Here is a 288,358-nt window from a genome sequence, read left to right as displayed (position 1 = left end):
ACCACGGACCTCTCGAATACGCGCCGAGCGTGCAAACCACTACACCACGAAGGCACGCTAAGAAGGCGGGAGAAATACCTTATATACTCCATAAGCGGTTATTGATAACGTAAACGGTTATTGATAACGAAAAACTTAATCAACTTGTAACGTCAAAACGTAGAAAATTTATACGACCTAAAGTTATTATTTACAATGTTTCTAATTTTCTTTCAGACGAAATACTTATAGAAGCATTAAAAATGGAATGTTCGTGTGGTGCTAACTGTGTTCGCCCATTGTTTAAAATGAAAGCCTCAGAACAGGAAATATTTCATAGAGTTTTTTTTGTTTCACGAGAGTGTCAAAATTTTATTTTGGAGCATCAAAGAATAGATTTTTTTTTTTTTTTTTTTTTTTTTAAAGGACATTTTGAGCTCTGACTACCTAAAATAAATTTTCTGTGATCTAGTTTTTTTTTTTCCCCTAAAAAAGTTGTTTGTTCAGTGTTTCACCCAAACTGTACTTTTCATTTCAATATATATATATATATCAAATAACACTTAACGTAAAAATTACACAAAAATGGACTTTTAAAATCTAGCGCTATCGCAGTTAAGGTTAGTTAAATTTATTAACTAGAGCGATTGATTATCTTCCCGAAATAAGTAAAGTAAACACTATTGTAATTTAAAAACTTTTGTACCGCATTAAAGTGATCGTTTAGTTAAAGATACATTTAAGAAAAATATCTTTTAATTAATTATTGCTGATTCCATAAAAAAGTCTTTTCAAAGGATATTAACCATTTTCGATATAATCGCCAATAATTAAGTAATTCTGAGTCGTGTTTCGTCTTCCCAATGTACTTGAATGAAAATTCGATTTAATAGAATATCAGTTAAGATTTTAACTCAATTAGAATCAATTCAAATCACTTTTAATTTAAAGCAGATGAAGAAAATACCCCGGCACGATTCTTATTCCTAAGAAAGATTAAAAATATTGCATAAAACACCTGAATATACTTTGATAGAAAATGCAATACATAAAATATTTTTTTTTTAAATTATGTGGACATCGCATGATTTCCTTGTACTGCCTATTAAATATGCACGGCAAACCAAAAATACATAAAAACTCAAAACATCTTCATTAAAAATTGTAAAATACAGAAAAATATAAAACATCAAATACAGTTAAAAACAGTTTAAAAAAAATTTTCACAATTAAAATTAAGTTTCTATGCAAAAACAAGCAACTCAACAGGTGGGCAGGAAGACAAAATTTTCGATACATAAAATTGACATGCGAGTGGGACCAAAAGTTTTCAAATGTAAACAAATGGCTGCCTCGTTATACTTACCTCCACTTAAACACTTATATTGTTGAAGATTCCACAATTATTGCATGCATATTAAAGTGATATATATAAGTCATAAAAATCTTAGCCGGTGCGTAGCAGCAATATAATTCAATCATTTGCAAAGCAAAAAATACACAATTTATCAATATATAAGATTAAAACCCCCAGCTTACCTAGCTATACATTTGTATACATTTGTAAAAAGTAAATTTTTATATACGTTTTGTGTTGTCGATTGCAACCAAAAAAGGGAGGTGCACAACTACATATTATAGCAGCCCACATATAAAATTTCAAGGCTCCTCGTTTTTGAGCTATACGAGGTAAATGCATACGTACGTACAGAGGTCACGAAAAAAAAAAATCTCTTCTGAACCCATTTTACAATTCATTTTGAAAAAAAAAAGAGTTCTTTACTCTGTTCGTACGTACAGATGTCACACAAAAACATTGTTTAAATGGATTTGAGAGAGGCTAAAATGGATAATTTCGTTGAAATATGATGCCCGAAATTTTTCGCTAATATAATACTTCTTTTACTTCGTACAAGGAAGCAAAAATGTGAAAAACTGCTCAATTAATATTTCTGTGTCATGCTTAGTTTAAAAGAGGATGAAAAGTTTGTTTTATAATCTGTAAAAATTTCAAAACTCTATATCCGATACATTTTTAGATGTTAAAATTTTAAAATCATAAATATCAAAGTCTTAAGAAAATTGAGCGATTTTCAAAAATTCCCCGAAAATTCAGAATTTAAGTTACTAGTTTCCAAGAAGTAGCATTTTAAATACACATATTTTATTATTATTATTAAAATAAAATATTACGGTAATAGACAGTTCAAAAATCATCACTTTTGCTTATTCTTCATGACAAATAGTGCCTGTTATTGTCAAAAAATTATTTATAAAGTATTATTTACAGAAAAGTTCGAAATACCTTTCTTTAATTTCAAGTTCTCTTTCTTAATTATTACTATGCAATATTGTTAAAAATATTATTTCTTTTAAGTAGTTTGAATTTCATTACTGGTTTCCTATGCGTCCTTTAATAGTCAGATGGGATTACAATTTAAAACGCTTTAATTTCTCCAACTATAATGCCATCTAAAAAGGTATTTGCTACAGCACATGATTGATTTATTAAACCTTAAAAAACCCGCAGGGATTGATTTATTAAACCTTAAAATATGAAGGTAATATATATATGAAGGTAATTTATTTCCTAGTGATTTTTACTTTTACAACGGGGATTTCCTTTATTGGAGTCCTCTGCCTTCAACATTTTTTTTTTTTTTTTTTCGCTTTTCCACGGTTCATCAGACGGTTGCTTTTTGCTCTGGTCTAGCAACTCATTCCAATATATTTCATAGATTTCTTTCTCGTCGTTCACCACTGTAATCGAAGTCTTAATATTTTTCTTCCTTCCCATTTGCTTTGTGAAAGCTGACGTGTGTCTTAGGGATAAAGGCAAAATGATTCTGCCTGTACTTTCTTTTCTACAAAACCATATGATTCGGAAAAAATGAAAGCAAAAACATATCCACTAAATGATCAATATATCGTGTAGCTAAAATTTATGATTTTTCCTTTATTTTTTATTAATTACTATTTTACGTTGCGATTATTCTCTTGTCGCGTTTCCTATACACCGGATTCTTTCCAGATAAATACTAAATGCAGCAAGTTATTTAAAACCCCACTAAAAATATAAAAAATCTGATGTGTGACTTCTGTGTACGGAATATTAAATTATACGCATTTTTATTGCATTTCCTTTAAACTTATTGGATTGAATTAAATCTACTTCGTAGAAAGCGCATAAAACACAGAGTGGATATATATGTACATATACTTATATACTTTTTGTGCGGCCTATTGCAACCAAAAAGGAAGGTGCACATCTACATTTTATAGTAGTCCCACATACAAAATTTCTTCAGGATGAATCTACATAGAACTTTTTAGCGACTGCAGAATATATTATTACTTTTTTCTATTCTTCCTTTCTTCTGACAGCAGTTGTTGCGTTATTTTCTTCCTTCCCGTTCGTACGGGGTTCGTGTGAATTTGGAGTGAATAACGACGACACTTTATGAAGTATCGAAACACACTTTATTTATCAGTAATTGTCAGGACAGCTCCAAAACACGTTTTACAGTCGTCGATGAATTACTATAAACACGCTGACACGATCAGCGACATAGCCTTCAGGTTATCAGGCTATCACGGTGGAAACTATCTTCCTGCAAAACACTCAACTCTGCTTTCCGGAGTACAGCTCCCGACTCTGTTTGGTCGTTCTCGGAACTCCACGTACTCTCTAGACTCTCCACGCTACAACTCGCGATGCACTCGACGACACACAGAGCACAACTCCTGACTCTTCGGTTCAGTCTTTCCTGGAGCTCAACACGCTCTCTCGACGATGCACTAACCGCGATACACTAACAGATGCCTTCAGTGGACTCGACGACCCACTCGTTGCCCGGCTGTCAACTCGATCGACTCCGCAGGGATTGACTCGCTAGACGAGGCTCACACACTCTCGATGAGAGACACACTTACTGACTGCAGACCAGCACGGTTTATATAGCTTTCGGCTTGTGTTCGGGAACATTCTGGACTAAACCGGTAAGAATTCGTTCCAGAAGGTTCTCCAACCGTCCATGGTATATTGCCAATTTTGTCTTCAAATGTCGCCAGAAGGGTGATTTTTCGCCAAATGTGGCAACCCTGCCTTCCTTGTCCATTTTATGGCAACCCTAAAACTGCTTTGCGGGGAAGCCATCTTACCGCGCCTGTACATTTCGTAACAATATATTAAATATGGGTTCTTCAGAGCGAAATTTTAAAAATCAAAGATCCGACTGTATCCGTATGTTCTTCTTCCTTGGAGATCTTATGAATATTAATTTATGGGAAATATTCGTAATCTTTTGTGAAGGCAGTTTTCATTCATCTAAGTAAGAAAATTAATGCAATAATCTTACTTTTTAGTCCAGACGTTCGTTCTAATATGAAGGAAAGTTGAATAGCCTTTCACTGTACTCTGAGCAGTTAATAATATGTAATAATATGCTAAGACATTTTATTTACTGTCTTTCATTATCACTTTTTAACTAAAGTAATTCCAATAAAAGCAAACAACTCAAAACATACTGCATAACATTTATTACTGTATTAACTATCACTAAATTCTTCTTACTTTTGGGACATTCTCTTCTTTTTCTCCTATCTCTACAGTCATGTTGAATATGTCATAAAAGTAATGTTATTACAAAAAAGGTTCATCTCTAGATGTCGCCTTAGGAGGGAAAAATGAAAGAAGAGGAAACGAAAGAATATTATAAATCAGCCAGCCAGAGTAGTGTCATTTCGTGTCTTCATTTGTTACTGGTAATGTGGAGCCTTCTTGAAAGAAATGAATTTTTCTACCTTTTCGCTTTTACCTCACAATAATAAGAAAAAAACTTTGTCAACATCTTTATTATAGAGCAATAATAATAATAATAATTTCCATAAAACGTTTTTATTGCACTATAGAATAAAGTAGGAATCAGAAAGCAAAAGGGAGTGGATATAAAGTTACATTTATATCAACATTTCGTAATAGTAAATCAAAAATGCATTTATTTCATTTCATTACGTCCATTCTAAAATGCATTTAAGTTATATACCAGTGACAAATCTATGACTTAAAATATAGTTTTCTGAATGTCTGGTTTGTTATACAAATTTTAATTTTATTCACTTTTATATACGTTAAATGACAATTTTATTAAACAAAGCATTTATTTTCAAATTTAAATGAATAAAAAGTTTCGGTATGTAAAAGAGCCCATTAATTGGCAGAATTCTCCAAGAGAGTAAAAAAAAAAAAGTTTGAAAATCTAAAAATCTTTTGTATCCAACATAAGGAAATCTTTTTGAAATTAAATATTCTTTGAAATTTTGTAAAGAAGGCTTGTAAGCATTTTAAGTTTTACTAACATTTATTTTATTTTAAAACTTTGCTGTTCTCTCTGATTTTCGATTTCCGAACAGAATAAGCGCGAGTAGGAGTCTTATGTTAATGAGCTGCAAACTGTAAAAGTATTTAAGTAGTGGCTTTTAGACAAAAGAGGAGAGAGACTTCTAGCTACCTTGCCACGCGTGTGCTTTTCAGTCAGTTTCATGTCTGCCTTTAAGGCCAGAGCTTAGTTCCTGCTGATATGCTAAGACGTATTGTAGTATTTGCATTTCGCTCACTACATGCGAAGTGTCAAAAGGTCTGTCTTTGCGTTTCTCGTCTCTGTAAAGCATTTAAATTTAGTTCTTATTTAGTTAAGTTAGTTTATTTCTTATTTTCTACGTTTTGGACACCAAAAGTTCTGGTCTCTGTATCCCGAAGTGCGGGAGCGGCTGTAGGCTGTGAGAAATAGAGGATAAAGTTAATCCTTCTTATTGGTGGTGTCTCTTCTACGCACACGCGAACATAGTTTGAGTAAGCTCCCTGTTCCTACTCAGGACTCCAGTAATGTTTCCCAAGGCAATTAGAAAGGATAACAATGGCAAAATTTTAGTGCTTTATTAAAATCAATAAATGTATATTTTTTAAGAAATATGATGTAGCCATCATTCAAGCTACGTAGTTCATTTGTGAAGGGTGTTCAATAAGTTCTAATCTTACCTATGATGCAGAATTTACAGGATGGCAAAATGTAGTGAAATGAATGTTATCATCCTTAGATGTATAAAAAAAACCACACACACGACAAGGGCTATTATTTAATATTTAAGAGGCTATTAAATGCCGTTAATCAATAATATCTGTTAATATTAAATTTATCAAAAACCGTTTAGTGATTATAGTCTTGATAGAAAAAGATTCTAAACTGACATACAGACATTACCCCATGTTTGCAGTCTGGGGTAATACAGCTTTTTCGTTTGCTAACCCCAAAAAGTGGGTTGGCATGATTGTCACTCGAAGATAATCCCAGACCAGGTGGATGCAATTATTGATGCAAGTCGATGAATATCTGATTAAAAATAAAAGAATAATGCTTCCTCAAAATGGTTCAGAAATAAGCATCAGTAAAAAAATCTTGCGTAAAGGGGAAAAAAAACGGGATGTGAAAGCTGCGCAGATGAGCATCGTTAACGTTGACGACAGAAATGAAGAAGCATTGTGTCGAATTCCTTCCAAACTGCTCTCTGTGATAAACGCTAAGACACATGTTTTTTCACAACAAACTAATGACAGAAGATAAAATACGACTTTTCCTCTGAGCATGGAGTGAAAATGCAAAGGATCTGCCCATTCCACAAATTCAGAACCCAGATATCTGCTAGGAAGATTTTAGACAAACCCCATTTTTTGGAATAAAGAAAAAAAAGAATTCTGCTCATTGATTATACGCTACCATGATAAAAGCGTTTATTGCGCAAGTCTGGTACTTGATTCAATACTCCGAAATTCATTCGAATATTAAAATACTTGATTCAACTCCAATAAGTCATAAGAATAAAACGCAATGGTGCGCTTAAGAGAAATGTGTCGCTTTGGTGCACCAAGTGCTCCAACACACAAAGCTCAGTTTTCCTAGACTACTATTCAGTAATGCATACGGAACTTCACCTTCTGTTTTATCTACCGTATTCACCAGACCTGGCCCTAAGGGAAATCTTTTTGTTTCAAAAACTAAAGAGGCTTTTTTTTTTTTTTTTTTTTTTTTTTTTTTTATCCCTCTGTTCACATTACAGCAGTGGTTATAATTTGAAGAATGACATTGAGGAATGGTTTCCAGGCTGAAATAAAATATTTTCTTCTGCAATAATCCTCTGTTAATTGACTGCTGTAATAAGTGGATTGAACTGAAGGATAAATACTGAAAAATGAGAAAGTAAATTTAGTATATTTTCTTCGTATAAGTGTGCTAGTCTTAAAATTTACTGAAGGCCGCCAGTACTTTAATATATTAAAAACAGTGGCACATAAAACTGACTGATAATAATAAAGCATAATTATTAAAATCAAACTTTTGTTACAGTACGTTACCGCCTTGATCAATACAGTGGTTAGCAATGCTGATTTTAGCTTTCGTTTGGAAAAAATGTTGACGTCGACCTTTTCCAGGACCCAGAAAAGAATTGTAGAAAGTTTGGCGGCAATTGCTATAATAGTGACTGAGTTATTAGAGGACAAACACACGGACTTTCTTCTTTATATATATAGATATAGAGAGAGATAAAAGAAATATGTGTCTGTCTGTACATACGAAGATTAGTATTTATATTTCTGGCTTTGGCAACAGTAAGTGTTGCTAGGCGGCCGCAGATGATTCCAATCGAAAGTTTGATATTTTTAACCTTAACGTCTTCAGAATGTTTTGCCACTTTAGCGTGATTTGTGTTGATTACAGTAAACTAAAAATTTTATCTCAGGTAAAAAATAGAATTGACTAGTGGACATTTTCGTGCAATTATTTTTCATAATTTTCGACGTGGATTATCAAGACAAGAGTGCTTCGATTAACTTTATGCAGCGATAAAGCACTATCCTACGGCACTGTAAAAAACTGGTATAACGAATTGAATTGTGGTCGTCGTTCGCTCCATAACGAAATCGGTTCTTGTTCCAAAATCGATTGTTATGCGAGAAAATATCGATGCTGTGAGTGAACTGATAAAGCAAGATCATTATGTGGCATACCGCGAGATTGAGCCATCATTAGTATGACAAGCATCAGTAAGATATTACACGAACAGTTAGCCGTAAAAAAGATTTGTTCGCATTGGATCCAGCATAGCCTAACAAACGCTCAAAAGAAGACTCGTGCCATTGTTGCAAGGAAATGTTTTAAATTACATTTAAGGTGCATTAAAGGCAGCATATAACATCTACAATGTGTTGAATCGTGGATTTACGCATATGATTCTGAAGCAAAAGAGCAGTCCACTGTATGAGTCTTCCAAGACAAGAGAAATCCAACAAAAGTTGTTCGAGGAAGAAGCACATCGAAGCAAATGGTTGCCTGTTTCTTCCAAGGAGGTTAGAAATGTAACTTCCTTGGTTTCTTCAGCATTACCGGTCACGTGGAGACAGTGGCATTAAAGCAACGCAAGACGGTCGATTCCGAATGGTACATGACTGTTTCTTTGCCAGAAGTCATCAGAAAAATTCGAAAAAACAGAAGAGGCCAATCATTACTCAAAATCGTAAAAACAACCTTGCATTTAGCGTAAGTATAATCAAACACTCAATAGATTTCGAGGGCAGGTAAAGGTCCTTCCACATCAGTAGAAAGAAGAAAATAAAGGGGAAGGAGTCTCAGAAACCCGTGGTCCTTATCAGCACTGCACGTGGTTATAACTGGATTTTTAATCAGAGTTACACTGGCCGCCTACATTTACTGAGCCAGGCTATCTGATCAAGCATAAAGGACAAGAAAAATTAGCGAAGTTAAAAATAGGGAGCGAGGGGCAAATGCACCTTCACGCTCAAAATCTGAACTTCAAATAATGGAAAGCAAGCACTGAACGGATTTTTATACCCACTCCTATTACCAAACGCGAGGAGGTAACGCCATCTATCGGCAAAAATAACTGAATTTAGATAGTAGAATTTTAAAGGTATTAGGAAGGACTGGATTGGACTTCAAATCATTAACTAAACCTGCTAAATCTTTGTGAATATAAAAAGCCTAAAGAAAATCCAATTCACCTATGGAAGAAGCCTTTTGGATAATTTTTGCAGACCCAAAGTCAAAATTATGGTTAAATGTCCAACTATGATACGCTATTGAAGACTTGTTAATTTCGCCTTTTCTGACATAAGATTCATATTCCTTGATACGAAACTTCAACGCTCTTTTTGTTTGGCCAATATATCTTAAACCACACTGACACGATATACTATAAATTCCCCAAGAATTCAAGACAGAAACGCAATCTTTTAGAATCGAAAGAGTGAATTTTATTAATAGGGGAGAAACCGACTTGAAAATTGAATTTCTGGAGAATCCGTGCAATTTTATAGCTAACAGAAGGATAAAATGGAAGCACTACAAGGTCATTAGTATTATTTCTAACAGTGGAATGCCTTCTTTGATGGGAATCTGAAAATTTTTTAACGGCTTTATCAATAATCACGGGAGAAAATCCACGGCCAATCGCAACTGCTCTCAAATAATTAAGTTCATTGGTAAGCAAAGATTCAGAGGAACAAACTTTAAGCGCGCGGAATACATAATAGTAAAAAGAAGCCATTTTTTGCTTAACAGGGTGGCATGACTTGGCATGGGGTGGTAAACAAACTGTAAAGGGCTTACGGTACACAGTGGTGCTAAAATCAGATTCATTACGAATTATAAGAATATCAAGGAAGGGGAGGAAATTGTTGGATTCAATTTCAAGAGTGAACTGGATGGCTGGATCAATTGAATTCATAATAGATAGAATCTCGGATAAATCCTCTTTATAACCGTCAAAAAGTGCGAAAGTGTCGTCAACATACCGAATCCAAAGACGAAAAGATAGTTTTTCAAATAATTTCATCTCAAAATAGTGTAAATAAATGTTAGCAAGTACCGGACGGAGAGGATTACCCATAGCCAATCCTTCAACTTGACGAAAATATGCATTTTGGAAAGATTCGGTATGTTGACGACACTTTCGCACTTTTTGACGGTTATAAAGAGGATTTATCCGAGATTCTATCTATTATGAATTCAATTGATCCAGCCATCCAATTCACTCTTGAAATTGAATCCAACAATTCCCTCCCCTTCCTTGATATTCTTATAATCCGCAATGAATCTGATTATAGCAACACTGTGTACCGTAAACCCTTTGCAGTTTGTTTACCACCCCATGCCAAGTCATGCCACCCTGTTAAGCAAAAAATGGCTTCTTTTTACTATTATGTATTCCGCGCGCTTAAAGTTTGTCCCTCTGAATCTTTGCTTACCAATGAACTTAATTATTTGAGAGCAGTTGCAATTGACCGTGGATTTTCTCCCGTGATTATTGATAAAGCCGTTAAAAAATTTTCAGATTCCCATCAAAGAAGACATTCCACTGTTAGAAATAATACTAATGACTTTGTAGTGCTTCCATTTTATCCTTCTGTTAGCTATAAAATTGCACGGATTCTCCAGAAATTCAATTTTCATGTCGGTTTCTCCCCTATTAATAAAATTCACCCTTCGATTCTATAAGATTGCGTTTCTGTCTTGAATTCTTGGGGAATTTATAGTATATCGTGTCAGTGTGGTTTAAGATATATTAGCCAAACAAAAAGAGCGTTGAAGTTTCGTATCAAGGAATATGAATCTTATGTCAGAAAAGGCGAAATTAACAAGTCTTCAATAGCGTATCGTAGTTGGACATTTAACCATAATTTTGACTTTGGGTCTGCAAAAATTATCCAAAAGGCTTCTTCCATAGGTGAATTGGATTTTCTTGAGGCTTTTCATATTCACAAAGATTTAGCAGGTTTAGTTAATGATTTGAAGTCCAATCCAGTCCTTCCTAATACCTTTAAAATTCTACTATCTAAATTCAGTTATTTTTGCCGATAGATGGCGTTACCTCCTCGCGTTTGGTAATAGGAGTGGGTATAAAAATCCGTTCAGTGCTTGCTTTCCATTATTTGAAGTTCAGATTTTGAGCGTGAAGGTGCATTTGCCCCTCGCTCCCTATTTTTAACTTCGCTAATTTTTCTTGTCCTTTATGCTTGATCAGATAGCCTGGCTCAGTAAATGTAGGCGGCCAGTGTAACTCTGATTAAAAATCCAGTTATAACCACGTGCAGTGCTGATAAGGACCACGTGTTTCTGAGATTCCTTCCCCTTTATTTTCTTCTTTTTAGGTATTTCTTCCTCCTGATGAGGAGGGACCTTTAGCTGCCCTCGAAATCGATTGAGTGTTTGATTATACTTACGCTAAATACAAGGTTGTTTTTACGATTTTGATTGTTACATTAACGTGTTTCTCTTCTAGTCTAGGCGAATCATTCTTCATCATGGGACAAAGAAAACTCTCATACATCGGCTCAAATAAAAGAATTTTTGATAGGCCAAAACTTCGAATTGATGGTTCGTCCGTCGTACAGCCCTGATTCGGCACCCAGTGACTTTTTTAGTCCCGCACTATAAAAATAAATTAGTTAGTCAGAGATTTGCCGACATTCGAAAACGCGGTTGATGCATTCAACCGCTTTTTCGGACATTTTTGGATTTTTTTTATCTTAATAACAATAACTACCTCCGATCAGTCTCAGTAGTTATTTGTCAACACATATGCATTTCTATTTTCACAATCAGTTTTTAATGCTCATGGTTATTAAAAATTGGGAAATAAGAACAGTGCTTTACAAAATGCAAAGCTTAGTAGCTCTGCATATGCGAATACGATTATTTTTGGTCTGTGATTCAATCATTATAAATTGAAATAATAATTACAGTTGCAAAGATTTAATTCTGGCTTTTATTTTATTTTGCTATTTATACTGTAATAGAAAAACGAGGAGAAATTCTTGCGTATGGTTATTTAAATATAACAAAGCATTTCGACTGTCCGCCAAAGGAAGGTGTAACCTTTATGGAAAGTGCATCAAGAAAAATTTATTTGAATGTATTTTACTATGGTAGAGAACCGACAAAATATCCAGTATCTAATGTAATTTACACCTGTAAAGTGAATATAAAATTAAACTAACCGTTCGGGATAATCTGTCGAAGTTTTTACATTAACGAGTTGATTGTTAAATTTCATATTTAAAATGCCATATAATTTTAAATAAATAAAACAATTTGACCTAGGGAATTTTAAGCGGTGATGAAAAGAAATTTAAATTAGTATTATCTTTACATTCTCTGTATTCTATGTTTCCGAAATGCATTGCTTCCTATTTGAGATTTCTGTAAGTAATTAAAAAAAGTAAAAAATATATATATATATATATCCTTTGCTTTTATTATATCATATATATATACAGGGTGATTATAATTAAAGTTTAAGTTTCAAAACGCTATAAAAAAAGAACCACTGATGAAAATGATGTGAAATTTGAAAGGAATGTTATTGAAAAAGGCGGAAAGCGTATGGCAGAAGAAAAAATTTAGTTTCAAAAGTTAGCAACAGATGGCGCTGTAAGCGGCAGAATCACGACGAGAAACGAGAAATGATTCGTAAAACAATGGCTAAGGTGGAAGTTACACATTAAAACGCATTGACAAATTATAATTGTTGAATAATTTTATTTGCATGACTGTACATATCACATCGAAAGGGACAAATCGGTTTCAAGAGTTTTGCGGCGACATACCGCATAAGAACCATTCATCAAAGAAGTTCGGAACTGTCGCAAAACATGTTCAATATGGTGTCCACCGTTGTATGCAACAAGTTGAAAGTGACAAACAGCATGTTCCACAACGGATCGCAGTGTCTCCGGGGTGATGTTCAGAATGTGTTGCGAAATGCGTGCCTTTAATTCCGCTAAATTTTCAATTGGAGCACGGAACACAACATCCTTCAGATACTCCCACAGCCAGAAATCACACGGAGTAAGATCAGGCGATCGGGACGGCCAGGATGTAGGGAATGACGGCTGATAATTCGAGCATTTCCGAAATGACGCCTCAGCAGCTGTTTCACGGGATGTGCAATGTGCGGAGGAGCGCCATCTTGCATAAAAATGATTTCATCCACACATCCATGCTGTTGCAGAACTGGAATCACGTGGTTGCACAAAAGAGACGCATACCTCTGACCAGTGACGGTTGCGGGAACAGGACCGGAAGCACCCGTTTGCTCGAAAAAATATGGTTGTAGGATGAATGATGCCGTAAAGCCACACCATACCGTTACCTTTTCAGGATGAAGTGGTACGGGGTGCGTTGCCAGTGGATTTTCTGTTGCCCATATTCGACAATTCTGGGTATTCACGTATCCTGTCAGATGGAAATGGGCTTCATCTGTCCACAAAATTTTCCACGGCCATTCATTATCCACTTCCATGCGAGCCAGGAATTCTAACGCAAACGTCTCCCTAGCTGTCAGGTCAGACGGAAGCAACTCCTGCACATGGCCATTTTTGTACAGATAGCATTGCAGGATGTTTCGTACAATTTTCAGCACTGTGCTCATAGGCCTGTCCAATGTTCGGACAATTCCTCGTGCACTGCACGGTTGCACACCACCGGCCGACCCCTCCTGTAATGCTGTGGCCACTTCTTCAACTACCGTCGAATGCACTCGTTTTCTCCCTCTACCAGATTGCACATCAAACGAACTTGTCGTTTCGAATTTTTGCATCATTTTCTTTAGACCTACGACACTCATTGGACCAACGCCTTCTTTTATACCGTTCAGTGTCCTGAATTTTTGCAGAGCTACTCTTGACAATCATCATTCTTGTAATACAGCTTTACCAGCAGAGCGCGGTCCTGCAGTGAAACACCCATGGCGAACGTCTGAGACGCGAAATGAGGAACAGCCTGGTACCTGGTGGCTTTATAACACTCAAATTTAACTAACATTTTAATTTACGTCTTCTTTCGCTTGCAGCGCCATCTGTTGCTAACTTTTGAAACTAAATTTTTTCTTCTGCCATACGCTTTCCGCCTTCTTCAATAACATTCCTTTCAAATTTGACGTCATTTTCATGAGTGGTTCTTTTTTTATAGCGGTTTGAAACTTAAACTTTAATTATAATCACCCTGTATATATATATATATATATATATGATATAATAAAAGCAAAGGAAAAGACGGAACACTGTAGATGCGTGATTAGACCCATATTGAAGAAGATTTTGATTGCGTAGTATGCTAGGAATGCTAACTTGGTAATATCTGAAGAACTTGGCAGTCGAGGTAGTTTTAATTCCATTTTTATTTCCAACTGATATTTGTGGCCACAATCACTTGGCACTCTAGTCGTGCCTTAGAGCAAAAGCTGAAGTGCGTAGTTATGAAAGATGGAAGCACGGCGAAGAGAAAAGTTTTGCTTTACAATTATAACGTCATCAGAGCTGCGCGGGCCATAGAGTGATCTAGAAATGACGCAATGCAGATAAGTTATTACGATTTTAGAATAGAGAGGAAGAATTAATGTTTATAATTATATTATTATTCTGATTCATATAATTTTATCTTACATATTCCCCCCTTCAAAAAGAAAAAGGCGTAGCGACAGAGAAGTCTTTTTAAAGAGAAAGAGATAAAGCACTAGCAAATGTAAAAAAAAAAAAAAAAAAAAAACATAAATCATAAAATTTTTTTCCTGTAAAGTATAATTTATAAATATCAATTTTTTTAATTTTTAGAGTCCTATTGAATTTTTCAGCATTTCAGTCCAAAAGTCTTTTTGTCTGAGAGTTCACATAATCATAATTCTTCAGGGAATGTTCTTGTTATCACAGAATATCACAAAATAAACTTTTATATAATCATTACTTATAATTAAATGTAATGCACATAAATATGTATGATACTTATTTCCATACTGATAAGTTATAATTTAACATCATAAATAATAGGATTAAGATTTTCAGAATTTATGGTTTCACCGTTATCATCTTTCATTTACAATTGCAGATTTTACCAAACTGGAAGCCTCGCAATACTTCTAAACAAACATATCCATCAATAGGGCTGTCCTCTTGAGCTAACCAGTGTGTTCTCTGCACTGGTGGCCCCAGGGTGCCTAGACGGTTACTTGAAAAGGCCTCCGTTCCTTGCATAAGGTAACTGGCCTTCGCGAACTGCACTAATACATTCCATAATAAAAAAATATAATAATAATAATAATAATAGAAAAAACAATTACACACACTCATAAAATGAGAACCTCCAACATTATTTTGCATGAAGAGTGTAAAAGAACAACTGTACAGAGGTAATTACAGGCCTCTATTGAAGGAACCAGTACACCCTCATCATACTATACTTAACACACAATAACCCATAAATTTTAACATGCATTTACCATAATTTCGTATTACTTATCTGTACTAATTTCACTTATTTTTAACATCTACTTTATTTTTAGAATAATTATAAAATTCGTATTCAAAATTCTCAACAAAATTTCAAAAACATAAAAACTTATCTTAATATCCTTCCCTATGAATAATTTAAATAGCTTAAAATTCGTTACTTAATTTGCTCACACATAATTATGAAAAATTAGAAAAATTAATGAACAAGAATTTCAGATTTTCTCAAAACAAATTTCAGAAGTTTTAACCAAAGTTGAAATGAAAATTATAGAATCCGCAGCACATTAAATAATTTAGTTCCTGAGCTAGATTCACACGAATGTAATAATTTTTGAGCTGTTGAAAAAGCGGAAGTGAAAAATAATTTTCTGTCGCACATACTTGCAAACACTAACTCAGATCGACCTTGAACCCGCTGTAATGCTTAATTCCTCAACAGTAATTCACTGATGATTTCCTTTCCACTAGGCATTCGAACTTCTCAATTTATCGAAAGATTACTTTCAATCTGTAAACACTACGCGTGATTATTATTTTTTTTTGAAGCACTTGCAAAACACCACAGCAGAAGAATGATGTGTTATTTTTTAAACACTGAAAAAACAAATTTGGTGATTCACTTCTTTCACATTATCTTGGATTTATCACAAAACGATGATTTGAAGAACTGAACTAAATTTTCAATTGAGGTTTCAGGCTGCAGGAAACTATCCTACTGGCTTAATTGATATAATAAAAGCAAAGGAAAAGACGGAACACTGTAAATGCGTGATTAGACCCATATTAAAGAAGATTATGATTGCGTAGTATGCTAGTAATGCTAACTTGGTAATATCTAAAGAACTTGGCAGTCGAGGCAGTTTTAATTCCATTTTTATTTCCAACTGATATTTGTGGCCACAATCACTTGGTACTCTAGTCGTGCCTTTCCACAGAAGATTTACATTTTTGATATTGTTGAGAGAGAAAGCAAGCCAGCGAAATTACATCTTAGCACAGTAGAGAGCAAAAGCTGAAGTGCGTAGTTATGAAAGATGGAAGCACGGCGAAGAGAAAAGTTTTGGTTTACAATTATTACGTCATCAGAGCTGCGCGGGCCATAGAGTGATCTAGAAATGACGCAATGCAGAGAAGTTATTACGATTTTAGAATAGAGAGGAAGAATTAATGTTTATAATTATATTATAATTCTGATTCATATAATTTTATCTTACATATATATATATAGTCACATGAAAACGTTACACTGGGTTCTGATGTTTTAGTAATGAAATATCTCTACTTGATTTTTCACTACATTGGCGCAATATAAAATCGTTAGTCCTTGCCAATATAAAGCCACACTATTAAGAATAGGGAACAATGTTACGCCAGCGGCTACCAAGAACAAAGACCGCGGACCACCCAGAGATCTTTTTGTCAGCTAAAGCAGTAAAAGATGAGAAATTCTCTAATGAGGGAAAGGAAAATACTGGTACGACAGTTGTACCATAGCCGGCTTTAAAGGAAATAATTTTTTGGTACAACAGATGTATCAGAAACATTTAAGTTATAGTTTATAATTTCTCGCTTTCAGTGGCGTAGCCAGGGTGGGGCAAGGAGGGACATCTGTTCCAGGGTGCAGTATCCAAGGGGCGCCAAATTGAGGCTACAAAATTTTTTAATGAAATATTTTCCATTCTTGGCACACACAAAGGAGCGCAAATTCTTCAGTTGTCCCCGGACGCTGGAAACTCTAGCTACGCCCCTGCTCGCCTTTAACTTTCATTGGCTTCAGATACGACTAAACAGGCAATATTTCAATAACAGCATGGTCGGCTCCAAAACCAGTACAATAACTACGGCCACACTTGTCAGATGAATGGTCAACAGGAGGAACGGGTGTCACAGAGAGTGTAACAGCCAACACCGACCCCGAACAACACTAAAGCGGAATGAGAGTTAATCATCATAGAAAAAAGGGATATAAAAGATTTTATTACATAACGACTTTTATCTCGTATTTACTTTACAGTAGCAGGACCCTCCACATTAAACATGGACTGTATAATGCGAAGATCATATGAGAATTATTTCTTTAACGGAATTATGTTACACAGCAGACTTCTGCCTTTCTTTACCATAAAACAGTCTGCATTTCACAGCAGACTTTTTATCTCACAACTAGCATGGCTTTCGTCAAGAGCAGCTTGGATTTTTCAATTGTCCGCGTACTTGTTTTAGTAGAAAATATTGCTTTAATAAGTGCAATATTTCCTCGAAGATAAAGACAGAATATTACAATAACCAAAAATCTTAGAAGTCTAAATAACTTAGATTCACTTTAGAAGAATATGTGCCTAGATATTTAGTATAGGAATTTCTGGTTACTGCACTCAAGTAATTCCCTCATCACTACATATTTTAAAACACTGCGATTGCGGTCCTATTGAGGCAGTCTAGAATCTTAGCCACAGCGCGTTTTAATTACCTGCAACGACAATTTTCTCTCTTTTTAAGGAAAAGCATTGTTCTGAGGAAGTATACTCTTAAAAACACTGGACTAGACAGTAATACTAAACAGACATTCTCTACTTGATATGACAAACCAAGCTGTGATTTCACTGATCAGATGCAGGAGTTTCTCTTGATTCAGTAAGTATGTTCAGTTCTTCAGTCAGACTGTTCTGAACTTCTTTCCTTTCAAGAGACTTCCTTAGCAGATTTCAGTTAAACTATTCAGTGTTTCCTAAATAGCAGTTCCACTTGCTGATATCATCTGGGATTGTTTCATAGAAATTTTGAATTACCTCAAATACTTCATTAATTTATCTATTAATCTACTGATTGCTAATAATTGATCTATTTACCTACTAACTCTATTAACATACTACTAATACTATTAATTTATCTATTAACCTACTTAGTTGTTCTTTGATACCAATTGCCATAAACACTTTCCATTTCCTGAACTTAATATTGTTTAAGAGATCTATTCTGTATCTGAAATACTCTCTTTTTCAGTTTAGATATGTACGTTTGGTAGGGGGTATCTCAAAAAATGGCGAACACGCTTCCAAGCAAGTATCTCCAAATATTTCTCCTGACTCAGCAGCACAGTTTTATTCAGAAATAAGATAGGAACAAAGCGCATTATACTTTTACACAGGATACGCAGCTGTAATTATGAACAGTACATTATGATTGACTGGGAAGAAAGCGTATCTATTGATTTTAATTATTAACCGATATGAAGTTTCCTGCAAAGCTCAACGAAGAGGGCACTAACATCCCGAACACCCAGGAAGATTCCGTTTCCGGTATTGCTGCGTTTGGTATCGTTGCTGTTGTGAATTTATTTTAGAAGTGTTTAATTCTTTGTTTTATTCTGATAAATACAGAAGTATGCATAAAAGGAAATCGAGTCAGTGTTGTGGGGCTGTGGGCTGTAGCATGAGAGATACAACTAATTTATTATCTAAAATAAAAATGTTCTATTTTCCTAGAAATCCATCACGTAGGCGTTAAAACGAACCTGTGTTAAAACGAAACAAAATTGGAATTTTTATCACAACCATAGATGAAATAGAAACAGAAAATGCCAAAATAAATAAAATAAATAAAAGCTGTTATATCCGTTTCAAATCGGTACGTATCAAGGAGGTTAGTATTCTAGGGTACATATGATCAGTTTAACTATATGGCCTCGAACTCTTTCAATTTGTAAACAACTGCAACAAGTGTTTCGGAGATGATCGAAATTTGGCAACAGTAGTAGCGGCATAAACATCTCTACGTTTGTTTACATCTTGTATGTATTTGACAAAATTTATGAATTTTATAATATTAAGAAATTCTCTTATCTTCGAAGAAATGTTTTATTACAGTCATATCAGCTGTCAGTGATTTTTTTTATATAACCATAATCAAAGAGTTAATTTTAGGCTAAATAACTTTTGACATTTATACACATCTTTGGAATTTTTGTAAAGAAATAATGTAAATTCAGCTCTCCATCTTTGAATTTCTGTGTTGCTTTACGTACATTTTTTTTTTTTAAATTTTATTTTCATAAAATGTTCGCTAACCTTTCAGTATTCAGCAGTAACGTTACAACCTTCATTAGCAGGCTTTTCGAAAGTTCCGTATATCATGCTGATATCACATCAGGGGTTATGGAAATAAGGTTGGGCATAATTAATATAGGGTGTAGGTAGGACTATCATGAAGCGCGACTGATCGTAACTTTCTAAATGAATCAATATGAAGTGCATGTATTAACAACGCTTTATTTTATTATTATTGATGTATTTGTTTTTATTTGTGTTTATTATTCAGATCTATTTAAACGTAACCGATATTTGGACTGTTCTTCTACAGAAATGAAGAAAAATTTTCTGACACCCTCAATTTTGTAAAAAAAAAAAAAAAAAAAAAAAAAAAAAAAAATGTAATAATATTTAAGTTTGCTAACTTATTGTTGTTGCTACTTCAGACAAGAATTTTCTTAATTCTTGCATCTGAAATGATTTCATAATTTTGATTGAATTATGCACTTTTATGCAGTGTAATATATACAAAATTATCAAGCTGATTTTTTTTTGGGAGGGGGCCGTGTCTATTACTACAATAGATTTATGGAGCGAAATACTTTAAGAGTCTTAAATAATCTTAAAAGAATCATATATTTTCTAGCGTCTTTATTTAATTTAAATGTAAAGTAGCCATATTTTGCAAAATTATTTAGAAATTATATGCATAATTCAGTATCACAAATAACAATATGAATAAAACACTTTATGTGTAAAATATTGTATAAGTTGCTGTATTTGAAAATATACATGCTTATTTTGGGGCACTAATAATTAAAGTTGTTTATTGTTGAATTCTTGCATTTAAATTTCTTTCTAGAATCTGTAAGCAATATTTCTAATTTGTTTAATTTCCTTTGTTATTCCTTGTTATTATTTTTTTAAATTTAATTTTTTTTATCAGTTATAGAATTAGGTGAGTTTATTTAATTACAATACATTCATTTAATTAACCATACAAGAAACATATTAACTCTTGAACATTAGAGTTTGCTGTACTTATATATTATCACTGCCACCTTAGCAGGATAACTATCCTTCAGTCAAGCAACATTGCTGGTTTTTTTTTTTTTTTTTTTTTTTTTTGGTTGCATTTCAATGTGTCCAATGGTTTTTATAAACAAACTGTGATATTTTCCCTTTCATTTCAGTTTTAATACATCACTTATGGACTTTGCCAGCAGTGAAAGAAACTGCACTAAAATGCACTAAAAGTTCTTAATGAATACTGTGTTTTACCGCAGAATTGCTAAATGAAACAATAAGGAGTTTGGTATTAGTCAAAGCATATTGCCGAGTTTGTGTAGTTCTCTGATTCCTGATCTGTTTTTGCTGCACATGTGAACCCTTTATATAAATAAGTAACACTCAGCGTCTGATTACAACTAAGCTTCACAAGGCTCAGGTCTGGAGTCCCAAAGTCATCTTATAATTGCTCATAAGCGTGCTTTTCTTCATGAAAATGGGGAAATTGGGCATTGGGGCTCCTGAAAGAACCACCTTCTGTTTATTATGTTCTGAGCACATTGCCATAACATGCATGTGCATATGCTGTCTGGTATCTTCATTTAAAAACCTCTAAGTTCCTTATCTAATTATCTGCTGTTTATAATATTTCCAGTTATACACGCCTGGAAATGACAGCAGATTTCATTCAAATTATATTTGTCTTGCATTTTATAGTTCTTTCAGGCATGTATGCTAATTGTTTATTTGAGAGACATGAAATACTTTACTGGTACAAGGCACATAAAATTTGACTTTAGTGTAAGTAGCATTTCTTAACTCGAGGAAAAGTGTTAAAGGTATGCTTTTATATTATCTTCTACCCATACTGTAAGTTTAAAATTATTTGTTTCAAAAGTCATTATCGTAATCATTAGCGAAAAATTGTCTCCAGTGCTGATCCTATACTGTTGGCTGCCTACGTGCAAATTAAAATTGGCCGCCTTTCTTATAGAAATATAATATATTTGATAATCATATGTCCTGTGCTGTGTACCATCTTACCCTCTGCCCTGATTTTGTCCATTAGCCAGAGATGGCAATTTTCTCTTTCATGATGGAAAAAAGTACATCAGAAGAAAAGATTTCTTCAGTATTGAGAAAAACATGAATTACTTTATTCTATTTTCTATTCATATACGTAATTATTAAATTGATATTCCAAATGATAGCAGTGTTTTCATCTTATCTTTCTGATTTAATTAAGTTTTATTAATCTCTAAGAAAACAACATACAGGTTTAAAATGGGTAAGCTCATATAATACATGACAAATTGAAACCATAAAGTGTACAACAGAGATGAAATATATTTATTTAATTAAATTTCAATGAAAAATATTAAGTTATTAATTATTTTGGGAAATATACTATGTAATTTGTATTGGTGATAACTTCTGAACTGAAAAAAAGGAAAAAATGTTTCTGGAAGGGGAGGTCTTCCGTATAAGGTTTTATCCCGAACCTCTAGTTTTGCAAATCAGTCACTGTTTGCAGCCTTATAAAGGCTAAAATTTTAAAACTAAAACCACAGGTTTTTCTTTATGCCAGTGTTATGCAGTGCTTGCAAGTAGATTGCTCTTTCAATTTCACATAAGTTTTGCATGTGCAATAGTAAGAATTTAAGTTCATTACTATTATTATAAATATGGTAGGAGTCTTTAATCATTCTAATTTGAATTTTGTGACAAAATTTAATCAGTAATTCAAAGCAAAACTGGCATAATAAATTGATATATTAAAAATTTTTCTAAACCTCTTTCAAAATACACTGCTCATCAAAATTAAAGGATAATGAGAAAAAATATATTCATTAAGTTAGTGTTGCAATCAGTGCCCCAGGCTGTAATTATTAATGTTAATTAAACACAATTGAACACAAAATTGCACTTCTGCACATACTTTAACACTGGAAATATGCAAATTTGATAATTGACAATGTGGTGCGCAATGGACACATATTGGAATTTTGGTCTGTAGTGTTGTTTTAAGTGAATGTGGTTTCTGAGAGGGATGAGTATTCAGTAATTATGGCTCAAAGGCATCCTTTAAGTGAAAGTAAAAAGTGGCGAATAATTGGTAGAATCAAGGGATTGCAAATGGAAGTGGTCAAAGATTTGAAATACCTCAAAGTGTCGTATCAGGAATTTGGAGCCGCTTTCTAAACACTGAATCAGTTGATAGACAATGAGGTCAAGGGCAACCAAGAATGAGAACTACATGTTTTCTTCTGTTATTGTCAGCTCGAAGAAACTGCAGAACAACTACAATTGATTTGGTTTAGACCTTCAAGCTGCCGCAGAATGTTTTCTTCTGTTATTGTCAGCTCGAAGAAACTGCAGAACAACTACAATTGATTTGGTTTAGACCTTCAAGCTGCCGCAGAAACTTGAATTAGCCATTCTACTGCTGCATGAAGGCTTCACGAGGTTGGACTGTATGTGAGAAAGCCAAAATTGTTTGTGTCCCACTCACTCCAGCTTCCAGATGGGCCCTTTTAAACTGGTGCCGTTGTCATGTTTATTGGAGCTTAGACAACTGAGTATTGTTACTGTGGTCAAGTGCCCTAGTATTGTTTACTGAGAAGTCCATATATAATTTGAACATGGATTGTAGATGTGTTTTGATCTGGAAAGAGAAAAGCACATTTAACTTACCTTGTCCGTGATTTATCTCGTTTCTGCAACTGCAGTATAATGATTTGGGGAGGAATTAGGACAAATGGCTGCACTGAGCAGTATATCTTTCAAGGAGGCTCTGTAACTGCTTCGAGATCTGTGACTTAGGTATTGGAATCCCTAGTTGCTTTTTAAGGGTGCCGTTGACCTAGAGTTTTTGCTCATGGATGGCAATGCTCGTTCTTATTGAGCATATATTATGTCAGAATACTTGCCAACAGAAGATATCACTGAAATGAATTGGACATCTTACTGACCAAACTTGAACTTGTATGGAATGCCATGGCATTAAATTTTAATGCACCAAATTCATCTCCAGACCCTCCAAGAGCTGAAAAGTGCATTTTTAGAATTCAGTTCCATATGACTTTATCAACACTTTAATAAAGTCTATGAAATCAAGATGTGAAGTATGCATATCTGTCCAAGGTGACCATAAAACATATTATTATTAAAGAAAAATCTTTCCACAAGAGATGACTTAATTTTTCTATCATTTTCCAGTTTCCATAAATGTAGTTTTAATTTCAATATTTTTCAAATAATCAACTGTCAAACATTGTAATTTATGTTAACTAATGCTTTTGTACAAATTTCTATTAATAATTTTTCATTAAGTGTCAGTTACGTTTTATTTCTGTCATTATCTTTTAATTTTGATGACCATTGTAGTATGTAATGTATCACTATTTGCAAGGCTAGAGGAATGCTAAACAAGAATGATGATACTCTGTCAGCAGTGTTTTGGAAATTATGCTATAGAAGAATGCACTGAAGGCATTAACTAGCAACTAGGTCTCCACTTAGCCAATGATCTGCGCTGAAATGGTTGTAAACTTCTGAAGTGTAACTGGAAAAAACATGCTAGAAATTAAATGATAAAGTAATAAAAAAGTAATGTATTCATGTTACAAAGAAATTGCTGTGAAGACGATATTAATTACATTAAAAGAGGTGCATACATATTTTTCCATTAAACATTGGAGTTTGCTACCATTAAACCATGAAAGAATATTTATTTTTTAATGAAACCATCTTGAGGCAATTTGGTGTCTTTTTACAGATGAAAAGGTAAAAGTTACTTATTGGGTGCAAGTAGATGGTTTTCACAGTGCTAATAATATAGTATATATATACACATAAAGATTCCCAGATTAAAAATACTTAAAGTTAACAAATGTTATCAACACATGAAAAGTAAACATACTTTAGCAATTTAAAATACAAATTTTAATTATTAAATAAGGATTATGTGATACATTTAAAAATAAATCATATATTCATCTCCAAATCTTTCTGTAATTTTTTTGCTCTGTTCTTTTTCCCAAATATGCAACAACCTATTTCTGTCTAAGAAAGCAAAATTTCAAATCAGAGAATTGTAGACACTTGGCAACACCGGATGTTTACCAAATGCATTTCCTTTTTGTTCCCTCTAGATATTTTGAAGCAAAATTCTGTATTTCTGGAAAAATTTTACCACAGTTTTTACCATTGCTGGCAAATTCCACAAGTGCATATTTTAAAATTAATCCTTCAATGCATGATTTTTTAAAAACTTTTTCTTTTCATTATGATCATGGCTTAAAAAAACATGGAAAAATATTAAAAAAAATTATTTAACATTTTTTATTGGTTATTTTTTGAAATTTTAGGTTTGATGCATATATGCATCGTCATGCATTTAGCACTAAAATGTAACCACATGAAAAAATAATTTATAATTATATAATTAATAAATATTGGTATAAAATACTTAAGTATTTATTATTTTTAGAAGATAATGACATTAATTTGAAACTTAATTCTAATTAATCATGTTCAGACTTTATAAATTTAAAATTGCAATTAAATTTAAATAAAAATGACATATCATATATTTTGTACATGTACATTTATTGTGCAATTTATGTTGTATGGGAAATTTTGAAACAATTTCTATCCTTATTTAGACATGATGTTACAGCGCATTTTTCACATCCAATAAATGTTTGGAATTTGCAATTTGGCCTTTTACAACGAGTGTGATTTTTTGTTCCATATGGGAACATGTTGAATTTTATCCTGTCAGACGCAAGTTGGAGGAATGTTTGATACGGTTCCTCTTCTTTTCACATTGTAATCATTTTGTAAAAGACAGCTCAGACTTCCACGCTTAGGAACTGATCTTTCACCCATTTCAGAACCAAACCAACCCAAAAGGCAGCCAGGTTTAGCAAACCCTTGGGGTTGGCTCCATTCTGTAGAACGCCCATTTATGACCGCAAGCAACCACGCATTTATAACCGCAAAGTCTAAGAAATGGTAAAAAAAAGATCATATAACACTTTTTGATCTCAGTTATCTATCCAACAAATCTACACCCCCCTATTTGTTTGTTGTATCGTTTCACAACATTTGAACAGTCCATAGTAACTTTTTTTTTTTTTTTCTTCTTATCGAAGCTAGAACTTCTTTCGACATTAAATTACATATTTCAATTCCACTACAACCTGCAACTTATTTAACGTTAAGGGGACTCAAATCTTTCTTCTGTTGCTCATCTGTAGGGAGCTTGCAACGTGGAATTCTGTTCTACGCATTGTTCCCAAACAAAGAATGCCCTCATCAGCTACATAATTCATTATGTCAACTGAAGTATGAAAGTTGTAGAAATACAATTTAAAATTTTGATTTTGAGGAATCTCTCTAGAAAGTGTAATCACAATACTTCCACTGGTGCCCAGTTATGCCTCATTTACTAAGCAATTATGAGGTAGATTTTCTTGGCCTGAGTATACATCAAACTTGTGAAAAAATCCATTGAACTCACACAAAAGATGTTTGAAAAATATTACTCACTAAATGAGCATAGATAAAAAAGATCAAAGGAATTTTCAATACAAACAAACAATATACGTACTACATAATTAGAGACAAAAGTAATATTTTATGACTCTAAATAACAACAATGCATGCAAATATCGAGTGGGTATTGCTGATATAAAAATAAGCATGAAATAAAAAGTATTATGAAGTCTTATAATTATAATTCCACTCTAAATTTTAACCTGATTCATATATGCATCAAATGGCACTCTAGAGTGAAACCTAATCATAAATTCATAGTGATGCATATATGAATCAAACAAAAAAATTAAAATATTTCATTTTAAAACAATTCCTTGGTTAAATCTTAACACAGAAATGAGAAGTGCATACCTTCAGCTATATAGAATAAAATTTTTAAGCCTCTACTAACGAATTCATGAATAACACAAAGCTAGCTTGACCACCGAGAAAACAGAAATGAATTCTGTGTTCTTGGCACCAATGAAATACAGAGTACAGTTTTATGTTGCCACCTACTCAGGAAAAAAACAGCTAAACATTGATATAGATATGTTAAGATAAAAATCAGCCTAGTAAACCATTAATAATTTTTTTTATGCTAAATTCCATAAAGTTTGGTATGATTCATATATGCATCACCATGCATTGAAAGGTTAAGTTAAATGCAAAAAATATGATTTGTTTATAAAAACTATTGGAACTTGAAATACAACAAAAAGAACACATACTAAAATGGCACTGCTTGTTTAAAAAATGTTTATGAGCATGATTATGGGAAGAAAAGTCATCTGTATAATTGCCAGAGTTTGACCCATTCTGAAAATTTGCTGACTTCTAAGATGGTTGTAGCAACACACAATTATCCATGAAAATTGCTGGAGATCCAGGCAAGTTCCACCAGTTGATCCTGCAGAACTCTGAAGGAACTAAAGGCTCTTTATTTAATAAACGATCAGTGTTAGACCTGTTTTATGTTTTCATTTCGTAAAAAGCCTTTTTATTTATTTATTTATTTGTTTATTTATTTTTTAATTTCTACAATTTTGTTATGCCTCTGATTTTAGTTGAAATTCTGCTTAGAATGCTATGAATACAAACTTCGCCTAGGTAATTGTTTGATTCTGTTATTGTTTTGTTTGCTATATTCAGCTAAATATATCATGCCCATTAATAAATTCTTTCTTTGATAATAGGATCCCATAATCTTGAAAATAATTCAAGGAATATATAGAAGGCAGGTCTCAAATTTTAGTAATTTTTTTTCAAAATGAAAATAAAAAAATACAGCAATTAACCTTTTGATAGTCATCAAGGAGCTTAGCTAGCATTCCTGTTATTGTACCACAGTGAGTGCAAAATAGCAGAGCTTGTGTTACAAATTTATGACTGACAGATATATATTTCATGTATTTAGAAAGAAAGAATTGCTTAGTATTAACAAACAGAGCATGACTTACTAAGAAACATTGAAGGTAAAATCAGATGAAAGTGCAGATGTTATGTATTCTTAATGGTATGCCTAGCCATAACTGGCACTAAATGTGCTGCTTGGCATCAGTTTCACTGTTAATGGGATAATACATAAGTAACAAAAATGGTATTCTGGTAACCAAATAAATGAATTCAGCTGAGAAGAGAACATTATATATATTTTTTATACATTTTTAAATGTATTAAATCAAAAATTGTATTAACAACTTTGAATCATTCACTAAGCATTTATTTCCCTTACCAATTTGTACTATTTCCATCGGGAATTCTGAATGTTTTCAGAAATTTATTTTTGAGACCGATGAATTAAAAGCACGTAGCATACGAAGTCCAAAATCCAGGCATAATTATCTGGTGTGATCTAAGATCTGGATTTCAGTATCACCAGCCAAAAAAATACAATAAACATTCTAAAAGCACTAATAAAAGAAGCTCTACAAAGTCTACTAGTCTATGGAGAATATAGTAACAAAAGAAGGCAGGTATGCTGTAAATGAGATTTTTCTCGGTACTAACGACGAATCTTGCCTGTTATTTTCAAGCACCTGTTAGCTAAGCAGTTGCACTGTATTCAATAATCGATATTGACTTTCCACTCTTTAGTAGTTGGAAGGAGGGGCTGGGCTGGAGTTAAACATTTTGCTGCCAGATGCCATATGTGTGGGTCCTAAATTTTGATGCTGGGTATTTCTCTGAATTCTAAAAATTCCGTTGCCTTTAAATTCTACTGCCTCTCCTAAATCTAAAAATTCTGCCATTCCTAATTTTTGCTTCTTGGTGCTCCTCTGAATTCAAAAATTTTGCCATCCTTAAATTTTGACACCTGGTGTATGTGCACCCATTGCACTTTTTCTGATGCTTGCTGTGTGGGGCATTAGCAGTTTTCTATCCCTAAACAATAAGTACACCAAAATGTTGCCATGTCTGCCATTATATTAGATTTAAACTATGGAAATTTCCAAAATTTGAAGTTGAGCCATTAGGGTTTTTTTAAAGAAGGTGAAGAAATCTGCAATGCCTTTGCTGGGATTCGAACTCCAGTTACCCATCCCATCCAGCGTGACACTATGCAGGCTTGTGGAAAAGAGTGAAAATACCTCATATACTATACCTTTTGAATAAAGTGACCACACATCCCGATTGGGACAGTCCCACTTTTTGGAGGACTGTCCCATGTCCCGCAGATTTTTAAAAATGTCCCGCTTTTTAGAAAATATCTGCATTTCTTATTTTAAATGTACTCTAAAAATATATCACCTATTATTTATTAATTATTATAGTGAATATAAAGAAACATAAATAAAAAAAACACATAAAATGCATGCAGAGTAAAATAATTTAGGTGATGTAATGAGTTAGATTTAATTGGTGGTGTTCGATCATTGTCGTTATGTCTTGTCAAGGAATATGTATTGTTAACGGAGGAACGGCTAGCATTAGCTGAAGGACTATTTGCTTTCCCCACCATAAACCACAATCAAAGTTTGAGATCAATTGATTGTACGTAGCAAATGATCAAAACATTGCATGACAAAACATTTGCAAAGACAAAAACCGAACAATTATTTGTAATGTTTTATCACTATACAGTCGAAAGTCATTAATCCGGACTCGTCGGGACTTCGGCGATTCCGGATTATTGATTTTTCCGGATTATAGATCATCAATTTAAATCTGGTAAGATGGCATGCAGAAATTATACAGTTAAAAATATGAAACCATAATTTATGAAATAAAGAACAATTATGATATAAAGGGTATCAAAATTTACAAAAAAAAATAAAGCGCTTAATATTTATTTGTTTACTTTATTAAACATTTCTTTCAATGTAAGTTGTTTAAGTTGCTTCGTTTTTTATGGGATAATACATTCTGTTTAATTCTATAAACAGACATAATTTCTTGTTCAGTTACAAAGAGTTCCACTGTTCAAGTCCTATAATTGCTGTGTCGAGAATACCGACTAATTTGTCAAACGAAATTTTTTCGTTTTCGATAACCTCTGTCACTTTCTTTGCTATCGGAAGTGAATTATAATGACGAGGAATTTGATTTAAATCATATCAAAGCCCGAGTACATCGAGATGAAATACTACATTTAGTAAGGAATTATAAGCCAAATAAAATAAAAACATCTGCGCTGAAGATACGGATAGTGCTGACAGATCAACTTCCAATTCATTGCGCGCCGCAGCGTTAAAGATAAACAAAGTTTAGATAAACAAACGTTAAAGTTTAGATAAACAAAGGATATGCCTTTATCCATTTTTTGCAGCAATTCCACTTTTTGTTTAATCGACTTCGAAACATACTTTCGCTTTGTAGATCCTTTACATATTAGTAAATATATATCAGATATTCTATTTGACATAATCGAAATTTCAAGCTTACTTTTATAAAATTGCTCTAACAGTCTGCAAAAAATAATAAGCCGAATCCAATTCGAAGATTAAGGAACAACGCAATCTGCAACATTAACTGAATTAGATAATTTTAGCTTAGCTTATACCTTCCGTTATACATTAAACACGCATTCGTAAACGTGTTTTGCGCACGCTCACACGCATATTCGCAGCCGTAAAGGTCTTACGCGGACGCATGCGCAGAAAGTTTGTAGTTTGAGGTCTGGATTATAGATCATTCCGGATTATGGGTGTCTGAATTAACGACTTGACTGTATTGGTTTTCACAATTGCAAAAAAACTTAGGTAAATGCACATTTATATCCATATATTATGAGATGCTTCCAACCACAAAGATTTAAAATTATTTCCCACAATTGTTAGACTTTTTGATCCAGAAACAGGAATTAAAATTAGAATATTAGATTTTGTTTCATTGACGGTTCATTTTCATTCAATAAGTAATTACTATTTTGAAAAAGAACAATTTGAACAATAAAATTATTGCTTATTGTGAGGATAACACTAATGCAAATTTTGGTGGAAAAGCTAGAAAAGGCATCAATAACGTTTTTACGAAACTTAACGAACATTTGAACCAAAAAATTATTGCAGACGATTGTGCAACACACAATCTACTGAAATAAGGCATTGCAACAATAACACATTATTTGAATACAACTACTGCAATAACACATTGTTTAACTTGCACAATCTACACAATACTATTCAAACATCATCTGACTTACTTTCAGTGGCTGTTGAAAATTGCAACAATATGTGCAATGTGGCATTGCAACAATAACACATTATTTGAATACAACTACTGCAATAACACATTGTTTAACTTGCACAATCTACACAATACTATTCAAACATCATCTGACTTACTTTCAGTGGCTGTTGAAAATATTATTGCAAAAATTTATTCGTATTTTTATATATATACTGGTCATGTTGAAAGTTTGATGGAGTTTTGTGAAAGCGCAGGAATCGAATATGAAAGAATTATTGGTTACAGGAAAACACGATGGCTAGCTCTTTTACCAGCTGTAGAAAATGTCCAAGAATATTGCAGGTCTTTTTTGAAAATGACACATCACAAATTTGTCTTCCGTTCATCCACAACCAAGCTACGTTATTTCACAATGCTGTGAAACTTATCGAAGGGGACAAAATTTCAATTACGGAAGTGTCAAATGAAATCAATAATTTAAAAACAAAATTGAGAGAAAGATTTGATAACGATTACGTTCCTTTAGTTATTCAAAAGGACATCACTAGGTTGGAAAAACAAGGTGCCATTAAAGGACGTGATATTCTGAAAGAAGTCAGAAATTTTTATAATAACTGCTTGGAATATCTTGAAGAATGGACAATTTGAGGATATTAAATATTTTCATTGGGTGACATTAAAAAAGGAGGGAATATGTGGAAAAATCTTTTTAATATATTAGTAACCATTTTCAGAAAAATAATATTTGCAAAAATGATGTTTTTGACGAAGTGTCATTGGTAAAAAGATATGTTACTGATGAAAAAATTAAATGTTTGTTGTCTGCAAATGTGGAACAGACAAAAAAATGGACGGAGTTATTCCTTCATTTTAAACAGAATAATATTTCTTACGAAAATATTTTGAAAAATGTAGAATACACGCTTTCCCTTCCAGGAACAAATGCAGCAACAGAACGTGTTTTTTCTAGTATCAATAAAATATGGACAATTGAAAAAATGCAGTTGAACATTAAAACTTTAAAATCTGTATTATGCGTAAAATATAATTTGACCAATTCATGTGAGAAATCACAACGTTTTAATAAATGATCTGATTCTATTGCAAAGCATTCACTCAGATAAAAAATATGACCATGAAAGAAAATCATAATTTTCTTTTAATGCAATTTTAAATTAATTAAAAAACATAATATTCAAATTATTGTTTTTTACAAACATTTTTATAGAGTTACCAATAGTTAATAATAAATATATTTTTGCAAATTTTGGTATATTATAGACAATTATATGAATGTATATAATAAAATATATTTTTTTGAATTATTGGTCTTTCATAACTAAATTACAATTTTCATTTCATTCCATTTGTCCCGCTTTGTCTCATTGAAAATGTGGTCACTTTACTTTTGAAGGATAACTGGGAGGAGGGTACTCGGTTGCCGAATCCTGGCAGATTATCATCCACTAACTTTTAGTTCAGAAACCATTTGTAAAGTCTTTTAGAATTTTTTGAATCTGGAGACAAAAAATTCACGATACCCTTGTTAGGACTTGACCTCCAGACCTCTTGATTATGCATTGAGCATGCTTCCAGTTACACAATGATTGGATTGGATTGGATTGGATTATTCAGTTATGGCAAAGCACATGAGGGCTATCTGCCTAAAGGGAGGGACGCCTTTGTGGAGGACTTTCTAAGGGAAACTGGCCCGTATATACATTGCACATAGGGAAAACCACGGAAACGCCATGCAGCCAGCCCGTTCGCGGGATTCGAACCTTGGACTGAACTACCCCAGTTACACAATGAAGGCATGCTGAAAGGAGGGAAAAAGTACCTTATACCAGAATCACGAATGTCCTAATGATTCTGGATCTCAGACTTTGTGCTGTTTTTACTTCAATTTTAAATGTTATTTTACTTGTGTAGAATTCATATTTATGAATTAAACTTCACCAGAATTTTTTTTTGTGTTTTTTCTTTTTATGGCACTTATGTATTATCCTGTCAACCATGAAAGCTGGCTATCATTGAACCATTCAAATTGAGGGAGATTCTACTATAGTTGTGTTAATTGTTCCTGGAGAATTTGAAAACACTGGCACCTTTTTATTTCATAAACTATCAATATTCAACCTGCTCTGTTTTTTCTCTCTTCCATAAAAAGGCTTTTGTTGATGCAGTACAAAGTCCATAATCCTGACTTGTCAGGACTTCTGGCGATTCCAGATTAGGGGTTTTTCTGGATTATAGATCATCAATTTAAATCTGGTAAGATGGCATGCAGAAATTATACAGTTAAAATTATGAAACCGTAATTTATGAAATAAAGAGCAATTATGAAGTAAAGGGTATCAAAATTTACAAAAATAAAACTTAAGATTTGTTTGTTTACTTTATTAAACATTTTTTTCAATGTAAGTTGTTTCGTTTCTTTGTGCTATTACTTTCTCTTTTTCCCTTCATTCCACCAAGTCCTGTAATTGCTGTGTCAAGAATACTGACTAACTTGTCAATCGAAATTTTTTGTTTTCAATAACCTCTCAGTCACTTTTCTCACCATTGGAAGCATGCATTAAATGCGCATGTGTAAAGTATACAAAAAGTTCGTGGCTTTGAGGTCCGGATTATAGGTCATTCCGGATAATGGATGTCCAGATTATAGATTTTGTACTGTATCTGTTATTTGGTTTGGCCACCCGATTTAACTGGAAATTCTGATTAAAACACTATGAATGCAAATTCCCAAAGATGCTTATTCCAGTCTATTGCTGTTTTGTCAACCATATTATGTCCATTAATATTCACTTTTTTTGGTGGTAGGATTCCCATAACTTTGAAAATAATCTACTGCTTACTGTCCTGTAAAAGAAAGGTCCTAAATTTTTATCTCTCTTTTTTTTTTTTTTTTTTTTCCAAAATGCAAGATAAAAGTATAACAATAGCAGTTAATTTATATCCTTATTCACAAAAACAGTATGTGGAATATTGAGAATCAGCTAGGATTACATTAGACAAAAGCGAGATGTTTCCTCATGTTTATCAGCAAGTGGCTCTGAATCACACTGCTTGATGACAGTTTCACAGTTAATGGCATAATACATCAGTACCCTTTTTTTAAATTTTATTTTCAATAAAGCTAAATTTTCTGTAATTTTCTTTCAGAACTTTATGATTATCTACACATCATGAGAAATCTCCAGTTCATTGCCTTCTTTCCAAATGGCAGGAAATATTTGTTTGTTTTTATGGTTCATAGGTTCTGTCAATAAATAATACTAAACAGAAGCATTTTAAAAACAGCACCTTTACTATTAGTTATGACTCAAAAATGACCTTGGGGGCAGAAAACACTGATTAGCAAAATAGTGGCTAAATGTAAAGGATGTAAATCTGTAAGTACTCAAACAAACAAGTACTATATGCATACAGTGATTGGATGTTGTTACATAAATAAGAATCATATATCACAAATATTAAATACACTCATGTCCATAAATTAAGGATAATGCAAAATCAGGCAAAGAAAGAGTTAGAAGCAAAACAAATTTGACTTATTTGTAAAGCTTATTTATTAAACAAAAGGTAAAGAGCAAAAAAAAGATGCTATATGTTTGATATTATTAAAAAAATTAGCGATTTTTTCTCCCTGGAGCAAATTACAAAAAAAAAAAACCTATTTACAAAAAACAATATTACATGGTTGGTATGATTGTTAATACATTGTATGTCTCCCAGACGATGCAATACAGTCCATACAACGCCTAGGCATGCTGAGTATCAAATTATCGATCTGATCTTGGGGGATATTATACCACTCAAAAAGCAATGCTCTCCGAAGTTCCGGTAGACATGTAGGAGGGGGTTGACGGGCTGCAACTCATCGGCCAAGCATGTCCCACACATGCTGTACTGGATTCAAGTCCGGTGAGAATGCTGGCCAGTCCATACGGGTGATATCCTCCGATTGAAGGCATTCGCTTACGGTGTTTGACGACTGGCATTGTCATCCATAAACACAAACTGTGCGCCCATGGCGCCCCGAAACAAACGTACATGTTGTTCCAGAGTGACGTCCCAATAGATTTGGCTTGTTATGGTTCCAATTTGAACATGCAGGTCAGTTCTGAAACCCAGAATAATTCCACCCCAAACAAGCACTCCTGCAGCATCGTAACGGTGTCATTCAATGATGTTTTCTTGGTGGTAATGGTTACCTGGAGCTCTCCATATGAAAGTCCGGCAAGAATCAGACTGCAAGCTAAACCTGGACTCGTTGGGGAACATCACACAAGCCCACTGTTGCGGTGTCCACAATGCATGCTCTCTACTCCAGGCTACCGCAGGTGACAGTGAATTGCAGTAAGTGGAACGCATCTGACAGGTCTACGAGCATATAGACCAATCTGCCCTAAGCGTCTGTACACGGTCTGCCTTGAAATTGTCGTACCAGTGGCTAAAGAGAGCTGACAAGACAGATCTGAGGCTGAGGCCATTTAGCAGTAACTGCCAAATAGCAGTCCTCATTCGGCATTGTAACTCTGAGGCGACCTGTGCTGTAATGTCTACTCACATTACCATCATCTTAGAATCGTTGCCAAAGCCTGGGAATGACACTCTGGGCAAGTCCAGGTTTGTCTGATACTTCCAGTTTGGTACGCCCACATTCCAGACGGCTGATAATTCTACCATGTAAAAAATCGTCCAAATGCGTCCTTTGTGTCATAACTATTCGGTTATTGCACTGAAATGCTTATAAAGCGCCTGCGAACAATTTTACTTCTTTGCCTGTATTCCTTATATATCACTCTCTTACACTCTCGTCGTTCAGCGGCCGAGCGGTAAAGACGCTGAACACTGGTAGTTCGGTCTGAGGTTCGAATCCCGCGAACGGGCTGGCTGCATGGGCGTTTTCGTGGTTTTCCCCATGTGTAACGTGTATACGAGCCAGTTTCCCTTAGAAAGTCCTCCACGAAAGGCATCCCCCCCTTTAGGCAGATAGCCCTCGTGTGCTTTGCCATAATTAAATACACCAACTTACACTCTCGTCATTGTGACGTACCATCGGTGTCATCTGGTTACTTCCTGAAATTTGCATATGATTCTTGAAGATGTGTGTAGTGATTTTACTGGTGATATATTTATTTTAGAGTTCGATTTCCGCATAACTCTGAATTATCCTTAATTTATGGACATGAGTGTATATTAAAAGATGATTCTACTGATTGTTGAAACCAGGGATTTAGATAATCAGAAAGTACCTTTCTTTAATTAAAAAGAAAGTTGCTTTGAAACTTCTGCATTCATTTTGAAATTCTAAATTTTAAAATTGATGAACTCCAAGATAAATTAAAAAAATATCTTTACTGAATTTCTTGATGCATACAATTTTTAAGAATTTAAATCTTTCACAATTCTTATGTGTATTTTTCTTCCTAAAATCATATGTCCTGACTTAACAAGCTATCTGGCCTGCAATGGTTTGTTATTTATAGTTTCATTTTGAACTGATATGCAGTAATATTAGTCTTTTGGTTTTTTCTTTGTGTATGAGATCTAAATAATTAATTTTGTTGTTTTTTTAATTTCAGTATTCTGAATTTAAAATCACATTCAAGTTTCTATCAAAAATGGCTTTTAGATATGCATTTTCTTTCTTCTGTGCCATGTTCATAGTTTCATATTGTGAAGAAGATTCCAAAATAATATATATGCAAATAATTCATAACAGTTTGTGTAAATGTGAAAATCTGATATCAGATGAGGTTTTCATGTGCCGAGATTTATCTGCCGGTACCGAAACAAAATTGACATGCATAGGTGAGGATTCAGTTAATGCTGCTGCTGAAGCTGTAAAATCATTCAAGCATTTACAGATTTTGGATGTAAGTGTCTGCAATGGTACTTATGACAGAATTCAGCAGAAAGATCTCCAACATTTTTCAAATATCACAATCTTAAGTCTTGCTGATAACAAGATATCAATGATTGAGAAAGAAGCTTTCATTGAACAGAAAAATTTAAAAGTTTTAGACTTATCTGATAATTATATATCTGTTCTTCAAGATCATATATTTGAGCACCTAGTGTATCTTCAGAACCTTAGTGTTTCAAACAATAGAATCAGTGTCATTGAATTTAAAGCTTTTTATAACCTCCACAATCTTGTAGTTCTTGATCTGTCTGGTAATAATCTTCAGTCTGTCGATAGTGACTGGTTTCGAGGTATGGAAAATCTACAGATTCTATTACTGAATTATAATGAAATAACTTCCATTCAGCATAATAGTTTTCATCATTTAGCACATTTGCAAAAGTTAGATTTATCATTTAACAGTCTGAAGCAGATACCAGTTCGGTCATTTTATCATCTTAAGAATCTCAAGTTTCTATCTTTGGCAATGAATGAACTCAAGACATTGAATGAAAGTACTTTTAAAAGCAATAATATGCTTGAAAAAGTAAATCTTACTGGTAAGATTTAGCTTTTTACTTTTTAAATTTTAATGTTTGATTTATGATTTATTGATTTATATTTTGTGAAAAGCAGTGTATTTTTATATATTCAGGTATCACAGAATTTTTAACAGATATTTGTACTAATGTAAAAACTGAATGTTTGAAAAATATAAGGTAATAACGATGTACTTTCGCATTACAAGTAAACCATAATTCAATGTCATTCTGTGTCAATATTGAGACCCTTAATTACTTGTTGATACTTAGTCACAATTTACTCGTACTGTTTTTTTAATTATTATATAACGCTTTTATTATCAAAACTTTATAGTCTTGTTATAACATAAGTTTGGTTAACTGGTTAAAAGTTAAGAAATGTAGTTTGAATCCTTATCCAAGAATTTTTGGCTACATTTAAGTTTATGGTTCTTTGCCCATACTCTGTATTATATAAATGGTATATTTGTGGGTGGGGATTGTTTCACATTACAATACATATATTGACAAATGTTTAAACTTTTCAATGAATATCCAGAAGACAAGTATTTCTTAAAATGGGTATTTGCATAATTAAGAATAGACTGTTACTAGTTAAATAAAATATAACAAACCAATAAAAACATCGTTTGTTTTTGTTTATCATATTAAAATTTATTTGAATATCCTAGAACTCATCACTAAAACTTCTACTTAACTTTTTGGCAAAGTAAAATGGTCTTTTTCAAGATTAAATATAATAGTTTGGGATTGAAACTTTGTCTTCATTTATGCTCTTATATTTCTGTAACTAATTACTTTTAAGTAGCAAAACTAATGAATTCTCTACTTGACATCTTATTCATCAGTTTGTGCATGCAGATGTACATGCCGCATATCAAGTTTATCATATGTTTTGTTCAAAATACTTTTATTTCTTATTTAAACTTCACAGATGTATCATTAAATATTTCCATTTATTGGATTCTTATCAAAATGAACAATAATTAATTACTTGATGCTGTATTCAACCATACAACTGATAAGTGTTAGCATTACAAAAGACATAAGATCTGTCTTTCATGCTGCCTGGTCAGGGGCGTAGCTAGAGGGAGGCAAGGGGGGGCATCTGTCCCCGGGCGCGGAATCCCAGGGGCGCCAAACTGATGTTACGACATTTTAGAATTAAATGTTTTCCATCCTTGGCAAGCAATAGGGGGCATGAAATCTTCAGTTGTCCCTGGGTGCTGAAAACCCTAGCTACGACTCTGTGCCTGGTAAATAGTTAATTTCTAACATTGCCAACGGATGTGGCATTAAGAGCTTGCTTTAATATATTTTCTAAATTATAAGTTGTAGTTTGACAAACTGGGCATTTTAAAAACAATAAATGTGCTTCTTAATAACTTGTATCTTTACTTTAATTATATTAGTTAATTTAATATGTTATTATTATTTATTTATTTTTTTTTTATTATATTTAATAAAAGATACTTTGGTAATCAAAAAAAAAAAAAAAAAAGTGGTGGGCAATCTACTGCTTCTAGTTGTTTGTTTATATTTTAGGTGACAGCATTAAATGATTGTTGTTTTCATTTCTTTTTCTTGCCAATTTATAGCATGCTATAATTTAAAAATAGCATTTTTTTGGCACCATCTAATAAATAAATAAATAAATAAATAAAAATAGTAGATTGCATACAATATGATTACCAAAAATACTTCATACTGTAAAGCAAACACTTTTTAAAAGTAGAAAATAGTTCTGTATTGATGTATATGCAATCTACTACTTTTGCAGTCATATCCTACGATCATTGATTTGTAATTCACCAAAAGGACTTGGTTAAAATAAGCTTGGCGTTAAGCGATTTTATTTTTAGTCTGTGATAGTAATTCTTTTTTTTATTATTTTATAACAAACATTTGCTTTTACACAGGGTTGCTTTTGCACAATAATTAGAAGTTGGCTGTATACTCAGTTCAATAATGTATATCAAATACATATTTTATTTAAACTAATGTTCACCTCCTTTTTTTTAAGGTAATTTATGGGTATGTGACGAGAAATTGCTTCCAATGAATGAATGGTTGAAGAAATATGAAGCATACAAAGAAGGAGCATTATGCATTGAACCTCCAGAATTACATAACTATACAGTGCAATATGGTCTTGAAATTTTAACTATGGAACTAAAAATCAAAGAAAATCCCATTTGTAAAAAAAATATGTGTAACTGCACTATTTCTAAAGATAAACTTGTCGTCACTGTAGATTGCAGTAACAGAGGGCTTGTTAGATTACCAGAGGTTTTGCCATATAAAACTAAAATGTTAAACCTCTCTAACAATGATATAAAATCTTTAACTACTGATCATATAGATGCTGTTTTGTGGTCAGATGTATCCTTTTTATATCTGAACAATAATGTCATAGATTCACTGAAAGGTCTGGAAGGTACTTGGCTGTTGAAAAATTTGGTAGCTCTTCATCTCTCAAATAACCAATTGACAGAGATACCAATACATATTTTGGAGCAATTTCGTGGGGGTTTACTTGATGAGTTATATCTCTCAGGTAATCCATGGAATTGTGATTGTAATACAGTTCGTTTTCAAACATGGTTGCAGGATAATTATAGAGCTGTTCGTAATTTTGATGGAATTACTTGTTCAACTGATAGTGGCATATATGCAGGGCTAGCAATTTATAAATTAAAAAAGTCTCAGTTATGCCCACAGCAGGTGCAATTGGTAAATTACCTAGACATTTTGAATAGCTTGATGGCTATTGCTATAATTATTATAATAGTGAAATTGTCATATGATTACTGGTTGCAAAAACGAACAGGCAAACTACCACGTTTTTTCAGTTTGAATTTAATGTAAAATGATATTTAAATTACTTTGAAACCAAGCACAAGGGAGTGGATGCTAAGGTCTGAGAAAATATAAGTTTTAATATTTTACATTTGTTGCTAGTATACAAAGCTTATAAAATGAAAATGAAAATCATCATCTGTAGTTTTACATATCCTATAAAACATTCTATTTATATATGTGATGTAAAATACTTTTAGATGCATAAAAACTTCTTCATGTGTATTAGTACAAAACTGACAAATTATGATCGAATTATACACAAAATTTAACTTTGTAAGTAAATTCAGTGGAATTTTTGTGCTTTAAAACAAATGGTGCCAAACTCAGTTCTTCCAATAACTGGATGCAAGGCTATAATGAAAGGCTTGCATGATAACCTTTTCAGTTATTTATCATATGTAATTATTTGCTATAAAAACAACGTGTGTTTTCGGTAAATAAAATTTGAAAAATAGTTTAGCCATAAACTGTAAATAATAAATGCAGAATTAAAGTTTGCTTTCACATTAATTAGAATAAAAATTTAACATTTACATTATATTGGTTAAAGATCCATTCTTATTATTTCCATTATTGTATAATATAGTTAGAAATGGTGTGTCATTCATGAAATTATAATTCTCTATGCAAATGTCAGTTGTCTCATTCTGATGCTGATAAGTTAAGTCATTAAAATGCAGATTGTTGGTATGCATTGAAACTTAGCAATATGCTTATGTAAAAAATCATTAAAGGAAAAGTTGCCATTCTAAACAATTTTTGTTAATTCTCTATGCAAATGTCAGTTGTCTCATTCTGATGCTGATAAGTTAAGTCATTAAAATGCAGATTGTTGGCATGCATTGAAACTTAGCAATATGCTTATGTAAAAAATCATTAAAAGAAAGGTTGCCGTTCTAAACAATTTTCGTTTTGTGGCACAGTACTAGTATAGTGTCGATGTAGGTTTTATCTTTATGTACATATTAAACATTTTAAATTTTTTACTGACTAAATAATATCACTTACTTGAAAATTATGTACAGGTCTATAATTTAAATAGATCATGAATCTGATAAATTTGTTGCAATGTTGTTGTAAAATAATGGAGAAAACTTGTGATACATTACCCATTCTGATAAATATTCATGTGGAAAATTAATATTTTAAAACCTGAATTTAATTCTGTGTTTCATTTTTAATGATTCCATTCTAATTATTTGATATCATTTGTGATAATTTATTTGCAAATAAATCATGCGATGAATTGAAGTCTGCTGGTATGAAAATCATGGATGAAAGTATTTCAAAAAGCTTTTCTGTAAGGGATGCAGAATCTGATGAGCTTTTTAAAAACTTAATCACCACATGGAGCAGCAGCTGCATAGTTTGGCACTCAAATATGACTTAAATTGGTTAATAACAGTACTTAATTATGAAATGAATGGCTTTTTAGATTCTGGTCTTTAAAATATGTACTTAAACTGCTAGTTTAGCCATTTTCATCCACATTCATATATACTGGTCTGATATATTAAGTTTATATTTTTTCTCTTTAATTTCTCTTTATTTTTTTAAGAATAAGGATTTATAAAGTGTTTTCTCACATTTTTAATTTAACTGACTCCACTAGACTAAACTGTGTAATTTGAAACATATAATTTTCCTCCATTGTTTGGTAGCAGCTATGAACTTTCATCATTTTAGAATCTAAATATACAATGGCTGTCTTCAAAAGAAGAATGATTATGGATTCTCTAGTGGAAACTATATTGCATTTATATGAAGGAAAATATGAAAATATCTATTCCTGCTATGTCTTCAATCACAAATAAGTTGTACTTGTTGAATATTCTAATATTCCAATGTCTGCCCCTTGGAATAAAAGCTGAATTAAGTTTCTATTCTTGGAATAGCGACAGCCATTTTATGTTTGGTATGATCCAAATAATTGCTTAATAAATTAAATAGTATGTTTAAGAAATATTAAATGGCCATGCTAAATTAAATATTTTGTCTTTATGTAAATTACATAATTCACAATTTTTTAATTTAAATCCACATAGTAAAAGATACATTGCAAGAATGTCATTGTCACTGCTTATGTCTGAAATTAAGATAAAAGATACACGGTCTGCTGTCAAAGATTTTATGTTGGAAATGTTATACCATTACATTAATCCTTTTTATCACTACTTTTTTGTTTGCTTGTTTTTGCTTTATATAAATTGTTATGAAATGCAATTAATTTCATTTCAGCACTTTAAACTCAGCCAATGACTAATTGTTAAATTTACATGTTATCTTCAAATACATATTATTCTACAAATCTCTCTATAATTTATCCTCTCACAGTGCTCGAGAAGAGGGGGAAAAAAAAGAAGTTTTATTTGCTTTATTTAGTTCATGTAGTAAAACCCTGCTTAATTGAAACAATGCAAGAAAATGACAATCAGTAAATTTGAAAATTAGTCATCTTCATTTATTTTTAAAATAAAGTTTTATTCATTATTTCATTATATAGAGTTAGTTATATACTTTGCAATTTATAATATATGGATTTACGTCTCAGTGTTTGTGCATCAGTACTTCTCTGAAATTTGTTTTTATTATGTATATATACGTCAGTAATTTACTTTTAAATTCCCCTTAATAATAAAAATGTATGATAAAGAAATTAAATTAATGTATATGTAATCTATTTCTAAAAGAAAAATTATGCTAAATTTGTGTCTATAGAATGAGTAATTTTAAAATTGTATAGTAGAGCTCAGCTAAACAAAAAAGGGCTACAAAACAAATGTCATTAGAATCCACAAATGAGAAAACAGTCAAAAATGTGAAAGCTTGATAATTTGTCTAGAATTCAATATTTCAAACATAATCAGTTCCTTTGGCTGACAACTTGAGACTTTTTCCAGGTAATGCAAATGGAAGCTATTTATACTGAAAGTTCTCCACAAAGGCTTTTTTCCTTTAAAAATATAATCCTGAAGTGGTTTTTTTTTTTTTTTTTTTTTCCTTTATAATTAACAAATTTGGAAAATTAGTGATAAGATGTTTTCTTGTAGCATAAGACATTTTCTGAATTTGCATATAGCCACAAATAAAATATATTTAATTTTTGATAAAATTATAAAACCTACTTTTTAAAGAATTTATAAATATTAAAACTGTTAAATAAATTATCTCTAGTTCACAATCATTGAATAGTTCTAAAATCAGAAAAATTAGAGCAGAAAATTTATATTTTTTAATGATTTCAATTTTAATATTGGCTGTTAAGTACTTAAGACATAAATTGATTCATATTAAATATTTCCGTATTTCACACTTCTTAAATATAGAAAATTTAATATATTTCTTCATTTACTTTTGCATTTCTGAATGTGATAAATATATTTCTATTCATTCCACTACTTGTATAAATATGAACTAACATTTATCTTTTATATCTTTTGTTTTGTTAATAAATATTGAATTTTATATAACTTTGTTTTCCCCAAAACCAGTATCATTTTGAAACAAACTGAAAAATTTGGAGATTTCAATTTATTGTTGTAGTAAATCTCTCATTATATAAGAAATATTGTATGGTAAGCTTGTGAAAGTTGTACCTTTTAAATATTACATAATTTCACACCAACTGCACCTCATTTGGCTAAATGAGTTACCCCTTAGTCAACCATATTGTTTATCATTGTGTTCGTCTCCTTGTAATAAATTAGGAGAATATAATTCAGTGCCTAAAATGCAAAGGATGAGTATATAACTTATGTGCTGGAGTTGACATGAAAATGAAAAAATAGCTTTGTGATCATTGTTGTAATTAATTGTATAAATAAATTAATTGAGAAATAGGAAATTTTATTATAACTATCCAATGTTAAACATAGTACGACTTAAGCTATAGGTGGTACGACTTAAGCTATAGGTGGTACGACTTAGAATATGTGTTTTAGAAGCGGTATTAAGTTTATGTTAATAAATTTTGTTAATCGTATCCAAGGAAGTAGACTATAGAATTTTATTGCAATAAATATCAGCAATGACAACATAAGATATTATTACTACAAATTTTTATTTTCTTTATCTTATTTCTGTGATTTATAGCTATTTTTTCTTAGGTACAACTTGCACAACCGTACACTATATCTGCCCTTATATAGACCATAAAAAATGTATTCTGTAATTAAAATTGTAAATGTACAACAAAGAATGGTTACTATATGTTTTAAAACATAGTTTTCACTCAGTAATTCATTAAAATTAGTATAAGGATTGATCATATTTATTTCTGCTAAATATTTCTAATGGCTGGCAGCTATGCTTTTTTTTTTCTAAAGTTAGATCAAATGAATTACATCAGGTGTACGTATGTGAGCGTCTGTTTTCATGTTGTATATATTAATGTTATATCTATTTTGTTAATTGTTTAAATGTTTACCTTGTTAATAAATTGTCAAAATATTAAAGAAGAAATGTGTCTTTGTATGATTAATTCCTCGGTCTATTTCTTCATAGTTGTCTTTTCAAAAATTTTAATTAATCACTTCAAACACATTTATGCTTTCTTTGTTACATCATTATCTCGTAATATTTTTAATTTAAAGGAAAGGAAATAAATTTAGTTTCAGTTTTAATGAATAAATTTTATGCTTTTAGCTGATTTATGCAGTTTCATTTCTGAATTGTAGTTTAAAATGATTTCACGGCTAGTAATTAATTTTGATTAATTTTTGTGTATGGAATTTATTATAATTAAATTAAATTTATTCAGATCTTTTGTCTAGTTGAGAGTTGTTTAAAGGGAAAAATAGTCACATATTCTTTTTAAATCTTTGTATAATCAAAATGTAGTTATAAATATGTAGATGTGCGATGTTTTGATACACTAAACAATCAAGTATTTTTAGTATTTTTAAATGCTATCTAACTTTGAAATATTTGATTGAAAGAAGGTACTTGGGTGAAATACAATACCTGGCCTGTCCAAAATTTAACTAGTATACAACCTACCAGACTTAAACCCTTTTTTATTGTAATTCTGAGATGGGCAGCAAAGGTGAGATAGTTTTCTATATAATACTTTCCAAGTATGAATATACTTTTCTGTTACTAATAGAACTCTAGTATAAACAAACTCATAATATGCACATAAAAAATCTGATTTCACTTGTGCTGATAAATATTGTGTTTCATTTCTCAAGAAAAGAAATTTCACTGTACTTTTCTTCAGAGTTTGTTAATAATGCTATAAATAATTAAACAGATTTCAGTGTTAGTAGATATTTAAATTATCAGACATTACACTCTTATTCGTGATGAATTTAAAGGTAGCCAATGCTCAACATTCTTATCTTCGTTTTGTTAAGTTTAAAATAATCTTCTGAAGTTTATTTTTTTTTTTTTTTTCTTTTTAAATTAGTATGCTCAAAGTGCAAAACAAATAAACTTTAAATCTTTATTTTTTTTTCATACTAAATGTAGAATAATTTTAATTTCCCCCCCCATTTGTTTATTTTTATTGGTTCATTGGGTTTTAATGAGTTTCCGGCCACCGCAAATGTCGTCTGCGTAAACACGTTGGCATGTTTACTCATATTTTGTCAAACATTTTTTGGCATTTGAAAGAAAGAGACTTGCTTTAGAATACTATATTGTGAAATTTGTAAAAAAATATCATTATCATTAAGTACATGGTGTCTGAAATAGAACTATCACACTACCAGATTAGAACCATCATTTACTTCCAGTTCTTTTGCAAAAAGTCAGCTACAGAATGTCAACAAACCATGTGCATAGCTTTAGGTACTAATGTTGTATCATATGACACTGTGATGACATTACACTCCTATTCTTATATATTTTCTTACTGCAAAATAAAAGAGAAAAAATTATGAATTTAAAGGTAGCCAATGCTTGACATTCGCATCTTAGTTTTGTTACGTTTAAAATAATCTTCAGAAGTTATTTTTCAAAATTAGTATGCTCAAAGTGCAAAACAAATAAACTTTAAATCTTTGTTACTTGTTTTTTTCCATACTAAATATAGAATTTTTAAAATTTTTTTTCCTGTTGTTTATTTTTTGCGTAAGCATGTTTGGCATGTTTACTCATATTTTGTCAAACAGTTTTTGGCATTTGAAAGAAAGAGACTTGCTTTAGAATACTATATTGTGAAATTTGTAAAAAAAATATCGTTATCATTAAGTACAAGGTGTCTGAAATAGAACTACCACACTACCAGATTAGAACCATCATTTACTTCCAGTTCTTTTGCAAAAAGTCAGCTACAGAATGTCAACAAACCATGTGCATAGCTTTAGGTACTAATGTTGTATCATATGACACTGTGATGACATTACACTCCTATTCTTATATATTTTCTTACTGCAAAATAAAAGAGAAAAAATTATGAATTTAAAGGTAGCCAATGCTTGACATTCGCATCTTAGTTTTGTTACGTTTAAAATAATCTTCAGAAGTTATTTTTCAAAATTAGTATGCTCAAAGTGCAAAACAAATAAACTTTAAATCTTTGTTACTTGTTTTTTTCCATACTAAATATAGAATTTTTAAAATTTTTTTTCCTGTTGTTTATTTTTTGCGTAAGCATGTTTGGCATGTTTACTCATATTTTGTCAAACAGTTTTTGGCATTTGAAAGAAAGAGACTTGCTTTAGAATACTATATTGTGAAATTTGTAAAAAAAATATCGTTATCATTAAGTACAAGGTGTCTGGAATGGAACTATCACACTACCAGATTAGAAACATCATATACTTCCAGTTATGTTGCAAAAAGTCAGCTACAGAATGTCAACAAACCATATGCATAGCTTTAGGTACTAATGTTGTATCATATGACACTATGATGGTTTGGTACTGAAAGTTCAAAAACAAGGACTATGACATTTAAAAAGCAGAGCACTTTGGCCAGCCTGCAAGAACTTGTGAAATATGATCAGTATGCAGACACTCGAGAGCTTGCTAAGGAGTTAGACATTAGTGTTGTGTAAGCGTAGCAAAGTGCAACTTGACTAACAAAAAGATCCTGTTTTGTATCTGTAGGGATTGCCGTAGTATATTAAACCCAAAGAGTATTTGGAAAATAGGTAAAATCTTCGACAGTAAGATGCTAATCCGTGTTGATGCTACTATCAAAGAAAAACGTCAAACTGAATTCCAGCACAAAAAGATAATGTTCCATCAAGATAGTGCAAGACCACATGTGTCTGCATTCACTGGCTGGACTCTGTAGGGACTCGAATGCGATCTTTTTGCAGAACACATCATATAGCCCCAACATCGCTCCTTCAGACTTTTACCTTCTTTCACACCTCCAGCTACATCTTGCTGGTGCTATCTTCCTATTCTACAAAGGATGTCTGAAATGAAGTTGATGTGTTTTTGACTTGTTGCCACCAAATTTGCAGGCTGAAGGCTTTATTACTTACAATATTAATAAATATGTACATACCTAAATTATTATACTGTAATTATAATTATTATACCTTATTTTAAAAGCAATTTAATAGAAAAGGTCATGATGACATATTTTTGTGTATAAATCAATAATTTGTATTAGGTAAGAAATTTTTGAAGATATAACTAAAATCATCATTTGTAACTAATGTTAATAATATTGCAGCAATCTCAGTGAAATTAAACATCATTTTGAAAGAAATTAAAAGCTTGGACTAATATGTTTAACCCTCTGACTGCTCAATTTGTAGACTGAAATCGCTACCAAAATTGTGCATTTTTTTCCTTTCATATTTTAAATCTATATTGAAGAATTGAAAAATGCACTTTTTCTTTCTAGAAAATATTTTTTTTATATAGATTTTTAATTTTTATCATGAGAAACTAAATTGCCAGAAAAATCAATTTCAGATGTTATCACCAAAAAAAAAAAAATCTTTTTTGAAATAAATTTCAGTCGAATTACAGTTAATTTCTATTTATTGCATTTATATAAAAAAGTAAAATGTATAAAATTTAAGAAAATATAAAGCGCTGAGGGAAAAATACCTTAGAACAGTTTAGTACGATAGAGTTCAAAACAGGGTTCCAGGCAAAGTCCAACTTCACAGATTCAATAAATCTAATTATTAATGTAATCAATGAATCTAATTAATAATTCAATAATTTAATTAAATAATCAAGATAATCGCTGAACGTTTTCTAGCAGCCATTTCTGTAAGAAAAAAGTGAAATTTGAGCACTAATACCACGTGCCTTCAAATGCCGCAATTTAATGGACAACGAACGATATCTGTTAGCCAAAACGTAAACTAAACGCACTAAAATTATACCCTTCTGGAATATAAGAAAAGATGATGCAGAACTAGTTAAAAAAAACTAAAACTTTAGCAGAAAGCCAAAATATAAGAAGAGAGGGAAAAATGACAAAGCATGTAGTGCTTACATATTTTGTCATTTTTTTTAATCAATATTTATTGTTTTTCAGTTACATTTTTGAAGTTAACTAATCACATTTTGAAGAAAATGCTTTAGAATTTTTGGCTATTCAGATCAACATAGGTGATGGTGCTATGCAATTGTTCTGAATTAATCCCTTTTTGCATAGTATAAGAAATGGTGATCTGGCCTACCAATTAATTAGAACAAGAAATTGAATTATTTTTGTCCATCCTCCTGATGGGAGCAAAAATGGTTCAATTTGACTATTTTAATATTTTGGCCATTTTGTCGATACTTTTTCACTTTTGTTAAAGTTCTAATTTTTTTTACTGATTCTCAGCTTTTTCTTTTGCATTTTTGTTATTACTCTGTAAGGTTATAATTTTAGTATTTAATGTAATTTAATTACTATATATTTCTGAAGGAAAAATTTAAGGTATGAAATTATAAAATTACTCGCAAAGACGCACACTACTTTTAGCTACGCGAGGACACGCGTCGGCCTCCGTAGGCCCAAAGCATTTTTCTTAACAAAACAAAAATAAAATTGCTTGTGTAATTGAAGAAAAACAGTGTATAAAATATAGAAATATACTTTTAATTTAATACGTCTAATAAAATTGTATTTTAAAACAATTTTAAGACTGAAATTATTTATCATTAACAACAAAAATTAAACTGATTTCTTTTTGAGTGCAAATGAAATTTAGTACTAATTTATGTAATATTAAATTTTTACAGCAATAATTTCAAAATAAAACTTACATTTTACATTTTTTTGCAAATAATCGTGCTGTGTTTACCACAAACATTTTTCTCGCACATAGCGCAGCAAATTTGTGATTTTCGGTCCGTTACGCCAAGACTGTAAACTTTTTTGCAATTTTCAACAAACTTTTCAAAGGCATATCTTATCAGAGCCAGTTTATTTATTTCCCTTCTAGAAAAGCGATCTCTTATGTCATCAAATCTCAAACATCTCATTAGAAATAAAAAAATGTTTGTTAGACATTTCAGTCACCCAAATGTCAAGAACATTTATGTGAGAAGCCTTGTGGAATCCTTCAAAATAAAGAAGACCGATAAATGCTCTGATTTCTGTAATATTTGTGGATCGAGCATCTCTCTATCTTTCAAATTTGATGCCGATGGATTCGATATAAATGTTTGCACAATCTACTAGAATTTTTACTATTATTTTATCCATAAGCAGTTGCCAAGAATTCATAGGGGAGAACACAAATTTTGCTTCACAAACATTTCCAAGCAATTTTCTCACAATGTTGAGAGCAAGAGTTCTCACAGCAAGTCTTCTTTTTTATTCCATTTTGTCACATTATATTTGCTAAGATAACAATTCACTTACGGACACAAAATTACTTAATTCTTTACTAGATTTACTAGATTACTAGATCGCTTGAGTCTAGCCTCTTCAGAATTCGATTGGTGATCACTAAACTGTTCTTCGTCCTCTTCATTAATTGTATCTTCATCAGTCGACACTTCGGCTAATAGTTTCTGTATTCTTTTCATTTCATCGTCATAGCTCAAATAGCAACTGCCTGATCTCTTTCACAATTTTAAATGACAATGCGAGCGCGTGCCTCGGGCCTGGGAAGCATGGTTACTCAATTTCTGAGAAAAGATGAAGGGTTAAATTCCGGAAATGCTTGTGAATGACAAGTACATGACCTTAAACGCAGCTACTGAGAAGGTCGAAAAATTTCACCAAAGGGAGAAATTTTTGTATTATGTTTTTGTAAAGAGCGGGTCTCGCAGGCCCGACGTGCATTCTTGCAGGTTAAAAAGCATTACGTTTTTAATGAAGTCATTTATTAGCTTCAGTACTATTATTTTTACTGCCACATTGTATGTTGCTACTCATACTTTAAACTATTCATATAATTTTTTGTCATGCTATATAAGTTTAGTTTGTAAATTCTTATTACTGTTGAGCTAGAACCTGCTGAAATGTTGGTGATTGTTTTAACATGAGGAGCTGAAATATATAACACTAAAGGACCTGAAAAGGAAGATACCAGAAGTGTTACAAAAGCCTCTGTATGCTCGCATATGATTGTTACTGTAAAAGAATTTTTCTTTACTGGTCAACATATATCATCTTTAAAAAAATAATGTTTGGATTTTTGGATCCCACCGCATATATTTGTATATTGATATCTTCTGAAATAATTCTCATTTTTGAAAGAAATCCATAACAGCTAGATCTTTTGGTGTTGGAAAAGATGTCTATGTTATTAAATATACATTATAAACAATAATTTAGATATGTAGATGTGTTAAAAATATTTTATATACAAACATGGAAATAAATGTAAATTTCATTAAATTTTATACTGTAATGTTTATGCTACCATTAAAAGTAGGTGAAAAGTAATCATAATTTTTAATAATGCTGCTGCTAATACAGCTTCTCTGCACTGTTTAAGAATTAGCTCACAATCACTTAGTGATTAAATAATGAACTGGTATTGCCTACAAATAGCTGTGTATGTTGGACCATCTTTCACTGACACTGTGCATAATACATAATTACACATGCATTTTTTTTTTTTTTTTTTAAATTTATGTGTGAACAGTTAACCAGGACCATCTAGTATTAAGAAAAAAAATTCTGTACATTTAATAAGTGAAAATAATACGTGTTAAATTTGCCGGCAAATGCTAAGTTTTAAATAAGCTAAAGTGAAGAGAATAGAGGCCAACCATGTCAGTAGCAATAACAATAAAGTTGATAGACTCAAAAACGGAAATGCCACATGAAATGGTACAGTAGTTTTAATACAAATAATACTTAGCAACCATAATGGCAGGAACAAGAAAACAATGTCAGCATCCCTAATGACAACTAAAATTAGAATTTATCTCGTTAAAGTTAGATTTTAGAATTTTAAGCTCGCTTAACATTGTTTATCCTGATGCAATTCAATACCACAGAGAAATTTTTTTTTATATTAGTTTGACAACTGAGACAATGATAATTACAAAATACTGTTTGAATTTTTTTAAAAAAACAGAAACAGTATTAATTGTAGCGTATTACTTAACTATACCAATAAACATTGTGTTTGATGACAAAAAAAAAAAAAAAAAAAAAAAAAAAAAAAAAAAGACTTTCCATTTAGCCTGCATTACAAATGAGGAAGACTTTATGCACCCTGTTTAACCACTGACAATAGAACTAAAGGTCAGCTTAATTGTGTTTTGCAGCTTCAGTTAGTCAGCCATAGGTATGCTTTAATAAAATTCAGGATTAGTAATTAAATTTCTTTACTTATCAGTGTCACAAAATTTATTTTTTCTCTGATATTTTTCTGTTGCAACTCCTGTTTAATTTCCATATAAAATACATGTATGTAAAACTTTAACTCTCTACGTGGCCATGAGTTGGTTTTCAAACCTTAACCATTTGACTGCTACACGGCACAAAAGTGCTACGTTCATTTGTCTCAAAAACCGAGTGCTGGGAGTTTCAGTGTGTCTTTGTTGCTCTGTGGGTGTGAACGTACGTAGTCTGACCTCATGCGTACTTTGTAACACGAGTGCATTCTAAAATAACCAACTGTGTCGCGGTTTTCGAGACAAATGTTGCGCCACAGCAGTCAAATAGTTAAAGTGCTCCTAAACGTCATGAATAAGTTGCATTTTCTTGATATATAATTCCAAATTTTGCTTCTTTCAATATATATCCTACTTTAATTCTAGTTCAGAATACATGTCTATGTACTTAGAAGTACCATGATATATATTTTTTAATGTTGATATATATTTTTTAATGTATATATACGACTTGGCCACAAGGTGAGTCTTTAGAAAGAATAACTTTTTGTTATATCATGCAGACATTTAATACAGAGAAGGTAATAATCAATACCTAATACAGATTGATCACATATATTTAAGCAAACATTTTATAAAAAAATACAGTATTTTGTTATGAACATGAAAAATACAGGAAGTATAATATTCAACAAATTGAAAATTATACATATAAAAACTTTTTTCTCATAATATTTTTAATGTAACTAAAGTTCATCTTTAGAATCTCCTTTTTGATTTGGCACATCTGCTTCAACTTTTTTTGGTGAACTTTTGCTCTTCTTCTTTTTAGTTTGCTTTTTCTCCCCTTTAGGCCTTTTTTCAGGTTCTGGAGCTATGTATGCTTCATCAAGGCATCCTAAAATATTTATAAATATTAAATACTGAATAATATTTAGATATTTTGAGAGCAGTAAACCATATCTTTTACTCATTTAAATACTAAGAGAAGTTATGTTACTAATAAATATATTGTCCAGACGGTATAGTGGTTAGGGGAGCCTGACTGTGATAAAGGGCCTAGGTTCAAATCTCGGAGAAGGCATGGCTATAAAATTGTCTGTCCCTTCATAGGAAGTAACGGTGACCACCTATTTGGTGCCTCCATAATAGGGCCAATGCCATTATAGGCATGTGTCCGCCATTGGAAACAAAAAACAAAAAAAAAAAAAAAAAAAAAAACCTAAATCATTTAACATGCAGCAGACCACACAGAGATAACAAAATCGTGTGTGCTGTCTTGCAAGTCACTCTTTTCGAGCTTTTATGATGTATTAGACAACATAGTCTGACATTGCAAACATAATAATTCATTCCAATTGACAATGCAAGAGACATAACTTCACAACTAGTGTGAAGAGATTTTAGTGTTCTGCACCATGTCTGTCATCAAAGCCTCTCGACTTCAGGAGGGAGAACGAATGAATGATTTTGTTTTTCCTCTGACATCATTCCAGATATAATGAATCAGAGGATGTGAAATACTACTGAAAAATTAAGGAGACATGGCTAATTTAGTCTGAAGATTTTTTCCATCGGAACAAGACCTCAATCTTGTTAGCCAGTTCCTCACATCATGAGGAGTATAATTCACTTCAATGACTGTCTATGTTATCCATGAATTATATATATTTGTAAACAGCTTCTCGTAATTGTAATAAATATGTTCTGAATTTAATAATGCAGTAAATATTTAATTTATGAAAAAAATTATGAACTTTTGTGAATTTTGTTTTCATAGTAAAAGACACAGCAGAAAATATCAAAATTAAAGCATCCATATAAATATATATTTACCAGTATCTCCTTTATTCAATGCTTTATCAACACACAAAAACTGCTTTAGTGGTATATCTTGATGATTAAAATACCAGTCTTCAATATCAGCTTCATGTTTTTCTAGTAAATTTTCACACTGGGAAAAAAAAAAATTCAGAATAACAATTTTAAACTATTATGGCAATTCAAAATTTAAACACTATGGAATGTAATAAAATTTTTTAATAATAATAGCTTTTAATAAGTAAAAGCAACCTAATAATATATATTTATTCTGACAGAACTAAAAAAAGCAGAACGAGATTTTAAAAAGCAATGTTATAAAAATGAAATAAATTTCACAAACAGAAAATGGATCTACATAACAACATTCACTTGTTTCATTAAATAAAATTAATTAAAATGTCTGAACAAAATTGGAGAATAGTTGGTTAGAGCAGTTTTAACTGATTCATAAAAGAGATTTGTTTAATTATTTTATCAAAGAAACTCTCCAGTTATAAATGCAAAAAGGCAGATTTGTTAATGATGAGAAACTGGCAAGACAATAATGAAAAAAGAATATACACAACTTAGTGACAGTCAAAAACTATGTGAGAAGCATACTGTTAGAAAAGTGTTAAAAAATATATATAATTTATAAGTAGACAAAGCACTTTATTTATTTAAAAACTGTTATTATGGATAACTTCCCATTTCCTGTATAAGTAAAACCTTCACATTACACTCTTTTAATTCATACATTTCCATGTGTTTATAGAAACATAATTTAATAGCTAATTGAAGAAAGAATTTAAAATCTACAAGAATATTATTATATGAGAGCATTACCGGTAATTTGAATTTTATAATACTTCAGAAAACAAAGCATGCAATTACTTCTTTTGAATATCCTAATGTTCAACCTGTGAAATAATCATATACTTTGCATCATTATTTCATAGGCTATCTGTCAGGCTATTCTTAGGTTAATCATGCAAGGTGCATTATTTCAAAATATGAAAGGAAAGCATAACTAAAACATATTTCAATGTAATTAATTATGTAAGAAATGGAGCAGAGAACAAGTAATATACAATATCTAAATGCTATAAGCAAGAATTCTGAAAGTAAAAATAATCTCTACCCCTCCCCAGGGGATAAAAAAAAAGGTTGTTGTCATAAACAACAATAAAAATATGAAGAAAACCAAATGAATATACATTTACCTAATGAACAGTTTGCCCTAATACAAAAATTCTGGTAATGCAAATTATATCTGAATGTTTATAAACTATGTCTGAAACAAATAAAATCTGTTCTGAGCTTCAAGTAAAGCATGACTTCTGATTTATTCATTTTAGATAGAATCCAATATGGTGTTCCCACAGGTATAAAAGTCATAAATACTAGAAATGAAGAGTTTTGGATTATATTTTAATATAATTTCTCATTAAAAACTGTCACAGGTTTCAAGTAAAGTATTGCTTTCAGCTGTTAAATTAAAAATAGGGCTCTACTCTTATATGTGCCCTAAGATCACCAAATGTGCCAATATGCATTCTGCGCTGATTTTTGGCACGATTGTCTGTTGTATTGCAACCCTTTTGACATTGAAAACTCTTTTGCTGGAGCGGTTTAATTGCTTTGCTTCATGCTGTTGTTGGTTTATGCTGTGTGTGTTTTGAAATGGCCTGTGTTGTAATGATAGATGTGGTGGCAAGGTTTCAGTCGCGTATTTTAGATTGTGTGAAAAGTCAATTTAGTATTAAAAGGTACAATGTTGGAGTTGTTAACGAAATTTTTGTTCACAGGTGTGTTTATGAGGATCGAAGTGTATTTTTGGAATTTCTGTGGGACTTTTAAAACGGAGTCCGAAAAGCGGAGCTGCTATGAGAATTCGGACGAAGAAGGGCGTTTCTGATAGTTCTTGTATGGATTTGCAGTCAAATGCTTGCTGGTAAAGTATGTGGCTGTTAGCGGAGTTTAAGATTTGGATTGTGGTTTTTGTGTAGTAAGTTAACTTTGGAGGAAGTTTTTATCGTTACTTTCAAAATTTTGAATCGCAGAAAGAGATGTGATATAGAATCCAATATGGTGTTCCCACAGGTATAAAAGTCATAAATACTAGAAATGAAGAGTTTTGGATTATATTTTAATATAATTTCTCATTAAAAACTGTCACAGGTTTCAAGTAAAGTATTGCTTTCAGCTGTTAAATTAAAAATAGGGCTCTACTCTTATATGTGCCCTAAGATCACCAAATGTGCCAATATGCATTCTGCGCTGATTTTTGGCACGATTGTCTGTTGTATTGCAACCCTTTTGACATTGAAAACTCTTTTGCTGGAGCGGTTTAATTGCTTTGCTTCATGCTGTTGTTGGTTTATGCTGTGTGTGTTTTGAAATGGCCTGTGTTGTAATGATAGATGTGGTGGCAAGGTTTCAGTCGCGTATTTTAGATTGTGTGAAAAGTCAATTTAGTATTAAAAGGTACAATGTTGGAGTTGTTAACGAAATTTTTGTTCACAGGTGTGTTTATGAGGATCGAAGTGTATTTTTGGAATTTCTGTGGGACTTTTAAAACGGAGTCCGAAAAGCGGAGCTGCTATGAGAATTCGGACGAAGAAGGGCGTTTCTGATAGTTCTTGTATGGATTTGCAGTCAAATGCTTGCTGGTAAAGTATGTGGCTGTTAGCGGAGTTTAAGATTTGGATTGTGGTTTTTGTGTAGTAAGTTAACTTTGGAGGAAGTTTTTATCGTTACTTTCAAAATTTTGAATCGCAGAAAGAGATGTGATATAGCAAAATCGTGGCACTTTTGTTCACAGACGTTGTGTGACTGGCAAAATTTTATTTACGAATGTATTATGGTAAGTGCATTTTATTTTACTGTCTTTATTTTGTATAATGTTATGTTCATTGTTTTTTTACTATGAATTTCTGTTGTTATTGTTGTTTTTTTGAATTGTTTGTAATTTTAGTTTATTTTGTTGATTTGTGCATAATGTCTAGATTGTGCAATTCTTAGATTTTTTTAATGTTTAAACAGGATGCTGTGTACATGGTATTCTATGAAATTTATTGTTGTTATGTTAATTTATTAAAGCGAGGTGTGCATAGATCGTAGATTCATTCGTTGCCTAGATTGTGCAATTTGTAGATTTTTTTTAAGTTAAAACATATCTCAAAATGTGGTTTTTGCATGTGCGAAAATCACGTTTATGGAGACATTTTATTCTTAAAGTTCGAAATGTAGACAAAAAATTTAGATAGTAATATGGCACCATGGAGTTTCTTGCCAAAAAAGTTTGGCGAGAAATTTGGCGACCCAAGGGTGCATATAAGAGTAGTTCCAAAAATAGTTATGAACTTAAGTAAAATACTACTTTCAACTGTCCAATTTTATCAAAGATCTAATTAACTCTTTGTGTGATTGCACAAAACTTAAATATGGAAAAAAAAATCATAAGTTTGATAAGACAGTCATGATGAAAAAATCGTTATATACATACAGACAAATAGTGCAAAAATGATAAAAACTTGTTGTGGGGACCACAGGGTTCATAGCCACATTTTAGTTAAAAAAATAAGCACCTATAAGCAGTTACATTTTAAGAAAAAAAAAATAAGCACCTGTCTAATTACATTATACACAACTGCATAACCTTAAAAGAAAAATTAGACTTGCAATTTAAAATATGAGCAATGCAGTATTTATCAGGAGAATGAGCATTACCTCAACCATGGAAAACAACTTTTTTTTTTTTTTTTTTTTTTTTTTAATTTTAAATGACAGTTCAATTTACAGAATTAGTTTACAATGAGAGGAAAAAAAACTATGCAGAACTAAACTATATTACAAGATTTAATGATGAAATTTCAGTTCAAAATATAGAAAATAAATAATAATAAATCATATTAATTGTATTCGCTTGGCATCTAATAATAAATACAATTCATTTTCCCACTCATATTAATATTTAAATATTTTAAATCAAAATTCTGAACATTTTCTAAATTTTCATTGCATAACAGTTTTTCCTTAACATATATTCCAAGCAAAGTAATTTAAGTAAAAAAGAGGCACATTTCTGAAATCAGGAGAGGGAAATTGCTTCATTCAGTCATCCTTAAACAGTAAAAGCTTAACTAACCCGCATACTCGGAAATTGCCGAATATTCCCTATAGTCGAGCGTAACCCGAAAAAGAGGAGGGGGGGATTGTAGCCGTTCTTTAGATTTCTCGGCTAAATAAATGATTTTGACATTTCGATATGTGCATCATATAAAAATAGACCAACGAAACTGAGAAATATTCTGCTTAGAAAGCACAGTAAAACTCTTTTAAGTGTTCATAAATAAATCTCAGACTGAACATCAAAATTAATTATTTCTACAAAATATCGCAAACATTATTGCGCAATACGTGCGGCGTAATTCTTCCATATGTGATATTACGCAATCGGAATCAACAGCTGCCGGTATTCGGAGAGTAAAGAACTAAATAAAGGAAAGAAAGAGACTTACTAATCTGGGGCGTTTTTGATTCTAATTTTGAACAGATTGCGTTAAATTTCTGCAATTTTCATTCTTCGCTTGGGTTGGGTAGAGCGCAAAACTTTTAGTCCTATTCATCCAGATTGGACAGTGGCAAAAAAAAAAAAAAAAGTCTGCTGTTTCAATATTGAGATTTTGCGGAGAAAGGGGAGAACCTCCGTATTGTATAATGTATTGGGGGGGGGGGAGGATATTCTGACTATTCGATTACTTTCCTTTTATTTAAGCCATTCCGAATATTATTCCTTAGAAAGCTAATCTGTGTAAAAATACACCCATTTTTGGAAGTTTATCTACACTTCAGGCAGCTACTGCAACTATATTACTATAAATATTCATACATATGCTCATAATATAAGCATAACGATCATAATAAACACGAATATGAACTTACCACGCGGAACGAGAATGCAAATTATTAAAATCTTGATAGAAATTCAAACGTGTGTAGTATTTGGGTGGGCGGAAAAGAATACCGAATTACCGGAATTTTCTACGGTTTTCGCAATTCTTTGACCAAAAGAACGACGTGCACCTGTCTATACTCTCGCGCGTACCATAGGTTACGTTAATGCAGAGAAAGCGGGGGGAAGCTATTTCCGGGAGTATGATTCACCATCTGAATTTCCATATAAGGACGAAAAGTTGTTTATTTAGTTTCGGCTTTTGTACGGGAGGAAAAATGCGCATTCATTAAAAAAAGCACTAAAAGCAAAAAATAAGCACTAAAAACAAAAAAAATAAGGGCTTTAAAGAAAAAGTAAGCACCTATAAGGGCCTTTATATTTTATTTTCAAATATAAGGACTTATAAGCACTTGTAAGGACGGCTACGAACCCTGGACCATTATATGTGCTTACTGAAAACTCATTATTCAATTTTTTGATCAAAAGCATTACCTCCCTTACCTATATTTAAAGATAAAAAAATTAGTTACAAAAAATATGTTATAAAAATTTTTATACACAGGCATGCTAAATAATGATAGCAAATAATATAGATTAGAGAGTTCTCGTAAAGTAATATAATTCAAAATTCTAACAAGTATTTAATCATCTTTTATATATATTACTACATATATATTATCTGTTTATACTTGCAACAGGATACTTTATTTCACAGAAAGAAGAAAGTTGAAATAGTGAAATAAATGATGCACTTAAATTTGAATTAGTTATGTCTTTTAAGCTTAATGAGGCTAATCAAGGCTTTCTCCCGTAATCGTCAGTCAGGGAAAATAAATGTATAAATAAAAAAAAAAACTTTCAGCTTCAGAAACAAAAAATCCAGTAACTTGTGTGTTCACCAATTCTCACCAGCATAAAGTTAAAAATACAAGCCCTGCACCTGATTCCTGCAAACCTTTGACAACCTTAGGAATGGTTCCAAATCCTTCCAGCCAGAACTTTTTTTAATTAATATTCTCTCTTAGGCAAAGCAAATGACTTCTATTTTTGTTTTGAATGCAATTAAAACAAGTGCATATCTATATTGTCTCTTTTCTTTTTTTCGGGGGGGGGGGGAGACACTTCCTTGACAAAAAGCCTTGGGACAACTTTTTTTTATTCTGTATTACCGTGATTTCCAGAAAAAAAGACCGCATCAGCGTAAACGCCACACTCGAGAAAAATGGCGGGAAAAAAAATTTTAATTACACAGAAACGCCGCAATAGATTAAATTGCGCGTGACATTGTCGTGGGCCGTATAGATGCAACATCTCAACCTAAGTCTTGATATATAACATATCAGTTAAGAGAAATGCATGAAATGAAACCATAACTCAAAAATAAATTAAAGGTAAGAAATGTTGAAAATATATTTAAGTTCACGTATATACTTATATTTTACCCACTAAAGAAGTCCATATTTGTAACACTCAGACTATATTATAAAAAATGTTGCAATTTTTTCACCCTATGTTTATTAGATTTGCTGAGAAATGGAGCACAAACAAACCAATATTTAGAAGCGTATAGTATTTTTTTCAAAAATATCATTACGTATCCAAATTATCATGCAAAGGCTCTGTTCATAAAAAAGACATACAATAGAAATATAGTATCAGTAACAGAGAATAAGATTTGAGAAATGGTTCAACAGAAATTCCCTGCCTTTTTACTTAGAAAGATTCAAGCAGACACAGAGCAAGTGGTAGTGAACAACAGTGTGAAGCAATTTGAATATGACAGACAAAAAATATCAGCTGAAAATCAAAAAAGTTATTTCATCAGCCTGATTGATGACACTGAAAATACATTTCATCATCAAAAAATGAAACAGATTATTAGCAGTATATTATATTAGTAAGTACTGGTTCATACACAAATATGAGAAATTAAATAAAAATTTTAGTTTTTTTTTTTTTTTCCATAGATTTTTAAAATTTGACATGATATGAGTGCTTTAGAATTTAAACATAAAGTAATGCAATATCAAAATCCCTCTTTAATAACTAATAATCAGAAGATTAGCAACTCACCTGCATTTTAAGATTTGTTACTTCAGCAGAAGGCTTATCCCACAATTCTTCTGGTATACCTAATTCTACTTTTACACCTTTATCTCTACAGGAAATTTAAAAAAAAAAAAAAAAAAAAATTATAATAGCGAAGCATTATGACAAAAGTAAATTATTTCATTGAAATGCATTCAGATAAACTTTTTACTTTTAAAATTTCTCACATTTAAAATATATTTTAAATTCAGAAATAATTTTAAAAACTGGAAAGTTTCATATAAATTTACACATATATAATTTTTTTTATTTATACAATTTTAAAAAATTAGCAAAAATTTTTAGGCAAAATATTCCTAACTAAAATCTGCAGCTCTACAAAAACAAAGATGTGTGTGTGTGTGATTATGGCAAAGCCTCGAGGGCTATCTGCCTAAAGGGAGGAATGGCTTTCGTGGAGGACTTTCTAAGGAACACTGGCTCGTATACACGTTACACATGGGGAAAATCACAAAAACACCTATACAGCCAGCCCGTTCGCGAGATTCGAACCTCGGACCGAACTACCAGTGTTCAGCGACTTTACCACTCGGCCGCCAAAAACAAAGAAAAGAATACTTTGTTTCCATTTCAAAGTTCCATAAATACTAAATAATTCAAAAGTTCTTAGGCAAGTTAAAGCGAATATTATAAAAATATTTTGAAATATTTGTATATTATAAAAGGATTTCATTACAGCAATTGCTTTTAAAACTTTTAACTGATAACAAAGCTATTTTCACTATAAAATTATTTTATCAAATATAGCTTTGCAGATGAGTGTGTAAAAGATGACTTATTAAGACATGTGATGATGTAACAATTATTCTTTTCTTATCATTTTTAATTCATGTAAATAAATCATAGGGTAGTAACAACTCGAGCATTAGTGATGTTTTTTTCCACAAAATTACGGTGTCAGAAGTTAAAGTTCCAGCCCCATAACAAAGTTTATGTCTATGTTTCAATTCCTCTGGACTGTGCTTAGAGCAGCATTCGTATCATCAGCCCTAGTGAATTAGCAATAGAGGCTTACTGATGAGCATTTTACTTTTATAACTTTCGCTTTGAATAAATAATTTTTTATAAAAACAAAAGTATAAAACATGGCTTCTGAAGAAAATTTTGAAAAATCAAAATGAAAACGAAGTGTCAAAAGAGCAAATACTACTAAACTAATTTCAAGAATTGATGTTGCCCTCACAGATGATATCTGATATCTAAGAGGAACATCTAGAAGTTTTAATTGAAAAAAATGAATAAATTAAACTTAACTGAGGAAGAAGAAAGCACTTGTGCTGATTACCAAGAAAAATGTATAATAACAAACTTAGTAGTTAAATTAGTAAAATTTCTTTTCTGCTTCAATAAACATTAAAGCAGAAAGGAAATTTTACTAACTCGTTGACATCTGAAAAAGTGTTATGCACTTTGAATGATATCTTAAATTCATCCTCTTCAATAAACTTCCTAAGTTAATAATCAAACCATATTCAGGAGACCCAAAATATTGGAATGAATCTTGAAATTCATTTGAAAGCACTACTGATTGAAAAATTTTCCTGTTTAAAAAGATACTTGACTGGAGGAGCATTAAATGCAGTATCCAATTTCTAATTAAATGATAAAAATTATGACAATTGTGCAACGTTAAAGATCATTTTGGTCATAAAGATATCATTAATTATTTTATGAGTATATATTATACTATTATCATTAATTATTTTATGAGTAAAATTTTAAACTTGCAGAGTGTTAAAAACTCTCCACATGTTCCAGCTTTGAGAAAGTCATTTGATGAGTTTGATATTGCAATGTGAAATTTAGATTCAATGCAAAAAGATTCAAAATCCTATGGTCTATTTTTGACTTCAACTGTCCTAAATTTATTGTCTGAAAATCTTGTTTTAGATTTTAAGCAAAACACAAATTCAAAATGTGATGTTACATTTTCTGATCTTCTTTCTTTTTTAAACTGTTAGATTAATGTCATGAATCATTTTTAGTTCAGTTTTTATATTTTTATATCAATTTTTAGTTTTATGTGACAGAAAAGGTTTCACAACAAATTATAATTATTACCAGACATTTAAATGTTACAACTGTAATGGGTTTGGTCATTTACCTAAATTTCATCCCAAAAATCATCAAAGACCCAAATATTTAACTTGGTGGAAATTTTAGTCATAAATCCCTCACACACATTAAAAAAATTCAGAAGCAAAATACTGGGGGAAAAAAAGAAAAAAAAAAAAAAAAAAAAAAAAAAAAAACAACACTGCAATATCTGAAACAAAGAACAGAGTCATATCTATAGTTATCATTAGCAATGTTTATAAACAAACAGGAAATCCATCTTTCAGTGTAATTCTTAATATGTTTATCGGCTTTAGTAATGACAAAATTAAACCAATGGGTTATTTTAAAAGTTACAATTTAACAGATGTAGAATTATTTACAACTAAAGTTTCTGGTGCAGACAGTAATATAATGAAATTTTATGCTATAATCAGCATGGACACTCTTAAACAGGTAAAGTTAATATAAAAAAAAGAATGGACTTCGTATTTATAAACATGATATTAAACAAACTGATCTGGAATTACCTTTTGTCAAAAGAGACATTGTAGATAAACAAATACAAACCTGGTTAGCCAATGGCATAGTTGAACCATGTAAATCCGAATATTCTAGTCAAGTTATGATAGTAAAAAAAGATGGTAGTCCAATAGTATATATAGACTAGTGCAAATTAAATACGAAGATAGTTAAAGATTGGTATCCCTTACTGTTAATAGAAGATTTACAGGATAAACTACAAGATCCTGCCCATGTTTCAATATGTTCACTATCATCGATTTAAAAAATGCTTTCTTCCTTTTGTTAGAATCAGCAAAAACAGCCATCATTGCACTTTGTTTGTCATCCATAATAAACAATATCAGTTTCTACATGTACTTTTCAGTCTCTGTACCTCACCTTCTGTATTGCAAAGATTTCTGAATTCAGTTTTCAAGGATCTAATCTTTCAAGGTCTTGTTTTAGATGACATCACAATTTCTGCTAAAGCTGAAAATAAAAGCCCATTTTCTCAATTGCTTCTCATTACAGACTCGAAAATAATTTTAATAAATCCTAATTTTTAAATTGTAGAACTGAATTTCTCGATCATTCCGAAAATAATTGTGATGAATCTCAATTTTTAAATTGTAGAACAGAATTTCTTGGTTATGTCATCAAAAATGGTAAACTGTTCCCATCTCCTTTTAAAACAGCTGATGTTATTAATTATCCTTTGAACCTTAAAATCACAGAGAATTACAAAGTCTTCTTGGTCTTGTCAGATATTTTCGTAAATTCATTCTAAATTTTTCCCTAGTTGACCATTAACTGACCTCCTTAAGAAAAGAAATTATTTCCACTTTGAAGACAATGAAAGAAAAGCTTTCAATTTTTTGAAACAAAGTCCATGTGAAACACCCATATTGAAATACACACATGCTAGTATCCATGCTTATGACTGTATTCTCATGCAAATATCCATGACTGCCTACATCCTGTTTATGAACAGAAAGACATCGAAAGGCAAAAATAAATTTACCAATTATGAACATAAGGTTTTAGTGTAATTCAAGCATTAAAAGAATTTAGAATTTATCTTTTAGGTAAACACTTCAAATTATAACTAACTGTAATGCTTTCAAAATTACCATGAACAAGAAAGAATTAAATGCACAAGCAGCACACTGGGCCTTGATGGTAGAAGATTTTGACTAGAAAACGGAACATCGAAAGGGAACACAAATGACACATGTTGATGCATTGAGCAGATCCTCTGTTATGGTCATCACTCAAGATAACCTCATTTTGAAAATTCAAAATGCTGAAGAATAAGATGATCATATTCGAGGTATCAGAGAAATCTGGAAGTTAAACCTTATGATGACTACTGTGTTAAAACTGCTATACTTTATAAGTTTGTAGACAGTATCGAACTACTTGTTGTTTCAGAATCAATGCAGACTGATATAATTAAGGACATTTTGCTTCTAGACAAACTGAAGGAGTCATCAAATAATAAATTTTATATATCTAAACTTAAAGATAAAATTTATAACTATGCTGCAAACTGTCTTTCTTGCATATTAATTAATCACAGATGTAGAAAACAAAAACGTATATTGCATTCTATACCCAAGCAATATGTACCATTTTATACATATCATATTGATCATTTAGGTTTCCTCAGGAGTACTCATAAAAATTATAAGTATATATTTTCTGTTATTGACTCTTTCACAAAATTTCTATGGCTTGACCCATCAAAATCTACAGATCTGTCAAATGTAAGATCCAATTAGATTTCATCAACGCTCATGATGATCTTCGAAAGGGAGCTAAACAACAGATTTTGAAAGTGCAGGCTCAAACTTACAGTTTACAATGTAAACTATCACATAAATTAACTTCATTATATAGTGGCAATAAAGCATACACAATCTGGACCTTGTCTTAAACTCATACCCAAGTTTCTCGGACCATACAATATGACGAAAATTAAGTCAAATGATGTTAAAAATGTGTTCCCCCCTCCCCCGATGAATTAATAAAAACAAGCACTTGTGCCGAATTTATGAAACCTTGGACTGGTTCATAAGAACATATTACCTGAATTTTAGTGTTTTGTGGATATTCTCTCATATGAACCTTGGGACTTGAACCCTACCAATCTTTTTTTTTTTTTTTCTTTGAAAATGACTAATAACTTTTATTTCTCTCTTATTTATGCAGGTGCTGTTATTAGAAGATGTACAAGATTCAATACTATTTATCTGTATTACTTATCATCGACCTGCTTTACTTTAGTACTTTCTTTTGTTGTGAAATAGTATTAGTATTTTCAATTTTAGTGCATTTTATACATCTAATTTTACTGTTTGTTCTTGTTATCTGAGAGCAGATGATGATATAGAATGGATGAATTATCTAGGAAAAGACCATGCAATTGTAATTGAATGATGTAATTGTGAATGCGTCATCTATATGAACATGCAGACAAGTGTACAGACAATGACTGAAGCAAACATGTGATGATGTAATGATTATTTTTCTTCCCTTTTTCTATCATTTTTAATTCATGTAAATAAACTGTTGTTCAGTAACAACTCAATGAGTACTAGTGATGTTTTTTCACCATATATGCTTTCATTCCCTTAAATGTAAAAATGTTCCTTCTCTCAAACATTTAAAGATTAAAAGTGTATGTCAGTTATACCTATTTACTTACCATATATACCCATGTCTAAGTCGATACCCCGACTTTTGAGACAAATTTTTGGAAAAACAAATTTGTCACATGAGCAGTGATATTGCCGATAAAATAGCATGCCGATGTGTTTGATAAAATTGCACTCACACTTTAGCAATTTTTTTGTTTTATTTCCATTTTAACACATGATAATATTTTTAAATATATACAAAATTTTCCAAGAATTTCATTCGATCCTTCTAATTCTGATTCAAAGACAGAATCTGCATTCTTCTTTCTCAGTCATTAGTGAGTCATCATAAATTTCATCACAGCTACTATCATTGTCCCTTGGCTAGATTGCATCATCTTCTGTGCCATTCAAGTTATTGGAAATGCAACACATTCTGAATGATTTAATTATCATTTCAGCTGGAATCATGTCCCAAACGTCTTTCACTCACCATTCAATTAAAGTTATGGCGGCTTTCTAACCTTGCCACCTTTGGTTTTAGTATCCATTCTACCCAATACTTGCATATATTCACCTTAAACGGCTTATTTATACTGGCATTCAGTGGTTGCAAAATAGATGCTAGCCCTCCTGGGATCACAGAAAGTGTTGTTTTTGAACTTTCTGAATGCTTTTTTACAACATCTGAACAATGCGGTCGAAACATATCTTAAGTCAAAAACGAAGGTTTCTGTAAAAGTGCATCTGGGCATCTGGTTTATTGCATCTTATGTTTTGAAACCAATTAATCATTAATATGTTGTCCATCCAACCACTTTTCTGGGCACGAAAATGCTGTCTTTTTTGGTAACATTTTTCACTTGAAAATAATCATGGGAGACAACTTATTGCTTATAAAATGGAAAGACTAAATAACAGTTTTGTATTTTTTCTGTATGAACGATATATTTAATATTCACGTTCGGCAACGTGTCATCGAACAGTGGCGGCAGTTTTTTTTTTAGGTTCTGAGTATAAGTTGACCCCCCACTTCAAAGTTTGATTTTTTTCTTAAAATTGTCAACTTATATGCAAGTATACATGCATATAAGTTGTTATTCAAGTTTCAGGTTTTTTAACCTATTAAATAATAAAAATTTAAATCTTTCACATAATAATTAAACCTTATTAGGTAAGTATTTGCTTTTCAACTACTGCATTTCATTTCCACCACAACGAGTACTATCACTTTTTTGGTTATCTGTTGTCTTCTCCATGAATTTGTGGAGTTGCTACTTGAAGGAAAACTCTTTCAAACATTTGACCTTTATTCTCAGAAAAATTTTATTTTGACTGTTACACAGAAATTTTCACATGTGCATGTGTATATGTGTACATATATATAAATATGTAAGATATAATAAAATACAACAGCTATGCATTTAAATAATTGGCAACCTCAAAACTGACTATTCTAAATTTAGTGCTCTCCCCCCAAAGTTCATCTGTTCTCCCAAATTTGAGATCTTTCCATAAACATAACAATCTAAAATTAACCAATAGCAGTTTAGATATACTTATGCACCTACTTAGTATAGATAATCTTCACAAGCAACCATGTCATTCCTTTTCCTAGTTTCTGCCATGCCAACATCTCCACGCTGCTTTGCTTTCTTGTCTAAGATGCCTACGTTGTACTTTTGAAACCAGTGTACATAAAAATTATTGTATTTAACTATGATTGGATAAATGTCTACCAATATGATTTGATATTTGTGAAAATAAAGATTGGTGAGTCGTCAAAAGCCAGTTTTTTTTTATTATCTTACTCATCCTACCTTTCACCCTCAAACACTGTCGAATGCTAAAAGTACCAGTGCCATCTATGCACTTAAAATACTACACATATGTATATTTAAACATGTGTGTGTGTATGATATAAAATATAAAAGAAAACTATTAACTTTAATCTGGCAATATTTCTATTCCCCCTTTTTAATTTAGCTATTTCGCCCTTTCTGTTTTAAGAGCAGAAATTGTTTATAATAATTTTACTGGACTGCATCTTTCAAAATTAATCCACTTCATGCTGCTTATGTAATCCTGCTGTAATGCATAGGCTCTTAGCCAATCAGATTAAAGAAATAGTTTACCATATATCTAGCATTCTGCTCATGCATACCCCTTTTTTCTACTCCACTCGCTGCTGTTTAGAAATGTCGCTTAGCCTCTGCTAGTTATTGTCCATTGTTCTGAAATTGTAAGCTGTATAAACTGTGGGGTGCATAACATACCCTTAATTCTGATGTGTACAGAAAAATATATATATATATATGTTCTAAAAAGTAGTAATCCAGAAATAAATTGTGTCTTTTTATCTTTAGCCATGACATATTTTTCTTTGTTATGCATCTCATCCAACTATGCTACTGTCTATTGTTCTGAAAATTAAGGCTGCATAAAATTGTGTGGTGCATAACGTATACAGTCAAAAGTCGTTAATCCGGACTCGTCAGGACTTCGGCGATTCCGGATTATCGATTTTTCCGGATTATAGATCATCAGTTTAAATCTCGTAAGATGGCATGCAGAAATTCTAAAATTAAAAATATGAAACCGTAATTTATGAAATAAAGAACAATTATGATCTAAAGGGTATCAAAATTTTCAAAAAGAAAAAGCTTAATATTTATTTGTTTACTTTATTAAACATTTCTTTCAATGTAAGTTGCTTCGTTTCATGTGATAATACTTTCTCTTTAATTCTATTAAACAGACATAATTTCTTGTTCAGTTACAAAGTTCCGCTGTTCAAGTCCTATAATTGCTGTGTCAAGAACACCGACTAATTTGTCAATCGAAATTTTTTCGCTTTCAATAACCTCTGTTACTTTTTTTCGCTATCCGAAGCGAATTATAATGACCAGGAACTTGTTTTAAATCATATCAAAGACGGAGCATATCAAGATGAAATACTACATTTGGTAAGGAATTATAAGCCAAATAAAAACATCTGCGCTGAAGATAAGGATAGTGCTGACAAATCAACTTCCAATTCATTACGCGCCCGCCGCGGCGCAGCGTTTCCCCCGCCGAGCAGCGTGAAATTGATAAACAGATTTCGGATTTCAAAACATACTTTCGCTTTAGATCCTTTACATATTAACAAATATATATCGGAAATTCTATTTGATATAATCGAAAGTTTAAGCTTACTTTTATAAAATTGCTCTTACAGTCTGCAAAAAATAATAAGCCGGATCCAATTCGAAGATTAAGGAACAATGCAATCATCAACATTAACTGAAATAGATAATTAGATAATTTTTGCTTATACGTCCATCATACATAAAACGCGCACGCGAAAACGTATTCTGCTCTTGCGCACACTGATATGTGCAGTCGTAAAAGGTCTTAGGCGCACGCGTAAACGCCTATGCGCATGTGTCAACGCGGCGCATGCGCAGAAAGTTTTTAGTTTTGATGTCCGGATTATAGATCATTCCAAATTATGGGTGTCCGAATTAACGACTTTTGACTGTATATAGTTTTGATGTGTAAAGAAGAAAACATGCTCTAAAAAGTAGTTATCGAGAAATAAATTGTCTTGCTCAGCCATGACTCTTTTTTTATTATGCATCTCAGATAACTAAGCAGTAAAATCTCTCCAAGTTATTACAATATGATATATCATTGACAATCCATTACAGCTATCTCTTAAATTATTTATCCCATTACATATAAAAAGACCATTAGAAAATGACAAAAATACATGTTTGTAAAAATAGTAAAAATTTAAATTTAGGGCTCTGGATGCAGTCAATGATACATCTGCCCCTTTTGAAGGATTGATATTTTACAAGAATGTTAATCTGTTTCCTTGTTTTATTTACAGACATACTGAGTGGCACGGCTTTCTGCATCTGTTTATGAGAAATAATCTGTATTTAAATAATATTTATATACTTTGTGTACTTACTTTTTGCATTAAATATGTATAATTAATTAGTTTCATTTCTGCTTTTATTAACTTTCATTCATTAAAATAATATGTAGCCCAATCACGAAAATAAGAACAATATTTTAAATAATAAAATAAATATGAAACAAATGACAAAAAAACCTCAATATTGGATAAAGCAGTTGCGCCACACAGGTTAAATAGGTGTTCAAAATTGCATTATAATGTAAAATAAAATGTTTATTAAAATGCATAGAAATTATTACTACTCAAAATTTTAAGCAGTTCCATATTTAAAATACCACAAAATACTACAGATTCATACTTAAAATGCTAGTAAAATTCTGTATACTTACACTAAATCATGTAAAACTTTAAAAGTAGTGCTCATGCCTTTTGCAAATCTAGTGCTATCTTTTCTCTCTTTATGAATATTGTAATCAAGCAATCTTTCACAAATTCCATCTAAAGATTCAACCAATCGAAGCTCCCTAAATACCAAAATATACATCTTTGATCCTTCTTTCAGTATGTATAAAATACGAAACATTTACAATTAAAAAAACTGAAAAAAATCATTACTTAAGATACTTTAAAAAAATAAAAATCAAGATACATGAAAGTACAGTAAAATCAAGAATATTAAATATATTTAATTTTAAAGAAACCAGCATATTACATACACAAAAATTATATGAGAAAATAACACATAAATAAAAAAATCAATTTTAGCTGAAGTCATTATTGAAATAAATTTAATTATTAAATTTAATTTAAAAACCAAATTTATTCATAAACTTAACAGTATTCATAAATATTATTAAATACTAAGCTTTCTTACGAATGAGCATATTTCTTTTTCTTTCTGGCAGCAGGATCTAATTCATATCCAATTTCAATAACATCATGTGTTTTTCCCGTCTCAGATAATCGGCTTTCAAGCTCAATTACAAGGTATTTGCAAACTGTATGAAAAACAACATGTTTTAAAATAAACTATATATACACTTCAAAACTACTACATGAAATGCGCATTAAATAAAATGTCATGCTATGAAACATTTTTTAGATATTAATTTTCCTTTTTTTAATAAAAAGGGAAAAAAAATGTTTCTTTATTATTCATGTAGATATCAAAAATACTTGCTTATGGGCTACATGATTAAAACACTTTTTTATATTTTAATAATAATTAAAAAATTAATAACAATTCATTAAAAAGAAGGTACTTTTCTGTTATGCAACTGCCACACATTTTGGGATGTATGTGCATAATGGAAAAGTACAGTTTGCATAAGTGCTCATAATGAAAAAGTACCATTAAGTGTGCGAGAGCCATCTGTAAATTAATCTTCTGTAAACTATTAGCCAAATGTAAACTATTTGCAATTAAAAAAACCCTGCCAAAATGTATGGCAGGCACATAACAGAAAAGTACCAAAAGAGATTATTTATATGCTTCCCAGATATTTTATATAAACTTATCTTGAATAAATTTTTCATTCAATTCATATATTTATTAAATTATTAATTACACAAAAATTATGTTTGGTGTAATCAGTAAAGTAATAAATGTCATTAACAACTATAGACACTTCAATATTCACACCAATAATAATTTATTATTGAGCATCCCCAAAATCTGAATAACCTCAATTTACAATCAAATGATTTTATAATAACTATTTTCATAGTACTCATCTCTAACAGTAACCAGCATTCCCAATTTTAAATGAAAATTAGTAATGATAACTATAAGATTCTTTTTTCTCTCTCTCTCTCTCTATATATTTTTTTAAGACAATCATTCTCTAATCCAGCAAAGGTCATCTAATATATTCACCTATTCAATTTCAGCAGCAAATAAACATATTTTAAATGCTACATAAATTGAAAAATTAGTCTCAATCTACCTCCTCCCCTTCCCCCCCAAAAAAAAGAATAAAAACAATTTCCTAGCTGTAAAACAATAATTTTACATGTAACTAACTCACTATGATATAATTTCTCCTACATGCTCATTTGTAATACAGGTTCTACATGCTCATTTGTAATACAGATTAAATAATGTTGTTCTAGATCATTCAGACTAATTCTTTTATTTCCTGTTTGTGCAGTTAGTAGAGTTTCCCGTGACTTAAGATAAACTGAATAAAAAGCAGGTGAAGTCTTCTACATCCAGTTTGGTTTATCCTGTGCATCGCTTTACAGTTCATGTGTTCTTCACTTGCTTTGGGTTAGGTTTTGTTGGACTACTCTTTAAAATAATCAATGTTTAAGTGGCAGCCCATTTCTGCTTTTGAGATTACTGATGTAGGATAAGTTAACAACTCTCTGAATATATGCAACACACACATGCAAGTGAATTTTTTTTATTTGGAAAATCCATAAATCTTGGATTATTATTACCTTAGATCAGCATTTCTCAAACACTTTTCAAATGGAGACTGTTTTTACAGATAAGGATGCTTTGTGAACCACCCTACTCTTGCCCCTTCGGAAGCAATTGTTTTAGCATATGTTACTACCAGTATACTTAAGTTTTTAAAACAAAATTTACTAAAGTTCATTTAATATTATATTAGTATAAAGTAATTAAGTTAACAGAAAAATTGTATATTCGTTTTCAATATTTTGGAGCTATTATAGTTTGTATAATCTTTATCTCATTCACAAAAAATTAAAAATAAATGTTGATACATAATGTGAATTAGCCTGCTGATTCTTGTACAGCTGTTCTATGTTTGAATGTATGCTAGTAAGCTTAGGTCTCAGGTTGGCACATATATCAATTTCAGTACTTTGTTTTCACTCAAGTCAATTTTTATTTTAAAAATGATAATCTTGGAAAAAAAGTGATAGGCAATTGTCATGTGCAATTTACATACTTGGAGATTTTTAACTACAGTATGGTATATAGTACAAATAAATTTAATTTGATTTTTGGTCTTGTTTGGAAATCTAGAAGGGACCACAGGTGCCTCAAACGCTACAAGCATCAAGGACCACAGATTGAGAAACACTACCTTAGATTATAACAAAATGTAAAAGAATTAAATTTAGGAACAATTCAAAGCTTTGGGAAGTGTTGCTTATAGTCTACCACAAAGGAAATTTAAAGCAAGTACGAAGTACTATATGTTGATAACATTAAGAAGATGAATGATTTACTATATTATTAAGTACTTTAAAAAAAATGACCAACTAAACCAAAAAAAAAAAAAAAAAAAAAATCAGGTAGATTTCCACGGACTGGTCTTATTAATTAAGTTCAGTGACTGATTTTGAAATTATTAAGCAAAATTTATTATGTAAGTATTTTATAGATTATATTTTCCTTTTTTCCTTTCTCATAATTCTACAGTATAAAATATTACAATATTATTCATTAAGAATACTGCAAAAAATTATTTACAGGATAAATTTTTCTTAAACCTTGCTTCTTTTATTACATTATTCTCAACTTATGTTTGCGATTAATTCATAATTTTGTTAACAAAATATTATTAACAAACCAATATATCCCACTTCTATATAAGTATTTTTATTTAACAGAATCTAATAACTTTGAATTTGGATAAGTCCATTATGTATAAATCTCCAGCACTGATAGTCACATTTCCCCATTCACAGAAAATCAAAATCATGTGGAAACTAGAGTGTCATCTTAGAAAGGATTTAGTGAATTTAAATCTTTCATTTTATAATTAAAATGAATGTGATAAATGTTACTAACAGCTAATTCATTAATACCAAAATTTACATTTCATTAGCAACTTTCACAAACTGATTAATTTCAATTTATAGTCAAATAAACAATAACCCACAAAATGAATTAAACCTGAAATTACAAATGGGACACTTAATTAAACCTAAAATTGCTGATCAGATAATCTAATACCATCTTCTTAAACAGGGGTATAATAAACTTTAAGAACTGTTGTAAATTTTACTCTTAAAAATGCAGTGCATCTTATTAATCCAAAATAAAACCCAAAATTCAAAGCTCAAAATTATGTACTTTATACATATATACACACTGAAGAGCCAAAACATCATGACCACCTACTCAATAATGCCATGTGTGACCTTTGGCCTGCAACACGCCTTGGCATGGATGCCACAAGTTCTTGGTAAGTGACTGGAGACAGATCATACCAAATGTCATAGCAGGGTCGTGCAACCGAGATACTCTGACATGGTGTCTGAGCTCTGAGCTGCCGCTTCATGACATCAGAAATATGCTCTATTGGGTTAAGATCCAACGAGTTAGGTAGCCAGGACATTAAATGGGATTCATCCTTATGCTCCTCGAACCACTCCAATAAAAATAGAGCACTGCGAGTCTGTGTATGACCTGCTGTACAAGGGAGGGTGCAACAGTTAGCCTGGAAGATGGCGTATCCTGACATGACCATCGAGGTCATGAATGAGAAATCATCATTCATCTGACCAAGCAACTGTCTTCCACTTATCTATGGCCCAGTCTCGATGTTCCCGGGCCTACTGTAGGCATAGTTGACAATGGCGCTTGGTCAACAGATGCACATCTGCTGCGCCGTGCCATATCCAACAGTGTCCGCTGAACTGTGCATTCCGAAACTCTTGCACTTGTACCTGCACTGTACTGGGCTGTCAGCTGAGCCACTGTCTGGCACTGATTTTGCTGTACCACGCAAGACACTGGCTCTACTCTTATATGCACCATAATATCACCAAATGTAGCAACGTGTGTTTTGCACTGGTTTTTGGCACGATGTTGTACGGCAACCCTGTTGACATTGAAAAATTTTTTGCTGGAGTGGTTTAATTGCTCGTTGGTTCGTGTCGTGCGTGTTTTGAAATGGCCTATGTTGCAATGATAGACGTGGTGAGAAGATTTCAGTTGCGTATTTTAGATTGTGTAGAAAGTAAATTTAGTATTAAAAGGTACGATGTTGGAGTTGTTAACGAGGCTTTTGTTCACCGGTGTGTTTATGAGGACTGAACTGTATTTTTTTAATTTCTGTGAGACTTTTAAAACAGAGTCCGAAATGCAAAGCTGCTATGCTTGGACAAAGAAGGGCATTTCTGATAGTTCTTGTGTGAATTTGCAGTCAAATGGTTGCTGCTAAACAATGTGGCTGTCAGCGGAGTTTAAGATTTGGATTGCGGTTTCCGTGTAGTAAGTTAACTTTGGAGGAAGTTTTTATCGTTACTTTCGAAATTTTGAATCTCAGAAAGACATGTAATATAGCAAAATCACGGCACTTTTGTTCAGAGACGTTGTGTGACTGGCGGAATTTTATTCAGGATGTATTATGGTAAGTGCATTTTATTTTGTATAATGTTATGTTCATTTTTTTTTTTTTTTACTATGAATTTCTGTTCTTATTGTTGTTTTTTGAATTATTTGTAATTTAGTTTAGTTTATTTTGTTGATTTGTGTGCAATGCCTAGATTGTACAATTCGTAGATGTTTTTTAAGTTTAAACAGAATGTTGTGTACATGGTATTCATTGAAATTTATTGTTATGTTAATTTACTGAAGTGAGGTGTGCGTAGTTCATAGATTCCTTTGCTACCTAGAATGTGCAATTCGTTTTTGAAGTTAAGACATATCGCTATCTGTGTACATGGATTCTTGTCAAATATTTTTGTTTAGGACCTTTACGTTTTTGCTATCTAAATTTTTGTTTTGGATTTTTAACTTAAGTTCTGTCTTCAAAACATGGTTTTGCACGTGCAAAAACCATGTTTTGAAGACAGGTGCAAAAACCATGTGTTTGGAGACATTTCAAGCTTAAACTTCGAAATGTCGAAAAAAAATTTGGTTGATCTATGGATTATGGTAACTTGGCGATTTTTTGGCGAAAATTTGGCGACCAACTCTGCTACAGCAAACCTCTATTTTTTTTTTCGCAGCCATTTTGTCTTCACGAAGTAAAGACATGTTTCTTTTCTTTTTATTTACTGAACACTTTTTCCAACAATCTACTAGCCGAATTACACTTATGCTAGAAATTTTATGTAACAAAACTGCTTAATCATGACAAATATTAACTTGAAAATTGGGAAAAGGTGCACAATCGCAAACTCCTTGCGCGTTTTTCAGAATAGCACATACACATAAACCATTTACACGTCGACTTATTTTTAAGTAAAAAAACATCCAAGAATTGCACAAAAATGGCATTGCACACACTCTTAACTTTAACCATATACACTGCTATTTTCTCATAAATTACAAAAATTTGCAAGAAAATGCAAAAAAATTCTCTGAATCCTTAAACTCAGTAAAAAGCACATTTATGAAACTACCTGATCGCGAAAACGTATACAGTCAAAAGTCGTTAATTTGGACACCCATAATCCGGAATGATCTATAATCTGGACCTCAAACCAAGCTACAAACTTTCTGCGCATGCGTCACGTTGACGCATGAGCGTAAGACCTTTACGGCTGCAAATATGCTTCTGCGCGTGCGTAAACTACGTTTACGAGTGCGCGTTTAATGTATAACGGACGGTATAAGCTAAGATAAAATTATCTAATTATCTATTTCAGTTAATGCTGCAGATTGCGTTGTTCCTTAATCTTCGAATTAGATCCGGCTTATTACTTTTTGTAGACTGTTAGAGCAATTTTATAAAAGTAAGCTTGAACTTTCGATTATGTCAAATAGAATTTTTGATATATATTTATTAATATGTAAAGGATCTACAAAGCGAAAGTATATTTCGAAGTTCATTAAACAAAAAGTGGAATTGCTGCAAAAAATGGATAAAGGCATATCCTTTGTTTATCTAAACTTTGTTTATCTTTAACGCCACGGGCAATGAATTGGAAGTTGATTTGTCAGCACTATCCTTATCTTCAGGGCAGATGTTTTTATTTTATTTGGCTTATAATTCTTTACTAAATGTAGTATTTCATCTCGATGTACTCCATCTTTGATATGATTTAAATCAAATGCCTCGTCATTATAATTTGCTTCCGATAGCGAAAAAAGTGACAGAGGTTATTGAAAACGAAAAAAATTCAATTGACAAAAGAGCAATTCCAGGACTTGAACAGCGGAACTTTGTAACTGAACAAGAAATTATGTCTGTTTATAGAATTAAAGAGAATGTATTATCACATAAAAAACGAAGCAACTTAAACAGCTTACATTGAAAGAAATGTTTAATAAAGTAAACAAATAAATATTAAACTTTTTTTTTTTGTAAATTTTGATACCCTTTAGATCATAATTGTTCTTTATTTCATAAATTACGGTTTCATTTTTTTAATTTTATAATTTCTGCATGCCATCTTACCAGATTTAAACTGATGATCTATAATCCGGAAAAATCGATAATCCGGAATCGCCGAAGTCCCGACGAGTCCGGATTAACGACTTTTGACTGTATACCCTTTCCAAGGATGAACATTTCCACGTATAAAATAAATAAAATATCCAAAAAATTTACCTCTAAATTATCTATTATATTATAAACGTCTCCAACGAATTCATACCGCAAACATTACAAATGGTTACAAATACTTAGTGTTAAATATTTAAATTATTTCCATACATGTTTACTTCAACTGAAACGTATACCAAATTCCTACAAACATAAAATTCACAAAATAACTATCATTTAATTAAAATATAACTAAACCATGTACACGTCGACTTATTTTTACTTAAAATAACATCCCAGAATTGCACAAAAATGGCTTGGCACACACTCTTCACTATATCCATGTACACTGCTTTTTTCTCATAAATTAGAAAAATTTCAGGTTTAATCCTAGTATACTGTGCACACGGGATTTGGCTACTTTTGGCAACTTTATGATGAGCAATAAAAATACGACATATACGATGAGTAATAAACAGGTCATTCAAAGAATATATATAGTTATACTTAGTATATAGTGTATAGTATATACATAGACGTTGTTTGGGTATGTATATAGTGTATAGTACATAGACATTGTTTAGGTCGTTTTTGGTGTTGGCGATTAATTTTTAAAATCGTGCCAAGGCTGCACCGTATACTAGGATTTTACCAAATTTCACGAAAATGCATGAAAATTTTGTGAATCTTTAAATCCGGTAAAAAGAACAAATATGAAATTACCTGATCGCAAAAAGTATATACCCTTTCCAAAGATGAACATTTCCACGTATAAAATAAATAAAATATCCAAAAACATTTACCTCTAAATTATCTATTACAGTCAAAAGTCTTTAATTCGGACACCCATAATCCGGAATGATCTATAATCCGGACCTCAAAGCTACAAACTTTCTGCGCATGCGTCGCATTGACGCTGCGAATACCGCTGCGAATTTGCGTGTGCACGTGCGCAAAATACGTTTACGAATGCGCGTTTAATGTATAACGGACGGGAAAAGCTAAGCTAAAATTATCTAATTATCTATTTCAGTTAATGTTGCAGATTGCGTTGCTCCTTAATCTTCGAATTGGATCCGGATTATTATTTTTTGCAAACTGTTAGAGCAATTTTATAAAAGTAAGCTTGAACTTTCGATTATGTCAAATAGAATTTCCGATATATATTTACTAATATGTAAAGGATATACAAAGCGAAAGTTTGTATATCCTTTACATATACGAAAGTATCTTTAGTCCATTAAACAAAAAGTGGAATTGCAGCAAAAATTGGATAAAGGCATATCCTTTGTTTATCTAAACTTTAACGTTTGTTTATCTAAACTTTGTTTATCTTTAACGCCGTGGCGGCGTGCAATGAATTGGAAGTTGATCTGTCAGCACCATCCGTATCTTCACGGCAGATGTTTTTATTTTATTTGGCTTATAATTCCTTACTAAATGTAGTATTTTATCTCGATGTACTCGGTCTTTGATATGATTTAAATCAAATTCCTCGTCATTATAATTCGCTTCCGATAGCGAAGAAAGTGACAGAGGTTATTGAAAATGAAAAAATTTCGTTTGACAAATTAGTCGGTATTCTCGACACAGCAGTTATAGGACTTGAACAGTGGAACTTTGTAACTGAACAAGAAATTATATCTGTTTATAGAATTAAAGAGAATGTATTATCACATAAAAAACGAAGCAACTTAACTTACATTGAAAGAAATGTTTAATAAAGTAAACAAATAAATATTAAGCTTTTTTGGTTGATCTTTACATTATGGTAACTTGGCGAAAATTTGGCAACCAACTCTCCTTCAGCAACCCTCTATTTTTTTCCCCGCCGCCATTTTGTCTTCACGAAGTAAAGACATGTTTCTTTTCTTTTTATCTACTGAACACTTCTTCCAACAATCTACTAGCCGAATTACACTTATGCTAGAAATTTTATCAAACAAAACTGCTTAATCATGACAAATATTCACTGCAAAATTGGGAAAAAGTGCACAATACCATACTCCTTACGCGTTTTTCAAAATAACACATACACATAAACCATGTACACGCCGACTTATTTTTACTTAAAAAAAACATCCCAGAATTACACAAAAATGGCATTGCGCACACTCTTCACTATATCCATGTACACTGCTTTTTTCTCATAAATTAGAAAAATTTCACGAAAATACATGACAATTTTCTCAATCTTTAAAACCGGTAAAAAGAACATATATGAAATTACCTGATCGCGAAAAAGTATTTACCCTTTACAAATATGAACATTTCCACATATAAAATAAATAAAATATCCAAAAACTTTTACCTCTAAATCATCTATTACATTATACACGTCACCAACGAATTCATACCGCAAGCATTACAAATACTTAGTATCAAATATTTAAATTATTTCCATGCACGTTTACTTCAACTTAAACGTATACCAAATTCCTACAAACATAAAATTCACAAAATAACTATCATTTAATTAAAATATCACTAAACCATGTACACGTCGACTTATTTTTACTTAAAAAAACATCCCAGAATTGCACAAAAATGGCATTGCGCACACTCTTCACTATATCCATGTACACTGCTTTTTTCTCATAAATTAGAAAAATTTCACGAAAATACATGACAATTTTCTCAATCTTTAAACCCGGTAAAAAGAACATATATGAAATTACCTGATCGCGAAAAAGTATTTACCCTTTCCAAATATGAACATTTCCACATATAAAATAAATAAAATATCCAAAAACTTTTACCTCTAAATCATCTATTATATTATAAACGTCACCAACGAATTCATACCGCAACCATTACAAATACTTAGTGTCAGATATTTAAATTATTTCCATGCACGTTTACTTCAACTAAAACGTATACCAAATTCTTACAAACATAAAATTCACAAAATAACTATCATTTAATTAAAATATCACTAAACCATGTACACGTCGACTTATTTTTACTTAAAAAAACATCCCAGAATTGCACAAAAATGGCATTGCGCACACTCTTCACAATATCCATGTACACTGCTTTTTTCTCATAAATTAGAAAAATTTCACGAAAATACATGACAATTTTCTCAATCTTTAAACCCGGTAAAAAGAACATATATGAAATTACCTGATCGCGAAAAAGTATTTACCCTTTCCAAATATGAACATTTCCACATATAAAATAAATAAAATATCCAAAAACTTTTACCTCTAAATCATCTATTATATTATAAACGTCACCAACGAATTCATACCGCAACCATTACAAATACTTAGTGTCAGATATTTAAATTATTTCCATGCACGTTTACTTCAACTAAAACGTATACCAAATTCCTACAAACATAAAATTCACAAAATAACTATCATTTAATTAAAATATCACTAAACCATGTACACGTCGACTTATTTTTACTTAAAAAAACATCCCAGAATTGCACAAAAATGGCATTGCGCACACTCTTCACAATATCCATGTACACTGCTTTTTTCTCTTAAATTAGAAAAATTTCACGAAAATACATGACAATTTTCTCAATCTTTAAACCCGGTAAAAAGAACATATATGAAATTACCTGATCGCGAAAAAGTATTTACCCTTTCCAAATATGAACATTTCCACATATAAAATAAATAAAATATCCAAAAACTTTTACCTCTAAATCATCTATTATATTATAAACGTCATCAACGAATTCATACCGCAACCATTACAAATACTTAGTGTCAGATATTTAAATTATTTCCATGCACGTTTACTTCAACTAAAACTTATACCAAATTCCTACAAACATAAAATTCACAAAATAACTATCATTTCATTAAAATATAATTAAATTCAAAAACACTACTTAAAATAATAAATGAGCACATACATTAAATTAATAAAAATTACCTTACAATCCTAATTACTTTAAACTAAATCATTGCTAATAAAAATTTTCCCAATAATACCAAATTCCTTTCCACCTTACATTTAGAACAATGCATAAAAATAATATCCTCAAATAATTAAAAATACTAACTTACCTAATCTTCTTCAGAATCTTGATTATGTGGCGAATACACTTTTCTAATTCATTCAATAAAATTATTGAAAGATTTTTTTCTGCGAATTTTTCCTCCATACTTCCTCCGCTAAATAAAAAGCAAACTTGTCTTTATCACAAAATGCCTAAATACCCACTTCAAATTCACTTTAGTTAGGGGCATGGTATCCAAAAATTAACCAACACTGTTTCACACAACACAGAATAAAGCTAAATACAAAATTTAAAGATTTTTTCCCGATTTCCCCCCTTTTCCGATTAAAGAACCGTAATTCGTCCATTAATATCACATGACATATCCCATGATCTCTCATTTCCCTCACGCAAAATAATGCGTAATCGGAACTGAGTACTGCTCACATTATTACCAAAGTCCCAGGTAGGAACCTTTATCGCCTCCAAAATGTCGCCAAACTACCAGTTACCATATTGTAAAGATCAACTGCTTTTTTTTGTAAATTTTGATACCCTTTAGATCATAATTGTTCTTTATTTCGTAAATTACGGTTTCATATTTTTAATTTTATAATTTCTGCATGCCATTTTACCAGAATTAAACTGATGATCTATAATCCGGAATCGCCGAAGTCCCGACGAGTCCGGATTAACGACTTTTGACTGTATATTATAAACGTCACCAACGAATTCATACCGCAAACATTACAAATGGTTACAAATACTTAGTGTCAAATATTTAAATTACTTCCATGCATGTTTACTTCAACTAAAACGTATACCAAATTCCTACAAACATAAAATTCACAAAATAACTATCATTTAATTAAAATATCACTAAACCATGTACACGTCGACTTATTTTTACATAAAAAAGCACCCCAGAATTGCACAAAAATGGGATTGCGCACACTCTTCACTATATCCATGTACACAGCTTTTTTCGGTACTTTTCCGTTTACCAGGCGCAGGCGTTAAAGTCGCCAATAATGGTACAATTGATGCCAAACGTAATATCCTTGCTGGTAACCTTTTACACCTTCATTTTCAAAACAATTCGCAGCCATTTTTTATCAGCTTGATTGTTTCTTTCAATACTGGCATATAATTAATTACATAGATTTTTTACCAAGTAGTTCTATTTTATGCCCTAAGGCCATTCATGGTAATATAGTCAATTAGGATGCAATCATACGGCTCACCCGAAGGCGAAAATACAGAAAAAGCAAGGTTAAATATTAAATTCATCCATTCTAATGAAAATGCACTAGTGAAGTAAAGCACTGCAGTTTTACATAATTTCTGAGTAAGCTATAGGTACGAAGTGAAATAATTCTTGCATTTAAACTTGTATTCGAAATTAAGATTTAACTTGAAATTAATGTAGATAATTACTGAGAGAATTAGATTTTTCAGTGTAGTTTACGTGAGATGAGATCACTTGGAGTCAGGTGATACGAAAAGGCGAATTAGGCTGTTGAACCATGAAAGCATAGTAAATTCTTAAATTAATATCTTTTTACAAATTTATTGTGTTTATTTATTGGCTTTTTACAAAATTTTAGACCATATTAAAATGCTTATGCCTTCAAAATAAAAAAATGCTTAGAACTAACATTTGTTAACATTTTTTATGTGTACACTGTATGTTTTCGTCAATAAAGTCTGCTTGGCGAAATTTGCGCCGGCGAAACGGAAAAGTACCCTTTTTTCTCATACATTAGAAAAATTTCACGAAAATGCATGAAAATACTCAACGTATTCCAAAATACTACACACATATAACTCACAAAATCACGATCATTAAATTAAAATATAATTAAATTAAAAAACACTACTTAAAATATAAATAAGCACATACATGAAATTAATAAAAATTAGATTACAATCCTAATTACTTTAAACTAAATCATTGCTAATAACAATTTTCCAATAATACCATATAAATTTATTTACTCCTTACATTTAGAACAATGCATAAAAATAATATCCTCAAATGATTAAAAATACTAACTTACCGAATCTTCATTACGTGGCACGCACACTTCCACTATTTCACACAACACACAATGAAGCTTAATACAAAATAATATAGTACTACAGTTTTCCAAATTCCCCCCCCTTTTCCGATTAAAGAACCGTAATTCGTCCATTAATGTCACATGACATATCTCATGATCTCTCATTTCCCTCACACAAAATAATGTGTAATCGGAACTGAGTACTTCTCACATTATTACCAAAGTCCCAGGTAGTAATCTTTATCGCCTCAAAAATGTCGCCAAACTCCCAGTTACCATATTCCAAAGATCAGCCAACTTGGTTTGCTTTTTTTTTTAAATACAATTAGTTTTTCTCATTCACAGAATTATAATGATATTCAAAAAGATTAGAACTTTGAGAATCGATTTTTCTGAACAAAACAAAATTAACATTTTTCCAAATTAAATAAATGGGACACTATTTTAACATTCAGCATTAACGTGAAATTGATATTTTTTTCTTAAAAGTAAAATTTCCAATTTCTATAAATATTTTTGAAGTAACTGTATACAAAAATGTATTTTACGCATTTGATTCACATTGTTGTTGTTGTTTCTCATCCCTGTGACCAGTAGAGCTAGATCAGGTGAGCCCATTCACCCTGAAAGAGTCCAGTACAAATAGGGGGTCTTGAACCAGGTCCTGTCTGGTAAGCATTAAATACTATGAATACTAAGAAATTCCTAAATGTAATAAAAATTTTATATCCCAAAATATCCTTGCAATTTTCTTTTCGAAACATACTCAATTTAGCTTTGCTTTTTACAGTTAAAAATATTTAAATTATTTTTTTTAACAAATGGAAAGATTTGCTAATAAGTTTTCTATTTTGAATTGTTATAACAATTTTTCACTATTTCTTGCCAATTCTTCACTATTTCAGTACATTTCTTACAGAAAGTTACCATTTCAGTATTTACCTTATTCATTTGTTCAAACCCAGCAGCTATACACAAAAACAAAATTAACAAAAACCTAAATTTTCAGAGGTTACTATTATGTACCGCAAACACAAGTTATACCTTCGCAATCTCCAGCGTATTTTACTCCATACAGTTCTTCTTCCGGAGAATGGTCATCATCGTCATTCCCGAATGTTGATTGACAAGTATGTAAAAAATACAGTAAAAATGTTGAGAAATTATATAAAATATTCATAGTTAATTATGTTGTAAAACTAGATTCTTTTGCAAGCTTCTCATTCAGCGCGAAATGCAACGTAGCTTAGTTTGAACGTAGTGGCTGGAGATAAAAAAACGTGGTTAATCATTATTTGCCGGCTAAGTGAAAATTACCGGGCATATAAACCCTGATTTTCTTTTCGTTCAGAGCAGATAAGAATAAAAAATCGACAGTACGTCATTTGATGACTGTCTTATTTTAGGTTTCAGTACATTCATAACATTGTCACTTGTTCATACTTAATTAAATTACACAATCACAGTTATTAACTGCTTTTACAAATTAAATTAATGACTCTCTGCAATGTAAACAAAAGTGAAGCTGCTGCAAACTCTTTCGTCATAACCAGAAACTGACAGACAGACAGTTCGGAAATATCCGTCAGACCAATAGTTTCTGATGATTTCGTAATAATAAGCAATAACTCATTTTTATAGTGACTTTTAATAATTTTTATTTTAAAATTACAAATAAGAAAGCATTGAAAAATATTTTAAGAAGTTATTAAACGTCCGACGGTTAATATTTGCAATCTCTTATACCGATACGATAGTGATATTTGTTTTTGAATCGTTATATGAAAGATGGCAAAAATTGTGTTTACAGAAATGTATCCAATGCTTCGAAATTCATTGTTTATTAGCAATAGGTAAATAAAAGTGTGCCTTTCATAAAAGGAAACATCATGATTTTCCTTAATGATAACTTCTGAATATTATGAATGCTTGCATACTCGAAATGAAATATTTTTGGCTCTGTATGTTTATGTGTAACATTACTTTTAAGGTTATTAAATGTTACAGAATTAATACAAAACTGTTTTTTTTTTTAAACTGGAGACATATAGTAAAATCATAAGCATATATCTAGACTTGATTTTTTTTTTATAGTTTGAGCTTGTAATAATTTTTATATTAAAAAAAAAGTCGATCTTTAAAATTTATCCTGTAGAAAAAAAAAATTCGTGGTAAAATCCTAGTATACGGTGCAGCCTTGGCGCGATTTTGAAAATTATCGCCAACACCAAAAATGACCCAAAGAACGTCTATGTATATATTATACACTATCACTACATAGTACATACTATATAACTATGTATAACTATATACATTCTTTGAATGACCCGTTTACTACTTATCGTATATGTTTCATTTTTACTGCTCATCATAAAGTCGCCAAAAGTAGCCAAATCCCGTATGCACCGGATACTAGGATTAAGCCAAATTCGTTGTCCTGTGGAATTGATAAAAGTATTTTGAATGTTTTAATGCCTTATTATGAATAACCTTAATATGAATACAGTTTCCGTGTGATATACAGTGACTGTATGCAAGGTCATACCATTAGCAGCTGGATAGGCAAATTGTTTTAATATATTAACTATATTTCTTGAGAGCACACTTTTTTCCGTCCAGTAAATCCTTTTTTGCTTACATTTGCTCAGTCATTGGATATGAGTCGTTACTTTCCTCTGCCATCCTTAGCGATTTCAGACGTAGTTTAAATTTTGTGCTCTTTTAATATGTTGATTATTTACCAATAGTAGCAACAAAGATATATTTTCAGCATTAAAAATGGCATCTTAAAAATCTTATGGAATTATTATTTACACTTTAATCCTAAATGATTAATTTTTTAATTGAAATTTCACTTATAAATGTAGGTACACCACAAATACAGAAGATTAATTATGCTACTGAAACATACAGCATTATATATGAAGCATCTCTCTTGATAATAGTTGTGTGTACTTTAGGCAAGGAAGAGTAGTTGTGCTAAAACTTACTGAAAGAATTTAAATGTCTATATAAGTAACTTTAATAAAATATTTAATGTATGTATATTAACAATAATTGAGAAAGGAGAACAATAATTGTTTGCTGTGTTTTTAATCAATTAAACCATTTCAACCATGTTATTCTAATAATGTTACCTTAAAAGGGAATAACTTATCAAATGATGTAGTGTATTTGTAATACAAGATTTGTTAAATGAACGTTACATCTGTCATTCACAAACTGAAGAATAAAAGGTATATTTAATCTAATGAACTTAACAGTGAAAAGAAAATGTGATAGTATCTATTCTGCAGACAATTAATTTATGATATGCTTATATTAAAATTTGCTAATACAGAGGCTGTTCGCATATTTTTTAGATGATATTGGTTTGCTGTAAAAAAAAAAAAAAAAAAAAAAAAGGTTGGACCCCCCCTTTTTTTTTTATTGCAGCTATGTTTTTTAATGTGTAAATTATTGTCTGCTACTTGACAGTTTTGTTCTCATGCAAAATGTCACTTTTAAAGAAGCAGTAGATGAAAAAGAAAGGCTATGTTTGTGTTCTTCCTGAAGAAAATTATTCATATCTAGTTATTAAAAAGCTTTGTGAGAGCCATGGTTTTTTTTATATCTAAAGCTACCATAGGTAATGTTGTCAACAACAAAAGTAAAAAAACGTGAAAAATTTAGCTTCAGGTTGAAAAGTTGTTCCAAATACGTATCCAAAAATACAGAATGTTGCTAAAGTAAGATCTTTAATGTTATTTCTACAAAATCGTTAAAATGGTCAGTGTCAACTGCAAACAAAGTGATTAATGCTGATTTGAATTTTAAAAAGGCAAAAAAACGTGTGCATCGTCTTTCTTTACAGCATATCGCTGATCACAGAACATGCTTTATGAGAAACATTTATCTGACAAAAATGGAAAAATGTTGACACAGCAGATGAATGTGAGGTGTACTTAAATGACTGTAATCAAAAGACGTCCATTTATTATCATCAAAGAAAAGAAAAAAATATTAAAACATGGCTCAAGGAAATTAAAGAAAGTTTGCTAAGGGATTTATGATTGTTGTTGTTTTTTATATAACGGCAAATTAAAAATAAATAGAGTGGAAAAAAATGTTAAGATCACCTCCACATTTATCAAAAATATATTTCATACCCAGTTTTCAAATATGAGATACTTCCCTTTACACACAGTCTGATCAATTAGTAGAACTGCATCAAGACAAAGCAAGCAGCGACAGGTCAAAATCTACTGTTAATTTCCTGGGAAACAAGAAACAGGTATCAAGCCCATGCCCTTCATTCATATCCCTAATAAATCTCCAGATCTATCACCATTTTTGTGCTTTTGAACTTTTAAAAAACAGGTTGTCCAAACGTCAACATACAACCTCGGACTTTGGAAAGCTGTTCGAGAGCAATAGGATAAAATACCCCTTCTGATACTATAATTATGGTATAGTATCGACTTCATTGTCTTGGAAATTATGATATTTAAAGATAGTGAAGAATAAAGGGTTATCAATTAGAACATTAAAAACATGAAAATTTTAGGTAAAATATTTCTGTAATTATAATGAAAACCATTCAAAACGTGCGAACAGCCTCTGTATATATTTTGTAAAGCTTACAGTGCATGAAGATATAAGTAGCTTTGTTAGTTTCTGTTTTTTATATCTTCATATAATCAATGCTATACATAAAAATGCCTGAGACTGGTTCATAATCCTGGAATACAGATTTTTTATTGAGAATTGCTAAGATATATGTAACAAAAAGATAAATTCATCTTGGTCATGAAATTTGAACTGTTTTGTTAACTTTTTATGTGATGCTTTTTGAACAAAATAATCTTTCTCTGTCTTTACAACAACTGATCATTTTTCTTTCTTGAGTCGGTCGAAAATTTTTATTTTAGTTTCAAGTGAAATTGTACACCTTTTCAAATTATCTTTTGATTTTCTGCAAACGTTTTGTAAAGTAAGGATTTCAAAAAAACTAGAAATTAATTGATCAAACTTATATAAACTTAATTGAAAATAATAAAAATTCAAAACCCAGGTTCTCCTGCACTTTATACGTACTCAAATGAGTACAAACAAGGTCAAATAGATATTTTTTATCAGATTTCACCCTCAAAGGTCATTCAGTAGTTTCTGGAAAAGGAAACTCTTGGAATAGAAAATACACCTGGAACTTTTTACTTCCTGAAGGGAAATCTTTCTCTCCTATTCAGCAGAGGAAATGACCTCACGGAAAAGGAGTCAATGTTTGGACAGCTAGAATTACTCGAAAATTTTGTAGTTTGAAACTGTAATTTGGGGAAAGGTATCTGTGTTCTATGGGGTCTACCTGTATTTTATAATTTCTATATGTCATCTTAAAATGATGATCTAATATGTAGAAAAATCCCAAATATAGAATTTCCCAAGTCCAGTTAAATGCGAATCTTGAACTTTGTACTGGTATTTATTGGAAAAATGGCTATTGAATTTAGAGGTGGAAGTCTACACTTGTCTGTGCTACCTGAGTTGCCATATTAATATGTTTTAGTGACATGCTGTATTGCTTCATGACTACTTTTCAAGGGAGTACAGATAAATCAGAGAGAGCAAAAAAAAAAAAAAGAATGAAAGAAAATAATAATAATTTTAAACTTAATTATTGAACACTCACATCTAAATACACATAATTTAATGATCTTTATACAAGCATTGCTTATAATTAAACTGTTAATATATATTAGGTGGTTAAAAAAAAAAAAAAAAAAACTTGTGAAAAAACTTTCCAAACAGAATGACAATGACTTAGAAAAACAGCAACTTAAATTTGATAAACGTTTACAATTCGTATAAATATCCATTTCTGTAATATATTATAAATTTTAATGTTCTGTAATAATGAATGTCATTTCTTCTTAATTTGAAGAGAACCATTGAGTTTTTATTTAAAATACTACTAGGAAATGGTTTTCTACGTCGGCTTTGATATCTTATGAGAAAAAAAATGAACCTACAATCAAAGATGTAAAGGCCACAATAATGGATCCTGTAGAGCAAGAAGAGAAGAGAAAATTGCAGCAAAATATTACAGTACCTGCTTCAGTAAGTAATATTATGTACCATGTCTATATCTTTTGGAATTGTATTTATTTTTGTCATTTTTTAAATCTAAATTCAAATTTTAAGTTGATAAATTCTTTAATAATGAATTTAACAGATCAATGGATCAAATAGTAATTGTGAGTACAGTTAGTTCTAAGCAGTTGCACAGCATTCATAATATTTATTACACTTTATAGATTTTAGCAGCATTTTGAAATTTATATGTATACTTAAACTAAATAATTTATACATAGTAATCATATATGCAGTTGGCAATTTCAGATAATGTAGAAATTAGCGGCTAATCTTTGGAATATGGTAACAGGTAGTTTGGCGACATTTTGGTAATGCGATAAAAGTTTTAGTTAGGACTTTAGCAGTGTACATGGATAAAGTCAAGAGTGTGCGCAATGCTATTTTTGTGAAATTCTGGGATGTTTTTTTAAGTGAAAATAGGTCGACGTGTACATGGATACCGTGTATGTGCAATTCTTAAAAACGCGGCAAGCAGTTTGCGATTCGGCACTTTCACCTATTTCGCACCTAATCTTCGTCATGATTAAGCATTTTTGTTCCATAAAAGTTCTAGCATAAGCGTAATTCGGCTAGCAGATTGTTGGGAAAAAATGTTGAGTTTAAAAAAAAAAAAAAAAAAAGTGCCTTTACTTCATGAAAACAAAAACTAGCAGGTTGCTGTAGCAGGGTTGGTCGCCAAATTTTCGCCAAGTTACTAGAATCCAAAGATTAACCAAATTAGCAAAGGCTTTTTTTTTTTTTTTTTTTTCCTCCATTGGTTTTGTTGTAGGATCTTTATAGCACAGTAGTGCTTAAACAAAATTTTAAATGTAAGTTTTTCCCGAAAAATATATCCTAAAACTAACATAGGTGGTTCTTATTATGAAAAAGATATATTTAAAATCATTGCTCGAGTTGTATAAAAAATTATATTTCTGTTTAGTTTTAGTATATTTTAATGATTAAAAAATATGTTATGAAAAGTAAGCATAAAATGTCTCACATTTGTAATAGTTTTATTTTTGTTTGTAGTTTTTTTATTTGCCCCTTTGTTCAGAAGTGTTAATTTTTGTATTATTTTACTTTTAACATAAAAATATTGTGTTAAAAAATATCCCTCTACTGTTTTTTTTATTTAAGCCTACAAATAAATTAATACATACAAATAAACCATGTTCTCTGTATATACATATAGATTGTTATGTGCTTAAATGGAGCTTTCTTCCATTGTTAGAAATAGAAATGAATGAATATCTGATGTGTCAGTTCTAAATAATAATTAATAAATTAAGTCTGGGATTTACTGCTTTTCTCAATTACCATATTAAATTTTATTTCCAGTTGTAGATGAAAATATTTTTAAGTTTCTCTGATGCTTAGATGCTATGAATAAAAATCAGGAAATATGAATTTCTATATGCTTCTGTCATCTTTTTTCTATTTAAAAAAAAAAAAAAATCCCACTAAATACTACTCAGTATAATACTGAGTAAACGTTTGACTATTGGAAAGCCAGGAAAATTGCAGATAAACGAGTGCATAAAGTGTAGTCCATGTAGAAAAGCCAAATGAATAGTAAAAGAAATTTTTGCTCTAAAATTATAAAAAATAAGGTTTTTTTATTTGTCATTAACTTGAATATCAAAGGTTTTTAAAAATAATATATATCAACAGCTATGTTTAAAAATTATGTAACATTTAAAAAAAATACAAGTTAGGCTTAAAAGGCAATGCATTTTATAAGTCTTAAGCATAGAAAAGTTAATAAAATCAACTATTAATGCCACCAAACTTGCACCTTACTTCTGGTAGGAGTGCAAATAAAGAGATCATTCTTTATTTAGTTAGATAATCAACAGATATAAGTTATGGAAATTGCATATAAAAATTTTTAAATGTTTATTGTGCTTTTTTCATGTCATACTGCAATTATTTATCAGTTTTCAAATAAAATTACAAATCATGCTCATTAATGTACACTTTTTATGATGTGAAGATCTTGTAACTTCGAAAATGCTCCTCTGCATTCTGTTCTGTAGAGGGAAGGTATCAAATTTTAATCCTTTTTTTTTAATGCAGGAAAAAAAATAGCAATCAACTTATATGCTTTATGAAAACTAAACTGGCTTCTTGAGAAATAAATGGGTTTACAAAAAATCCAAGGCAAATATTTTATGATTGTATTGTGACATTGCATTTAATGATTATTAAAGCTAAATCAGACAGTTTGTCAATAGTCTCCTATATAAGCTTCACAATATCACTTGTTTGCTTATTTCTTTTTTTTTTCTTTTTTTTTTGGGGGGGGAGGATCTAAAATTTAAAAATATTCCAGTTGCTTGGGTTTTCTGGTTAACTGAATGCAGATATTAGGGCTTTTACTATATATAAAAAGTACTTTTTATTTTCTGTTTTAACATTTCTTGTATGCAGATTGATACAATCTAATAAAATTTATATATAAAATTATGTAAATTTATTAGCATAAATTTTTGCAGAGGTAAAAAAAACAGTTGTATTCACAACTATACATGTTCCTTTATAATTAAAAATTAGTGTCTGTAGCAAAGCTATATAAACCTGTTTAAATTTTCTTTGCAGAGTGATATATCTCCAGTAACTGGTGTTCCTGAGGAACATATCAGAACAAGACTTGTAAGAATATTTAAACCAGCCAAAAATCCAATGCAGTCAGGTACATTTAATACACGGAAATGGAAGATGGAATTCGAAACTAGACAGCGATGGGAAAATCCACTGATGGGTTGGAGTTCCACGTAAGTTTTGTTATATTTTATAGTTTTCTTGTTCAGTCTGTCAGATTGTATTTTTTATCAGCAACTTAGACAGAAAAATCTCTACTTGCCTTCTGCATTGGCCTAGGTGACAGAAAATGGCATTGGTGCAATTCAAGCTTAAGAAATTTGGTTTAGTTACCAAATAGTATAAACATCTATGAAAATGTAACTGACTACAGTAAACCATAAATCAGCTACTCATTCAATATGTATACAATGTAAATACTATATATACTACCTTATTCCTTCAAGCAAACATACATCTCTTGATTGGCTCAGTTACTTAACTCCCTAAATAATTAATATTTCTATCTTTAGGATTTTAAATTTAATTTAATTAATATTAATATTTACAAATTTTTTTTTTTACTATAACAAAGATAACAGCTTGACAAAGATAACTTTACCTACAAACAAAGTTAACTTTAACTACATAAGCGCCATCTATATAATTTGAAGAACACACTTACTTCTCTTTCACAACACTTTTGCAGACCCCAACACTCATATAGTAGGTAAGTTAGAATTAAAACTTACTATTTACTTGCTTTAAGTATATTTTTAAAAATTTTTCATGTAGTATCAAAGTATTTTCTAAATATGAAATTATATTTTTAAATATATATTTATTTTAAAATTGTGAATTAGTTCTTTTTGTTTCTTTTTGTTTTTTATTTCTTATTGGTTTATATGGATTATGTATAGTTCTTTTACAGTTTCTTTTTATTGATATGCATATTCGTGTAGGGGAAGTTTCTGTAGACAAGGATTTCTAAAATACATTGGTTTCTAGATTTTTTTTTTTATTATTATTTTATAAAAAATTAATTTTTAAAAAATTTCATTTTTTAAGAAAAATTTTAATTCTTGACTTTACTTGCTTGTTTCTCAAAAGACTTAATTAGTATTTTCCTTTTTGAACTTTAATTCTTAAATGTTAATTTCTAAGGGTACCACTTTATTGGAATTACTTTTTGTTTTGACTTTTACCCTTGCCTACATGAATGACGAAACTCGAATTGAATGATTGGAGAGTTAGGTTTGGAGGCAACTTCCCCTTGATAAGTCTGTCTCCTGCCTACTCTACGATCATTCACATATGCATTTTAAAAAAAAATTGTTTAATTTAATTTTAATGTATTAAATTAGTAGATTTATTTTCATGGGTAGATTTTACACTTGATTTGCTTATGCTTCTGAATTTAAATGATATTGTAGATTAGTTCGAGAATTAAATCTTTTACATGTTTGCATATTTTTAAATTTTTTAAAATTATTTTGGCTTTTTTCCTTTTTTAGGAATTTAAATTTGTTTTTCTACTTTTTTACTTTTATACATATTTGTTTAGAATTTAAATTTGTTTAAATTTAAATTTAAATATATACTACGATATATATACACACATATATATATGCACGCACAACACACACATATATATACACACAAACACAAATACATATATACAAACATACACATACCTATATATATATATATGTCATATTTTACTGTGTACTCATGATGGCTGAGTGGAAAGGCAGGAAGAAGACGTTGACAAAACTAAGTTCGGTGAATCACCATCTTTATTTTTAGGCACATTAAAATCATTTCTTTACAGGCAATATACTTTTTGATCATAATTACAATAATTTTTATATACACAGGTTAAAAAGCAAGATGTCATCTTAGACAGGAATGCATAGCAGCACATAGCGCAGGAGCATTTTTCCAGGAGGAAAGCGTAAACAAAATTGTCACAGAATTCAGAGGTAGAAGGGAGGGTGTCAAAAACTTTCAGATCGAGTTAAAAAAGTTTTGGTTTAGAATTTGGTGATTGGTCAAGAGGAATCTGCATTAAGCATTATGTAAAATCGCATGATTAATTTGAATGATGCAGTTTAGACTTCTATTGCTATTTTTAAGATAGAGAGAAGTTCTCAAATTAAGTGAAAAATAAAAGAGATCATAGCCAATTAAAATTAGAAGTTGCTTTCATATTTTTTATCTTACACATTCCCCCCTTTAAAGAGAAAAAGGCAGAGTGATAGAGAAGCCTTTTGAGAGCAAAATATTAGAGCAGCAAAATATGAGAGCTATAATTTTGAAAATACAAAACATAAAATTAACCTTTGAACAATTAAAAAATTATACGTTATAAAATTTTGAATTCAATAATAATTTTAAGCACTATATTCTTTTAAAACAATTGCACATTTTTAGAATACTATTAAGATTTGAGTCCTATCTGTAAGAAGTTCTTGTTTCTGGAACATTCACATCAATATTGATACTTCAGCGAAGGATTTCCAAAAATTTTTGCACACAATATCACAATTATAAAAATTTTATATACCTATTAATTATTCTGAATAATCATAAATCTTTACATCATACTAATTTTAACATTTATAAGTAATATTTTATCATTTGTAATAGCATTACTGAAATTATGGTTTTTACTTTTTTAGTATTACTTTTCACAATTTTCTTAATTTACACAAATTGGAAGACACCACAGCTTTCTCCTAGTACCCACATATCCTGCTATTTGGGCATATACACTTTAACAAACTTGTGTATTAAATTTTCATGAGTGGTTAAGAGATGCTCAGCAGTTACTTGGAAAGGCCTCCGTTCCTTATATACAGTCAAAAGTTGTTAATCCGGTCTCGTCGGGACTTCGGCGATTCCGGATTATCGATTTTTCTGGATTATAGATCATCAGTTTAAATCAGGTAAGATGGCATGCAGAAATTATAAAATTAAAAATATTAAACCGTAATTTATGAAATAAAGAACAATTATGATCTAAAGGATATCAAAATTTACAAAAAAAAAGCTTAATATTTATTTGTTTACTTTATTAAACATTTCTTTCAATGTAAGTTGCTTAAGTTGCTTCGTTTTTTATGTGATAATACGTTCTCTTTAATTCTATAAACAGACATCATTTCTTGTTCAGTTACAAAGTTCTGCTGTTCAAGTAAATTGCTGTGTTGAGAATATAGACTAATTTGTCAATCGAAATTTTTTCGTTTTCAATAACCTCTGTCACTTTTTTCGCTATCAGAAGCAAATTATAATAACGAGGAATTTGTTTTAAATCATATCAAAGACAGAGTACATCGAGATGAAATACTACATTTAGTAGGGAATTATAAGCCAAATAAAATAAAAAAACATCTGCCCTGAAGATAAGGATAGTGCTGACAGATCAACTTCCAATTCATTGCGCGCCGCCGCGGCATTAAAGATAAACAAAGTTTAGATAAACAAACGTTAAAGTTCAGATAAACAAAGGATATGCCTTTATCCATTTTTTGCAGCAATTCCACTTTTTGTTTAATGGACTTCAAAACATACTTTTGCTTTGTAGATCCTTTACATATTAGTAAATATATATCAGAAATTCTATTTGACATAATCGAAAGTTCAAACTTACTTTTATAAAATTGCTCTAACAGTCTGCAAAAAATAATAAGCCGAATCCAATTCGAAGATTAAGGAACAACGCAATCTGCAACATTAACTGAATTAGATAATTTTAGCTTAGCTTATACCGTCCGTTATACATTAAACGCGCATTCGTAAATGTATTTTGCGCACACGCATATTTGCAGCCGTAAAGGTCTTACGTCATTTCTGCGCATGCGTTGGATTTTTGTGCATGCGAAAGTTTGTAGCTTTGAGGTCCGGATTAAAAATCATTCCGGATTATGGGTGTCCGAATTAACGACTTTTGACTGTATAAGGTAACTGGCCTTTGTTAACTGCACTACAACATTTCATTATATGAAAAAATGAAAATCATATATAAAAAATTAAATAAAGTGGGGAGCCTTCAGAGTTTATATGAGGAGGGTAAAAGGAACAATTATGCAGGGGTAAAACAGGCCTCCATTTCTGAACCAGTATTCCCTCAACATACTATATTTAACAGGGTTCATAACGGTCCTTACAAGTGCTTATAAGTCCTTATAGTTGAAAATATAATATAAAGGCCCTTTTAGTTGCTTACTTTTTGTCTAAAGCACTTATTATTTTTTTTTTTTTTAATGAACTCACATCTCCTCCTCGTACCAAAGCCGAAACTAAATAAACAACTTTTCTTCCTTACATGGATCATCAGATGGTGAAACATACTCCCGGAAATATCTTTTCACCCCTTTCCCTGTATAAACGTAACCGACTTTAAATCTGTATAAGTTAGGCCCAAAGAGGCTAGCCAGGGGATGGAGTCCTTCCCTCTGGTATTCATGTATTAACGTAACCTTTGGTGCACGCGAATACAGACGGCTGACATCGTTCTATTGGTCTTGCGAAAAAGGTAGAAAATGCTGGTGAATTCGATATTATTTTCCTTCCACCCATGACTATACACTTTAATTTCTATCAAGATTTTAATAATTGGCATTCTCGTTCCGCATGGTTAGTTCATATTCACATTTATTATGATCATTATGCTTATATTATGAGCATATGTATGAATATTTATAATAATATATTTGCAGTAACTGCTGAAGTATAGATAAACTGCAAAAATCGGTGTGTTTTAACACAGATGAACTTTCTAAGGAATAATATTCAGAATGGCTTAAATAAAGTGAAAGCAATCGAACAGTCAAAAAAAAAATCCCCCCCCCCTTAATGCATTATACAGTACGGAAGTTTGGGGCCCTCCCCATTCTCCGCAAAATCTCGAATACTCAAACCATTACAGTTCGCAGCAAAGCAAGCAATAGACTTTTTTTTTTTGTTGTTGTTGCTGTTACTTTTCAATCTGGATTGAATAGGACTAAAAGTTCTGTGGTCTACCAACCCAAGCGAAGAATGATTATATTCCGGAAATGAAATCAGTCTATTCAAAATTGGAATGAAAAACACCCCAGATTAGAAGTCTCTTTCTTTTCCTTTATTTAGTTATTTATTCTCAGAATACCGACAGCTGTTGATTCCAATTGCGTAATATCGCAGGTGGAACACTTAAGGCTCACGTATTGTGCTATAACGTTTGCAATACAGTCAAAAGTCGTTAATTCGGACACCCATAATCCGGACCTAAAAACTTTCTGCGCAATCGCACGCTGACACATGCACATAGGCGTTTAAGCGTGCGCATAAGACCTTTACGACTGCGCATATGCGTGTGCGCAAGTGCAGAATACGTTTTCGCGTGCACGTTTTATGTATAACGGACGGTATAAGCTAAAATTATCTAATTATCTATTTCAGTTAATGTTGATGATTGCGTTGTTCCTTAATCTTCGAATTGGATCTGGCTTATTATTTTCTGCAGACTGTAAGGGCAATTTTATAAAAGTAAACTTGAACTTTCAATTATGTCAAATACAATTTCCGATGCTGGAGCTCCCAAAGGATCTACAAAACGAAAGTATGTTTCGATGTCCATCAAACAAAAAGTGGAATTGCTGCAAAAAATGGATAAAGACATGAAGAATGTGACAGAGAGGTTAGTGAAAACGAAAAAATTTCGATTGCTAAGTTAGTCGGTATTCTCGGCACAGCAATTACGGGACTTGAACAGCAGAACTTTGTAACTGAACAAGAAATTATGTCTGTTTATAGAATTAAAGAGAAAGTATTATCACATAAAACGAAGCAACTTAAATAACTTACATTGAAAGAAATGTTTAATAAAGTAAACAAATAAATATTAAGCTTTTTTTGTAAATTTTGATACCCTTTAGATCATAGTTGTTCTTTATTTCATAAATTACGGTTTCATATTTTTAATTTTATAATTTCTGCATGGCATCTTACGAGATTTAAACTGATGATCTATAATCCGGAATCGCCAAAGTCCCGATGAGTCCGGATTAACAACTTTTGACTGTATTTTGCAGAGAAAAAAGAGTTTTACTGTGCTAAGCAGATTTTTTTTCAGTTCCATTGGGCTATTTTATATGATGCGCATATCAGAATGGGAAAAGCATTATTTAGCTGAAAAATCTAAAGATTGGCTACAATCAACCCCACCCTCCCGCCCTCTTTTTCCAGTTTTGCTCGACTATCCGGAATTTTCAGGCTTGCAATATCCATTAATTATACAATTAACAGATATTGCAAGCAAAGTAATTGATAAAATTTATAAAGATATTGTTATACAATGAAAATTTAGAAAATGTTCAGAATTTGGATTCTTAAATTAAATAAGTTAAATTATTTAAATATTAATATGAGTGGAAAAAATAATTGTATTTATTTTTAGGTGCCAAGCGAATATAATAAATATGGTTTATTATTATTTATTTTCTCTATTTTGAACTGAAATTTCATCATTAAATCATGTAATGTAATTTAGTTCTGCATAGTTCCCCCCTCCCTCTAATTGTAAACTAATTCTGTAAATTTAACTGTTATTTAAAATTTTTTAAAAAATGTAATTGTTTTCTATGGCTGAGTAATGCTCATTCTCTCTTAATAAATACTGAATTTCTCATATTTTAAATTACAAGTCTAATTTTTCTTTTAAGGTTATACAGTTGTGTGTAATGTAATTAGACAGGTGCTTACTTGTTTTCTTAAAATGTGCTTGAAAAGTGCTTATCGGTGCTTGTTTTTTTAGCTAAAATGTGGCTACTAACTCTGTTTAGCATGCAATTATTGATAATTATAACATTCATTTACCATAATTCCAAACAAATTTTAATACATTTTACTCTTGATTAAATTCTCGTATGAATTTTATTATGATTATTCAGTTTCTAGAATCTTTAGTATTTCTATATTAATTTTAACAACATTTAATATTCTCCCATTTAATAATTATTTCATTTATATTTCATATACAGTCAAAAGTCTTTAATCCGGACGTCCATTCCAGCGGCCGAGCGGTAAAGACGCTGAACACTGGTAGTTCGGTCCGAGGTTCGAATCCCGCGAACGGGCTGGCTGCATGGGCGTTTTCGTGGTTTTCCCCATGTGTAACGTGTATACGAGCCAGTTTCCCTTAGAAAGTCCTCCACGAAAGGCATCCCTCCCCTTAGGCAGATAGCCCTAGTGTGCTTTGCCATAATTAAATACACCAAACACACCGGACGTCCATAATCCAGAATGATCTATAATCCAGACCTCAAAGCTACAAACTTTCTGCACATGCATAATCACATAATACCTTTACACATGCCAATATGCGTTTACGCATGTGCATAGTACATTTACGCATGCGCGTTTAATGTATAACGGACGGTATAAGCTAAGCTAAAATTATCTAATTATCTATTTCAGTTAATGTTGCAGATTGCGTTGTTCATTAATCTTCTAATTGGATCCGGCTTATTATTTTTTGTAGACTATTAGAGCAATTTTATAAAAGTTTCAATTATGTCAATAATACTTTCAATTATAAAACTTTCGCCTAAGTCCCGACGAGTCCAGATTAAAGACTTTTGACTGTATAACAATAACAATATTATTTAATAATCTTCCCTGAATAAAATCTTAGAACACTTACACATTTTAATTTCTTGTTTTCATAAAGCAGAGCTACTTTTTTTTTTAAAAATCCACCAAACTAAACTCAATATTCTAAAAAAACGTTATATTTTCAGATTTCAAAACACAGTACAAATTCCAAGATCCTGACTCGTCGGGACTTTGGCGATCCCAGATTTGGAATTTTTCCAAACATTAGATCACGAGTTTAAATCTAGTAAGATGGCATGTAGAAATTATAAAATTAAAAATATGATTGTAGAGACATTAGGTAATTTTTGGAAGCAGAAAAGATGACAAATGAGCAACGCCTTCACCGGGAATTGAAATACCGGCTCAGTGTGCTGACCACTACACCACAAAGGCACAGGAGAAATACCTTACATGATTAATGAACTAATGAAGCATTTATGATCTAAAGCAGACATTCTCAACCACTAGTATGCAAGATAAAAGTAGGTGGTACGCAAAGAAACAAAGTATTTTTAACTATTAAATTCAGAAATCTCGTGAAGCAAATGAACAATTTATAGAAATTTTCTGAGATCGAACTCTAATTAAAGATTTCAAAAATAACACACTTGTTGACTTTTGGCTGAAGCAAAAAAAAAAAAAAAAAAAAGAATTAAAGTCATTTCAAATAAAGCTATTAAATTTTTATTGCCTTTTTGCAAAACCTATTTGTGTGAACAAGGATTTTCTTCCATGTTTTCATGTTTTATTTGAAAAACAAACTCTAAATTTCACTCTAAATTTTAGAATTAAAAGTATTATAAATTTAAATTTTGATTGAAATAGTAACCAATTTTTAATCTAATATATTTTATGTGTGCATATTTAATAGAAATAGCCAATAGGTTGTACAAATGGCAAAATATATATATTCTTTTTAATATTTCTACTGAGAAATTGAAAAATCATCATTGTAAAATGTAGTGGTGGTACTAAAGTTTTCAATTTTTGTTTGGATGCCACACGCGTTAAGTCAAAACACTGATCTAAAGGGTATCAAAATTTACGAAAAAAAGCTAATATTTATTTGTTTACTTTATTAAACATTTCTTTCAATGTAAGTTACTTCATTTTTTTGTGCTAATACTTTCTCTTTTTTTTATGTAGACAGATATAATTTCTTGTTCAGTTACAAAGTTCCATTTTTCAAGTCCTGTAATTGCTGTGTCGAGAATTCCGATTAACTTGGGAATCAAGATTTTTTCGTTTCCAATAACATCTTTGTCATTTTCTTAATTATCCGTAGCAGTATTTTTAGGATACAGAACCATACTACAGATTGCGCCGTTCGTTAATTGATTGATGAGTGGGGTATTGTCATCGCAATGAAAAACTTCTATTATGCCAACTTTATTTATAACTGCTTATCCGCATTTCTTTACAAAATCTATTAATTATCAAATTTCACTTTTGCTGTGCAATATCCTAAAACCTTCAAATTTGAGGATTACATTTTCATCATCCTCACCATGAAATATGGTAGATGGCCATAAATTATGCTCAGCATTTTTTAAAGTATCTGGAGACATATCCTCCCACGATCTTTCAATGCTCCACACAGCAGATGTTATGCTAAAATATTTCAAAAATTCTTGAATAGTCTTGTCATTCAAGAAATTTAACACAGATTTTAAAAATACAGTCGAATCCAGTTAATTGGACCAGCTGCTTTTTCGGACCAAATCCTAAAGAACTGAAACAAATTCTATGTACATAAGCCTAATATTATTTGCTTATTCGGACCAAAATTCCATTTAATCAGACCATAAAACCTGAGAGCAAATAGGATACAGAAGCCACAAGTCGGCCGCGTACAATGGATGTACAGGTGGTGTGCGACATATGGGAGGATCTACAGTTGCGGCTCCCCAGGAAAATGCTTTATCAAAGGTCAGGAATTCCTTAAATTGCATGACAAAAGCAAAACCGGTGGGAGGTGAACACGCGCACCATTTTCTTTGACCTGCGCCTCTGAGTTTCGAGGAAATGAACAATAGAGTGTCCGGCTCCACCTGAAAGGAATTCCCGCCTGTCAATCATGATTAAGTTTACACGAGAAAGATATCATTTCATCACCTTTTTGGGATGATTTTAGTGCCAAAGCTTTGAATGGCAAGCATTTTATCTCCCCTCTTGACCTCAATATCTTGAACCCAAAACACCAAGGTTTCTTCAGACCACTTTAATCAGTGAACTGTGCACGTCTTGTCTCCCCTGCCAAAATGCCACGATGGGACTTGACATTAGCTGAAAAAATTGGTTTCCTGGATAAGATCAAGCAACAACCACAAAACGCATCGGTTGGTGGAAATAACCGGATTGGCAAAGACTACAATTTTGCACTTGATGAAACAAGAGAATGAGCTGCAAGAAGAATGGGCACAATGTGAAGGACGAGGAGGAACTTCCAAAAAACGGAAGCGTGAAGGCAAGGACCTAGATGTCGATAAGGCCCTTAATAAATGGTTTGCCATTGTTACTGGATGATCTGTGCGAGTAAGCGGCCCAATGTTAAAATGCATAGCAGAAGAACTCGCTAAAAGGCTGGCCCATGATGACTTAAAAGCTACGGACGGTTGGTTGTCTTGATGGAAATCTAATCATGACATAAAATTCAAGAAAGCACATGGCGAGAAAGAAAGTGTTGATAGTGCAAATGCTGAAGAATGGAAATCAACAAAACTGCCCGAGCTTCTTGAAAATTTTTCAGCAGATGACATCTACAATGCTGATGAGACTGGGCTGTATTATCGTGCTACATTGGATGGCTCGTTAAGTTACAAACATGTTGCACCCTCTGGCTCCAAAAAAATGATGGGTCATGTAACTGTCTTGTGCTGCTCAAACATGTCAGGAATGGACAAGAGGAAGCTGTTGATTATAGGAAAAAGCACTAAACCTTGCTGTTTTAAAGGACTTATGATGGAGAGTTTACCAGTTGTGTATCGTGCGAACAGAAATGAGTGAATGACCTCTGAACTTTTTAAAGAATGGCTGAAATATTGGGACAGAGAGCTACGCCAGTCGAGAAAAGTGCTGCTTCTTCTTGGCAATTGTGCAGCACATCCTCATTTAGATTGCTTGAAGAACATTTAACTGGAATTTCTACCTCCCAGAACCACAGCTTTGGTCCAACCAATGGACATGGGCATCATAAAAAATTTGAAGACCCTTTATCGTGCAAGGTTGGTTAATTACATCCTTGAAGCAATTGAAGAAAGTTTGCTGACCTCATCATCAAACGCCAGCGAAGTCAGTGCAAAGGTCAACATCTTACCAGCAGCTACATTTGTGGCCGACAGCTGGCAAAAAGTGAGCAGTGAGACAATTCAGAACTGTTTTTCTTACTGTGGCTTTAAGCACTTGGTTTTGGAGATGGCTGTGGACATGCTCATTGAAAGTGAAAATGATGATTTACATGTGGAACTTCAACAGGTATAAAGTTGTGAAGAATTTTTATCTATTGACAATGAGCTTCAATGATACGATGAAAATGAAGATTACGATGCTGAAATCATTGCTCAAGTTGCAGCAAAACACACAACAGCATCAGAAGACCAAGAAAGTGATGAGATGATGCCGCTAATAAGTTAGTGCAAGTGACAACACAGGATGCAAGAAAGTGGATTGAAACTTTGCATTGATATTTCATGCAGAATGAAGAAATTGTTTTAAATGAAGGCAATCCCATTGCTGCATTAGATGTTTGTGGCGATTTCATTCACATGCAATCTGTCAAGAGAACGCGTCTGATCGCATTGGATAAGTTCTTCAAATGTTGACTGGAACTTGTTAAGAAGTTGTTTTTATTGTGCTTCGGATGTTGAGTATTGTGGAGATTGTTTCTTAGAATTTGTTTCTAAATTAATTTTCTCAAATAAAAAAAGTTTGACTGTATTTCTTGTTTGTACATGTATGTTTGCCATACGTGTGTACCGCACCATAAAGGTCATAATTACATTTTAGTACATGATTTACATGTGTATTTACTGTTTGCTACATATAGCACGTTCCATCTTACAACATAGGATATGTTCGTGTAATCGGATCAGCCAGTTATTAGGACCAAAACGATCGCTACCCGATGTGGTCCGATTAACCAGAATCGACTGTACTACTATATATTTGCATTTCAGTACAGGTACTACTCCATTATCTATAGTCTGAATGATGGGTGTGAAATTTGGAGGAAAGAATAATACAAATGCATTATCTTTCACTAAAAGTGAAGTATGAGCCGCGCTGTTGACTACCATCAGGTAAATCAACCGAATTCAAATGTTGCTGAGGTTTGGGTATGAAATTATTTTCAAACCAATCATTCATTAATGCTTATATCATCCATGCTCTTTTACTTGCACGATATATAATGGGAAAATCTTTACTCCTTTAAATGCTCGAGGTTATGTATTTTTTACCACTTGGCGCTCCAGCATTGAGCATTCATCTGCAAACAGTTCAGCAGTTTCAGTATCAGCTTTCATGAGATTGGTGACAAAAGACATATTGTTCCGCTAAATTTTATCTTGCTTCTATCGCACACTGAAACAATTAAGCTTGAATTTTATTATTTTAGTTAATTATTATACTTAAGTCTACTTCTTGCACATGCTTAGGCTTACCTGAGTCCTGAATAAATAAATTCCCCACATATACTTAAAGCTTATCAAGGGTCGGCACTAGATATTGTACTGCCTGTTGTTGTCTCTACTGGTCCTAAATTCTGCTACCATGTGCCTTCCCAAGTTCTAAAATTTTGGTTCTAAATTCTGGGTCCAGTGCTTTCCCTAAATTCAAAAAATTTTGTCATTCTTTAATTGTGTTGCTCGGTGCTTCTCTAAATTCCAAACATTTTGTCTAAATTATGCCGCCCAGTGTGGCCATATGAGCTCTGGCACTGGTCCTGGGTTTATGGGGATAACAAATCATTATTCTTAATTCAAATAGTACTGTAATCTTTTAGCCACGGAATATCATCTATTCTTAACATATGGAAGGAAATTTTTGTTAAAATTTTTCCTCGTCAATATTTTTTAGTACATTTAACTTAAATCTGTACTAATCGCCAAGCATAATGTCAACATAAAAAGTTACTGTCTTTGTTATACTAATAAAAACATTGTTTAGGCATCGCTACATGAGTCACTACTCAAGTTGTCTAAGCGTGTGGTGATGAAAGCAAAATATAATAAATAATTTGTCAGGTTGGCGTCAGGGTTATAAAATCAACGATGTTTCTATGTAGAATGTTTCGTTTTGAGATTATGCTGAGCAGCTACGGAGTCAAATTATTGATCATGCAAATTTATGCTGAAATGATTGTTTCTTCAGTAATGAGGTATTTTATTTATTGCCGAAGTGAAATTAAGAATCGGGTCTCTGGGCATGCTTTATTATGGGGGGGGGAGTCGCATGCGTGAAACATACAAAACAAAAAATCCTCAAAGAAAAAAAAAGATTTTTGGTGGCTTTGAGTTCCGGATTTTAGATCATTCTGGATCTTGGACTTTGTGCTATATAGCCAGTTATCAATTATCAATCATTTGTACTGTATAACCGATTATTTGTACTGCATAACCAAATACCATTTGTGCAAACAATTCGCTTTGGCATGTTTACTCATATTTTGTCAAACATTTTTTGGCATTTGAAAGAAAGAGACTTGCTTTAGAATACTATATTGTGAAATTTGTAAATAAAATATCATTATCATTAAACACAAGGTGTCTGAGATGGAATTTTCATGCTACCAGATTAGAACCATAATTTACTTCCTGTTCTGTTGCCAAAAGAAACTTTCGGTACTAATGTTGACGCTGTGAAGGTTTGGCACTGAAAGTTGAAAAACAAGGAATGTTGCATTCAAGAAGCAGAACACTCTGGCCAGCATACTGATTTTGATGAGGCCCGCTTGTGAGAATTTGTGGGAAAAAAATCAGTATGTAACCACTCGAGAGCTTGCTAAGGAGTTAAACATTAGTGTGATGTCCATTAGTTGTGCTATTCATCGCATAAACTTCACACACAAGTTCAGTTACTGGATGCCGCAAGAGCTGACTCAAACAGATATGGAGAGGCCTGTTTGGGCCTGCACTAATCTGCTCGAATATCAATACAAGGACAAAATTCCGGACCAGATCATCACTTGTGATTAAAAGTGGACTTACTTCAACACAGGCTGATAATAAATTGATGCAAAAGGGGGTTGGTCTGTGCTCGTTGAGCCTGTCGGCAGCATCGCAAAGTATCTGTAAATAGATAAAACCCTTGACAGTAAGGTATACAGTGAGATGGTAGTCCGTGTTGACACTGCTATCAAGGAAAAATGTCTAACTAAGTTTTGGTACAAAAAGGTAATGTTCCTTCAAGACTATGCAAGACCACATGTGTCTGCATTCGCTGGCTGGACTCTGTACGGACTCGAATGGGATCTTTTGCCAAACCCACCACATAGCCCCGTCGTCGCTCCTTCAAACTTCAACCTTTTTTCACACCTGCAGCTACATCTTCCATTTTGCACAGGATGTCTGAAGTGGGGTTGATATGGTTTTGGACTTGCGGCCACCAAGTTTCTGGGGCGAAAGCTTTGGAAAAAATATACCAAAATGTTGGCAGAAAATCGGAGATTTGGGTGGTGATTACTACCCACACTATAGGTACTTGCTTTCATGTTTTTTTTTTTTTTCCCCTAACTTTATTAAGAATGTGTTTTGGCAGAATACTTTCATTACAACCAGATATAATTCAACAGAACTAATTTACAATTATGTAAGCAATTTAGTTATTAGCATTTATCCTTAGACAGTGAGCCATCATGCACTGGATAATTAAATTAACTAACTAGTCACTTGCAAAAACAGTAATGATGAGAATTAAAAATTTACTTATTCATTATTTTTTTTTATTCTCATCATCATCGTATATGTGCATATAAATTATTGTTTTTTTAACCAGCTTATACTGTTCAAATCAGTTATTTTATGTTTTTAGAAGTTTAAGAGACAGAAAAAAGGGATATAAAAATAAATAAATCTTAAGGGAAAAAAAGTAAATAAGAAGGCAGATTTTTTTTTTTATTTCTGGCAGGTATTATGTGGCAATCACATCAATTTGTTATTCCCACAACTTGTTTCTGCTTCTGTATGATCTTTTTTTTTAATAAGAAGGTCGGTGCTTTCTCTTAAACTAATTCCCAGTTCTTATCGTAGCACTTTGTTGACTCTAGTTTTCCATCATATGTCTTCTATCAGTTTCACTGCATGAAAATTGAAACAATTTTTTTTAGCAAAATATTATAAGCCTGGAAATAATAGATTGCTTCTGCTTCATTTCTTAGCAAATGTAGTCAATGCATGATGCAAAATGTAGTGAAAATTAATTGAGACAAATTAACTTTGTGCTAAAATTTTTCTGTAGGGTTACAAAAAAAAAATGACACTATGGAGACATGTGCTTGCTGTAAATAATTTGAAATTGCTATTGAAATTTTTAAAAAAATGCTGAGCCTCTCTTAGCCAAACAAGAAAAACAGATGGAAGCATTAATAAGAAAGAAAGTAAGAAATCGTATCTTTCTAGAAGAATCCTTAACAGCATATAGGTTCCTGCAATGCTCACTAGAATCAAATTCAGGAATAGTCCTTTTGGTGACGTACCAGCTAATAAAAAAATACTTAAAATTATAATAATGGTTACTGGGTTTTTTTTTTTTTTTCATTATATTTATTGAAATGAAAACTTGGAAAAATTTCATTTTTTTCCCTTGAAAACATGGGACATAGAAGTATGATTTAATAATTAATAAATTAGCATTAAATATGTATTAAATTTATCTGTTACTGAATGAAGCCCTGAAGAATACAGACTAAATTTTCTTTTAAATAATTAAATGCCAAAAATAACTGTATTTATGCCTTAAATTATTATGGAAAAAAAATATTTGGTACTATGTGTTACTTATATGTTATTGGGACTGGATTCAGAGATGTATGTATGTGTGCATACATGCATCGTATGAACATATATGCATACACACATTCATACATTTCTGAATCTGATCCTGATAACAGAAGACTACCAAATATTTTCTTTCCTTTATTATAGTTTCTCCTCCTGCTTGTTGGTTTGATTATTTTAATGTTAAAACTCCTGTTATTTAAAACATCTTTTCCCCCTTAATAGAGGTGATCCATTATCCAACATGAATGTTCAGTTTTCAAGCAAGGAAGAAGCAATAGCATTTTGTGAAAAAAATGGTACTATTTTTAAATTGTATTCATTATTTTTATATTTTGTTGAGAGAATTGCATAAATTAGTTGCATTATTAATAATAGCTGTTAATTATAAAATATTTAATAGGTAATGAATTTATTGCTATTTATTATAATTAGTATGAATGTTTATACACTTAATTCATAACGTCATTTATTATTCAATGACATCTTCAGAACTGCAATACAGAATAATATACTAAAATTGGTGTTTTCCTCTCAATAAATTTGGACCTTTCTGAAAATTTTCATTTCCTTACTTTATTCCTCTCTCGTTTATTAAATGACTGCATATCATTTTACAGTTTAAAATCAGAAAAATTTCATAATTACTGTTTCATTTTATTCCTAGTTTACACTGTATTTTATAGTATATTATTTTACCACATATATATTAAATAGATGGAAAGACCCTGTGATATTTTTAACATGAGGTTGTAAAATGAAACATCTTCAAGATGTAAGCGAAAAAAATTAGTAACTTTCAAGACGATATCAGAACTTTTCAAAATATGTTATGCAATCTCATAATTTAAATTTATTCTTTAAATGAAGTGTCCACCAGTGGTTTTTCTCATATTATTAGTGTGAATAGGAGCATTTTCTTAATAATTCTACAAGAAAGCTCCCTGACAAATAGCTTTCAAATGCTTTGCCATACAACCAGCTCTTTACATGAAATTTAAATTAAGACATATTTCTTGTTTTTCAACTATTATAGCAATTATAATATTTAGAAAGCTCTTCACATTCTTTTTGCTTCCTTTGTTTTGCAAAGTGTAGATATTAATTTTGAATTTTGATTTCCAGGTTGGCCTTACTATATAGAAGAACCAGCTCCAGTTAAACCTAAAACAAAGAGTTATGGTGCCAATTTTGCTTGGGATAAAAGAACCAGAGTTTCTACAAAATAAATTTTATATATAAATACTGTAGTTCACCAATTATGAACTGTAGTACTCTCCATTTTGTCTGATGTATGTACCTATGCAAGACTCTTTATTGTATCATAGAAATGTTCCAAAATTTATCCAATAAATCAGTTTTAAAAAAAGCTTTTCAAAATTATAGAACTTAAAAATTATAACAAAGTGCAGAAGTCAAAATATATCACAGATCGCATTCTGACATTTAAAAATATGCTTTTTAAATAATTATTTAGACATTCCTTTATATATATTGCTATTCAAAATATGCTTCAAGATAATTATTTAGTGTGGAACATTTTCTTTTTTATACATATTTCATGTTAATTAAGTATTCAGTAATAAATAATTGGCACATGCAAATTAAAACTGATTTTTACTGCTTTAGCATTTTTGTTTGTTAAGTAATTACAAGGTGAGAGCAAAAAAGCTGATATAGAGGGTCCTGTTTTTTTAATGGCTGATGTCAAATCTTGTAATACAGGATCAGAATTGTACGCATTTCTTACAGAACTAATATTGCGACTGGCAGCATTACTGTCAGTACTTTTGTAGCATTTAGCCTTTAATTTACCACATTATAATTCACATTATTTTATACTGCAATAAGTTATAAAAATTTCATTAATTCAATGTGTTTTGGGGGGGGGAGTAACAAGATTCAAAACAGTCTGATCCTTAAATTAAAAACTGACTGCTTTAGTGTTTCTGTAAATAAAAGCCTTAATAAATACATAACAAGAAATCTTAGAATAAAAGAAAAATAATATTTATGATAATTTTAAAAAATGTTCAAAATATCAAGCTGCATAAATATTTTACTTTTATAGTTAAAAGGAATAACAATTGTAAAAAATTTAAGTTTTAAACAATAATTATGATGTTATGAACAAATAAAACAATAAATTATATACAGCAGATTCAGAAACTTAAAAGGAAAGATATATAACAACACCTGAATTTCAGCTAGTGATTATCAGCATCATCTGTTGAATGAAAGAATAAAGAAGGAAACTACCAAACAAAAAATTCATTGTAAATCGTGTTCAACTTATGTGTATAAAACATTAAAAAAAAAATAAAGTTATATGCAGCAAAACTAAATTTTCAAAGAATAGCTAATAGTACATAGATTGAAAGAAATAACGAATATAAAAATTGAGACATTTTCCTAAAAATTACATGATTATTAGCTGAGCAGCTTAAACTAAGAAATGCTGGTAGTTCACCCAAGTTATACTCTTGGTAGTCAAATAAATAAGCTGCATGAGGTATTTCTTAGGAATAACATAAATACAAATTAGTTCCCTTTAAGTCCTCCATGAAGACAGTCCTAATTTGTTTCACTATAATCGATATAATGCAATGCAATATTTTTATAAAGTTTTTATGTATGAAAAGCACTTCATATTTTTAATGTGATTGTAATTTAATCTAATAATTTTAATAAGTAATCCAAGATATTAAATTAAAAACTGCATAAAATGGTTTTTCTTACTTGTTTAGTAATCAATTTACATGGCTTTCCAAAAGTTATATATGTAGAAAAAATTCAGTGTAGCTAAAAAATCTGTATTGATTGACTTCAAAACCTCACTAGAAGGTAATTGATTTATTTATTCTTGACTAAACATTTGAACTTTTAAATTGTACTAAACATGCAGATTCCTCCTCCCTCCCCAATAAATGTAAGAAAATGTTTAGGGGATTGAGAGCAATTTGAAATGGCTGTCTGCAAATATAGAAAAAACTTAGTTATTTGTATCATGAGTACATAAATTATATGTAGATATTAGTCTCTCTTATTCTTGACTAGCTGCCTGCTCAGCTAGCCATGTTAAATAATAATTATAAAAAAAAAAGGGGGAAATGTGATGATTTTAAGGAGTCAAATTAATATAATTTCATTAAAATATTTAATAATTTTGATCATTAACAAAAGTACTGCATGTTTAATCACACTAATTTAATTAATTGTTCCAGTCCACAACATCTAAACTTAAATCAGAGTTGCCACGCTACGTGGAAAAGTCAGAGAATCTGAAAATTGACCAAAGTTAAGGAATTTTAATATTTTAGTCAAAATCTGGAAAAGTCGAGGAATTTCATACTGCAATACCCAAAAAAAGCAATTTTCACACCAACGTTGTAAGCGATCACTTTCTTGGTGAAACATGTATCGCGTGAGCGTCATTCAGACAGCTGCCGTAGAGCCAATTTTCGCAGCGCCAATCAGATTGCCTTTTAGACACGCAAACGAAGTTTTCAATAATCTAGAGGATTCGGATGCGCATATGCAGTACATGTTGAAAGAAAGTAAATTCCCCTCTTCTTTCTTGTATAAAACAAAATCTTTTAAACCTTTTCTTTTTAAATTATTTGTCATTTTACAGAAATATAAAAAAATAACAACTGGTCGTCTAAGCTAACCATTTAATATATTATTAAAATACCATGGATTTTTGTAATTCAATTTTTAATCCTTAAGTAATTAACTATGTTTTAATGTTATTCATATCATGGAGTGTGTCTTCTTCCTTCTAAATTTATTTATTATTAGTTACTAATACTATTAAATTTCAGGCAGTTTTCTCTGGCATATTTGTGAAGCTAATTCTAGCAGTAATATGACATACAATCACAACATTTAGTGCACATATCTGTTCCCATATGCTATTAGATAAATATAAAATAGTTGAATTTATTTTAAAATATCATTAAATAGATATTTTTCTTACTTTAGCTGCAAAATGTCTGCAGAAAAGGCATTTTTAAATCCCAGTTGGACGCATTCTAATCTGAATCCTCAGTGGAGAAAATAACTCCTATTATAGTTATGAAAGTAATGATTTGGGGAATTTATATATATATATGTATATATATAAAGAAAGAAATTTAGAACTAATTTTTCACAAAGATCAAAAACTGGAATTCATAAACAATAAATTTAAAAAAAATCCTATAAATGTACAAGAATTAACAAAGGTTAAAACTAAAATTCTTCAAATAAGTAAAACCCAAATTCAAAAAATTAAAAGAATAAAAATGACAGAAGAGGAATTCAATCAATTTCAGAGCCACGTCATTAGGAGGAGGAAACATTGAAACCAATTAAAATCTCTCTTCCATAATAAATCCCTGCTTTTCTGTATCCAGAATTAGCTGGTAAACCATTCCAATGCATTTTAATTATAATAGTTCAACCGAAAATTCTGGCTCCTCCCCAAAGTGAAAGAAAATGGAAAAAAAAAACAAAGTAAAAACATTAAAAATATCTTCCAATTTAAAAAGATTTTTCTAATCTAAAAAGAATCTCAAATATGAAAGGAAACTTTCATATTTGAGATTCTTTTGAAGAAAAATCTAAATTCTACGGTAAATTACTACATTTTAGTTTTAACATTTGTTAAATTCTTCTTTTGTACATTTATAGGATGTTCTGAAATTTATTGCTTATGAATTTCAATTTTTGGTCTTCGTGAGAAATTGGTTCTAAATTTCTTTCTTCACATATTTACTGATCAATTTCCAGTGGCACAATGCACAAAAGTTCTTGGAAGGATTATAAATTTTTCGTGTAAAAATTATTAGTATTTCTGTAAATAAACATATATATATATATAAGGTGTGCACAGAAAAAACGAGACTGGTCCAATAAATTATTGTACTTAGAGAATCAGTTATCTGTGACATTATCACCTTCAAAGTAGTTCCCTTCAGCTTTCACACACTTCTGCATTCCGTGCTGCCATTGCTGGTAACAGTTCTGGAAAGAGGTTTTTGGAAGGCCTTTCAGGAGATTTTCCGTTTTTGCCTGAACTTCTTCAGCTGAGATAAAATGGGTTCCCTTTAAGTAAGATTTAACTCTAGGAAATTTTAAAAAGTTGCACAGAGCCAAATCAGGTGAATAAGGAGACTGCCCCATCACAGTAATGTTTTTGCTAGTGAAAAGCTGCTTGACAGATAGGGCCTTGTGAGCAGGTGCATTGTCCTGGTACAACAGCTATCCATCAGTGGCCTTTTTTTTCCCCTAATTTTTTCACAGTCTTTTAGTACTTCAATGTAGTAGTGTTGATTAACAGTCTGACCACTGGAAACCCATTCAATCATGATGAACGTGCTGTGCGCCCATCATCTTCCACACTGTCCCTTACCCCTAAAAACCATGTATGCCATTCAAACACATGTGCATGAAACAAAGTTCCATTTCTATAAGCCTCCGTGACTGATTTCCTAAGTTTCACAATAAACTTGATGTTCATTCGCTGTTGGGTTTTCACATTAGGCATTTTCCCAGCAGAATGCAGCTGCATGTATTCACTCAGACACAAGTATTCCCCAATGGCTTGGTCGGTTAAGTTAAAACCAAGGTGTGGAAAGAGGAGGTGTGTGGCATGATGTCAGTCACCAAAACAGTTGTTGCCAACTCCACTCTGTTTTCAAGCTACACAGTCTCATTTTTTTTGTGTGTGTCTCACCTCATATATAAAGTCATATGTAATAGGCAAATTTTTGTGTTTTCAAGTGGTACCATAATTAATTTACCCACAGCACAGCCAATATGCACACAACGTAGATAGCCTGGAATTTCCTTGAAACACACCTGGAAAATTCAGAGAATTTTATTCTCCTGTGTGAATGGCAACCTTGTTAAATGTAAAAGAAATTATATAATGCGTTGTGGTGAATATTGCTGTTCTACTGTACAATTTCTCTAATACGGCTTATTGCGAAAGGTCGATCTAATTCTAAATGAAGCTAAATACTTCAACAATCTACAAAAATAATCATTTTATTTGCAAAGCAACCTGGATTGCATCGATGGTTATACATAGCATATACTACTGCCTACGTCGCAAACTGAAAAACTAACATTCTTTCTCAGAAGCGAAGCGCCCTTTGACGGCGATACATAAATCATTTGGGGGTTTTTTTCCACACGACTTCTAATTAATTACCTTTCAAAAAGGCCTGATATGCAGAAAAATAGTTTAAAGCACTTTATTTTCAATGCACCATAGCATCTTATTGCTTAATAATTAAATACAGAATAATGATATACGGATCAATCTTCAGACCTCTACTATAGTTTTATTTTTGATATGTTTTTCTATATTTAGCATATAAAGGGCAGTATTGATAGGGGACACAAAGGTTATTCTGTAGCAATTATAATATACATTATTTTGGTAGTAAATCTCTTTTTCTTTTGTCCATGCAATGAAACCTGTTGAATCTTTCTCTCAAATCAAGAAAGGTGTTTGAAGCAATATCACAAGATATGGGATAGACTCAACAGATTGAATATTATGAATACAGAAGAATCTCTATGAATTATTTGCATGTCCTATTAGGCAAGAGAATTTTATCTAGTCTTCGGCTTATAATATAAGACCTCGAAGAAGGATTTTTTTTTTTTTTTTTTATTTTAATGTAAAAGAGTATTTAAAAAAGATTCTATATCAATTACATATCATATGACATATTTTATGTAACTTTAACCACCTAAAAAGTCTATACAAATTAATCATTAGATTTGTCATGAATGAAATGCATTTTCATTTAAATGAGATTAAAAAGCTAAAAAATATTTTTAAATTCATTATATTGCTTTTAAATCAATTAATTTAATGATCAGTAACAGGCAGATTAAATTTAGAAGTTCAATATCCTTGAATGGCAATGTACTGCTTCTAAACAGAGCTTCTTTTTTATTAAATATGTTACATTTTGCAAAATGGGAACACATTCCTTTTAAAATGCTGAATTGTTAATCATAAATTAATTACTATCACACAAAATATGAAAGAACTAAAATAAAGATATTAAAAATTCAGGTTTTGAGGTGCACATTTCTGGGCAAAGGAATATGCTTGTTCCAAATTTGGTGCCATTAGTTTTTCATAATGCAAACAGCATACATACACAACACAGATTATTATAAAATAATCTTGAAATTTATTATAAAATTTAAAATTACCAACACAAAAATACTTGCACACTTTACTCAGTATCATTGGCAGTGAATGAAAGGTAACAGATGCAATGATAAATCAAAAGTGAATTGTAATACATATTGTGCTAATGAAATAACCCTGCAAGCCATTTTCGAGTGCTAAGATTGAGGTAAATTAGTTGTGTAAGTATATGCTTAAAATTCTTTGTATGATACTGTTCATCCTTGAAACATTTCATCAGTTTAGTAAACTAATTGCAGTAAAGCAGTTTTCCACAGTTCTCGATTAGTTTTAATTGTTTACTGTACTGTTTCTAAAATTAAATAACACAGTAATTAATGTATGATGTGAATCTAGTTATGCTAGCATTTCTCCTGAGAAGCACAGAAAAGTCAAGCCATGTCATTTGATGAAATAGCTAAATTGCTTGATAGTATATGATTGAAGCTAAATTGCTTGATAGTATATGATTGAAGCTAAATTGCTTGATAGATTTTTCAGATATTTCAGTCATTACCAAATTTTTCATTTTCGATGTCAAATGTTAATATGTAACATCTACAGAATTTTGTATTTTATAAAGCAATATTTATGTAGATGTTATAGACAGTTTATCATGTGAAGTGACAAATTAATGCTATGAATGAACTATACCAAAATTATGTTCTTCAAAAATCCTTAAAGGTCCTTAATTACAATCAGAATTTGCAAAAGGTTCTTAATTTTGATCATCTGACATTTATGCTCCTTTTCTACGACTCTATCCTAAACATGAATTAACATTTTTGATGAATTCTTTAGAATAAACATATTATCAATATATAAATTAGCAACTGGGAATTCAAACCACCATGTGACTCACGAGTAAGCAACCACAAACTGATGTAGATGATAAAAATACCAATCACCACTCCTTGAACTGAAGTTTTGACATGTCTGACTGGTTGTTCATCCAGCCTTTCAAACAAGAATACTGTCTGTCTCCAATGAAAGAAATAATTTCTTGGACTCTGATCTGCATAAGTGTGACATTCAGGGACATCAAAATGTGGACTTCATAAAGGTCATGCTTCCTTCTATTGTTAACAGTGAATCCAAAAATTCTTCAAGGTTATGAACAAAAGACACAAATAGGATTCTGGAAAATAAAGAGGATATTCTGAAAATATTGACTAGTATTAAAAGAATTTAAATCTGGAGGGCCACATATTTACACACATACCGGTAAACACATGAAAGGTGGATTAAAAGTGTTTAATCTCAAAAGTATTTTCATCTGTCAATGCTTTGTTGGCCAGTCGATGGCCTCCCACAGTGGATATCTTGACTAAGGTTATTGTATTTAGAGTTCAACTGCTCCATTTTAATGTTCCCTAAGGGTAATTTCTTTGGAGAAAAATCAGTCAGTTATATGAAAGGGAGGAAGAGGAAGCTGTTGAAGCAATTTTTCTCTCTAGCTGTTCTCCTTTGGATAGCAAGAGCAAGATTTATAGACCCATGCTTAATGGTTAAAAATCTAGAAAACGGCCTGTGATAAAATAAAAAATGTTATACATGTTTTATAAAAAGATTATAATAAATAATTATTATATATATCTTTGAGCGTAAATGTCTGTACATTACTACACGCTAAAAATAAGAAATTTCTTAATAATTATACAGTCATAAATGATTATTATAGTTGCTTAGTTAATTATACTATTAAAATAAATAATCATTCCATTTCTTTCTGATTTTGTGTTAAAATCTATATGCTTTATTACTCATACTTGAAATAAATATCACTGCCTGTAGTTTCAAACACATGTATCACAAAATATGTGTAGAAAACATAAATGTAATTAATAACAATAAGAATACATGTTATGAAAACTTTTACATTTCTTATAAATATTTCCTAATTTACATATATATCTGTGTATAAAATTTTGCCATTTGCTTGGACGATAGTAAATGGAAGTTTACAAAATGCTAACAACTATTTTTTCCAGCGGCATACAAAATTTCTGCATTTAGCGAAAAGTCAAAATATACATTAGATAATTTATCATGAAAAATTTTGAGAAATTTCACATTTTAAAAAACATCAGAATTAAAAGAAAGAATACTCTTCTTTGCTTTACAATATAACCAAGCATCATTTAAAAGTAGGGCTTAATACTTTAACTTCATATTACTTAAAATAAGCACAATACAAATTACAACTAATTTACATTTTACATGACTAGTAATACAGTTCCCAAATGCAAGAAAAAACAATTAAGGTTCCATTTGTTTTACTACTTATCTAGTGCTCAGTTTATCACTATGATATTTATCCAGGATGTCAACAAAAATTTCCTTCAATTTTTATTTCTTCCAAGTGCTACAATTAAATACATCTAACAAGTCAAATAATAAAGTTCTTACATTTCTATACAATAATTTTCATTTTTAAGAATCAAACAAAACTTGATTTCATTTATAAAGGTTAGGCTATATCAAAATTTGTTTTTATGAATTACCCATATAAGTCTAACAAAACTTGATTTCATTTATAAAGGTTAGGTATATCAAAATTTGTCTTTATGAATTAACCATACAAGTCATTACATATGGATTTCTCTATCATAAAATTGTCTAAATTTATTAAATACAGCTCTACAATGTCACAAAAAAAATTGTCTGTTTAAATCCAGAAACAGTGATGTAGTGCTTAGCATATATGATCTAAATGTTAATAAAATATAGATTTAGTGCATTTCTGTGTATGAAAAGGCAGCAGAATGATTCTATCAAGTTACAAAATATGTTCAGTTAAAGAATAATCAAATACTTTCTGTGGAATGCAGAAGCATGTCTTTTTGGATGGGGGGCATAAGACTATGATGACTTAGAATAAAAAAAAAATTCCAAGCAAAAATAATAAACAGCAGTAAATTTTTAAAAATATTAACACTTGTAATATTTAACACTTGTAATCAACAAAAATATTTATGCACCATAGTTAGCATATATCTGCAATGCAAAATTCTCACTCATGTTTCAAAGGACTTGGTTTAATAGAAAATACATAAGAACAGGTTTTTAAATTTTTATATCCATAAGCATATTTTAACAAAACATAGCATAAAACAAATTAATGCATTTGTGACATAACATTTAATGAAATGCTTATGTATTATGATGAGAAATGTAACAATAAAATCATCCTGACACTTGATTTTAAAATAAAATCACATGCACAAATTAACTTTCAATAAAAATGTCCACTTAAAAAATTAATTTTAAAACTAACATAAGTTAAATTATTAGTCATCTTCATATTGCATATTTTTTTCATCTTCCTTCTTCCTTTCTTCATGTTTTTCAAAGGCTTGTGGAAGATGCTGTCTCATTGAAACATAAGATACCGGCTTTTCAGAGCACAATGTTTCAGGAATTTCAATATTCAGTAACTCTGGTACCATATATGCTTTTAGCCAACCAACTAAAGGTGTTGTCCCTGGAGTATAATGTGTTCTTTTATGGTAGAATAAAAGGCCATCCAACTAAAAACAAAATGAAACTAAATATAAAATTTAACAACAAAATTTAAATTGATAAACATATTTTTATGAGTTAAAATTGTGTAATTTTAATACTAATGTACTATATTATATTCATCTATAAATCAATACAATACACAGTAATGCACAAATACAATTAACATTAAACATTACAACAGAAAAATAATTTCTTTCAAGCTAAAATTCATTTAACAGTAAACATTTTTTTACTACCACATCTTAAAAAAAGGAAAAAAAATGCATATTATAATCTTGATATTTTTACCAAATGATGAAAATGAATTTACATTTTTAATTTTCTCTAAACTGGGGAACACGCGCATAAAAATACACATGTATAATTTCCTCATACATTATGCCAAATCTAAACTTTTATTCAAGCATAATTTTTTTTTCTTTATGCCTGTGATATTCTTTCCAATAATGAAATTAGTCTTTGAAGCTCAAACACATTTACTACAAATTATATAATTATTTTAAATACATAAATTAATTTTATTTCCGTTTTGCCGGCGCAGGTGATCAAGTTGCCAATAATGGTACAACTGATGCCAAACAGAATATCCTTGATGGTAACTTTTTACGCCCCATTTTCAAAACAAGTCGCAGCCATTTCTTATCAGATTGATTGTTTCTTTCAATATTGGCATACAATTACATATAATTTTTACCAGATAGTTCAATTTTATGCCCTAAGGCCATTCACTGTACGGGTTAAGTCTATTAGGATGCAATCACACCACTCATCCGAAGAGGAAAATACAGAAAAGGCAAAGTCAAGGGTTAAATTCATCAATTCTAATGAGAATGCACTAACGAAGTAAAGCAAATGCGGTTTTACATGATTTCTGAGTAAGCCATTCGTACGAATTGAAATAATTCTTGCATTTACGTGAAATGAGATTACTTGGGGTCACGTGATATGGACCGGCGAATCAGGATGTTACATAGCCGTGAAAGCATAGTAAATTCTTAAATTAACGTCTTTTTACAAATTTATTGTCTTTATTTACTGTTTTTTTACAAAATTTTATATGATACAAAAATGTTTAAGTTTTCAAAATAAAAAAAAATCTTAGAACTAACATTTGTTAACATTTTTTATGAGTATACTGTATGTTGTCGCCAATAAAGTCTGCTTGGCGAAATGGAAAAGTACCTTTATTTCAAATATAAATTTGAAATTCCAGATTTGATTTAAAAAAAGTTTTAAATTCAATCTTATTATACAATTTTTATTAGCAAATTGCATAACTGATATAAAAATCTTCTATAAATTTTGATTCATTACTTAATTATATATTAATAATTTTTTAAAATTTGAAATTCCAGATTTGATTTAAAAAAAGTTTTAAATTCAATCTTATTATACAATTTTTATTAGCAAATTGCATAACTGATATAAAAATCTTCTATAAATTTTGATTCATTACTTAATTATATATTAATAATTTTTTAATCTCTTGTTACATGGAAAAAAATTCATGAGATCCTACACTAAAGATTTAAAAAATTTATATATCTGACTGAAAAATAAACCTAGCGCTGAGGTATATTATATTACAAATGTTTTATCAGATTGCAATTATTATCAAACAAGAAATTAAGAGGAATTTAATGTATTGAATTCACCTTGTCCTAATTTGTTACCTTAATAGCAAAATAATTAATTTCATGAATTTTAACATGAGAAAGTGTATGCACAATTTTTATATTTATTGTACTACTATTATTATTTAAATAGCTTTGCACAGAAAGTTAGTTAAAAATTATTCTCTTTTAGAAGTCAATATAACAAATGACAAATAGCGAAGATATAAATTGAAACAAGGAATGAAAGTTACATACCTTACATGAAAATGGTAAAGGAGACCATAGGAAATTCTTAATAGAATCAGTATCACATTTGACAAATGGCAGAGGTATAAATTTATACTAAGAAGAAATACAAAAAATAAAAATATTTATTATTTACACAAATACAACTGTAAAATAAAAATTGTTACTATGCAATAAGTTATAAAAATGATTTTAAAAACTGTTTTGATGAACAGAATAATAAAAATGAAATTTAGCTACATAGTTTTTATAACAAAGTATAAAATTTAAGTTATCTCTAAATTAATTATTAGTTTGAAAAGACTTGAATTAAGGATTAAAAAAATGACACCTTTTTTGAAAGAGAAACAAATGGTAAAGAAACCAATATGAGAGAAAAGATAATCAAGCAGCCATTTATAAGTATACTGTTAAAAGCAAGAAAATGGTCCAAAAATTAGAAATGCATAATTTAGTAAAAAATTATTTCAGTTACTGTATATTAGTCATGTCTGGGGATAAAATTCAGCCACAGCCTACTGTTGCTGTGCTCTTCTCAGTTTTTTAGTAAAACTGTGATTCGAATCACAGAAAACATGATATACAGTATTTTTATTTATTATTTCATTATTTGACATTAATTTTTAGTACTTTACACTTTATTCAATTTTAACTATTTATTATTTTTTACTTTATTAATTTATTTTTATTTACCTTTCTGTTAGCCTTCCACGGGCTCTGGATCTTTTAGGTATTAAGCCCTGCTTCATATTGCAGTATTCTACTGCCCAAGTGCTTTTAGTTTACATAAAATGCAGCAACAAAAACATTAAATGAATAAAGAAGAAGAAGCTCTTTGAAACTGTTCACAGAATTAAATATTTTAGTTTTAGAAATTAGGAAAGGTTCTTTGAAGGCATGACATTTTATATTGCTTACAAAAAATTAGCAAACAATATTCTGTTTCAGTTATTAATAATAAAGATGAATTAATTCCCAAAAAACATTAACCTATTTTGTAAGCACAGCAATTAAAAACAAATATTTTCTTAACTTTGTTTTTATTAATTTTGCAGTCTGAAAATCGGAAGAGAAAATTATGTGGTATATCAAGTTTATGAAGAGATGGAAAATAAAAAAAAGTTATGGAATTAAAATGAAATATTAACACTACCTATTTACTTATTTTATTCTGTAACTAATTTTTTGAAACTGTTGCTTGTAAATTTTTCTGTTTCCTATAAAACTTCATCGGTTTTCTTTTTAAACATCAGATTGTTTTATTATGGTTTCAGCAACAATCATACTAATGTATTATAACAACAGCAATTTAAATTCTTTGGCATGATCGTTAGTACCCTCATATGTTAAGAATATTCCAAAGCAATGCAAGATTCTCTCATGTATAAATGAGATTACTGTTTAAACACACACACACCAGAATGAATGAAAAGGTTTTCCATTTAAGGAAAAACCAAATTCATCATACAAAGACCTTTGAAAGAAATGAGTGTCTAAGTCTCCAGGGATGTCAGCCTGACATTTCACCCTGTTCTCTCAGATTTAAAAATGGGAAAAAGACATGACTAGTGTACATCTTCATCTCCTTCAGACTAGAAATATTATAACCATTATAGCTATCCTACTCTGGAAGGGTTAAAAGAATCTCAGAATATAATGATAGGATTTCTCATTTATTCCTATCATTATATTCTGATTTTCATGTTTAGTTTGTATTCATTCATCCCACATGACTAAACAACCAACAATATAGAACCTGGCATTATGACTCTTTTAGCTAAGCTTCAAAGCATAGTTAGATACTTCCAAGCAATAAAGAAGTTTTCAAAACATTCAAGCCATATTACGAAAGTTAGTATAAATGATAAACTTTGAGCAGTGTTGCTTCAATAGATAGCAGATGTTGTAACACACAACTCTCAGTTCAAACATGACAATAAAACAAGCCTGGTACAGTTAAATACATTTCATACTTTAATGACAACAGATGTGCAAACACGACCACAAGCTTTAACACTAAAAAGATGACTGCTCTCATTTTAACATTTTCAAATTCAGTTACGAGTCCTACATCTTATTCATGGGTTTCAGCTGCTGAAGTTTTATGAATTTTCTTTAACTTTACATGACATGCATACACATATTTACAAAACTATATTCAGTTATGAAAAAGGGAGGGATGCTTAAGAGAGTCCCATAAAAATGTTATTGTGTAAATAAGTATTTCTACATCTCTTCTCCCCTGTTTCCAGCAAGTGATTTTTCATTTGCAGACACTGAATGACCTTAAAAACAGCTACATTTCTGATGCCATATTATGAGCAATCATGGAAACATGGCAGCCACAGAGTTTCTGTGACAAGTAAGCATGAACTAGACCATGTATGCCCATGGGCCGCATGTGGCCCATTTGAAGACTTTTTGTGGCCCAATTGAAGTTTCTAAATGTCTATATTATTTTAGACATTTGGACTACAGGGGTTGAATCGAAAAAGTTTTGTTTTGACTCACCCCCCCTTTCCCCATGCAATTTTTTCTGATTTTTTTTTTCCCAGTGTAATAATTACACTGCTGTTCTTCTTTGCTTAATTGTCTTTTTGCATTTGAAATAAAAATTTTGAAAACCTAAATCTCAATCAATTTTATGCAGACATTCTGTAATACAAGTATAAAATGTGAAGATGTTATGTTATTATACTACGTAACATCAGATGGCAGCACAAATCCACTGAAGATAAGAACCTTGTAGGTTAGGAGATATTCTTCCGCCAACAAGTACAATCTGGTCAACTTTCAATTTTGTCGTGATTGTGATCCAGGTAAAAGGTAAACTTACTGTTTTTTTTTATCACATCAATAATTATCGTATTTCTTTCTATTATCAGATACTTATTCGTCATGGCTGAAAGAAAAATTGAAAAGAAAACTTGAAGATGAAAATAGACAGTTTCAAAGTGAATGGGAAAATTTGTACTTTTTTAATTCATGTAAAAGACAATGTTGTATGTTTCATTTGTCGTCATTCAATTTCAACTTTAAAATCAAACAACCTAAAAAGACACTATGAACAAAAACATGGAGAAATTGATAAACTTACTGTTGGCAAATGGAAAGCTAAGTTAAAATCTTTGAAGAACAATTTCACATCTCAACAATACATATTTCATAAGCAAACTGCCCAATCAAATGGTATTGTCAGTGTTAGCTTTCGAGTATCCCACATTATTGCTAAAAATATGAAGCCTTTTACAGATAGTAACTATATGAAAGACCGTCTAATTGCTGCAGTTGAAGAAATCTGTCCAGAAAAACTAAATCTCTTTACTCAAATTAGTCTATCATGTCAAACTGTAGAAAGAAAAATAGAAAATATTTCAAGTGAGATTTGTGCATTGCTAAATACAATTACAAGTTTCGTATATTTCTCACTGGCTTTGGATGAAAAGTCAGATATAAATGATGCTCCTCAACTTGCTATTTTTATTAGAGGTGTTGATAGTCAAATGAATATTACTGATGAACTACTCGAACTTGTGAGTTTGAAAGATACTACCACTGGAAGAGATATTAAGGATACTGTCATAAATTGCACGCAAAGTCATCAGATAGATTTGAAAAATCTTGTTGTAGGCATTGCAACAGATGGAGCCCTTTCAATGGTTGGAAAAAGTGTTGGTGCTGTTACATTAATTTTCAATCACATAAAAGCTTTGGAAAACAGTTCAAATGATTTTGAAATGTTCATTTGTCATTGTTTTTTTTCACCTTGAGAATCTACGTGCACACATATTAAATATGTCTCATGTGATGGAAATTGCTGTTAAGGTAATTAATTAAATTACAAACAATCCATTGAAGTATCGTCAATTTCAAGAATATCTTAGGGAACTGGAATCTGAATACAACGATCTCATTTATTACAACAAAATGCGGTGGTTAAATCGTAGAAACTGCTTATTGCATTTTTGGAAATTAAGGGAAGAAATTGAAACCTTCATGAACAATAATGGTCACAATATAAATGAACTTTCGGATGATCAAGGCTTCTAGAATTTATGTTTTCTAACAGATATAACAAAGAAATTGAATGAGCTAATGCAGAATTTACAAGGTGAAAATAAGTTGATTACCAATTGTTATCAAGATATAAAAGCCTTTGTAGCAAAGCTTCAGGTTTATGAAATTCAATTAAGTTCAAACAATTTGATTCATTTCCCATTGTTAAATGACTATAAAAGTAACTATAAGAACTTCTTCAAATATTCTATGGAAATCGGAAAATTACTTAAAGAATTCAACATACAAAAGTTTGAGGAAATGTTTACAATATTTTTAGCTCCATTTCATGTAGAGGTGGAATCAGCGCTTCCAAATTTACAAATGGAGCTAATAGAATTACAATCAAGCATCAACCTAAAAGGCCTGTGTGAAGGGAATAAGATTGAATATTATCAAAAGTATATCTTTAAGATAAATTTCCAAATTTAAAATGATTGGCTATGTGCATTATATCAGCATTTGAAACTACTTATCACTGCAACTCATTTATTTCCAAATTAAACCTGGTGAAAAACAAAGTACTGCAGCAGGTAGCTCGATGAAAACATGACCAATCAACTATGATGGGCACTAAATAAATTATCTGTTGATATTTAAAAAAATCTCAAGTAAAATACAAAAACAAGTGTCACATAAATTGTAAGGTAACAAAATACTTTGAATGTTGTACGATAATAAAACATTTGGAATAATTTGTTGTTTTATTTTGATATGTGCAGCCCACCACAGTTTAGTAAATTTTTACTTGGCCCACCAACCGATTTGGGTTGAGCACCCCTAAACTAAACTATAGCCCTAGCACCAACTTGATGTTTAAAAAATAAGGGCAGTAATAACAGAGAAGTACCATATTATTTAATGAATAAACAAATCATATTACGTCAATACAATTTGAAGACATCGGCCAATAAAACAAAATATGCTAATGGTTTCTTACTACAAATTAATGCTGATCACGTTTGAAGAAGTTATCATGACTACAAAGGGCACTTTCATAATGGTGCCATACTTTTATGCAAGTTGACTGCTGATCGAAAGCCAGAAATTTTCATAATAGTGCCATAGTATAAAAGAGCATGAACAAACTGAAGATCACTTTCTTGCTTAAAACTGATCATCAGCAAACTTATGCAAGTCCAATTTTCATTTAAGTTACTAATTAATTAATTAAGGAAAGGAAGAAATAAATCTTTGGTATCATGAAAAATGGGGATATTGCTAAGAGTGCCTACACCATCATGAAAATTGCTGAATTGTTATAAAGCTGCTCCTACTTTATGAGAAACCGTGGCTTAATTTCTAACATTAGAAGTGCCGGAGCCCTACGGGAGACTGTCAGGAAGGAAGGAAAAATTAACTAAATAAAATAATTAAAAATTTTTTAAAAGAAAATCTGAAAGCTTTCAGATTTTATATTATGCCCAAAAGGTAGTTTTTTTAATGTTTTGTGTGTTACATTTATTTATTAAATTTCATGTCTTCGCACTTAAAATACATAAAATTCAATTCAACAACAATATCACAAAATAATCCAAAACCAGCATATATTTAGCATTTCCGATACACAGTCTTGCACACTAGAGATAAAAATGTTTTCTCCCCCCATACAGTATTACCATTGCTTGCTTTGAAATCATTGAGTTTGTTAATCAAACATTAGTTAAAAGTTTTACAAAAATTGAAATAGATAATAAAACAAATTCAAAATTCCGACTTCCGAGTGCCAACGCTCGGTTGGAAGACTACATTATTCAAAATTTGTTGGCTCTAGGTACCATTGTTTTTAACAATGCAAGAAATATTTATGCATATTCTTCATTATTTAATTTCATTAAATATAATACATGGTGATAATATCTGGTGACAACAGCTTGACAAGTGAACAGACGCAAAATGCTATTTTGAAACTAATAGCTCTTCTGGGCTAATGCCCTTTAGGCTTGTAGGATTCTTCACTGTGTATTTCTAAGTTACAGTTGAAAGTGAAGGATCTTAAGAACTAGTAAGCGAATAATTGCTTGAGTTTGTGAGATAGAAAATAACAAGTGAGAAGGGTGAATTAACCCTTTATTATTCCAACTAAAGTTTAAACTCTGTCTTGGCTTGACGTCAAGGCAACACTTGGGCTTGAACTTAAGAGACTAAGAATTAAACTAAAGAGATATAGCCGAAGCTATCAAAATTCTAACAGAGTTGGCCACTTAATGCTAATTGACTGCGAAGCTATCAAAGGCTTAAAGTATGGCCGAGCGTAATAATAGCTTACGAGAGAGTGGCCTAAAAAGGTGGATGCGTGCTGTCAGAATATCTGGTATTTCTCTCACTAAGACAGTAGAACTTCGCGGTTAAATACCACTCTTCCTCATTAGCATTCAGAAGTGATTCTAAAACTACGTTCTGGCCGGAAGTGGTAAGTTGAAATTAAGAATCAATAGGAAAGGAAGTTTAACTCAAAATTTAACTGTTAATAAAATTAACATAATCCTTACAGGCTATAAATAATTAAATTAAAATTAAAAGAAATGCAAAGAGATAAATAGAAACTTATAGCTGGAATTCCTCAGAAACTAAAAAGTAGCTCAGCCAATCTCTGTCTAAATTATATGTATAATGTACTATTTCAAAGGATGATAGATACAAACAGGGCTGGATTTAGACTTGATAAGGTTCTAAGCTATTTGAGATATGGCGCTGTTTATAAGTCCAGATATTATATGTCAGTGCTAAATATGATTTTCCGATACCTAGAGGGTTTTTGGGGGGGCCTCCAAGAAAGCAGGGACCCTAAGCTATAGCTTGTGTGGCTTATACGTAAATACTGCACTGGATACAAAAACCACTCTTGTTTGGTAGTACACTAATGGTAAAAGATAAAATGATTAAATTATTGCAAAGGAGAATAGTGAAGATTCTAGAAACAGTATGAGGATATGGAAGGAAATTTTGATGGAAAAGTGTAGCTTTGAAAATAAAGGAAGAACAGACAAAGACTTTCTGATCGTGATGCCTTACCAATTTAATTTTATCTGTCAAATAGAAATTTCCCCTGAATACGATCCGATAACAACGTGAGAATAAATGTAAGGCTCCTCTATACTAATGATGTAATGATCCCCAAATTGGATTCCATCATTCATAAAGTCTGTAGGAGCTCTGCAGTAGGAAGCCATGGCACGTGTACAACCAGGGTGGTAATTTTTAATTCTTTCAGAAAAAAAAATTATCTGGTCTCACAAATTCATTTCACTTCCTGGAATAAGCCTTTGACATGTGAGTGGGGCTTTTGTTTCTTTAGAAAAAATTAGATTTCTAAAAAAAAGAAAGAAAAATTTAGAAGTCTCAATCCCTGTCCAAGATTTGTGTCTGAGGAAAAGACAGGCCTGCATTCGGAAATTAAAATAAATTTTTAAAGCATATTTATTATTAAAATGAGGTTTGTTTTCTGAAATTGCGGTTCATTTACATAAAAGAAACGCCAGAGCCCTTTTATTTAGGGCTTCGTAGCACTCTGGCTAAAATTATGATTTGTCTCAAAAACTGAGAACTTCCAGAGCCGGGCTCTGGTGCAATTTAAGCTCTGTGAAAAAACATAGATTCACATGAGGGTGTCAAAGTTTTCATCAATGAGAAAAAAATTTTTAGATTGTGTTTCTTGAAAAAGGACACATATATTTCAATAAATTAAACTCATAATGTACTATTTCAAAGGATGATAGATAGAAACAGGGCCAGATTTAGACTTGATACGGACATAAGCTATTTGAAATACGAGGTCCCTTTAAGTCCAGATATTATATGACAGTGCCAAATATGATTTTTCGACAGCAGTTTGTCATTTTGGGACAAACTGCTATACATGTAAAGGGGAAAAAGATTAATAGTTTTTCAGCTTATTTTTTGGGGGAAGGAATGAACATAGAGTGTAAATTTAATAAAAAATTTTAAATCTTCAATATTCTATCAAATATTTAGTTTTTCATACATTCTACCTAATAGTACCCTGTCTGGTTTTCTTTCAGCCATCAATGACATGTTTATCAATGTATAAAAAAGGATGTTTACTGTTAATAATGAAATGCTTGTTTCTCTCCCCTCATGTCATACTTTTCTTTCTCTCTCTCTTTTTAATGTGTTTCCCAAATTTTTTAGCATAGTGAATTATAAGCTTTCTAGAAATCCTCTAGAGAAAGACGCTCTCTCTGAAAGGCAAAGATGGAATCCAGAAAAAAAGATAATGTTATAACAGATTAATAATAAATAAATGTGAATAAGTATCAATAATAAATTAAATCAATTAATTATTATAAATTGATCAATTAGTTATTAAAAATTTCATAATTTAAATAAATATACATAACTGAAAAACAAAATAAATGTCCAAAAATCTTTTCACGCCTCAACAAAAACTATTTCATGACACAACCAATGTTTTGGGAACTATTATAGTTTATTCAGTTTTTGAAATCTGGGTTTTCAGAAAGCAGTGTCGGCTATTTCTATAAAGGAATACAGATGTGCACTTTTATGAAAAAATGCTGGACTGGCATAAGGGTATTGGTAATCAGTGTCAAGCAAGAAACTGACTTCAGTTTGTGCACATTCTGTTATGCAGTGGCACCATTATAAGGATTCCTGCCTTTCCGAACAATGTGCAACTTGCATAAGGGTGAAGCACCATTATAAAGTACTTCCTGGTTAAAATGCATATATATATCTAAAAAAGTAACTCTGCATACACATTCATCAATACTGAAGATGTAACACTACCAAAAGCATAAGAAATGTGATGACACTGATTCACTGCAGAGGTCATTCAGCAGCACTACAATAGCCAATGATCTTACTCTAAAAGTATCTGCCGAAAAGCATCACTTGGCTCCGAGTGATTTACTGGGGAATGAAAAATAAAATTCTGATTTTGCCATCAGAGAAAATCATTCCACATAAACTAAACTTTACATAAAGATATATAGATGTCATACAACAATATATGAATACTGATTCATCAGTATATCAGTACTAATATATATACTGAGAATTCAATACTTTCTTTTCTGCTTACTAAGTCAGCAGAAAAATAAAATATTGAACCCAATGATTATCTTTCATCTGGATCAAACAAACAATCTGTGCAACTCACCCCCCCCCCACAAAAAAAAAAAAAAAAAAAAAAAAACACTTGGTAGAAAATAAGGTACTACAAAACAATCTGCAGAAACCACTACTGTGATAAAAGAAACAGTAGGCAATGAAACTGGATGCAAGTCCAGACTGAGAGCACATGTTTAGTTTTATTAAGTATATTTATAAACTTTCATTTATAGGTATTTTGTCATACAGAAAAAAATTAATAAATAAAATCTGAACCTTTTTCCCTATTTCCTAAATTATTTTCTTAGTAATCCTTTGTTAAAGTCCATTGTGTTTTACAATAATTAGTTCAAAGAAACACTGATGAATTATAGCAACATAAGCGTATGCATAGCATATGTTATACTCAAACACCATCAATCTGTTTGAATCACATTGTGTAATACTTTATTTCAAATACATTTTCGATTTTTTACAATCCTTAATAGTTTGCAACCATTTTTTCACATAACGTTACAGTTAGCATTTTTACAATTTTTTACACATTTTTACAATACTTCAGAGTTAACATTTTTGCAACAAAACACACATTTTACATTACTTAAAAGTTTAAATAGGTTTTTAAATAGATCTAACAGTTAGCAGCTTAACACTCAACTTAACCTTATATTAGCGCCCTCTATTTATAAAGTTAGCAAAACACACTACTTAACATCACTTAGTTTGGCAAATGCTGTTCCACTCTCCAAATACAAATATAGTTGGTATGTTAAATTAAAACTTACTATTTACTTGCCTTTTTAGTATTATTTATGTATTTTTTATAGATAATATCTAGTTTCTTTTTGATTTATATGCATAATTCATGTCGGGGAAGTTTTCTGTAGGCAAGAGTTTCTAAATTAATTTGGTTTTCTACTCTTAATTGACCTTTTTTTAATTTTAATTCCAGTCATTTACTTGCTAATTTCTCAAAAATCCACTTGTTTAAATTTCTTTTTGGTGATTCACGGCATTTGGTTTTACTTTTGGTTTTGACTTTTGCCTTTGCCTACGTGGATGACAGGACACAAATTGAATAATTGAAGAGTTAGGTTTAGAGGCAACTTCCCCTTGATAAGTCTGTCTCCTGCCTGCTCAACAATTATTCACTTATGTATTTTTATAATTTTTTAGGATTAAAAAATTTTTGGAATTATATATTTATTCATGGATTTTGATGCTTGCACTTGACATGCATACTATGCTCTCAGAATTTAAATGATATTGTAGATGAGTTTGCAGTAATAATTAATCATTTATTTGTTTGCATTAAATTTCATTATTTAAAATTTAATTAACTTTAAATTTGCTTTTTACGAATATAGAATGTTTGTTAAATTCAAATTTCATTCCTTGCAGCAATGGAACAAGAGATTTGAAATTTGATTTAACTTTACTATTTATCCTTTTGAAACATATATACATACTTTTTTCCTCTCAATTTTCATCAAGCAATGATGGAACTGGTTGGAGTGGGGGGAAAGCATAATGGGAAATCAATACTGGGGTGGGGGAATCCTAAAAAAATTCAAATTCATTAACAATCCTTTTAGTCTGTTTTCAAGATGCAGCCAAGAAAATTTTCAATGAAGCTGCATTTCTGAATTATATCCAAATAAACTACAAAACAGAAGTAAATATTTTTCCATGTTCTAAATTTTGAACATCAAATTTGTATGTCAAATCCAAAATAGAAATTTTAAAATAAAAAAAGTACTTGAAAATTTTAATAATAATTTAACTAAATGCTTCATCAAGACGTAACCTGCTCTGACATGACTCACAAGGCAGTTAACATTTATTTTCTACAATAATAATACAGAAAAATGTAATAAACGTAAGTAATTTCAGTTCAACAGAAAAAAAAATAATAATAAAAGTGGCAGTTACTTGGAAGATCAAAGGAGCAAAAAAGCTTTCTTAATGGCCATTGATAGCATCATGTAATCAATGTACAAACTCATTGAAAGAACTCTAGTTTATTGTTATTTTCAAAAATAAAAAAATTATCAATGCATTTATAACAAAATGTGCAAAGCTGAAGTTTATGGGTCTAACTGCTATAATTACCAATTTTACACTGCATACTACTCTGTGGGTCATTACTGGGGCAGGTTTATGATGATGAATGCATTTAATTAAATTATAATTCAAAATTTTTGAATATTTATTATTTTAATTTTATTTCAAGATTTCTGTTTTGAATTTGAGTTGAAAACTTTAAAGTTTGGTGCTCAAAATTTTAAAAATATTGTTTAACCTTGTTTTACAACAGATCCAGATATAATTCAGAAAAGTGGCTCTAGTGATAATCTTTTGCCTGTTCCTTGAAAAAGACCAAAAAAGTATTAACTCATTTGAATTGTGCTTACAATTTAATTTTCTTTTGTTTTTCAAGATTAATTACCTATTTTGTTTTTAATTTTCTCTCTTCATGTTCATTAATCTTTTATCATTGGCTTATGAAAATTTTTTGAAAAATCTTGCTTTATTCACATTGATTTTGCAACATTTTGTACAACTAAAAGTTTATAGTAAAATATTCTCTAATTTTGTTCTTTATATATCCACATTATGTGTGTGTCTGTGTGCACACAGGTATGTTAAGTAAATGTTTGTGTAAGTTTATATATGCATCCAACTTTATAATCATTAAGTTGGATTAAATATAGACATTTTAAATTCTGTTCTATGTTACCTAAAAAGTTTTGGGTCATTTGGAAAGTTCTTTGAAATTTTGATGATAAATAAAAATGAAGCAATATATAAATGAGAGAAAATTTCATTGAATTGCATAAGCATCTTTTTTTCTCTGACTTTTCGCTGTCCCTCTGGCAGCTGAAAAACTTCTTTTTTAAAAAGTTATTAAGTTTATTCATGAAGTTAATAAAATATGGAGATACCATGCATAGCATATGCTACTTATATAAGCATATAATATGAAAATAAATATATACACACATATAATTATATATATAGATAGATAGATAGATAAAGTTAAAACTTAACAGGCAAAGAAAAAACAAGTAAGAAAATAAACAATACATTATTAATTGAACAAATGAATGGTACTGCAAATATAAATGCAGTTAACTGAAATTTTTAAAAATTATTTTTTTTTAAATTTAAAAACTAAAAATGGAGTCAAAATAACATTAGCCATATAATACAAATTAAAATATAGTGGTTTAAATGACTATAAAAATGGATGTATTATTATCTTCGGATTCTTATGCTTTCAAGAGGAGGTAAAGTCTTTCTATGAAAATACACTTTATCGGAGACAGATTTGTTATGTTTCTGTAAGCTCAAAATTATCCAAGGCACTGAATTAATAATATAAGTATTTTTTTCAGTACCCCTGAAAATTATTAAACTCCTTCCCTAGAAAACAAACCTAATCTACATAAAAAGAAAAAAATAACAATAGTATCAGCCCTATACATGCACTATACAGGTGAAAATTCCAAATAAACAATAAAAAATACAAAGTTTTTTTATCATTTATACTGCTATATTATAGTTTATATGATATTGTTACGAAATGCCCAAATGCAGTAAGATATCTTCCCCGTAAAACAGGTTTAGTATTGCAAAAAAAAAAAAAAAAAAAAAAAAAAAAAAAGGCAAGGGAAGGGAAGGTAAGGTAGGGTTGCAGATTTGGTACGAAATCGTCTATTTGACAACAAAATAGGGAATATGCCATAGACAGATGGAGAACATTCTGGAATGAATTCTTACTGGTTTGGCCCAGAATGTTCTCGAAGGCAGGCCAAAAGCCATATGCGGAGTAGCAGTGTATTGCAAGTTAGTGCATCAAGAGTGCGCATCGTTGAGGCTACAGAGTGTCTCATCAGTGTATCGTCAAGTGTATCATGACAAGTATCTTGAGCGTGTTGAGCTCCGAAAGCGATCGACCGACTCAGAAGCTGTATTTAACATTTTGCCACGAAGCTGTCTTCACAGTTGCAGCCTGAAGGCTGTGCTGCCGATTGTTTCAGCGTGCTTGTCATAGGTTTTCATTAACTGTAAACGTATTTTAGAAACTCTCCTGAGTAATACTGGCAAATAAATTGTGTTTTGATACCTCAAGTGTTGTCGTCAATTGCGCCAAATCCACGAACCTGTAGAATGCAACAATATGGTAAATATTATTTTGACTTTATTTTTAATTTTAAATTTAAAAAAAATTTAGTTAATTCAATTTATATTCACAATACCAATAATTTACTTGATTAATTAAAATAAATTTAGTTAATTCAATTTATATTCAGAATACCAATAATTTACTTGATTAATAATACACTGTTTATTTTTTCGTTTGTTTTTCTTTTGCCTGTTTAGTGTTAATTTTATAAGTAACAAATTATATTAGCAGCAGAAAATGTTTTTTAAGTCTTTATTACATATATTTTTTCCAATCTAATTATACATATATCTATATGTAAATTAAAATTATAATTTAAACCAAGGATTCTCAACCAGTGGTATGCAAGAGAAAAATAGATGGTATGTAAAGAACTTAAATTCAAAAATTAAAACCCCAACATCCTGATTGAGTTTTTTTTTTTCTAACACTTGTAAATTTATGCAATCTGAGCTTTATTCAAGAGTGGTGGTGGTACTAAAGATTTCAATTTTTGTTTAGATGGTACGCGTTAGTCAAAAGGTTGAAAACCGCTGATTTAAACTAACAATAACCCTTTCTTTCTCCCTCTCTGTTCTAAAAGTCACAATAACTTCTCTGAATTGCATCATTTCTAGATCATTCCATTTTGCATGACTTACGCAATGCTGATTATGTAACTCTTGGAAAATGAAACTTTTTAAATCTAAACCAAAACCTTTCTCTTAAAAGACTATCAGATTAGATTAAATGTGCAGTTAGTTTGCAGCTCTGTTACTGTTTGGACACTATTACATTTCGCTAATGCTTTGTCGTACTGCTAACTGCGCAGTTATTAAAAATGTGATACTCTATATAAAATTGTGGCCTGCATGTTATACACCCATGATCATGTGTGATAAAAAATATATTTTCGATAATTATTTCGTGTTCAGCAATAAAGTTTATGTTCAGTCGGCTACATCGGTCTAGAAGTCTCTCCTTTGATTGTCATCTTTCTAATTACGCAGCAGATTCTCCAAGTTATTATCATATATACATGTATGTGTGTGTGTAATAATATAAATAAAAACTAAATATCAATAAAAAAGGAATATCAGAATCTAGTTAAGAATGTTTTAATTAAAATTTCATGAAAAGCAAGAATGACTTACAGGATTCCTTTTAGATATAACTTTCACTTCAGCAGATTCTTCAATTTTTGAATTTATCCAAAAAAATCGAAATTCAGTCTGAAATAGTTTTATATTGCAGTTTAATGTACACATTCATACATATTACAACAACACAGAAAATTTTCACATTAAGTCTAAGTTTTATGTTATCAGACAACTGAAATTATTCATACATAAATTCTACAAAGCATTACTAGGAAGAGAAAAAAAAATGCTAGCAATGAAATATCGAATTATATGAGTGCAAAAATGACTTACTTCAGAATCAAAGCAAGGGTGTGAGTTCCAACACATTACATCTAAAATATAATATGTCTTATCTATTTCATTAAAAATGCAATCTAAAAGGCAATAAGCATGCCGCACACCACCACCTAAAATAAATTTTTACATGTAAATGCTTAATTCTAAATAGACTTTGCATTAAAAAAAAAAAAAAAAAGAATAAATAAAGATAAGGTACTTTTACACTAGTTTATTCATTAATAAAATAAAATGTTAATAAAAAAATTAAGAATAATATAAAAATTTGTATTTACTTTTATTCCCACCGGGCAGCAGTGACGGAAAGGTATTCACACGGTATCCACTTTTTGTAAATACTTTTGTATTGCCCTAAAAGTACAAAAATAATAAGAAAAAAACATTATTACTAATTTTTAATTTCAGTGATGACATGGCAAAAAGAAATATTTTAGGTAACAATAAATTACGAATTAAAGTGAATTTTCTGAAATCAGTATGACTTGAATGATGTCAGATACATGCAAACATTTCAGAACCCTTTTCATCTCCTTATAGATAAAATATTATTCATCATTAATATTCATTTGCTTAGTAAACACATATGTTAAATGAATTCACCTATTGTTTCATATTCAGACATGTTTTTCCCTTAAGTGACCCATTCTTTTGCATTATTTTAAAAACAATTTGAGAAAATGTAAAAAACATAAACCTTCTTTAATTAATCTTACAATAATTACTTTCAATTAAAGAGATTATTTTATTTAGACAAACCACATCAGTGTCATCTGACTAAATCCCATCTAAACTTTTCCTAACAAGGAAGGTTTGCCAACTCTAATCAGTATTTTTAAAAAATATGTATATGAACCTGCTCATCTAAAAATACACAATGAAAAAAATAGTAGCTAAAATGTTACACACAAGCAAATAAAAATATGTAAATTATAATGATATTTGATTTTGCAGCATTATTTGGAAATTTTTCAGAATTTTAAAATACTACTTTCTAAATCTAATTCTTAGAATGAAAATATAAAATAATGAACAAACATTAAATGCAGGACCTTAATCTACATGCATTCCTTCATGTACGAGTTTCATTAGTTTATATTTTGCTTATTAAATACGGTTAACAACATGCTTGTTAAGACACAATAACACGCCGAATAAATACTAATTCAGAAGTCAAACAACAAAAATCAGCGTTAATTTACAAATTTTCACAGGACTAGTTTCGATGGTTTTACCGAACCATCATCTTCAGCTGCAAAACCGCAAATGAACAAGATAGGAAATAATGTTTAGATAAGATAAGAAAGCCTGGACAAGAATAAGCAAGTGGCGCCGGCGCCATCTGTTGACGAAACCAGAACTAAAACATAATTTCTCTAAAAGCCGAAGGCAAATTTGGATTGGAATTAGGATCGTTAACTAGAACAGAAAGATTTTTATGAATGTGAAATGCCTCTAGAAAATCCAGTTCTCCAATGGAAGATGTTTTTTGAATAATTTTGGCAGCAGAAAAATTGAAAGTGTGATTTTCGGACCAACAATGTTGAGCAACAGAAAACTTCTGTGTTTCCTTTTTTCTAACATAATCAAAAACCTTCGAGTTGCGTTTCAAGAATTCTGTTAAATTGCAAACTTGCCTTACTTCGGTCCGTGATAAGGGATACACGTCAACAATTGTCCAAAATTGAACATGAACTCTATAAGCTTCATCTGGAACTCGCTAAAACATATCCAAAATTCACTGCCCTTGAACAAAAGTCTTGGTCTAGAACGGAGAATGCAGTTAACCATCATAAAAACACCCTTGCAGTTAAATTCGAAAAACTTCTTTTACAGTCTTCCAGTTCAAGTAGTTCAAAAAATCTTCCCATTGTAAACATCAAGCCAATAGTTAATATTTCTAATGTTAGTCTTTCAGAAGAACAAGAGAGAATTCTAAAATATAATTTTAACTTCTCACAAACCTGTAAACCCTCGATTCCAAAGATTTCGGCTCCTATCGAAAAAGCTTTCAAGTTCAGTAAAGTTTCAGATTCACAGAAAGAAATGATTAGGCATCTTATCGCTCATAATGTGAAATTCAATAATAAACATTTGAAACCAAATCTAACTGCGAGAGAAAGAGCTACAATGCGCGAAATTTATTCTAACCTGGATATTATCATTTCAAAGGCCGACAAAGGTGGCCAGATAGTCGTCATGGATAAGAACACTTACATCGATGGTGTCACTAAACTCTTAAACGAAGGACCATATAATCCGATCCCTAAAGATCATTCACCTTCGGACTTATCCAAAATAAAAACTGCGATCAAATCTTCGCAAATCATTTCAAGCAACTTAAAACATTCGCTTATCCCATCTGTTGCGAATTGTGCCAGATTATATGCTCTTCCCAAAATTCATAAAAGTGGTATTCCTTTCCGCCCTATTGTATCAAATTTAGGTACTGCCTCGTATCCATTAGCTAAATATTTAGTTTCTAGATTTTCCAATCTATTAGACAATAACATTTACACTATAAAAAATTCAATAGAGTTTGTAAAAAAGGTTAAAAACATTTCTCCTCGTAATTTACTCATGGTTTCTTTTGATGTAAAATCATTATTCACCAATGTCCCAGTGGAGGGTGCATTAAGATGTCTAGAAACCAGACTTCGCGAATTTCACTTCTCTTGCATCGAAATTGATGAGCTAATTTCTCTCACTCAACTCTGTTTGAAACAAACACATTTTGTTTTCCAAAATAAATATTACAAGCAAACTGAGGGATTAGCCATGGGAAGCCCCCTCAGTCCCATCCTGGCTGATATCTACATGCATTATTATGAATCAAAATTGTTTGAAACTTTAAACTTCCCGGCATGGTTCCGCTACGTAGACGATACTTTTACCCTGTTTGAAGGTAATAAAGATGATTTAAATAGAGTTCTTTCAACAATGAATTCTATTGATCCTGCTATTCAGTTCACTTTTGAACTTGAGACTTGCAATTCTCTTCCTTTTCTCGACATTCTGGTCACACGTAACACATCCAACTTCAGTACTACAGTTTACCGTAAACCTTCATCGGTTTGCCTTCCACCACACTTTAAATCATGTCATCCGACTAAACAAAAGTTAGCTTCATTTTATTCCTATGTTTTCCGTGCTCTTCAAGTTTGCTCCTCCAAACTAGCCCTTGATGAAGAACTAAATTATTTAAAAGCAATAGCTATTGACAGGGGCTTTTCACCCAACATTATTAATCAAGCAGTTAAAAAATTCTCATCTCAACACACTAAAAGCCACACTCTTATTTTAGGAGATTATAAAAATTCTGTTGTCATTCCCTTCTTTCCATCAATTAGCTATAAAGTTGCACATATTTTGCAGAAATTTAACTTTCGGGTTGTTTACTCTCCCATCAATAAAATTCCAACTTCTATACTCAAGGACCCCATTCTGGATATGAATTCCTGGGGTATTTATAGGATTCCTTGCCAGTGCGGTTTAATTTACGTTGGCCAAACTAAGAGAGCCTTAAAATTTCGCGTCAAAGAACATGAGGCATATGTTAGAAAAAAGGAAACACAGAAGTCTTCTGTTGCTCAACATTGTTGGTCCGAAAATCACACTTTCAATTTTTCTGCTGCCAAAATTATTCAAAAAACATCTTCCATTGGAGAACTGGATTTTCTAGAGGCATTTCACATTCATAAAAATCTTTCTGTTCTAGTTAACGATCCTAATTCCAATCCAAATTTGCCTTCGGCTTTTAGAGAAATTATGTTTTAGTTCTGGTTTCGCCAACAGATGGCGCCACTTGCTTATTCTTGTCCAGGCTTTCTTATCTTATCTAAACATTATTTCCTATCTTGTTCATTTGCGGTTTTGCAGCTGAAGATGATGGTTCGGTAAAACCATCGAAACTAGTCCTGTGAAAATTTGTAAATTAACGCTGATTTTTGTTGTTTGACTTCTGAATTAACATGCTTGTTTTTAATCAGCATTTTTTCACACTTTTACAATAACAGTTCATGCAAGAAGATACATGTTGTTTTATCAAGATAAGCTAAATTAAAAAATCTAAAAAATGAACAAAACGTAATGCATATGAAAAATGTGGTCAGAATTCAGCAAAATTAATTCTGAAAATCGTTTTATAGGAAGATTTTTCAAACTGCAGTGCGCAGCATTTTCGCCATTCTATGCAATTACTTTGTTTGATGCCCCATATTGAATTAAACAAAATATATGTAATTATTTACTACTTGTGAGAACAACTTCGTAGTTGCCCTCCAGAAACCAGTACCTTAGGAAGCTGCCTATGTCACCTATGTTGAAGCCAGCTCTTGCAAATTATATGTTTCAAGTTATTATCACAGTGCTGATTATGAATTAAATGCGTAGCACAGAAATCATCAAAATGATACATTCTGCAATAGTTACATACACCATATGGCATAAAAGTATCAAATTCAGAATTGTAAAAAATTCTGAATCAGCATAATTCATGTGTACAAAAGATACTGCAAGTAAATAAATACAAGTTAACTGTAACATTTTTTTTAATACACTGAATAATTAATAAGCAGTCACTAACATAAGATTAAAATATTTGATAACTTTATTTCAAAATGTAGGATTTCTAGTAAAATACTCAGTGATTTCAATAAAAAAGTGGCATTGTTTGCATTAATTTGAATATTACAAACTTAATACGTAAGCAGTAAATAAAAAAAAATTATGGCAGTTACGTATTATCCTATCGACCGTGAAAGTTGGCTACCATCAAACCATAAAAGCTGGCAACAATCCCACCAGAGTTATCTTTCCTATGATATTCTGAAGGAACTAACTCCTCTTTATTTAATAAACAGTCAATGTTCCACCCAATTTGTTTCTGTGTTTTGAAAAAGGCTTAACACCAGCCTTTATCTTTTTGAATCACAGGCTTGGAAATGCCAAAATGAGATACTTGAAACAGTCTCCTTCAATTCATAAAGCTTTAACAAAATTGCTTCCTGACTCCCAGTTTTACATGCACAGGTGGAAATGTACTATTCTTTCTGTCAGCTTCAGGTCAGATCTTGATGGCCAATCTGACTGCACCCAATGCTTCTCACAAGCTTTGCTATCCAACATACTTGGATATATTTGGTATATCTACACTGCTGGCCAAGGAGGAAGCGGACCATTTTAAGGTCAACACAGATGATCCATTTGTGCATTCTTCCAAGATCTTCAGGTTCAAAATCTTGGTCATTGGGCTCAATTTGATATTGATCAGAATCGTTTTCCTGTATTTCTAAAATGGGTATTTTTTATTTTTTTTAAATCTGGTACTGGGAATTCAGCTGAGGCACTGGACATATAGCTGATAATAAACTAGGATACTTAATTTTATACTTGTTTTTCTTGTTATATCCTCACGTTTTCACTTTACAAAAATAACAATCACTTGAGTGATGTTTGGGCTCTCCACAAATCATAACGAAATTTAGTACATTCCCTACATCCAGATCCATAAACTCATAATTCACTGCTAGCCAAAAAGGAAGCATAACATTTTAAAGTCAATAGTTGATCCACTAGTGCAGGTGTTCTCTTCATCCATATCTGTAAACTCTTCGCACACTGCTTGCACACTTTGTGAGGAGCCAATGATTTATCTTGATCATCAGTTTTCACTTTAAAACAGGCAAAATACAGGGTGATCTTTTTTAAAGTGACAGTGTTTGGAGCGCCCTGTAGTGCTATCTAATAGCCGAAATGGTACCAAACTTGGTATTTAGACTACATGGGACTACAAAACATGGGTATTTAGACTACAAAACATGGGAAAAAGGATTCCATGAAAAAATAATATTAGTTCCAAAAATCGCTGCTAAGGCATTTTGTAGCGCTGCTGTAGCTTACAATAATGAGAATAAGCATAAAAAATGGGTATCAAAGAAAAATGCAAATGTTGTGCGATGACAGCACCAGTGATAGGGGCTATAAAAGCAAGTAGTGACAAATAATCTCAGCTGAAGCAAACGAGCTCCAGCAGACATCCCTCTCACGTTACCGGAACGTGCGTTACTGGTGAAGCTGTATTACATGAATCAATGTAATGCATCCGCAGCTCTTCGGGAATTTCGAACCAGAAAAAAATTACAAAAGGGACTTTTATCGCTGAATGGTCTTAAGAAATTCGAGGAAATGGGGTCACTGACCATTCGCGCTGGGAGAGGACGTCAACCAGTATCAGAAGATGTAATAACTGATGTGGCAACTGCAATTGTTGAAGGATTGCAGGGAACCATTGCTGGTACTAGTAGCGCCCGGGGTGTAGCTCGAAAATTGGACATGAATTATTCCACGGTATGGAGAGTTTTGTGGCGCATTATTGGATTTCACCAATACAAAATCAGCCGCTTGCACGAAACCAAGTGATTACGATAAGCGAGTGACATTCGCTCTTCATTTCTTACCAGGGTAGAAATTGATGATGCTTTTCCATGAAATATTCTGTGGGAAGATGAGTGCCATTTTTATCTCAAGGGTCCGTAAACACACAAAATACTAATAGCCGAATTTGGGCTTCTGAGCAGCCCCACACCGTGCACGAAATCCCATTAAATTCCCCAAAAGTCACTGTTTGGTGTGGTTTCACAGCTGAATTCGTAATTGGGCCATTCCTTTTTGAGACCATCATTCCGAAAGGACCCCAAATGTGCACCATAAATGCAGAAAGGTACCACAAAATGCTGCAAACGTTTGTTATTCCACAACTTCAGCAAAAAAACTGTCTCCAACAGACAATCTTTAGGCAGGATGGTGCTCTGCCACACATTAATAATATAGTAAACCAGCTGTTGCGCCAAAACTTCACTGATGATAAGAGTCATAAGTCGCAGTTTTCCAGTTGCATGGCCGCCTCATTACCCTGACCTCACGCCACGCGATTTTTGGCTCTGGGGCTATTTGAAATCTCACGTTTATGTTGGTGGAGTATCAAATTTGTCTATTCTAAAGGACAACATAACAAAGACAGTGTGGAATATTCCTTGTGATATGTTACATACGGCTGTGGAGAACGTTGTGCACAGAATGCACGGTGTTATTTCTGAGAATGGTGCTCACATTGAATGTGGTCTTATTCCTCACCGGGGAAGTTAACGTAGTAAATAAACATTAATAATTTAACTGTACTATTGTATGTCTTGATTGGTCTAAATACCAAGTTTGGTGCCATTTCGGCTATTAGATCGCGCTACAGGGCGCTGTCACTTTAAAAAAGATCACCCTGTATGCTTGCTAGATAAATGTACTGATGTTTATCCTTTGACTAGGAATTGTAAAACTGCCACATATAGAATAAAACAAATTAGGGTTTGGTTTATGCGATTACAAAGACTGGAAGCCTATCTGCCTAACGGAAGGGATTCCTTTGTGGAAGACTTTCTAAGGAAAACTGGCTTGTATACATGTTACACATGGAGAAAACCCTAAAAACGTCCCTGCAGCCAGCCTGATCACGGAATTCGAACCTCAGACCAAACTACGAGTGTTCAGCAACTTTACTACTCAGCCGCTGGTGGGCCAAAACAAATTAGGTCTGTTTAAAAGCACATGTGCAAACTATCAGAGGCAGATATAAGGAAAGGTCTCAGATTAAAAATAAATAAAAATTAAACACTGCTAACCTTAAACAAGAACTTCCAAGTCCATGCCAATAGGAGATCAGTAGTTCTTCCTATGATCCACACTCGATGCCATGGAGAGCAGTCACATTCACATAAGGTGTAGAGAAAAAAAAACTTCACTGGTAAAAGAAAACTAACTACAGTTTTCAAATCAGTATGCCTATTTAACTCAAACAGCTCAGAAAATGAACTCAACAGAAATTGTATTGAAAATTGTTTCCCAGCATAATTAATATGCCTAATATATTTTACACCTTTTATGTTTTTACAAATAGAAATAATTAGTTTATTATCTTTAAGCATATGAAATAAGCAGCCTCTGTAGGGAGCTTTCAAAGGAAACTTGCTCATGTTAATGTCACAAATGAGGGAAACAATGAAAACAATATAATGCCACAAACAGAATTCACAGCAAACTAGTTTTTTTTAGTCTTTCACCATTTGGTCATTGGTCAGTACACATCTCTAGAAGTTTGAAAATCCCCATGCTTAAAACATGTATGTGACGAAATTTTGAGTTTGTCATAAATGATAATTATAATGATAGTTAAATAGTTACAATGAAGATACAGCCATAACTAGTTGATACCATTTTAAAACATTCCTGAAAATGCACACTGGTGCAAGATGGGCACTATAACTATAAGAGCACATTCACATACTTGTAGTATTATAACTAGTGATGAAGAGAAATGGCAGACAAGATATTAGCTGTATACATGCAAATGTTAGAAGAAAAGATATGCTATGGATACCAGATTAACACTAGTTAACTTCAATTTAATTATAACTGGATAAAAGATTTATTTCCACTTTCGCCATTAAGTGCACATTCATGTTAGTGTTACATAAGAATCATTGGACAGGGATTTATTTCGAAATGATACATTTCATGATGATTTATTAAAAGTATGTGATGCTTTTTTAGGGTAGGCAGAAGAAATTACCAGATTAAAAGAGAGACAAAAAAAGAGAGGCTGTTACAAATTAAACATATTTTTTTATCTTGCACATATTAAGAAATTAAGAAAATAATAGTGATGAAATTATTATTAAGACTTGGGCTTTCAGGATGACTAATTTTTGAATTCGTAGTTGAAACATAGATGTTTCACAAAACTTAATCCCTTTTCCTTCAAATTTTAATTAACATTTTTTTCATAAGAATGAACTATTTTAAAATCATCATTAGAAATTTATTCCAAGAAAAAAAATTTCAGTATCTTTGTAGCAAAATATTTCCTGAAGCATATCCCAGAATACCACAATGTATAATAAGAATTTTTTTCATTTCACTGAATTACACTACAGAATTAAATAAACATAATTTCAACTAAGCAAATCTATATTTAGTTATAATCATTAAAAGAAAACTATTATACAAATTAGGGAATTTTAGAGATATAACTGAAAAGTTAGCAAAATTAATAAAAATGACATTTTGGTAATATTATTATCTAGAATAAAAACTTCCAGTATTGGTAATAAATAAATATACATGACATTTTTTGAAGAAAATTATTAATCAATAAAATTTTATGTTAAAAATTGTAAATCAGTATTAATAGACAGACATAAGATATTGCAAAATATATTTCTTGAAAAGAAATTTATGGCATAAAATTATTTCAAATCACTGTATTACTATAAATCAAATAAATAACCCTTAGCAACTACACAATAATATTTAAGTTACATACCCCAGATGAAACAACAAGGCATCGCTTTCCGACAGGGCAAAGCATTAGGAACCACTGACTTTCCAAATCAGAGGGTATTTCAACAAGCCATTCTGAATACATCAGCTAGATAAAATAATAAATATTCATATAATTAATGTTTAATTTTCATATACTGCCTAAGCACTATTTTATTTAATATCTATAAGTTTAATTAGATAACACATGAAAATCATTATTTATCTTTATTTATTTATTTTCAACTTCAAAATTTACCTTTCATACAAAAAGTAATATATTACATGATCAGCATTTTAAATGCTAAGTTAAGCTTTTCAATTTCAAGAACATAACACATAATAAATGAATACATATTAATTTCTTCTCTAGCAAACTAAAAATGTAAATGTGTCTAGCAAAAAATTCAGCCCTCCATAGAGGAGCAAAAAAAAAAAAAAAAAAAAAAAAAAAAAAAAATTTTTTTATAAAAAACCAGTCTTTAGAATATATATCTTCAAAAATTTTAAAAATATTTTTAAAAAATTATATACCTTCCACACACACAAAATATATTAACCACTAGCGCTAAAAAGCTTTTGTCTCAAACCACGAGCCATGTGAACACCACGTTGATAGGCATTTATCCCAAAAATGAAAATAACGTGGTGCACACATCACCTAACGAGATTGTTTATTTGAGTTACAGCTCTGGATTGCACTCGCAGAGGCGGAGCGGCGTAAATGAGACACTTTACTGCTTGTTATATTGCAGCGCACGGCACCACAACCATGAAGTTTAGTCGTAGCGCAAGTGGTTAAAAGATAATATATTAAATTTCAATTTATCACTCACAAAATACTAAGTTTTTAGATTTTAAGATACCAAAATTAAAATTTTCAAATTATTCATAATTAACTTTAGTATTGTTACGAAATATACAGGCACGGTGAAATGGCTTTCCTACAAAGCAGTTTTATGGTTGCCATATTTGGCGAGAAATCGCCCATTTGGCGACAAGCCATGGATGGATGGAGAACCTTCTGGAATGAATTCTTACTGGTTTAGCCCACAATGTTCTCGAACACAAGGCGAAAGCTATATAAACCCTGCTGGTCCGCAGTCAGTATGTGCTTCATCGAGAGGGCGAGTTAGAGTGCTTCGTCTGGAGAGCGAGTTAGCATTGAGTGTGCCTCATCTAGTCAGCTGTGTGGAGTTGATCAAGTTCACAGCTGCGCAGCGAGTGACAAGTGGGTGGGTCGTCGAGTGCACCGAAGGAGTCTCGTAGTGTATCGCATTGTCGAGAGAGCGTGTTGAGCTCCGGGAACGACTGAACCGAAGAGTCGTGAGCTGTGCTCTGTGTGTCGTTGATTGCATTGCAAGTTGCAGCGTGGAGTGTCTCGAGAGTACGTGGAGTTCCGAGAACAGCTCCCGAAGAAGAGTCGGGAGCTGTACTCTAGAGCTTTGCCGTGAAGCTGTCTCTACCGTGATAGCCTGATAACTTGGAGGCTGTGTCGCTGATCGTGTCTGCGTGTTTATAGTATTTCATCGATGACTGTAAAAGTGTTTTGGAGCTGTCCTGATTAATATTGGTAAATGAAGTGTGTTTCGATACTTTGTCAAGTGTCGTCGTTATTCATTCGAAATCCACACGAACCCCGTACGAATGTGAAGGAAGAAAATAACCTAACAGTATAATTTTTTTATTGATTTTAAGTATTACTAACATGGAGATTTCCAATGAGAGGGGAAAAAAATTAAAGAATGAAAAGAGTAAATACTATCATAAAAATCAGAAAAGAAATTATTATGAAAAAAAAAACATCAAGAAAAAAAAATCTAAGCATAGAAAACACAAACACATGAACAATATATATAAGGGGACCACAAATAAATCTGGCTTATTCAGAACACTCTGTAACTACAATGTTTTCTAAAATGCAGAATAATTCGAAAATTTGTAAATAGGAAATTCAAAGGATGGGTAAAAGATTCCTGGAAAAAAAAAAAAAAAAAAAAAGTCCGTTAGCGAACACATTACAGCCAAAATTCTTGAAAAGACATATAATATATAACTACAGAGTATTATAACATTTTCAAGCATTATAGCATTTAAAACTGTTATTTTTATACTTTTCAGCTGTAAATCATACTTTGCAGCAGACAATATAAATAATGATATTGCAGCACCGCATGTGAAGAAGAGAACAATCTGATTTGCATAAGTTCTGAGTATAAAAAGGAGGAGACCAAGTGAGTAACATTTTCTTTCAGTAGCAGTCACTATTAGTTTAGCATAACATACTGTGACAAGGTCGCATAGATATTCTTTGTCTGGTTGTCCAGGGGACTGATTTCGAATGCAATGGTACCTCTTCACACCACAGTAGAAATCTTGTAGCAATGAGGTCCCTTTGTTAAGGACTCTAGTTTCAGCCTAAAAGGTCACTCCAAAGGTTGGAGGAAATAAAGAAGCCTTTCACTCTAGAGTCAGAATGATTGTTAGATATAAGTGGATCCCCCCCCCCCCCCGAGTTCAGCAGAGGTTACAACACTGTGAATTAGTAAAGTTTTGGCAGCGAGAAAGGAAGGTGGTTTTCTGAGAAGAGCCAGGACCTTTCTGCTGGAGCTATGGACATTTTGGCTCCCTAGAACTATCACTCCTCCTGTATGTTGTTGACCGTGCACATTCCTGTTTAACAATTTCTGAAATTACGGGACTGAATGTATCTAGGTCCCCTATTGTCATGAACTGCAACTGCTAATTTTTTTTATTTTATTAAAATTCATGTTATTGTTCGAACTTGAGTAAGAAGTTCATTTCAACCCTGTTTTACAACACGGGGTTTGTGTAGCGGTTTCCGCCATACACAACAGCAATATTATAATTGGTGGTAGCATTTAGGGATTATTCCTGAAAGTAAATTTAAGAATAAACTTCTTGCCTGTGGACTTCAGTTAACATCATGTGTTGTTAAATTACAGAAATAGTTTCTCAGTCAACAAGATAATATGTTAACCACTTGCACAATGACTAAACTTCACAGTTGCGGTGCCGCGCGCTACAATATAACAAGCGGTAAAGTGTCTCATTTACGCCGCTTCGCGTCTTTGAGTGCAGTCCAGAGCTGTAACTCGAGAAATAAACAATCTCGTTGTTAGGCGACATGTGCACCACATTATTTTCATTTTTGCGATAAATGCCTATCGACGTGGTGTTCACGTCAATCGCGGTTTGAGACAAAAGCATCTCATCATCTTTTTAGCGCAAGTGGTTAAGTAGAAATGTAGCAACCCCGTAATGGTTGTGGGTGCATTACAGCAGGGCAGAATTTGGCTTTTGAAATTCATCCTTTCTTGTGGCTGCTGCTTATAAACCATTCTTAAGTAACTGTGATAATATTTTTTCTGAATGTGTGCCTTCCTTGGATGAACTTTTTCTCTGAATTTTATCCTAGTAAAGTGAGCTTTTCCCAAATTTATGCAATTCTCTGATCTTAAACAAACTGTTAAGTTAAAACAGATGAATGTGTACATGGGAGAACAGCCAGGAAAGAGTAACTATTTCATTATGAATGCTTCTTGCATTTTTTATTTATTGTCATTTTATGTAATTTGTTCAGATTTCTATCCTGATTGTTTCTAGCATTTTTAATTTCGTTAATTTGCTGCAGTTTTAAATAATTTTTAGTGCTCCACCTTTTTTTTGAAAATGGCTACTGTTTCTGACATTTGAGGTTAGCAAAAAATTAGTCAGCGATGACTGGCGACTTTGAAGGAGAGTTGGGTGGATAATCAGAGAAAACCAATTTTTCTTTCTTCGATTTGCAGCATTTTTTGAAAATGAAAATATAACACAAATATTAAAAAAAACTTTTTATGTTTCTAACTGAAATTTAAGATGAAGAATACAAAATGATCATCAATAATTTTACTCATAAATATACTTTACTCTTTTTCATAATGAACATCTTTTGCTTGTCATAGGAAACACAGTTACATGCTCTGATAATAAATATCTATAACAAAACATATGTCTAACATATTGCTTGAAGGTTGGTATTTGCTTAAAAGATAAACATGCAACTTAATATGTTTTGAATACAATAAAAATGATGAATAGCATTAGTTATGAGACATGCCTTATTTTTTAACATAATTCAAATTGCATAGCTTCCCCTTCCCATGAAGGTAGTAGCTTCCTTCACTTGCTAAACACAAACAATTCTAAAACATCTGGCATGAACATAAAGGCAGCTAGAGGAGATAGAAATAAACAAATTTTGTAATGGAATCTATTTGTGGAAAGAGGGATGTGTAGGTGCTGGCATCTAAGGAAGGTATAAATAACAGGTGTAAGAAATAGAGATGAAGTCAACAGAAACACTTTAATGATTTAGTTTTTTTATAATGCATGGTTGAAAATATGACCATGAACAATAATACACGATTTACAATAGCAATGCATGAATTGCCATACATTAGCAAAGATCTCACACATCTCATGAATATAGCAAATGACAATCTAGCCACTAGACCTTCAGTGGACTCAATGGTACTTCCAGAGATGATTCTTTTTATTATGATCCCAGAAGAAGAAACCCATGCATGTCTAATCTGATGATCATGATGACCAAAGTCTAATCTGATCACCCTGATGATATCCACCTAGTCCAACCCAAAGGGGGACATTTTGTGACATCTTTCCCCTACTCACACCTCAACTGCAAACAAAGAATGATCCATTCTTTTACAGCTCTCAGTTAAAACACTCCAATGTTTGGCAATTTTGCAACTGACATAGCTACTCAGAATTTTTTTGTCTATACATCCTCTGAGCTGCTGCTCCACTTTTATCTGCAACCTTACAGATAAAATGCATGATGTCTAACTTTGCATTCATATAGCAATGAATAATGCTTGAATTCTTCATGGGAATTCGCAATTTAAGCCTGTTTACTTTTTTCCTACTACTCTTATCAGCACCTTCTAGCACTTTGATATTTAAAGGCAGACATTCCCTTACAAAAGCTGATTATTTCAGACTTTTCTACCTGCCTTGTCATCTATTTTTGAATCACTCTGTAACTGCATTAAATCCTTCCTAATATCTGGTTATTATAAATGCTTACAAACTGCTGATTCTGAACCAGGGACAGTGACTGTACCTCAGAAAAAAAAAAAGTAGAATAAAATATCATTTGGAATAATTAGTATAATCCATTAACTAACATAGATGAAAGGGGAAAAAATTACGGGTATAAAATAAGCAATATGAAAAATTCATTTATCAGTTTGCACAAATATGGGAGGAAAATTATAAATCTTTATCTTCTAAACATGTAACATAATTACATCAGAGGACAAAATCCTCAAAAAAAAATTTTTTTAATTTATTTAATGTGTAAACACTTGATTGGGTTATTTTATAAAAAATTCAATAAAGATAACTGAAAAATGGTAAATTTTTTTATTTTGTTGTGCATTTTACAAATACTTATGATGACAACTGTTTCATTAACATGTCAATCCGCATTGAAGTTTTGATATCTGAACTGGCATCATAATATGCTCCAACATGATTTAACCCTTTGCAGCACAGTGTGTCTGGTTTGACACACCTAAAAATTTCCTTTTGTATACACAGAAAAATTGAATGAAAAATGATTTATATGTTACTATAGGTTACTCTGAAACTTCTTTATTTATAGTAGATGGCACCTCAACACAAACCAGTTCATATATTTAAGACATGTTTAGTTTTTTATAACCCTCATTTTTCAAAGATATCTTTCAGATTTTTTTTAGGGTATAAAAGAAATTATTTGAAAAGAAATTTCTATGTTATTTTTTTAGCTGTATTCCAATCTCCTTATTCTATATTAGTTTTAAATTTTTACCTTGAAATCTTGCTTAAATCAAAGGGCGAACACTAGGTGAGCACAGACCGGGCTCACCAATAATCGAGAGCAACCGAGAGTCTGTATTCTTTGTTTCTCCACATCTCATTGGTCAGTTCATTGACAACAATGCTCGTTTCAGCACTCTTTTTGAAGCTCTATTCAATCAGTGTGCCACTTTGGGCACACCCACAGAATTAAAACGATAAGTGCTGTCTTCACAAATTTTGTGTACTCCTTTAGGCCTAATTAGACTACCTACCTTTTTTTTTCATCAAAACTCCGACTTTAAAAGGTAGCGTGCCGGAAAGGGTAAAATTAATTTTAATTCTTTTACAACAAACTTTGCTAGTTTTAAATAAAAAAAAAATCTATGGGCAAATACTCTTTTCCTGTGTCTCAAACAAAAAGGATCCTCAGTAAATATAGTATATCTTGTTTCTTGTGAAATTTTATGAAATAAATTAAGGAATTTTATAATTCTTTAAGATCTGATGCAGTGTTTGATAAATTTTACTAAGATATATTAATCTATAAAATTGAAATGTTAATCAAAACTAATGGTATTTTAGCATCTTACTGAAAATTTTTAGTTGTATAATGATGCAAGTATATCCTTCTTTTCCTATTAGGTATGTTTTTCAACATAGTTTTAAACAATTTTATTGCAATAAAAATTTTGCCATATGCCAAAACAATTCTATCAACTGATTAATCACGTAAAAAAGAAAACAGTATCATTTCAACAAAATCCAATATATATGTCTTACACAATATCAAATTCACATTATATGGAGTTTCCTTGAATCGGTAACAGTTTTAAGAAAAATCATACATTTATAATAAGGATGATATTGTTGAACTAACAAATGGGTGGCAAAGAATGATATTTATGAAAAATTTATTGCTCTCTTGAAATTGAAAGAATTAATACAGTCAAAAGTCGTTAATTCGGACACCTATAATCCGGAATGATCTATAATCTGGACCTCAAAGCTAAAAACTTTCTGCGCATGCATAGCGTTCATGCATGCGCATAGGCATTTACGCGTGCGCGTAAGACCTTTACGGCTGCGAATATACGTGTGCGCATGCGTATAATACGTTTATGCATACGCCTTTAATGTATAACGGACGGTATAAGCTAAGCTAAAATTATCTAATTCAGCTAATGTTGCAGATTGCATTGTTCCTTAATCTTTGAATTGGATCCGGCTTATTATTTTTTGCAGACTGTTAGAGCAATTTTATAAAAGTAAGCTTGAACTTTCGATTATGTCAAATAGAATTTCCGATATATATTTACTAATATGTAAAGGATCTACAAAGTGAAAGTATCTTTCGAAGTCCATTAAACAGAAAGTGGAATTGCTGCAAAAAATGGATAAAGGCATATCTTTTGATTATCTAATCATTCCGGAATATGTTTATCAACTTCACGCTGCTCTGCGGGGGGAGGGAAACGACGCGGCGCGCAATGAATTGTAAGTTGATCTGTCAGCACTATCCTCATCTTCAGAGCAGATGTTTTTATTTTATTTGGCTTATAATTCTTTACTAAATGTAGTATTTCATCTCGATGTACTCGGTCTTTGATATGATTTAAATAAAAATCCTTGTCATTATAATTCGCTTCCGATAGCGAAGAAAGTAACATGAATTATTGAAATTATTAATGAATTATTGAAAAATATTATTGAAAACGAAAAAATTTCGATTGACAAATTAGTCGGTATTCTCGACACAGCAATTATAGGACTTGAACAGCGAAACTTTGTAACTAAACAAGAAATTATGTCTGTTTAATAGAATTAAAGAGATAGTATTATCACATGAAACAAAGCAACTTAAACAGCTTACATTGAAAGAAATGTTTAATAAAGTAAACAAATAAATATTTAGCTTTTTCTTTTTGTAAATTTTGACATAACATATAGGTGAATCGTTTGATGATTTCTTAACCGATTTAAAGAAATTAAGTAGCAACTGTGGATTTGCAGAATTAAAAGATAGTTTAATAAGGGATAGAATAGTAAGTGGAATTCTAAATAAAAATATCAAAGATAGATTATTAAGGGAAGATCAGTTAACATTGGAGAAATGTATTAAAATGTGTAAAGCTTCTGAATTAGCAGAACTTCAGCTGAAAACTTTAACTGAAGAAAATAAAATAGAAGCTATCAAACATAATAAATTTCGACCTTCAGAGGAAAAAAGTCAGCCTTGTAAGAAAGACTTTCATGTAAAACAAAAGCGACAAAGTACTACTTCTTCAAACTATCAAGGAAATAAGTACAATAATCCAAAACCATGTAGAAAATGTGGAACTTTTCATAAGTTATACAACTGTCCTGCTTATAATAAGATTTGCTTGTACTGTAAAAAGAAAAATCACTTTTCTAAAATGTGCACTTTTAAAAATGTTAATGTTGTACAGAATAATTTAGAGCATGAGTTACATAATAATGGTAATGAATATATTTTAGGGTCGGTAGAAGATATAAATCCATTTTCTAAAAATAAAACCGAATGGTTTGAAAAACTAAAAGTAAACATATCTAAATATTTATTTGTTAAGTTGGATACTGGAGCTCAGTATAATGTGCTACCATTGCCTAAATTTAAACAATTAAATTTATGAGAGAAATGTTTGACTAAATCAAAAGTCACTTTAAATAATTACAATGGTGCTACAATTGATGTAGTTGGAAAATGTTAATTATTATGTGAAACATCGAAAGGGGACAAGGATGAAATAAAATTTCAAGTTGTAGCATGTGATAAAACTGTTCCAGCTATTTTAGGTTTACCTACATTGCAAAAATTAAACTTAATACAAAGGATTTGTACAGTAAATCCTGATTCTAATGAAAAGTTACCAGAACTTTTAAAAGGATATCAAGATTTGTTTAAAGGAACTGCGAACTTATCTGGACATACATATCATATTAAATTAAAACCAGGAGCTGTTGGTAAAATAGAACCCTGTAGGAAAATTCCACTTAGCTTATTAAATCCATTAAAAAAGGAATTAGCAAGAATGGAAAAAGATGGTATTATAAAGAAAGTTAACCAACCAACAGAATTCGTGAATTCATTAGTGGTAGTAAGGAAAAATGATGGAAATTTAAGAGTGTGTTTAGATCCTCAGCACCTTAACCAAAATATACTGAGAGAACATTATCACATACCAACCTTTGAAAAAATTTCATCTCAAATGCCAAATGCAAAGGTCTTTAGTATTTTAGATGCAAACAAAGCATTTTGGCAAATTAAACTGTCAGATTCAAGTTGTGAATTTACTACATTTAACACTCTTTGGTAGATATTGTTTTTTGAGGTTGCCATATGGACTGAGTTCATCACCAGAAGTTTTCCACAGAAGTTTTTCTGAAATTTTTAGTGATTTAGAAGGAGTTCAAATATATATAGATGACTTATTAGTTTGGGGTAAAGATAAAAAAGAAGATGATTCAAGATTAAAGAAGTTGTTGGACAGAGCCAGAGAAAAGAATGTTAAATTAAATTTAAATAAATGTAAATTTGGGCTGAATGAAGTGAAATATATGGGACATATATTTTCTAAAGATGGTTTAAAACCAGATGAAGACAAAATTAAGGCTATTCTAGATATACAACCACCAAAAAATGTGAAAGAATTAGAAACTTTACTAGGAATGATTACATATGTTTCTAGATTTATACCTAATGTATCAGAATTGACATCATGCTTAAGAAATTTGTTGAAAAAACAAGTTATCTGGAACTGGAATGCAACACATGAAAAAGCATTTAGAAGACTAAAAGATGTCTTGGTAAATAAACCAGTTTTACAGTATTATGATATAAACATGCCAGTAGTTTTATCTGTAGATGCATCTCAAGAAGGACTAGGAGCAGTCTTACTGCAGAATAATTTACCAGTGGCATATGCATCTAAGGCATTAACAGATACACAGAAGAATTATGCTCAAATTGAAAAGGAAACTTTAGCTATTGTATTTGCGTGTGAGAAATTTCACCAGTATATATTTGGAAAAAATATTACTGTGGAAAGTGATCATAAACCACTGGAATCAATTTTTAAAAAGCCATTAAATAAATGCCCTGTAAGACTACAAAGAATGCGTATAAGATTACAGCCATATCAGTCTGAGGTAAAATATAAACTAGGAAAAGAACTTTTTATAGCGGATGCATTATCAAGATCATTTACTGATAAAGGATCTGATTTCTTTGAAGGAGAAATAGAAGCTCATGTTGGATTAGTTGTAGAATGTATACCAATGTCTAATGGTAAAATGGAAGTTTTTCAACTGGAAACAGAAAAAGATGAAGAACTACAAGTTTTAAGAAAATTAATTAAAACTGGATGGCCAGATGAAAAATGTATGGTTCCAGAACTGGCAAAACCATATTTTAACTTCAGAGAAGAACTATCAGAAGCAAATGGATTAATATTTAAAAATTCCTGTGTTGTTGTACCAAGAAGTTTACGAAAAGATATGTTAAGCAGAATTCATTATCGTCATTTAGGAGTAGTAAAATGCAAGATCAAAGCAAGAGAAATATTATATTGGCAGGAATGTCCAAAGAAATTGAAGATTTGGTACTGAATTGTCAAACATGTTTAAGTTTACAAAAAGCTAATACTAAAGAACCAATGATATCTAAAGAAATACCTAATGGTCCATGGGAAGTATTGGGAACAGACCTCTTTTACTTTCAAGGAAGGGATTATCTAATAGTTATAGATTATTTTAGCAAATATGTTGAAATTGGTCATTTGGAAGATTTGTCAAGTGTAGCAGTGATAAAGCAATTGAAATCAATTTTTGCAAGACATGGTATTCCGAAAATAGTATATTCGGATAATGGTCCACTATATAATTGCAAGAAATATAAAGATTTTGCACGAAGATGGAATTTTGAAACCAGAACTTCAAGTCCAAATTATCCACAGTCTAATGGAATGGTTGAAAGACATATTCAAACTGTCAAGCGAATGTTAGAAAAAGCTGTAGTTGACAACAAAGATCCATATTTAGTTTTACTGGAATATCGTAACTCTCCTATTTCAGATGAAATTAAGTCATCTTCTGAGTTGATGTTTGAAAGAAAAGTAAATGGATTGATGCCTATAAAAGAGAATTTTGTCCAAGCTAAACGATATGAAGACCATAAACAACATTTACTGAAGAGACAAACCTTACAAAAAAGTTATTATGATAGGAATGCAAGACCATTAAAACGACTGAAAACAGGAGATCATGTTTACATAAAAGAGAAAAGGAAAAAACTAAATGAAAGAGGGAAAATTATAGAAGCAGAAAGACCACATTCATATAGGATTATAAGAACAGATGGAAGAATTGTAGAAAGGAACAGAAGAGATCTTTTTAAAGGAACTAATCAGGAAGAGTTTGCAATACAAAACAACTATGAGAATGAAGTTATAGATGAACCCGAGATACATGAAAATAGTAGGAGCACTACAAATTTAGATGTGCCTGTAAGTCATTCAAAATCTAACAGAAGTGTTGTGTCACCAAATAGTGAAAGAGGTATAGTATCATCAAATTTTTCAAATGGACATAACTACGTCACTCGATCTGGTAGGACTGTTAAGAAACCTTATTATTTAAAAGAATATGTTTAATTTTACTAGTATTATTATTTTTTATAAAAAAGGGAGATGTTATATATGTAACTGTAACTGTATCTATTATTATCTTTACTCATAACTGTAATATAGTATAGTAGATGAGTAATGTAGAATAAACGATGTTTGTGCACATCTTGTAATCATCACTGAGCACGTACCCAATACATATAAAATACAACACAGTTGACGGTGAATCTTTAGATTATGGTAACTTTGTGATTTTTTCGCGAAAATTTGGCAACCAACCCTGCTACAGCAACCTGCTAATTTTGTTTTGGATGCCATTTTGTTTTCACGAAGTAAAAGCATGCTTTTTTTTTACTCAACATTTTTTCCAACAATATGCTAGCCGAATTACACCTATACTACAACTTTTATGGAACAAAAATGCTTAATCATGACAAAGATTAGGTGCGAAATTGGGAGAAAGTGCAGAATCGCAATCTGCTTGCAGCATTTTTAAGAATTGCACATACACGGTATCCATGTACACGTCGACCTATTTTCACATGAAAAAACATCCCAGAATTGCACAAAAATGGCATTGCACACACTCTTGACTTTATCTATGTATACATCAACCTATTTTCACTTAAAAAGTCAAAGAAAATTGACAAAAATCCAATTCTTCTTACTCTTAAAAAGGGCCAAACAAATAAGTGGGCGATTCTGCACTTTAGCAGCGAAATTGTTTCTATTTGCTTATTAGCTAAAATCACGATCGGAATTTTCCGGAAAATGTCACATTACATGTCTCATGATCTCTCACTTCTCTGAGACAAAATAATCTGTGATTTGAACTGTGTACTTTTCTTCCAATTAAATCACTTTAAAATGTCAAATACTAACAACAATAGTTTTAACTCTGGCAACCCTACCTGAAACTAGCACATTTATTCCATTCATTTGTTGGCTTGTATATGATCTGTGATATCAAAGCTAGTCATATGTTATGATTATATTATTTTTTGTCTGAAAGGTGAAAAAAAAAATTCTTACAGAGCAAATTTCGAATTACACATGATTGCATTGTTGCTGAAAATTCTAACAATCTAACATTCTACTCAGCATTTCTCCATAAATGAAAAAGAAATTCAAGAGTTGAGAAAGCTAAGCACAAAATTTGCCAACAGTTCTTTTGTTTTGCCAATGACACAACAAACCAGCATTATAAACAATTTTTAAAATAAAACCTTTTTTTGCATAAAACAAATAACTCATTTCATTTAAAATTAATTTTTTCATAAATTTAAGAAATAAAAAATGTGATATTTAGTGAATAACTTTCACTTGGATAATGGAAAAATACCTATGATTTTTGCGAGATTAGCAGATCTAAATATAGCTAATCCCAATAATTTAACTTCAGAAAAGATTCTCGGCATAAACACGAAAATATACAGTAATTTAAAACTCTCATTATTAAATTAAAATAATACCTAAACCATTTTCTTGAAAATAAAGTACCATTACAAATAAACTAAAAACAAACAAATATTTATAACTAATTTAAGCATGAGAAAACGTAAATTACTTGATTTTTATAAGACCTGGGAGGTTTTTTTACATATGCCTCTACATCCATTTCTTCTGAATTTTCTTCCTCTTCTTCTTCATCACTAAAACCATTAGTGGCCAATTTACGTGCATGGCTAACATAATCATACCGTTTGCTATAAAAAAGCAACAATATAAAATTATCTTTTAATTAATTTATTGTTAAAAGATTAATATTTTATACAGTTGGAGTAGACTGAAGGGTACCCTTTGTATTATCGGGAAGTTGTTGTTTCATTTAACACCAAGTTGTTGTTTCCTTTATGGTAACCTGAGTAGTTGAATGTTATAGAAACCCTATTATGACGTAATTGGTTGCATGACTGAAGTAAATTTTGAATTATGAGATATTTTGTAAGGGCTTGTGGTGTGTGTTCGTTAGGAAGTACAGTGCTTGTTCTGTTGTTTAGATGGTAGAATGGCTGAATGTAGTAAGATTAATTTGAAGTTTCTATGCGAATTGGAATGAAAGGGGAAGAGAGCATTAATTGATTGTGTGTAAACAAAGGTTTACTTAGTAGCCATTTTCCGGACAGTCAGGAACTACAGAGCATATTTTTGACTCTTATTTTTTTAAATTTATGTGGCAATGCCAATATACGTCTCATTTGTTTTGAGTACGTATGTTTCTCTTGCATCTTGCCGATATACGGATTCGAGTTCAGATAATTTTAGGAAGTTTTTGGATGCTGTTAAGGAGTTTTGTGTGCCACAGACTGAAGATGAAGAAATTTCTAAATAAGGTAAGTGGATATTTGCGTTGTGTAGTGCTTAGATGCATAAGAGGGTTTTTTTTTTTTTTTTTTTATGTTATTTCATTTTTTTGTTTAAAATGTAGTTTTTCGAGATTATGTATTTTTTGTTTGCCTCTACCGTAGAACTGGGTGCTCCTTTGATATTTTAAGTGAAAATATATCAATGTGTACATGGAGAAAGTCAAGAGAGTGTACAATGCCACGTTTGTGCAATTCTCTGATGTTTTTTAAGTGAAAATAGGACGACGTGTACATGAATAAAGGGAGTGTGCAATGCCAAATTTGTGCAATTCTTTGACTTGTTATTTTGGCTTTGTGTAGCGACGATTTTTAGCATTAAAATCACCGCTACACAAAGCCAAAATAACAAGTCAAAGAACTACGAGTACACAAAATCAGCATCCATGTACCGCCAATTTTTGCCAAAGGGTACCCGTAACTATACTTTTACCTTTTATTCTCATTACGTCTGTACAGGAATTAACTGAAATCAAAATTAAATACACAAAATGCAGCCTTGATTTGATTTAGTCATATCCTTAATTTAATAACTGTTTATATCCATACTAAATCATATAAAATAAATATAAATTTATATCTGATTTACTAATACAATTCCTGAATTTAACAACAATGCTATATAAAAATATTTCCTAAAACCACCTACATGATACTTTCCTCCAACTTTAAGAGTCTAAATTTATCCTTCCAAAACATTTTTATCTCATTCTTTTTACTTCCAGAGAAAAAAGTGGAACACAGGTGAAAAGTGAATAAGTGACAAGACACTGCAATTACATAAATTGTGATTCATTATTGCACCATTAGGTAAACTGCACTCATAAAGTGAAATTAGTCAGTCTCAAATCAATGAAGAAATATGGTATAAATAGAATATTTGAAATATGTATAAGGAGTACATACAGTAGCATTCAGTACTCAAAAATGAAGCAGCTGAAATATATATGAAACTTACCACTGGAGAAAATGAAAATTTATAATGTAAAAGAAGTATCGGACCTTATTATAAGGTCTGACTAAATTGGGATTAGTGATTATTAGTGAAAACTTAAGATAATAAACATGCATCATACATTTAATTTATAACAGCCCTCTAATTTCTTGACAGCTACACAAACAAAACAAAAAACAAAACAAAAAAAAAAAAAATTAAAACCATCATTAGCTAAAATCTGTCTTATTTTTTAAAGAATACGAAGATTGCTATTTATAGTTCTGGCCAAATAATGAAAAACCAAATAGTTATGATTGAAATTGGTTTTCTTGTTTTTAACAATATTCTCCGTGAATAAAATACACTTTTTCATGTGTTTGAACCAATTCTTGGAGCCCTTTTTCCACTCCGACTGAGGTAACTCCAAAACATGCATTTACTGGATAAAGAGGTTTTCCATGCTGTGCATCAACACAATTTCAAGAATACACCAAATTAACTTAAATCCATTTTATAATGTATAATTTATGTTACTAAACTATTTGCAACATGTTATGCAAAATATATTAATATTTAATTAGATATCCTAAATTTTATATTTTATGGTTAATTCCATTTTGTTATATTTTTTTACACATTATAACCAAGAAAAATTTGAGTAGGGAAGGAAAGCTTTTATTTATCAAAGTACTTTTAAAAATGATGAAAATAAAATTAAGAATCGATGTAATACTATTTAAGTAATAAACCAGTATTAACTATTAATTTTATTTTCATCATATTTAAAAGCATAAGTTTAGTAATGTACCATATACTGATGTAAAACAAAATTAAATACAAATGTTAACTGATTAAACATTATTTGAATCTTCATAGAAGGTTCTATAAATATCTAAAGTTCACATCAAATAAAATTTAATAAGAAAACTTATGCTGAAATTCCCAACAGGTCACAAATGGAATTTGCACATTTTAAATTTCATTAACTGCTTGGAAACTTCTTCCTTGAATAAGGTTAAAAATTATAAACTGGGAGATTTGGTGGTCTATAATGAGATGAGGGCATGTATTGAAAAACAAGAAAAAATGGTAGTTAGGGATTTACAGTACAAACATTTTGAACTAAAATCTTTTTTTTTCCATGACCTCAAGAATTTTAATATACTTCTCACAGTTTTTATTTGCTGGTTTTCCAATAAACAAAGCACCACGGACAAAATGAAACTAAACGCAGGTACTATACTTAAAAAATAATAATAATAATATATATATATATATATAAATCTGCAAGCTTTCATATTTTATATTATGCCCAAAGGGGTCTTTTTTTAACATTTTGTGTGTTACCTTTACTTATTAAATATCATGTTCTTTGCACTTAAACCATAAAATTCAATTCAACAGCAATATCAAAAAATATTTTTAAATAGAATATATTCAGAATTTACATCTCCACCCGAATATGTGCATCTGGAAGCCCAAATTTCAAATTTGTTTTATTACCTGTTTCATATTTTGTAAAGAATTTATGAGTTTTTGATTAAGAACCTCAACGAATTCAAAGCGAAACACTGTACGGGATTTTATTTATTTTTTTTTTTTAAATCTCCAGCGTGCGAGACTGTGTATCAGAAATTCTAAAGATAAGCTATTTTTGTGATATTGCTGTTGACCTGAAATAGTTATTTACTCTTATGCTTCCATTCAGTCATGTTTAGCCTTTTTTATATAAATTAAAATAATAAAAAAGTATTATATGAAATTAACTTTTCATCTAAATTAAAACATCAATCTTAGATAGTTATTTACTATTATACTTCCTTTCTTGCGTTAAGGTTGCCGCAATTATTTTTGGCAGCACTGGCATCAACAATAGTTTGGCAATTTTTACAGCCCTCAAAACTGAATAGTACCAAAATTTCATCATTATCAACAAATTAAAAAGAAACGCTTTTAATTTATTTTTACTTATAAATAACTTGAAACACTATTTAAGAAATGCCTTAAATCACTGAAAAACTATTTTAGGCATTTTCTTATGGGCATTTTAAAACTTTTGTTGTTATTTTTTAAAAATTTGAAAATTATGTTTAATGCAATGTTCTTTATCATAAATTTACACATTTGTCGTACATGAAATTTCATATTAATTTTATCATAAATTTAATTTTGAAAATAATTATGAAAGTGGCAGAAAAAGGATTGACATATCATTAAATGTACCTTAATGCATAATTTCCATCATTGCACCAATGCCAAATTTCAGTAATATTTATTAATGCACATCAAGGTTCTGTTCAAGATGCAAAGCATAATTCACTATTACAACTCAGTCATAGAAGAATATATACCAACAAAGCAACTGTTTTCAAATTGCAGATACAGTACAAAGTCCGTAATCTGGACGTCCATTATACGGAATGATCTATAATCCGTACCTCGAAGCCAAACTTTTTTTTTTTGTATGCTCTACGCATGTGCGTTTAACGTATAACGGACAGTATAAGCTAGGCTAAAATTATCTTTACTGATTCTAAGGCAATAAGTTAATGTTGCAGATTGCGCTGTTCCTTAATCTTCTAATTGGATCCAGCTTATTATCTTTTGCAGACTGTTAGAGCAATTTTATAAAAATTAAGCTTGAACTTTTGATTATGTCAAAAAGAGTTTCCAATTCTGGAGCTGCCAAAGGATCTACAAAGTGACAGGACAGTTCAATGTCCATTAAACAAAAAGTGGAATTGCTGCAAAAAATGGATAAAGGCATATCCATCTCAAAATTATGCGAGGAGTATGGCATTGGAAAGTCCACTGTATATGACACAAGAAAAAAGAAAAAGGAACTTTTGGAATTTTTTGTGGAAGCACCTTAGACAACTTGCATTGAAAGAAATGTTTAATAAAGTAAACAAATAAATATTAAGCTTTTTTTTTTTTTTTTTTTTTTTTTTTTTTATTTTGATACCCTTTAGATCATAAGTGTTCTTTATTTCATAAATTATGATTTTATATTTTTAATTGCATAATTTCTGCATGCCATCTTACCAGATTTAAATTGATGATCTATAATCTGGAAAAACACCTAATCCGAAATTACCGAAGTCCCGACGACTTTGTACAGTATAATTAATTCATAACAATTTTCTTAAAATCATTTCAAATGATTAAAATACTTGTTAGAAATAATATCATGTTAGAATTTTAAAAACAAACAGAAATTTACTATGTAACAAACATACACTCTCTGTGCCTCTAAAAACTTCTTTCTCCTCTCTTCTTGGCTTACTGTACTATGTTTTGCTTTGTATAAAGCAAAATGTGGATGTTCTGTAGCCGTGGAGTTTGGCTGCACAGTAACCTGAGAAACAGCAAATGCTTCAATAAGATCTTCCATCATTTGCACACAGTAACCCAGTAATAAATCACCAGTTAGCGCTGGCCAGATTCACACTATTAAAGAATTACATAGGTCTTAAAAATTGCATTATCATAAAAAAATTTCTCGTACACATTTCATTTCACCTGAAAACTACAGCATACTGAGCATAATGAATTAAATTCAAAAAGCATTCGGTAAAATATTCGAAAAAAGTCTGCTAAATAATATACTTATTATACATCAGGGAAAAATCTAATTAAAACATTTTTATATTATTGTATTTAATTTAAATGTCATTATTTAAATCAGTACATTTAAATATTAAATACAGGGTGAATCTGAAAAAGTGGGATAAAAACTTTAAGGGATGAAGAACTCAGCTACACATCATCATAGAAAGTTTGGACAGAATGCAAACAGTGAACTGCTAGGTTGCATTGTAAATGGTACAGAAAGGGTCAATCCACATGCCCAACTGCATTTTCTATCATGGATTGCCGAAAGGGTGGCTGGTTATACAAAGCACAAAATGGCGGATATGCACTTTATGTACAGTGAGTTGGACCCAAATGCGAGTAAGGCACAGAGACTTCATTGGGACCGGATTCCGATACGCACTCCAGTTGAAAAACATTCAAATGTTTCAATTCGCAGCTACGTAGAACAGGATCCTTTGTCGCAGCCAAGCAAGACGCAGGGCGTGAAAGAAGTGTTAGGGCACCAAAACTTGCAGAGGACATTTTACGTAGGGTGGAAGGTCAACTGGGATATAGCATGCAAGCAGTTTCCTGTGCTGCAAACGTGCCCCAGGTGATGGTGAAGAACGAATGCATCTCTATTGAACACAAAAGATACAAGCTTTATAACCAGTGAACTATCGTCCATGTGTCGATTTCTCATGTTGGTACCTCCATCAGAATGCAGAACAGCCGGATTTCAGTGCACATGTTTTGTCGCATGCCACATATTGTCATTTGTTACAGCAATGGTTCTCCATAATGTTTGGGCAGGGATTCTTTATGACCATTTGGTTGGTCCCTACCTCCTGCCACATTGCCTGGAGGGTAAATCCTATCACACATTCCTACGAGAAATGTTGCCGGAACTGCTGCGTCTGATTCCAACCCCCATCAAGTCAAAAATATGGTTTCAGCACAACAGTGCACCTGCACACTTCAGCTTGGATGTGCAAAATTCCTAGGACAATGGATTGGTCGAGGTTGTCCCAGAGCTTGGCTACCAAGATCACCGGATCTCTGGTATTTGGACTTTTTCCTGTAGGGCTATATGAAAAGCCTATTCTACAAGTGTTCCCCACTGATATGAATATGGATCTAGTCACCAGGATCAAGCTGCAGGTGTGAAGCCTGCATTACAGCTGACGGAAGATCTTTTGAACAATTTCTATCATCATGTGTTTCAATTACATTCCCATTAATAAAATGTTTTCTGAAGTATCTCTTCTCATTCTTGTGTTGAATCTTTAAATGTGACAGAGGAAAACTACCTTTTAAACTTGTCACTCCTTGTGTTCCGACAATACATTCTATGATGAATACTGCTTTATGGCTGCGTTTTCCGACACTGTAAAAATTCTGCTCACTTTTTCTGATACACCTTATATACATGCTCATTAATGTCTGCAATAGTATACTAAAATATTTTAGATTCCAGTAGAAAGAATGGGAACTTAACCCCTTAACTGCCGTAGCCCCTCAGCCGATGTGTTAACTGCCGGGCATATATATACGCCCTTCCGAAATACTATCTTTTGCTTTGTGCTGCTACCAGTAAAATCACTCGCAAAGCTTTGGAATACAACACCACAATGCTCCACAGAGAGTACATGAAGGAGAGTACTACTTCAGATAAGAGGACGGGAGGAATTGGAGACCGAGATGTTTCTTAAACGGTGAAAGAAATGACTGTGTGGTTATTGCTCGTGTTTTTGTGTTAGTAAAACATATTTTTTTAATTCTGTGTCTTCCGTTTTCATTTACTCTTTGTAGTAGGTGCCAGGAATAATAACGGATATTTCAAACACCCACTTATCTTTTTTGAACTATTTTTTGATGAACTGCTCGTGCTTCATATTGTTACTGAAACTAATCATTTTGCAGACCAGCACATGAACCAACATCTGGCAAAAGAAATTCAAAAATAAAATCATGGCATCTAACCAATTCAGAAGAAATATATGTTTTGGCTGATCTTTGGAATATGGTAACAGGTAGTTTGGCGACATTTTGGAGGCGATAAAGGTTACTACCTAGGACTTTGGGAATAATGTGAGAAGTACTCAGTTACGATTATGCATTATTTTGTGTGAGGGAAATGAGAGATCATGAGATATGTCATGTGACATTAATGGACGAATCACTGTTCTTTAATCGGAAAAGGGGGTATATTTGTAAAAATATCTGCTGTACTTTATAGCAGTAGTTTCATTCTATGTTCTGTGAAACAGTGTTGTTTAATATTTGGATCCCATGGCCATATATAAAGCAAATCCGAAATTTTTATTACGTTTATGTGTAATTGAAAAGAATTGCTTAGTTGCGGATAAGTATGAATGTCCAATATGTGGGAATGAAATGAGATCGTGTGAAAGGAAGGATATTACAGATAGTTTGAATGGTGGTGCAAGAAACCTGGTGAAAATGGACATTTTGTGATCCACCATGCACTCAAGATTCTGTAGAAGATTAGGAAAGTCAGTATTTTTAATTATTTGAGGATATTATTTTTATGCATTGTTCTAAATGTAAGGGGTAAATAAATTAATATGGCATTATTGGAAAATTGTTATTAGCAATGATTTAGTTTAATTAGGATTGTAAGCTAATTTTTATTAATTTAATGTATGTGCTTATTTATATTTTAAGTAGCGTTTTTGGTTGATCTTTACATTATGGTAACTTGGCGATTTTTTGGCGAAAATTTGGCAACCAACTCTCCTACAGCAACCCTCTATTTTTTTTTCTCCGCCGCCATTTTGTCTTCACGAAGTAAAGACATGTTTCTTTTCTTTTTATCTACTGAACACTTCTTCCAACAATCTACTAGCCGAATTACACTTATGCTAGAAATTTTATCAAACAAAACTGCTTAATCATGACAAATATTCACTGCAAAATTGGGAAAAAGTGCACAATACCATACTCCTTACGCGTTTTTCAAAATAACACATACACATAGACCATGTACACGCCGACTTATTTTTACTTAAAAAAACATCCCAGAATTGCACAAAAGTGGCATTGCGCACACTCTTCACTATATCCATGTACACTGCTTTTTTCTCATAAATTAGAAAAATTTCACGAAAATACATGCCAATTTTCTCAATCTTTAAACCCGGTAAAAAGAACATATATGAAATTACCTGATCGCGAAAAAGTATTTACCCTTTACAAATATGAACATTTCCACATATACAATAAATAAAATATCCAAAAACTTTTACCTCTAAATCATCTATTACATTATACATGTCACCAACGAATTCATACCGCAAGCATTACAAATACTTAGTATCAAATATTTAAATTATTTCCATGCACGTTTACTTCAGCTTAAACGTATACCAAATTCCTACAAACATAAAATTCACAAAATAACTATCATTTAATTAAAATATCATTAAACCATGTACACGTCGACTTATTTTTACTTAAAAAAACATCCCCGAATTGCACAAAAATGGCATTGCGCACACTCTTCACTATATCCATATACACTGCTTTTTTTCTCATAAATTAGAAAAATTTCACGAAAATATATGACAATTTTCTCAATCTTTAAACCCCGTAAAAAGAACATATATGAAATTACCTGATCGCGAACAAGTATTTACCTTTTCCAAATATGAACATTCCCACATATAAAATAAATAAAATATCCAAAAACTTTTACCTCTAAATCATCTATTATATTATAAACGTCACCAATGAATTCATACCGCAACCATTACAAATACTTAGTGTCAGATATTTAAATTATTTCCATGCACGTTTACTTCAACTAAAACGTATACCAAATTCCTACAAACATAAAATTCACAAAATAACTATCATTTAATTAAAATATAATTAAATTCAAAAACACTACTTAAAATATAAATGAGCACATACATTAAATTAATAAAAATTACCTTACAATCCTAATTACTTTAAACTAAATCATTGCTAATAACAATTTTCCGAATAATACCAAATTCCTTTCCACCTTACATTTAGAACAATGCATAAAAATAATATCCTCAAATAATTAAAAATACTAACTTACCTAATCTTCTTCAGAATCTTGATTATGTGGCGGATACACTTTTCTAATTCATTCAATAAAATTATTGAAAGATTTTTTATGCGAATTTTTCCTCCATACTTCCTTCGCTAAATAAAAAGCAAACTTCTCTTTATCACAATGCCTAAATACCCATTTCGAATTCACTTTAGCTAGGGCCATGGCATCCAAAAATTAACCAACACTGTTTCACACAACACAGAAAAAAGATAAATACAAAATTTCCAGATTTTTCCCCCCCTTTTCCGATGAAAGAACCGTAATTCGTCCATTAATATCACATGACATATCCCATGATCTCTCATTTCCCTCACGCAAAATAATGCGTAATCGGAACTGAGTACTGCTCACATTATTACCAAAGTCCCAGGTAGTAACCTTTATCACCTCCAAACTACCTGTTACCATATTCCAAAGATCAACCGCGTTTTTTAATTTAATTATATTTTAATTTAATGATTGTGATTTTGAGAGTTATATGTTTGTAGTATTTTGGAATACGTTTGAGTAGAAGTAAATGTGCATGGAAAGAATTTAAGTATTTGACACTACGTATTTGTAATCATTTTTAATGTTTTGTTATAAATTCGTTGGTGATGTTTATAATAGATAATTTAGAGGTAAAAGTTTTTGGATATTTTATTTATTTTATACGTGCAAATGTCCATCCTTGGAAAGGGTATATACTTTTTCGCGATCAGGTAATTTCATATATGTCCTTTTTACCGAATTTAAGGATTCACAAAATTTTCATGCATTTTCGTGAAATTTTTCTAATTTATGAGAAAAAAGCAGTGTACATGGATACAGTGACGAGTGTGTGCAATGCCATTTTTGTGCAATTCTGGGATTTTTTTTTTAAGTAAAAATAAGTCAACGTGTACATGGTTTAATTATATTTTAATTAAATGATAGTTATTTTGTGAATTATATGTTTGTAGCAATTTGGTATACATTTGAGTGGAAGTAAATGTGCATGGAAATAATTTAAATATTTGACACTAAGTATTTGTAACCATTTTTAATGTTTTGTTATGAATTTGTTGGTGATGTTTATAATAAATAATTTAGAGGTAAAAGTTTTTGGATATTTTATTCATATTATACGTGGAAATGTTCATCCTTGGATAGGGTATATACTTTTTCGCGATCAGGTAATTTCATATATGTGCTTTTTACCGAGTTTAAAGATTCACAAAATTTTCCTGCATTTTCGTGCAAATTTTTGTAATTTATGAGAAAATAGCAGTGTAGATGGATAAAGTCAAGAGTGTGCGCAATGCCATTTTTGTGCAATTCTGGGATGTTTTTTTAAGTAAAAATAAGTCGATGTGTACATGGTTACTGTGTATGTGCGATTTTGAAAAACACGGCAAGGAGTTTGCGATTCTGCACGTTTTCCCAATTTTGCAGTTAAAATTTGTCCTGATTAAGCAGTTTTGTTCCATAAAATTTCTAGCATAAGTGCAATTCGGCTAGCCGATTGTTGGAAAAAGTGTTGAGTAAATAAAAAGAAAAGAAACATGTCTTTACTTCATGAAGACAAAATGGCAGCGAAAAAAAAAAATAAGGGGTTGCTGTAGCAGAGTTGGTCGCCAAAAAATCACCAAGTTACCATAATCCAAAGATCAACCTATGTTTTTTCAGGTATACTGATTTTACAAGGTATAACACTGAAACCTGATATTATGCTTTACTGGTCTAAAAATAAATTGATCGAAACTCCATTTTCTTGGATCATTTTTATAATACTTACATCTTTTTTTATTATACTTTTACTCTAAATTTTGTATTTTCATTTTTTCTTTTATTCTTTACTTTGTGAAAGTCTACAGTTTTTGCACTTATTTCCTCCCTAATACATGGCATAACTATGTGCCTGTGTGAAAACAGTGGTACTGTGGAGTGAATCTTGTACGTTTCCCATCAGTTAAGGGGTTAATAAATTGTCATTTATGCCTAAGTCCATAAACTTGTTCCCATACTAGCCTAAGTTCATAAACTTGTTTCAATCACTAACGTGCAAAGGTTATCATTAAAGAAGATAGCCCTGTTTATACTTCTTTCAATGAACCTTTAAAAAAAAAAGACATTTCAATAAAAAAACATATAATCAAAGTGTTATCAGGTTGTTCTGTTATTGGGATGAGATTCAGAAATGTATTGAACGTATGTATATATATCTATGTGCATACATGTGTATACGTAAACATACATATATATTTGTACTTACAATATATACATGCATATATATGTAATGGATTTCAAAATGCATAGATAAAGGCATTGGAACTTTAACAGCTTCTGGCTCAGTCATACTACGTTGATGACCGAGAAGACTTGATGGTGGCAGAGTGAAAAGCATGATGACGCATTTATCACAACATATCTTGAAAAATCACAATCAATATTTTTTTTTTTATGTATATCAAATCATTCTTTCTTCAGACAAGATGTTTCCTAATTATATTTGAATACAGAAGTTGCATTTTGAAGTATAACATTGTTTTAAGCAAGTAAGTGGCAGCAGCATGCATGAAAAGCATCTTGCCGGCAGGAAAGCTTATGCGGAAAAGGGGAAGAGTATCATAGAACTTCAGAGGAAGAAGGGTGGGAGTCGGAAAAGTTTCAGTTCAGAGTTTTGGTTTACAATTAATTTGAATGGAAAAGAGGAATCTGCATTAAAACGTTATGTAAGATAGAAAAATCTGGAACCTGTGAGAAGAGATGAATTTAGATGCAGATCATCAAAGTATTTTTTTGAAAAAGCTATCATATTTTGTTATATCTTACATATATATACATTTCTGAACCCAGTTTTGATAACAGAACAATACCAATCAAAGTTTCAATTAAGCTATGATACATACTTTTAGCTGTAAAATTTTAAACTGTTATACTACTGTAATTATATAAACCAAACTGAATTTTATCATACTACTTTTAGTTCGCTTGAAATAATATCTACAATTTAAAGAAAGTTTTTTTTTTTTTATATTTTTAAACCACAAGAATTCAAACTATAATATTTAATGTAAAACTCAAAATGATCATGTTTTCCGCCTGCCCACGTTAAAAAATTGTACTTCTGTAAAGATTGTATTGTAGGATTGTTTTAAAAATAGAGTATATAATATACACACATTAAACACAAATATCGGATTGACACAGAAATTTGAATCTGACATAATACTTGTGTGTTGACAACAAATAACCTAACCTCTTATACATTTGCAAAAGACTAATACTTTTAGATGAAAGGCATGCATAATGTGAAGTTCATACTTCTGATTTAGATAAAATATACTAATGGAGACACATGCGTACATATTTAATATCATGAAAAACTATAATAATGCTCATAATATTTTTAAAAAATGCACTCATAACATTTCTCAAAAATAATAGTCATAGAACAATAGCAGAAAAATTTCCAATATGCAAAATTCATGTGAACAACATAAAAAAAAATTGAATGCATGCCTTATTACAGAGAAATGAAATTACTCTTGCAGCCATAAAATTTATAACAGACTGAGATTAGCCCGGCGATTTTTAACTGGTTTAAAAGAAGACATAAAATAAATACACGTCAGCTTAGTAAAAGAGTATTACATTTTACTAAAAATTTACAGATTCAAATGATAACTTCAGTCTTCCAAGAAATGTCCCTACTTTTCCCATTTGTCACTTATTTCAAATTCTGCCAAAATTATTTTATGGCTGCAAGATTAATTAAACTATTGGAGATTAATTAACTATAATTAAAGTATGGCACCTATGCCAGAAATTGAAAATGAGATTAAGATCAAAATTAAAATTATCTTACACCCACTTATATTTTGGTTTTTAGAATTTGTACACATATGATGATCTAAATGTTAATGACATGAAAATAATACAGCATTGATACATAGATATAACAGCACCTGTTGAGGCTTAATACACATATTTTATTTCTTGAGAAGCATATTAAACTATTTTATATTAACTAACTTGAACAATATCCTGCAATGCGATCTGCACACAATCTGCATGCCTATTTTAAATCACATTTATGCCCATTATGAGAACATAACTGATGAAAGAGAGGCAGTAATACTTGCATCACAGCAGCAAGAACAAGAATACAGTATGTCTAAGATAAAAGCATTATTCATAATTAATTGGTTTTGGTTCAGATTAATCCTCCTGGTTAATAAGTTTGGGTTCCCAAATTTGAAATCATCATTGTAAGTAATATGTATGCATATGTGCAATGAGTGTTATACAAGAATCATATGTCATTAATTTTGAAATGACGCAGTTCAGAACCATCTATTGCAAGTAGTTACTACTTTTAGTACAGAAAGGGGAAATAGCCATATTAAAAAGAACAGTTAACAGACTACTGTAAACTGAAGTCAAAAACTTTAGTTTACAAATTTTTTACCTTACACACACTATATATATGGGTATTCACAATTTGGGCAAAGTGCAGAATCGCCCACTACTTGTTTGGCGTTTTTTTACAGAAGTAAGAAGAATTGGTTTTTGTCAATTTTCATTGACTTTTTAAGTGAAAACAGGTCGATGTGTACATAAATAAAGTAAAGGGAGTACCCAATGCCATTTTTGTGCTATTCTGGGATGTTTTTTTAAAGTGAAAATAGGTCGATGTGTGCATGGATACCGAGTACGTGCAATTCTTAAAAACGAACCAAGCAGTGGGTGATTCTACACTTTCCCCATGCATTTAAAATTAATAACAAGAATTCAAGCTCACAATATAATACTAATACTTTCTTCTTAACAGCTACACTAGACATTAGTACAAAGACAACTTGAACTTCCGCCAACGCAGAGTTGCCAGAAATTTTTGTCTAAAGTAATAGTTAAGTTTCCGATGCATAATGGTGAGGTCAGAGATCAAATGTAAAACAATCATTGTGCTTTATGACCTACGAAAATTTGAAAACGCTGTATTTCGTTTCCTATTTTTTAAATCTTTGTAAAGATTGTTATTTTTTGTTAATTTGTTTAAATCCGTTTAGGGTGCCGGTGAGTGTTTATGAAAGTCTTCATCTTTTCTTTAATGACTTTTAAGTGTAATTTAAATTGTAATTGTGTTCATTTTGGCTCTTGTGTAGAATTGGGTGCTCCTTCGATTAGCGACAATTTTTTTTTTAATTTTGGCGATTGAAACCTCACCATGATAGTTACAATGATAGTTTTGACTTTGTTTTAGCTTCCTTTATATATTTATTCCTTACCCTTATTTTATTTAAGTTACCATGATAGTTTTTACTTTGTTTTAGCTTCCTTATTTTATTTAAATGAAAATAGTACATGGACAAATTTAAGGTAGTGCGAAATGCCTAGTTTGTGCAATTCTATGATTTTTTTTTTTTTTTTTTTAAGTGAAAAGAGATCGATGTGTACATGGACACAAAGTTTGTGCAATTCTTTGACTTCTTATTTTGGTTTTGTGTAGAGCTACCGAAAACATTTGCATGTCTCATAATTATTTATGTAAATAAAATGTTAAAAATTGTGGGGTAAAGTGCAGAATCGCCACTTATTTGTTTGGCGCTTTTTACAAGAGTAAAAACAATTGGATTTTTTGTCAATTTTCTTTAACTTTTTAAGTGAAAATAGGTCGATGTGTACATAGATAAAGTCAAGGGAGTGCGCAATGCCATTTTTGTGCAATTCTGGGAATTTTTTTTTAAGTGAAAATAGGTCGATGTGTACATGGATACCGAGTATGTGCAATTCTTAAAAACGCGCCAAGCAGTGAGTGATTCTGCACTTTCCCTCGTCTATGTACAATACATATTCTTTGACAAAGCTGTATGAAAGAATACTTGGACTGTATGTATAGCTTTGATGGAAGGAAAGATCTCATCGAAACTCACATGTGAGTGAAATTAAGTCCCAAATTTAAATTTAATGAATAGAAATGTGTTTAAATAAATTAGTGATTAAAAATGAAAAAGTTAATTTTAAGTCAGTTTAATCTCAGTATTTATGGGTGGGATCCTAGTATATGCTACGGCCTTGGCGCCATTTTGAAAGTTGTCGCCAACACCAAATTGGCAAAAGAAAGAATAGAAGTATATAAAAAAAAAATAGTTAAAAAAAGTCTGCACGAATTTTAAATACATATCTGTGTATTAAAATTAGTAATGTGCTAAGAATGCTGAACAGGTCTAAATCCATGAAAAAATTGTGTGTTTTGTTTCCAAAATAAAGCTTATTGTGCCACATAAAACAATTGGTAATGTTTTTTTCAAATTTAGTACCAAAGAAAAGAAAAGGTAAAAATGAATTTGCTAATAAATTTTTTTTTTTTTTTCTTCTATTAAGTATGTTTTGTATTTTTTCTCTCTAAAAGCTGAATTATTTTAAGTAATTTTTATGAGCAGATCAAATTTATATAATTTATATGTTTGCATATTTTCCCAGGAAAATACTTTTAATAAATATCCTTATTTTAGGAAAATTCGATGCATCAAACGAATGAAATAAGTTATATGAAAAATGTAATGACTAGGACACATTCTGAAAAAATGATATCGCAATGAAAATCTCAAACTGTGTTCAGACAGACAAATCTGGAAGTGCATCTTCGAAGATAAAAATGACTCTTACTTATGAAGAGTTCGAAAAATCTGCAAAAGATTTAGCAGCTTTTTCTACTTCTGTAGGAGACGAATGGCTTATCAGGACTTTGAAAAATGGTACAAATGAAAATATTTATCTAGAAAAGAGAATCATCAAGCCCAATAACAGGGCACTTCAAATTAATGACCTTGATTTAAATGACATACCACTTCATTCATCATTTTCTGTACATAGATACTATATTCTATACAGCCATAGTTATTCTGTTCCAGTATTATATTTTAATGCTTATTATGAAAATGGCAAACCTCTCAGTCTTCATGAAATCTGGGAACAAGTACCAGAGTGTTATCAAGATGTTATGCATGCAAAAAAGTGGCAGATGATCACCGAACAAGAGCATCCTGTTTCAGGAATTCCTTGCTTCATAATACATCCTTGCTATACAGCTAACCTGATGGATTCTTTTCAAACTTCAAATTATGTTATCAGCTGGTTAAGTGTGTTTGGACCTTTAGTAGGATTGAAATTGTCATTTGACTATGCTAAATTTACACAATAATACATTTTTGGTAGAATATCCTTTTAATTATTACTACTGCATTGTAGAATAATTTAAAATATTCAATGTTTGGTATAAAATGCATTTAATTATTTATATTATAATGCAAATAAATGCCATATTTATAAACAAATGTGAATGATGAATTTTTTCAAATTTTAAAATTGGACAAATTAAATAAATGATCCTATTAATTAGCAATGATGAAAACTGGTAATTATCAGGATTGATTTTTAAGGCATTTTATCTCCTGTAATAGTTTTGTGTGCTTCAGTTTGATAAATTATTTTTAATAATTGAATTAATGTAAAATACAATATGTTTGTTTTATGATTAAATCCATCCTTTAATAAGACATTAAAAGCTACAAAACATTTATTTTTTGTAGCTTTTAATGTTGTTTTCAAAATATATATGTTTTGTAACAACAACACTCAACAAAATATTTATGCGTCTTTTTAATTTGAAGCCTTCCAAAACATTTTGACTAGTTTATATCAATTTCCTTCTCTTTAAACATCTTTCCTAACAATTGCAGATTTGTCTCAATATGCAAACCAATGGTCTCTCTAGTTTCTGCGTGATTTATCTTCTAACTTATCAACCTCTCCACAATGTACTTATGAGGGTTTACTTGTTCTGGTAAAAGTTAAATAGTAGCCCAAAACGTCCAACAGACATGAAGCAAATTATCGCTATATCTGAAAGTAACTACAATATCACACAAAGGTTTAAATAAGTCTCTTATTTAAATAGAACTTCCAAAATAAAGGCATGTTCTGATACTAGCAAAATCAATTACAACTCATGGTGATGTAATTAAACACGAACAGTCAAATTCAAACTAAAAATGTGGACTAGTGGTCAAAGATTATACAATTTAATTAAAATTTAATCTAGCTCAATAACTCTATCATATGAGGAAACAGAAATGGGAAATCATAGTAAAGGTTGAAATCCTAAACAATTGGATAATTTACATAATAATAACTGCACATATCTTTGAAGAATAATTTTCTTTGTGTATTTAGTTTCTTTCTTCAACACGTTTCCTTTTCCTTTTAGAATTTTTGAATTTAATTAAGGATTTCTATTATTCTAAAAAACACTAAATGCGTTTAGAATGTATAGAAAAAGTGGCTAATTTTATTTCTTTAGTAATATGAACATTAAAAAAAAATATTAAATATGTATGTTAAAGGCCAGTTACAGAGATGGTATGGCAGAATTTTTAGAATTTATTGACTCACTGAACAACAAAATCTAGAAATGGCAAAACTTTTAGAATTTAGAGCAGGCATTGGAAGCAGAATTTAGAAAGGCACTAAGCAGCAGATTTAGGATTCACATAGATTGTGTCAGGTGAGAAAATGCAAGCACTAGCCTTGTGTATGATCCATTAAGACATTATATGAATGTTTTAAATTGTCAGTTTTCAATTTCTTTATAAAGAGAAAAATTCCTTTCTGTAATGCCTATCCATGTGATAAGATTAGAAGCACTTCTGATATTTTCCATGTTTGTGTCTAGTGAAAAGTATGGAAAATAAAGGAAAGATAAACATGTTAAGAAAAAGATTCTAGTATCAGAAGTAAAAAACTCAAATATTATATTTTTCCAGATGTTTTCCAAAATGTAAGAAATTCATCGTAAACTTTCTGCAGAATACATCCATCCATTACCATGGAGACATTTTTCATTTTGTCACATTTTTCTGGAATCTTCTAGAATCGTGGGTCTAGATATTTTATTTTCAAATCCTTCTAAACTTTCCAAGCTGCAATGTCTTAAATCCTAAAAAAAATTATCCCTACCAATTCTGTAGCAGCAAAAAGCCAGAAATATTTTAGAACAAAATAAAAAAAAAAGGAGAAAAAAGTGTAAAATTAATTTTATAGAGAAAAACTGATGCATATTCTGAGACAATTACATGGGGAAAACTCTCACTATGAAAAAATTAAAAAGAAGACATTTTTAACTAATTACATAGCTAATTTTGCTTTTGCTAAGAGTTGTTTCATAAATTGTGCTTTATAGCATTATACCTTGTTTATTTTTCAGATTCAAAATATTGTATAATAAGTTGCCAAAATAAAACTTTATAATATGACTGCAAAAAATAAAAATGTTATTTTTTAAATATAATTTAATATATATTACCATTATTTTAATGAACTTTATTAATGTTAGATGTTTAAAAAAAATCGTTTAAAAATTCTCAGATCTCGGAATTAAATATTTTCTATAGAAACTGATCTTAAAATCGCCAAAATATTGATAAGTCGCCAAATTAGAACCGTTTAATAAAAGAATTCACATCCCCAAAAGCGAAAAGTTGTTTAAGAGCTCTTTATTAGAAAAAGTGAATTTTGAAATGCTTATGTTTCAGTTCTTGCTTAGAAACTCGAGTATCCCATCATTTATATTAGAAACAAATGAGAACCCACGAACCCATTCAAAAGATAACCATAAATGTCATTGAATCGCCAAAAATATTCCTCCAAAATGCTAATTCACACTAAAAATGGCAGTCGTAATAACAGAGAAATTTCAGATGATTAAAATTAAGGACCTTCTGCTGATTTAGGCCAAAATTAAGGACTTTTAAGAACCGTACAAACTCTGTTCTCAATTACTGGTGCCTCCCCGAGGGCAAACTGCACATTTTGTGAGTGTTGAAGATCCTGTAGCAACTGCACTTCTTATTTTAAAAAATTTTTCTTAATAGTCCAGACTGTTTCTTCATTCCAATTAAAACTTTTTCCAATGTGATATGCCTTTTCTCCTTTTAAACGACGGTCCAAGATTTGTATCTGTACGTCTAAAAAAATTTGTTTATTTCCTCTTAAACGTTTTTTTTTTTTTTTTAAATCTTCATCGGACATGTTTGGGGACTGAAACTTAATGTTTTAAAGACAAAAAAGTTATTTTTTAACTCACCATGGCTCAACGCAGACTGCTGACCAGCAGCGTGAGACACTTTTGTTTTCAGGCCATGGAGACAAGTATTCGAATTTTGCAAGCCAAACGTGCAGATGTGCATTTTAGAGCACTTGTTGTGACCTCATGTTGTTCACCTTCTGCGATAATGAAGTTTCTTCATAGTTATCTGGGGACATTTATTCTTACGACTACCGGATCTTGGAAGACAACTAGAAGAACTTAACGGAACAATGATTCTTATGTGTTAGATGACTATATGGGTGCTTTGCACAATATGGAAAATTCCGTGCGGAGTTCGTTAAATTTCTTTGGATTGCTTGGGCAATTTTCTTACCATGTTAGAGCGAAACGTGTTATAGGAAAACCGTGTTGTAGAAGGGTTCTCGCAATTTATTAATTGTATTATAGCGAAACCGTGTTACAGGATGCAATGTTGTAGGAGAGCTACCTGTATGTTTTAATTTGTACTCTTTAACTAACTATAAACACATGACTATGATTAGCTAGTAAATTGCATTTTATTTGAAAGATTAAATATATTCCAGTCTTTGTATTAAGTAGAAACAAATTATAAATAAGAAAAATTGAAAGTGTGGTTTTCGGACCAACAACGTTGAGCAACAGAAGACTTCTGTGTTTCCTTTTTTCTAACATATGCCTCATGTTCCTTGACACGAAATTTTAAGGCTCTCTTAGTTTGGCCAATGTAAATTAAACCACACTGGCAAGGAATCATATAAATACATCCGGAATGGGGTCTTTGAGTATGGAACTCGGAATTTTATTGATGGGAGACTAAACAAACCGAAAGGTTAATTTCTGCAAAATATGTGCAACTTTATAGCTAATTGATGGAAAGAAGGAAATGACAACAGAATTTTTATAATCTCCTAAAACAAGAGTGTGCCTTTTAGTGTGTTGAGATGAAAATTTTTTAACTGCTTGATTAATAATGTTGGGTGGAAAGCCCCTGTCAATAGCTATTGCTTTTAAATAATTTAGTTCTTCATCAAGGGCTAGTTTGGAGGAGCAAACTTGAAAAGCACGGAAAACAAAGGAAGAAAATGAAGCTTACTTTTGTTTAGTCGGATGACATGATTTAAAGTGTGGTGGAAGGCAAACCGATTAAGGTTTACAGTAAACCGTAGTACTGAAGTTGGATGTGTTACGTGTGACCAGAATGTCGAGAAACGGAAGAGAGTTGCAAGTCTTAAGTTCAAAAGTGAACTGAATAGCAGGATCAATAGAATTCATTGTTGAAAGAACTTTATTTAAATCATCTTTAGTACCTTCAGACAGAGTAAAAGTTAAATTTGATTCCAAAGATTTTGGCTCCTATCGAAAAAGCTTTCAAGTTGAGTAAAGTTTCAGATTCACAGAAAGAAATGATTAGGCATCTTATCGCTCATAATGTAAAATTCAATAATAAACCTTTGAAACCAAATCTAACTGCGAGAGAAAGAGCTACAATGCGCGAAATTTATTCTAACCTGGATATTATCATTTCAAAGGCCGACAAAGGTGGCCAGATAGTCGTCATGGATAAGAACACTTACATCGATGGTGTCACTAAACTCTTAAACGAAGGACCATATAATCCGATCCCTTAAGATCCTTCACCTTCGGACTTGTCAAAAATAAAAACTGCAATCAAATCTTCGCAAATCATTTCAGGCAACTTAAAACATTCACTTATCCCATCTGTTGCGAATTATGTCAGATTATATGCTCTTCCCAAAATTCATAAAAGTGGTATTCCTTTCCGCCCTGTTGTATCAAATTTAGGTACTGCCTCGTATCCATTAGCTAAATATTTAGTTTCTAGATTTTCAACTCTATTAGACAGTAACATTTACACCATAAAAATTCAATAGAGTTTGTAAAAAAGGTTAAAAATATTTCTCCTAGTAATTTGCACATGGATTCTTTTGATGTAAAATCATTATTCACCAATGTCCCAGTGGAAGGTGCATTAAGATGCCTAGAAACCAGACTTCGCAAATTTCATTTCTTTTGCATTGAAATTGATGAGCTAATTTCTCTCACTCAACTCTGTTTGAAACAAACACATTTTGTTTTCCAAAATAAATATTACAAGCAAACTGAGGGATTAGCCATGGGAAGCCCCCTCAGTCCCATTCTGGCTGATATCTACATGCATTATTATGGATCAAAATTGTTTGAAACTTTAAACTTCCCAGCATGGTTCCGCTACGTAGACGATACTTTTACTCTGTTTGAAGGTAATAAAGATGATTTAAATAAAGTTCTTTCAACAATGAATTCTGTTGATCCTGCTATTCAGTTCACTTTTGAACTTGAGACTTGCAATTCTCTTCCGTTTCTCGACATTTTGGTCACACGTAACACATCCAACTTCAGTACTACGGTTTACCGTAAACCTTAATCGGTTTGCCTTCCACCACACTTTAAATCATGTCATCCGACTAAACAAAAGTTAGCTTCATTTTATTCCTATGTTTTCCGTAGTCTTCAAGTTTGCTCCTCCAAACTAGCCCTTGATGAAGAACTAAATTATTTAAAAGCAATAGCTATTGACAGGGGCTTTACACCCAACATTATTAATCAAACAGTTAAAAAAATTCTCATCTCAACACACTAAAAGGCACACTCTTGTTTTAGGAGATTATAAAAATTCTGTTGTCATTCCCTTCTTTCCATCAATTAGTTATAAAGTTGCACATATTTTGCAGAAATTTAACTTTCGTGTTGTTTATTCTCCCATCAATAAAATTCAGAGTTCCATACTCAAGAACCCCATTCCGGATATGAATTCCTGGGATATTTATAGGATTCCTTGCCAGTGTGGTTTAATTTACAATGGCCAAACTAAGAGAGCCTTAAAATTTCGCGTCAAGGAGCATGAGGCATATGTTAGAAAAAAGGAAACACAGAAGTCTTCTGTTGCTCAACATTGTTGGTCCGAAAACCACACTTTCAATTTTTCTGCTGCCCAAATTATTCAAAAAACATCTTCCATTGGAGAACTGGATTTTCTAGAGGTATTTCACATTCATAAAAATCTTTCTGTTCTAGTTAACGATCCTGATTCCAATCCAAATTTGCCTTCGGCCTTTAAAGAAATTATGTTTTAGTTCTGGTTTCACCAACAGATGGCACCACTTGCTTATTCTTGCTTATTCAGGCTTTCTTATCTTATCTAATCTTTATTTCCAGGGTTCGTACACATTTCCTTGCATGAAAATTAAGGACTTTTAAGGACCATCAAAGAAAAAATTAAGGACCTATCAGCAAACAAAAAAATGAATAGAATAAAGCAATTATCCATACAACCGACTTCATGCTTGTAATTTCACTTTAAGAAACTAACAGAAGTGTGTATTATGCACTATTATTAAATTCAATTTAATACTTACCATAAAACAATTTTGAAAATTAAACTAACTCCCTACAAGTTATGAAGTAGATAACATTAAATTAGGAACATAATTTCTTGAAAAACATGTATAAGTGTATTTTACACTAATAACAGTCACTATTTTATAGATTTACATAATTATTATTTAACTTATTTGATATTTATTTAAACACAGTCAACTACTATTATAATCACAATGTAAGAATATTTTGCAGATTAAAATAACTGATTTGTAAACATACAATTTATTTCCTTGGTTTTTTGAAAGATACTAGAATAATAAACTGTACAATAAAAGATACAAAACATTTGTGCTTTTTTAAAATCTGAAATCTTTTCAGCTATTTTAACATCTAATTTATTTATGTCTATTTCCTTTTCTTTAACTATTCTTCTAAGTTCATTTGCTTTGATAAACAAATCAATGTTCCTGCTGGTCTCGGCTTCATCTGCTAAAGCATCTACTCCTTCATTAATATCTTTAATGTCCCTTTGAAGAAATGTTTTCTTCTGCTTCATATAATCAATTTCTTCCTCAATAATATTTCTTTTCCTCTTTGAATTTTCAGATTTAGTTAAAGATTTTTGTTCTTCTAAATACTGCATATATTTAGACCTTGCAGAAGCTGCTGCTGATCTCATTTCTTTATTAATTTCGATATTAAGAACACCTCCAGAAAATTTTATGTAATCAAATACTGTGCATTGAAAAATGTATGATGAGTCACTTAAATTTTCAATTTCAATTGCTTTATTTACAGAGAAGCCCCTTTCCACAGAGGCCTGTTCATGTGACAAGATAAGAATACTTGTCACAGTGAATACTTGAATAGTGAAAGTATACATTTTATATATATATATATATATATATATATATATATACATACAATACAGAAAGATTTTTATGAATGTGAAATACCTCTAGAAAATCCAGTTCTCCAATGGAAGATGTTTTTTGAATAATTTGTATTGTATGTACAATATATAAATATATATATATATATATATACATACAATACAATATATATATACATACAATACAAAGTCCGAGATCCAGACATCCAATATCCGGAATGATCTAAAATCCGGACCTCAAAGCCACCACCAACCAATTTTTTAGGGCTTTTTTGAAGGGAAGGGGTATGCTTTACGCATGTGCATTAGATTTTTTTCTTCATCATAAAAAAACATGTCGGAAATCCCGATTCTTAATCTCAGTTTGGCGCTAAATAAAATATCTCATTATTGAAGAAATAATTATTTTAGCATAAATTTGTGTGATTAGTAGCTTGACTCCATAGCTGCGTATCTGCTTGGCATAATCTCAAACCGAAACATTGTATTTTGCTATGATCATTTATTGTATTTATTGTATTTGATGATGCATTTATTGTATTTTGATCACCGCATGTTTATCAACGGATGACAACTTGAGTGATGACTCATGCAGCGACGCCAAATAACAGAATATTATCCGATTACAGATTTAAGTTTAATGCGCTAAAATGTTGACAAGGGGAGATTTAGCAGAAATTTCTTTCCTTATGCTAAAAATAGATTTTGTTAATGATACTCATAGGACAAACGATTATATTTAGTGCTATTTGAGTTAAGAATAACTGATTTGTTATTCACATAAAGCCAGAACCAGCGCCAGAGCTCACATGGCCGCACCAGGCGGCAGAATTTAGGGAAGTTAAACAGAAGTTTTTCATTGCGATGACAATGCCCAATCATCAATCAATTAACGGAGGGTGAAATCTGTAGTATGGTTCTAAATTCATAAAATACAGCTACCGATAGTGAAGAAAGTAACAGAGAGGTTACTGAACGAGAAAAAAATTTGATTGACAAGTTATTCGGAATTCTCGACACAGCAATTACAGGACTTGAACAATGGAACTTAATAACTGAACAAGAAATTATATGTCTATAGTATTAGTCTAAAGTATTAGCAGAGAAAACAAATCAAACAACTCACATTGAAAGAAATGTTTAATAAAGTAAACATATAAATATTAAGCTCTTTTCTTTTGTAAATTTTGATACCCTTTAAATCATAAATGCTTCATTATTTCATAAATCACGATTTCATATTTTCAATTTTATAATTTCTACGTGCCATCTTAGTAGATTTAAAATGATCTAATATCCGGAAAAATCTCAAATCTGGGATCGCCGAAGTCCCGTTGAGTCCAGACCTCAGACTTTGTACTGTATATATATATATAATACGGAATGTATATTTTCAGTTAAACTTCTACCCAATAACTTTAGTAATTCATGAAAGTTAATTTTGCGTCTAGTTAATTCAGGAAAATTAGTTTCAATTAGTTGTTTTCAGCTTTAAAAATATTAAAAAATTTTTAATTAGTTATTTTCAACTAATAATTGTATTGCCATTAGCAAAAATAATGCATTACTATCAACAGCATAGGATTAAACCAAATACTTAATTGTCTATTGAAGCTTCAAAACGTATTTCTGAACTTCACTTTTTCTCAGCTAGCGTTACCGAATTTGCCCTTGGCGACCTAAAATCGAAATGGAGCCAACAGATTTCCCGCGAAATCGATAACAGACCCTCTGTAGAAATAAACTCATAATCCTGATATCCCATACATATAGTATGGGAAAGAGAATAAACTCCGTAGAAGGTGATAAAAAATTAATTTATGGCTTAATTGAAACAAACACAGAAATTAAGCTAAGTAAAATCGTGTAAAAACAAATTGAAATGATGAAACGAAACTTAATTTTCATGTGAATTTTCAGCGCTGACTCTCCCATTCTAGAAATTTCAATTTGTTTCAAAGACCACATTTAAGGATCGTCATCCATCAATATCCAGTCTTTGTAATCAGCTTGATGAAGCCACAGTTTATTGAAAATGCACTTTCCAGGCATCTCGTTCCTATTGGCATCGGAAGGGTTGTGGGCTTCCAGGTTGGGATTGCTCTAATTTTGGCAAATATTTTCAGAATCCGCCCCCCCCTTTTTTTTTCTTGAGCACCTTCATCATCACTTTCGCCTCTTAAAGAACTTCCGACTTCACACTTTCGTCACAATCTGCCTAAATTTATGGATAACACCTGTTTCGAAAGATTGGGTCAATAGTCAATCAGACACCGATACTTTCGTTCGGGTAGCTAATTGTTTTTTTTTATCATTTGCAATGCAAATCCGCCAACAGATTGGTTAAGAGCCGTGTAATTTTAATTCCATATTCATGAAAAATCGTAATTCACACTTAGAATGGCAATCATTAGAAATAATAAGAAATGTCAAATGAGCAAAATTAAGGACCATTTATTCATTTCGGCCAAAATTAAGGACTTTTAAGGACCAAAAATCATTTTTGAAAAATTAAGGACTTTTAAGGACCGTATGAACCCTGTATTTCTTATCTTGTTCATTTGTGGTTTTGCAGCTGAGGATGGTGGTTCAGTAAAACCATCGAAACTAGTCCTGTGAAAATTTTGTAAATAAAACGCTGATTTTTGTTGTTTGACTTCTGAATTCTGCTAAAGTAGTTGTGCTATTATGTATTATGTAAGTATCATAAATACCATATACAGTCAAAAGTCGATAATTCGGACACCCATTATCCGGACTCCAAAGCTACGAATATGCGTGTGCAAAACACGTTTACGAATGCGTGTTTAATGTATAATGGAAGGTATAAGCTAAGCTAAAATTATTTAATTCAGTTAATGTTGCAGATTGCTTTGTTCCTTAATCTTCGAATTGGATTCGGCTTATTATTTTTTGCAGACTGTTAGAGCAATTTTATAAAAGTAAGCTTGAACTTTCGATTATGTCAAATAGAATTTCTGATATATATTTACTAATATGTAAAGGATCTACAAAGCGAAAGTATGTTTCGAAGTCCATTAAGCAAAAAGTGGAATTGCTGCAAAAAATGGATAAAGGCATATCCTTTGTTTATCTAAACTTTGTTTATTTTTAACGCCGCGGCACACAATGGATTGTAAGTTGATCTGTCAGCACTATCCGTATCTTCAGGGCAGATGTTTTTATTTTATTTGGCTTATAATTCCTTACTAAATGTAGTATTTCATCTCGATGTACTTGTACTCTCTTTGATATGATTTAAATCAAATTCCTCGTCATTATAATTCGCTTCTGATAGCGAAGAAAGTAACAGAGGTTATTGAAAACGAAAAAATTTCGATTGACAAATTAGTTGGTATTCTCGACACAGCTATACAAGGACTTGAACAGCGGAACTTTGTAGCTGAACAAGAAATTATGTCTGTTTATAGAATTAAAGAGAATGTATTATCACATAAAAAACGAAGCAACTTAAACATTTTACATTGAAAGAAATGTTTAATAAAGTAAACAAATAAATATTAAGTGCTTTTTTTTTTTTTTTTTTTTTTGTAAATTTTGATACCCTTTAGATCATAATTGTTCTTTATTTCATAAATTACGGTTTCATATTTTTAATTTTATAATTTCTGCATGCCATCCTACCAGATTTAAACTGATGATCTATAATCCAGAAAAATCGATAATCCGGAATCACCGAAGTCCTGACGAGTCCGGATTAACGACTTTTGACTGTATTTCCAAATACAGTACAAAGTCTGTATTCTGGATGTCCATTATCCAGAATGATCTATAATCCGGACCTCAAAGCCACAAACTTTACGCATGCGCGTATTGAAAGAAATGTTTATTAAAGTAAACAAATAAATATAAAGTTTTTTTTTTTTTTTTTAATTTCAGGCCCTTTATATCATAATTGCTCTTTATTTCATAAATTACGGTTTCATATTTTTAATTGTACAATTTCTTCAGATTTAAATTGATGATCTATAATCCCTAATCCCTAATCCGGAAAAACCCCTAATCCGTAAACGCCGAAGTTTCGACGAGTCTGGATTACAGACTTTGTACTGTATAAGCTGAGAGTGAATTTTTTATTCAAAAATTTAACCAAAATTCAAAACCCGTATATAAATTAAATTTTAAAAAAAAGTTCCTATAACGTTCAAACATGTTGCCAAACAGGTAAACATGGAATTTTTTCCAATCAAACTACTGTAAAGTAAAACACCAGATGTCAATGATAATAACCCTATCTAAAGCTAGCACTTTTTTCTATTATATGGTCTGTGGTATCTGTGTTAGTCTTACTTTCTTTTCAAATTTATCATTTTTCATCATAAGGTTGGAAAATCGATACGGAATATCGCTAAATTAGTAAATTTATCCCATTCTATGGTGCATTATGTAATGAAATGCTTTAAAGAAGAAAATAGGATATAAAATAATGTTAGAAGAGGTTGTCCAGCAAAGTTAACTCAACATGTTCAGAGATTTATAGTTAGAAAATTTGTGAAAGTGAGTGGTGTAAAGATTTCTACAGAATTTACAGGAAAATTTTTTCTACTTCAGTTTCATCTGAAACTGTTCGATGAGTACTAAAATCAGCTCTGCTCGAAGAAAATTTTTTGTGAGTTAAAAAAAAAAAGCGTAGGTTTTCCTATGCAATATCAAAGGTAAATAAACCAGAAGCATATAGGAACCGTATCTTATTTGCAAATGAAAACAAATTTAGCATTTTTGTTCCAATGGGCATATAAATTGTATAGAGAAGAAAATGTATGGAGACCTTGGTTGGAACAGTAAAACATGGCAGTCGAGGTGTCCTTGTGTGGGTATGCATGTCAGCATCATGATTAGGTAATTTGTTATTTATTGATGGCATAATGAACAATGCTGTTTATTTAAACATATTAAAAGATAATTCAAAACTATCTACCCAAAATTTGGGTGTTGGAAACAACTTTATTTTTTATCAGGATAACAATTCTAAGCGCATAGCCCTCTTTGTTTACCGTGTGTCTATAATTCTCCACAAGTTCCAAAAATACCACCTCAGTCACCAGATTTAAACTCGCTAGAACACATTTGTGGAGAACTAGAGATTAGAGTAAGAAGACACAATACAAAAATGAAAACTGAACTAAAAACAGTAATGATGCAAGAATGGAGGAACATTGATGAAGGTATTGCCAAAAACAAAACAAAAAAAAAAAAAAAACTGTGAACTCTACGTGACGTCTGTAGTCATCCAGAAGTCTGAAAGCTGTCATAAATGCTACAGGATATCCTACAAAATGCTGACAGAAATACTATAATGTTCTGTGAGAAAGACTACAATATTCTGAGACTTCTGTGAGGTAACATTTTTGTTACCTTTTGATTATTGAATTTCCCCCAAAAAAGTTTTACTATGTTCATAAAATAATTAATGTAGTTTTGCTAAGAAAAATTTATAGATTTTATTAAAAAATTCTCATTCTGAAATATTGATTTTTATGAATGAATATTTCAGAATGAGAATTTTTTAATAAAATTTATAAATTTCTCTTAGCAAAACTGCAAGTAATAATTAATAATTGTAAGTATTATCATTTTTATTAATGAATTCCAATCAATTCAAGAAAATGGATGGATATATTCATTTAGGATTTTTTTTCTACAGCTATATATAATGATACAATCTTTGAAAATAACATATCTTCATAGATGTAATCGTTAAAGTCATACTTGACATAGCAAATCAACTTTGCACCATCTAAAACATTTGTTATCTTGTCTACATTAAATGAACCCCTACCTGACATAGCAAATCAACTGTGCATCATCTAAAATGTTTGCTATCTTTTCTATCTGAAATGAATAGAATAAATTTTATTTTATTCTTCTAGTCCAAATTATGTGTTTTAGCTATGCCATTGATTTGGAATATAATTGTATCATTTGAATGTGGCATTAAATCAATATCTTTATAAAAAATTTTACCCATTCTTTTAACTATTGTTAACTGGATAATGGTGCTTTAAAAATAAGATTCACCTGTAGTATGCAGTGTTCTATTCTTCACAGTATGAAGTCTTGCAGTATATTGAGTTGAAACATCATAAGTAATGGCCTTTTTTTAATTTAAAAATTTTCTTTTTAACAAAAAAAAAAACAATAAATTAGTCAATAATATCAGAGTTTTTGGACTTTCTCCATAGACCCAAGATGTCAAACTATAGTCATTTGGCTACAACCCATTTGTTCAGCTTATTCTCGAGTGGTTTGACATGCATCTTTGTGCAGAAGTTGATTCAAACGCTCTTCATCAAACTCATCTGGTCGTCCGGAACGAATAGCGTTTTCGAAGTCGAAATTACCATTTTTGAATTTGGCAATTTAATTTCTTGCAGTTCGTTCAGGTATTGCATCTTCTCCATACACTTCACAAATCTATCGAGCAGCTTCTGCAGCATTGGTGCCTCGATTAAATGCAAAAAGAAGAAGGTGTCGAAAATGCTTATTTTTGCCGACTTGACACTCCATTTTAATGACCTGAAAAATAATAAAAATTAGCTCAAAAAAAAAATCAACTGTGCCATCTTGTAGAGGGAAAGATTCTCTTTCGAATAACACAAAACATTATGCCAGTACACTTTATTTTTACTGCGTAATTTTAAACAAAACATCAACGGCCATTACTTGTTTCAACCCAATAGAAAGCTTCTACATCCGTTTATTCGAAACAACTTTGAATTGATTTCTATATTCAGTTCTTAAAGACATCATTGCAAAAATTCAAAAGGTTTATCTTTTATACTTAGTTTAATTTCTAAATATAATTTAAATTTCATGGTTTTCATACATTTGTTTGCAAGCACTTCGTAACATAATCACACTAGATTTTGGTTCATATTCACAGAGTTGGAAGTCAGCATGAAATTCCCATTCTCAAATATTAGTTTTTATTAATGAATAAAGCAGTATTTCATTGAAACTCATAAGTGTAAGAAGATTTTTGGAAGCCATTGTATACTCATAAGCTTAAGTCTGAAATCGGAAAATACATATAGTCAGTTTCAGTACTTTGTTTTTATTTGAATTAGTGATGTAAATCCTTTCTCACAAACATACATAGAAGCAAACTATATTATAATTTTTAACCAGTAATAAATTTCATAAAATGTCAGTCTTAGGAGAAAGAATGATAGATGACTGCCATGTGAGATGTTTAGTTAGCTTTTTTATTAATGTGATCTAGTTCATATGAGTTTTACTTGTATTTTATGGAAATCTAGAAGGATTGCAGATTGAGAAAGGCTAAAATACAGGAGAAAACTCAGAACACAACTTTTCCATAAGTTCTTTTATCAGTGAAATACTGATATAAAGACACAGACAAAACACTAGCAATTTCTGAAAATGTATAAAATGGGGGCGGGGAAAGATTCTTATATTGCTCATTATATACTTAAAATTAATAATATATTTAAAATCAGAAGGAGAAGCCTTTTTGCCTGTGCATGTAACGTCTGGTTGTAAAGTTATACTAAAACCAGAATATTTTATCGATGCTAAAATTTGCATGTAAATACAAGAGCAATTTGTCACATACTGTTTTTTTTTTTTTAATGAGTGTTATATTATGGAAAAACTGTTATTTCAGGTTTAAATAATCAGTCACAAAATGGATAAATTTAATATTTATTCATAACACTGAACACCATCACAAATTTAAATAACTATATAAAGTTTCAAACCACAAAAAAATATTATGCTTCAAAACAATACTTACAAGATTCCACAATTATGAAATATATAGCGTAGAAATATTTGTTTTGAAATGGATACAATAAATTAAATTATTATTATGTTGTTATTCACATATTGAGAAGTTTCATAACATTTGAAAACAGTTCTAATTTATCACAGAATCTAATGGACTTTTTCAAATATAGAATATATAATTTTATAACATGGATTATTGAACTAATTTACAATGCAGTATTTTGCACCAACTTTTATGTAAATTTTCAACTAAGTTTATTTAAACATACGAATTAAAATCGTAAAAATTTGCTACCTACAGGCCTACTTATATGCCAGCTAAACAGATAACCAACTGATAAAGCAAAAAGAAATTTGCTTCCAAAATATGTTAACAGTAAAGATAGGACAAATCCTAAATTTCCTCATATGATGAGAAAAAAATATATTATTTACTATAATAGATTTTTAAGTTTTTTTAAAAATACAGCTATATGTATAAAAAATCAACAAACGGAACAAATAATTAAAATTCTAGAATTCTGGGTTTCATTTTCTCAATATAATTTGACAAAAATATCTAAGTAACTGTTAAAATTTTGCAGAATCTTTTAAAATCAAAGCATGAATAAGCTTTGACAACATGTTTATATATAGAGAGAGATTACATTAAAATTAAAACTATACCAATAGAAAAACTAGTAAGTGAAAAAACAATAAAATATTAATTTAGCAAACTAATGGTACTGCAAACTATAATGGAGTAAATTGACTTCTTTTAAAAACTAAAAATGGAATCAAAATGATTTTTGCTTTATCATATAATTGTGTGAGTATAATCATATAGTGACTAAAAAATGGAAAAGGCTGAATTATCTTTAGACTCTTACACTGTCAAGAGGAGGTAAAGTCTTCCTATGACAATATACTTTTTTCTGGGCAGATTTATTATGTCCAGAAAGTCTTTATTACACACATGCATATATATATATATATATATAACATGTTTACATGAACATTAAACATACAAAGTTAAATATTGCCCGCCAGGCTCAGAAATTCCAAAAATGTGCTTTTTGGAAATGAAAGCTTTGCACATGATTTAATGCAATCTTTCCAGAGTTTTGTAATGAATGCTTTGTACATGACTTACTGTAATCTTCCCAGAGTTTTGAATCAAAACATTCAGCATTTTTTAAATTGGAATTTAAATGAAAATAAAGGCTCAGATTTGAGAGTTATATCATTTTCAGGATATACTGGATTCAAATATCCTATTTCTAATTAAAATAAATTATTTTAGTATGGCTAGACAAGATGTTTTAATTTAAAAAATGGATAACTATGCCAGTGATAGGTATAAGAAGTATCGTATAATAGTTACAACAGTTGATTTTATTTTAATAAAATTTTTTTGAGGATATTAAATTTTTCTTAAAAGTAATAACTTTCAAAGTTTTACTTCTGGAATAATGAAAGCATATTTCTGTACATAATAATTCCTAGGCTCTTATTTACAAAATTTTATAAAACTATGGAACAAATTTTCATAAATATGACAGTTATAGCTACATACTCAAAATAGGAATATACTACATTTAACTGTTACTGGACATGTACAAATTCATGTTGGGATCTACTGTATCTAATAAGGAAACAACAAAACTGAGAAAAAGATTATCAAATTTTTGGATTGTAAAATATTTATCAAATTACATGTTTCATAGGAAGGGGGGGGGAAAGATGAAAATTATGTTGAATGATCTAGAGAATTTTTTAATAAAATATTTAATTTTATAATAAATTTATTAACTTTATGTATAGATACTATTAATGAAATATATTTTTCTTGTAACCACATAATTATAGAATGGAGTAAATGATTATTTAATAATGCAAAAATATTTCCTTGAAAGGTAATATATGTAACTAAAAGGCAATACTGATGTTACATTTATCTTATATCCATCTTAAAATAACATATAAATTGACATTAGATGACTTTTTAAACATGAAAAGAAATGTTTTAATCAAATATCAAATATATTTGAAAGACTTATTTACAAATTTTAAAAAATGCCATGCAGCATATTTTAACACAAACATTCTTTACATTTATTATTCATATAAGTAATATGTTCAAATTATGTTTACAGTGGTTATCATTAAAAGGGGGGGTAATGTAATTTTACCAACCAACTGGCTTTATTAAACATGCAATAATTATAGCATATAAAAGAGTTGATTAAATTCTTCATTTTATTTTAATAATTCTTATTTTAATTGGAAAAGTTAAATACAGTAAGACCCCGCTTAACGCTGTTTTGTTTAGCGCTCTTTTATTTCAACCCGGGGATTCCACGAAATCGCTCGCAGCATACGGGGATTCCCCAAAATATTATGCAGCGATAGGTTTCAAATACATATCCAAAAGAGTGTACTTGTATTTCTTGTTTGGTGCGGTATTGTACAGACATATTTTGAAGGGGTAAATGTGGAAGATGTCGAAGAAATAATTCAAGAAGCAGCGGCTAGTCTTTCTAATGATGAGCTCAAGGAATTAACTGAACAAGAAGAAAACAAAAATATTGACAGCAGTGATTCAGAAGAAGAGCAAAAAGAACTTTCGATGGCGTTTGTAAAAAGGAGTTTGTCTACCATAACTGAAATAATGGATCAATTCATTGAAAATGATCCGAATTTTGACAGGAGCTCAAAAGTAAGGCGTGGTGTTATAGATGCTCTATCCGTTTATGAAGAACTTTTAAGAGAACAACGCAAAAGAAAAAGGCAAACAACATTAGATGCTTTTGTCACAAAAAGGCAGAACACTGAAAACGCGGAAGGCTAACTAAATATGACTGACTTAGAATTTTATTTGTTTTTTTTAAGAATATTCGTTTTGTTATTTATATTTTGTTTTTATTTTTGCAAGAAATAATAATGTGGTATTAATTTGGGCTTTAAGAAATAAATGTTTGGTTTTATTTTTATTAAAAAAACACACTTTTTAAATTTAATACCTAACCAATTTCCTAGCCATCTTCCCCTAACCCCAATATTTACATGTAAAGATAGCCTCGTTTAGCGCTGTTTCACATTACGCTCTACTTTGATGGAACGTATCTCCCGCGTTAAGCGGGGTCTTACTGTATCACTAAATATTTTAATTGGAGAAAGAATGAGTAGAAAATATACTTTTAAATGAAAATGAAGAACAGCTAGTAAAGATTTTTGCAAGTAGTACTGATAATACTGCAGTGACAATACAGAGTTCAAGAAGAGATTCAGTTAAATGAATATTTATAAACATAATTCATACTTCTTTAAAATATTATTTTTAAATCAATATATCCTTAGTATAGAGAGTAATTATTAATACACATACATTTACAAACTTCAGAATGTTGGTTGTAAGTCTAAAACTAGTAAATGAATAAATAAAAAGTTATTATGTTATAAATTATCAAATAAATGCAGCAGTTTTAACACCAGAAAATTACTTTTCCACCTCTAAATGTCAATTTCTATCACCCATTTTTTTGCATAGAATTAAATAAATAGTAAACAGTCAAATTTCAATAGTATAAAACTGAAAAATGTCAAGTTCATAAGACTTTCAGTAAAATGTACTTGAAAAACATTAAGGCTTATATGTAGATATTTATGTTAATTTATTTATAACAAAGCAAGATGAAGGTTATTGTATGCATATTAATGCTAATTATTATGATAGATAAAGATATTATTATATAATATATAAAGAAATAAAAAATTCTAATAGTACATCTGTGTTAGAAATGGTTCTCATGGCAATTCAGATAATATAAATATAAGAAAGTGATAATGAAGTTAATAAATTTTTTCAATTGAATATGCAGAGCATGTACACATTTCTAAAATGAATTATGAAATTTAGAAATAAATGTTTAAACACTTTGAATAGCAACAGTGCAATTGCTTACAGAGAGGATAAGATAGAAAACTTCAGGAGTGAAAATAACTTTAAAAAGTTCTACAAAAAACATTGGATCATGATATCTATAGTTCACCTTATTGAGACATAAATACAGAAATTAATTTTAGTATCCTTTAAAAGACTAATCATACTACAAAAATTTCACTTATTATGAAAAGTTAATGATGTTTAATGTGTTTGGAGGGGGAACTCAGTTTAACTTATCAAAAATTTCGAATTATTGAAGTGGTCTTATAATTAATATATTCTTGAATTTTTCTGCTAAATGTTTCTGCTAAAAAGGCAAAAAATTTAAGTTCATGGATTTTATGAAAATTTAATATGTGAAACATCCTATGAAATAACAGTTTATCTACTTTTTGAAAAATTTATATTAAGAAGTATTATAGTTACATGCCATTCTTCATTCATCTGGTGTTAAAATTGGAACATAATACATTAGATGGTTAAATATAAACTGAAAGTGAAGACATAATTATTTTATTAATTACAGAGTGAAACTTAATATACCAAATATCTGCAGCATTAAAATACCAAATACAGTACAAAGTCCATAATCTGGACGTCCATTATCCGGACCTCAAAGCCACAAACTTTTTTTTTGTATGCTTTAAGCATGCGCGTAATGCGTTTATGCATGCGCATTTAATGCATGCTTCCGATAGTGAAAAAAGTGATACAGAGGTTATTGAAAACAAAAAAATTTTGATTGACAAGTTAGTCAGTATTCTCGACACAGCAATTACAGGACTTGAACAGTGGAACTTTATAAACTGAACAAGAAATTATGTCTGTTTATAGAATTAAAAAGAAAGTATTAGCACAAAAAACGAAACAACCTACATTGAAAGAAATGTTTAATAAAGTAAACAAATAAATATTAAGGGTTTTTTTTTTTAATTTTTATACCTTTTAGATCATAATTGCTCTTTATTTCATAAATTACGGTTTCATATTTTTAATTGTATAATTTCTGCATGACATCTTACCAGATTTAAATTGATGATCTATAATCCAGAAAAAACCCTACTCCGAAATCGCCGAAGTCCTGACGAGTTTGGATTACGGACTTTGTACTGAATTATAAATCATGTAATATTTCTCTGTACTTTTTTTTAATGTAGTGTTTCATTTTATGAAGATATTTTATCGAAGAATTAACATTTTCTATTTATTTATTTCTACATATAAACAGAAGCTTAATGATATAGAACAGTTAATTAAAGAATTTTCAAAGAAAAATTTCAGAATTTTCAACTATAAATACAGAAATATTTGATTTACAAATATGTTAATTACACTTAAAATGTTAAAAAATAACATATCAAAAATTAATTTTATTCATTACTAGAATACTTTTTTACATAATCAAATGTGCAAGTTCCCAATGGGTTTTTATTTAAATAATCATTTTTACAAACATATTTACTCTCAAGTACTAAATATAATTTTCTCACATTTACAATTAGAACTTACCTATAATAACCATAAAAAACTAAGACTACATCAGTTAATTTATAATTACAGAACAAATACTGAAAGTGCTATATTATATTACTGAACATTTACAAATACAATGCTTTAGTAATGACATAAAGTATACATAGTTATTAGTTTGAATCATGGAAGACAACTACTCTCAAATAAAATACACATTCAAAATTATATAATGGCTACAAATATACAAGTTGTAATTTTGATTACCACACAATTTAGCACCAAATTTGTTAGGAAGAAGTCTAAGAATTATCATTTTTCTGCCCGCTCCATTTCATAAATGTGGAGAAAATCTTACCTTTTATAAGGACTGCATAGTTTGTGCATAGTAAAATATATATTTATGAAATATACAAATTGCATGCTATTTTTTTAATTTAACAAAGACATCAAAAAGATGAATATGCAAAATTTATACATTCTTTCACAGCATTTTTTATTTGGATTTCAAATATTGTATATTGCTCTTACCAAAGTTTTGTACTCAGTGATTAATTCTTTTGAGATGAAATAAGAATTTAAAAAAATTATCTCATTAAACAGGGTAATTGATCAAAAAGTGACATTTCAACAATACATTTCATAGTGATGTGTAACTTTATGAAAATATTCTGTATGAAAAATAGCATGTTTCACCGAGAATTTGGTATCATTTCTCAAAATATTCTAGGATCTTAAATATTTTTTTTTCATTTTATATTACAACAATTTCCATATTATGCTTCTTTAGAATCTACAAGTATATGAATGTGAATTTATTTTTATACCATCTCTAACAGATAATAACTGATAATAAGATCTATGCAGAAACTCCATTGTAACATTTCAAATTTTTATGATAAATGTCCATAAAATGTTATTAAATCCACATTCATCTGACAATTAATATCCAATTCCCGTCATGACACATCTTACAAGCTAAACACTTTCGGGGCATATCTCACGAGAATAAATATTTTCATGATACACTATAAAGTAGCATTTTCTATTAACATGATAAATTCCTTGTATTATAATAAGGATTCAATTAATAACATCTTTCTTTCAAATATTTTTGCATGGAATGTTTATGCATATATAATATATAAATATTCCAGCTAGACATTCATTTCAGATAAATTTTCTTATGCGGTTGTTAGCATGAAATAATGAAACAAATGGAATGAAAATACCTAATTCATATGCCCTCAGTGATTGATATTTGACACAGTTTTTATATTGCATCAACAAAATAAATTGTCAGATTGTCTGAAGTGAAACATGGATTAAATTTTTAGAACACCTATTTCACAAAATTACAGTGTGAAAAATTTGAAGTAAAATTAATTCTATATAAAAGAAATACTGACTATGTATAAATATGCTAATATTAATAATTTAATGACAAAATCCACTTGCATCTTCATTAGATTCTATATAAAAGAAATACTGACTATGTATAAACATGCTAATATTAATAATTTAATGACAAAATCCACTTGCATCTTCATTAGATCATATGGCATTTTATTTTAAGCATTAATATAAATATTTATTTTATATTAATTATAGATATTTATTATTAATATAAATGTTTATTTTAAGCATTAATATAAATATCTGTGATCCTCTTTTGTTGCAGTTAATACATATAATAAAACTTTGATGAGATACTTGGGTTATTTCCATTAACACAACGTTTTTAAATTAGGTCTATCAGTGAAAGAGCTACAAGCAATTTAGGATCAAGACTTTTCAATGAAGATTTCTAAATTCTTGACAGTAAGCAAAAAGAGAAATCTCGTTCTCACATATATGTTGTAGTAAATGGTAAAAGAATGTGTATAGCTTTTTTTTGCCATGGAATACAAACTTCTTTCTCCCCCCCCCCCAGTTACCCAGAACTTAGAAAATAGATCCTTAAATTCAATCTTCTTATCTTTGATTGATAAATCAAATGCCATATGATCTAATGAAGATGCAATTAAATTTATTTATCTCAATTAACTTAAAGTAGCAATGAAACTCTCTCTCAGGCATGCATAGGTGTTGATCTACAACTTCTAGTAGTTCCTTTCATGATTTGAAATAAATATTTCAAAGAAATCATTTTTCACCAATCTTTCCAAAGCTGAATTTTGTTTAATTTTTTCACAAAAAATGGTATATTTAAATATACAGTATTTAAAAATATTTTATCAAATACTTGATAAAATATTTTAAAATAAACCACTATAAATAACTGAATGGATAGCTAGTTAAAAATTATCAAATTTCATGAAAATTATAGCATTCTGGTTATTGCAACAGGTCATTTGTCATACATATATAAATAAACCTGAATAAAAAAAAATACAGACAAAGTGCATAAAAACTTTAATCACATGGGAAATAATATTTGCATATGCCCCCTCATGTTTTTTTCTGCTATACATGATATTTTGGAAGGTAATAAATATCACTATCTCCACATTGAATGGTACAATAATTTTAAAATGAGCAATCCTATCAAAGGTCGAATGGTCAACACTGCTGAATGCTGGAATTTCGATCCCAGGCAAATAGAATAGCTGTAAGGTTGGCTTCTGTGGTGTGTCTCCCCATGTATAAATATAAACCAGTTTCTCTCAGAAATTCCTCCTCGAAAGCATCCCTCCCCTTAGACAGATAGCCCTCATATGCTTTGTCATATTTAAATAACTTAACCTAACCTTAGAATGAGTATTTTTTTACATATGACCTGTTGTAATAATGATGATGACGATAGTAAGAATCCATAAAATTATGTATTGAAATGTTTGAAACTTATGGTTGCTTGAATGCAATAAATATAATACACAATAGCATGATCATCCTTCAATAATTTGTTAAGATTCAAACTGAATTACAATTTTATAAAATTAACAGAATTCTGTATATAAGATAGCATTAGTGCTAGCTTGATATAGTATAAAATGCAATTATATTAAAATAAAGTAAAAAAAAACATAACAAATTGTGGATTTTTATTACAAATTAGGCAAAACTAAATATTATATTTAAAAAGAAATCTCTAATATATTTCAAAACCCTACTTTAATTTCTGTTAAAATTACTTGAAAAAATCCTTAAAACTATAAACTTATTTTCTTTGAAGCCTTTGAGATTCATCACAATATTAACAACTTTTATCTCTAAACCTAACAAAACGCATTTCAGAACTTATTTTATATGTACATGTTTCCTCCTTTTACCTTTAACTTTCAATTTTGTACAATAAATAGTGTCAAATGAACAATTTTGAGAGCAAAGTAAAAAAACTCAACTCATTACACCTTTACACGTGTAAACCTTGAAAATAAATGCCAAACTACAGTTGCATTTTACTTGATTTTAAAGCTTATCTTAGCAAGCTTCATTTCTATCTATATAGTATTACAAATATTGATGTTGTAACATGACACTGAAAAACTACAGATATATTTCTTTTAATTATAGATGTAGTAATAACATACAGAATTTTATAGATATAAACATTGCCAATATTTAAAAAAGGTAAAATGGATAAAAGAGTTTTAAAAAATGTAATTTTACCATTCATTTTACATGACTCGTACATATACAGTGTTTCAAAATACATAACGTTTTTTCAATTTAAGTTTAATAATGCCATTTTATGTTAAGAATATAAAAAATACCTCGTTATTAATATTTTTAATTATTTTTATATTGCTAAGTAAATTACAGAAATGAACTTCGAATATCCAAACTAAACACGGCCATAGCTCACTAATATATTTAAGAAATCTAGATAATTGAATAATTTTGTTTTCTGTAGGCCAAATACTATGTATTTACTGTAACCGATATGAAAGAAGTCTACTTTTTCCTAATCATATTTTATCTGAAGGAAAGCATATAGTGTTTAAAAAAAGAGTAAATAAAGTAATAAATTCAATTTTCATTTATACAGGATTTAAAATTTAGTATGCAATCTTGTGCTTATTTTTAGTACATTAAAGTTAAATAAAAATTTAATTTTAGTTGTAAGGGAGGGGGAAACACATAAGTTACTTCTATTCAATTAAAATTAAACACGGTCATTAACTTCCACTGGCATAAAATAATAAAATTATGCATGTAGCAATGACTGTGAAGTAAATAAAGAATAATATATCTGTGTGAAATACATTAACTGTTTTAGGATTTATAGATTATATATATATTTATCAAATATAAAGCCTATCAATGGCAATAGGCTATGATTTAAAATAATTTAACAGAATTTTAAAACATATTTTATATCACCTAAATCAATGAAAAAAATAAACACACATAATAATTTTAATTTTATTTTGCCTTTAAAAAAAAGAGAGAAAGTGATCCAGATAATTGAAGTTTTATTGTATCTATAATTAATTTAGGAAAAGTAAAAAGTAAATAATCAGAGAAACCTTCATTTGAAAATATATTTCCTAGTGTTGTGAGATAATAAATAGCAAACTTTTTTCAAAAAAGACAGCTGCATTTTTCCCATTCTGATGAAATAAATTTCAGACATATAAAATTTAATCAAAATTTTCCATTTTCATTAGGAATAAGAAATACAAAAATTAATAGAAAAGAAATAAATTTGATAAGTTTTAAAATGGTGAATAAAAAAAGCTTTAAATACTGTGCGGCATTTATTGGATGGTATATCTTGAGCATGTTTCTATAGGCTATTTTAATGATAACCCTCAGAGAAACATCATATTAATTACACAATCCATTGTTACATATTTTTCTAAGATTCTGAGAATAATCAATTGTTTAAGAAACTGTTTCCTTTATATACTTTTAAAAATTCACGAGTTTTCAAGGGAAAGATGAGAAGCTATATTAGTTTCAATAAATTATATTTTTTGGCATAGTATTACCAATAAGTAGTAATTTGAGACATAAAGAATAATTAGAACATTTTGTATATAAAAGTGTGCATTATATTATTATAATATACAAGAAAATTCCCTGTGTCACTCCTAACATTACAATACAAACACTCAGTTAAGATGTAATTAACCCCTTAACTGCCGCGGGCGTATATATACGCCTTGCTCAGCCGATGCGTTAACTGCCCCAGGCGTATATATACGTCCTTCCAAACTGCTATCATTTGCTTTGCGCTGCTACACCTAAAATTATTCGCAAAGTTAACGCATCGGCTGAGCAAGGCGTATATATACGCCCGCGGCAGTTAAGGGGTTAATAAAATTTATTTTTGATTGTTATGCAAAGATGTAGTATAAAGAAGTATTAATCTTGAAGTATCAAGAAACATTTGCAGGACATAGACATTTAATACAGACAATTCATATAATAGTTAATTTCTATACTGTGAAATTAAAACTATAAATTGGCTTTTAAACTTTTTGAATATCACCTTAAAAATTAAAATTTTTGAATATTTTAGTGCCCTTTATAATCATTCCTTTAATGTATTTTATCACTTTCATTAAGCATTTTATCATAAAATAATTTCACAGACTAATTGTTCCTCTATACATTATACAAATCTACACATATTTTCAACAATATTCTTGCTCATCTATTCAGAATTTATATACCTTTTTGTTACAATATATATTTACATATATACATATGAAAACAATTATATCTTAGTAAATGATTTTCTAGCTTACAGAATAACTCAGATGATTGATGAACAAGAGTAACAGGGAAAAGTTATTTATAAATTCTGCCAGACTAAGTTTGGAACAGGTACCAGTGAATGCCATTATTAAATCAAATTGTATAGATAAATTACAAAGAGAATTATACCTGTATAAGATATAAAATATGCTATTACATAATTGTGCATCTGCCTCCAATGCCAATTATATACAAACATACATCAGTTCTAATTAAGTATCTTCATGTATACACATATAGAGAAAGATAGAATAATTTAAATAAAGCATAACATAACTAACAAAAATCACAGTTGCTAAAAAAAACAAGTAAAACAATTGCATAATACAAAACCAATGATAAAATTCTATAAAGGTATGGGGTGGCATAAAAGCAAATACATTAATTAATATTTAAAAACTTTCACAAACATAAAATTTTATTAACATAAAAAATAAGTTAATTAAATATGCTCCCCAAATTTTTTTATTGATTTCACCAATTGGATTTACAAAAAAAAGGGGGGAAGAAATGAATGTTTGAATTTTATTCATAAATAACAAACATCATATACTGAAAATGTTTTCAAGCAATTACCTACTCACATTCCCATCAGTCTTTATCTCACCAGAATATTTAAAAAAAAAAAAAAAAAAATAGATATGTAGGTTTATTAAATTAAAATCAAAATAAAATCAATAATTGAATGTTAAAAAAATTATAATATAGAATTTAGAAAGATGCTAAGGGAATGTGATTAATATTTATAAATAATAAATATTAACAAATTATAAATCAGCTGGGACTTGTAGGATCTTCAAGTGGCAAATCTCTTTTATTGCTGCCACGTTCACTTGTAAGTAATGGTGTGCCAACAATTTGCCTTGGATTAGAATGACTTATACCATATAATTTAGACTCAGGCAGAGTGACCACAATCCGCCACATAACTACTGCCATCACAATTGACCAAGAGTGTGTAAATCCAAAAAATAAAGCCAGTGTGCCATATGAATAATAATAAACTATGGCACAAAGTGTCTGCCATGAGATAAATAACAACATAAAAAAGTGACGGCACATATAAAAGAAAAAACTACACGGCTTAGGTCTTCCATCTATCGTGCTTTTGTAGTGGTGGTACAGACAATGTGAAAGGCACAGAATAAATGGTATATAAAATGAAAGAAGCTGAAAAAAAAAATGAAAACAATTTTAATCAATTTGATGAAATAGAGATTGATGACATTATTTAATTATATACAAAAAAATATTCATATAGTTTCAAGTCATTTTTCCATCCTTAAAACAAAACGATTTTTATCAAATGTGGGAAAGAACTGCAAAACAAACACTACTTTGTTTTTGTGAATAATAATTTCATACTGAACATTAAACTGTATAGCTGGCTTACACAATTATTAATTACTAACATTCCACAAAATTTTCACATACAGATTTTTTAGTTTAACTTATTAAAAACATAATAAACATTTTGTTAATTAGACCCTTTTTTCAGTGAGGATCATACGAAAATCTTAATATTGTATATACAAAACCCAGTGCTGAAGTTGATTTCATAAAATTATCTACTTAATGTTGAGAAACTATGTATGATAAAACAGGAATCTTTTTACATTTAGTCACAAGTGAATCATTCAGTTTATATAATTGTACCACATTAAGTAAGTCACTATGCTCACACAGATTAATTAACTTCCATGTGCAACTGATTTAAAAGAATATTGTTATAGTAAATAAAACACTGACTCATTTTTACATAAATAAAAAGTTTTAAGAAGTGTTAATCCATACAAAATGAAAGTTGAGAGTTCCATACAAAATGAAAAGAACATGAGAAAACAGCTTCAATAGACTTCATTTAAAAAAAAAATCACATTTTTTCATAATCTGCAGTACAATATGTTGACTTTAATCTAGCATTACCAGAATTGCATAAAAAAGGGAATTGACATATTTCTCAAGAATAGTTAAAAATTATCTTTCATCTCCTTCATAGTTAACAAAGATATTTATGATTAAAATAGTTTGAGATAAATAACTTAAAACATTTAAGCAAACAAATGAAGGCATTTGACATAAAATTTAACACAAGTAAGTATGGAAATATCACTGATTGCAATTTTATTGGAACTACAAGCTTCAACAAGCTGCAGTCAGCAATATTTCTTTTTTACTCATTTCTGCTTATTTTAACACTGAATTTCTTCACTTGTTTTTACTCATACTATAGGATAATAAAAAATAAAACTTGTTAAAATTCTCAATTAACAAAAACGAAACTAAAAATTTTTATATTACCTATCTTACACTTAAAAGAAATCTAGGATGCATTTCTGCTACTAAATATTATTAAGTTTTCTGAATATTACTATATACCTTATACGAAAGCTGACCACAAGCTACATTTGCAAATAAATGAAATAACCATGGAAACAAACTACTAAAAATAGTATGTAATTTTTTGTTTGTAAAAGAATATAATTTTAAGTAAAATTTCCTAATTCAACAATATGTATTATGATGATATTAGAATAAATAATTAAAATCACACTAAATATATGAACTATTCTTAATTAATAACAAAACTAACAGCAGTGAAAATAATCATAAGTATCTGTATATCAGTACAAAAATGTAGTACCATTGTGTTTTTGATAAAGAACATTTCTCCATTCAACACCATTTAAGGCATTAATTGAAGCTCTAATATATCTGAAAATATTACCACCACCATAAAAAAAATCAGGATACATAAAATCTGCTAAAAAATATAGTATTTCTGTATTGATTAAATACACTAATCAATAAATTACTGAATACTAATATGACAAATTAATTATATAAATACAAAATTAGACCATCAAAAGTGTATTTACTTTAATTAAAGATACACATGATAAGATAGCTCAAACTGTTTAGGATTTTTCTATAGAACGAAGCAAGCTAAACAAAAAGACTTATTTCATTGCTAACAAAATTAACTACAAGATTAACAATTTTGAACATGTTAACTGTTATGATTCTCTGACCATTCACACTTACATCATCAAAAAACATACTGCATCATATTGGATGATTACTATCTACACAGCTATTTCATTTCTAACAAAATTAACTGCAAGATTCACAATTTTGAACATATTAATTGTTATGATTTTCCAATCATTCAGAATTACAACATCAAAAAACATAGTCCATGATATTGGATGATACTACCTACATAACATAGTATATTACCATATCAGCTATATATAGACATCCAAGTCAAGGTCTTCAGCACCAATACTTGGCTGTGATGAATGATTTTAGTTTTAAATACTGAGCAGCCTGACACATGAAAAATTTCTATTTCCTCCTTGTCTTCCTTTTTCAGTTCTTATTTGATTGGTTTGGTATCCATACTTTATCCATATAAAAAAAATCTGATGTGGTCACAACATGAATTACTTCACTGACCTATTTAATTTCACAAATATTTTTATGCACTTCATTTAAACTTATTGTCAGGTATCTGTCCTCAATCAGCCAATCAGCTGCCTCCTTATCACGGTGAAGAGCCAGCAAGGGACAGCACTAGGGTGGCTGCACTCAAGTTTGAGTTTGATTCTTAGCTAGTCAGTCTTATAATTCTGGTACGGAATTGAGGACACCCGAGTTTAAAGATGTTTAAACTTGTCATTTTAATCATATTTATTAAACTTATGTAAATATTTCTGTACCTAAAGTTGTGTTTATAAAAAATGAAAAATTTAAAGTGTTAAAATTAGATTTATGTGAAATATACATCATTGCTAACCTGACAAGAAAAACAATACATTCTCTCAAAGATAGAGCTCAAAGCAGTCAAAAAGTAAGTGGCTACTTCTCACATTTGTTCGCATTTCTGAATTGGAATAAGAAGCATTAATTCTGATGTCTGAAAAGTTTAAAAAAAGAAAAGAAAATGTTCAAAAATGAGAATAAAAAAGATTTGTTAAGTGTTTTATTGGAAATTGGGGAATAAGTAATTACAGATTTGAAATTGACAAAACTGAATAACAAGGAATACATCACAGATGTTGACTTCGTGAAAGAAATTCTGATTACTACAGTGCAGAACAGAAAAAGAAAGGAAGAAATGGAAAATGAGAATAGAAGAAGAAAAGAAAAAAATGGGAAATGAAAATAGAAGAAAAAAGAAATAAAAAAAAAAAAAAAATACAAATGGAAGAAGAGAGACTGAGAATAGAAAAAGAACATGAAATGAAATTAGCGAAGATTCGAGCAATTCAGAATGGAGGAAGTAGAAGTCCAACACCTTTAATCCAAAACACTGGCCCAGAAAACGAAATTTCCATCAACAAGTTGATCAAAGGAGTAGAAACACTGATTATATCAGTACTGAAGAGAGCGAAAGCATGGAATATATTTTTCAATTCTACTGAAAGAGCATTTAAGCACAAGAATCTCATACAAAATTTCAAAAGACTGATTAAGAGAGAGGTGCAAAACAAGTTCATCATTACAATTAGAGTTATTTATTACTGTTCTTTGAGTGGACTGGTGATTTAGAATGTATTCTTTAATTGGTTGGTTGAAAAAAACTTTTAAATACAGCAATGGTTCCAATGAAATTGAATAGACATTTCACAGTTAATATACTGATATGAAAGATAAAACCGTTGATTATTTTAAAACTCTGTTAAGCCCCGTTCACATGCAACACTCCTTCACACAGCTGCTGTTAGCAAGAGGAGAAAAAGGAGACATGAAAGAGTTTCGTCTTTAGGACCCATTCAAAAGAACACCGTCTTCCTTCCCTTTACACCTAAGCCTCTGTGAACAATCACGTCTCCCAATTGGCAGATTTCTAATACTGTTTACACATTTTTAACGTTGTTTACTGTTGTTAATTTTGTAATCTGTACTTTCGCAACTGGTACCTGAACTTTCGTAATGGTACCTGAAAAAATATATGCTTTTTAATTATTATTATTATTATTTTATAAGCTGTTATTTAGTTCACTCTTGGTGCTTGTCACTATGGTTAAAAGATGGTCATGGACTTTTAAACTGCTTTCCGATAAGATATAGAACTCAAACTTTGTACATATACTGCTTGTGGATGTGGTAACACACTTTTGATTTTTAGAGGATTAGATTTTTTTCATATTTAAAGTTGAAACGATTTTTTGCAAATATTAACAAATAAACTGAGAATCTCAGAATATTATAGTTTGCACCATAACACACTGTGGAGGAAAAAAAAATTAAATGAAATTTTTAGCATAATTTTTTTTTAAAATATTTTGGGAGAATTTTTGAAAATTGTTCATATTTTTAGACTTTTTGGCACCCATTAATTTTAAAATTTCATATCTAAAAATATATTGGTTACAAACTTCCAACATTTTCACAGCTTATAAAACAAACTTTTCGCATTTAAAAAAAAAATGATAAAGGAAATTAATTGGATGTTTTTTTTTACTTTTTTGAAAGATATGCAATGAAGCAGAATGGGAAATATTGGTTCTTCTTGGGCATCAATTCGAAACATCGGTTTCAAAGTAATAATCTCATTATACCACACTATTTTTATGACATTATTTATGCTACATAAGTTGTTATTGTTGCCAGTTGTTAGTTCAGCGTGAGATTGGAGATATTTCTGAGTTAACTTTCTCTTAAGATGCGTTTTGTATTCCATTGTGTTTAATGTTCTTATTAGATTGAAGTATAACTACTGATTATACTTAGTGATATTCTAAACACTTGTACGAGTATTTCTATGGAAAATTCCAGAACTTCGAAATGTTTCTGTTGATAAAATAAATTTAATTAAGCTATCATCGGATTTGAGTGCAATGACAATCATTTATGAACTATTATCAATCTATTACAAACCTGTACGCATGCAACAATATTATAATTAATTAATGTATTAAAATTGTTTTGAACGTGTTTTACAAAACAAAAACAGGTAAAGAAAAAATTCTGCTTGTGTTTTATGAGTTTTTGCAATTTTTCCAGCCATATAAGGTTTTAAAAAAAGTTTTGTAATTTATGTTTATATTTACCAATTGAATAAATAGCAGCGAGTTGGAGGAATTGAACAACCACAGGCAGTTTGATGCATATAGATAATTTGAAGGACAGGGTGAAAAGGTTGTTCAAGTGTTGTATGTGTTCTCAGGTTAGATTGCCATGAAATATAGTTCTTATAAGCATGCCACACGTAGAATAGAAGCCAAATATAACAGAAAGTTGAAACTGGATCAACTAAACACTTGAATTCACTTTCTGTTGGATGCCACTCTCTACCCCACTGAATAATCATGCTAATGAAAATTTAGCTTCATATCAACACTACTCTAAAGACTGAACTGGTACAACAAATTAAGGATGAAACTCCAAATATTAAAAGAATAAATACATCTATGGGAAAGAAAAAAAAAAAAAAAACATGAATTTCCGACTTAAAAAAAAAAAAAATTAAAGAGAAAGATTTTACTGATAATTATTAAAAGAATTAATTAACATTACAAACTATATTGCATTTATATATATGCATATAAACTCACATATGCAGTTCCTGCAAAGAATGTTAATCCACCTGGAAGAAATGTTCCTGCAAGAAAAATACCCCAAACAAAACATACTCCAATATGGCCATCAATAATGTAGCCAAAAAACCACGGGCCTGAAAAATTAAAACATTTATTAAATTTACATTTAATGTATTAAATTAAGTATGTCATTCATCACATAATGTAAAACAGTATTTTTTTAAAAATGAAAAAGCAATAATCAAATAACCCAACTATAATAATTAATTAATTGGATCATTATATTTCTAATCTCGTGCTTCATTAGGATTAAAATTTAATTAAAAGCTAATTAGGTTCAATTTTTTTTAAATGAAGTTATAATGCTTTGACCCCTTTCTAATACTTTACATAAAATAAAAGATCTTTTAAAAAATTAAATGCTCTAAAACATTATATGATCTTACATTAAAAATGATGAAGAGAAAAAAAATGTCTGCGATGTGGATACACTCGGATGATTTTACAAGATCATAGAGAAAAACTTCTTCCCTTCCACAGCGTGAAAAAGCAAACAATTTTTTTTCTATCTGCATGCAGTACCCTTATTCAATCAGGGGGAAGTGCATTCTTTAGTATTAAATTTTTTGCAATACATTTTTTAATTTTATATTTTTTTTACTTGTCAGTAATTCTAAAAAATACATATACATTTATTTGTATTTAGATTATTTCTTTAACTTGTTTTAAGAGTATAGAAACAGCAAGTATAAAAAGAGTTGATAAACAGAAAAAGTTGAATAAAAATAGATTTTTATATTCATAAACTATATATTTAACAGCTAAATAAAAAGCTGACCCCCATTACCACATTCCCCCTGCCCACTATGAAATCCTCCCTCTTTTTAGGGAGAATTCTCTTCTAGCCAAGAATTCCTGTCCTAACCAGTTTCTTTATTGCTTGACTCTTCTCATTAACTTTCTTAAAATTCGTTAATTATGAGAAAATTTACACAAAAGACCCAAAATCACTCAAAAATTAGATTTATAGCACGGATTTCTAACTGAAAAGTAGCAATGTACATACTGATATAGCATTGTCTTCAAAGAGGTGGGTTAACAAGTACAGGGTGCACACTCTTGACTCATCGAACTCGTATTTTGAATAAAAATTTTCACGACCAAGCAGGATGTATAACAAGTTGGACTTATTCCAAACTGGGCATATGTTGAGGTACTACTGTATAACTGAGGTACAGCTGTATTAATATTTATTTACAGATTTATAACCGAGGTACCACTGAAATTATATTAATTTGTAGAAATACCAAGGTACCACTGCATCAATGTTTTAAGCCTGACAATATTTATTGTAAATACAAATATATTACTACATATATTCCAAATATTATATTTAAATTAAAATATTTTAAAAAGTAAAAGGATTTCAGCATTATGTTCATATAATAAAAAGGCCTTTTGGTCCTGAATATTGAATATACAAAGGGCTAAATACTAATACTATTACTAATACTATTTGCGGCAACATCTATTAGGTGACATATATTTACACTATTTAATGCATAGTAAACTTTTGCCAAATGTGAGTGTTTATACTATTAAAAAATTGTACATACAGATGGCAAAATCACATTTTGCAAAGTTAACCTTCTACAGAAAAAATGGATTATAGTTTAGGTTAAGGAAGTATGTATAATTTATACAAATCTAAATATTATTACAATTAAAAGGGAAAAATGAAACAAATATTAATGAAGGATTCCTATTATTCCTTAATAAGTAGGTAAATGATATAATTAACTTTTCAAATAGCTGGTGTTTTTGCTTAGGATAATGTGTGATGCAATTCATTTAAATTCTTTACATTAAAGGCTCTATAACTTTTTCTCTGTCACTGTTTCCACTATCTGCTAGTGTTAAAATATGATCCAGTTATTCATTTGTCATTTCACAAATGTCATTTTCAAATAATTCTTTGACTTCCCTTCTTCAATATCTGAAATTCCTTCACCACCCACTGCTTTTGCAATCTGAACGATTCCCTCTGTTTCATTTTCAATCGATAGTGGTCCTTTAAAATTGTACATGATTTCTGGCAGAAGCTGATGCCAATAAGAATTCAATGTTGATGAATTCACTTATTCCCATGCAAGTTTAATCATTTCTTTGCAGTGTCTTTTGTTCAATTCCTTCCAAAATGCCATTAGTACATCATGTTTTCCTCCATCTAGTGTGTTATTTGCAAAGATGTAAACATGCCTGGCATAATAGGCTTTGAATGCTTTTATGATTCTTTGATCCATTGGTTGGATTGAGGAAGGAGTGTTCAATGGTAAGGGGGGGGAACCTCTACATAAGGATGCATTATTTTAGGGCTGGTGCATGAGAATTAGGAGAACTTTGGTTTTGCTGTTCTAAACAATGGCTGACTCCTTTAATGAATGAATTTGCAATTCCGTCATTACAGTGGCCCACACAATGCAACACACTATGGATAATTTAAATTTTCACACTGGACAAATTAAATTTTAAAAACAATTCAAACAATGAAATTTTAATATAAAATATTTTTAAAAAATATCTTGAAAATCTGAAAGGTTTTAAACTTTAAATTACATCTAAAGGGGCATTTTTTAAAAAATATTTTGTGTGTTACCTTTATTTATTAAATATCATGTTCTTTGCACTTAAACCATAAAATTCAGTTCAACAGCAATATCTCAAAATAATTTTAAAATGAGCATATCTTTAGAATTTTCGATACAGAATCTCACAAGCTGGAGATAAAAATGTCCCCCCCCCAGATACCATTGTTTTATCACAATGCAAGAAACATACATACATTCACACAGATTCTTCATTATTTAATTTCTTTAAATATAATACAGAGCAATAGTATTTGGTGACAACAATCTGAAAAGTGAAACAACGCTTATCGTGAATCGATGCAAAATGCCAAAACAAAATTAATAGCCCTTCAGGGCAAATTGCCTCTTTGAACTAACAATTAAGATATAATGTGTATATGCAAAACTGTGTTCTGCAAGTGTGTGTTTGGCAAGGGTTTACTGTAACATGTATCTAAAACAATTCATTCCATCTAGAGCAGATCATTTGTATAACTGATAAAATCATCAAAATTTGTCAGTCTCTAATCAAAATTTCATAATTTTTTTAATTAAAAACTACTGATAATTATTAAATCTGATATGGATGAAAAAGAAGAGAAAGGATGGTACCTGATACTTATTAAATTGAAAAGACAAGAAAGCATGAAAAACAAGTGAGAAAATGACAAATACATATCAATATTAAACTAAAAACATCTTCTGGTGAAACAAAGCTGAAATATTCAATTTCCATCTAAAATTTTAGCTATGCATCAAATAGTTTATAAAATGTGAAGAAACTAACTTCAGGAAACTGCATACAATACACCTCTAACCATTTCAGAAAACAGACTTCATCACACAGAAAAAACTCTTATTATTATATTAGTGAAAAAAGTCTAATTCAAATAATCAAACAATAAAAATTCAATTATCTGAAGAGAATATGAATTCTATATTTTCGCAATTTTATAAACTTACAGAAAATGATTTGTCTAAAAAAATTAGAGTTTCATACATGCTTTTAAAAACAGAAACGAAATTTCAAGATATAAAAATTAAAGGGGAAAAAAACTTTTTGACTAGATTTTGAATAATTTTATTGATTTAAAGAAAGGATCACATGTAGATCCCTTTTCTTCAAGAGCAAGAAGAATTTTGCAAAATAAAAGAACTGGTTTTTATACAAAGTAATGGGCAGAGCAAATTTAGCATGAACATAGCACATAGTAACAAAACTAATGAATCCTAAAAGTGTTCAGAAAGGTTGGATTGGAATAAATGCTAAATGCCATTAACTAAGTACCTTTGTAAATGTAAAAAGTTTAAAGAAACCCAATTCATAAAAAAAAAAAAAAAAAAAAAAAAATACAATTACAATAAAGATCTCATATCCAACTATGATTAGCTATTGAATATTTGTTTATTTTCCCCTTTTCACGACAACATTTGTGTTGCTTGATGTGAAATTCTAACACTTTTATATTTTAATGACTGAAGAAATTGTTTCCAGAATTTAAACTTAAAAAAATCAAAATCATTATTACGATGCTTGGATTATTATTTCAAAGCAACATAATATTTTGAATATTTTCAGAAATTATAAGTAAAATTTTAGCATGAACATAGCACATAGTAACAAAACTAATGAATCCTAAAAGTGTTCAGAAAGGGTTGGATTGGAATAAATGCTAAATGCCATTAACTAAGTACCTTTGTAAATGTAACAAGTTTAAAGAAACCCAATTCATAAAAAAAAAAAAAAAAAAAAAAAAAAAAAAAAAAAATACAATTACAATAAAGATCTCATATCCATCTATGATTAGCTATTGAATATTTGTTTATTTTCCCCTTTTCAACACAAAATTTGTGTTGCTTGATGTGAAATTCTAACACTTTTATATTTTAATGACTGAAGAGATTGTTTCCAGAATTTAAATTTAAAAAAATCAAAATCATTATTACGATGCTTAGATTTATTATATCAAAGCAACATAATATTTTGAATATTTTCAGAAATTATAAATAAAATTAACTCAAACAAAACAAAAAGTACCACATGGCCACAAAAAAACAAAGTTGATATTTTCAATAACAGAAAAGTACTTTAAAAATTTTATTACAAACTAAGGGTATGATGTATGGATGATGCCAACCAATAAAATGTATAGAGGGCACTAACTCTCAGTCTGAGAGGTGTGAAAAGTTTAGTTTCCAAGAGGGAGACCTACAGAGAGGTCATAGACAAGAGGAAGGCTAGTGGGAGCCATTAATGAAAACGAAATTAACTTGCATTACTTAATGTATATATTTCAATTATTAATATTGTAGTTTTAGTATTTTAGAAGCTCAAAAAGTTGAAAATGAAATAAAAGGTAGGAATACACAGTTAGCCTTAGAAGATCAAAAGGTTGAACTTGAAAAACGAAAATTAGCACAGATAAAGAAAGAATTAGAGTTGGAAAAAGTCACAGCACAGTTAAAGATGGATCTCACGCAGATAAAGACATGACTACAGGTTCGGGAAATTATTTGGAAAATTTGATAAAGAGTGTTAAAACATTAACTATTCCTGTTCCGGGAAGATTGGAAAATTTCAGTTTGTTTTTTCAAACATTAGAGAGAGCATTCATAACTAATAATGTACCACAGGAGCTCAAATCTGAAATTTTGATTAACATTTTAGGTGATAAGGCAACTAATATATTATTTTACATTAATGATGAAGAACTAAAATGTTATGAAACCATTAAAAAACTAGCATTAAGAGAATACAATCCAACTGCTTATGAATGTTTAATGAATTTCCAAAGAGCATGAAGCGATCCCAAAGAGTCACATGTTCAGTTCGCATCTACACTGCCAGCAAATTTTCAGTATTAATGTCAATTATGCGAGGTTAAAGACTTTGATACATCGTGTCAATCAATGATTTCTGACAAACTTTTCCAGACATTAAATAGAGAAACAGCAACTTACATTAATATTAAAACAGGAGAAAATTGGTTAAAACCTAAGGATTTAGCTAAAGAAGTTGATAAGGATATTTTTGTAAACAAAGGCAAATCGTTAAACGAAACCACTTTTAACATTAACAAAAACATAACTAAGTCATCCCACTCATCAAAAGAATTGAAATATATTCTGTCTCATATGAGAAGCAGCATGCATAACAATAAATATCCACCCAAAAGACTGTTACATATGTGGAAAATTAATGCAACTTGCTAAAGCTTGTCCACAAAGAAACAAATCGGAAAAACAAAACACTCCTCTGAAAAAGGAAACATCACCCTATTGATAAAGTATTAGCAAAAATTGGATCTTCATGCTTGTCCAATAAAATTTTTACGCTACCACTGCAAAAGGTAAATATTTGCATTGCAGGTAATGAAGTCCCAGCCACAACTGATTCCGGTGCTGAGATTTCTGTAATAAATCCAAAACACATATCAAATTTTTCTATTGAGAACAACTGTAATATTGACCTAATTTCCACATTTGGAGAAACCATCTCAGCTAAAGTGACTAGAATCCCTATATCCATCAGAAATGCCGATAACCCTAATTTATTGAAACCTGTAGAAATATTAGTAGCTTTAACAGAAAAACTTCATATTCCCCACATAATTACACCAAATGTTTATGATTTATTGACCTCTGAATCACATCTGCTTAAAGCGAATCGTGATTGCGACACAGTCTCCATCACAGATACTGGAAGTGATGAGTTATCAGACAAAACAATTCGAAGGTGAAAGCCGCGCTGATTTATTTATGACAGAAGGAGAGCAAAATTTAGTCATAAGTTGCATTCAGAGTGAAAACGAAAGTGATAAAATAAATTAAATGTTAATAAATTAAATGTGGGTCAACATTCGGACGCCAGTATTTTTTAAACAACGGCAAAGGAAATGTGAAACATTACACAATATCTATAAAGACGCACAAAGAAATAAAAATAAATATTTTTTAATGGATGATTTGATTTATCATACTGAAAGAATTTCTAGAGGACAAATTAGTCAATTGGTAGTACCTACAGTTAGAAGGGAACAAATTTTAAAATTAGCTCACGAATCTATTTTTGCAAATCATTTAGGGATAAGAAAAACAAAAGAAAGGATTCATTATTCATTGTATTGGCCAAACATGTTACAGGATATTGAAGAGTACAGTCAAAAGTCGTTAATCCGGTCTCGTCGGGACTTCGGCGATTCCGGATTATCGATTTTTCCAGATTATAGATCATCAGTTTAAATCTCGTAAGATGGCATGCAGAAATTATAAAATTAAAAATATGAAACCCTAATTTATGAAATAAAGAACAATTATGATCTAAAGGGTATCAAAATTCACAAAACAAAAGCTTAATATTTATTTGTTTACTTTATTAAACATTTCTTTCAATGTAAGTTGTTTAAGTTGCTTCGTTTTATGTGATAATACTTTCTCTTTAATTCTATAAACAGACATAATTTCTTGTTCAGTTACAAAGTTTCGCTGTTCAAGTCCTATAATTGCTGTGTCAAGAATACCGACTAATTTGTCAATCGAAATTTTTTCGTTTTCAATAACCTCTGTCACTTTCTTCGCTATCGGAAGCGAATTATAATGACAAGGAATTTTATTTAAATCATATCAAAGACGGAGTACATCGAGATGAAATACTACATTTAGTAAGGAATTATAAGCCAAATAAAAACATCTGCCCTGAAGATAAGGATAGTGCTGACAGATCAACTTCCAATTCATTGCGCGCGCCCGCCGCGGCATTAAAGATAAACAAAATTTAGATAAACAAACGTTAAAGTTTAGATAAACAAAGGATATGCCTTTTTCCCTTTTTTGCAGCAATTCCACTTTTTCTTTGATGGACATCGAAACATACTTTCGTTTTGTAGATCCTTTGGGAGCTCCAGCATTGGAAATTCTATTTGACATAATCGAAAGTTCAAACTTACTTTTATAAAATTGCTCTTACAGTCTGCAAAAAATAATAAGCCGGATCCAATTCGAAGATTAAGGAACAACGGAATTATCAACATTAACTGAAATAGATAATTAGATCATTTTAGCTTATACCGTCCGTTATACATTAAACGTGCACGCGAAAACGTATTCTGTGCTTGTGCACAAGCATATGCGCAGTTGTAAAGGTCTTACGTGCACGCGTGAATGCCTATACGCATGTGTCAACGCGGCACATGTGCAGAAAGTTTTTAGCTTTGAGGTCCGGATTATAGATCATTCCCGATTATGGGTGTCCGAATTTGTTGGCTTTAGTTTTCCACATGCAAATTTTAATCGGAGGTAAGCTAACGTGGCTGCCGCTGATTGGCCGATGACGTCAACATCGGCGGGTTGGCTGAGTATTATATATATGTACACCGGTATCGGCGAATGTTCTTGTTCTCTTGTGTGATTATCAGTTAGCATTATGCTAGTTTTGCTTTCAATCAAATTATTTTAAATATAAAGCCTACAGTGTTAGCTTATTTTATTTATGGAATAAAGCATGAATTTTATTTAGATTAGTATAAGCTTTATTTAAGGGAAGCAAAATATGCTTTGCCTTTATCATCACCACTGCCAACAGAATTAACGACTTTTGACTGTACTATAAAACTTGTACGGAATGTCAATTACAAAGTAGAGAAAGAAACAACGATTGTATACCCATAGTTCCAGTTCAGAGACCTGAATTTCCCCTTGACACAGCGAATGTAGATATAATCGGTCCAACTGAACCTCCATCAGATTGTAAACACAAATATATACTATGTTTAGTCGGCCAACATTCTAGATGACAAGAAGACCCTTTGAGAACAATTACAGCAAACTCAACATGTGATGCAATATTAGAAATCTTTATGAGAACAGGCATACCTCGGGTAATAGTTAGGGACCAAGGCACCAATTTTGTTGTAGAATTAACAAAAGAATTTCTTGCTAGATTAGGAGCAAGTCCTTTAGGTCTGCAACACTAGGACATTCACAAAGTTTGGGATTAGTTGAACGGTACAATCAAGTTTTAAAACATCTGCTTCATCATATCATTAGAAACGACAAATTGGGACAAACACATCCCATACCTGTTATTCGCTTACCGAGAAATTCCAAATTCCACGGGAGTATTCCCATTTAAATTAATGTATTTAAAAGAGGCCAGAGGTTCGTTGTCCGTATTAAAATCGTCATGGTCAGGAGAGATTCCACTATCAATAAAATTGGGTAAAAGTGCTGTTGATTATCTACAGGAATTATAAAATAAATTTAGGAACAGCAGCAGAGCAAGCATCTATTATAGCAGAATTGAAACAAGATGCATATGCAAGATATGCTAATCAAAGAGCGATATATAAAGAATTCAATCTTGGAGACCAAGTGTACCTGCTGATTCCAGATTCCAGTAATAAATTATATCCCAGATGAACAGGACCTGCAGAAATAATATCTTATTGTAATTCAGAATCTTGAATCTTACAGAGTCAAACTGGCAGATGGTACAATAAGAAGAGTACATATAAATAAAATTAGAAAATTTAATCAAAAAGTACAGGCAGTCGGTGTAATATTTGAGAACGAAGAGGAACTTGGAGAAGTCCATCTCACACCCAGTGTGAGTGACAAGTCATTTTAGTGAAGTAGACTTAAGCCATTTAGATAATGATTAAACTTGTTAAGAAAATATGACAACTTATTTATAAATAAGGTACAAATTGCCAAATTAAGAGAACATAAAATAAAATTAAATGATACTGAAAGAAAGAAACCGTATGTTTATCGAATCCCAGAAGCATTGAAGCTGCAAGTAGACAAACAGATCGAAGAAATGTTGTCAATGGGATCGAACGAAGAAACCAGCACTGAAATTTTATACCCTATCGTCTGCATTATGAAGAAAGTTGGTAATCTTTGCCTTTGTCTTGACTTTAGGTCTCTTAACACCATAACAAAATCAGATGACTTCCCTATGGAAAATGCGAAAGAGCTCTTATTCCATATTGGAAAAGCCAACGTGATATCCACCATTGATTTGCTCAAAGGCTATTGGGCCATACCATTAGAAAGAGAAAGTCGAAAATTTGCATGCTTCAAGACACATCGAGCTCAGTATCATTTTAAAGTCATGCCTTTTGGGACACGTAACACCGCTGCAACATTTCAGAGGATGATGAACCAAGCTCTTGCCAAATACAAAGATTTCGCTTGAGCCTATGCCTATGACATAGCAGTTTATTCAAATAGTTGGAATGAACATTTAGTACATCTTGACACCATTTTTTTTTAAACTGTTAGAACTGAAGTTTTCAGTAAATCTGAAGAAATGTTCCTTTGCTAAAACTCACATTAAGTATTTAAGACATATCATCAGTTCTGGCAGTCATCATACTGATCCAGAGAAAGTGGAGGTTATCCAGAAATTAGGTAGACCTCAAATAAAGAAACAATTGAAAAGTATTCTAGGCCTATGTAATTATTACAGAGATTACATTCCACGTTACACCAAAACAGCTTATCCATTAACTGAAGCTCACCAAAAGAAGAGGTCCTGAAGAGCTGTGCTGGACAGAAAAACACGACGAAGCATTCGAGAAATTAAAGAAATGCCTAATGGAAGCACCCAGTCTTTATACCTCTGTTCCAAGGCTACCTTTTACAATTCAATGTGATGCAAGTTCAACTGGTGTTGGAGCCTGCTTACTTCAGCAGAAAAACGGAAAGTTGCACCCGGTTAGTTACGCCAGCCAGAAACTAACCAAAGCACAACAAGCATGGCCAACTATCGAGAGGGAAGCTTATGCTATTATTTGGAGCCTGAAAAAGTTTGAAACTTGGATTTTTGGATCACCCATGGAATTGATAACTGATAACAATCTGTTAACTTTCATCACAAAGAACGCACCACAATCTTCTAAGTTACAAAGATGGGCTTTAGCATTACAAAAGTATGATACTACAATTTCGCATTGCCCAAGTTGAACAATGCTTTTTGTGTGTGCTTTCTTTTGCAGCTACTCTCATAGAATAGTAATCATTTATGATTAACATGATAATAATCATTTATGATTAACATGATAATAATCATTTATGATTAACAATTAGTAATCAAAGTTTTAGAAGAAGTCTTGTAGTAGATGTAGAAGTAACCTGTATAAGTATTGTATTATGTATCTTTCAACTTCAGTATGCATTGATTTGTTGACTTTAATACGTAAGTAACTCTTTTGTTTAACGTCACCATATTTTCTCATATTTCAATAGGCTTCCACCCTATTTCGATCTTGGATGGGGGTGTGATGTACGGGTGATGCCTACCAACAAGATGTATAGAGGGCGCTAACTCTCAGTCTGAGAGGCACTAAAAGTTTAGTTTCTAAGAGGGAGACCTACAGAGATGTCATAGATAAGGAGACGGCTCATGGGAGCCATTAATGAAAATGAAATTAACTTGTATTACTTAATGTATACATTTCAATTACTAGTATTGTAGTTTTAGTATTTAGTTTTGTGTGTGTGCAATAAATGTTTATAAAATACAAGAAGGTGGATTCATTTCTCTATGAGGGGGTGTATGAAGAAAGGGGTGATATCACAAAGGGGAATACAATTTTTCACAAAAAATTAACCATAAAAAATTCAGTTGTTAGCATTTCTACCTAAATTCCTTTTTTAGGCATGTACAATATTAGAGGAATCAACAAAATTCTAGCTCTAAGAAAGCTTAACAATTTTGTTGGTAGAATTCAGTTTAACAATAAAATCCTAGAAATGTAATGATATCTGTGCTGGTGGTAATTTACATTTCCATAGTCATATTCTACAATCTATACCAAATTAAAATCCACATATTAATAACTGATTCATAAAGATAAAATGAATTACATTTTGAATTAATAAACAGTACACAGATTATTATGAAAGCAAGTATTTTCTTACCTATAGCCATATATAAAGCCCCTATAACCACAGGCCAAAACACATACTCTACACTAGCCAAAAGACTTAACTTGAAAACCAATCTTCGGAAAACATTATGCTCAGATTTTGCTTTGATTATGTCTCCTATAAATAAGCATACATAAAAATTTCAATTATTATTGAATGAAATATAAGCTTACATAAATTTATCTGCCCGTTAAAAAAAAACTTTTATTTATTGTTTAAAAATTGGTATCTATTGTTTATTTCTCAAAGACATTAACAAAATACAAAATTCATTTTCAAATGCATTATTCTATGCTTTACACACAAAAATATTCTAACTTGTATTAACTTACATTAATTACTTCCCTGAACATGTTTGACAGAGGGTTTTTATCTGCCCAGGAATATCAAGTTTCTTATAGCACTATTTAAGGCACTTTGAAGGGGCATATGAATCTCTCTCTCTCTTTTTTTAATGGAAAGCAACATGTATTCACATCAAGGAAATCAGCTCAATAAATTTCTTAAACTAAAGGTGCTATGCAGAAAAACTTCACCAACCAAATCTTTTGATTTCAGTCCCATAGAAAATTTGAGAGAAATATGTGACATAAAAAATTCTCCTCCTAAAACTCTAATTTCTTGATCATATGAATAGAGAAGTGGAGTTTACTCCTCTAAATTTTAATAACTTCTTTATTGGAAGCATGAAATCACATTGTGATATGTGTGAATAAATTAAAGAAATTCAGTTACCGTACTAATGTCAAAAGTCTTGCATTAGTTTTTTTAAGCATTTGCTTCCCAACTGAAATTTTATTGTTGCTGATTCAGTTTTATATATTTCATTATATAATTTCATGCCATATATATGTGAGATTTTAAATCCATAGCTTAACATTTTTCCTCGTGCACTATTTAATTTTTAGCCGTTGACTGCACAGGTGAAATTGATAGAACTCTCGCAACTTTGTTTTATGAGAGGAGATGTAAGATGTTGTTTTATAGATATACAATGTTATAGATGTTGCGTTAATACATATACGATGTTATAGATGTAGTGTTAATAGATATATACGATGTTATAGATGTTGTATTAATAGACGAACGATATTATAGATGTATTAATGTTTCATTAAATGTGTTTTGCCTGAACATGAATTGCGATTGCCAAACACAAGAACCCACAAAAATGGTGTCAGAATCGGGATCAATTTACAAGCAACAAATAGAGATATATGAAGCAATATTGCGCGAAGGACGGAATGTTTTTGTTGATAGTGGAATCCATACATCAACTGCACAAATTTTCAATGACACTTCTTTTGCTGTTGTTGATGAAGATCATAAGGTAAAACAAAATATTAGTAAGCCATCAGTTCAATTTCCATTTTCACAGTTTTCAAGTGCATATATAAATTTTAATGATATTGAAAGTCTGATTTCTAATTTTGATGATAATGCGTATAATTCGGTTGACGAATTCATTGAAAACTTTGAAGATGTATCTAATTTGTTAAAACTAAATGAATTACAGAAACTGATATTTGCCAAAAGATCTTCAACTAGCAAAGCAAAATTATTCATTGAAAGTGAAATGAAAATTAATTCGTGGAATGCACTTAAGCCTTTATTAATAAATGAATATGGTGTTCAGTATAACTCTGCTCACTTACATGAATTATTATCAAAACATAAAATGCAGGAAAAAGGATCTCTATATGAATATTTTTCTGTAATTAAAAATCTATGTTCCAAAGGTAATACTGAAAATGCCGTTTTAATTGAACATGTTATTAATGGTATGCACAATTCTACATTTAATAAAGCTATTCTTTATGGTTGTAAAACTTTGGCAGAATTTTCAGGAAAAATTTAAGATATATGAAAAAATTAAATTAGATAAGATAAAAACAAATCCATTAAGCCTAATTCTACAACCAGACGTGACCATTTTGATAGTAAAATAAAAACAAATATTCATTGCTATAATTGCGGAAATCTTGGTCACATGAAGAATTTCTGCAAAAATAAGAGCAAGGGAAAAAAATGTTTTTGTTGTAATTTATATGGACACATAGCTGCAGAATGCACAAAAAATAAGACAAATGTAAACAGTTTTGGTGAAGCAAATCAGATATTTGTAAACAAGCAGTTAAATTATATGCATAAAATTGTATTGATAGATAATGTGATATTATCAGTTAAATTATATGCATAGAATTGTATTGATAGATAATGTGATATTATCAGTTAAATGATATGCATAAAATTGTATTGATAGATAATATTGTGTAAAAGCTCTCATTGATACAGGAAGTGATATAAATATAGTATCGGAAAATATTTATAAAGCAATCGGTTCACCTGGTATTAATTCTTCCCATTTGATTCTAATAGGCTTTGATAATAATAAAATAAAACCTGTTGGTTATTTTAAAGGTTTCATACAAATCGATGATTGTGAAGTTAAATATTTATGTTGTAACTCACAAAAAAATGAAAGAAAATGCTGTTATTGGCAATGAATTGCTTTCTCAAAAGAAAATCATTATAAACAAGAGCAAGATATCTATGAAAGTAGTAGAAGATGAAACTGAATCGAATTTAATGAATGTAAATGTAGATCAAGACGATGAGTTAGATAATTGTTCGGCTATTAATAAAGCACATAGGTCGGAAGTTAAACACTTAATTCAAAGATATATTGCTAATAAAACAGAACCATGCAAAAGAAACAGATGTAGTTGAAGATGAATTAAAGGAAGAGGAGTCTCAGGAAGAAGAAAGTGATGTTAAAAGTTGGAAAGGAAAATTGCAAAATGTAGAGGAACAGAAGAATCCCATTCTTAAAGGAAGAAGAAAAATTCTACCTAAGAAGGTTCAGGAAATCAAAGAGTAACGAAAAAATTAATGATTCCAAAAAACTCACTTCAAAGACTTTTAGAAAAAGAAAGAATTCAAAACCTGAGAAATGTTTTGAAGATAATGCTTTTGAAACAGAAATATCAACAGTAAAACAGGGTAGAGAAACTTCCAGCTGAAGAACTGGATCCTGGTATATCTGGAAATCTTAAAGGAAGACAAGACAAAGGAAGATCTACTAATATTGAAATGTATAGTATTTCAAAAGATGACCAATCTATTTTTTTTAGACCCAGATGTTTACCAATTATAAGTAAAGAGCAACTAAAACAGGGAAAAACTGTTTTAAAAATGGGATTTGGCTGCTCCTGAACAAAAAGTTAGAACTTTGGAAAGAAAACTTTCTATATCAGAATAAACTGTAGAAATGTTACATAAGCAACTATATGAAGCAAAGAATGAAGTAGAAGCTGCAGAATTTCAGAGGAGAACCAAAGATAAAATCCTGTCTGAGAAAGAAAATGAAGTTCAAAATGTTAAATTGAACATGCAAGAAATGCTAGCTTTAGAAAAAGATTGCATGAGGGAAACTAAGGAGAAGAGATTATTTGCTAAACAAGCAGAATTGGAAAGAAAAATGTGTATCGCCAATTGTGAGAAATTCTTAATGTTGATGATAGGGAACATCATGGAGACCTATGTGGTGCTGATGCTGTTCTAACACCATCTAGCATGACTTCAACATCAACTTACAAATCAACTAAACATAAGACAATGTCATATAAGAGGCGTAAATCTTTCCTTGAAGAATCTTCTGTCCCCAAAAAAGATGTTCTAAAGCAATATCAGCTGTTAATTTTATATCTGGAGCAAGCAAACAGAATACTTCTAATTTTCAAGCAGATACTGATTATACTTCTGGAAAAGAAAGCATTAAAGAAATAATTGACGCAGAAATTAAAAACAGTTTTGAAACTTACTGAGAAGAGCTCCGAAAAGATGTGAAAAAAAACAAAAGTTTAAGGTACAAAACGAAAATAAGAAAACATATAACTTTTGAAGATATTCTTCAAAATGTTATGAAATTAATGATTTAGTAGCAATCAAAAGAACACAATTTGGACCAAAACTTAAGTTAAAATCAAAGTATTTAGACTTGTCTAAGAGTGTCAAAATAAAGAATAATGACTCTTATGTTGTTGTAAAAGAAAGAGATCATGAAGGACCTACTCAGACAAGTACATGCGCTGAATACATAAAACAATGGACTCAAGCAGAAGAAGATGTATAAAATAATACTGATTATGACGTTTCCACCTGGAGTGATACAACTGATAACCGAACTGTGATTTTCATCTAATAATGACTTTTATTTCAGTAAATGTTATTTTTAAGATGAAATGAATGTTTTCAAAAATGGTAAAGATCGAAGATATTTTTTGTTTTAGATGAAATATTACTGTTGACAGTGTTATTGTTGCAAAGATGAAGAACAATTAAGATGTTTCCTTTCAATACTGTCCTTAGCACACAATCTTCCTCTCTCCCAGGTTTTGACTTATTCATGATGATGGTTCTTTTACCGAAGACAATGATGATGAAAGATGACCAATGATTTATGATGTCGAGAATAGAATAACGTCGTCAAGGTCGACGCATAGCAGGAAGGCTGAATGTGGGACTTTAAATCCATACCTTAACATTTTTTCCTTGCATGCTATCTAATTTTTAGCTGTTGACTGCATGAGTGAAATTGATAGAACTCTCGCAGGGGCATAGCTAGAGGGGGGCAAGGAGGGGCATCTGTCCCCAGGCACAGAATCCAAGGGGCGCCAAACTGATGTTACGACATTTTAGAATTAAATGTTTTCCATCCTTGGCAAGCAATAGGGGGCGCGAAATCTTCAGTTGTCCCTGGGCGCTGAAAACCCTAGCTACGACTCTGAACTCTCGCCACTTTGTTTTATGAGAGGAGATGTAAGATGTTGTTTTATAGATATACAATGTTATAGATGTTGCATTAATACATATACGATGTTATAGATGTTGTGCTAATAGGTATACACAATGTTATAGATGTTATATTAATAGATGAACAATATTATAGATGTATTAATGTTTCATTAAATGTGTTTTGTCTGAATATGAATTGTGATTTCCAAACACAAGAACGCACATATATATATGTCTGGCCCTGACACAGATGATACTTTAGTGCATGTGTTCCCTTTATTCACATCTGTAAACTCTTGGCACACTGCTTGCATACTTTGTGAGGCCCATGATTGCCATGATCACAGTTTCCACTTTAAAATAGGTAAAACAGACTTGCTTGACAAATGTACTAATGTTGACTGGGAATGGTAAATCTGCCAGACGTATAAAGAATGTATTGGGGCTATTTCAGCACTAACTAGCAGAGGCAGACATAAGAAAAAGTTTCAGTTCATATTTAAATAAGAACTTAACACTGCTTAACTTATATACAAATAAGAACTCAGGCTCCAGGTCAGAAAGCATTTCACTGTATCAGAGCATCTCCCAACATTCTCAGGTGTAACTGAACTAGCCTACAAAAGTATGCACCTATCGCTGGTCTTCTATGCTGTCATGTCCCCAGTGTCAATCTGAGGGTATATATTAGCCAATAGGAGAGCAGTGTTACTTCCGATGTCCATGATTAACATAAGGGGTAGAGGAAAAAACTTCAAGCTGTAAAAGAAAACTAACTACGGTTTTGAAATCAGCATGCCTATTTAACTCCAAAACAGCTCAAAAAGTGAACTCAATAGAAATTGTTATAAATTGTTTTCCAAAGTAAGCATGTACGGGAAATAGGCATAGGTACGATAAACAACTAACATAATTCAGGCTTAACTTAATTAGCATGCCATGAAGCAAGACAAATTTAGCAGAATAACATCTTTAATCGCTAATCTCATGACAAATCACCAATAGTGTATAGCAGATGCTAGCTAAGCTTTATAATGATAGTTACGAATTTTCAGATATCACAAACAAAAAGTGAAAGTTTCCAATTAATGGTATTTGTAAAGAAATGTACAGAACTAGTAATAAATGAAGATGATATAACAGAAGTTTTTCACTGCGATGTTGATGCCCCCAATTATCAATCAACTGAATCTAAATTTAAAAAATATACATTATAAAATTTCTACATGTTGTCTACTAGATTTAAACTGATGATGTATTATCCAAATCTGAATTCCTGATGAGTCTGGATATTGGACTTTGTGGCTGTATATAACATAAATGCAAGTTTGCTAAGTAAACAGAAAATGAAAATATTTATTGTAATTAATATTCTCCTATCTAAATATTGTAATAAATAATAGTAAATGGAATAACAGCTTACACGTGTAAACAATGGTAAACAATTAAAAATATATAATTAGACTAAAAAGACATAAAATATAAATGGAAAATGTAGTTGTTTGAAATGTGAATGAAAAGGCTAAAATAAGAAATCAAGGTATTGAAATAAACAGCAAGTTTCCTATTATTTAGGCAACATTCATAAAAAAAAAAAAAAAAAAAAAAAAAAAAAAAGAACATTAATATTTCCAGTGTAACCGCATGATCTATATGCAGCCTCAAACAATACAAAAGAACAAAGGATGATGAAATCATACATATGTCTTATCAGATGATGAATAATTTCATTTGTTACATTTCTGATTTTTAATAATTCTACTTATCAAAACACAAAAATTTTGGTGATTAAATAATAATAATAATAATAAGGTTGAAAAATCAGAAGTACAATAAATGCAACTATACATTATAGTCTTTTGTCTGACAGTAACAACATAAAAATTATATTACACTACACAACAACAAGTTAAAAATTCTTATTTTAAAAAGACTCGAATTTCTCTCACTACCTCATATAATGCATATCTCAATTACGGCTGGTTTCTTGGCATCTGAAAATAATTTTTACCACTAGTGGTAGAAGCTCAACATAACCATTAAAACAGCCAAAAAATAGCAACAACTGGCACAAATTAATAAAAACATTTAAAATATTGTATTAATTATTAATAGTTTGTAATACAATGTCTTACGCAAGTTAAAGTTTATTTTAAGTTAACGCTGCTGAATTCTTTTAATACACAAAAAATTATGTATACTTCATTTTATTTATATTGACATTTTAAAAAATACATAGGTTTTAATCAGCATGAAATTCTAATAATGGAAAAAAGAATTTATTAATTCAATTTCTTTCACTTATGTCATTATATTCCTACAAAGATATACGGTTAAAATTAATTTTCAATATTAAATAAAATAAATGAACCAAAAATAAAAATTAATCCTTATTAGCTTTTGCTGTGTGCACCGATCAGATAAACTGCATTACTGAAGCTAATGAGCCACTCTGACCATCAGTCACAGTTCATCTTATACCTTTCAAAGGTATAACTTCACATTTATTAAGTCATTTTGTAAGTTTAAATGTAATTTGTTGAATCTTTAATGCTATTATATCCAATTCAAGAAGTGATAAGCCAATCAATTTCATTATGGTGTCTATGTGCAGAAAGAAGTTACTAAAAAAAAATCATAGCAGTCAGGAAGCTTGTAGGGTTAAAATCTACAGAATTTAAAAAGCACCCGAAAAAGTGCAGTGGTGTTAACAGTAATAGGAACAAGGAGCAGTTACAACTACCTCTAATAAAGAAGGTACAGAAATATATAATTATTTGCAAGACAATTCAGCTCCTCTCACAAAGAAATCAAATCAAGCAGGTAAAAAAAGATCTGAAGAACACAGATACTCAAGATAACAGACCAGCACAAATGTCTCTGCCATTAAAATAACTCCAAAGCATAAAAAGATCTTTCATATGACAATAGCAAAATTCTTTTTGATATTTTTTACTTCCTTCAAATACTTTTCCTAATACATATTTCTCCAATAAAGTCTTACAAAAACATTTATTTAAATTTCTACACGGTAGTTTAATTTTAAAATAACACAAATGAAGAGTTATAATTCTTTATGTACAACAATAACACTTCCTGCAAATATTGCTGGATTTCAAAGATTATAAACTAGCTTTTTTTTTTTTTTTTTTTTTTTTTTTTTTTTTTTTTTTTAAAATTCAGAGCAAATTGAAGAAATTCTTTAGGTTTTGAAACAGCAACTAAATTAGTCTGCTCCAATGAATAGCTAAGGTTGAACTTGAATGGTGATATGTAATCTTACATTTAACTACTACATAACCTTTGAATAAATAACTGACAACATTGCAGTTGAACTTGTTTTATTTTAAAATACATTTTCTTCAACTACTTAGCAGTACTTTGATCAATTTGCAATTATTTCATGAGTTTTTGCCAGCTACTGCCTCTTTACATACTAATTCTTTAGATCAGCGATTCTCAACTGGTGGTACTCAAGGGAAAGATAGGTGGTATGCAAAGAAATAAAGTATTTTTAACTATTAAACTTAGAAATTAAATACTTCAACATCCTCTTTAAGTTTTTTTTCCTAACACTCGTACATTTATGCGATCTGAGCTGCGTTCAAGATTATTAGCCACTCATGAACTTAACAACCTGTTTTTATTTTCACAAAAATTCTTTTAGCCATAGACATAAAATTTGTCATTAATGATTTTTTTTAAAGCAGTAATAGAAATGGATTTTGTATTTAATAGGAAAAAATAATAAATCACTTTTATGCCGCCACCATTTTCAGGCTCATATTGCTCTGTTTTCAATTAGAATCATTTTCTTACGGCAATTTCCTGTCTCTAACAGCAGGTATTTTGCCTTCTTGTGGCTTTATATTCTTCACTTTTCTACACAATTTGAGAATATCGTCGTTTGCTTTTTAAGAACTTGTAATATATTATACATTTAAATATTTGTGACAAAATAATAAAACAAACCTAGATTTTTGAAAATGGAAAAATGGCTATGATTGACTCGGTGGTAAAGTGATGATTCACAGTTGATAGATTCAGGACAATCTTACTAGCACTAAGAATATTGAAAAGAAAAGAAAAAATGTTTATAGAAAATATAATGAAAGTTATTTATCATTTAGGTTTGTTTGGAATAGAGATGAAATGGACCCTTAACCTCAATGTGTTGTTTGCGGTGAACTATTATCCAATCAAAGTATGAAACTATCATTTCTTAAAAGACATCTTGAATCTAAGCAGGCCAGTTTAAAGGATAAATTTGAAGAATATTTTAAGAGGAAATTATTGGAGTTCAAAAATAGTAAACAAGTAATGAAAGGTTTTGCTACTCTAAGTGAAAAAGCTTTGGAAGCTAGTTACCTGGTAAGCCTAAGAATTGCCAAGACTGGGCAGGCTTACACTCTTGGAGAAAACCTAATATTACCAGCAACTAAAGATATTGCTTTAACATTATTCAATGAAAAAGTGGCTAATGAACTTGATAATATTCCATTATCAAATGAACTCTGATAACAAACATTTTTTAATTATTAGTTTACATACGTTTCGAAGAAGATAAAAATGAATTTCCGAAGAGTATTTATTTTGTAAATCTTTTCAACACAGAGCAACTGCAAATGAAATTTCCAAAGTAATTGATAATTTTATGTCTGATAATGATAGTGCATTGCCGTACACAGCGACAGAGCTCGGGGTTTAACAGGAAAACATTCCGTTATTACTCAAATAAAGAAAGTCACACCTGAACTAAATTTACTCACTGCTCCATTCATCGTGAAGTTTAGTAGCCAAAACAATCTCCCAAAACCTGAAAATCATTTTGAATTTTTGCTGCGAAAATGATTAATTTTATTAAAAGTCAAGTTTTAAATTCAAGAATATTTATAATTTTATGCCAAAAGATGTTCAGTGAATATGAAACGCTTTTGTTATATTCCAAAGTAAGTAGGTTATCTAGAGGCAAAATTTTAAATTGTCTTTTTGAATTTCGATCAGAAATTTAAATTGTTCTCTGTGATTAAAAATTTGAATTGCAAAATTGTTTATTTAGCGAATTATGGTTGCCGTATTTAGCTGATATTTCTGGAAAGTTTAATGAGTTAAATTTAGGATTACAAGCACAAAGTGTTAATTTGTTTACCATTGAAAAGAAAATAAATGCAACAATAAAAAAAAAAAAATTCTAACCAATACTCAAAGAATTGGATAATGATATTTTAAGCTTTTCACCACTTTTAGAAAGTTTTCTAACCAAAAATAGTTTCAAAATAAAAGAATTAGCATCGGACATTAAAAAATACTTGTTTTTCAGTGATAATAATTGCAACATGTATTTTCCTGAGAATTTTGGAAAAGAAAATTGGATTAGAAATTCATTTTGTTCAAATGTACTTGAAATGACTAATGTACTTGAAAAAATTAACAAGTTATAGAAATTTCCTGTGATTGAACTCTAACTGAAAATTTAAAAAATAACACATTTGTTAACTTTTGGTTGAACCGGAAAAAAAAACTTAAAGCATTTTAAGTTCATAACTTTTAACGCATATTTTGCATTTATTGTCTGCTTGCACAAGCTATTTGTAGGAAGAAGGATTTTCTTGCATGTTATATTTGAAAAATAAATACAGAACAATATTTAAAGTGGATCCTAATTTATGGTTAAACTAAGTGAAATAAGACCAGACATAAAGAACTTCATCTCTATTAAACAGGCCCAAATTTTACACTAAATTTTAGAATCAAAGTACGATAACTTAAATTTTGATGGTAACTAATTTTTAATCTAATATTGTTTTATCTGTGCATATTTAATACAGATAGCCAATAGGCTGTGCAAATGGCAAAATATACTTTTATTAATATTTCTATTGTGAAAATGAAAAATAATCATTATGAAATGTTGTGGTGGTAGTAAAGTTTTTCAGTTTTTGTTTAGATGGTAAGCATTAGTCAAAAGATTAAGAACCGCTTCTTTAGATGATAGAAACTAGTTTCTGCTATCCTGGTGTTTAACAGATAATAAGATTTTAACCACTTCAAGCTCTGATCTCAGTTCTATGAAACTTTAATTTCTCACTCTCATCTCTGGTACTGTGATAACAGAAAATGCTAAGCACTTGGTATATTCCAAATATTGTAAAATTAAATACTACTAATAATAATATCAAAAGAAAATTTTCAACTATTAAAATTACTGCAATGTCCACAAATATTTTTCACTAATTAAGCATATTAGGTGAAAACTACACTTTTTATAACTACTTTGAATTGTACCTTTTCCAAAACACAAACAGATCCTAAGAACACATAAGGGTAAAAGTGTCAATAATAAAGTGACACCGAATATGGCCTGCCCCTACAGAAGAGAAAATACAATTAAAATTTATCAGATTATAAATCAGATTTTTTGAGCAATAGTAAATAATTTTAAAGAAAAATTTTTATTACCGCTGATATGTGACCCATAAGTACTAGCCTAGCACCAAGAGGAAATTTGGATCTTGTTCCATCCAGTGAAAAATGATGGTTGACAGTTTTTTCATTACCATTTTTATCCTTAAAATCAATACTTTAATTAATTCAAATTCAAAAAATAAAAATGAAATAATGGTTGAAAATAATGAAATTTAATATCATCATTACAGTAAAAAATTATAAGAATATGGCATATTCACAATTCACAAAGAGTGATCAAAGTGAGATCAATTAATTATTCTGAATTGAAGTATATAAGGTATACATCTATCAATTACAAATAATGGTGAAAATGTTCCTAAATATCATTATAAATGTAATATTAAAAATAAAATCATTCAGTTTATTTAACAATTACAGTTATCAGCGGTGTTTGTGGGACCCCAAAAAATCCCCTGAAACTTTTACGGACTTACTACCGACATTTTGGAGTTTCGAGAAGGGGGCGGGATGAGAGAAATGAAAAATTACAATTATGAAGTATTGAATGACCTAATTATAAAAGTTCAATGAATTACTTTTCTTGCAAAATTAATAACCATAAATTTTCAAACATATAAACTACTACATTTTATGTAAATATTTTAAATTACCTGAATTAATTCTTTAAAAAAAATTATCTAATTTCTGCTGCTTTTTTTTATTTTCTGATGTTTGTGGGCTTGTCTTTCTTTTGTGGTGAACTTCATAATTGCAGGACGGTTGACTTTTATTTTCCTCATTTACAGTTGAAGAAATTTCCTCGAGAACTGCACATGCAGAGGTAGAAGCAGTTTGCTTTTCTGCTAATGTAGAAGGTTTTTCAGAGACTTTTATAGGTAACTCATCTGAAATACATGTTTTTAAGTCCTCTTGATATGTTTTCCAACTTCTGTTCATATTCAGTAAGAGATCTTTGTGAATTGGATCAGTCATTGGATTTTTTTAGCCATATTTTTCACATGAGGTTTCTTTAGAAGCCATTAAATCATATTTAATAGTCTGCACTGCATCTAGGGAATCAATCTTAAGAGAGGTTCTATAGTCAGTGACAAGTGTATCCATTAAGTTGAATGCACTTTCCACTAATGGGCCATGGAAGCAGCTAAGGCAGGCTTTGACCAATTTAGCCAATGTAGGATACTTATAATCATTTGTGAAATCATCTTTTAAATTAAAAACTTTAGACCAATATTTATCAATTGTACACTTGACTTGATTTCCACTTTCATCAGATGTGTTTGGTGATATCAATATCACTCTGGTATAACCTTATTTCAGCTTCTACTTTTGACTTTTCATTATCACTAAAAATATGGGACATAAAAGATGATAATTTTTCAAAAGCTAATATTGTACTGGTTTTATCTCTTAGCTCTGGATCTAATGCTGTAAAACTAATTAGATATGAATTTTTAAGGGGTAATTTCTGTTTCATATGCTGTGCTGTATTAGTATAAGCTTTCATCAGAGAAATTTGGAAGTTTTTTGCTATTGGATGATTTTTTGATAATTTCTTCAGGAGAGTGGAAGCTTCTGCACCAGTAAATATTACTTTGCTAGGTAGATGGAATTCTGGATTTGTGACATCAACCTTTAATAAATCATTATAAGATGTGCACTCTATATTTTCTGGCTTCATAAAAAAAGAGAAAAATTTTGCCATCGATTTATAAATACTAGAATGTATTAAATGAAGCATTGTTTTTTTTTTTTTTTTTTTTCAAATAATTTAATATATGTGTTGAACTCTGGTAATACTGCTGAATATAATGCCATATGCAATAAAGTTTTGTTTTCATAACAAATAACCCATTCAGTATTTTTTTTTCCCGAGCTAAAGCATCCTTTGTGAGTTGTGGGGAATGCAAGCAAGAATACACCCCTTCAACAATTTTTTTCTGAGTTGCAGAAATATTTCTTTTATTGTATACAGTTTCAACATAAGAAAAATAATCCCCTTTATCAGTTTTATCCAAGTAGTGAAAATAAAATGCAATAAGAGCATCCCACAGATCTTTGATTCTTTCTAAAACACATAAAATATACACCCACCTATGGTCAGGTCTCTTCAAGGGCTTAAGTTTTTTAATGGCAAGGGATTTACAGATTTTGAAAAATTTTTCTCTTTTACTGCAGCTTTTCATATCAAAATAGATGTCATCAAACAAATCTTCTAAGTATCTATCAAAACATGAAGCAATTTTTTTTGCATTTCTAAATTATTAGCTGTGTGAGTTATTAGCTGTGTGACATGTGTCACCATCAATATCTAATAAGTGGGGTGCTTTGTTTGATCGTAGTCTGGTTTCAACATCCTTTTTTTTCCCACGCATGGTGTTACACGAGTCCATTAATACACTAATTAAGTTTGCCCATGGAATATTATTATCTTCAATAGTATTAACAACTGCTTTAAAAACAGCTTCTGAATTGCAAGATTCCATCTTTAGAGATGCAAAATGATGAACTACAACTTCATTTTGATTGTTGTCATAAAACTGCACCAATATTGCCAGTATACTTTCTTGAGCATTGCTAGTACTTTCATCCAAATTTAGAGAAAATGCAGTCTCCTTTAAGTTTTAATGATATTTTCCTTAATAGTTTTTGCAAGCCCATATTTCATCTTATAACATGCAGCAGTCCTGGACATTTCCAATGAGTTTAGTGCCGTCTGATCGCGGCTCAACTGTTTACAGAGTTCAATTAAATTGGGAGCTACATTGAAAGAAAGAGAATTCTCGGCGATAAACGAAGTTATTAATACTTCTTGGTGTGCTTTTCTTGTCACTATATCCAATGGCCGAGCATCAGTCTCCAGTAAGTCATCAGTATTTTTTGAATTAGCATAATTACTTAAAGTCATTGAATGTCTAATGCACTTTGAATATTTTATGTGTGTCACAGTTTTAAAATGATTTGTGAAAGCCTTGAATCCTTTCCCACCATACTTCAGCAGTGAGTTACAAAAAACACAATATGCTTGTCCAGCAACATTTATTTTCTTGCACCATGTGCCGATGGTATCCCCATTACCATCTCTCCATTCAATCCAATTCCACCTAAATGCATTCCGGACACATTCTTATAATTGTATAATATCACTATTTATATCGAGAAATTTCATAGTGAAATTCTCTTGCATACATAAATAAAAAAATATTTCAATAAATGAAATGAAAAATTTACACGTGCATCAATAAATGAAACAAAAATTTTACACAGCGGAGAAAAAAAAGTTGAGAAGCGATCAATGACAAATAGCTAATACGGCAAAAAATCCCCCTTCTCTACTTATTGGCGCCACGCCAGGAGAGATAAGACCTTTGAACCCAGAGTCACGTGATCGCACATCTGGTCGAACAAAGTCTTTCCCTTTTTTTTCTGCCGCGCCAACTTGCCGAAAAGAATCCAGAAGAGAATGTCCGAGAACCGGGAGAATGAGTCATAACTCACAATAAGGAAAGAACAAAAAAGAAGTTTTTTCCCCCTTTTCCCGCATTATCACTGCCTTTGGAGAAAGAAAGGAAAAGTTTTCACCACACACACTGACCTTGCGTTTTCTGCTTTCAAAGCAAACAAAATTACCCAGATCAAAATAAATAATTCATTATTATTCCTCTTTCCTTTTGAATGATGATCCGAAGTTCAAAATCCCCGGAATTACGGGGTTTCCCCGGAGCACAAACACCCCTGAGTTATAACTTGAAAGATGAATTACATATCTTATCCTGTATCAAATGACAATACTCAGAGAAGAGACAATATGTCAAAACGTATAACTAATTTACACATGTCATGTCTCCTTGAATGGCAATACACTGTAGATCACATGGATGATAAGTGCCTTAGAAGTGAAAAACAGATGCTGGGAAGTCGTTACTGTAAATATTACAAATATCAGTTTACTACGTTAAGAACTTTCAACATAAATTAATTTTACCACAGCTCTTTCCAAAAGCTAGCATGTATGCAGACTACGCGAAATTACAATGGGAAAATCCACCATACATAATTTTACTCCAAGTGTTTGCCCGAAAAAAAAAATTAAATTATAGTCATACATTTTAAACTTCTTTAGCAAGAATAGAATTTCTTAACAATGCCATTTTGAGAAGTTAATAAACATTATATTGCTACAACTAAATAATCCAATTTCCACAAAAATACTCAGTTAAAGCATTCATTATTTTGCAAAAAATAAATAAATAAATAAATAAAATAAAAAAATAAATAAATAAAGTCCTATCATATCAGTACAAATAAATAAAAGTTTTACATAAGTATGCTGTTTGGCAAAGGCACAAGAAATATTTTAAAATAAAGCACAAATTCAAAATTAGATTTTCTTTTTGTAAGGTTAGCAATTTTAAAGTAACATAATAGTATTTTGATATCAAAAGTACAGATGCATAACAAAAGTTACAAACTTTGGCATAGAGTGTCATTTTATGTAAGCCTTCCATGTACTTCAAAGGTTCCCATTTTGCAACAAACAGAGGAGGATCAAAGGATTTCAATTCACTCCAGCTACCATCATCAATTTTTACTTTAGCTATTTCAATTCCATGTGGTGAGAAAATAAGAACTCTGAAAAATATCACATGAGAATAGATTCATTATATTACTGCTATTTTAAAGTGTGACTCTACATTATAATACAATTAAATCTTAATTTATAAAAATGAAAATTCTAATGAAAGCTTCCAATTTAATAATATAATTATTACAAAAAGGATATTGAAAAAAAAATTGAAATAATTCAGATTTTAAAGTCACATCAGAGGATTTGTCCCATTTTTCTGTGCTCCAACTGAGCTTGCAGTTTACCAATCTGCCCTTTTGACCCATTCCTGCTAATATAGCCTTTTTGGTTTTTTACGTTAATTATTAAAAATCTTCACACTTATGCCATATAAAACTCAACAGCAAAATGACAAAATTTTTAAAAACAACATATTTTTAGAATTCTGCATTGGAAATATAAAGATTTAGTAAAAAAGTAATGACAACACTTAATACTGCACTCACAGTCCAGTGTTAAGTGTTGCAAATAATTTTTCAGTGTTTTCAGTGTTTCTCAGTTCATCATACAAATGTTCAGTTTGCTTAGTCTTATTACTATTAACTGTTGGTCTTTTTAACTTATTAACATCGCTTTCTTTGCATTTACACCATACAAAACTTAATAGCAAGATCATAAAATATTAAAAAATGCATACCTTTAGAATTCCCAAAAGAATGTTAAGTGTTGTCATACTTTTTTTTGGGGGGGGGGCTAAATTCTTTCTTTAAAAATACATAGTAACATATTAATTAATATTTAGTGACAATTTTCTTTTAACTGTAAAGTGATTTAGCCACAAAAGTTATACAACAAAAAAGTTAGGACTAAATTAATAAATAGCACTTCTATTGCTAATAATTATTTTAGTGACCTTAGCTAGTGTAAATTCACAGGTCCAGCCAGTAATTAACAATAATAGAGATGAAGAGCTGATTTTATTTCTTTTAAACCATTTACTTTGCTAATTAACAAGCTACAAATTAAATCTGAAAAGAAAAATAAAACATCTTACATTTTGCTTGGCAGGCAGAAGATAAAAATATTTTATTTCAGAAAGTGACAATCCATTTCTTTTGAATCACTGTGTTTGATTAAATTTTGATTTTATCAAAATTAATTTTCTTTCAAATCACTGTGTTTGATTAAATTAATCTTACATTTTTTTTAGTTTAAATATCACACTGAACAATCAAAAACAAAGCCCAACATTAAGAATCAGTATAAATTTTTTAAAAAAATTTGCAGTACTAGTTTCAATAGTTTTTGAACTACCTTCTTTAGCTGCTAAGTGTAAAATGAGCTGCTAAGTGCTTTTTCAGCATTTTGCACTTAGCACCTGAAGAAGGTAGTTCAAAAACTATCGAAACTAGTACTGCAAAAAAAATTTTTAAACGTAAGCTGAGTTTTAATGTTGGACTTTGTTTTTGATCTTTATCAAATGTTAAGATAAGATATTTCCTTCAAATTGCTGAGTTTTCTGATTAAATTTGAAAGATAGATTGCTACTTTGGTGAGTAGTAACAAATTTCTTTGAAGTTCACTGAGCTTTCTGATTAAATTTGAAACATAAATATGTAATATTTTGCCAAGTGGCAACACATTGCTTTTAAATCACTGTGTTTGTTAATAAAAATTTCATTAAGCATAAAATATGAAATAAATAAAAATAAATTAAAATTTGGGCTTGGAGGTGCACATGTCCAAGTGGAAGGCTAAGTTTATTCAAAATTTGGTGGTTCTAGGTGTAATCGTTTTTTTCACAGTGTTAGGAACATGCACATATACAGATACTAAAGGAGGAAAACATTTTTAAAATTTTATTTTTTTAAACAACAATATCATTATTTAACAATTTTTAGGGGGAGAGAACTTTTGCCCTCATAAAAATTATTTTGAACTTTTCAATAAGGAAAAATTTACAAACATACACTAAAAACTGTTAGACAGTGCAGTAAATTAGTTGTTCATACATACATAATATATAAAATAATGCATCCAGATTAGTGAAAGAAATATGAAAAAGGAAATTTTATTTAACATAATAAAAGCCAAATGGTAGCTTTTAACAACTAGAAGATCAGTTTAAAAATTGGGTAACATTTATTAAGTCTACAGTATCTAAAACAGAAAACTCCAATATGAAAATTACAGTTAAATATCTCAAAGAGTTTAATATTTAAGTTCCCAAAAGTAAATAAATAAATGAACATCTAAAACAATTTTAACTAAGCAGTTACGATAGACTTACTAGTTTAGCACTCCAGAAATTAAAGATACACATTGTACATAACATCTTATACAGCAAAAGACTAAAAATAGTCCACTGCCTAAAATACATTGATTTTTTTCAGTTGCCAAAATAAGAATGTGGATCTCTTTTTGATTTTACTGGTAGAAATGTTTCTCATTCAGAACTGAAGCAAGCTACTAATTTTATTGATTACCCCCTTTTTTTTTTTTTTTTTTTTATAACTATAGCCAAATAAATATTTTACAAGAAGTTGCTAAACTTGATCCATAACTGAAGATAAATCCTATGCTGTTTATTTATACAAGATAGTGATAATTAGATTTTTGTTTTTTCCTGTTAAGCAGCAATAAAAATGAGTGCAAAAGGGCCAATTACAGCAAACTTTGCTCTGAATTCACCACATATTATGACTCATCATGTTTTAATCTAGACGCATTATTCGTGTGAAATTCTGAAGGAACTGCGATGGATTTTATAATTTTAAAGAATTTAATGACATTTCATAAGGAATTTAATGTGTAAAGAATTTACAACAAACTTGTAAAGAACTTAATGTTTCTGAAAGAATTTAACAGCATATTCTTAAATTATGTATGGTGAAAGACTTTGTTCAAATAATCACGAGATGAGATTATGTTCGAGTGCTAACAAAATTTCAAAATGGTGTTACATCCATCGATAATGCTAAGAAAGCAAGGACTGGAAATCCAAAATTGAATTGATACAATTATTCATTTCACAAAAGTATGTTTTTCTCAACAGCAGTGCATCTTCAAAATATCATTAGCACTGTTCAAATTACATTCTACACCAAGATATATGTTTATCAATGACTGCTGCCCCATTAATGGAAAAGTGATGGAAATTTTAACTTTTATTAAGATTGGAACTCAATAGCACTTTTCAATGGCATCAAAATGACAAGGTCTACACAAACTCAGAATTTCCCAACAAATAACAGGGAAAAAATGAATTGAGAACAAAAAAACTGTGTAACTGATCAGAAAGTAAAGATTCAGTAAATTTTTTGGAAGTGAGAGGAAGGAACTCAGACTACAATGTACTAGATTCTGAAAACTAACTACTGTAAACAAACATTTGAAAGATGTAAAAACAATTTTTATATGCTTTTATCGTTATTTTCTGCATGAAATTTATAGTACATTTAACACGAAAAAAGTCAAAAATAAAATAATTGCTTTTACAAGCTTGTTTTTATTTATTCTAGTTGAAAGTTAAAGTTAAACAATTTTTCCTTTATGATCTAAAATCAACAAAACTTTAATCTCCATAATCTCAGATCCCAATGAGCTATTTAAAATCGCATAAGAAAAGAAGGAATTTTTTCTTCTTCCAATAATATTTACTTTATCATAAATTAATGTTATACAGAGACTTGTGCATTTTTTTAATAAAGATAAAATTTATTATTTAAGTCATAATTGTGCATTTATTTCATCTACATAGCTTATCTCACTATGGATTGCTGCTGCTTGAGGCCTGTATCATTTATTTGTCTCTTATGGACATACTTTGTTTTGTCAGAACATGAACCCCAGAAAATAAAATAAATAAATAAAACAAAAACACTGCGAAGAGTTTTCTTTCAAAGCTTTTCCTTTTTTTACTTAAATACATATAGGTACATCTCAGAAATATCAAAATGCAGAACGGTGAATTTTAGATGTCATAATAATGCAATTGATACTTGAGAAACACCTAATACTTAGATAGATGTACAACTGAAACAAATATTGCATTTAATACTCATATTTTGTAAATACTACTATAAGTATGATCTCTTGAATTCATGTTTAAGGCCCCCAAATATATTTCTTTTGAAATTATATACCATAAAATCTCAGGCCAAGGAAGTTTACTTAATTATGAAATTAATGTTAAAATCAGACTTTAAAAGTTAACTAAATTAAAAAACCTTTTTATATAAAGAATGACTGTATCTATAATTAAATTTTTCAAATGTTTAGAATAAATTTATTCAGCTTGTTAAATACACTAGATTCTCAGAAAATGAAATAATGATAATAAAATAAAAGACACAGAGTAAAGATTTTAAACATAAAGTTAACTGAAATCAAAAATCAAAACTACTTCAAACAAAATGAAAAAAATGTCCCTAGCAGAATGTAGTTTTAAGAATCTGAAACAAATATTGGCAATTTAAATGGTACCTTAGAATCTAGAGCATCGCAGCTTAAGGATTATTGAAATAAAATAATTTTCAAAAAATCCAATAAATGCACTGCAGAGTTTCTTTATTTAAAGAAAAATAAAGCATAACAATTATTTTTAGTGAACATGCAACAATAAATCAACAGCTCAAAAAAATTCAAATGATGGATGGCATGTCTGAAAAACATGCAACTCAATTTTTAGTTGGCATTCATTTATTTATTTATTTTTAATAGGTTTCAATAACTGTGAAGGGAAGTTAACTCCCTCTTAATAGCAAAGAGAAATTATTTTGCCAAAGGGCATCAATTCAAGTATGAGCTCATGAAACAAAGGATACTCCATACCATATGCTGAATACAGAAAGAGTCATAGAATAAGATGCATTAGATAGAATTAAAAACTAAAACCTTTAATTAATTATTACAAATTCTGATGATACATTCAAAATTTAGACTGAATTTATTACACTATTTAAAGAAGACTGCTTTAAGGATTTTGGATGGGGTATAAAACTGAAGTAATGTTAAGACATCAACATTGATTAGATGAAACTAATTCAACCTTTTTAAGATGTAAGACTTAAGGTTCTTATTACAAAATTTCAAAACACATTTCATTTGATTCATATGTAATTAAACCACATTTGTTTATAATAATGAATGCTACAAATTCACTTAAAGAATATCATTAGGCTATTTATTATGCCATAGCACTCTAAGGAATACTTTCCTTTATGAAGATAAAAACCAACTAATATTCACATTAGGCAAGATGATCACAAATAATAATAAACAAACAGATAAACATATTTTTTAAAATTAATTGTAATGTGAAAACTTCATACTGTAATCCATCACTTCATAGAATTAATCATTAAACTTTCAAAAAGATAACAAAATACTTAATTTTGAAAATAATAAAAATCATAAAAAAAAATTTAATGTTATCTGATTTTCATGTATTGGTTAGAGTTTAATATTTAAAATAGTGAAAACTTCATACTGTAATCCATCACTTCATAGAATTAATCATTAAACTTTCAAAAAGTTAACAAAATACTTGATTCTGAAAATAATAAAAATCATAAAAAAATTTTTAATGTTATCTGATTTTCACATATTGGTTAGAGTTTAATATTTAAAATAGTTGTACGAGGGCTATCCAGGAAGTAGATTACGTTTCCGTCTGTGTCCGCTAGGGGCGGGGCTAGCGCGGCCATCTTGGGGTCAGAGCGTTGCACAGCTCAGTCTGCATCTAGCCGTGCTAGTGAGAGGTTCGTGCTGTGCTCTGTTCAGATACTGTGACGGTTTGAAATGTCTGCGTTTATTGAAAATCCCGCGAGCTGCGAGGTGCGCTCAGTAATAAGGTTTCTGACTGCAAAAAACTGTAAACCGATAGAAATCTATCGGCAGCTTCGTGAAGTGTATGGGGACAACATTATCACTGAAGGTGGAGTGCGTCAGTGGGTCATAAGATTTCAAAATGGCCGAACCAATGTTCACGACGAAGATCGAAGTGGGAGACCCAGCATAGTGACCGCCGAACTTCTCGAAAAAGTCGATGCTAAAGTCCGTGAAAATCGAAATTTCACAATAACGGAACTTTCTTTGAGTTTTCCACAAATTTCGCGAAGTTTGTTGCACGAAATCATCAGCGAAAAGCTTGGTTACCACAAGTTTTGTGCAAGATGGAAGGCAAGAAGAGGTAACGAAGTGGTTGAAGGCGCAGGCGGCCGAATTTTTCGACGAAGGAATTTCCAAGCTCGTACATCGCTACGATAAATGCCTTAATTTGTATGGTGACTATGTAGAAAAGTAGTATTTGAGTGTGGCTTTCATCTGTATATAATAAAATTTGTTTCCTATACTTTGTTTATTTTTTTATTCCAAAACGTAATCTACTTTCTGGATAGCCCTCGTATGTTAAGCAATTAACAATAGTCTACTAGGTTAAGAATTGATACTCTAGTCCTAGAGTCCTAGTGGTTGGCAAAGTGTGGTTCCAGAGCCGCATGTGGCTCTTTGGCTCCTTAAGTGCGGCTCTGGTACAAATATCCATGGAAGGCACAATAATATTTTCATTTAAAAAAAAAACTTGGTAAGAAAACTTATTTTGATAAATTAAAATTCTTCTATAAATCGAGAACATGTATAATTTTTTGTTTGAGTAAAAAGATAGATAGGTAATTAAAATTTTATATTGTTGTAAAAATATGTAACAAACATCAAGTTTAATTTTATTAGTTTTTGTAAACTTAAACATAAACCATGTACAAGCTATCGGCATGCGCATGCATGCTTTTTATAAAGTAGTGAAGGTACAAATTGGCATCACAGAGCAGCAGTTGCAGTGTGAACAGTTTTGTCTTATCTACCGTGTCTGCCGTTGTTCTGTCTTATTAAAAAGTTGTAATTTTCAATCTAGCTGCACATCTTACAGGTATTTTTATACGATTTTATTACACCTGCTATGCATGTTTGTGGTTCTGGTACAATATTTGTAATAAATTTTTCGATAACTTCTATTTGTCCAAATGTTGGAAGTTTTCTTCCATTTTTGGTCATATTAAAAGTTTTGTTATTCTGATGATGGAAAAAATTACTTTTTTCTTTTTAGTGCAGTTACATATATTAATAAAATTGTATTTTTTAAAAAGATTTCTTTTAATTTTTATTTCATAATATATCATTTAATAATGATAATAATTTTGTACTGGTAGCTTTAGAAAAAAAAATATTTGGAATATTTTTATAGGCACCCCAATTAACATGGCTACCAAAAAAAAAGGAAAGAAAAACGGAAGATGAAAACTGCGAATTTTCATCCAAGTTGAGTGGACCGAGAATTTTGTGTTTATTCAAAACTTGAATGGACTTCCGACAAGTCTTATTTATAAGGAGAAATTCGCGCATAACAAGAAGTCAAATTTAGAGAGACATTTTACAAGAAAGCACACATCATTTAGCACTAAATATCCTACTGGTGATGCAAGGAAAAAAGCAGTTGAGGAACTTCAGAAGAGTCAAGAGTCATCAACTTCTGTGTTTAATAACTGGATGCAATTTTCCAGCAATATTGATATGGCAAGTTTTGTTTGTAGCCAAGAGATTGCTAAGAGAGGAAAACCATACACAGACTGCGAATACATAAAAAATTGTTTTATAAATGCATCTGAAGAGCTATTTTGGGATTTTAAGAACAAAGCAGATATTCTGAAAAAAATTAAAAAGTTACCATTGCCTGACAAAACCATTAAAGATAGAACAATTAAAACGTGTTCGAATATAACCACCCAGCATATAGAAGATCTAAAATTGGTTTCGGCTTTATCAATCTTGTGACATAAATGAGACAGCGCAAGTTTCACTTTTTGTAAAATTTATGTCTCATTCAGGCCCTAAAGAAGAACTAGGATTATTGCCACTCAAAGGTCAAATGCGTGGAGAAGATATTGCCAATGCTGTAACTGAGTGTATGGATAAACATCATATTCCCCTCGATAAAATTGTGTCAATTTCAAAAGATGGGGCCAAAAGTATGACCGGTGTAAGAAAAGAGGTTGTTGCTATTTTGAAAGAAAAAACTAATCTCGAGATACTTGTTTACCATTGTATCATACACTAAGAAGCGCTTTGTGTGCAAAAATTTCCGGAAGGAATTTGAAATAATTCCCCTATTGATAAACACCATTTTAAAACAATAATTTTAAATATGAGGGAAGTATTTCTCAGCAGGTTTCAGGAATTTAAAAACAGCAGAACAACTTTAGCATTTGTCAAAAATCCTCTTAATGATACGATCACAGAGTTGAAATTTTCTCCTTTTGAAATTGACATTGGTAGCTTTGAAATACAATTGCTGGATTTTAAAAACAAGGAGATATGGCACTCTAAATTTGAATGTCTTTGTGTTGAATTGAAAATATTGGAGAAGAAAAAATGTGATCTTAGTTCACAACACAAGTGGTCTGCTTTGAATGACCTGGAGAAGGAAGATATGATCATTTTCAACGTTTGAAATAGTATTCCTGATTCTTACGATCAGCTGAAAAATCTCACGTTTGCTGTTTCTTTCCTTTTTCGGTTTTACATATATACGCAAACAATCTTTTTCAAGCATGAACATTATCAAGAGTAAACTGAGGAGTCTGATGAGAACTTGGAATCATACCTAAAATTAAAAACAACAACATACAAACCTGACTTACTCAAACTTTCCCAGGAGATGCAAGCACAATGTTCACATTAATAAATATTTATTAAGCATTAAATTTAATTTTATTTAGTGTAATAAAAGTTTACTAAACAAGCAGATTTGGCTCCCAATTTTTTTTTAAATTGTTCTAATGTTCATATTTGGCTCTTTGGCTAATAAGTTTGCCGACCACTACTGCTCTAGGAAATCAAGATATAGAACATAAAAGAATATTTAACATGTGATGTTAAAAATAGCAATGACAAATGGTAAGGAGGGAGACTTGCTATGATAATATTTCATTGTCAATTACTGCCACATGCAGACTTATGCACTTTATAAAGAAAAGACTTATTCATGACAAAGCTGTGCATTTATTTCAATGGATCATTTGAGCACAAGGCTTGCAACAAATGAGTTTACCTCAAGTGGAAATATTTTTTACTTTGCCTGGACATCAAATCAATATAACAAAAACAAAACGAAATATCAGAGATTTCTTTGAAAGTGTTAAAAACCCTGCAGTCATTTAACCACTGACAATGTTCCCCATCATTAATTTTTCAGCAGTAATTACTAACCCACTAAATGCAAAATTTCTTGTACATGGCTGAAAGGTACGAGTCTCAAAATTGTTACCCATTCTTGTAATCCAGATCTGAACAAGAAGCATATTCAAAGACGTTATTCTGAAGATGTACTCAAGCACTGTTCAATAAATTGCTTGTCCAATACTGGGCATACACAATTTGCCTATTTTTCCACCATCCCTTCTAGCAGACAGATCTATTTACAGCAATAAGCTTGTCTACATCTCAATATTTTGTATATATTGTACAATTTTCTATACATTCTAGGGTACGTCTATAATAACAGCTCACCTAGATTGAATTGCTAATCAACCAAGATATCGCACCACATGTTCTTATATGTCGCTTCATATTAGATTTTTGCTCTCACTACGTGTTCTTATATTAGCATAGTGTTTTACTTTTGTTAAAGGTTTCGAATTTACATTAGTTTTTTAAAAATATTTTTTGCTTTTTTGTGAATATGCAGCTAACAATCTTTAATTTACCAAATACAGAAATGGATACCATATAATTTTTTTCAAATAAGAGTCTTTTACCTTACAGGCAAGTATGCAAAAATGGCCACAACATGAAACTATATGTTAATCATGAAAGTATTTGAAGATGAAATATTTAAAACTGTAAAAACAAAGTAGGTCTCCGTGTTGGAAATTGGTTCAGTTATTCAAGAATATCATTTGTCCCTTCTCTTACATTCATGCATCCTTGATCAGAGAAATTGACGTTCATCAAATGGTGTGACAAGCAGCTTAATATGTGTGAAAATGCTGCAACAGATTGGAATAATTACATGCAGGAAGTGCATTCCCTACATCTGAAGAAAAGATTCAATGGACAAATACGCTGATGCAATAAAATAGTTGAAATCAATGAAAAGTTTGTTTATCTGAATTAAGAACAACAGCAACTAAGTAGTAATTCAGAAGTCAAACAACAAAAATCAGCGTTACATTTTCAAAATTTTCACAGAACTAGTTTCCATGGCTTTACCGAATGAATCACCCTCTTCAGCTGCAAAACCGCAAATGAACAAGATATGAAATAATGATTAGATACGATTAAAAAGCCTGGACAAGAATAAGCAAGTGGCACCATCTGTTAATGACACCAGAACTAAAACATAATTTCTTTAAAGACCGAAGGCAAAGATGGATTGGAATTAGGATCGTTAACTAGAACAGAAAGATTTTTTTGAATGTGAAATGCCTCTAGAAAATCCAGTTCTCCAATGGAAGATGTTTTTTGAATAATTTTGGCAGCAGAAAAATTGAAAGTGTGATTTTCGGACCAACAATGTTGAGCAACAGAAGACTTCTGTGTTTATTTTTTTCTAACATATGCCTCATGTTCCTTGACGCGAAATTTTAAGGCTCTCTTAGTTTGGCCAATGTAAATTAAACCACACTGGCAAGGATTCCTATAAATACCCCATGAATTCATATCTGGAATGGGGTCCTTGAGTATGGAACTCGGAATTTTATTGATGGGAGAATAAACAACCCGAAAGTTAAATTTCTGCAAAACATGTGCAACTTTATAGCTAATTGATGGAAAGAAAGGAATGACAACAGAATTTTTATAATCTCCTAAAAGAAGAGTGTGCCTTTTAGTGTGCTGAGATGAGAATTTTTTAACTGCTTGATTAATAATGTTGGGTGAAAAGCCCCTATCAATAGCTATTGCTTTTAAATAATTTAGTTCTTCATCAAGGGCTAGTTTGGAGGAGCAAACTTGAAGAGCACGGAAAACATAGGAATAAAGTGAAGCTAACTTTTGTTTAGTCGGATGACATGATTTAAAGTGTGGTGGAAGGCAAACCGATGAAGGTTTACGGTAAACCGTAGTGCTGAAGCTGGATGTGTTACATGTGACCAGAATGCCAAGAAATGGAAGAGAATTGCAAGTCTCAAGTTCAAAAGTGAACTGAATAGCAGGATCAATAGAATATTTCTGGATATGAATTCCTGGGGCATTTATAGGATTCCTTGCCAGTGTGGTTTAATTTACATTGGCCAAACTAAGCTTTAAAATTTCGTGTCAACAAACATGAGGCATATGTTAGAAAAAAGGAAACACAGAAGTCTTCTGTTGCTCAACATTGTTGGTCCGAAAATCACATTTTCAATTTTTTTGCTGCCAAAACTATTCAAAAAACATCTTCCATTGGAGAATTGGATTTTCTAGAGGCATTTCACATTAAAAAAATCTTTCTGTTCTAGTTAAGGGTCCTAATTCCAATCCATCTTTGCCTTCGGTCTTTAAAGAAATTATGTTTTAGTTCTGGTTTCATCAACAGATGGCACCACTTGCTTATTCTTGTCCAGGCTTTCTTATCTTATCTAATCATTATTTCCTATCTTGTTCATTTGTGATTTTGCAGCTAAAGATGGTGGTTCGGTAAAACCATCGAAACTAGTCCTGTGAAAATTTTGAAAATATAACACTGATTTTTATTGTTTGACTTCTGAATTAGTATTTATTCGGCGTGTTGTCGTGTCTTAACTAAGTAGTCTCATAATAGTGGATTTTTGGAGTAATATGCCAGAAAGATGGTGAGTGCTTTTTCGAACAGAGATGTCGGTACACTTACAGAGAAAATTCTTCAACTGGTGCAAAATGGATCAACAATGTATTCAGAGTGCTGAAAGGGATATAAAATAGAGCAACTAGAAAAAGCTGTTACAGTCGATTTATTGTATACTTAAGTACAATTTTGTAGACCCAATGAATATTTCTTAAAAAATTAAATAATATAGGGTTTAACCAAGAGATGTAATTAAATACAACGAGGCAGAACTCAACATCACCTCGAAACATATCTTTTGGAATTTATATGGAGAAAGTACAAACTGAAAAAATGTTGTTTTTGATAAAGTGTTGAAAGCAATTTTGGAAACAGGTCTTGTCATAAAGATTATTAACAATATTCTTATGAAACAATATGTGAGTATTTTATTGTTGTTATTGTATATTGCATCATTTGCTTTTATTTTTGCTCTTCACAAGCTGGCACGATATCCCAATTGATTAGCGATTCAATCTTGGATGCTGCTAGGAAGTACCCATTCTAGAAATAGTCATTCAATAAAAGCCAGAAGATCTGCAGTTTTTGTAAAGCTTGTTATGCACCACCTATGTTAAAAAATATTTAGTTTCCTAATATTGAACAACTCAAGCAAATTCAAGAAACTATGACAAATTAAATAAATTGAACTGCATGATAAAAAATTATTTAAAGCCATTAATACCTTATATGAGTAGACTTTAAAATCCGATGCAGAGGTTCAATAGTTGGCATGGCCATCAGTGCATCTTTAGGATTAGTTACTAGCAATAACGGCCAGTCATCCAAGTAATGATCTATGAATGAGAAAATCCCATGGTCCACTGCACAGATACGGTATCTACAAAATTAGATACAAGTTTTAAATACATTTTAAATCTTTGACACTTAGAATGAATTTATGAAAAACTACTTATAAGTGAATAATAAAATGTGTGAAATATTTTAACACTAAATTTAACATTCAGTATATAGTTATCCTTTAACTATTCAAGGGTAAGAGGAGTCATACATTTGTAATAACAAATCCATATATTTTTTATTCCTCCAATATTTAACTATTCTAGCTAGCAAGCTGTTGATCAAAAGCCAAACTGATAATGTAAATTGCTGATTAACACACATTTTGAATAACATATACAGTCATATAATACTGATATCCTTACAATAAAGTAGGGCAGATAAAAAGCTGGTAAAAACTTTACAAGTGGTTATAAGGAAGAAAAAATACAGTTATAATAAAATACTCTGCTTATTGATGTTGTATGCTGTTCGGTGTCTGAAAGAATATTGCTTGGCAGCATTGCTTTACGCCAAGCAGAGTTTGGCTTTAGTGTAACCCTAAAGTTATTTTGTTTTTGCCTTATTAGTATGTATGATTTTTGACTTGATGTAAGAGCATATGGTTGCTCGCTTTTAGCTAAGTTACACAGGTAACTATAAGCACATGCGTGTGCTAGTATTCAATAATGTTGTTTTTATTAAAATAAATTTGTTATTGTTAATATTACAGTCCACTTACTGAAGTTAAGTATTATTAAATAAGTTCGAGCTATCTTCGGCAAGAACATATGCTATCGGTTAATGAGATAAACTGTTTTTCTCTCAGCATTTGCATCAGTACTGTTTTATAAATGCAAAACACTAAAAATAAAAAATAAAAGATATTATTGGCAGGATCATTTGCAATTGAGAATATTCCTGTAATGATAGCAATGCAGTGAGAATATGATTGCTCCATAATTACAAGATAAATCCAATGGATATTTCTACTTCAGAAGAATTTAATTCTCTGACTGGTTAATCTGTAAGCATGGTTATTTTTCCTTTTATTTGAAAATGCAACCCATTTTTCATCATTTAACTTATTATAATGCTTTATACACAATATACTGTCTTTGAAATAGATTTTGAACATTAGATAACCATACTTGACCCTGGATTACCAAGTATTTGAATCCAGTGACTGTTTTTACAAATTAAGTGCTGAGTTTACCACTTTTAATCCAACAGCTGACAGAAAATAATCAGCAAATGAGAAATTATTACATTCATGATTAATTATTACATTCTGTAAGTGATATTCATTATTTTGAAAACAATAACATAGATTGTCATTTTTCTGATTCTCCTCTGACAGTAATGGATCTAAAGATAATTTAGTATCCAAACAAGATATAGTATAAAGTCCAAGATCCAGACTTCTATGATCTGGATTTGGGACTTTTCCAAACATTATATCATCATTTTAAATCTGTTAAAATGAAATGTAGAAATTATGAAATTAAAATTAAGAAATAATGAAGCATTTATGACCTTAAGGGAATCCAAATTTATTAAAAAAAGTCAAAATTTATATGATTGCTTCAAATATTTACTATTTAACATTTCTTTCAATGTACATTACTTAATTTGCTTCGCTTTTAGTGCTAAAGTTTCTCTTTAATTCTATAGATAGATGTAATTTCTTATTCAGTTACAAAGTTCCATTGTTCAAGTCTGTAATTGACATGTCCATAATTCCCATTAAATTGCAAATTTAAAAAGTTTTAGATTCAGCAATCTCTCTGTCACCTTCTCTTCACTATTAGTAGCAATATTTTCTAGATTTAGAACCATATTACAGATTTTGCCATCCATTAGTTGATTGATAACTGGGGCATTGTCACTGCAATGAAAAACTTCTGTTATATCATTTTCTTTATTACTTCTCTACATTTCTTCAAAAATTCCACTAATGGGAAAAATTGCATCTTTTGTTTGCAATACTTTAACACTTTCAACTTTATGGCAATCGTCATAAGCCTTACCCAGCATTCGCTATACACTACTGGGGCTGTATCATGAGATTTGTGACTGAGACGTGTTGTTCTGCTAAATTTTGTCTTGCTTCTGTTGCCCCACTGGATGAAGATAAGCCTGAGTATATGAGTTATTTATTACACTTATTTCTCAAACATGCCTAAAGTTTAGCTTATTCCCAAACAAATAAATTCACACATACACTTAAGACTTATCCAGGGCCAGCGCTGGACATTTTGTGGCCAGGCGCAGTATTTGTAGGTCCAAAATTCAACTACCAAGCACCTCCCTGAAACCTAAAAATTTTGTCACCCCTAACTTTTGTGTCCCAGTGCTCTCCCTAGATATTAAAGATTTTATCATCCCTTAATTTTGCTTCTCAGTTCTTTTTCTGTATTCTATTCTGAAAATTTTGCTTTACCTAAATTTTGCTGCCTAGTGAAGCCACATCAGCACTAGCACTGGTCTTGGGCTCACCTGAATAACAAATCAGTTATTCTCATTTCAAAGAGCCCTAAATAAAATTATTTGGCCTACGAATATTATTTACAAAATTCATTTTTTGCATATGGAGAGAAGAATATAAAGTTACCATGCTTCAATTACTAATATTTAAAGAGGAAAAAACTGTTTATTTATTGCTGCATGAGACATTTATCAAGCTGCAGTGTGTTGATAGTTATGCAGTAATGAAAGAAAAAAATTATTCAATAATGATTCACCAGGTTGGTGTCAGTGCTGAAGTGAAATTAAAAACAGAAACTCTTAATATATTTTATTAAGGAGGAAAAAAAATAAAATGTGCAAGCGTAAAATAAAATCATTTAAAAAAGGCTGCTGGTGATCTAGTGTCTGAATTTTAAATCATTTCAGATACTGGATGTCTGAATTTCAGACTTTGCACTGTATTAAGCAGTAGTGCAAAATGCCTACAAAAAACATTCCTGTATCTCCTAGTGTATTTTCATTTTGTGGGATTATAGGAGTACAAAACTTTATTTTATTTATTTATTAGTCCAAAGGGGCTTTGTCCCTGAAGGACTATTGGTTTCGTTTTGCATTGAAAACTTTTAAAGGCTGTGTCACTTTTCAAATCCTTGCCACCAAATACTATCGCCCTGTATTATATTTGAAGAAATTAAATAATGAAGAATGTGCATAAATGTATGTATGTTTCTTTTATTGTGATAAAACAACAGTTCCTAGAGCCATCAAATTTTGAATGACGTAATTCTACTGCGAATATGGGCATCTGAAAACCCAAATTTGAAATTTGGAATTTGTTTTATTATTAATTTCATATTTTGTAAAATTTTAACAAATTTTTTTATTTACAAACTCAATGATTTAAAAGCAAACAATGGCAGCACTCTATGGGGGGGGATCTTTTTATCTCCAGCGTGCGGAACTGTGTATAAGAAATTTTAAAGATATGCGCATTTTAAAATTATTTTGCGATAATGCTGTTGAGCTGAATCTTATGGTTTAAGTGCAAAGAACGTAATTTAAAATTTGAAACCTTTCAGATTTATTATTATTATTATTTTGGTTGATTTTGATTAAAATAGGCAAACAAATGATCATATTACAGAAATAAATTAGAAAAAGTTCAATTATTTCACATCCTGTCCCCAATTTTATTATGCCAAAGGAGTCAAAAAAATTCCAGAACAGGAATTTTAATAGTCTAAACATCAAATATTACAAACACCAATTTTCACCAAAATAATTAGAGAAAATAGCTTTTCCAAATAAAATTTCTCCATTTTCCCAACGAGAAGGAGTTTGGAAAAAAAAAGAGAAAAAAAAAAAAACCACTATTGTAAACTGTAAAAAAAAAAAAAAAATATGTCAGAAGAAAGCATCTTCAAAGGAAATTTCAGGAAGTCTATACAAGTACAAGTATAGGTAAAAGTGGGGGAACACCAGAATTCCACCATTGGTCATACAGGTATACTCTTGCCACACTAACTGTGCAGTTCCATCCCAGTTTTGAGGCAGAATACCACAAAAGGTACTATGAGGGTTTCCCACTTCTCTTTCACTACTGCCAACCTCTCAAGAGAACTTTGGCTTGCCATGTATTTTGAGTGCCCATCTGCCATACAGACACCATACGTTTACAAACATCCATATCTTCTCCGGGATTCAGACTCAGGCCTAGGTATGCAGTGTCACTAATCATTATTTTGGTTGGGCAGCTAGGAAGTCTACATATCAGACAAAAATTTTATGAGTTTGATGTGGCAGACTCAGGTGGGAAATTTGTATTGCTAAATAACAGCATGATCTGGCATTGTGAAATTTCTTGCATGCATTTTTATAAGACATTAACTTATTTTGAAAACGTCTCTTTAACCTTTATCACAATAGTCTTGTTTTAAAAATAATCCTAAATTTCCCAACAGCTTATGGAGCACTGCCAAAAGAAAGAGTTTCACCAAGTCTCCCCTTTTTTGTAACTGACATTCATTTATGTGGACCCTTTTTGTTTAGGCCATATTTTCAAAACAAGATGGCAACCACAAGTAGATGCATATTAACTTATCTGAGTTATTTTATACCGTGGGTGTAGAAAAATGATCGTCTGTTGCCTTGGTGATCTTTAGTTTTCAGTGTTCTTTTATTATTCAATAAATTTATTTTCATGAATACAGTCTGCTTGGAATGTTACTTATTTACGTACGTTCTACATTATTTACTTTTATATAAAATATAAAAACCAACGAAGAGGTACCTTAAATAAAATATATATGCTTGGTGTTTTTGTGTGCTTAGTTACTCGATACATCTCGATTTTGTTATAGATCTAACATCCCAGGCTGTAATTGCTACATTAAAAATATTTTTCATGTGGTGTGGCCTTTTAGCTGAAGTCGGAGAGTGTTACCAACTTTGTCAGAGCTAATTCCGCCATAATAATGCTGTTAAACTTTTTCAAATGTTCACAGAGTTTTTCATCATATTGAACTGCTTCTGAATCAACTGTTTGGAAATTTGATCCACCTTGGTGGTATTTATGAGGCCACAGTAAAATACTTTACATATAATTTAAAATGAAGTATCGAAAACACAAAATTAATTCTCGAAGAATTTTGACTGTCATAAATCAAATTGAAAATATACAAGTATTAAATAGTAGACCTTTGTTACTTTTATCTTCAGATTCCAATTACTTTAAATTGATCCCTGGTCATTTTTTAATCAGAAGACCACTTAATGCTCTGCCTAAACCTTGCATTTCAAAAATTCTCAATAATAAGACTTTCCCACTGGAAGAAAATTGTCAAAATTAACCAAATAATATGGAAAAAATGGTCCAGAGATTATCTAAATAACTTTCAGCAGAGAAGTAAATGGTTCTTTTAAAAGGACAATATAAAAATAGGTACTTTTGTATTAGTAAAGAGGATAAATTACCTCTATGCACTTCGATAGTAAGCCATACCTATTACACCATTCAGGAAAGCGATAGTAAAATCCCCACTGTTTTTATCAAACCCCTCAAGGACTGATAAAACATGGAATATCTAGCACAAGTATTCTGCATACAAATGACCGAAGTAGTGAAATTGTATTATAATTCCTTGTATTAATATTTCATGTTTCTTCGGCTGTAAAATTCAGTTTGTTTGTTTGTTTGCTTATTGAATTGATAAATCCATTTAATTGTTTAGAACTGACATGTATCTAACTTACCTCAAATTGTATATATTAGTTTTGAATTAGTATTTCAATGTCAGGTGGGATGTTGGCACATGATAGTCCTGCCAAACGAAAACCTTTTCTTTCACTGTCATTGTCTAGTAATGAATCCTGTAATGCAGATGCATAAATATAATTTTCCATCTTGATACTAATATTTTGATAGATTGGTGTATGTTTTGCTTTCGAATGACTTCTAACTGAGCAGTTAGATTATGAATAAATGAAAGACGAATTTCAAAGGAAATTAGTTTTGTTATTTTGTAGTTACAGTACACAACAGAATCTATTAAGTTGCCCATGCTCCTGTATGGTAGACAGTGCCACAAATGGAGCAAATGGTCAGGGAATTGGAGTGCATTTGTACACAGCTGAATTTGCCTGCTCAACATGTCCCACACATGTTTGATAGGCAACAGGTCTGGAGATCTGGCAAGTCAGTCAAGGACATTAATATGTTGAAGACATTGTTGGGAAAGATATGCTGTATGCATCTGAGTGTTGCCTTGCAGAAAAACAGAACCTGGAAAACCTACTAGCATAGCCAGTATGATCAGCTGCAAAATGGACCAGCGAGCAGTCAATGTACCAGTGAGCAGTCAATATACCTCCCGGTATGAAGACAAATGGTAAATGGCTGTCCCAGTTCATTGCTCCCCAGACTGTCACAATATGTGCTCTGTCTGTGTGCTACTGAGTAACAAGTGGTACCCTGGACTTCTCATCTATCTGTCTCCAGACATGTATGCCACAGTCATCAGCACAGAGAGAAAAATGTGTGATTCGTTGCTTAAGATCGCATTCCTCCAATTGAACACTGCCCAATATGAGCGAAAGCAGCACCATGAAAGATGACACACAGCTTATGGTGGAGAGTCAGTGGCAAGCGTCTTAATGGCACCAAGATCTGAGTCTAGCATTGACTAGTCTCCTGCGAATCAGCCCTGGATACCCTGAGCTCCCTGTAAGTTGGAAAATGACAATGACTCGATGATATTCTATCTGTTTATGCGGCCATGGTAGTTCTTCTATTTGTGGGATCATCTCATGCATTAGTGGCTCAGAGATGTCCCGAGCCACTACAATGGCTGACTATGCCTTCACTGAGCCACTGGTTCCAAAAACTGACAACAACCATATTGCTTCAACCAATATGCTGGCCGATCTGCCTGTTCAACCAACTTGCCTCTTTTAGCCCTATGGTGTGACCCCTCTCAAAGTCTGACAATATTTTGTTATGCTGTCAAGTATGTTTTAAAGGCATCTTTCATTGTCATTGTGGTGGTTTTAAATCGGCGTGGTTTTAAATGCTTGTCACTCGCCATACCTATCCTTTTACATTCTAGAAACATCGCACTTCAGATGTGCGCTGTATTGCTTCCCAGTGCTGACTAGTGCTGCAGTTTAATCTTTTATACTTTACACAACTCGCCAAATCACATTTGTATGCCACATTTCATAGCCACGACACGATTTTTTCTGGATGTATATATTTTTTTTGCAACAGAGTGTGTGTGTGTGTGTGTAGATATATATACATACATGTAGTGAGAGAGAGATAAAATTATTACTTCCTATTTTCTTTCCAGTCTGCTAATTCCAATTCCAAATTTCCTGTTGACTGCAAGGTATACATTTCAGGAACCATACCACCAAGTGTATGAAGATGACCACAAAGGTAAGGACCTCTTGATCTACAAAAATGTTGCACAATGCAATATAAAGTAAAATTACAGACATGCAAAAATAAAATATAACATGTTTAAAATAAGAAATATATAACATAGATTTTACCTCCTAGCAAAAATATGTCATGCATCATCAAATACAGAAAAGATACAATTTTTCTATATCAGATATTCTTTGTTCCACGAAATTTATTACCAAGTTGATATAAATTGAGTTACACACATTTATTAACTTAAACACATTTTGATGTGTATGTCAAAGTAAAATGCTAATTAACTTTACCACATTTACATTATTTGCAAAACAGTTTTAAAATATATTGATGTAATAATTATCTGCTTAATTCTGGTAATATGGTAGGTACAAATGATATGGTCATATGGTAGAGAGCAAAAGTCATGAGATATGGAGACTTTGAAGGTCAGCAGGACAACATGCAGTCATCTAGCATATTTCAATCAATCCAATGCTGAAGCACAGTTACAACCAAATACAGTTAAAATGCCCCAACATATTTATTTATTTATTATTATTTTTATGAGCTGTTACTAGGTCCAGATTTTGGCATGAATTACGAATCAAAATTTGAGATACGTCATAGCTGGTTGGCAAGCGCAAAACTAGCAAATATGAATCATGAACCAGATTTGCGAGTTCTGCACACGAATTCACTCCGTTGTCAGGCAAGGTGATGCAGCAAACTCTGATTGTAAGGCAGCAGAGGAATTTGTAAAAATCTCTGCTGAGTTAATCGAAGCAAAAAGATACATTCTCTAATAAGTGTTGAACTGTGATGAGACAGGGCTCTTCTCGAAGAAGATGCCGAGCAAAACGAATATATCAATAGAAGAACATGCCATGTCACAAGCCCATGAAAAATAGGTTGACTCTTGCACTGTGTGCAAATGCATGTGCAACTGCAAAGTCAAGCTACTGTTTGTATACTATTCAGATAAACCCACAGGCTTTATGATGCACAAAGTTTTTAATAAAAAGGCAAAAAAGAAAAGAACTACTAATTACTAAGAACTACTAAGATAATAAAAATTATGCGAAAAGGAGGGGAAGGAAAATTTTGTTTCCCCTCACTTTTATTACTGTTTCTTTTATTATTTTTTTCAGATTTTTATTACTATTTCTCACTTTCATTACTGTTTCTTTTATTACTTTTTCTTACTTTTGTTACTGTTTCTCCCTTTTATTACTGTTTCTATTACTTTTATTGTTTATTTCATTAAATTATCTTTTATTATTATTTAAAAAATATTAAATCAGGTTTTATTTTGTTTATATACTCTATTTGTTCATTATATTTTTCTTATGTTCAAAACATTTAAAAAAAACATCCGGAATGATTTTTGGGGAGCTGGCAAATCACATTTCAATGTGAACAACAAAACTAGCATATTCTATTATTTTAACTCATGACAACTTATTACAACTTTTAACCAGAAATATATCATGTCATCAATGTGATATAGGAAGTGTTTTGACTGTTCTATATTTTCATTACACTTTTAAAATAGCACAAAACTTTCAGGGCTATTTAAGATGCACATTTGTTTTAATAATTCCAAGTACTTGTGAGTAGAATTTTTAAAACAGTAGTAGTTTGAAAGCTAACAATTAAGAATTTGAACACAAAGGGTAACATAGCTGCTTTTTTTTTTTTTTTTTTTTTTTTTTTTAATGAATGGAGTTTCTGGGAGGATTTTGCACAATGTGGTAATGCCATTTCAATGAGAATTTTAACTTAAGAGCTCAATAATGGAATGAATGAAACTCATACCTCAAGGTACCGCTGTAACATACTGAACATGCTGCTAACAGGAAAATAATCTTTTTTTTCCCTTTATTAGGTAATACATGACACATTTTTAAAAATAAAAAAACTGATTTCAAGTAACTAATTTCTTTTTCCTTAAACACCCTGTATATAACATAAAATTCACAACTTACAATATGAAAATAATAGAGTAAATAGGGAACCAAAAAAATTTTAATAAAGTACTTTAATTTTTCACTTCAAAATAAATAAATTTTGAAATTTTGAAAATTGTGAAATTTTGTAGTTACATAAAGAAAATTGTGAAAATACATAGTTACAGAACTTTGTTAAGATGATTTAATTTTTTGTCAAAGCATGCATATATTTTTGGGGGTGTATGCATGTGATAAAACTTCCACTTAACATTAAAAAATGAAAGCTTACTCTTTTTCCTTTACCTCCATACCTGCTTAAATATTCTAAGTGTTTCTCAATGCAACAGCTAATTAATTGTGCCATTTCACATTTCTGATAATTGTTGGAAAATTCCAAAATAGTTTTTTTTCACAGTAAAGAAATAATAATAAAAAAAAAGGCATGAAACTTAATAAAAGTGGCTTTCAAACATGATCAAGTTAAGCAGATCAATCCAATCATGCACATGCAAACAATATACAACAAATCAATTTCCATTTGTAATAACACTTTAAAACGGGAAATCCAATAATTTTTTTTATAAATTTCTAGGCAATAAATTTGATTATATTTTCAATAGAATTTAAACTTTAAGATAAATAAACAAACCTCATGAGTTCCCTAACACCTGGATTGGGAGCCACAATAGTGGAAGTTGGGTAATGTCCAAACCAAATAGTCATATTTCCTTTTGCTTCACTTGCTAGCTTCTGTATATGTGCATATTCATCCTACATATAAATATTTAAAAATAAGTTTATATATATAATTCTTTAGTAACTTGAAAAAGTAATGATGCATGTATATAACTACATAATCTTCAGCATAAAAAAATAACAAAAAGATTTAGAGTAACTCTTCAATAACAGAAGAAAAGTAACACTTCACAACAAATGACTTCTAGCACAGATCAGCTTTTTAACTAATTTTTACAAGTGATTAAAAAAAAAGAAGAGAGAAAGAATGGTAACAGTCATCTTAAAAATTTTTATTATTTCTGCCAGATCTGAATTCAAAAATATATCCACCATTCATACAAATTCATGTAATAAAACACTGATCAGCTTTTTGAATTTTTGCACAGTTTTCTGTAGGATAATTACCTTTTTCCCTTAAAAGGAAGTATAATTCAACTTAATGTAATTTTTGTTAATACTGTTACAAAATACCCAGCCATGGTAAGATAGCTTTCCTGCAAGACAGGTTTAGGATTGCCAGAAAATGGCATGGGAAGGCAGGGTTGCCATAATTGGTGCAAAATCATCCATTAGGCGACAAAACTGGCACTATGCCATAGATAGATCAGGGTTCGTACACATTTCTGGATACGGGAATTAAGTACTTTTAAGGATTTTTAAGGACCATTAATGAAAAAAATTAAGGACCTATGAGCAAACAGCAAATTAATAAATTCAATTAAAAATATTTTCTATGTCTGAACTTATCTTTTGTAATACAGTACAAAGTCTTTAATCTGGACGTCCATAATCCGGAATGATCTATAAACCACACCACAAAGGTACAAACTTTCTCTGTATGCACATAATACCTTTACACATAATACGTTTACGCATGCATGTTTAATGTGTAACGGACGGTATAAGCTAGGCTAAAATTATCTAATTATCTATTTCATTTAATGTTGCAGATTGCGTTGTTCCTTAATCTTCTAATTGGATCTGGCTTATTATTTTTTGCAGACTGTTAGAGCAATTTTATAAAAATTAAGCTTGAACTTTCGATTATGTCAAAAAGAGTTTCCAATTCTGCAGCTGCCATAGGGTACAAAGTGAAAGCATGTTTCAATGTCAATCAAACAAAAAGTGGAATTGCTGCAAAAAATGGATAAAGGTGTGAAGAAAGTGCCAGAGAGGTTAGTGAAAACAAAAAAAAATTTCAATTGACAAGTTAGTCGGTATTCTCGGCACAGCAATTACAGGACTTGAACAGCGGAACTTTGTAACTGAACAAGAAATTATGTCTGTTTATAGAATTAAAGAGAAAGTATTAGCACATAAACGAAGCAACTTAAACAATTCACATTGAAAGAAATGTTTAATAAAGTAAACAAATAAATATTAAGCGTTTTTTTGTAAATTTTGATACCCTTTAGATCATAATTGCTCTTTATTTCATAATTTAATTTTATAATTTCTGCATGCCATCTTACCAGACTTAAATTGATGATCTATAATCCGGAAAAACCCTTAATTCGGAATCGTCGAAGTTCTGACGAGTCCGGATTTGTACTGTACCATCCAAAAAATAAAATAGAACGTAAGTAGGATGCATTATTATTAAACATAACTTAATTAACATAATTATTAATAAGTTTGAGAATGAAATATACTGTACGAAATTTATCAAATAGCATTAAATATTTTACACTTATAATAGTTCAGCATATTTGAAAGAAGATAAGTGGCATTTTATTTACATTTTACTAATAGTTAGCTTCATGTTGATTTTTTTTATGTCTCATTTTGTCACATGCTTGCTCAATCTAGAGGTTTAGTAAATAGGAGGTAGATTTTATATCAAGCGGCATAGGTTAAAATGAGAAGTAAAATTATAATCAGAATGATTTATAACAAAAGACTGACTGTTGTCGCCGCTGCTCCTTGCCTAGAGAGAGACCTGCTGATTAGAACAAAATTGAAAGGCCTGATGTGGGCACAGTTGGCAAGTTAGTTGGGCTCTGTCTGATGCAGTTAGTGTCTTAACTTCATGTAGAGTCCCAGTTAAGGTTCCAATAAGCCACTAAAGCACCAGAGCTGATAACAAGTTGCTTTGTATTGTAGAGATATTAGGTATTTTTTTGGAAGCAGAAGAGATGAAAAATTAGCAACGCTTTCGTCGGGAATCAAACCACAGACCTCTGGAATACCAGCCTAGCATGCAGAACCACTACACCACAAAGGCACGCTAGGAAGGCAGGAGAAATACCTTATATACTCCCTCTTTTAAAGGACGACTGTGGTTTTTAGGGGATCCAACCACCAAATCCTGGGTGTAGAGAATCCTCCTACAACACCCTTCTTTAGTTCTGACGCCACTGTAGAGACATTAGGTATTTTTTGGAAGCAGAAGAGATGAAAAATTAACAACGCCTTCACCGGGAATCGAAACACAGACCTCTGGAATACCGGCCCAGCGTGCAGAACCACTACACCACAAAGGCACGCTAGAAAGGTGGGAGAAATACCTTATAGTACTATTTTAGGTCTCACTAGATACAAAGAATAAATTTTACATGAATTTTTTACATTTTTGTGTTTTATCTTGTACCACAGTAAGGATTAATGAAAGGTAATAACTTGCTTTTATATTCATAGATAATTTTAAGGGTAAGCAGTTAGTTATAAATAATTAAATTAGGTAGTTAGATAACCTTAGTTATTATGGATTTACATGACCACTATTAAATTCTACATATTTTTTAATAATATTTGTTAAAAAGCCCAATTAAAATCACAATCTCATAAAATTTACAGATAAAATACATACAATTCATGTCATTGATTCTTAAACGATATTAGGATAATTACACATCAAAAGCTACAGAACATTTATGTTTTGTAACAACAACACTCAATAAAATATTTATGCGTCTTTTTAATTTTAAGCCTGCCCAGACATTTTGGCTAATTTATATCGATTTCCTTCTCTTTAAGCACCTTTTCTAATAATTAGTAATTTCTCTCAATATGCAAACCAATGTTCTCACTAGTTTCTGCGTGCTTTATCTCCTAACTTGTCAACCTCTCCACAATGTACCTATGAGGGTTTTTGATCTGGTAAAAGTTAAATAGTCCAAACCCCTTGACAGCATATTATCGATATGTCTGAAAGTGGAGCATATTATCGCTATGTCTGAAAGTAACTGCAATATCAGACAAAAGTTTAAATAAGCCTCTTATTTAAAAAGAACTTAAAACATAAAGGCATCTGTGAGCTGTAATTGATGCTAACAAAATCAGTTACAGTTCACGGTGACGTAATTAAACAAGAACAGTCAAATTCAAACTAAAAATGTCGACTAGTGGTCAAAGATTATACAATTTAGTTTTAATTTAACTCTCTAAGCGGCAAGGCCGTATATATACCGCCCAGAATATTTTTTGTGATATCTGTAAGAATGTACATATACGTGCATATTAAAATATGTCAAAGAAATTGAGGTAATATATCAAAAGTACACAAATCCAGGTATGTAATACCAGGAGAATTTTTACATTAAAATCAAAAACATAATTTGTTCTCATAGTAGTTTTGGGAGATTTGAAATTATAGTAAAGGCTGAAATTATAAATAATTGGGAAATTTATATAATAATAACTGCACATATCTTTGAAGAATAATTTTCTTTATGGGTTTAGTTTCTTTCTTCAACACGTTTCCTTTTCATTTTAGAATTTTTGGATTTAATTAAGGATTTCTGTTATTCTAAAAAACACTAAATGCATTTAGAATGTATAGAAAAAGCAACTCATTTTATTTCTCTAGTAATAAGAATATTCAGAAGAAATATGAAATATATATGGTAAAGGCCAGTTAGAGCTGATGTGGCAGAATTTTTAGAATTGAATGACACACCGAACAACAAAATCTATAAATGGCAAAACTTTTAGAATTTAGAGCTGGCATTGGATGCATTTAGAAAGGCACTAGGCAACAGAATTTAGGATTCACAGAGATTGCATCAAGTGGGAAAATGCCTAGTGCCAGCTATGAGTATTGTGCATTAAGACATATTACATTAATCTTTTAAATTGTAAGTTTTCAATTTCTTTATTAATAAAAAAATCCATTTCTATAATGCCTGCCAATGTGATAAGGTTACAAGCATTTTTGATATTTTCCATGCTTGTGTCTAGTGAAACATAGAGAAAATAAAGGGAAGATAAACATGTTAAGATTCTAGTATCAGAAGTAAAACATTCAAATATTATGTTTTCATTGTTCTTCCAGACGTTCTCATAAAAATGAAGAAATTCATTGCAAACTTTCTGTAAAATACATCAATTATGTGTTGATACCATGGAGAGATTTTTCATTTTGTCACATATTTCTCAAATCTTCTAGAATCGTGGGTCTATAAATCTTGTCTTCAAATCTTTCTAAACTTTCCAAGCTGCAATTTCTCGAATCACTAGACACAAGCATGGAAAACATCAAAAATGCTAAAATTCTAAAAAAAATTATCCCTACTAATTGTGTAATAGCAAAAGGCCAGAAATAGTTTGGAAAAAAAAAAGGGAGGGAAAAAGTGTAAAATTAATTTTATAGATAAAAACTGATGCATATTCTAAGAATTATAAATACTACAAGACAATTACATAGAAAAAACTCTTACTATGAAAAAATTAAAAAGACATTTTTAATTAATTACATAGCTAATTTTGCTTTTGCTAAGAGCTGTTTTGTAAATAATTATACCTTGTTTATTTTTGAGATTCAAAATATTGTATAAGTTGCCAAAATGAAACTTTATAATATGACATCGGAAAAATAAAAATGTTTTTTTAATTATTTTTTAAATATAATTTCAATATATTGCCATCATTTTAATAAAATTTCTCAACGTTGCGATGTTTTAAAAAAAAACGTCGAAAAATTCTCAGATCTCGGAATTAAAAATTTTCTATAGAAGCTGATCTTAAAATCACCAAAATGTTGATAAGTCGCCAAATTTAGAACCATTTACATCCCAAAAAGCGAAAAATTGTTTAAAGCCTTTTTATTAGAAAAAAAAAAAAAAAAACGAATTTTGCTATGCTTATGTTTCACTTCTTACTTAGAACCTCAACTATCCCATCACTCTTATATTAGAAACAGAAACAAATTATAACCCATGAACCCATTCAAAAGATACGTCAGTGAATCGTCAAAAATATTCCTCCAAAATGCTAATTCACACTCAAAATGGCAGTCGTAAAAACAGACAGAAATTTCAGATGATTAAGGACCATCTGCTGATTTTGGCCAAAATTATGGACTTTTAAGAACCAAAAACCGATTCCAAAAAATCTAAGGACTTTTAAGGACTGTACGAACCCTGATTAAGTATGAATTTTCTAAGATATGTTGTCACAACTTAATTTCTTAACAGCTGGAAAATTGAGCTTTGAGAGAAAATACAAAATTTTTTTTCTCTCCTTTTCATAATCCTGTAAATAGCATACTACAGCATAATAGCATTATTAAATATTATTCTGTACAAAATTTATTATTATAAGTTTAGTAAATATATTATATTATCATTTAAAGATACAAGAAAAAGTACAAGATAAGCATCAAAAGCAGGTTGCATGATACCTTTTGAATAACTCCCAGAAAATTAAAAGGTCGCTTTGGTCCAGGATTCATACATGCATCAATTCCAATAAAATCATAGACTTCAGTGTCATGATGCAGTGTATAACTGTATGATCTTCTATACTTATTACCTTGGGCAGAGAATTTCCTAAAAACATTCCAGAAATTAAAATGTCCATAATACTTGCACTCATATATTTTCTTTAATTCTGTATTACCACAATGCATTTAGAACACAAACATTTCATCATGTACTCAGTCCATGGACATTTTGATAAATCCATTGATCATTTATCCAAAATTTAGTATATTTCACATGCTTCACAAGTCAAATTTGTACAGGTACATACTACTATATTTCTGTCTTTATTGTACCTATAACTTACAGGCATTATCCATCGTGCAAAGCCATTTCTAATTATAAGTGTTTTTAAAAGCAATGCTCTCCCTCCTTTTTTTATGACACGTCACGCATGTGATGTTGAGTAAATAACCAAAACTCTTGACATTTCCACTAACAAACTCTGCAAATAACTTATATTCAAAACACATAATAAAATCAAGAAGCCAATGACAGAGAAGGAAATTTCAACGTTTAAATATTTGTGCTACAGACAACACACACCCAATATTCTGCCTTTGGCAAATAGGTGGTGCCCTTGCTGCAAGCTGAGAAAAATATAAAAATATTTTGATGCTTGAAATTTGTAGAATGAGCAAAAGTAAAATATTTGATAAGATTTTCATGGCCACTACTGTATGTGGAAATTAAATAAAACATGTTGAATTTTGTTAATAAAATGTTGTTTTGCGCAGTTAATTATCTTGGACTCTAATTGACATTAATGATCATTCCCATGAATTCAAGTGTTCTATGAATTTTAACTAATGATAAAAACTGTCCCAATCAGAACATAAAAATGTATTAAATCATCATATCACATTTTCTCACAACAATTTTCATGAGAAAGATATGTGTACTAATTTAATACTTCCAGGAAGAAAATATACTTTTGTCATCAGCTCATTTCGACTGAGGCAAATTTTTTCTAAACCTAAATATATCTTTCAGGTTAATTACTTCAATAAACAAAGAATGAAACAGAATGAAATGCTCTAAAAACTTTTTATTGACAATACTTACTTTGAAAATAAGAACACATTTGTAACAGATTAAAACAGCACATTTTACTAAAGGGTAGTCAAAAGGCAATGTTGCCATATATAATTTTTCTGTAGAAAATAGGGTTGATGCATCTATCCTTAACAGAAAAGATCCCAATAATATTATAACTACTGCCAATAAGTGATATTATTACAGTCGATGTTCCTTAAGCTTCTAACAAATGTAAATACAGCAAACAGTCATTTGAAGAAAGTGATTTTCAAATACAAAGTATTTTAATATTGTTTACAAGACCACTATTATTCTTAAGAGTAACAAAAATGGAACTTTCCTATGTATCCTTTAACATGAAAATATTTGAGAATAATGCACAACAGACAACCCACTGAACAGTGAATACCAGAGTCATATATATAATTTTATATCCATCTAAAAATTAAATTAAAAACATTATTACTATTAAAACAATAACATTATACATTACTATGCATTTCTATCTCTTTCACTAAAATAGGAATGAAAGACTCGCTAAAAACAGAAAAACAGTGTGCATATATGAACCGTTCAAAACCTAGACCTGGATAATAAAATAAAAGAGGACCAAATCATCTCGTCTTGGCCTATTCAACACCACTGTGAATGTGTGTGATAGTATAAAGGGAAATCTTGAGCACAGCAAAATGAATACATATTATATTCAAATATAATGGACCATGAAAAACATTTAACTCCCCTTTCAATGAAAAAGATCACAGGCCAGGTTTTCTTATTGCCATTTCTTAACATACATTTCCTGAAATTTTACTCCTGAAAACAAGATGGCATTTAATTTTATATTATGCATAATGTGAGTTTCCTTACATTAGAAATTAGATAAATTAAATAAGTTTTGATTTATCTATTAGCATATGGAGAATAGAAGCATAAACATTTTTAAAAAAAGACCCTTTTTCAAAGGAAAAATAATAATACTTTCACATAATCTTTATTTACTATTTGATTAAATTTACAAAGAGATACATGTACATTAAACATAAAAAAATTAGCATCTGGTGGATGGCATGTACTGCAATAAAAGCTCATACTGTTCATAGCACTAAATCAAACAGGTTATGAACAAGTGCCTGAGGAATAACACTCCATATAGCTTATTTTAGCCCCAAATTGATTTGTATTAGCTATGAGATAAGTGGAGTGGACTATTTTGTGGGAGTGAATCGCATCCCACAAAAACTCATACATATAAATAGACAACATGTATGATAAATGGGCAGGCCAAGGAAGGAGCAGTATCTAAAATGCTGAGAAGTCTTGAACATTTCTAGCAGTTCATAGACAAATATTGTCCTCTTAAAATACACCTAAAGGAATGCACTAAATGAAAGGAATGACTTCTGGCTCCATAACCTTTCAAAGGAAGGGGTTGCTGGTGACAGTACCTTCAATTCTTAAGATAGGAGATCACCTACCACACCCAATGGCACCCTGGCCATCACACTTTGCAAACCCTCACCATGGCATAAAATATTGCACTTTAGAAAATGGCATTCAACCCTATAACATCTAATGCATATTTGACCATTGTCATTCTCCACATCGAAGTGGGATTCATTGGAAAAGCTAATCTGATGCCAATTAGAGTGCTAGTGGCTGTACTGATGAGCCCACTGTCACCACAGACATCAATGATTTAGCATCAAGAGGACCCTGCATAGAGGAAAGCATGCATGTCATCTATAGTGTGGCATTTGCTGGTGAACTATTGATGATGAGACTAGCACACGTGCCGCAATGCTCCAATCTTGCATCAACTGCTGAGATGAAGGCACTGTCATAAGGATGAGGCATCAGTCATTCCAAAATAACAATAACCTTTCATAATCTAATGCCAGTTTTGTGATTTGTCCCTCTTGTTCTCTTCATCCCAGAGATATTTTTAACACCACTAAGAGCATATTTCACGCATTGAAAATCAGAAATACACTTTAAAAAACTAGCTAGACGTATTTTCATGCATTTAATTTTTAACAAAGGTTTAGCTTAAATGCATAGCTCCCCACCGAAATCAACAAATAATATTTTTTTCTACTCAAAACACCACCAAGACATTTTCACCCGACTTCTCCACAACAAAGAATATAGGCGTGGCACTGCGTGGTGCCGTGCTGACTCAGCGATCATGGCCAGAGGGCAGAAGAAAGAAGCTGACTAATGAAATTGAAGTTTCATTGTATATTTATGAGCTCTGATTTCATCACACATTCCATATTATTGGATGGCCATTAGAATAGTAGAATAGGTTATCGACACACAAATTGGTTTGGCTCGGTGAAATTTCACATTATGAGCTGGAAAAATCTTTTCCACTCTTTTCAGGAAATTAAAGGCAAAGTAAAAGCATACATAAAGGTCATTAATTTTTTAAAAATTTTTCTAGCATGATTTTTATTATGCCTTCAAATTATTTTTATGCTTATAGTGTTAGCATTTTTAATTTTTTCATTATTCTGCACTAGTCAGGAAAAAAGTACAAAAATAAAATTTTAATTCCAATCTTCTTTTTAAAAAATCATGATCTTCACTAGTCTTACAGCGTAAATCTGGGTGTTTTATTGCTATCTTTTTGTTAAAAAAACAACAATTTCATCACGTTTTTCAGTGCAAAAATTGGAATCGCATCGATTCTTGGCAACTGTGATAAATAGACATCTCCTTGCGATCTTCTAGTGGCCAAATCAGGACTTAACCTGGTTATATGAAATTAATTCGTCTAAGAGTCACCCCATGCAAAAATCGATATTTAGCTGACATCTATCAATTCAAAAATCAGTATTTTGCATAAATTTTGAGATTTTTACCGATTTGGGGGCAAAAATAAGTACTTTTTCGGATTGTGCAAACCCTGCTGTAAATACTCTTGTTTTTTTGAAATATTCTGTAGGAGACAAGTATAATATTTGTTATTATTATTGTTTTAATTTAATGGCGTGAGATCACCAAACTCATTACTAATTTTAACTAAATGTCGCTCTTAAAACGATTGTAATTTGTATTCGCACTTATAAAATAAATTCCTTTCATATAAAAATTAATATTTTAAGCGAAATTAAGATTGCATATGAAGAAAATTTTAATTTAAGAAATTCCATACAGTCTGCAAAATGAAACGATTCTACAAATGATCAGCTTTTAGGAGAAGCAAATCAAAAATATTTTTTTTTCTAACTAACTAATTTTTTAAAACTATTTAATTCAATAGGATGGTCCCCTTGAGACCAAAGCAATTATTCCAGGAGAAAAATTAATTTAAATATGAGTTCTAAATCCATCAAGGCGATTTTTATAAAAAAGCCGTCAAGCCAAGTGTGAACCACCTCAGAACCATCAGCTAAGAAACCAAAGATTGATGAACAACCAGAAGAAACTACTTCTAAACATGATAAGTTTTTAAGTAAGTGGCTTAAAGAATTTCCTTTGGTCCTCCTCGATAAAAAGGAAAATAAAATGTTTTGTAAAACATGTCAATCTGACAATACGAAGAATGGTGTGGGTGTGATGGGTTCATCATGTTCCAAAGAAGTACTCAGTCTCGCCACAAAAAAAACTACAGAACACAGGCTTTTTTTAGATGCCAAGAAAGATGCTAAAGCCCTTGAAAATATCATCGAAAAGAAAAAAATCGACAGCAACAGATGGCGATTTGGCAGTGTTCAAAACTGTTTACACTATTGGAAAAAAAGAACTTCTTTTAACAAAATTTAAGCCTTTAATGATGCTTATGAAATCCTATGGAAATGAGACTGTGAAAGAGACTCACTTGAATTTATCTCAAAATTGAGTTACAGACATAACTAAAGCTATTTCGAAAGTATTAGAATCAAATTTTGATGAGGATGTTTCCCAAAACCCCTATATTTCTTTAATGATAGATGAGTCAACAGATATTTCAGTTGACTATAAATTAATTATATATGTGAAATATTTGAAAAACAATGAAAGTCAGAACAGTCTTTGGGCAAATTTAAAACTATCGGGTCAATGCAATGCAGATGCACTGAAAGAAATAATAATAAAGTTTTTCACCGAAAAAAAAGTACCTTTGTTGGCCTTTCAACAGATGGTGCTGCTGTTATGATGGGAAAAAATAACGGACTTGGCAAAAATTTTCAGGATATGATACTTGGTTTGTTGCACTATCACTGCATAGCTCAAAAGCAAGCAATCCTATAGACAAGGGCTCAGGACTACTTAAACAATGCTCACAATTTTCATTTGCAGCCAGCCACCTTGTCATTTTTGAGAGATGTGTTACTGATTATGAACATAATCGGTAGAATTTTTCGGAGCAATGATGTGGACTTTTCCGTGTTGGTTAACAGTCTAGAATCAACTATTAATTGCATGCAGGAAATGAAAAAGGAAGAAGGTCATGGCACTCATCTAAAGGAATTTTTAGAGTCTGCTCTTAATAATGGGTATTATCGAGTTCAAGATATCCCTAGAGTTCAAGAGTCCCTAGATAATGTTATTAAACATTATTATAGGCCAGATTCTACTTCAGTTTTGGGTGTTTCAGCAGAAGAGTTAAAGCATGAGCACCTTGAAGTAGAGTGTTTTTATGCACACTACAGAGAATTCAAATTTAAACAGTTTGCCAATTTGTTATTTTCATCATGTTTAGATGGTGAACTCTTATATTCAGGATTTACAACCCTGGCACAAATAGCTATAACTATACCTTTGTCAACGGCTGTTTGTGAAAGAGGATTTTCTACTCAAAATAGGATCAAATCAAATAGGAGAAATAGACTGAGGGAGAAACAACTGGAAAGTCTAGCGAGAATATCTGAACAAGGCCCGGATTTCAAAGAACAAAGGGGAAATGTTTTTTATGATTTTAATTTTGAAAGAGCAGTAACCTTGTGGAAAAATCAGAGGAAAAGATTAGAATTGTAATGTAACCAAGGAAAAATGTTTTTTGTGACTTAAATTTTGAAAGAATTGTGATATTGTAAGGAAATTAGGGAAAAAAGAGATAAAAATTGTAATGTAACCAAGAATAAATGTTTTTGGTAACTTTAATTTTGAAAGAGTTTTGATATTGTAAGAAAATCAGCTGTAACATTGTGGAAAAATCAAAGGAAAAGGATATTAAAATTTTAATGTAACCAAGAATAAATGTTTTTGGTATCTTTAATTTTGAAAGAGTTTTAATATTGTAAGAAAATCAGCTGTAACACTGTGGAAAAATCAAAGGAAAAGGATATTAAATTTGTAATATTAAATAAATATTTCATTTAGAATGTTTAATGTAAAATAAATTCTTTTATTTATAATGTTTAATATTTTCTACTAATACTTAATATATGCTATAATTGTCAAAAACCAAAATAGCATCCTCATTTTTTTCTATTTCATTTTGTCCATTAAAAAAGTTTTTTTTTTTTTTTTTTTTTTTTTTTTTAAATAGAAAATTTGTCTCTGTATATGTAGTTTATCCTATTTGCATATTTCACTCCTAAAAAAGTCAAGGAGTATTTTTACTCCTCCAAAAAAATCCTAGGAATAACACTGCTTCAGCCTACTGCATTTTTACATGCATTATAGGCAAAGATGCTTCATAAGCTACAATTTTATGACAAAAAATTATCCTTCTGCCAATTTGATCATTTACTACCATTCAAACAATGCAACTTATGTATACTGGGCTCTTTATCTTCAATGAGGCACAGTGACTACTGCTGGCAGACAACCAAACACTATTTTTAACATTCCATTACAGAATTCTATTTATACATCTAAAATAACAGATCTAATATAACTGCTTAGCCTATACATGCATTAACAATCAGATATTTAATCATTTGCATATCATACCCTGCTTTGTATTTCCAGTAAGTTTCAGTTTATTTGCTTGATTGATTCATGGTGCAGCAAATTTTACAAGTAGGAATGCATTTTCTGAATGGTACTTCTTGATTATCTGCACTCCTTACCAAAAAACTAAAGCTATTTCGAAAGTATTAGAAGTCATTGACTTTGGAAAGCATTTGTGAACTTGCTCACAAGTAATTTTTTGCCAAGTTAATGTGCAAAAGGCAACAATCCTTTCCAAAAATGCAGCTTGCTAAAAAATCCCATATAACAGCAATCAATTGATAAAATTAAAAGGCAACATGCATCAAAAATAAAACATACCTATGCACAAAAAAGAATGATTTTTTAAGATATCAGTCTTTTTTTGCTGTTCCTATCCCCTACACAGCAATCTATTTTCAATTGATAAACAAACTTGACTCCATAGAACTTCCACTCTGTGCACTGATCAAAACAGATATCTGCTATGCACATAACTGAGTTGCCACATAAATACTTTTTGGCCACTTCTTAAGCTGCCACATAACTATGTTTGTGACATGTTGCTTTATCTCATGAATACTTTTTCACAACTTTTAGCAAGGGTGCATATAATCAAAGAGTACCTTCTAAACTAATGACATTCTCATTCAGCAGTTAAAATATAATTTAATCACGTACTCAAATAAATTTACAAATTAAATAGCACATACCTAAAAAGATCATTTTTATCATCCAAAGACAGGACATTAAAATTATCTGAAAATAAAATTACATAAAAAATAATATTTATGGGATAATCAATAAAAAGTCAATTTCAAATTTTCAGGAAATGAGGAAAAGCACAATATGCAATGTATATTTTTATTTTATAAAAATTACACTCATTATATTTCAGAAATGGTAAATCCAAAAAATAACTAGCAAATCCTACCTCAATTACATAATGTTATAAATGTTTCAAAAAGTAAACTATAAAGAAATAAAGCAATATTCATACATTTTACAAATGGATTTGATAATGCATCATGTAAGCATATACTATGTGGATGTATAATTGCAGCTACATAAATTGCAGAATTTAAGAGAAGTATAATACTTTACATAAATGAAAAGAAAATAAAGTTGCACACATTTTTCAAATAAAAAGGTTGTATAAGGCAAATGGTTTGGAATATAAGATCTACTTTATTATATTAAAAAAATTTTTTTTAATTAGCTACTGGGGATTTGATTAGCTTAGTACGCACCTTTGGCTCTACTGTGCAAGCTTTTAGTTTTGATAATTGCAGATGGATTCAATGCTCATTACAACTACGTTAACCACTGAAACGAAAACTAGTGCAGCAAAGAATTCGCAATAAATTCAGTCAAAAATGAGTGATCTGCAAGTAAAGCCCATATATGTTTTCAAAGATGGCTGAATATTAATCTACAGTGATAAACATTCTGAGAGTTACTAAACTGGCAAAAAGTACTAAAGGCAAAAAGTCAAATATGACAGTCAGTCTTGCTATTCTGTTAGTGCCCTGTAATACCAAAATTCATCCCTAAATACGAAAACAGAATCCTCTATTTATTACTTTTAACAAAATTATACTAATGTTCACTCTGATTTCATTCTCTCTCTCACACACAAAATAATAATAATAAATAAAAAACTAAAATTGCTAAAGCCTGATGAAAGTGATAAAAATGAATAATTTACTCACCATGATTGCCTCTAATATCCAGCCATGTAGTATTAACAGTTACACCAGTTTCATATAAAGTTTGTTGATACATTCGCCATTCTTCAATATACTGACGTGAACCTAACATATCATGAGTCCTTGCATCAACTAAATCGCCTGAAATTTTTTTTTAATATTTGAGAATTTTTTGTAGAAATAATAAATTAGAAAACTTTAAATAATTCATTAGTATAAATAAATGTTATAATACGTATTCTGATGCATTTGAAAGGAAATGCCCTGAATATGTTTAAAAAATTTTGTTGAAGCAATTAATAAACAGACAATATGCATCAAAAGAAACTCGATAAATGACAAAATAAAAAGGTGTTTTTTTATGGGCAAAAATCAATTTTCCACACAATAATTATAAACAAAGTAACCCACTTTTAATATAAAAAATAAAATAAAAACTATTTTATGTAATTAACTTTTTTTAATGAGAAATATTTCATTTGGACTTAAATTTGAACATATATGTTCTAAAAAATCATCACTCCAGTAGAATATTAAATCAAAGGTAAATTCACTAATATTTTTTGTTATCCATTTCTAATGTTTTTATACATTTATACAGAAAATGATTATTCATAATTTTACATATGTATTTTGAGGAGATCTGAACCACTGCTTTAATCTAAGTAATATGTCATATCTAATTATTAATGCATGGTTGAACTAAATAAGAATGAAAACAAATTTAATAACTGCAAGATGATTTCTTTTTTAATGGAGCTGTTGTCATTTCTTTTGATAGATGCAAGGTTTTTTTTTTTTTTTTTTTTTTTTTTTTTTTTAACTGATTTATAATGATTTACAAAGTTTTTTACATAGAAAATCCACTTTTGTTATCAGATCAGGTGTAGCGGTTTATTGCTTTACTTGTTTGAAATTGATTATAGCAAGATTTTACTGTATTACAAAAAAAGCATTGCATTTTACTGTAATATTACACAGATGATGTCAATTTAATTCAGAAATGCAAATATTTTGTTTGCTTAATCAATAATAGTAAACAAATAACAAAACGATTTGGTAATAAATAACAAAAAGATTTGGTATTTGTTGGCAACAGCAACGAGAGAAGAATATCTATGCCAGTTGGTCATGTTACAGAAATATATCTTGGAAAAAGGTCATGAAGTACCTTTTGTTTAAATAAAAACTGCAACAAATGAACTTAAAGACCTGTGAAACTTGTTTAACCCCCCTCAAACTCAACAGACTGATCTTTTTAACTGACTTGACTATAAACAGAAAAGCTCTACCACTGAGTATGACAATGATAGAAACTATCAAACAAAGTCCAGATACAAAACTCTAAAATCTGTTACATATTTTTAATTAATATACCAATTTTTTGTCTTTTTCAGCAGTTTTACAGAAGTTTAATTCTCTTAGTTACTGCAATTTGAACATCATACCCCAATTTGGTAAGAAAATGTTTAAGATGTATAATTCTATCTACTCCTTAGTAAATACTACTTTAGTGTATTTATTAATGTTTTTCATTTAATTGTAAATTTTTTGTATTTGTATTATTGAATTGACTGTTGTTTTGATTTCTCTACTCACTGATATAAAATCAAAAGGTGGAAAGAGATGTCGGAAGCATGAAAGTTTTCCTTTGTCGATCAGCAACAGGGCAGTTGCATAGAATCAAGACTTTAATGAGAGTGATCGAATATGTTCCATCCCTCCTTTCAATTGACCTAATACCAACAGATTTTAAAATATCAGCTTCAAAAACAATGTCTAATACAGAAACTGTAAAACTCGAAAATACCTGAATTGATTTTGACTTTTAGATACTAAAAAAAAAATAGAACAAGTTGCAGCTTACAATAGTTTCAAATTTATGTACTGTAGAAACATAATTTCCTGAATATAAAGTGGGAAGAATAAGAATTATACACTCTATTAGCAAAAAGATATATATATGCAGAAAAAATTTAGGCCACAACTATGAAACGGGGCATGCAAATGGGGTTTGGCAAGTTGTATAAATGATTAAACTTGCAGCACCAATCAGCATTGTGCAACAACACAATGCATGTCTGGAGTCAGCAGCTGGTAAAATGTAAAAGGGCAGGTGCAGTGAGTGGCGAGCATTTAGTCACACTGACAGTTTGTATACAGGACATTGTAATGAAAGATGCCTCTGATACATACTTAATGGCATTGTGAAGCAAAACTTTGAGAGAGGTTGCATCATAGGGCTAAAAGAGGTTGATTGGTCAAACAGCCGGATCAGCCGATATATTGATTGAAGCAGTATGGTTGTTGTCAGTTGTTGGAACCAGTCGCTCAGCGAAGGCATAGCAGGCGCCACAGGGGCTTGGGACGTACCCAGTGCACCAATGTAAGAGACGATAGCGCAATTAGAAGAGCTGACATGTCTGCACCCACAGTTACGCTATCATAAATTCAACACCATTTGCTGATGTACAGGGATCCAGGGATACGATGGCAGATGATTAGGCACTGTTGGGCTCAGATCTTCACATCCATTAAGACACTTGCCACTGACACTCCACCATAAGCTTTGTCATCTTGCATGGTGCTGCTCTTGCTCAAGCTGGACAGTATGCAATTAAAGAAATGTGATCTTCAGAGATGGATCACTCTTTTCTCTCAATGCTGATGACCGATGCACACATGTTTAGAGGAGAGATAAGCAGTCCAATGTACCATATGTTACCACGTGACACACAGCAGAACACAGGGTATGACAGTCTAGGAAGTGATCAGCTGGGGCATCCATTCACCATTAGCTGCAAGGTACTCTGACTGCTCGCAGGTACATTATGACAACATTTTGCAACTGATCGCACTGCCTATGCTAGTAAGTTGTCCAGCAGAACAACACTCAGCCACATTACAGCACAACTTTCCTAACAATGTCTTCAATGTGTTAATGTCCTCAACTAGCCTGCCAGGTCTCCAGACATAACACCTATCAAATATGTTTGGGACATGTTGGGCAAGCAAATTCAGCCATGAACATCCAAACTTGTGACCAGCTGCTCCATTTGTGACACAATCTAACACAGATTGAGATAACTGGCAACTTAATAGACTCCATGCCCAACCAAATATTGGCTTGTATAGCTGCCAGGGATGGCTTTACCAGTCAATGATTTTCACATTCTTTGTACTACTACTCATAAATTAAATGCTTTTGACATCCCAGTTTTTAATAATTTTTTTACCTACTTGAACACTACACTACTGCTGAATTTTGTAGTTACGGCTCAGTTCTTTCTGGGCGCACATATTTTTTTGCAACACAGTATACAATTACATTACAGTCAAAAGTCGTTAATTCGGACACCCATAATCCGGAATGATCTATAATCCGGACCTCAAAGCTAAAATCTTTCTGCGCATGCGCCGCATTGACGCATGCGCATAGGCGTTTTACTCGTGCGCACAAGACATTTACCACTGCGCATATGCGTCTGCGCAAGTGCAGAATACGTTTTCGCGTGCGCGTTTAATATATAACGGTATAAGCTAAAATTATCTAATTATCTATTTCAATTAATGTTGATGATTGCGTTGTTCTTTAATCTTCGAATTGGATCCGGCTTATTATTTTTTGCAGACTGTAAGAGCAATTTTCTAAAAGTAAGCTTGAACTTTCGATTATGTCAAATAGAATTTCCGATGCTGGAGCTCCCAAAGGATCTAGAAAACAAAAGTATGTTTCGATGTCCATCAAACAAAAAACGAATTGCTACAAAAAATGGATAAAGGCATATTCTTTGTTTATCTAACCATTCCGAAATCTGTTTATCAATTTCACGCTGCTCTGAGCGGGGGGGGGGGGGGCGTCGCGGCGCGCAATGAACTGGAAGTTGATTTGTCAACACTATCGTTATCTTCAGGGCAGATGTTTTTATTTTATTCGGCTTATAATTCCTTACTAAATGTAGTATTTAATTTCGGTGTACTCCGTCTTTGATATGATTTAAATCAAATTCCTCGTCATTATAAATATCACGAATACAAATCAAATAGTTTTCTGGTTGCAATTTTCTAATTTCGGCTATGCGTAAGGTATGCTTTACGCATCCGCACGTTGAAAGAAATGTTTAATAAAGTAAACAAATAAATATTAGGCTTCTTTTTTGGTAAATTTTGATACCCTTTAGATCATAATTGCTCATTATTTTATAAATTACGGTTTCATATTTTTAATTTTATAATTTCTGCATGCCATCTTACCAGATTTAAACTGATGATCTATAATCCGGAAAAATCGATAATCCGGAATCGCCGAAGTCCCGACGAGTCCGGATTAAAGACTTTTGACTGTATAACATACATTAATGTGAAATTTCCATTAATCTACTTCAAATGATTCTTTTCCGATGAAACCTTTAAGAACTTTTAAAATCATATAAATACAGACTTGCGTTTTTTGAACTTTCTCGAATTCTAACATTCAGCTTCTGTCATGAAGTCTGGCCACCTCTGTTATATATCAAATAAACGAAAGAAATACCAGAAGCTGATTCAGTTATATATGTTTTTTTTCGTGGCCTAGCATGTATATAACCAAATTACACTAGTAATTTCTTTAACCTTCTATAACTTCAATAGAAGCAAATTTCAAATAAAAATTAAAATATATATTCTATCATTAAGTTGTACATTTAATACATATAATTAAGTTAATAATGAAGTCAAAAAACCTGTTGCAAGAACAACTGAAGGTTGTATTACAGACACAGTTTCAGTACAAAATTTCTTCAAATCAGAGCCACGACTTTGATCTTGAAAAATACTTAAATGAAGATCAGATATCTGAAATTTAGAAAAATGATAATAAATTAACATGAAGATAATTGCATAAACTACGTATAAAATATTAATAATGCTTGAAAATTTATAACATTTATAATTCATAGTAATAAAATTTCAGATTTAATATTTCCCATTTAATTTACTTTAATTTCTAAGAATTTTGTAACCGGCACTTTGCTCTATTTGAATGATAAATATAATACCTATAATTTGCATAAAAGTACATCAATTCAACAACAAATTATTTTTTATATATAAGAGAATTGCAACTCAACAAATGAAGATTTAACAGATATTTCAGTTTAACAAATTTTTGCTTTTTTCCCAATGAAAGTTAAGCAAAAAATCCTAATCTGAAGAATAAGTAACCCTAGTTTCATTTTCTCTGTTCACAAACAACTTACAACCATCCTCATTTCAAGCACTGGTCTTGATTGGATTATTAAATTATGGCAAAGTGCATGAGGGCTATCTGCCTAAAGGTAGGGATGCCTCGTGGAGGACTTTCTAAGGGAAACTGGCTTGTATATATGTTACACATGGGAAAAACCACGAAAACACCCATAGCCAGCCTGTTCGCCACTGGTCTTGAAATCAAGTCACAATCCTGGAAATGCAGCAGGCTTGTAAGCTAATATCTTCAAACCATTAAGGAACAATATAAAAATGAAAATTATCTCAAGCTTAATGCAAAATATATATGTGAAAGGAAATGATACATTCATATTTTTTGAAAGGCAAAAGAAAGCTATTAATAGTCAGCAATGACTCTTTAGAAACTCTCTATTTATTATAAGCCTTCTGTTAAAAAGAATTATTTTATGAGAGCTACTGATACTTTGAAATTATCAGCAATATGTCATTCTGATCAAACCTGAACCATTCGAATATATGAGCCCATACTAAAAAATGGCAGGTTTTACTGCCTGACTTTTTTCTAAAATTCTCTAAACTGCATTCTCTAAAAGGTTATCATATACAGTGATAAGTAATGCCATAAAAATTTTTTCCCAGAACTTATTTGAATGGGAGGTTTCTGGTAGAAACTGTACTATTCAGCAATCTGCTGTACATACATACATGGCACATTTTACAAAGCTGGGTACAGTTTTTTGCCTGAAGTTCTATCTCACATAGGAGATGAAGGTTTGGTTTCATTTGTTTTGCTTGTTTAATTACGGCAAAACACTCAGGGGCTGTTTGCTTAGGGAGAGGGATCCTTTGTGGAGGTCTTTCTAAATGACACTGGCTTGTATAAGGCTACACATGGGGAAAACCATGAAAGCACCTACACAGTCAGCCCATTCGCCGGATTCGAACTCCATACCGAACTACCAGTGTTCAGCAACTTTACAGTTTGGATGCTCATGTGCCTAGGACAGAACATAGTTCTGGGAAGTGTTCAATCAATCGGGAATGCACAGTTGAGGAGAGCTAGCAAGTCTGTTAACAGTTTTAGAGACATCTCAGCAGAACTCAAGTTTGAACAAATATGTAAGAACTTTTTCATTCCCACTGATGTCTGAATCAGAAAATGCTTGCTGTTGCGTAAACCAAATAGGTTTAAGCAACAGTGTACCTTAGAGTAAAGTAAAATTAAACTTACCTTAGAGTAAAGTAAAATTAAAATGATACTTCTGTCTTTGGTAAGAAATGGAAATTGACGTGTTTCAGCCTCGGTGAGAACAAATTATCATCAATGCACATAAGTATTTCATTTAATGTCTATGGTTACTGGTCTGAACATGCACATGCAGTTTATGTTTCTTCAACTTTAAAAAAAATTCTCAATTTTTCATTGCTAAAATTTAATTACAATTTCCAACATTCCATCTTATGGAAATCAGTGAAATAACATTAAAAAAAAAAAAAAAGTTACAGCTTATTATCATCTGGAGTCCTATCTAGCAAAGTTTATGTTCAGGCATCATGTCAGACATGATAATATATTTGATGCATTAGCAGCAGCAGTTGCAGAATTATGACCATCAGAAAGTGTCTATTTAAAACAAATTTCTGGTATATTTCTAGATTTCATTTAAATTTAAATAAATTCCTTGTACAAAATTCATTTATTTAAATAAATTCTTTGTAAAACTTTACTAAATAAAAGGTAGTTTTTCATTATCCACATCCCCATAAAAAAGTTGTCAGCTTATTGGCAATTCTGAAACTGCCGGAAAACATTTTGTGTATCTTTAGGACACAAACTTAACTTTCCTGCTTGTAAATAATAATTATAAAAATAACAAGAAATTTTATGAGCACAAATGCAAATTTACACAGATAATTTTACAGCCACCGAATACTTGTCAGCAAAATGATGGTTAAACATAAAAACTGTAAATTCATGTTAACTCAAACATGCATGTGCCATGTCATAGGTACTTGCATAGGTTGGCTATTAGGCTAACCTTTGGAATATGGTAACAGGTAGTTTGGTGACATTTTGGTAAGGCGATAAAGGTTACTAGCTAGGACATTAGCAGTGTACATGTATAAAGTCAAGAGTGTATGCAATGCCATTTTTGTGCAATTCTGGGATGTTTTTTTTAAGTGAAAATAGGTCGACGTGTACATGGATACCGTGTATATGCAATTCTTAAAAATGCGGCAAGCAGTTTGCGATTCTGCACTTTCTCCCAATTTCGCACCTAATCTTCGTGATGATTAAGCACTTTTGTTCCATAAAAGTTCTAGCATAAGCGTAATTCGGATAGCAGATTGTTGGAAAAAAATGTTGAGTTAAAAAAAAAATGCCTTTACTTTGTGAAAACAAAATGGTGTTCAAACAAAAACTAGCAGGGTTAGCAAATTTTCGTTAAAAAATTGCCAAGTTACCATAATCCAAAGATTAACCCGCTATGATAGCATGAACATGCAAAATACACCAGAAACACAAGCAGTTTGCACAGAGTTGGATAAATTATTAAGCAAAATAAGCAAATACTTAGGACATCAAGAAAAGGGATGCCACATAAAGATCATCACTAATTCAAGGAAAGGTACACCACAAAAAAATTCCACTGCCAATTTTACTATGCAATGTTGAAGCTAAATTGAGACTGAGAAAGAAAACTTGGAGGGGGGCATAAGTATGTAATTCGTTACATTTGAGGGCACCAAAATCTTTTAAGTGCTTAAGGTCTTTAAAAGTCTTAACACAGCTTTGGGCCTGCGGATATCAGAGAGTAACCATATAAAATAAGTAAAAAAAAAAAAAAAAAATATTAAGTTGCTTTTTTATCTGTATATTAAATCAACTATATAATGTAGACATTGAATGAATTGACTGTATGTATTGGTAACTGAATATTTCTTAATGAGGCTGAAACAAGCCATTTCATCTATTTCTCAACATGATTTACTATATCACAGAAATTTTAAAGATAACTGGATTAAATACTTAGAAACTTTTTTTGGATTAAAAAAACAATTGAATTTTAAACTAATTTAACAAAAATGTTAGTACATAATCAGAAAATTATCACAGTTAAAATGGAAAATTTCAGTTTTAACATTAACTATAGCAGAAAGAATATTAAAGAATGTACTCTGAACTATGAAGAACATTCCTCAAAAAGAAATGCAGTACCAGAAGTAGAAGAAAAATTGTTGCAGTGAATTACAAAGACTTGGACCAGAACAGTACAGTGAATTGATTTATTTTAAAATAAAAAACTCAAATTAATGCTAAAGAATTCGATTCGCTAAGTTACATTTTCATGCTGGTTGTGATGGAAAAAAAAAATTATATACATATATCAATATATTATAATAACGACATTTTAAATAAAGAAGATAATCAGTAATTGCTATGGGTAACCAAAAAAATTGTCTGAATGAATGGTGAGACAACAAAAAAGGGCAAAATGAAATTTTGCTTGCAGTTCTTGAAAAAGTACTCTTTTTGCAACATCTTTACTGCTGATGAGACTAGCTTATATTTCCTAATATATGGTCAGATAAAATGCTGTAGAGGCCTTTTTTTTTAAGAAAAAAGGGGGGGAAGTCAAACAAAAATTCAAAATTTTTTAAACAGATTACAGTCAAAAGTCATTAATTCGGACACCCATAATCCGGAATGATCTATAATCCGGACCTCAAAGCTACAAACTTTCTGCGCATGCGTTGCACTCACACATGCGCACTGGCATTTACGAGAGCACGTAAGACCTTTACGGCTGCGAATATGTTTGTGTGCATGCACGTTTAATGTGTAACGGAGTTATCCGCTAAGCTAAAATTATCTAATTCAGTTAATGTTGCAGATTGCGTTGTTAATCTTCAAATTGGATTCGGTTTATTATTTTTTGCAGACTGTTAGAGCAATTTCATAAAAGTAAGCTTGAACTTTCGATTATGTCAAATAGAATTTCCGATATATATTTACTAATATGTAATTTGTATCTACAAAGCGAAAGTATGTTTTGAAATCCGAAATCTGTTTATTAATTTCACGCCACGGATTGGAAGTTGATCTGTCAGCACTATCCTTATCTTCAGGGCAGATGTTTTTATTTTATTTGGCTTATAATTCCTTACTAAGTGTAGTATTTCATCTCGATGTACTCCGTCTTTGATATGATTTAAATCAAGTTCCTCGTGATTATAATTCGCTTCCGATAGTGTAGAAAGTGACCCAGAGGTTATTGAAAACGAAAACATTTCGATTGACAAATTAGTCGGTATTCTCAACACAGCAATTATAGGACTTGAACAGCGGAACTTTGTAACTAAACAAGAAATTATGTCTGTTTAATAGAATTAAAGAGAAAGTATTACCACAAGAAACGAAGCAACTTACATTGAAAGAAATGTTTAATAAAGTAAACAAATAAATATTAAGCTTTTTCTTTTTGTAAATTTTGATACCCTTTAGATCATAATTGTTCTTTATTTCATAAATTACGGTTTCATATTTTTAATTTTGTAATTTCTGCATGCCATCTTACCAGATTTAAACTGATGATCTATAATCCGGAAAAATCGATAATCCGGAATAGCCGAAGTCCCGACGAGTCCAGATTAATGACTTTTGACAGTAGTAGTCAAAACAGTTTTGCTATAGCATAGACTTCTAGAGGCACATGCCATGTACATGGATCAGAGAAAATACAGTACAAAGTCCATAATCCGGACTCATCGGGACTTCGGCGATTCCGGATTAGGGGTTTTTCCAGATTATAGATCATCAATTTAAATCTGGTAAGATGGCATACAGAAATTATACAATTAAAAATATGAAACCATAATTTATGAAATAGAGGAATTACGATCTAAAGGGTATCAAAATTTATATAAAAAAAGCTTAATATTTACTTGTTTACTTTAGTAAACATTTCTTTCAATGTAAGTTGTTTCGCTTTTTGTGCTAATACTTTCTCTTTAATTCTATAAACAGACATAATTTCTTGTTCAGTTACAAAGTTCCACTGTTCAAGTTCTGTAATTGCTGTGTCGAGAATACCGACTAACTTGTCAATCGAAATTTTTTCATTTTCAATAACATTCTCTGTTACTATCTTCACTATCAGAAGCGTGCATGAGTAAACTCTTTACTGGCTTTACGTACATGTGTAGCGGACGTGCGCATCAAATGCGCATGCGTAAGTTTGTGGCTTTAAGGTCCAGATTATAGATTATTCCGAATAATGGACATCCGGATTACAGACTTTGTACTGTAATATAACCAAAGAAACTTCTCTTTTAGGAGCTTTGAGTAAAAATTATGCATATTTATTTCTATTGGTAAAAACAATTTCATATGGAATTTCAGCTTGAAAAAAGAAAGCAGTATACTCCATATTTCACATAGAAGGAATAAACCTGTTTTTTAAAAGAATTAATAACTTTAAACAAAAAAAAATCAAGTAATGCATTTCTAATAGCTCCCTCAGAAAGTAATATAATAAAAATGCAAGGAAATGATTCAGTTAAAGTATACATGTGCAAAAAATAACTAAGTTTTTCAAAAGTTGTTGCACCTTAGATCAATATCTGTCAACATATTTTTTCAAGTGCCTGCAATTAGATTTAAAAAAAGATTTATATGAATAATTAATTACTTTGCCAAATTTATTCCTAATTTAACTACTATTAATGCACTGGAATAAAAAATGTCAAAAAGGTTTTGAAAAGCTTAAAGAACTAACTGTAAAAGCACCTGTATTAAAATTCAGTAACATGAATAAGGATGCAACTCTTTCAGTACATACCAGTTCTGATGGATTAGGCACTGTGTTCCTACAAGAAAATCAACCAATTGTTTATGCTTTCAGAGCTTTAATGAAAAGTCAGAAAAATTATGCTCGGATAGAAAAGGAACTTTTAGCTATATTTTTGGATATCCTAAATTTCACTAACACATATATATGGCAAACAAATTGCAGTTGAAACTGATCATCAACCATTAGAAAGCATAACTTTTCAAGGCACCTCAGTGATTATGAAGAATGGGGTAGAGTAGACTTTAAGGTACCCCTTGTATTATGGCAAAGTTATTGTTTGATTTATCGCCAAGTTGTTGATTCGGTTGATCTTTAGATTATGGTAACTTGGCGATTTTTTGGCGAAAATTTGGCGACCAACTCTCCTACAGCAACCCTCTATTTTTTTTTCCCCGCCGCCATTTTGTCTTCACGAAGTAAAGACATGTTTCTTTTCTTTTTATCTACTGAACACTTCTTCCAACAATCTACTAGCCAAATTACACTTATGCTAGAAATTTTATTTAACAAAACTGCTTAATCATGACAAATATTCACTGCAAAATTGGGAAAAAGTGCACAATACCATACTCCTTACGCGTTTTTCAAAATAACACATACACATAAACCATGTACATGTCGACTTATTTTTACTTAAAAAAACATCCTAGAATTACACAAAAATGGCATTGCGCACACTCTTCACTATATCCATGTACACTGCTTTTTTCTCATAAATTAGAAAAATTTCACAAAAATACATGACAATTTTCTGAATCTTTAAGCCTGGTAAAAAGAACATATATGAAATTACCTGATCGCGAAAAAGTATATACCCTTTCCAAATATGAACATTTCCACATATAAAATAAATAAAATATCCAAAAACTTTTACCTCTAAATCATCTATTATATTATAAACGTCACCAACGAATTCATACGGCAAGCATTACAAATACTTAGTGTCAAATATTTAAATTATTTCCATGCATGTTTACTTCAACTAAAACGTATACCAAATTCCTACAAACATAAAATTCACAAAATAACTATCATTTAATTAAAATATAATTAAATTCAAAAACACTACTTAAAATATAAATAAGCACATACATTAAATTAATAAAAATTAGCTTACAATCCTAATTACTTTAAACTAAATCATTGCTAATAACAATTTTCCCAATAATACCAAATTACTTTACTTCCACCTTACATTTAGAACAATACATAAAAATAATATCCTCAAATAATTAAAAATACTAACTTACCTAATTTTTTCAGAATCTTGATTATGTGTCCTATAAACTTTTCTTATTTATCCGCTAAATAAAAAGCAAGCGTATGTGCGCCTGTTTCAGGATCTTTAAAATCATACTTATAGTTCACAGCAAGGTACCAGGTAAAATAAATAACTTAATAAAACATCTTTACTTCTATCTCGCACAACCTTAAAGAAACACTTATTACTACCCCTTTCAATCCCACTAAATACCCATTTCGAATTCACTTTAGTTAGGGCCATGGGATCCAAAAATTAGCGAACACTGTTTCACACAACACACAATAAAGCCAAATACAAAATTTCCAGATTTTTCCATGATTTCTCCCCTTTTCCGATTAAAGAACCGTAATTCGTCCATTAATATCACATGACATATCCCATGATCTCTCATTTCCCTCACACAAAATAATGTGTAATCGGAACTGAGTACTGCTCACATTATTACCAAAGTCCCAGGTAGTAACCTTTATCACCTCCAAAATGTCGCCAAACTACCAGTTACCATATTCTAAAGATCAGCTGTTGATTCATTTATGGTAGCCTGAGTAGTTGAATGTTATGGAAACCCTATTGAGACGTAATCGGGTGCATGATTCTGAGAAATTTTGAATCATGGGATGTTTTGTAAGCGTTTTTGTGGTGTGTGTTAAAACTGTTTAGATGGACTTGAATGGGTTTGTAGGAAGAAAGGTTCAGATGGTCACTATGTGAAGCGTTCGATCAGAAAGAGTACCTAGTTTGAAAAAAGTCATTTGAGTATGATTCATATTTTGATTTTTACGTGGTTCTGGGTGTACGAAGCGAATTCGAAAATCATGGTAAATAAATATTTGCTTTTGGTAGTGCTTAAATGTATAACATGTTTTTCCTTTTTTTTTTAATGTTATTTTATTGTTTGGTTTAAAATGTATTTTATTGAGATTATGTACTTTTTGTTGGCCTATATTGTAGAATTTGGTGCTCCTTTGACTTTTAAGGGAAAATATATCGAGGTGTACATGGACAAAGTAAAGGGAGTGCTCAATGCACGTTTGTGCAATTCTGGGATTTTTTTTAAGTGAAAATAGGTCGACGTGTACATGGATAAAGTTAAAAGAGTGCACAATGCCATTTTTGTGCAATTCGGGAGGATTTTTTTTAAAGTGAAAATAGGTCGACGTGTACATGGATAAAGTCAAAGGAGTGTGCAATGCCATTTTTCTGCAATTCGGGGGGGGGGGGTTAAGTGAAAATAAGTCGATGTGTACATGGATACCGAGTTTGTGCAATTGTTTGTCTTGTTATTTTGGCTTTGTGTAGCGGCGCAAAAATCGCCGCTTCGCAAGCCAAAGTAACGATTCAAAGAATTGCACAAAATCAGTATCCATGTACCGCCAAAAATCGCCAAGTTTCGCCAAGGGGTACCCTAAACTATACTTTTACCAAAGAATGCTGACAATTTTACAAAAGTATGATCAATATGCAAGTTGCAAAAACGATAGTGACTTATAGTACATACTTTAAGTAATGCATATTTCGATACAACAGAAGAGGATAATGATAAAGATACAAAAATTTACACATTGATTCCAGCACCTGATGACAAAATTGAGGAATTAAAAAAGAAAATGAATGTGATGCTTCTCTACAGTGTTTAAATAAATATATTCTGGGACACTAGGACGAAAGGAAACATTGGTTAGCCTATATTTTATTTAGGCAGTGGCGTAAATAAGGGTATGCAAGGAATGCAGTCGCATAGGGGGCCGAAGGCTTAGGGGGCCCATGAATGTCCTGCTGAACTACATTTACATATTTAAACTTAAAGCAAGTATAAAAATCATGTATTCGAGTAGTTTAGTGTACCAAAAAGTTTTCTTAAAAGAAAGGGGGGACTTTCCCATACTTATCTTCTACAAAAAATGTATGTTCAAATAGTTATCTTTAAGAAATTTATGATAAATATGTTTTATATTTAACAAATGTATAATTTACATTATATTGTAAAAGTTCTTATTTATGACTTGTATATAAGTCATGTTCGTAAGTTCAGTTGATCACAGAGTGCTATATATTAGCGTCATTTCTTTTTTGTACGTTTACCTATCATGTTGTCTGGGAGTTTCGTTACTAGTTATTTACTAGCTTGCTAAATTAAGCCAAAAAAAAAAAAAAAAAAAAACTTGGATTGGCACAGATTTTATATAGAAACTCGAAATATACTTGCATGTAAAACCCACAGGATTTTATTTAGAAATCTCCGCAAATCTAGACTTTCTTCACTCCCCCCTTTTTAAGCACAGTAAATTTATTTGGGAAGAGCAGGAAAATGTTTTGCACAGGGGCCCAAGAGTTCTAGCTACGCCAGTGATTTTAGGGTGCCCCTTGGTTTCAGCTGTTGTTTCATTTATGGTAACCTGAGTAGTTAATGTTATGGAAACCCTATTATGATATGATTGGTTGTTTCACTGCAGTGAATTTGACTGATGGGAAAATATTTGTAAGTGCTTATTTCTGCACTGGATGTCAGTTAGGAAGTACGTAGCATATTGTGTGCTTAGCATCGTAAAATGCCTGCTGATGGTAAACTGGGTGTTTTGTGGTATAGAACAAGAGTGGAAGCTGGTGTGTGTGTGTATTTTTTTTTTTTTTTTTTTTTTTTTTGCAAAGTGGTTGAGGACAGAAGAAAAGAAATTTTGTTGGATGTTATTCAACGGAATTATAAGTGTACTGTTTGCATGAAAGAAATGCGTATTATCGTCAAACGTAAAGATTGTTCAGATGGCTTTGAATGCATTTGTCGCAAGAAAGGTTCAAATGCTCACCAAAGTGGATATTTCTTTTGTGTAGTGTGTAGATGCGATAAGATGTATTTCCTTTTTTATGTTATTTCATTGTTTGATTTAAAATGCAGTTTACTGAGTTTATATATATTTTGTTTGGCTGTAGTGTAGAGTTGGGTGTTCCTTCGATTTTTAAGTGATAACAAATCGATGTGTACATAGACAAAGTTAAGAGTGTAATGCCGAGTTTGTACAATTCTCTGATGTTTTTTGAAGTGAAAACAGATCGATGTGTACACGGACGCTGAGTTTGTGCGATTCTTTGACTTGTTATTTTGCTTTTGTGTAGCGGCATTCTTGAAATTAAGCCTTGCTGGCAAATCACCAATTTTCGCCAAGGGGTACCCTTAAATATATTTCTACCAGAAACATTAACTAGAACCTCAAGTCAAAGTAATTTGTGACTATAGAGATGAGCTAACAATGGAAACTAACTTATTTATCAAAGAAGGAAGGGCAATTATCCATTTATCTATACAAAAACAGATATTAAATTTAATACATGACAGTCACTTTAGTAAAGAAAAAAGTAAGGAAACAGAGATGTTTCGCTTTGGTCACTTATGAACAAGCAGATAGAAGATAAACTTTCAAAATGTACGAATATCAAATATATGAATATCAAATAAGTTGGAACAGACTTATGTGAGATTAACAAAGATGTATACTTATTAATTGTAGATTACTATTCCAACATTTTTTTTAAATCACCAGGTACTTGAAGTCAAACAATGATCAGTTATATGAAATCTCATTTTGCAAATTATGGCATGTAATTGATCATGATATCTGATAGTGGACCTCAATTTGCAAGTAGAGAATTAGCCAAGAAATACCAATATATAACGAGCAATCCATACCATCCAAAGTTGAATGGATTAGCAAAGCATTCAATACACACTCTGAAGAAACTGTTGAAGAAAGCTCGAGCTGATGTGTTGATCCTTACTTAGCACTGTTAGCTCATAGGGATACTCCAGCTAATGAGATGTTAGGATCATCTGCTCAACAATTTACAAGTAGAAGAAGAAAGATAATTCTTTCTACATCATAAGAATTACTGAAACTTCAAGTTGAGGAAAATGTAAAAGAAAAAATCAACCACAAAAGAATTAAACAGAAGTCATGTTATCATCATCATACAAAAACTTTGCTGTCATTATGAAAAGAAGATTATGTTACGATATATCAAGATAATCACTAGAAAACAGCAGTTGTAGAAGAAGCATATATACTGAGGTTAAAAGGAAAACTATTAAGAAAAAATAAAAAAAAGACATTAGAGACACTAAAGAAAACAGTTGAACTGTTGTAGACAATATACAGGAACAGAAGAAGGAGTAACCATTCCAAATCTACTCAAGCGCAAAGTTTAGAAGATCAACTACCAAATTTTGCAAACTCAGAAAAGGGACAGTGACTAAAGAACTAGAAGTGGGAAAGTGATTAAAATGCTGGCCAGGTATCTGGACTAACGTTGGACTCTTTAAAATATATATATATATATATAACATTTAGTATTAACAGAACTATACCAATATTGAAGTTATCTGTAATATTTAATATTTTATGCTTAATAAATAAAACAGTTTAGACAATTAAAAGAGTAATTTCTAACTTATAAAATTACAATACCTGAAATACATTAAAATGTGCATAATTAATAGAAAACTGAGTTGTTATTTAATGAGTTCCAAAAAAATACCCAGTACACTGAATAAATGTGCGTTTTAATAGACTGATATTTTTATAATATTCATTAATTCACATTATGAATTTAAAATCATAATGATAAAAAAATGGATTTTAAAAAATCAAGTTTTAATTAAAAAAACACAAACAAGCCACAAAAAAAGACATTAATTATGTTAATTTAAAAGACCTGTGCTTTGAGTTTCATAACAAAAATTATTTACTTGTAAAAACCACATCAAATGGTGACGTCGAGAATCTGGATATAAATCATCTTGAAATTCACGTTTAATATCATCATATTCAAGTTCATTATCAACATTAACAATATTTTGAAGTTTCGCAACAAGTGTTGAAATTACGGCTAGTGTTGCTAATGCGAAAAGAGTAATTTTTGATAATGACATTGGTGTATTAATATGTAATCACTTGAATTTTTAAACACTATAGTCAATAGTTTATTGTATTGTTGACAGACTGCAGAAGCGGTTAGTTTGTAGTTGCCATTAGAAATTTGCTTTCAGTATAAAATATTTCATGTGGCGTGGAGACGCACCGTGAAATTTTTCTTAATGTCATGCGTTCTCCTAATAATTAAAATTCATATTTCAGAGTTATTTTGCTTCATTAATTATCATTTCTTTTGTGTGTATATTTCAAAATTAGCCTGTGTTACGTAATTCAGTTCTTAGACCCATTTCTTTCTAATTTAAACAATTCTATAAAATCTATTTCTATGACTGAATACATGAATTTTTCAGGTCTATGAGGTCTAATTTTTTAACTATGAGGTCAAAAAGTCTGGACTTACATTTTTATCTTTTAACCGATATT

The 288,358-nt window shown here is 30.8% G+C and overlaps 6 protein-coding genes across 10 annotated transcripts; 3 read left to right on the top strand and 3 right to left on the bottom strand.

Moving 5' to 3' along the window:
- Positions 1-19,006: 19,006 nt before the first annotated feature.
- Positions 19,007-44,449, top strand: LOC118205560 (uncharacterized). Its single transcript, XM_035377850.2, has 3 exons — positions 19,007-19,127; positions 36,144-37,026; positions 39,032-44,449. The coding sequence occupies exons 2-3, from the start codon at positions 36,183-36,185 to the stop codon at positions 39,874-39,876; spliced, it is 1,689 nt and encodes a 562-aa protein (XP_035233741.1). The 5' UTR covers positions 19,007-19,127; positions 36,144-36,182; the 3' UTR covers positions 39,877-44,449.
- A 7,728-nt stretch (positions 44,450-52,177) lies between these two features.
- On the bottom strand, positions 52,178-84,551 carry CNPYb (FGF signaling regulator protein canopy b). Its single transcript, XM_085816027.1, has 6 exons — positions 84,045-84,551; positions 70,433-70,556; positions 69,948-70,082; positions 60,415-60,499; positions 53,415-53,532; positions 52,178-52,476 (listed from the first exon to the last, which is right to left on the bottom strand). Exons 1-6 carry the CDS (start codon positions 84,178-84,180, stop codon positions 52,325-52,327), a joined length of 750 nt encoding a protein of 249 aa, XP_085672153.1. The 5' UTR covers positions 84,181-84,551; the 3' UTR covers positions 52,178-52,324.
- A 146-nt stretch (positions 84,552-84,697) lies between these two features.
- Positions 84,698-108,701, top strand: ND-18 (NADH:ubiquinone oxidoreductase subunit 18). Its single transcript, XM_035363570.2, has 5 exons — positions 84,698-84,853; positions 88,955-89,096; positions 91,713-91,888; positions 107,555-107,628; positions 108,455-108,701. The coding sequence occupies exons 1-5, from the start codon at positions 84,789-84,791 to the stop codon at positions 108,556-108,558; spliced, it is 561 nt and encodes a 186-aa protein (XP_035219461.1). The 5' UTR covers positions 84,698-84,788; the 3' UTR covers positions 108,559-108,701.
- A 5,804-nt stretch (positions 108,702-114,505) lies between these two features.
- Positions 114,506-171,433, bottom strand: Snup (snurportin-1). The gene is made up of 9 exons (XM_035363572.2): positions 171,300-171,433; positions 162,090-162,300; positions 157,118-157,256; positions 144,042-144,146; positions 134,947-135,022; positions 134,666-134,781; positions 134,387-134,464; positions 119,924-120,010; positions 114,506-118,057 (listed from the first exon to the last, which is right to left on the bottom strand). The coding sequence occupies exons 2-9, from the start codon at positions 162,245-162,247 to the stop codon at positions 117,818-117,820; spliced, it is 999 nt and encodes a 332-aa protein (XP_035219463.1). The 5' UTR covers positions 162,248-162,300; positions 171,300-171,433; the 3' UTR covers positions 114,506-117,817.
- A 5-nt stretch (positions 171,434-171,438) lies between these two features.
- Positions 171,439-173,835, top strand: Atg10 (Autophagy-related 10). Of its 5 annotated transcripts, none has more exons than XM_035363575.2 (2): positions 171,439-171,574; positions 173,014-173,835. In XM_035363575.2, the coding sequence occupies exon 2, from the start codon at positions 173,097-173,099 to the stop codon at positions 173,700-173,702; it is 606 nt and encodes a 201-aa protein (XP_035219466.1). In that variant the 5' UTR covers positions 171,439-171,574; positions 173,014-173,096; the 3' UTR covers positions 173,703-173,835. The 5 variants fall into 5 exon arrangements, with proteins under 5 accessions (XP_035219466.1, XP_035219467.1, XP_035219468.1 ...); XM_035363576.2 differs by lacking the exon at positions 171,439-171,574 and adding an exon at positions 171,697-171,877; XM_035363577.2 differs by lacking the exon at positions 171,439-171,574 and adding an exon at positions 171,697-171,966.
- Positions 173,836-189,623: 15,788 nt separating this feature from the next.
- On the bottom strand, positions 189,624-287,999 carry LOC118192581 (transmembrane protein 62-like). Its single transcript, XM_035363578.2, has 14 exons — positions 287,749-287,999; positions 275,405-275,516; positions 270,684-270,821; positions 269,685-269,730; positions 261,990-262,137; positions 256,281-256,402; positions 253,591-253,713; positions 246,198-246,353; positions 233,579-233,738; positions 229,140-229,247; positions 228,966-229,047; positions 217,875-218,000; positions 206,338-206,456; positions 189,624-200,944 (listed from the first exon to the last, which is right to left on the bottom strand). The coding sequence occupies exons 1-14, from the start codon at positions 287,929-287,931 to the stop codon at positions 200,549-200,551; spliced, it is 2,019 nt and encodes a 672-aa protein (XP_035219469.1). The 5' UTR covers positions 287,932-287,999; the 3' UTR covers positions 189,624-200,548.
- Positions 288,000-288,358: the final 359 nt, after the last annotated feature.

This window comes from Stegodyphus dumicola, chromosome 4, assembly GCF_044657685.1.
Source record: "Stegodyphus dumicola isolate Sdum_Otavi_A_Nest chromosome 4, ASM4465768v1".
Classification (NCBI taxonomy): domain Eukaryota; kingdom Metazoa; phylum Arthropoda; class Arachnida; order Araneae; family Eresidae; genus Stegodyphus; species Stegodyphus dumicola.
Note: the sequence above shows the minus strand (reverse complement) of the source record. Positions and strands in the feature narration are given on the sequence as shown.

Coding starts and splice junctions, on each gene's coding strand:
- LOC118205560 (XM_035377850.2), top strand. CDS start 36,183: ATGGCTTTTAGATATGCATTTTCTTTCTTCTGTGCCATGTTCATAGTT. Junction 37,027..39,031: donor TGAAAAAGTAAATCTTACTG/GTAAGATTTAGC, acceptor CTTTTTTTTAAG/GTAATTTATGGGTATGTGAC.
- CNPYb (XM_085816027.1), bottom strand. CDS start 84,180: ATGAATATTTTATATAATTTCTCAACATTTTTACTGTATTTTTTACAT. Junction 60,500..69,947: donor AAAGTTTTACATGATTTAGT/GTAAGTATACAG, acceptor AATTTCCTGTAG/AGATAAAGGTGTAAAAGTAG. Junction 52,477..53,414: donor ATTGAATAAAGGAGATACTG/GTAAATATATAT, acceptor TAAATATTTTAG/GATGCCTTGATGAAGCATAC.
- ND-18 (XM_035363570.2), top strand. CDS start 84,789: ATGGCAAAAATTGTGTTTACAGAAATGTATCCAATGCTTCGAAATTCA. Junction 89,097..91,712: donor ATATTACAGTACCTGCTTCA/GTAAGTAATATT, acceptor TTTTCTTTGCAG/AGTGATATATCTCCAGTAAC. Junction 91,889..107,554: donor CTGATGGGTTGGAGTTCCAC/GTAAGTTTTGTT, acceptor CCCCCTTAATAG/AGGTGATCCATTATCCAACA.
- Snup (XM_035363572.2), bottom strand. CDS start 162,247: ATGATGGAAGATCTTATTGAAGCATTTGCTGTTTCTCAGGTTACTGTG. Junction 135,023..144,041: donor GCCTTGTTGTTTCATCTGGG/GTATGTAACTTA, acceptor TTGTACTTTTAG/GGCAATACAAAAGTATTTAC. Junction 118,058..119,923: donor CTTTACCATTTTCATGTAAG/GTATGTAACTTT, acceptor TTTTGTTTTTAG/TTGGATGGCCTTTTATTCTA.
- Atg10 (XM_035363575.2), top strand. CDS start 173,097: ATGAAAATCTCAAACTGTGTTCAGACAGACAAATCTGGAAGTGCATCT.
- LOC118192581 (XM_035363578.2), bottom strand. CDS start 287,931: ATGTCATTATCAAAAATTACTCTTTTCGCATTAGCAACACTAGCCGTA. Junction 275,517..287,748: donor ATTTGATGTGGTTTTTACAA/GTAAATAATTTT, acceptor TCTAAATTTCAG/ATATCTGATCTTCATTTAAG. Junction 233,739..246,197: donor TTAAAGTCTACTCATATAAG/GTATTAATGGCT, acceptor GATATTTTTCAG/AGTTCTTATTTTCTCACCAC.